Source organism: Tauraco erythrolophus, chromosome 4 (genome assembly GCF_009769465.1).
Source record: "Tauraco erythrolophus isolate bTauEry1 chromosome 4, bTauEry1.pri, whole genome shotgun sequence".
In the NCBI taxonomy this organism is placed as follows: domain Eukaryota; kingdom Metazoa; phylum Chordata; class Aves; order Musophagiformes; family Musophagidae; genus Tauraco; species Tauraco erythrolophus.
The window spans coordinates 82,381,041-82,607,727 of NC_141468.1; the positions used below are offsets into that span (position 1 = coordinate 82,381,041).

Consider the following 226,687-nt stretch of genomic DNA (forward strand, 5'->3'; position numbering starts at 1 on the left):
CCCCGCCGCCGCCCCGCATCCCCCGCCACCACCCCCGGGAGAAGCGTCTCGCTCCGCGCGGGCTCCCGGCTGGCTCAGGCAGAAGCGGGGTGCCTCAGGCCTCGGGGCTGCCGGAGGGAGGGGGCGAAGAGAGTCTGAGGAAAACTTGGTGACATTTGTGTCCGCCGGAGGAGAACGGCGGCGGCGGGGCGGGAGGAGGCTGCAGGAGCTCCGGAGCTGACTGGGCTCTTAGTGGCTGAACACGGGGGAAACGCAACGTGGAGCTGACGAGAAAAGGGGAATGGAGGCTCTTCAGCAGCGAGCTGCAGGGTGCAGGTCGCGATGTGACATTACCCAGTGCGAGTTGTCAAAAGACAAGCTCGGCCGACACACAAAGGAGACAGAAAAAGGTTTTCAGCGATACTGACAAAAAGGGCTGAAAAAGCAGTCGCGCTGTGCGGTGAGGGGAGAGAGCGAAGAGGATAAACTAGAGGTGGCCTTAAACCTCCATTTGCCGCGAAGAGGCACGTTAGCTACGGGGCAAAAGCAGCGTGGCTAAAGGGGAATGTAAAATACAGATGACTATGCTCGAATGAAAGTAAAACCAAAGAGTTTAATATGCTCAAACTAGGGAAATTGGTCCATTCATGAATCTAAATTTGTTCCTGGAGGCGTGGGGTTAGTAAATTTGTTGAGGTGGGAATTGTGCCATCTGAAAAAAAAACCTAGCCGCGTATGTGTGGAAGAGGGAAGGTGAAAGATAGCTGAACAGAATCTCAATCACGTGCAAGGCTTCAGAGCAAATGTTGAAAATTAAAGTCATTTTAATATTAACGTGAAATGAGATAAAGTTTACTAAGGGTAGATCATGCCAGATTAACGTGACAGGCTTTTTGACAAGAGTCTTGTCTACATGGACATCAAGAAAGCGTTTGATAAATTGTTGTGTGGAAGCGATTAGCAAAAGTTTACAGAATGGGGGTTTGCAGTAGAACAGGAGGGTGTGTAGTATCAGAACGTAGAGATAAAATCACGTAGTTTGACATATTATTGGAGGGATGAAGAGCATAAAATGCTGTTCCCCATTAGTTCTAAGTGTCATAGATACGTCTGTCACTCTTTACCCAACTCTTACAGAGCTTGCCACATTTTAAAAAAAAAAAAATCGTGAAGTGATGGTAGTTTAGTTTAAAAACAAACTACAAAACACAGAACCACAAGTGAGTCCAGAAAAACATTGTTCCGTCTGCTCAATAGGAAGAACATCGCCAGTTCAAGCTGCAGCAGGCGTATCTGGCGTATCCACAGAGATCTTGGATTCCAGAAAATAACTGCGTGGGATTAGAATCTGGAAAGTGAGCTCCTAAGACCTGCATTAGCATAGCAGGAGATGGCTCCAAGCCCATCAACAAATACAGTTGTTAGCAGCAACACCAGCAACCCGTTGTGTAGCAGCATCAAAATAGAACGCCACAGTGCGGAAACAGCAACACGATATTGGAGCAAAGGGATGTGACATTGGATTAATCTTCAAAAAGAAACGAATGACATCTTTAACCTGCAGAGGAGCATAAGCAAACTTTGGAAACAAACAGCAGAAAAAAAAAGTGATGATAGTTTCCTAGATTTCTAGAAACCAGCCACAGCTACAAAGTGGAAATGTAAGAATCCTAAAAAAAACCCAACCCAACCCAAAACAAAACAAAACCCCCACACCAAGAAAAAAATGACAAGGCCAGCTGTAATGCTGTTTCATCTGTGTCATACATGTATCGCTGGTCTACAGACTCCACCAAAATAGTCACCAAACCCTGAGCTTCAACATCCTCTTGTGCTTTTCCTGCTCCCTCCCCGTAACAGTGTGCTCTTCTGCTCACTGAGGAAGGTGGGGCGCTCCCGGGAGGGTGTTGCTGTCATTAACCTCATCAAACACGAAGCGTGAGGTTTCGAAAACAAACGACACCCTTTGATTCAGTCGGAAGACGGCAGAAGTTATTCCTATGTCTCCTGTACCCATCGATTCCCTCTGGACAGAATCAGAGAGGTGTATCAAGGCACGAGAAACCAAAAATGTGTAAAGGACTTAGGTAAAAGACACCTTTCACAACCTAATATGAGAAAAAAAAGGGGGAAACTTATCTCAACTCCCTGTAGCCTAATATCAACTGTCCAGATTAATTCTACGGTGTGTTCAAAGCCCATCAATGTACTTTTTTTTCTCTTTCTTCCCCCAGGTCTCCCTGGGTTTCTGGAGGTCGTGTGTGCACGCCAGACTCCTTCTGTTTGTGCAGCGAAAGTAAGCAGGGTGATTCAGACCTCCCACTTCCCACTTGCCTAAGTCGAGCGGTAGAGACGCCAGCTCATTAGGTAATTTGTGTATTCGAAGAGGGTCAGGGAAGGAAACCTCAGGATACAAATGAATGGGAAGGACGGTGTGAACTACCTAATGGGAATCGCTTAGCATGTAAGCAAGAGATCAGCACCAAAGGGGTCACTACTGCGGCAGTCAGGCGTCAAAGAGATGCTCTGTGATAATCTCTCGGTGTCCTGCTCTCAGTTTTTCAAACCCACAAAATTCTGCGTCCAGGCTTGGTCCTCGAGCACTATAGTGAAGTCCTAATCAGCTGCAAGCAGCAGTGATTACTCGAGTCTCTTGTTACTGAGCTTTCCCTGTACAAAAATACCCAGCTAACCAAAGGTATATCTTTTTTCTCCAAGGTTTTTGGCTTTTCAAACCTCTGGAAAGAGGAGTGCTGTCTGCGAACAGGTGAGTCTAGAACTTGCAAAGGCATCTAAATCATTTGCATTTGAATGGCATGATAAAAGCTCAAAGCAGGAGACACGCTGTTAGGAAATCCTTTGGAAAAAAAGAACTTACACATCCACTTGGGCTTTGGGGGTGAATGTTACTCTGTCGTTCACACGAAGGGCGTCTGGTATTCTCAGTCTAGCTTGGTATGATCGTTTTGCACCAGGGATGGTGCTTTAAAGCTCAGGTAGTTATGTTGAGGCATACTAACCAGTGGTACTTGGAAGACATTCTCAACAAAGTACAAAATAGAGAAAAAATGTCAGCAGATAAGCTAAGAGAAACTTGTTCACGGGCAAAGAGTCCAAGCAGAACCATTCTCCACTAGTGCAAGACACAGCAGAGCAGGGAGAAAAAATAAAGGTTTTATTCTCTTACCTCAGGAACACCAGGGTGCAGGGCATCCACACTGACAGCAGAATCAGTGATGAGCACACTCCAAAGAAGTAGTTTCTTCTTTCCTTGAGTCACAACGATTTTGCTGTTTTTCTGAAGGGCAGTTACATGAGGTCCTCTGAAGATTTTGTACACGTAAGGCAGGTTTGGTTTTTTTTTTCCCTAAAGTTGGTCAGCAGCATAATCCTATGATGTATAGCATGCACCAAAACGCTTCAAAACAGTAAGGGAGGCCTATAAAGAAAGAAAAAAAAATTCCATAGGCCTAAGACACAGGAAAAGTGAGATCCTGGCTTGCACCTGTTAGGATACCAGGGGAAACTCGGTACAACAAAACATTTGGTCACCAACCTCCGTTCTCCTGCCCCTGCCTCCGCACGCATGTCTTTAGCGCTGCAGGAAATTCCTGCTGCCTGAACCTCATGACTCACCTTGCTCGGAACATTCTGCCTGCTCAGCAGCCTCTGCAGACTGCACCCTTCCCTTCTTTCTGCCCCACCCTTCCCCATCCAGATTCAACGTCTGGAGGAAGAGGCTGCAATCTCCCATTGCTTCAAGTAAGCGTCCAGCACCCAGTTCTCACCCTTCCCTGCAGACCGAACTGAAACTGCCTCGTTCTGCAATTCTCACCCCACCCTCTCCTGCAGCACTTGGGTAATTCTCCCTTTAAACGCGGATTCTATGCTGTTTGCTTTTTAAAGCTGCCTTTAATCTTTCCCTGTACTGTTTGCTTAGAAACTATGACTCTAGGAAACTCCAAGCCTTGCTTAGGCTTGCTCCAGCAACAGAAGGCTGCTGGGAATGCGTGTTGGGCTGGGGTCCCTCTTCCCTCCCTGTTGGGCAATGAGCCCTCGCTGGGACAGGACACTGGCTTTGCAAAACGCTTTGCAGCGATACGAGTTCTAGATGCTGCTTGAGTCCTTCTTCCCCCTCTTCCCTGCGTGTGCTTTGTTGCGGCTCCCATGGTGACACGCTGCCTCTTCTGTTGTGCCGGCACAGCTGTCTCCCAAATTCATACCATGAGCTGGACCCAGGAACTGCTTTTAGTGGTAACTAAGAAGAAAAAAATTAAAAAAAAAAAGTCATTCTGTTGCTGTTGGGTCGTGAAACTTCAGAAAAGTCCAGCCAGCTCAGTTAAATGTGACTGCGCCCACGCTGGGGATGGCGAAAAAGGAACAGAAAAATTACGAAATTATTAAGGTGACACAAAGGACCAGAAGTTAGTTCAGGAATGGAAAACTCTGTTCTGTCATTCTGGAGCTCATCCAAGAGCACATCCTAACCTTCCTTATATTTGCATTTGTATTATCGTAACAACTTGCAAGCCCGGTGGAGACGAGGGCATCTTTGCACTAAGCCGTCTACAAACACGAACTGCAAGAGGAAGCCCATGTTCCGTAGATACTCTAATACAATCGAAGGGAATCAGACATTTCACAAGTGCATAAAACCTCTTCTCTAAAACGCATGCTAGTTGATGTTAAATTTGCTGTCAAATGGTGTTGAAGAAAACCACAAAAAGCAAAACAAGAAAACATGAAGATTTCTTGTAAAGGAAAGACACAAAACTTCAAGTTCAAGGCGTTAGAAGGCCTCACAGTATGGTTCATTTATGTGCTTTAGAGCTTGTTGCAAAACCCTGAAACATAAGCACAGAATTTCAAATCGAAACTATTTAGCTATGATAAGCTATTGATTATTACAGATACCGCTGAGAACCAACTCTGAATTTGCTCCAAAAGCAAAAAGCTACTTGCAAGACTTCTGCATGGCTGTATCCAGCTGAATATTAATCCTGTCACCCCACGTCTCTAAATTTTTGTGAGTTCCAGAGACTTGCATAGATATATGCCAAAACTGTGTTGTGCTTTTCTTTGAAACGATTCAGAAAGTTTTCCAGGTGCCACATTGGAAAATTTAAATAGCTGATGCAATGCATCACATGAACAGGTGAAACAATAACGTATGCAGTACTGTACAAGGAAATAGAGCATCTTTTATCGGTCGTGAATATTCTCAATATTTTTATGTTATGGTTCAAAAAATATATAAACTATCAGAGAAGTTTTCTTTTCCTCCCAAAGTATCCTATACCTCCTTGTGTACATTTTTTACTTAACATTACTGTGCATTTTTTACTTTACTTTTGCTCGTTTTCAATAAAAGGCAGTCAAAATTCTGAAGTCTCAGAAGAATCAACATTCTTAAAGGGTGCAGTTTATATTAGTCTTAACCAGAGATAATTAACATATTTGCTTCCAGATTAAAGAGTCTTTACTTGCTGTTAATTTGGGGAATGCCTGTTTTCTACATTCTTATGCAAACCAGAGCTGGATTCCAGCTTTAAATGAAGGTGTGCACCCAACCACAAGTACAGAGTTGCCACCAGTATGTCCATTTATTTTCTGCAGGTCAGTTACTACAGAGAATTACAATAAAACCAGATGGATTTCATCGTGGCGGAGGGGGCAATTCTGCACGACCACTCCAGGCAGTAAATCCCAGGAGTTTTTTTCATAAAAATGTAGATGTGAAGTCAAAAGCAAGAGTCTTTCCTTGCACGCACAGAGATTCTTTTCAAAACCATGAAAGTAATCAAGATCTTGCACGTTGCAAAATCGGTGTGTAACCATTGCAACCAAACAGAAATGCGTAATGAATTGGATGCTAATTAAATACAAATCACAGCTTGGAAGGAGTACAAGTTTACAGCAGCTTTTCCATGCTCTTCTAAGATTACTTTAAAACTTCCCTTCTTCAACCTGTGGTTATAACTGGACTGTGGGTTTTTCATAGAATAGTCTTTTTTAAAAAAAAACAAACATAAAATTTAAATGAAAATTCCCTTACAGAGATCTAGTTACAATGTTTGTGCTCCCCCCCCCTTTTTTTTTCTTGAACAAATCTCTTGGCTTTCCAAGATCAAGCTCTTGTGAACACATGTCCTTCCAACCACGGTTCTCAGCTTCCCAGAACATGCTGTGGTGGGCCCAGCAAGGAGCCCTGAAGATAATGAAGGGAGTGGAACATGTCAGATGAGGAGAGGCTGAGAGAGCTGGGACTGTTCAGCCCAGCGAAGTGAAGGCTCAGGGGGATCTTATCAAGGTGTATCAATATCTGAGGGGAGAAGTAGTGAAGATGGAGCCAGACTCTTCTCCATGGTATCTGGTGAAGGGCAAGAGGCAATGGCCACAAACTGAAATACAGAAAATTCTGTGTGAACGTGAGAAGAAACTTTTTCACAGTGAGGGCTGTCAAGCAGTGGAAGCAGTTGCCCAGGGAGGTTGTGGTGTTGCCATTCCTGAAGATATTCAAAACATGCCTGGACATGGTCCTGAGCAGCCTGTTCTAGCTGATGGAGCAGAGGAGTTGGACTCGATGATCTCCAGAGGTGCCTTCCAATGTCAACTATTCTGTGATTCTGTAAAGTTGAGATGTTATTCTCACGTTGCACAAAGACGCAGGCATTGCTAGATCTGCAAAAACAGTAAATATTTTTCTGAGTTCCCAGATATAACCATACAACTGGCATTACCCCAGATCCACATGGGGATGAGAACTGTGTTCACACCAGTTGTACTTTGCACCGTGATTTCTGGAGATGAGAAGGGAGGCCTGGTCTGGAGCCACAGAAGCTGAGCTGAGCAGTGTGGCTGAGACCAAGCAGTGAGTCCCTGCAGGCAGGTTGAGATGCAGCTTCAAAGACTCATGACTACACTCAGAATTCCCATGATAGCGTGTGTAAGAAATTTAGGGTCCTGTGAGATTAAAAGTGATGAGCAACTAAGATTACATATTTCCATGCTTGCCAGATCTTGGCATGCTAGAGAGTTAGTGGAGAGAGGTTATCCTTAAGAGAGGTGTTTATCACACAGCCTGGTAAGCCTTGGGCAAGATGCTGTCATGGAGAAGGTGTCAAAGTACAGATTTCCCACAATCTTAATGGCTGGACCATTCCTCTTCTCTCCCCACTGCTCTCCTTATGTTACAAGAAAAATTCAGGTCATGGAATGTTATCAAACAGCTAGAGATATACAGCATTAGTGTCTTTAAATAGAAATTGTTATTTGGTAGGCTTGAGCATGAGCAAACACTTGAATTTCAGAAAAGTTCGGATTTGCATCCAGCAGAGGTCACACGCAAAGTAATCAAAACTAATTTAACAGTTGCAAAACCAGCAAGACGACTTTATTGTCGTTTGCCACTAACAACAAATATTTGTTACAGATTAGTGTATTTGTCAAATTAGTGTATTTGTCTTCTGAGCTATTAAAACGATGTTTCCAATTCATAACTCTCCAAACCTTTCCAATAAGAACAAGGATCTGTCATGTTCATGGAAAATAAGCGAAGTCCATGGAAGTAAAACGTTCCTCCCTATTCTCAATCAATCAAATCTGAGAGAGAGAGGGAGATTGATGAGAACAACCTACTTTTCTGTGCATGGCATTCACTGAATGTGAAAAGGGGTTTCAGCAGAACCGGGAAAGCAGCTGTTGTCATGACAGCACTGGGAAGCCCAGGGGCTGAAAAGATCTTCATCAGCTCACTGCAGCAATTCCGTGCTAAAGCAACCGTGCTGCCTGTCTGCATGCTGACAACAGAGCCAGGGGAATGCCTGCTTGTCAAATCTCCCGAGTTTTACTCTGCAGACTTCCCTGCTCTTGCCCTCTGGAATGTAGTTGCAATCTGGCATAAATGGAACTCTCCTGCTTCCCTCGTCCCCCTTCTATACCCTACACGCTTTCTGTTCATCTCTCTGGTGTGACAGGGGCAGTGCTTAGCCTTCCCGTACTCCCTTTTGCCCCTCCCTGGTTACAAAAATTTCATGTGGAAGGCAGCAGTAATCTGTAGAAAGCCTATACAAATACCAGCACGTTCTACAATCCAACTCCATCGATGTGACAACTGCCACTCCTGTTACCTCAGTCTTCCGGGCCAGCATGTCTGTACGCTGCGATGTCTGCATGGCGGAACATGGGGCGAGAAGCCAGGAGTATTTCCGTGGCAGTATCAGCTACTTGGACTCATACTCTTGCCAACGGTGGGTTATTACCTGGTCAACTCTGGCCATTCCGTTTCAGGTGAATGCGTTGTCTTCCACGCTGCAGTTAGGCAACCTGCCGTCCATGCCCACTGTAAGCACCACAAGCACCAGTGTTGAGGGACCTGTGAGACTATTCCATTCACAGTGAAGCTTTTATTTTACTGAAACGACTGAAAATGGTTGCTGCGTGGCTGAGATCCTCATGATGATGCCCAGTGTAGGAGAAGATCAGGTTCAAGACCATCTAAAGAACCTGAAGGCGGACAAGTCCATGGGACCTGATGAGGTGCATCCACAGGTCCTGAGGGAACTGGCAGATGAAGTTGCTAAGCTGCTATCCATCATATTTCAGAAGTCATGGCAATCTGGTGAAGTTCCCAATGACTGGAAAAGGGGAAACATAGCCCCCATCTTTAAAAAGGGGAAAAAAGAAGACCCAGGGAACTACAGGCCAGTCAGTCTCACCTCTGTGCCCGGCAAGATCATGGAGCAGATCCCCCTGGCGACTATGCTAAGGCACATAGAAAATAAGGAGGTGATTTGTGACAGCCAACATGGCTTCACTAAGGGCAAATCCTGCCTGACTAATTTGGTGGCCTTCTACGATGAGGTTACAGCATTGATGGATAGGGGAAGAGCAACTGACATCATCTACCTGGACTTATCCAAAGCATTTAATACTGTCCCACATGACATCCTTGTCTCTAAACTGGAAAGACGTGGTTTTGATGGATGGACCACTCGGTGGATAAGGAATTGGCTGGATGGTCGCACTCAAAGAGTTGTGGTCAACGGTTCAATGTCCAAGTGGAGGCCAGTGATGAGTGGTGTTCCTCAGGGGTCAGTACTGGGACCAGTGCTATTTAACATCTTTGTTGGAGACATGGACAGTGGGCTCGAGTGCACCCTCAGCAAGTTTGCAGATGACACCAAGTTGTGTGGTGTTGTGGACACGCTGGAGGGAAGGGATGCCATCCAGAGGGACCTTGACAGGCTGGAGAGGGGGGCCTGTGAGAACCTCATGAAGTTCAACAAGGCCAAGTGCAAGGTCCTGCATGTGGGTCGGGGCAATCCCAAGCGCAAGTATAGGCTGGGTGGAGAATGGATTGAGAGCAGCCCTGAGGAAAAGGACTTGGGAGTGCTGGTGGATGAGAAGCTCAACATGAGCCGGCAATGTGCGCTGGCAGCCCAGAAGGCAAATCGTATCCTGGGCTGGATCAAAACAAGCATGGCCAGCAGGTTGAGGGAGGTGATTCTGCCCCTCTGCTCTGCTCTGGTAAGACCCCACCTGGAATACTGTGTTCAGCTCTGGAGTCCCCAACATAAGAAGGACATGGAACTACTGGAACAAGTCCAGAGGAGGGCTACAAAGATGATCCGAGGGCTGGAGCACCTCTGCCAGGCTGAGAGAGTTGGGGCTGTTCAGCCTGGAGAAGAGAAGGCTCCGGGGTGATCTTATAGCAGCTTTCCAGTACCTAAAGGGGGCCTACAGGAAAGCTGGAGAGGGACTTTTTACAAGGGTATGTAGTGATGGGACAAGGGGCAATGGCTTTAAACTGAAAGAGGGCAGATTTAGATTAGGTATAAGGAAGAAATTTTTCACTCTGAGGGTGGTGAGGCACTGGAACAGGTTGCCCAGAGAAGTTGTGGATGCCCCATCCCTGGAAGTGTTCAAGGCCAGGTTGGATGAGGCTTTGGGCAACCTGGTGTAGTGGAGGGTTTCCCTGCCCATGGCAGGGATGTTGTAACTAGATGATCTTTAAGGTCCCTTCCAACCCAAACCATTCTATGATTCTATGTAAACAAGGAAGGAGAAAGTAAGGTCTTTTTGACTACGCACATGTTGATTGAATTCCGATACTGTTTATTTGAAACACTGGGAAATATAAACATGAACGTTTGGAAACTTGAAATATGTTGCTGCTGATTATCACTAATGGAACAGAAACTGAGATCGAGCGCTTTGCACCCGATTTCGCAACAGCCACCTTTATTGCAAATTAAATGCTGAGAGATGTGTGCTCCAGATGAACTCTACAAACCTCTCTGATATTGATCACAAAATTCCCATTCACCTCAATGAGGCCAGAATGTCAAATTCAACCCGGGAGCTGGGGAGCTAAGGAGTTCTGAGGAACTCATAGCAAATCCTGATCCCGTTGGTCTATGGAGGATGGCTGCGGGCTCGGCACGTATCACACAGGAGAGTCTAAATTGCACTGCGACCCTTCCATAATTCAGAATTTAAATAGTTCAGAGGGTCCCTCTCGCAGGAAGCCTGGAATACAGTGCAGAACTAGGAGACCTAAATCCTAAATTAGCTCAATGCCCTAATGACGTGCCCTACGGATGCGCTGCATGTCTTCTAACAGGCAAAGCAGAAATTCCCCTCTCCTGAAGTCTATTCCCAGCTCAGTTGCTCACAGCCTCTCCAAAGCAACCGACCATAGGAGTGGGCAAACAATTACATCATGTCGTTACGCAGCAATTTAACCATGGTTAGGATAGGCATCGCAGAGCCTCTTTCCCAGGATTGCTCTGGGGTGGAACTGCCTGAGCGTTCTCACTAGAGATGGGCCTGGGTTTTAATCACATAATGCTTTTGATTCTATTCAGTCTTTTAAAACTTACTTTTTTTTCAGTGAAGATGAACATTTATTAGGTGCTTCATGATTTTTGCCTATATTTAAACTGTATTCAAAAAACAAATACTGTCCAGAACTTTTCCTAGGCAGTTCAGTGCCCCAAAACAACCTACTATACTACTTAAAATATAGTAGGAAAATGTGGCACTACAAATTCTTAGCAAGCTGTTTCTATAGAGCCCTACTATGAGGACAAATGGCAGCAGTTTGGCTTTATATTACATTTAACTAGATAACTTATCAGAACCATCATTTTTACAGGTGAATTTCTGGCTGGGTTTGGCAATGCTAGGTGTGTGTTTCATCTTGGTGAAAAGTGGATTCAGCTATTTAAAGCCTAGAAAATATAGGAAACATTTTTATTATAACACTTTATAAGACTAATTTTAAATGTGGTGCATCTTAGAACAATTATGTCTATGTGTCTTCACCTAAAACTGGGGACTCTGAGATGAGAAAACTGTTTGATTCAGGTTGGGCTGGTGCATGAGAGGTACAACAGAGCACGTATTACAGCAGTGTAACTCGGGCACTGAAAAGTGCTAAGGTATCAGCTCTGTGGAGAGTGATGACCTCCTCCTGCCTTGTTTCTTCCAAGGAAAATCCTTTGGCACCACTTCAGGCCATGGTTTCTGTGCTCCCTGCTACCCTGAGGACCTGATCTGACACAAATGTTTCTCAGCCACCCAGTTTAACAACCACAACTTCCTTGTAAAGAGGTAGGAAACCAGCCAGTTTAAAATGGGACTTTACACAAAAAACCACCCCATTCCCTCCACCATCCGTGATTATTTTCACATAAATTGAGAGCCGGACCAATGGCCATGAACCACTCATCTTTCAGTTTTGTTATACTATCACACATTTTGGAGTTCTTTTTCATATTAATACCGTGGGATTTGGGGATTTTTCTTTTATTGCACTAGGTGATCTCCTTCCACCACCTGCACTGTGCTGCGGTAACTTCCTTTGATATGTTGCACCTATATTTATTTCCATTACATGCAACATATTATCATCAGCTTATGCCCTATAGTACAACACATATGCAAACCTCAACAATCGGGTTTATGTAATGCTTAACAAAGTATGACAAAATGAACGCTGGTTTAAAAGCTATAGAAATATTAAAACATGAAATATTTGAGCGTTACTCCCCTCCTCCCTTATCTAATTACGGTATTAATAAGGAACACGCTGATTTTCGGCTGGGATGCAGTAACCACAAGAGATCAGACTCTCGCACGAGTTCTCTCGTATTGCAGTGTTTAAAGTAGGAGCATGTTTAACTTCTAATCGTACGAGCTGTCCACCTGAAGCCATCTGGGCCCTGGTCTGCTGTATGAACATGAACTCTGGCTGTGTGCAACTCCAGACCAGGCCGAGAACATATTTTCTCTGTTTTGCAGTAATTTGTCCTGTAGTTCCAGTTTAATGTGATTGTCCACTTCCTATCGTTAATTGTTGCTGTGCATGATTAAGCAGCAATACCATGACACTTCAAAGTCACTTTGTCTGTCGTTGGTGAAGCTGCCCCATTTTATGGGCAAAGGAAGGCTCTGAGATGTGGCTACAACCCTGCAAAGAAACCTGTTCACGCAGTCACATCAAGAACTTCTTTCATTTCGGTTAAAGGATCGAGTCATTAGTATTTGAAAACACACAAAAAACATACAACACTGGGTCACTGAGTATGATGGTTAATAAAAATACAGCCTGGCATTCACATTAAAAAGGCTCTAATTTTTTCTTCACAGGTAATTAGTTCACACAATGAAATAATCTCCTTTCTTATCCTGGAAACATATGCATAAACCAGCTCAGATAGCATCATTTACATACAGGCTGCTGCATCCGCATGTTAATGTCTGGCAATGAAAAGTTCAGACAAGTTTGTAATCCCTGATTTCCTGCGCGTGCTCAGCACCCAGATTCCCAGAAAGTCAGAAGAGAATGGGATACTAAATATTACTAAGATGACAGGTCAGCTGCAGTCTGTGCTGCATCTGGACAGCCTGCAAGTTACACAGTTTCCCAGACCACAGGATCTTTGACAGCTCTGGATGCTTTAAGATCAGGGTTTTGGGTTTTTTTAAACACATATTGGGATTTGTATATCAGAGTCTCTTTTGTCAGTCCCTTACGGTTATGGCGATCATTCCAAGCCTATTGTGCCGCCGCCGCTGGCTTTGTCTGTGTTACTATATCGCTCCGTATCGGAACCAATCCCCGTTCCCATTTAAAGCACTATCATGTCACCCATCAGCAATCATTTGCTTTCAGCCCTTAAAACTACTATACAATGGCAACCACGCCATGAGGACAAAAGCACAGGCAGGGAGGAAAAAGGAGGAGAGCTAAAGTGGGAAAGCGGCAGCGGCAGCTGCAGCGAGGCCAACTTTGTTCTTTCCAGGTCCTTCCGGGTGAGTACTTGAACTTGGACTGGTGATGTACATGCCCTTCATCTGCTGCTTCCCGTTAACGCAACGTATCTTCCCACTGCAGACACTGGAAAGCGGCTTACATCGGCTGCTTTTACATCCAGGCCAACAGGTAACAACACTGGCTTTGCAGCGCAAGCCGGCCAGTCTGTGCCTACGGACAGCTGCCGGAAAAAGGGAGGGCTGTGGGAGGGAAAGCCTCCTCTTTCAGCAATGTTGATTGCCAGCAGCACTTCTCAGAACACAAATCCAGCTTGCTGGGCATCCTTAAAATCAACAGTTCCTCGACACTTGTTGGAGGCCATCTCATGAACTGAACAGAAATCCAGTTTGCTGCGTTCAGACAAAGACGCAGTTACAGCATCCGAGGGTGTGGGAATTGCCTAGAAAGTCTGGGGTGCTTCGGCTTTAACTGGGATTCACTCCTGTATACAGTCATCCACCTAACAGTTTAGAGCCATCAACTGTAAAGGGATCTTAGACTTCACAGACTGCCTATGATTAATTGCCTGAAATGTTAAAGTTAGGGATTCTGCTCAAAGGTGGAATAACTGAAGTGCTGTAGCCTGGAACCAGACACACAGGGAAAGATGTACAGTAATTTGTGCAGAGCACTTCTCTGAAACAGGCGTGGCTCAAAGCAAGGCTCGTGGACTCCTGCCTTTTCACAAACATGACCTCACTGTGCTCCTCGGAGTCCACGAGATTTTAATGAGCCAAAAATGATCAAAATATCATGACCTCTGTTCTTCCTTGTCCAAAATCCTGGATAATGGAAACGAAGAGGAGCTTAGGTAGGTTACATTTAGCTGATCATACAGAATGGAATAAAAGTTTTAAAATAAAATGCCGTGAGTTCAGAGTAGTCAGCCTCCCATATTCCAGACAATCAGATTATATAAGCAAGTATGGTTTTCCCAGTGCTGCAATTCATTTGAGTATTAACCAACTCCTCTTCACTAATGCAACCTCCTAAATGGCTGAGAGGCTGGTTCTTTAATTAGTAACTGCTACCTTGTAAACAGTGATCAGGATCTCACACATTATCCAGGCACTTTGTCTTTATTAGAAATATTTATTAGCACAATATTTATTAGCACAATATACTAGAAACAGTACTTACAAAAATATTATGCGTATGTTGGCACGGGATAAAAAAACAGCCAGAAACGTTATTCAAAGGTGCTTTAGATCAAACAATCTCGGGTTTTCAGGCAATCTCCCAGCTCACGAAACGACACCTTCAGCGAGCCCTCACTCCTACACAAGCTGGCATCTGTGCAGCACCAGCCCCTGCATGTGAAAGTGCCCTGAGACAGTCTGCAGGCAGCCAGAAGTCAAACACCGCATAGCAACAGTCCCAAACATCACAAAACATTCATCAGGAAGTTCAGTTGTCTTCTGTCTGTCTAGATACGACCATCTCAGTGCATAAAAATGCAATTTATGCAATTGCAATAGCCACTAACGGCTGTTTCCAAGACTGGTTGGATGAGCATAAAAATATTAAAAAAAATATAAATCGTTCATCTTTAAAGTTAAAACATATGAAACAGCCTCCATGTTCTTGCGGATCTGGGATTTTACCAGGAAGAAAGTTGGACTACACAGTGCAGTCAAACTACACATGTAATGAGTGTCAACACTCAGCAGAAATCCATACTGCGAAGAGGTGATTTTTGCAAGTTGAGAGTTGCTGAATTTTGCAGCTTTTTCCAATTGCTTTGAAATGTACTCTTGTCAATTAATGGCAATTTTCTCAAATACATTCTCATATTTTTTTTTTGTACCTACTAATTATTTGATTTCTAGCAATGTCACTAGCACTTTGAAAAAAAAAACCCGTATTTTTCCTTCTGAACAGAATGTATTGCTGAAATAAGGGAGATTCATATGCGAGTTACTTGGAAACACTGGGTGCCGCACATGGCACGCTTTGGGCTTGATCTCTCAAGACGCTGAAACACCTGCAGACTTCAGCTATTTCAAGCAAGAAGCTGGTGGCCTGGATTCAGCTGCTGATGTAGGGACAGACAGCTGTTGTATGGATAAGGCATTTTTTCTCCATACAAGGAATGCAGAATATTTTACACATTGGGCTGGAGTGGATTTAAAGCTGCAGAAGAGAGTCCTGGACAGTGCCAGTCACTTCACTGTGATTCAGGAAAACTACCAGATGACAACAGATGAGGATCAGGTATTTTTCTTAAAGTTTTCATTGACTGAATCTTTAGGCCACAAGTAAATCTTGCTGCTTCTATGTATAAAGTTAAACCTGCAGGGTCTGCTTTCTATTTTTTTTTATTTTTATTTTTTAACTAAGACTCATTTTACCTTCAAAAGAAGAAGAGGGTGTTTCCATTTTTAGTCTGAAATTCTTTGAAGTATTCCCGTTCCATAGAACAGGAATCTGGAGAGAATTTGACAAAAAATTAATTCCTTATTTTAGGTTTGGTTTCAGCAATAAGGAAGTTAATGAGATCACATCTGGTTTTGTCCAGAGACACTCGAGAGCAGTGCATTGGAAAAAGCACCATTTGCTTAGTTTTTTTCTTTTATTCCAAACAGAACGTAACCCAGCCTGAATAAGTGTTCTTAAATGTTCTTAAACATGTTCTTAAATGTTCTTAAAATCTTCTTAAACACATTCATAGCAACACTGCCCCACGAGCCAGTTAGCCACCACTGTGGTGACGCTACTTACCCATAGCTACAATTAAGAGTCAGCTGTAGTTCCACAACAACAGCTAGATAATATTTAGACCGACTGACCTTCAAACATTTTGTTTCGCATACGACAGAATAAAGAAACATCACAAAAAAACCCTGAAAACTTCATTCCACAAGTTAACATTTGAATACTGACACATCTGGAACAGCTGGGTAACAAGTTGTGCGTGTCGAGTTCAGAAAGCAGCTGCTTTTAGCCTTCATTTTGGGCCAGACGTTTGCTTTCAGCCACCAGTATATTCCATTTTATTTTGTAGCAGCTTCTTCAGCGTTCCCATATGGACAAGCTAAACAGCTCTTGAGGATATAACAGCAAGTATGTATAACGCTTTTTAGAAGAAATGAAGGCCAGATGTTGCTTTGTTATCTTCACGTGCATCCTTAAAAAAGTTAAATTAAGTTATTTCAGATTTATTATTAATACCAGGTATAGGCAATTTGTTCATTGGCCATTTAAGTGTCAACTTTCCAAAGGATGGAAAATAACATTTTAACTGAGGATCCAAACTGAAATAAGATTAAACTAACCTACAATAACTTAAGAAAATAAGTATAGCAAAATCCAGGATCACAGGGACAAAAAAGTATTGTGCAGAAAAGACATGATGGCCCACTTCTGAGATTGAATGAGTACTATTTATGGTTTGTTTTATTAGAAAAAAAAACCACGAAAAACCCACCTTATTGTTACAATATAATGAAAAGTTTGGGCTAAGAGTTATCCAGCAGCACCACAGCCGATTAAAGATCTTCCACTATACTGCTTTACTCAGCCAGCGTGTAACTGAAGCTACCAGTCCAAGTACCAGACAATTTAGGACAATCTGTTACTAACAGTGTAATCCATTAACATCCATGTATGTACTCCTGGTTACTACACCTAGTGGATGTAATAGGGTGGGTAGAAATTTAGGTAGAAATGAACTGTTTTAAAATTTTTCTGATTTCCTAAAACCAGAACCTTACTGGATTCATAGATATATTTTCCTCCTCAGTAATAGTATAAACAAGGTTTGGGTTTCAACTTTCTCAAAGTCTTTCTCTTTGAGCCAGTCCATAACGTACAAAAAATGCCAAGACACCAACTGTAACTTTTTGAGTAACGTCACTTTATTAAGGGACTTAAAAGAATCACATTCTCTAGTAGTCTTGGAACAATGCAAATGGTGAACAAAAGACAAAAATAGATGTAATTGGTTCTGAAAAGCATGAACATCTGTAGAGAATGTGTTGCATTATTCCTAAAGACTCTTGCTTTTGAAAAAAAGCACGTTCCATATATACAAGTGTCAGTGCAATAGCCAATAAAGCAATTGGTCAGGAATATAAAAATATCCTAGATACAAACTTAAAATAGATGTTTGAAGGCTGACAATATCAGTATTCTGATATTCCTATATCTCAGGAGTATGATCGCTGGGATGAGTTATTCTGATGACGTAAGAGACAGTAGATGCTCTGTGATAACACAAAGCTGTACATTTTTTCCGTAAGACACAAAAAAATTGAGCACCCAATGAAACGGCAAGTTTTTGCTGCAAGTGCCCACAGGAAGTGAAATTCTAGTCTATGCATTCCTGCAGTATTCCTATAGTCCTACATTCCTGCATCATTTACGTTTGCTGTCTTTGCCAACAGTTACACCAGCAAAAACTTGCTAATTCTCCCCCCTCTCTCTGCTTCACTATAAACTGCACGTACTTTGCAGATACACCAAGCTGACAACTGCTTTAAGCACAGACGAGGTCTATAAACATCCAAAAACCACTTAGTCATTCTTCCCTTTATTGGTTGCAACTCTTTTCTTGGCAGCGAGGCCAAGAAGGAGATTGCACAGCTCGACAGCCCAACAGCTCTCTCTAGAAGGGTTGGGGAGAGAACAGGGTGTGCCCTGCTCGCGTTGCCCCAGGTGTTCCAGTGATGCCACTGGACTTGAACCTCAGCTGGCTGAGCAATAAAAATCACGTTCCTCCTCTTCGTCCTATCTTTTGGATGGAAGGATGCGCTAATTTAGGGCTACTGTTCCAAAAAAAAGAAGAAAGGCTATTTGGTCAAACTTTCAGCTGGATGCTGTTGGCCTGCATGATTCATCTTCTTTCCTTCAGCCATCTCTTTCACCTATGACCCCTCCAAGCTCTGCTGCTAAATCCTGCTTCCTATTTCTTCACTTTTCAAAGAAAAAGGCAAAATGACAGGTAGGCAGGCAGCGTACTCTGTCTCTTTGTGGCAGAGAGTCCCAGGAAAAACTGGCAGCAGAGCTGGGAGTGGCAGAAGAGTACAGTGAACACAAGCTCCTACTTAGGGGGGCGATGATTAAGAGTTAATTTCAAACTGTGTGTCAGTCAGGCACTCCTCCATGGAAAAGCACAAGGAACTATAGTCTCTAGTACAGCAATATTAACTCGAACAGGATATGATTTGTATGATGTAGAAAAGCACAACAGGAGCTGGCAGTTTTTGTCTTAGGAAACTTGCCTTAGCACTTATGGCACACACATGCACTGAAGGACACAGCAGTTGCCTGAACCTTTGAAAGATTCCTTAGCTTTACATCCTAGATTCAAAAGATTTCCCTACATCTTTTCATTTTTTTGTCATTCTTTTCTAAACCTCTTTTGTCTCAGGCAAATTCAGACAGCTGTGTGAGATGGAAAAGTAAAGCTGGTAACATCTGTAGTATGATGACACTCAACAAATTGTTTCAGGTTTTCTTTCAGTTTCTGGAAGACGCTTTGCAGATGTCGAAGCCTCAAGGAATCACCATACTTCTCCCCTTAACCCCACTGAAATGGCATTCAACGTCTGCAAACACTGGCTCACTGCTCACCACACCCCACTAAGACAGGCCGTTACCTCCCAGGAAAACGGGCGGGAAGGGAGGCACAGAATGACTAAGTGATTATTCCAACATCACAATACAAGTCTGGAAGAGTCAGGACCTGAACCTGTATTTCTTGTGTCTCAGCCCGAGGTTGTCTTTTTGCTCTGTGTTGCAGCCTTATTCTTTCCCGTAGAGGAAGACTGGAATCTCTTAAGAGTCTGTCACTGCTACTCTGGTTGACAGGTGATGTCACCAATGAGACAGGAATTCTTGCATTCCCCACATGAAAAGGTGGAACACAGCGTGACATCTGTTTGCTGGAAGAAATACTAACCATACAAGTCCTTAAGAACATCAACATTTATTTAATATGCTATAAAAGAAATGGGATATGAACATTTGTGTCTGAACAATAATAAGTGGCTTCTTATACTTACATTGTGTGTGCTCATTGTATAATATATACACAATGAACATAATTACATTTGTACACAAACTAAGTACTGGATCGAAAACCTGCTTATTGCTGTACACACCCTAACTCAGCGAAGGAAAAGCCCAGTACCTCAAAATACCTACACTCCATTTTATTTAAGGAAAAGTAACCACTAACATTAATGTATATGCTGACAGAAGTGTGGCAGTAACTGCTGACATTGCAACCTGACCAAGAAATAATTACAGCAGAAACAGGACGTGTTTTACTAAGCAATAATAAAAATGGCACATTTTAAATATATCTATATGTATATATATATATAAAAATTTTACAAATAAAATGTTAAAACAATAAATTGTAGTGTTTAAAAAGTGTAAAACAAGTTTTAGTGGTGATATGTAAAATTAATCGAGTTATGCATCTAAAGGAAGCAAAAAAGTAAACTTATATGATCTGTAATTAAAAGAACATTAAATTCTGGAGAATATCAAATAAAGTTCTGACTGTAGGCTGCACATTAAAAAGAGCCTTTATTTTATGTGCACAGAAATCATAGCAGCAAGCTGGTATCAGGAGAACAATCTGAAGGTTGTTGAGTGTACGTGTGGGCCATTTAAAGCTCTCTTGGAATAAACATTTTCCAGGAAGTGATAAAATGATGCTCTGTGGCCAAAAGCATCAGAACTATGAATTTCATAGATTTAAAATATACTGTACAATATCTTCTCTTATGTTCATAGATCAGGTCCATACATCTCAGGCATGAGTTGTTTCAACAGAAGCCATTAGTGCTGAAAGACAGAAGAGATTAGGTTACTCTATTTTAGCAACGACAGAAAACTGTATCAAGCAACTCCTGGGATTAAACACAGCAAGGATTTTCTGACCTCATCCTAGCAGTAGTTATCAATGGTGTGGAACACACTAAAGTATCTTAGAAATCAGTTGTTTGCAAAATCAGTTTTTCTGATGAATAATACTGCTGCCAAGACATTTCGACAGCAAGAAGCAAAAGTGAGCTTTTTTCAAATGTACACAACTCCAAATGAGAGTCGGTTTATTCTGAGAGTTTCATCCTGTTGCACACAGCCATCTCCAAATGTTCCTCATACGAAACCAGCAGTAATAGGAAAGGCTCCAATTGCTCTCACAAACGACAGGCACGGTTTGAAGAGGGATGCTGCATTATCCAGTTGCAACACTGCAATGGCAGCGTCGCTGTAAGGTGTTCTGAAGTTCAAGTGCTCCACCCAGGGCTTGCTGCAATTTTGGTAATTGCTGAAAGGACTTCTATAAATAGCTTTTAACAGTTCCTTAGTAAAAACGTTTCTGAGCTTTGCATCCAGGTGCTGTATAACATTTTTTTATCCCTCCATTACTCAGTGTAAACGTAATGCTTAAAAGGTACCAGTGTTAGTGGTACACATCCAGATTTGTCTCTCCAGAGCAAGAGCCGTGACAAATAAAGTAGCTTGGTGTTAATGGGTTTTTCCTTACTCCTACAGTATCCTATGCCACCAATTTCCTATGCCAAATTCCCCTGGCATCATGCCAAGAGTATCATTTGACTAATTGACCGTAGAAGCCAAACATAGGTATTACCTCATCATTCTCTGAAACCTACCATACATTTTCCAGATGCTAACTGAAAACTTTGGTTGCATATGGATAGGGCTGATCCCACAGCTCTGAAGTTCCCTCTACCACACAGGACTTCTTGCATCTGAGAGACACTGAGTTCTCCCACTTTAAAAGACCCATCTTTCAACAAAGTGCAAAGCTCTGGAATACTGGAAGGAGAGCCCCAGAAGGGAAAGAGCAGTAAACACTGCAGGCAAGCAGACTATGCTTCATACATCTCCTATGTAGACTAGGTCCAGCTCACGGCATGAATTTGTTTTGGAGCTCCAAGAAAACAACCAACAGCGGGACCGAGTGCAGTGAAGAAATGTGGAATGTACATGCACATAGTTGAATACTTTTCCCAGTACTGAACAGCCAAAAGGGGCTTATTTTAAGTTCTGGAACCCTTGCTTCATTACAGCGAGGTGTGTGTAGCGTTGGTTGTACAAGTGCCATCCCAGGTGCTTCGTTTTGTCATAAGCAATTAAGGGCTATTTGTAGAATCAACTTAACCCAGAAACGTTACAGCTGCAGTATTATCCACGAGGATACTCCACGCCGTGGGATGTCACGGCTTGGGCGTTAAGTTACAAAGCACATCACTGCACGAGCGCTTCGCTTTTCCTAATCTCATGTTTAGCATAAATCCTTAAAAAAAAGGAATTTGCTGATCTGGTGATTGCAGCTGATGACAAGAGCTGGAAGTGCGATTGGTAATGAATTTCTGGTGACGTTGTAGGTTGCCTCCCTTTTTAAGACAGGCGTGCTGTGGCCACGGGCAGAACTCAGCAGTGCAGTTGCAGTTTCACTGACCTGAAACTGAGTTGATGGGCTCATGTTTGTCCTGTTTACAAAGCAGACGCGTGATAAAGGCGTGTGCATTTATACAGTGAAATGGAAAAGCATTAACACAAATCAGCATTTCCAGAAAAAATACCATAAAAATAGTCCTACTTAATGTTTTTAAATAGTTCTGTAATAAAACTTTTAAATAAAAGTACAAAAATCCAAGCTAAATCTAATCATGACAGACCACATCCATCAGGAAGCCACCAACACAGGTGTCAGTACTGAATGCAAAGATGCATTTTCCACTCTCTCAAAAGAAGACAATAATTTCTTTATTGAAGAATATAAACAGTTTCCTGGCCAGAGCTCATACAGGAAAGGTATCTGTGATTAATAAGTCTAATTTTGCTACGATGAAAGCTTGGCAATACAGATTAGGACAGTAAATAAACAAACAAAAATGCTAAATGACTGAAAACGTCTGGATTTTGAAGTTTTCTTCGGTTAAGTTAGCTATGGCATTAAAACAAAGCTCATTCTTTTAGTAGAAAGCTTATTTAAATAGGTACTTCCTGAGAACAAAGGAATGTGGATTGGTTTAAATGCTGGTAAAGTGCTGAAGCATTCACATTGCCATCCTATTCATTTCTTTAAACACTTGTATAAACAAATATGTTTACTTTTATTTCCATTTCCTTTCATTCCACAGGTGACACTACAGGTAGGAACACATAAATCTAGCCTAACTCATGCTTTCTAACTTCGTTCCTAGAAGAAATCACCTACTATGACAAGGGGAGAGAAACTACATAGGGCTATCTCTACAGAAAGAAAGAAAATGAAGTTTTCTAAGTGTTACATTTCTTCTACCCTCCTTTTTCCCTTCCTGTTTGTCATGCCTCAGTCATCGCTGTCTTGAGCCACAAACTCTCCGGGCCATTAGACCATTCCCTCCTACGCATCACTAACAGACCATGACTGAAGCATCAAGATTCATTTGCACCTGAGCACTGAGGCTCATACCCTGACTGTAACAGCTTAGGCCTCCCTAATCCAAAGGGCTATTATCTTGCCAGTTGTGGAGAATGTGCTTGATAAGCCAATTAGGCCTTTCTCATTGAATTTGGATAGAGAATGCATTACTTGCAAGCAAATCAATACATGTATTTGTTTGCTTTCTGGTCGGCAGATATTAAACATTGCAGGTAACTTTGTCTTGCCAAGTATTGTCTACAGATGTGTCTCGGAAAAACAACTAGAGCACACATACTCAGAAAAATCTTAGGAAAATGGCAGGAGGGGTGGGAAAAGAAGACGTACTTCTCTGTAACTATACACACATGAAATGTGATCCTTCTGTGAGCTGTGTCTGTGTAGATGTAGCTGGTGACAGTGACGACTCTGGTGAAGAAGGCAAACTTTTCACTGCGAATCATACAGCAAGACAAATAAGAATACAAGTTACAGCAGGCATGACTTCAAAAGCCATAATAAATATAAGCTTGAAAATCACCATTTCAAGCCATAATAAATATAAACAGAACCAAACGGAAGTTACATAAGTAAAGACTTAAAATCTGATCAGCACAATGGGCACAAGTTCAGGGGAGGGCATTGCTGTGCTCAAGAAACATCATCACTGGGGCCTGTAAGTGACTAGGAGAACATCTAAGGAACAGACAACTGACACATGAATGCTGATGGGCTATTTATGTTGCAAAGAGAGAGAGAGAAAAAAAAAAAGGTAAAATTTAACCAGTCAGGATACTCCCAGCCCCACCTTTATATCCCAGCTCAGATTAACTAAGCATTTTTTATTCTGCTGAGCGCTATAAAATGTATTTACAAGTTCTGGTTTTGGTTATTAAGTCATGGAAAGGATTGCTGACTGCACTACAAAGGTCCAGGTCACCTTTTCTATCCATAAATTAAACCATTTGGCTTACTTAACCATTTCCATCACCAAATGTCCTAATAATGCCTTAAATTCTATCCTCTTCCTTCCCCCTCCTCTACACACTCCCCTCTTTTTCTCTCCTTGCAAACAATTTTGCTTTACTCCCGCCTTGTCTTCTTACAAAAAGTAGTACACTACCAGTTGTTTTACCAGTCAGCTCATGTTTTCTGATTCTTCATCTTTGCTCACTCCTGAAAACATGACCAAACTTTTGATTTTTTTTGGTCTTGTACTTGCTAGCTCCAACTCTACTAGATATATTGGAAACTCTCAAGGATTCCTCAATCTTGGGCATACCTGAGGCCATCCATTAGCAAGGAGGTAAGGGTAAATAATCTGTACATATCCAGGACTGAGATGCTGTTCTACAGGATGAATAGGGAAGGATGTGCTCCAACCAACCACTATAGTATGACTCAATTTCTGGCAATAGTTATTTAATTCCCTGAATTAAATGCAACCATAAAATCTACGTTAAAACGTCAGAAAAATGGAATTTCTGTAGTTGTCCGCTGGGAAACTATTTTTCTCTACATAATAAAACCATACACTCGACATCTAGAGCGGCTCAGCACTTTCAATTCACAAGGGTTTCAGAGCTTCAAAAGACATGATCAAAATGAAATAAGGTTTTACATAGTTACTGTGTAAGTTGTGCTTCAGTCAAACTCTTTTCCATACCTGCTGTTGCCTGATCTCCTTTTGAAGACGGTGCTGCTAATTCAAATGAAGAAATAATCCCTCTTTGCTCTTGAACACTAACTACTTCACTTTCTTCTGAGCTGGTTTTGGGTTTGTGGTTTGTAACTGTGGTCACACTCTGCAAGCTGGTTAAAAAAAGCGCAGCGTTTAGAACTCACTCTAACTTAATTTCAGGTGTTAACCACTAAGTATGGGAGTTACAATTTAATTTTCTTCTGTTAATAGAAAAAAGTTGCAACTTGCAAGTTTGTGTAATCTAAATTAAGCACGTATTTTGAAACTCTTCTACCTTGTAAACTTGGACTTAAAAAAAAAATTCCTGCCAACTGAATTCCTTTTCTTTACATACTCATGCAGTTTCCTCCTGCATGGTATCTATTTTGCTGTAGGACGCTACGGGAGAGTTATGACCCAAGGCAAGGACTCACTTAGGATCTGCAGTGCAATTCACAATAAAGTTATGAATCCTTTCAGAGGAATACCTGAGACACAATATACTTCTAATTCCGCAATACTCCAAAACAGTGAAGTTCCCTGGATGGAGCTTTTATAATAAACTGATACAAAACCATATAAATATACCTTATAAGTATTTATGACTGTATTTCATTAGTTGTTTGGTCCACTCAGCTAATAAATACAACGTGAAAGTTTAAAATAGTCTCTGAACATCTTGTTTTATTTTTACCTTATACCACCATCATGTGTTTCTTCCAATTTATTTTTCTTTTCCTTTTCTGCTTTCTCTTCATTACTCACTTCTTTTGAGTCAGATACAACATGTGCATCTGATAAAAGATCATCAGTTTTTGTCAGCTATAAAAAAAATTGACATCATGAAACAAAAAGCTGTAACATACCAAGTGGTAGATAAGAAATACAGCATCAGGAAACAGTTTTATTAACAGACAAATTTTGCCATCATGTATACTTAGTAACTCAGAATTACATAACTTAAGAAATTTTTATCAATACCATTCAGGTTAATAGAGCTATCCTGAAACTTATACCAGAGCCAATGGGCAGGGCTTGGCTTAATAACTTCCAGAACGTATCTGAGCATTTTGGATTGCAGCCTGCCTGTTTTTTCATGCTATCCCTCTCTTCACAGTGCCAACAACGACTCCAGCTACTGGAATATATTGGTGCTGAGCCTGAACACTGCTCTGAAAGGTCTGGTTAGATACAACCAATATAAGTGTATTACATAATTTTCCCTTAAAAGATCTGCACACTTAACAAAGCAACAGACTCTCAACACAAAGTGTTTTTAAAGAATAACAACAGATGTTAATTATTTGATTTTATATCATTCTCCATCAGACATATGTTTAAAAAAGCTAAATATAAAATAGGAAAACAAAAGGAAAAATGAGTGAGGAAAAGAAAAAGCAAAGGATGATTAATTAAAGAATATTGATATAAAAGAAGAAAAAAGATTCTACACAAGATTAAAAAAAAATAAATTATAAGCAGGATACAATTATGTAGAAACAACTCCAGTAATCTGTTCTTCACAGTCTGGTTTTGCTGAGCGTTGAGGGCACTTCAGTACCAGAAACACTAAGGTAACTCGCTGCCAAGCGAGTCTGGGACTATTTCACGACAGAAATCAATGTGGTGACCAAACAGCACAAACTACAGTTCCTGCCTACTTCCATGTATAAATCGTTGTGCCAGCTTTATTCTGCTTCTTATGAACTATTTGATGCACTAAAGGCAACCAAACAAAAAAGTCAGGTGTATTAAAGGATTGTCGGGTACTACAGTGGGATATCCTAAGCAATGGACAGACCAATGATTATTGTTCAAAGATGCATTAGTATCCATTTTGTTTCCAAAGAAATAGACTGTAATTTTGTGATTTTCCAATCAATCAAGGCAGTAACGGATAAAGTTAAGTAAAATGAATTTTAGGAAGACTATATACAAGAAAATTCAATATCTCAGCTATAGGCAGATCCGATACTATTTCACGCTTCTCTCCAGAGTATCTGTTATATCCAAAAAGTCACCTTAAACTTTCAAGCAAAAGGAACTGGCTCAATTTCCTATACTCTGCTGTCTGTGGCTCAGAGTATTTTTCTACTGCAAGACAGGCTGATGAACAGTTCAATAAAGGGCAGTTTAGTACCTCTTTAGCAAAGCCTGAATTGTGTTCTTGTTCTCCATCATGTTTTAGTTGCACTATTTCTTCTCCAGGACTTTCGTTATTTAGTTTCAAATTATTTTCTTTACTAGTGCTCTCTAATTCCTTCACGTTACCAGATGCAGTATCATCCTTTTTTCGATTCTGTGGAACAAAATTGATACATAGACGTACTCTTAAAAATGTTATCACAGCCTCAGTTCTGAGTCTTGCACTGTCCCCTGACTGTGATAAAAAACATACTTGAAAAAACCTTAAGCATACCACATTGCAATAAGGAAAATGGAAATTGGTAAGCACATAGAATTTTCTCATTTTTGTAGCTTTCAAAACAGTTCACCCTAATATTTTTTTCTCTGTAAGATTACTGTACTTTCTGCGCCATCCCTCTCCTTCCCTCAAATCTCCAGCGTTCCTACTAAGTCACATTTACCTCCTGAAATTCCATTAGCTCAGTCACACACAGGCTTAGCAGCATTCTTATTTGCATTCATAAGCACTGATTTTTTATTTTTAAAAATAGCTTTCTCTGGTTTTAAAAAAAAAGATGGATAAAAATCTGCTCTCAGTACAAAATTCACAGTGCACCTGTGTGCACTTTCTCCAGTTATCTTGGGTGTCTTCCAAGTCTATGCTGTTAACTGATTTAACAGAGGACAACATAGCATCTGACAATGGCAGAGGATATTACTTATTCCGTAAAAAAAATAATCCATTGCACAGAGAATAATTTGATGTAAAAATTTTGAGGAAGGATGGCAGAGGAGATCTGAGATTGTGAACTGTGAACGTTATGCTGGCAGAGTAGCAAACCGAAGTGAAGTGAGGTGCATGTAAGTCTTGTCAAACTAAGTACCAGGGCTGAGAAAAACAGGAGCCATGCAAGCAGTAAATCTAGTGGCTGAATTCCCGTGATTTAGCACAGGCACTCTGTTAAGAGGAAATTCCATGTAAGACAGTTCACAAATCAATCTCTTCCAACTGAAGTATGCATCCATATCATACACTTGTCCCAAACAATAACAATTGTGAAGCAACTTCCTTTCACATTTTGGTAATCACTTAAAAATGACACAGTAGGTTCTTTATAAAATCCTTTTTCTTCTCCAACTCTTAAATAAACAAACTCCAGTTAAAAAGACTTCCAGCAGCTAATGTCATTACACCATTTTTCTGTATAAAAATCAATAGGCATAGAAACTGTGCTTTTAAGAATAAGAGCTATTACTACAGTGTAATGCCTCATCCTGGGGCTTTTTGCCAAATAGCATTCTGAAAGAACTGAAGTTGAGATAGAAAAAGTGACTTTGTAGCCTGGACTACAAGTTAAATATTCAATTCAGACATGTTCTCTCTCATTCTATAAATTTCTTATCCACACAGCAATGATTTCACACCGAAGACCGAAGAACATGCTGACACGAACAAAAATTCTTTTGAGTTCTGTACAGCACGTAGTGCTGGTGCAGAGGATTTGGCCACTTCCCCCACTCTGCTCCCAGTGCACTGGCTGACCAGGTATGACACACAGATGACTGTAGTTCCCTCACCCTGAGGTATGAAATGATCCCATAGGAACGTGGGAGAGCTCAAGCACCTCTGTAAAAACTACAAAAGGAAACATCTGCAAAGCTTTGCTTTGCACGTCCTTTTCCTGGGAAAAGCAGTGTTAATCACAAAAATATTTGTAGGAGCTCCCATCATATACAGCATTCGTGATGTCATTCCAAATACAGATGCTCTAATGCAAAGGCAAAACTTGAATTCAGTGTCTTCTGGGGTCCAATATTGTGCAAGAAAAGTAACCTTTGCATAGCTCTGATGGCAGTTCAGTATTCTCAGAGAAAAAAAAAAAACAACCAACAAAGCTAAAACTTACTTGGAAATATGTGGCTCCTTAACAGTGCAATGCATTTAATCTGGTTTTGGAAAATCAGACGTTAAAATGCGTACAAAACATAAAAGAAGGCATTTCTGTGCCAGGGGAAAAGAAATAAATATAAAACCCAGTGTGGTCTGAGGAAAAAAGTATGCCAGAAGATTAAAAAAAAAAAAAACAGAGAAGATAACTTCATTCAGCTATTCAAAAAGAAAACTAATCCTTAGCATTTAGAAAGTAGTAGGCTCTCTAACATCCACTACTCTGAATCTATTCCATATTTTTGTCCTGAAGTAGTGTAGGGTTTGTGTTTGTCAGTTGGGTTTTGGGTTTGTTGTTGTTTGTTTGTTTGTTTTTTTCCCCCTTTTTTGATGTATATTCAGGATAGTGTTTCCTGGTTGATGACAAGCAGTTATATCTTCCTCCTCTCTCCCCACCCTTAACCATTTAATGAACTCGCTTTGCCTTAACTGTTTAAGAATGAGGGAAAACAAAAATGAAGGTTCTATTTCTATGTATTTATGGGCTCAAAAACCACAGCAAAAGAGCACCAGTTAAGAGCTATCACCATAAATATACATTCCTACCTAAAAACGTTACAGATGTTCGAATATATTACACGGCAGAAAAATCTTCATCATTTATACATCAACTGAATAATGATTCTCCCTGACACTGCTTTTAGTCACAAAGCTTGCAATTTCATGTTGTTTGCTAAATTTGACAAAAAAAACCCGTTATGAACCATCATAATGCATAATCAAGCATATGTAGATCTGAACTGCTTTTTTTCCAAAAAGACAAAGAAGTGACTTCCACTATCATCAGGTATAAGCATGATGACTGTCTTCTGCCTTTCGTGTGTGACAGAGAATTGTGACTGTTACTCTACAACAAGCAGTCTCAAACAGACACCTAGAGCATCATTTTGGAAAAAGAACAATTCTGTAACTCTTTTTTTTAAATCGGACACATCAAAAGTTTTTGAATAGCGCGGGACCCACCTGTGCCAGTTTGAATGGATTATCTCTGACAAACGACAGACTCTGTGAAGGAGACTGGTCTGAAACACCAATAATATTGAGTCCTTTTCTCTTCTCTCTAAGGCAAGCTTGTTGGTGTCTCTTTATTCTTTCCATCTGTTCCTCCACAGTCATTCGAGGCCGTGTGCTCTCTGCAAGACACAGCTGCTCCACTGCACTTCTTGGTCTTTCCTTAAATGGAAGAATATATATGTATATATTTGGTTCACAAAGCAAGATTCTAAACTGCTTAGCTTGTCAGAAAAGATCACCAAATGATCTACTGAAAAGCAGAAAAATAGTGGGCAAGTAAAGGTCTCCTATGTACGTGGAGAAAGTACAAGAACTAATTTTAATAAATGAACACCGAAATTCAAAATAAGAGGAAGGAAAAGTTTTCTTCTTCAAACAGTGACATTACCACCATCAATGATAAACATTAAGACAATGAATTGAAATTTAATGATCCAGGACATTTATAACAGTTGATCTAATAGTGATTTTTGCCTTTTTATTTCAAGAAAAACTACAGCTGGACATCATTTAATGGCAAGTGCAGGGTGAAACAAAGTGAATTTACCACCATTTCAAAAATCTGTAATTCTAAGCATTATATTATTCCCAAAATAACAACCATCACTTTACCTACCCTGGTCCTGAAATTCACTGATTTTCAGACAGATCTGTACTTTGTATGACAGAAAAAAAAAATACTTCGGGCTAATTAGCTGCATTCAGAGCATTGACAGTAACGGATTTCCCTTCTGAAAGGCGGTATTCTTTATCCAGTCAACATCCTCTGAGTTCCTCTCTCCTCTCTCATTCTTGCTACAACTTCTCCTTTTACTATGGCAAAAGTGTTCCTTCTTTTTGCATGAACTACATGTAAATGTCTGTCTTCAACCAGGAGACTACAGGACTCTAATCTGAAATTCCAGACTTTTTACCCACATACTGCTTATTGTATCCTCATTTTTTGGCTGCTTTAGATATTTTCCAAATCATCTTAATAACGAAATAAATAAAAGCCAGTATTTGCTATCCAAGGGCTGTTAAATTGCCCAGGAGCCAAACGCAAGTCCTTCAAAGTTTTAACCAAAGATGCTTCATGTCCTTTCAACTGAAGCCTGAACTGCCCAGTCTGAGTGTCTCGATGCAGTTTAACATACATGCCCTTTATAATTTTGTCATTCTTTCTACAGCTGTCTCCATTAAATTAGTATATCATATTTTTATAACAGTGAATCTTTTTGTAAAGAAAATGAAAAAGATAACTACAACTTTTGAAGCAACTACAGAAATTAGACTTGGAAATGAATACATCACTATCCATCAATGCTCAAAGGTTATTTGGAAGTACCGTTCTTAGATCTATTTTCTTATTCTTCCTTAAAGTGACATAGGATGCTATTGTTGAAGACTCTGGTGTTGGTGATTTGGTTCTGGGTGGTACAACTCCCACGGGAAAATGTGAACCTGTGAAATAGTAAAGGAATATACTAAGTGCCAAGCAAAACATTGCCAAAACAGTTTCTTGGTCTCTAGAAAATACATGTTGTCAGTCTTGAAAACTGTTCTTCAAAAGACAGCAAAGCTCTTAATGCCTAACTATGATGTCTGTTAAGGTACACAGGCAGATGACTTTCCCCAAGGGAAACTGCTGCGCATGGCACCAGAAATTCCTGGACATAAAAATATAAACATAAAAATTTTGTTTGTGAGAAACAGACACAAGTTAAATAGCACTGTGTGGAATGGCTAGATTCTAAAGACAGTTAAGGGGGAGTTATGTGAAAGATGGCCAAACTTCATGGACAATTGGATGTCAGTACTGGGAACTTTTCGTGGAATAGAGTTTGCAAGGTCAGCAGAGTGCCTAGGGAACCACATCAGCACGACTTCTTAAGGCCCAGCTTACCTAGATAATGGCATTGAAGACACAAAAGTCAGCAAAAGTGAGACCAACGAACAAAAAGTAATTATGGGTGCATTGCTTATTTGGGAGTAAATAAACGCTGCGAAGGGCCGGGGCAAGGTAGATGGGAAAGCACAGGCACGGAATAATGGAGAGCAGGGGGAATAAAAGGGACTAGGTTTGCATAAACAAGCCATTTGTCAGTAGGCTTGTCTGACCAAGCCCTGTGCCTTGGCATTGCGGTCTGTCCTCTCTTCTTACTGAACTTTATTCTCAAGTATCTTCCATGTGAGTATGCTTTCCCTTCTGTGTATGAGAGTGTGAGAGATGCTAGCTTGCCAGTAGGAGACAGTTACAGAGAGATCATTCATAGGTCTGGGGGACAAAGACAGAAAAGACTGCAGCTTGGCTACCAGGGGGATCGTAAGTCTGGACCTGCCACCAGGGAGAACATTTTGTCTGTGAGATGTTAATGAACTTAAGAGTAGATGGCAAGCAGAGTACAAGGTGTGGGGGCCAGCTATCTGAGAGACTTTAGGTCTAGGATTCAGATACTGGAGAGGCCAGAGGTACTGAGAGTCGACTGATGGAGATACCACAGGTCTGGCCAACTCTTGAAGGGACTCATTTGTGTGTGTGCACACGTGTGTGTTCATGTCTATACGTGTATGAGATCAGCTAGCAAGCTTGGAGCCTGGTTAGCCGGCGAGTGAGACCAGGATCATGCTGTTTGGGTTGTTTCACCTTCATGTGAGTCCTGGTCTTGTTTGTGAGTGTCATGGTTTGATGGGGGGGGGGAGGTCCAGGTGGCAGAAGCTGCCCATCAGACCGGACTCCCATCCCCCTCGGGGCTTGAGCCAATCCGCGCCTCTGCGAATTGCCCTATTTACGTCGGACAAAGGAACTGGAAAGGTGTGCCTTTGCCCAGGAGCAAGGAGAAGGGAGGGGGGCACGGCCCCCGCTCCCCGCCGGGCCGGCGGCCCAGGCCGGGCCGGTGCCCCCCCCGCCGAGGATGGCGGCAGCAGAGCCGCTTGGGGAACTCGGGGAGAGCCCCGTTCCCGGGGCGCCCACTGGGCCGAGTTCACCCAGAGAGGACTGAGATCTGAGAGAAACAGCCACACCAACACCAGGTCAGTGCAGATGGAACAGGAGGAGGTGTGCTCCGGTTGAGTCCCCCTTGCAAGCGGCCCCTTTGCAACCAGTCCTCGGTGGAGCAAGCAGAGACCCACTCGCAGCCCGTGGAACGATCCACGTCGAGGAGAAGAGATGCCAGGGCCTGAGCACGGTACGCATCTAGAGTCCGTGGGATGACCCCGCCGATGGGGAGGTGTTTTGTTAAAGGAGATGCCTGAGCCTGAGACTATTGTGAGTCAAGGGCACAGGTCGAGGCGCATTTGCGCATTTACGCATTCAAAGTCCGCATGGGAGGCACATTTACGCATTTGAAGTCTGTATGAAGATGCATTTAAGGTCGATATGATGACTCACGCCAGAGTGAGTGGCAACAACTCCTTAAAAGTCCGAGACTGTGGTAAAGCCCGCACTTGGGGCAATCCGATGGGGTAAGGATTGCATCCTGTGGGTAGGACTCACGTTTTCCTCGTGAGTAGGGGATCCACTGGAGCAAGGGACAATGGTGTAAGGACTCCTTCTCCTTTAAGAGAAGCGGCAGTAACAACATGGATGAACTGACCTGCACTCCCCAATTCCCTGCCCCCCTGCGCCGCTGGGGGGAGGTAGAGCCGGGAAGAAAAGGCAAAGGGCGGGGAGTGGTGTTGTTTTTAAGACCTGGCCTTGTTTTCTTGTTATCCTCTCAAGTAACCGTTTTTGTGTGCTTTTCTCTTTGTAGGTAGCTGTTAATAAACTGTTTTGCTTTAAGAAAACAGCCTCTTTTGCCCGGGACCGTGGTTGGTGGGTGCTCCTCTGTTCCTGTCTCGACCCTCAGCTCTTTTATTACATTTTTCTCCTCTCCATTTTACTGGAGTGGGAGAGCTGCGTGGGCTTTAGTTGCCGGATCGGCCTGACCCATGACAGTGAGCTGCCTGTCACAGCACTGCTCTCAAACGTGTTTCGTTATCTGTTGTGGGTGGCTGTGGCTGTGCTCGTGCACGGTGGGACCATGGCCTCAGCACGGCAGCTCGCTGTCCTTAGGGACAAGGAACCACAGCAGCCAGGCTCTGTCTGGCTGGTCCAGGTATCCACTACAGTCAGCCCCTCAGAACAATATCCACCACTAGTTTTTCTATTTAGAAAAGCCCTGCCAAAATGTACTTAAGCTGGTAGAAAACTGAAGTAAGTTAAAACTTACCAAAACAGACAGATATAATTAAAAAATACGTGCTTCATTTTTTGCTTCTTGATACATGCAGGAAAACAAACTATTAAAAATATTGTTTCCTCACTGATTTTGCTTAAAAATAGATATAATGCCTTCTTTGATAGCTAAATTATTTCTCCTTGTTTTTCCTGAAGTTGCACAGATTTCAGAGGATATACTGACTCAGTGAAGGCTCAACTCTTTCCTCAAATTGTTTGACAGGCTGGCAAAACAGTCTGCAAGTATTTGAATGCCAAGTCCATCATTTAAAACAACCACTATAAAGCAACAGTTTGAGTCCCCTTTAGATGTAAAAAGGATAAAACACAGCAGAAATGCATTTTCCTTTTGAGCCACCTTTATGTACCACTCAGGTCATAGAGACTCCTCTGCTTGCAGGCAGCTGGAAGAGTTACTTTACACAGTCCCACTAATGCTTCTCTTTGACTGTTTAGATTTGAAAACAGAGGGAAATGGCTGACAGAAGCAACCTGAGAAGTGTACAGTAATGTGCACAATGAACTAGAAAAACATTTTTTTTTTAAATTTCCTCTGAAATTTGCTAATATTTAGACAAACTCTCCATAGGAAACAACATCATTTAAGTATGACTTCTTAAAACAGCAAGGAAAAATTGCAGAGATAAGCTGCCTGTATTTCCTTTTCAGCTTATAAACTGTTAACAGAATGGCATAAAAATGTTTGTTGAAGCAGCATATAGTTGTACTGGCATATACACTATAAAAAACAAAAAACAGGAACAGTTAAATTTTTCCTACTGCATGGGGACTGTTATTGTAACTGAATACATAGAACAAAAAAGATCCATTAGAAAATTCACATGCTCAAAAACGTGGACCAGATGATGAAGCATAGCTATGATAAACCCACTTCACACTGTTGTTTAAGAAGATAAAAAGCCTCTTGCTGCTTATTATGACTGCAGCTATTCTCTCCCTCAACCCCAAATATTATTTATATTAGAAGAATTTGTATTATTGCTTTCCCTTACTGAGGGCTGTTTTTCTACAGATGAACATAGTAAAATTACTTCTGCCTTTACAGAAATCAAAAAGTATTAGTTTACTCTATATAATCAGCACAGGCTTTCTTATATTGTCTTGACAATTACTTTCCCTCTTGTAATAAATTACTATAAACAATCTGGAACCCCACAGATCAATAAAACCTAGGTATGTTGTCAGAAAGGCGACTTCCTCAATTTAGGTGGCTGAGGATTAGCAAGTCTTAGGCTAAACCTTGCACTTTTCACCACTAAGTTAAAATTTTGAGATTTAGTATCTATCTGAAGTGAACATTACACCTCAGCAAATACCATAGTGAATCTGAATGGACTAATTGTCTGGGAAGTGCAAGCTTAATTATATCACATATCACAGGGCTATTCACATTGCTTACACCCAAATTGTACGCTAACCTGAGTTTTAAAAATCTCTGTTCCTGTTCCGATGAAAATAATATCCTTACACGATTATAGTCTTGGTCAAATTCTGGTACTGCTGCACCAGCCTGCTATGTACATGCTTAGTCAAACTACCCTAACAGAAGGCAGTAATCTTGCTGGCACTGGAATCATCAACTGTTACGGTAAAAAAAAAAAGGATAAATTTAGTTACTTTTTCGAAAAGCTCTTAATATGATTTTTGGGAGGTGCTTAACCTGCTTTTCCTCAAGTCACCTTTAACAAACTATTCTGTGTGTTTTAACAAACAGAATTGAGAAGCACTCCCTGGTAAAAGACTCTACCAAGCAATTAGTAGCTTTTATGGAAGCTAGATGAAGAGAAGAATCTAAAGCATTTAGCAATTGCAAAGACCTTTATTGTCTGTACACTCCAAGGTCATGATCATTATTCCTATTATATCAGAGGACAGAAGGCAATTCAACAATTACAAGATTAAAAAAAAAGAAAAAGACATTGTTTCCCTGCCTTATGAGAGCTTGAAAGTTCTGTGGTGCTGCCTTTTTGGACGTTCCAGTGACATAACATTGGGAGCTTGATTCAAAAACTGAGTAATTGTTCAAGGGCAAGAACATAAAATGGGTAATTGTTCAAGGGAATGGTGTGTGGGGAATGTGAGTGATGTGATTAGACATGGTGTCAATAAGGATTTCAGGGTTGTTGGTGAGTGTAATGTTTGATTTTTCTGCGGTGTAATTGACTGAAATCTTTCTCGGCATATAATTAAATCATTATTTTATCGTAGAAGTTGTTTTATCAGATTAAGAAATGGACAGGATACAAAAATATGAAGGATGATATAGCTTCTAAAACATAGTTAAAGCTTTGTACTCCCTGTGAAAAAGGCAGAAGGTTGTAAACACCATGCCTGGAGACAAACCTTTAGCTGCAGATTCTGATTCTGAAATTTGTTCTGTTTTTTCTTCGCCATTAGACTCATCCACTTCTGCTACTGTAGTTAACTCCGGTTCGCTCTTATAGAGCCTATAATCAGGACCCTGAGGAATGACAAGGTATGAGGTAAATAAACAGGCATTTTGTACAAGCATTTACGTCTTAAGACTCAAAACAGTTAATTTTGTGATGACTCTGCTCTCACTTTGAGACAGTGTTTCATAGTTCAAGTGCTACTGCAGTAGTATTTCTTTGTAGTTAATTTGAATAACAGTTTGCAGACTTCGAGAAAAAAATTGCCTTGATTGTTTTTTTTTTTTTTTTAAAGCATCTTTAGGAAACAAATTTTTACAAGGCTTCAGTGAAAACTGATTCTGAGGCTAGAGTTTTTTGAGAACTTGGGAGCATAAGAATTTAGTTTTCTGATATTCACTCAGATAACAGGCATTTAAGTCTTAAGACATTTCATATATGCACAGAACATATGACAGGATAATGTGAAGAGCAAACAATGGAGCTCTAAATAAATCTAAGTAGCCAAAAGTAAAAACATAACATAAAAGTAGCCAGATGACAAAATAAAAATTGTGACTGTGCAAAGGAAGGAGGATGCTTCAAGAACAATGTGGCAGTTACAGCCACTTACACAGTAAGATCCATTTCTCTGATATCCTTGAACTTGATGAATCTTCTTTTCTTCTGGCAGGTGTACTGGGCCCCTGCTATAACAGAGCAAGGAGCTGCTATCACTGGGCAGAGGGGGGATTATGGGAGGATGCTCTGTAAAGTCATAGGACCGAGGGAGTGGAGGACGAGGTGGGACTACTTCCTCTTCCTAAAGATTGTAGAACAGTCACCTTATTTAGATGTGCGCACCTGTTACAATTATTTATAACTTAAAAAGAAAAATATATTACCATAGCTACACCAGCTATAGATATTGGAATTAAAGGGACAATGTCACACTAAAAAAAGAAAAAAAAAGGCCAAGACAGCTCTATCTTTTTTAATTTGTTTTTTTTTTCTTTTGTTTGCTTTTTATTTTATTACTACCACCTAGACTGAGACACTTCAATAGTTTCATTATTCATCTTATCAAAATTTTCAATTCTAACACCTGCACTTTTTATTGGACACCAGGTACGAGCTCTCTGAATCATCCTTTTAAAAATTAAATTCAATATCTTTAAAAAGGATTTGTATATAAATTAAACTTTTAGAAAGTTCTGTAAGCCAGATGTATGTTGCATAAACTTTAGACAACCATGACAATGTCCCTTTAAAACTGTAACTTCTAGCCAGATTTTCAGAGGAATTGAACATTTGGAAGCTCCCACAGTTCTTGTGGGTGCTCCGGCCATCTGAGAACCAGGCTCAATATGTGAATAGACATATAAAGCAATGTACTTCTTCCCATGAAAAGTGTGGTGGGTAGAAAACAAAGCCATAAATCAGGGTTTATATTTCTAGGGTAAGAGCCTAGGCAGAGGAAAAGGTGAGAAATGGAAAAGAGAAACATATCCGTGAGAATATAAAGACACAGAATGAATGAAAGTGTTAAAATTATTAGTGGAGATATCAGTCTTTAAAACTAAATCATATTGCAATAGTTTCACAGAAACATACTGAATACATACTATGGACATCCTTAAAACAATTACAATAATGCTGATTTTTGTCATAGGTATATTGGAAATTCAGTGATGCTAAAATAGTAAATATATTAAAACCATACCTCATTTTTATATTTAATAGCTGAAAATGTCCTCGATCCCATGATGCCTGTTTCAGAGGAGGCGGAAAGGCAGAGAAAGAAAGAGAAAAATTGTTTTCAATAAATAGCTTTTAAAATACGAACTCTAACCTGTTGCTATCAAACAAATACACAAAGCACCAACTTAAAACAGATGATTGCTTTCTTCTTTTCTCAGCAATCGTACCATTTTTTTAAAACATAGAAGAGCAACTATGGAGCTTATCCTTTCAAAATGCGTACGATCCAATCTCACTTCCTGTGAAATAAAACCAACCAGTTTACCTGCCTCTGAAGAGCTTCTCTGCTGTTTATGTTTACTTAAGCCCTCCATGACATCTTGAATTCTCCACAGTTCCTTCTGAATCTGAGCACGCTGTATCCCTGCTGACTCAGTCTGCCAGTGAACAAACAGCATATATAGGTGATAAATTAGAATACAAGTGGAAAAAAAAACCAGAAAACCTTTTTCTTTCCTTAGGCTACACTGCATATCCTTCCCTAATGAAGGAAAATAAAATGCAGCAATGACAGATGCTCTCCCATAAAAATGCAACATTCAAATATTGTCAGAAACAAAAAGTTTAAGTAGTTTCATAATATGTCAGTTAATTTGTGAGTTCAAACTCCGCTTAAGGACAGAATTGTATCTATTGTCTCCAAAGAAAATCCAAGCAACTCTGCACAGGAGACCTCCACACAGTGAAAGAAAAGGAGCCATCAGCTCCAGCCCTAAAAAGGTGGAGAGGAACACGGTGTTTGCATACTTGCATAGAAACCGTGGGCCTATTTGCATTCGTGCCCATGCATGCTTGGGACTGCGTAACACGCATTTCTCAGCTCTTGGGCTTCCTTGTGATCTCCCTTCCATCGCTGCATAGAAAATCAATCCCTGGAGCAAACAGCCTTTCACGCCGCCCAGCATGGACCACACCCATCCGCCTACTCCACACAATCCATGTGTGCACATCCCTGTGTGTGTGTGCAGCTGGCAGGAAGCTCTCCTTAGAAATTCTGAGCTTAATTCCAACTGTCCAGTCCTCCACAGCACAGCACAGCGAGCTAACACGATGCACGTCGGAACTCTTCACGTGTTAGACCTGAAGTGATGCTTAGAATATTTTTAATTATAATTTGTTTTGATAGAATGATTTCATTACATCTTAAAGCAGAAATGATTTAAACAGAAGGATTCAGTGAAGGTTTACTATAACTGTCACAGCAATTAAGGTCTGCAAAAACCGCCCCGTTTTGGCCACCATTTCTGGAACAGAAAGAGGAGACTTCGAGACACAGGAAAACCAGTGCTGGAGCTTCAGGGGAAAAAAAAAAAAAGCTGCAGACTTTCTCAGAACTTACAGACTTTTAATTTCTTTTTATACCTTTTAAGTTAATGCACCACATGTCCCCCTTGTTTTCATTGTGTAGTTTTTAAACAAAATCATGGAAAATGAAAGTGACTTAGGTGTACTTGAAGACTTATTCCTCACCTGAATTTCTCCAAGCCGATCGAGCTGCTCCTGCATATGGTTCCTTGTTACAGTTACATCATATTCCAATTTATCATATTCTCTCCAAGCTCTTTCCAGTTCCTAAGTATATAACAAAAGTAAAGAATTACAGGTGCACGTTCAACTGAAAAAAAAAAAGGATATTTATTTTTCTTTATTCAGTGGCATGAATCTTCAGGAAGTAATGCATAAATAGATATCAGCAGTAAATAAATATGTATTTTAGAGAATACAATGTTTATACAGTGCTTTGATTTTCTAATGATACTGAATGGAATTCAAACACAGCATTTTGCCTGTGCGCATACAAAAAAGATAGGCATGGGCTGAATCTTCAGAATATGTCTTTATAATCAGCAGGCATGTGGATTTTAAGCTGTCCTTCCACCGAGGCAGAAAACCCACGAAACCGAGTGCAAATTTGTCTCTTTTGTCACCTAGAACACATGTGTGCGAGTGCACAGCATGTGTGCACACACGATGTGTCACACAAGACAAACTAAGTCATCCAGCCCTGCCTGTAGGGTCACCACGCTGTCCCGGGGCGTGCGAACACACCGTTATGTCACACGGGTGAAACCACAAACATCGGAAGGAAGAAGGGGCAAAAAGAAAATCTTTGAGGACAGCTCTACCATCTCACTTTTTAAACCTACATCAAGATATGTACTCAATTTAGCAAAATCAAGAAGTTAATGAGGGAAAGCATATCTTGAGGATTTCCTTTCCCCGGATTTCCTTTTCCTTGTCCAACCAACTCCTTTTACAACACAGTCTAATGTTGAGACTAAACCCCAGATCTACTTCGTATCAATTTCACCATAGCAAACCACTGGAATTTGACACTGAAATACCTTTTGGAGACATATGTCAGTAGGCAAAAATGATTCTTTGCCTTGTCATTTCAGTGTAGAAACCATCATGTGGTGGAAAAGGACAGTAAACAGCAAAACCCTTCCTTTCCCTTTTTTTTTTCTTAAGTTTTTGAAAGCGTGTAACTTGAAAGATCTTTTAAATATAATGGCCCACTGTTAAGAAAGACCATGACAGTAAAATCCTTTCTTCTCATCTTGCAGCTGCTTTCGCTTAAAGTCAGTCACCTATCTGATCAAACATCTGATAAAGTTTGTGCTTGCTACTATTTTTACATCACATAAAATAAGTTATTTGCATTATTCTTCTGGAATCGATTTTTCATCTTACAAGGATGAAAATTACCACTCCAATTAAAGTCAGCATGCACTCGTTCCTGGCCAAAAAAAAAAAATAACACTCAAGAGAGACTACTTGATGAGTATAGTGAAAAGATCACTTTCCAGCTGTCTTTGACAAAAACACAAGCAAGGAAAAGACAACTGAGGTTTGCTGGAATATAATGAAAAATAATCCAAGACAAGCCAGTTAAGAACATGGAGATAATGGTTTAACACCTGATTGAGTTTCTGGTGGCAAGAACGTGCTACTTACTGCCGTGGCTCGCGACACTTCTCGGCAAGTGCTGAGCAGCCCGTTCTGCAAGTCATCTCTCTGCAGGACCACGCTCTGTATGGCTGCGGGATCAGCTGCGTTCATTTCTATCTCCTGACTCGCTGACAGCAAAGCTTGCTCAAGCGTGTACTGTTGTAATAAAAAGAATTATTTTTAATGTTCCGCATCATTGGGCTGATTTTCATTTTATTCCAGTTATCAATGCTCCGATAATAAGCATGTAAAATAACATCCACTTTAGGTAATAAATACGATTGTCCTACTTTCTCCTTGTGTAGCTGCTGAAGCTTCTCCTCCAGTGCCTGTACAACTTTATCTTGTTCACATAAACGGCTGAGCTTAGCCTAGTATATAACAGAAAATTATTTCAATTAGGATTTCATTTTTAACATCTTCGGTCATCAAAAGAGAACTTGATCAAATCATGACACGAATCTATATAAAATGTTAGTATCACAAAGTATGAATTCTAATATTATGAAGGCATCGGTCTTGCATTTTCAAATTAACCTTAAGAAACCCTCTTAAGATTCTACGAAATAAGTGTTATTATAACTTGAAATAGCATAGCTCAAAACATAATTTGTAATTCTACAGCTAAATCTTTACAACTTAATAATAGGTATTAAATACCATTTTAATTTACATATCCCTCATTATTATAAAGAATATTGCACACATTCACAGTCTTTCCCACGTCTTTTTTCAGGCGGCAGTTTTTAATAGTTACTAATACAATCCATAATCTGCTCTGTTTTAGCTCTGCTCAAGGCTCGGCTGTGACTGAAACTGTTCCACTCCAGCTCTGGTTTGAGCTGTTCAGCGCACTCCAACCAATTTGAAACAGCTTACTTTTCCATTTGAACAACCTTTTTGGGTCAGTTTGTGCTGCTCTGACTTTTTAACTCTAAGATAACACTGGAATCCTGCTTTTTCACTCTTAAAATAACATCCCTTAAATCAGTACGTCTACTCTGAGTTACATTGTGCAAGAATGACTAGATGTGCATATGCACATGTACACAGTATGACTATATGTGTGTATTTTTCACCACCAATTTTAAAACTGACTTTAAACACCAAGGCCCTTTTCTTTACCAACTAGCAACCCAATACTTTGAACAGTAACTGCCCATGCCAAATTTCGGTTTTGGAGTATTGGTCATGTTTTCTGAAAAATTACATCTCATACTTATAACTGAACTACAACTAGAGGTTTTTCCCTTCTAAACTAATTAATTTCTTTCTAGAAGTAATTCACCTTTGAACAGATATAATACTTGACATTTCAGCTTAAAATGTAATAGTTCCTGCAAGTTAGAAGCTTATTCCAAAAAGAGTCTTATGCCCCTCAGTTTCACAAAGCAATTTCTGTTAGTAATCACCTGTATGAAGTGTATTTCAAACCCAAAAGTCAAGGGGGAAATTATTATCAAAATAAAGAGACAAATACCAACATTTCCAAGGAAGAAGAGATACAAATGACTTACATCAATATCCAGCTCTTCAGTTCTATATTTGTATAGTGTACCCCTACATTCTTCTTGTGTTAACTATAAGGAAGAACAATATTGCCATAAAACAACTTAATTGGACTATGAAAATGAAACTACTGTTCAGCTTAAGAGTTTTACTACAGAAATCAGCATTTGCTTGGAAGTCAAACATACGATATTGAACAACATTTGTTTAGACAATAAATATTAATGAAGATAAGTAAATGGAATGTCAAGCAGACTTGTCAGTAGAAAGGTGCATTAACTTAACAGGCTACGCTTCCAACGCAAACCGGATTTTTAAAGATGTGCAACTAACTCAATCAAACATGGATTATGGAGGAAGATGAAACTGCCAGAGTACACCTCGACACAGTTATACATCAGTATGTATGTTTTCTTATGTGCATTCTAAATACAGGGACTTGTTCTACTTGGAATTGAGCAGTCTAGGCCCGCTAAGGCAAAGTGTATTCACAAGGACGATGTTCTGACGCGAATCTGAAATCAGAACAGAATGACCTAAGTATATAAAATATGCGTTGAATTTCTCACTACAGGCACATGCCCAGTGAGTGCTGCCAAATACCTTTCTGCCTGCTTTTTCGATATGGACTCCCTCCCCTCCAACAGAGTATTACCAGAAATGCCATGAATGGAAACCCTTCTATTTTTCTTTCAGACCTAGGGAAACTTGTCTCCTCACACCAGTCAGCGTGTAAGGTATCCTCAGACTATTTTCACACAGATCCTCACATTAAGTTCTTACCTCTTGCAGTCTCTAAACTGACCAGGAAAAAGATTTGAGAATATTTTACGGGAAAAAAGGTAGTTTCCCATTTTAGAATGCACTGTCACATACAGTAACTACTTACTGCCCTATACAGCAAGTACTGGCATAGCACTATCAACCTTCGTATTCCATTTAATTAAAAACACATGAGCATTGGGTCCCAACATAGATGCTTTCCTTTCATGTATCTGTCATAATTAGGTGACTTAATAGTGCAAGAAAGACTATAAAAACACAAGTCCATGTTAAAGGACACTTATAAATAAAAGGACTAGGGAAGAGTTAATCAGACAAGCATTCCGAACACACAATAAATCTTCAACACACTTAAGTGTTTCATTTCAAGACATTATGTCCACATACCTCATGCAAATGCACCTGGTGACAATTTAAAAGTATGTATAGTGTATTAAAACCACACAGTAACTTTCTTTGAAATGGACTTTTTATGAAAATGGGTGTTGGAATATGAAAAAAGCCACAGCACTTTTGCACCTCATGAATGTCACAAAAATTAAGATATCTATTTAAACTCCTACTTTTGTAGAGTTGTGGTTTTTAACTGTTGATTTTATCACAATGAGAGAAAAATGAGGAATGGAAATATTTAAAAAAACTCATAAACATGGCCAAATGTCTTTAATTTACAGAGAAAACCTAGTTATATTTCACAACAGAAAGATCTTACGAAAGAAAGATTATCCCTTATTAGAGAAATACATCTTCCCAAGACACTGCTCAGCATTTTATATAGCTTATCTGGAAAAATATAATGTTCTTTTTTCAAGTCAATATTTTTACACCTTTTTTAGTTTTTAAAAAAGAGAGACTTTTTTTTTGGCATTTGAATTATAGCTAAGCTTAAATAGCTTGCCAATTCAGCATCCTTATTCCTGCCTACCTCCTAGAAGAAATGTGTTTTAAGTAGTCAGAAAATGAAAACATATTTTCAAAGAATACTATACACGTGCTAATTCTTCTTACTAAAATCCTGTCATACTTTTAAAATTGCTGCCAACTTCTTGCTTTTGTCAGTGGCATTAGTTGCCTACAAGAGGCACTGCTTGAGAGCCACTTCATTTCAACATTTCTAGTGCAACATTTTACCTGGACTTAATGCAAAAACTCCAAAAATAGTATGAAATGCTTAATCCATCTCTGACAAAACAGCAGCTTCTCATTCTACAGCACATCTATAAATCAGCTTAAGGCAAAACGTGCAGAATGCCATCACATCGTACCGGAATTATGAGAGGAATTGCAGGAGACAAAATGCAATTACATGGGACAAGCAACGTTAACCTCATAACCCTGGAAAACGCATTATAAGTGCTCCAACGATCATCCCAACGTATTTTATGTCACGTCCAACAACCGCCTCTCTCACCAAATCGTTCCTACACATACTTTACCAGGGTGGTAATTTCAGAGAAAGAGTGCCACCTACTGAACCACGGACAGGACTTGCTGCTGACTTCCACGCTTCTCCTCGACATTCGTCTACTCAAACCCAAAAAAGTCCATTCCTCTGAGCACTGCCCAGCTCCCAAACGTTAAGGAGCAGCACCCTGAGTAACTGGGTGCACAGTCCTGCACAGTCCCACTGTACCATCGCCATCAAACGCCAGTACCAGATGCATCACAGAAGTGGATAAATCCACTGCGACGGACACAGTGTAAGATGTCCTTAGAGGGAAATTTCTTCCCAAAGAAACGCAGATCAGGCAAATCTCTCTCAAGAAATGAGGGGTTAAACCTATTTAAGCGTCAATATTAAGAACATTTACGTGACAGTACTATTTCATTACCTTATAAGCTATTTTCAGATTCTGCCAACTGGCAGGAAATTTCACACCCTGAGAGCACACTAAGCATCTCTGCAAGAGTACTGCACTTAGGAAATTAAGCCAGGACTGTCTAGGACATTTTGTGGAGAGCACAAGGTTAAAGTCACACTTCCAAGAGGCTTTTTTTTATTTTTTTTGTCTTATTTTTCTTTTTTTAAAGTGCTTCTTACTATCAGGAAGCAGGGTAAATGGGCATTTACCCCACAGTAAGCAAGATTCTCCTCTAGTTTTGCATAATGTGACAGGTAACATTTCAAAGACGAATTGGAAATACAAGATTTTTAGGTCAAATACAATCACCTTGTGTGTTCATAATACTTCTACCAACAAATCTCAAAATCTAACATGCATAACAGTTTAAATGTATGCAGCTATACTACTACTACTAATAGTAATAGTAATAGTAATAATAATGAATTTATGTCATAAACGGATCTCCCTTTCCTTACAGGAGCAAAAAAATCAAGGACTATTTTAACACGTTTTTAATGTGTTAAGAACAATTATCCAAGGAAAGCCCTGGATGTTAGCTTGTTGCACTCAGATATTAGGTTTTCTCCCTTTAGGGAACTCACACACTTTAGAGGAACTGAGGATAATTCTACTTTTTAAAATAAGTATATACTGCTTTAGAAAACAAGATTAACACTCCTCACCTAGTATTAAGAAGAAATAAAAAAACGCAAGGCAGAAATGGGCCCAGGCTATAAAAAGCCTCTGTTTTTCTTGTCTGTACATATGGAATCATTGCCCTGGCTTCTTCTTACAACTTTACAGTCCAGTCTCTAGAACAGACTGATGGAAGTCAAAGTGAATAAAATTACTGTGAAGATGTAACAAATCACAAACAAAAATGTCTTATATAAGACATGTAACACATTTGGAACAGATGCATTTTAGGTATTTTACTGAAGAACTGTTAATCATTACGAACAAATAGGAAGCAAGACACCTTATTTTTAATTAAATACAAGCTTTTCTTGCTTTTCTTTGCTTAACTGTAAATGAGTTCAGTCATAAAGCTGAACTGAATAAACTGAAGCAAAGAAAGATCTTTTTCTCTACCCGCAGGAATGGTTACGGTCGTCAGAAACTAGTTTGTCATGGTGACAACACAAGAGGTTTCAGTTGCTTACACAGAGGCTTCTCCCAATTGTCTACACTTCTTTGAAACTGTAGTGGGAAAGATAACTGGTAAAACCAATTTATTTCATTTGAATAAAAAATTCTATGTTGTTTAAACTGTAAATAAGTTGACAGAATTTTAAACAGGTTAGTTTTGCATTACAGAAGTTTAGAAGACTACTTAGGCAGTAAACTTTTGAGTGTATTTTTATGCTTTCCTGGAAGACAGTTAATGTAGTATTTCTTAAGGGACACTTCATCCATGAAAGCAGAAGGTCTTGCTATTCTCCAGTTTATGCAACGCTCGGGTTCTTCTGCACAAGCCTGCCAAGATGTCGCAAACACTCTGACCCGAAGAGACCACATCTCTAGTGACAAAAGGTTCTTCAGTCTTCACGACAGGTTAGATTCACTGTTTCTTTGACAAGAATGTCAAAAAAGGTGCTTATTCAGTGTCAAATATGAAGCAGCAGGTATGTCTACGAGGTGAGGACAGTGCTGTGTAGCGATAACTTAGCTGTCAGCACAGCTTCATCCAGATAGCACTCTCAAATTTCCTGGTATTCCTAAATAAGGGGGCTGACTAGCCCAGGCACAGCTACACCTCAAATGTGTCTATATTAATATTAGAAGCTGAGCTGGTTCACCCTGACACACCCAAAGCACCTCTGTTCATGATATGTAGTTGACTTATTTGTCTTACATAGGCTATTACAGAAAATTGATTTGCTTTAAATAAAGTCATAACAGCTAAGCTTCTTAAAAAAAACTCAACAGAAATCAATTTCATTTAGGGCTTGAGGGCACCTTATTTCTCCCATTCCTTTCTCAAGTAGTTTCCTCAGGTTCCATGTTAAAGCTCCCATTTTGCACACAGAAGCACAAATTGGATGATCCCGAAATCACAAGTCACTCACAACCCAACTTCCTTCGGAAAGCTGACATTTTTCTTGCAACTTTTCTGGATCACAAACTTATCTACAATGTAGAGTTGACTTCCAAAAAATGAAATGTGAAATTAAGCTGCAGCTTAAATTTAACTTTTAGAAACATGGCATTAATGACTAATAATTGACTGTTTCACCTGGCAGAACACCTTCTTTTCTCCAAACTATGTAACCTTTATTTATCACTTTGGCTCACAAGGGCATAAGTGCAAGCATAAGGGAACTGGTCAGGTACTCCCTTGCGACTGGCAGCCAGAATTACAAACCTCATTTGCTGAAAAATATCATAGTCATTTAAGCAAGAACATCATCTTTATTGCAGATGAGGCTAGAAACTTCTTAAATGTTCCTTATGTGATATGAGCTATTCAGTTAAGCCTTGGTATCCCGAAGACACGGCAGTGCCAACAGTTGTGTATTGGCCATGCTCATAAGTTCATGCAGGTCTTAACTCACAGACAATATTTCCATTCACATTTCTGATTCTTCTTCCATCTTTCCATTTACAAACGTCACTAAATACTCTGCAAGTGTGCATGGTTAAGTCTGCTGTGACTTTATGAACGGATACTGCCTTTTGGATTTACAGTCCCCAGATCAAAGTGATTTTGATCCTTCCTTTCGTCAGTGGCTAAAGGCTCGGTAGGTGCAAACAAAAACTTGTAAATCCACTTCCTAGAACGAAACAAAATTGCCAGAAATGACCAGGTAGACACCACTCACATGCTTTTGTAGTGGTCAAAAGAAAGAAGCACCTTTGGACACTAATTGCGGAGAATCATGCTAAGACAAATGTTGGAAGCTTATTGGAAGTTTTATGAATTTACTAGACACCTGCATAAACCAGCAACTAATTAAATCATCTAGACAGAAAAAGTTATTCAAGAGTGTACATTTAATACTGAACAACAAAAACGCAGCAGAAGCCATGCTAACGATATTGCAGCATTTTATAAAGCATGGATGACTTGTGGTTTTCCAAAGCAAAGAAGAGAAACACCGATGTTATGAATAAATCTGAGGAACAACCAAAACTGTCACTAAGGAAAATTTTCGCAGATGATAAAGCAATTTCATTCACTATCCAAGACCTTACTTGCTGGTACAGTTGCGGTCTTAGCGCCGAGTTCTCAATCATAGTGTGAACCATGGTGATTAAAGGTTCATTCTCTTTCATCTATTTCAAATCAGGAGGAGCATACAGCAAACATCAGTTTACAGCATGGCTAGATTTGAAAGACGACACTGTAAAATATAGCCTCTACTTTAATTTTTTCTAATAACGCAGTAGATTACATTTTACCCCATGCTTTTTATATATTCCATTACTCAGTAATATCAACATCTGAAAAGTTTAATAATATCAAACAAATGTATCAAAACCACATAAATTCTCAAAACCACTGTAATATTTATTCACCAACACTTTCCCTTTTTAAAAATAAAAATGCTTAAAATAAGGCCAGCTTTGCACCATATTGAAATGAAAAATATTATTGGATTATGCAACAGGAACACTGCAACCTTTACCAGAAAACCTTTTAAATTATAGATTTAATAACTCAACGGACATTAAAAAGATATAAGCATTCACAGCCTCTGAATACTGAAGGTTTAGACTTATGTTCATGTGTCACAAAATGCCTTCACAGACTGCTTTGATTTTTATACTTTTTATACTTAGGAACTTTTTATACTTAGGAATCTTTGCTTATTGTATTTATCTACCCCCATAAACGCGTGTGAAACCAGTTCGGAACTGGTCGTTTTCTATAGTGATTAGTATTTATTGATATGTGTGCAAATGTCAAAACCAGACAATTTGGTTATTACAGTAAAAATTGCATACATTTAGGATTTTGGAAAAGCATGCAACATAAAAAACAGTATGGGATTTTTGGTTCTAAAAAGGAGACTTTCCTATCAGTGAGGGAAAAATTACGAAAACAGATAGTTTTCCTCTCCAAAAGAAATTGAAAAGTCACTTAAAGTACAACCCCTCTCCTATTTTTGTTGGAAGCTTTAGCACTCCCTGTTTCAAGTATGGTTCCACAGGAAGGAAGTGTGCGTATGAATATTTATGATCTTTTGCTCTGTCTTTATGTGTATATATGCACACACCACGAATTTGCATGGCAAGGTTTTGTTTCACAGATTGAAACATAATGGAAAGCCTGAGGTTTTGATGCCTTTTGGAATTTCTTGCCCCTAATTATTTAGGAAAAGTCTATCTTGCACATTTGGAGAAGTATTTTTTTTTCTCCTTATGAGAAATACATTTCTGTTGTTACAGATAGAGGACCTTTTTGTTGTTGTTGTTGTTTTTTATACATAGTAAAATCTGATCAGCTGATAAGTGAATCACTTAATAAAGAGCACCTTATCTTAAGAGGGCAAGGTTATGATGCTTTGTTTGTTCAAGGCAGGAAAAAAAAAACAACCAAGCAATCCCTCCCTTTGCTCCATCATCTACAGTATAAATAAACAGAAAACCAGAACTAACACAAGAAGTTGTTCTCCCTTCACGTTAAAATTTTGTCCAGAGAGTGGGTGCACTGAGTGATACCAAAAGATATCGTAATAGTAAGATCAACAATAAAGTCCAAAGCCAAGCAATCAAACTACAGCCAACTGGAATATCTGTAAAGGAAAAATTGCTCTGAGGCTGAAATATTTTATTAGGAGTATACTAGTTTGGATGCATTTTTATTAAGAGGATTTCAACAGCTTCAGGCTCTTTGGCTAATTCTGTTTTACAATGTTTCAAATTTTTCATTTCTGACCAACAACAGACAACGCCAGAATTAATTTCTGTGGAACTGTTCAAAGATTGTTTTCATTCAGATTAGAAAAGAAGCAAAGTAGATTTGCTCAAAAGATGTTCTGAAGTAATGTTTTGTCCTCCATCCAGCTCCAAATTTGATTTATAGGACTTCTTGCAATATTTTTACTACCATTGGTGCTTAATCATGCTTATCTAACACTGTTTGCAAAGGCCAGTTATTTCCAGAGAAGCTCCTGTTCCTTAAGCCCTTATGGAACAAAGATCAAAACTCAGATAATTGGTAAAATGCCAACCAAAGAGCCTTTATAGCAGTCAAACACAGCAAGTTTTTCCCCTTTAGAAGAGAATGTTTCCAAAATACTGACATTTAGCTACTGAGAAGCTCTTGAGGGAGTAGGTATCTGTCACAAACCTTCCATTAACTAAAGCTCACGCACACACAAGGCAACACACACTGAAGAGCTGGCAACGTAAACCAGAGTTACGTGAGACACAACGGCAAGCCCCACGCTCTAAAAAGGTGAAGAGGATATCTATATTGTGTTCTTAAAGCATGAAGCTACTTCCAAACGGAACGTGGACACTATTCACATTGAATGAATAGCTCAAAGAAAAACATTTACTCGTTTATAACAGAAATAAGCCTTGATTTTCTCTCACTTCAGAAAAAAAAAAATTATTTTTGTACAGTAAACGACATCTTTTAGATCCTATGCATAATACTAATAGTATTATACTCATAGAGTGTCTCCAGTTAAAGAAGTCACAAAAATGGGAAGTAAGATTTTCTTAAGAAACTGAAGCGTGAACTGCCTGATGCCACACAGCAACACAGCAGTAAAACCAAATAAAATCCAGCAGTCCTGGCTTTATCACTTTCTACTTCTAGTAAATAACTCTTTCTCCCTAGAAGTGATGCTTCACCTTTGCTGTAGTTTACTGACATAGTATATAAAAGCATTTTCCAGTTGGAAACAACAAAAAAAAACCCACCTCCTTGACATACGATCTATGATGTTTATGAGCCAGCACCCAAGTGGGTATTTCATGTTTTAAACTGTAAAGCCAAGCTATTGACAATTTTTCTCTTCCTTCCTTTTCCTAAATTATCTCCCGTGTTTGCTAACACCCTACACAGACAACATTTCAGTGTGTGCTGTTCTGGTGGCAGCGATCAGCTGGAACAGCGGCTCCCCACCGGGACAGCCGACCTCGCTGATGAGATAAGACCATACCTTATGGGTGACAAAAGGCTGAGCTCAGATTGCAGCTTTATCCATTTTCTCTCAAGCTTCCTGACAGTAAAACCAGAGGCAATAGGACCTGACCAAGATTTTCTCCGACGTTTCCTCTGCTCTTTAATCTTCTGTTCAAAAAAAGAAGGAAAAAGCACTTTTCCTTCCTGCCTTCTTTGCACAGCAATGCTGCCTCAAGCACAGTCTTTTTTTCACCCTACAGAGCCCCGGTCCTTGAGCCTCCCTTCTTCCTCTGGGGGGGGGGAAAGGGAAAAAAAGAGGATCAGAAAGAACAACAGTGGTGGTTGGGTCGGCTCACTCTACCTTTTGTGGATAACCTCAAAAATATGAGTAAAAGTAGTATCCTGTGTGTTGCTAATATAGGATATAGAATTCTAGGCTGAAACACAAGATACCAGGTGTAACACAGGATTATCTGCCAGATCTATTCAAACCCCCTTGTGCACTATTCTAGCCTGCCTTAACTTACTACTTTTTCCCAGAACCACCTTCACCATCTCAGAAAGAGAGTGGTGAAAAGGAGAAAACAGAAGCAAAACACCAAGACAGAACGGATGTTGGCTGTGGGACCTTCCCCTCTTTATTTGCAACTTCTTGTTCAAGTTCTGTTTATTTTTATGCAGCCTTTGAAAACTGAAAGAAACTAAAAATGAAAGTACCAGCAGAAGTACATGATCATCTAAACTATTTACATAAAGAGCCATTTCAAAAAACAGGGGAAAAAAAGAAAAAAAGACTAAATGAAATTTAGCAGAGCTTGTACGTGACAAACCAACCCGAGATATGCTGAGATGAATATGACAACACACATGGAGAGTTTTACATAGCTTGAGCTTGGGCTCAGTAGAAAAGAGTTTTTCAGCCCCAAAAAAGTTCTACTATCAACATAAAACTCAGAAGCGTACTAAAAGAGTGGCTTGCTGGAATTCTCTGTAGTAACAGGAAGATTCAAGTGGGACCTCCTGCCATGGCTTTATTTACAAAGGAGAAAACAAAGCGTGTTTATCTTTTATTTGAAAAAAATTATGTTCCTACTTTTCGTTACTGTTATTGTAATTACTGGGTAAGAATATATTAAGCAGACTGCTGGCTCGGATTCAGTAATATACAATAAGTGATCCCTTCAAATTTGATAATGCAGAAGACTGAGATTATACGTGCCCTCGTAACGTGTCCCACATTGTCAAACAAATCATCATTGCCTAGGGTTGCCAGCTATGTCCAAAGAACTACTTCTGAAAAGGCAGATGAGTCTCTCCTGCCTCTCTATGACCCTGAAGCCAGCAGAGTGGTCCACAACCTGCCATCCAGAGGGACCTGGACAGGCTGAAAAGGTGGCCTGTGAGAACCTCATGAAGTTCAACAAGGCCAAGTGCAAGGTCCTGCAGGCGGGTCGAGGCAATCCCAAGCACAAGTACAGGCTGGGTGGAGAATGGATGGAGAGCAGCCCTGAGGAAAAGGACTTGGGAGTGCTGGTGGATGAGAAGCTCAACATGAGCCGGCAATGTGCGCTGGCAGCCCAGAAAGCAAATCGTATCCTGGGCTGGATCAAAAGAAGCGTGGCCAGCAGGTCGAGGGAAGTGATTCTGCCCCTCTACTCTGCTCTTGTGAGATCCCACCTGGAATACTGTGCTCAGCTCTGGAGTCCCCAACACAAGGAGGACATGGAGCTACTGGAACGAGTCCAGAGGAGGCCACAAAGATGATCCGAGGGCTGGAGCACCTCCGCTATGACGACAGGCTGAGAGAGTTGGGGCTGTTCAGACTGGAGAAGAGAAGGGTCCTGGGTGATCTTATTGCAGCTTTCCAGTATCTAAAGGGGGCCTACAGGAAAGCTGGAGAGGGACTTTTTACAAGTGCGTGTAGTGATAGGACAAGGGGCAATGGCTTTAACTGAAAGAGGGGAGATTTAGATTAGATATAAGGAAGAAATTTTTCACTTAGAGGGTGGTGAGGCACTGGAACAGGTTGCCCAGAGAAGTTGTAGATGCCCCATCCCTGGAAGTGTTCAAGGCCAGGTTGGATGAGGCTTTGGGCAACCTGGTGTAGTGGAGGGTGTCCCTGCCCATGGCAGGGGTGTTGTAACTAGATGATCTTTGAGGTCCCTTCCAACCCAAACTATTCTATGATTCTATAACCTCACTTTAAAAAAACAAGATGCTGGACAATCATTTTTTTGGCCATAAGACATCAAAGAAATCATACGGCTGGATATATGTGTGTCAGACTCTATGATCTTTTTTCCCCTATCTCTGGACTACAACAACAACAAAAATTCTGAAAGTATAATACAAAACTATCAAAAAGCTTAACATAAGAATTTCTAAGCATCTCAAAAGGAAAAAACACGACAAAAAAAACAAAACATGATTTAGAAAAGGCTATGGGATATTCTTGAGTCTTGATAACAAAGCCACCTAACCAGCAGACAACAACTTACTGCAACAACACAAAAGTTACTCTCCCTACACATGAACTTTAGTCTGCCAGAAAATTCACCTGTGCAACTTCGGTACAAACTTACTAATTATCGTTACTTATGGAACTGAATTCTTTGTGACCAAAAAGGTGGGAGTTAAACATAACAGGACTGGAGTTCCACCACAGGCTCTAGGCAAAGCAGGTTTTGACACTATTTTCAGAGATTAAATACAAGCGGAAATACCTAATTTAAGCACACTGCACATCTAAAATACAAAGAGGGCCGGTGATTATGCAAGCTGGTTACGGATGCGGATAACGAGGAGGCCAGGCCTCAATTAGACTAAAAGAAACTTTTGATTTTTTTTCTTCCCAACATAAAGGAAAACCGATAATGGACAAAGTAATAAAAATATATAAATGAGATACCATCTCTAGAAGCAGTGTTACTTAAAGTAAAAAGGCTCTCGGGGGGTGTCATGGTTTGATGTGGAGGGGGGGGTGGTTCTGGTGGCAGGAGAGGGGTTTTGCTCCCTACGACCTCCCCGGTTTTGGAACCGGGTTAGGCTTAGTTCTGGCCACCAGATCAGACTGCCATCCCCCTCGGGGTTGAGCCAATAGGGCACCTCTGCGAATTGCCCTATTTAAGTCAGGACAAAGGAACCGGAAAAGGTGCTTTGCCCAGGATCGAGCAGAGAAGGGAGGAGGGCACTGCCCCCGCTCCCTGGCTCCCGGCCGGGCAGCTGCCTGCGTCGGGCCGGCGCCGCCCACGGAGGGTGGTGGTGGCGGAGCCAGCTGGGGAACTCGGGGGCACCCCACTCCCGGGGTGCCCACTGGGCTGAGTTCACCTGGAGAGGACTGAGATCTGAGAGAAACAGCCGCATCGACACCAGGTCAGTGAGGATGGAGCGGGAGGAGGTGTGCCGGAGCCGTTTCCCCTGCGGCTGATGGTGAGATAGCAGGCGGCCCCCCTGCAACCAGGACGGCCTCGGTGGAGCAGAGACCCACTCGCAGCCCGTGGGGAGAAGATGCCTGAGCCTGAGGATGGTCGTGTTGGGGTGCACGGCAAGGCAGAGAGGCATCTGGAGTCTGCGTGACGACCCACGCCGGAGCAAGTGGCTACAGCTCCCTAAGTACCCGAGACTGTGGTAAAGCCCACACCGGAGCAATCTGTGGGGAAGGATTGTTTCCAGTGGGCTGGACTCATGCTGGAGAAGTTTGTGGATTTTTCCTCGTGGGTAGGGGATCCATTGGAGCAGGGGAAAAGGGTGTAAGGACTCCTTCTCCTTTAAGAAAGAAGCAGCAGTAACAGCACGGAATGAACTGACCTGCACCCCCCAGTCCCTGCCCCCTGTGCTGCTGGGGGGAGGAGGTAGAGCCGGGAGGAAAAGGAAAGGGGGGGGGAAGGTGTCGGTTTTAAGATCTGGTTTTGTTTCTTTCTGTCCTCTCGAGTAATCGGTTTTTTGTTTCCCTTTGTCCTTCTAAGTAATCATTAATAAACTGTTTTGCTTTGAGAAAAGCCCTGTCTGTTTTGCCCAGGACCATGGTTGGTGGGTGCTCCCTCTGTTCTTGTCTCAACCCTCAGTCCCTTTGGGTTTTTTTTCTCTCCTCTCTGCTTTACTGGAGAAGGAGAGACTGTGTGAGTTTTAGTTGCTGGATCAGCCTAAAACCACGACAGGGGGATTTATTTCATACAGGTAGGTGGCAGCAGGGGAAAAAAAGAGAAACTGATCAGAAACTGGGACAAGGATTCCAACTGCTCTTCCATGGTTTTGTGATTAAGGTAATATATTTTAGACTTGATAGTGATTTCTTACTGTAAGGAGTGCAGTGATTTCTTGCATCTCTGGTAGGGGTAAATATGGCACATTTACAAGGTTTAGACACTTCCCTAAATTCATGTTAATCACATCACATTAAATTTGTAAATTTTATCTGACTCAAGTAAAAAGAAAATCCGTTTTACCACTTTGCATGTTATACCTAGGCAATTCTCTCCATTTAATCCTGTCTGTTATACCCACAAGCTTGGCTGCTCAAGCAAGAGCATGGTACTCATACAGGCAGTTATCCTTTCTTGGCAATGAATCACATTGTTGAAGATAGATAGAACTATTCCCTTATTCCAAAACATTATAAACTGGAAATATTTGAGTTGGGTGAAATATTTTGGCCTAATTTAGCAAGTAGTTTTTCCCCTACTGTTTTGGACCTCCTGCAGCCCCTTAAGACAACACAGAGATGTTCCGGAACGCATTGCCATCTAACTGAATTGGTCACAATTCACACCTTGTTTCCAAGAGGTAATAGGAAAATAAATTCCCTTGGTTCCCTGGGTGAACCAAGACTCTGTGTGTGTATGTGTGTGTGTGGTTTTTGATACCTCACTGAAATCCTATTACAGGAACATGTAGGACATAAAAGTTCTAGAAACGGTTGGTTTTAAGTGTAAGGCTGAAAAATTTAATTAGAAGAAAAAGAGAAAGCTGTAGCAATTTTTATATTTTTAAGTGACGGACATCTAGTTGCTAATATTTCTCCTAAGCACTTGTGACTGTCTTCTGTAAGTGCTAGCAAAAACTTTCCGTTTAAAACCTTCTCGCACTCAACTTGTACAGACATCCCATTTTTTCATGCAACAAAGTCATAAAATGAGGTATGTGATAGCACAGTTCTTCACTTGGCAATCAGTTACATTAGAGAAGATGGAATAGCACCCTCACTTCATAAGCTATCAGAAATGGTAAAGAAGTAAAATCTTATTTCTTATGTAAATCTTTAAGAAATAACTGAGTAAAAAGAGAAAAAGTAATGAGACATGCTATGATTTGTTCAAAACATTTTTTCACGTTTGACCTCTCTTTCATTTAATGGCCTGTGGAAAACATCTAACACTTCTTAATTCGGAAAACTGAAATTGTCAAAAGTACTAATTGTCTATAAATTCCATGTGTGTCATATGAGCTTGGATATATATATTACGACTTGATTAAAGATGGCAAAATACTACAGTTATTGTTATTATAAGAAGGAAACAAAGAACAGAAAAATTAATTAGTGAGTGGTTATTGAATTCTGACAAATTTTAAATTGAGGCTTTTTTTTCATTATATGTCAAATTTGTAATCAATTAAAGTATTCTGTGCTACTTAAAAAGGGCATGTATTAAATATCCAACTTCATAAAAAGCACTGAGAATCCTTCTCCCCAAATATTTCCAGCTTGACAGGAGTAGGCAAAAAGCATTAAGAAATGTAAACACACGAGAAAATTGCAAATCCCACCTGATGATCCACATATATGGCATTCCTTTGAAGGTGATGTGAAAGAATCTCATTCTAGCAGGCAGCAGTCAGGGGGAAAAAGGAAAGGGACAGAAGGTGCAGAATGCATGACAAGAGCTTTAAAAGATGTAAAGTAGACAGTTTACTTTCTATTTTACGCAGAAATATAATGCTGTTTTTTTTTGGTGAACTGTTAACAAGTTTTGATCCCAAAACAAGTGATGAAAGTTTGCCACAAATCAGACTACGAACTACTACATTACATTTTAGTTTTATGTATAAAATACAGTAAGCTCATGTAAATGTCTATATGCAGAGAACTATAAACCCTTTGATAAATCTGTGTTTTAAACACGTCCTGATTTTTGTACACAGATTACAAATAAGATTGTACCTGATACGAGGCAGCATAAACAATACATTAACCTCATGATCCATCACTACTAATTTTGTTTATAACACCAATAGGCTAAAAACCATTAACTTTAAACTTGACTCAAATGTATTTTAAAATATTCCTATGTAATTTTGACTCGGCTAACTTCAAAAAGCGATGGGTAGAACCTCAAAGGGTTAATAGCAGAACACCACATACACAAAGAATCAATGTTACTCCATGCTACTCCCGCAGCAGGCAGGACGTTTTGCACTAATGGCACAAGGCAAACTTTGATTAACGAGCGAGTTAGTGAGAAGGGCACATGACACACATTGCTTTATAGCTGACCTTCGGGCTGCTGGCCTCGAGTTTTAGCTGCATGAGCTGTGCTAGTGTGTGCTCCCGGATACTACTCAGTTCGGCTTGCTGCCGTCTCAGCTTTATTAGCAGCAGCGTGAGCTCCTCTGGCTGAAGGAGTGCAGCGTGAGAAGCCAAAGAGTAGAGAAAAAGGTTAATTTGTACCCTCAACAACACGTAATTCAAATAAGGGTTCTTAGTATTTTTCTTACAAAAACTTTCCATAGCGATGCAACAAGAGATACACAATTTTTCCCCAACTGACCACTTTGAAATATATAATGAAGGGTTAAGTTTTAACTACTCAAAATGCCACCACACTGTAACATTCTGTATAAAGGACAAAAGTGAGGATATCGCAGGGGAAAGTCTACAGCCCCCAAACTTTTTCTGGCATGCATATCAAATTGATGACACTGACTGAAGCGAAGGGGGAGATAATTCAGCCCTTAGGATATGATTATCTGTACATGGACAGTCCTTTGAGCTTGGTGAAAGAATAAAAAAACTTAAAAACAAAAAAAGCCCCAAACTTCAAAAATAAAAAAGAAAATTCCGTTTCTAAAATAATTCTTCAAATGCATGTGTCAAAATTCAGAGCAAATAAAAAACTCAAAGCAAATACATAACCAAACTACATCAGAAACAATCCTCTTTTACAAAATTAAACTGCACAAGCATGGCAAAAATAATTTTGTGTCCCACCTTCCACAGGTCTGAGGCTACCAGTTAATTTATTGCTTTGCTTTTATGACTAAGATATGCAATACAACCTTAGGAAGGGAGGAAGAAGAGTATTTAAAACCCAAGATCATATATATAATGGAAATACAGTCACACTCAAATGGGTATTTGTCAGGTAATTCCACACAGATCAGTTTAGCTCAGTTTGGGAAACTCTACCTGAACCATTCCTGGGAACCACTTCTACTAGCAATACTTTAAAGAAAACAAAACACTTCAGGTCACAAGTGTTTTTGTTATGTTTGCTTCTGTTTCTTACACTTCTCCAGAAGTCAATCTTATAAGATTAAATAAATATTAATCCAGCATTTAGGTTTTCTCACAAGTTCTGAGAGTTAAAAAACCCAAACAAATCCAAACAAAAAAATAACCCCTAAAGCCCCGCTTGCTCTCTCCCACAGTCACAGAATTTCCCCAAAGCAAAGAAGTAAAGAAAAAAGCTCCAGAGAACCAAGTATTAATCACTGAAAAACGAATACCAGTTTCTTAGAATAAAGAAGAAAAATCTCTGAGAACAAGCGTGGCCCTGGCACGGTTCTGAGCTCGTACAAAAGCAGCCCACATGAGGGAGCAAGGGATTTCCACCCAGCTTCACCTGCCAAAACCATTTGCTTTGAGGGAGAAGCAACACCAAAGCCAAATTGTCTAATGGCCAATCTTTCTCTTACAGTACTCTCAATACCTGGATTTGAAATACTTGATTTCGGAAAGTAAGTGTAAGAATCTGGACTGCTATACGAGACACTTTCAAGTTCTCTCCAAAAACCAGTGACAGTGCTTTAAGTCTGAAAATTAACATCATTGCAAACTACAAAAAAACTTATTTTTAAAAATAAGAGAATTGAAAGTAGCATCTTCAAACAAAAGGAACAGCAAACCACTTTTTCGAGATCAAACTGTATATTCTGCAAAAGCCTCATTTTAGTGCATTAGAAGTAAACTATTTAATGGCACTTAAATCCAACATCTGCAAGCACACTTTTTTCCATAGAAGAGCTCATCGAACAGTAATTCCTACTCCTCTCTGAACATCCATCATGTTGCAAACGTTTTTGACGTTGCTGTAAGTGTCGTGCTTCTGGTAGAGCTCTAGGGACTCTGGCAAAAACCACAACACAGAATTTTGTTTGAAGAGCTACTTCGGGTGTCCTCCTCTGGCCCCTGCCACGCTTGTGCGGTGGGCAGGACTTCTGGTTTCTACAGGCAGAAGCTGGGACCTCCTTGCCCCCTACCCCATTCATTGTCCCAGCTCCAGCAACAGAGCCCAGAAGGGCTGACGGGGCCACGATCCCAAAGAAACGTCTGCAGAAGACGAGGTGCAGAGATAACGCGCCAGCTGCCAAAGGCCAACCCACAAGTTGCTGAAGGTGCCAGGGATTCGGGCCGGGAAGTGCAAGAAACAGGGGTGGAGGCAGTGGAAGGACTGACTGGGGAGCCGTTGCCCATGGCATGATTCAAAATCTGTATCCTCAATTCACAACTGTCTCAAACAGTAATTTCAGATGGACACAGAAAGATGACGGAAAGGAGACAAAACCAGGTAAATAAATGTAGTAGATTTAGAACAATTTCTTAGCTTGTGGCTAAGTTTCAATTAGGAAGGTGGACAAGGTTTCAATTAGGAAGGTTTCAATTAGGAAGGTGGACATTATTCACCAATATCACTTTGATGAAATACCTTCAATGAGAGTTTCAATCACAGAAAAATGGGAGATGTTAGAAAGGACATCATTTTACCAAATGCAGTTTTAGTATCATTAAGATTTCCAAAAAAGGTAAACTTTATTTCTAGGATTCTCAAAATACTTAATGGAGAAATAAGTGTTCTGTGATGTCTTCTATCCTCTCCCAGGAATTTCTGTAATGTATCAAAGATGATTAAAAAAAAAAAATATATCTGTATTTCTCAAAGAAAATCTGGAGTCAGTGACTACACAATATTCTCAGAATTCAATATAACTATAAAGTAGTACTTTATTTGCTTTACACATCCCTGAAAGTTAAAATAAAGGCTACATTTAATGCAAACTTTGAATAGAATAAGACTTCAGTGTTGCCTCTTTATACTTAAAGAATTATTCTTCAGAAAAAAACTCATGTACCAAATAAAAATCCAACTCACTGTTTTGCCTTGGAGGCTCTGAGGAGTAACAGGCTGCAAACTCAGACCTGCTGGCATTGACCTTCTGTCAGGTACAAAGACATGCTGTACAAAAACAAAATAGCACAATATGATCCACAGTTATCTAAAGACTCAACAACTATTAAATGCTAAAAAAAAAGTCAACTTCACGCTCACGACAAATTTGCTATGATTTGTGCCAGCTTTGGCCAGTCATGCTCCCTGCTGATCTACCATCTAGGACGCTCAAGTAGGCTACCTCTGCCTCCCAGAAATAACCCAGCTTTCCTTGTTCATTTAAATAACAGTCCTCCCTTGCAGCTGTTGCCCTAATCATAGCCCATTTTAGTTTTTCACCCATCACTGAAAGCTGTTTAAACACCTGAGACCTCTATATAGACGGAGTTTAAATCTGAGATTTACCCTACTGACTTCAAACAGTCTTCTAATTATCCACCTCTTGGAAACAGGTTTGTGTTTCTGAGTTAACGGAAAAAGCTAGTTGTGTAACTAAAACCACAAACTAAATAGCATGAAAAACCCAAGGTAAATACGAATCTTGTATAAAAGATGCTAAATATGAAATGAAACGCTAGCATAAAGTGTTCCACAAGGAAAAAAAATGTGAGAAAGCAAAACATGGCTGAAAGGACAAGTAATCACAGGCTCTGCAGCACTGACCCTAGTGGTATTTCTCAGATTCGTGAAAAGCACTGGTTACTAAATTGTCAGTAAAGTTGAAACAAAGGGTGCCAAAACAAAATGACTCCTTTGTTGGTAAGGATCTAAGAACTTTCCAAAAAGAAGACTTAGTAAACAACTGTCAGATGTTTAAACTGCTTTAATATGCAGTTAAATATTTTTTCCTGCATCAAGAGACATTAAGACACCTGAGATAAAGATTTAGCAAAAAGGTTGAGGAGCATTTTATAAAAACTCTAGTTTTACGTTCAGCTTAAAGAATGATTGTTATGTAATGTCCAATTTATTAAAAAATATGCAAAACACAAGCGTGATGGATATACCAGAGCCACATATGGCACCCAGGTTTACAGTTCTTCATCTCTTTCATGGATGAAGATTAGCCAACTTGTGGTGGTCAGGTGCTAAGGTTGCGTGCAAATAGACTCTGATATTTTTAGTGATCTCCCCAGGCATCGGAAGAAACGACTACACTCAGCTTTCTGCTGGAACCCAAGGCAGCCAAACTTGTCGATGAAGAATAGAAAACAGCATGTGGAAAGAAATCTGGGATTTTCAGTCCTCTTAAGATTCCAACTAAAAAAGCTAGAAGGGAGAAAGATGTCTGTACATACCGAAAACTATTCTGAATAGATTTGCCCATTGACTCCTTTTTTTTTCATTTAGAGAAACCTGGCATCATGGACAGCAATACCAGGACAAGAAGTTTTCACACAGTGTCCCAGAAAAATCTCTTTTTACAGCCTTTAGATTATTAAATACTTTTTAAAATCAAACCTTTCTCCATGGAAACACTGATGCAATTTAATCTTCATTATAATAAAATATACTATACTGCAACAGGAGTTTTACATTAATGGTACACTTTCTACTATAAATCTTTGTAAGCAAGATTTTAAACTTTTGAGAGAAGTATTGTACCTTACTGTGATGCGTCCTGTGCCTGCGATCAATAGTTACATCTCCCCTTTGCACTGGCGAAGACACTTCTGATCGGTAGTTCCGCTGTGGGGAATATCCTTGGAAACCAGCGATTGATCCATGAGAAGGTGAGGTGGGAATGGAATGCATCGTCTGATCAGAAATATTAATTATAGCTTTGGGGCTACCCAGAGTACCGTGCCTAGTGAGAGTTGTTTGCTTGTTGTAGAACTGGCGCTGCTGCCATTCGTAGAGCTGCCACATCGTGTCATCGCGCATGGACCTCCGCTTCTCTTCCGCTGCTCCTGGCGCCGTGGCTCTGTCGTAAGCCGACGGCGTCACGCCGCAGAGGCTCTCCGGCCGTGCCTTGCTGTTTCTCGGCAGGGTTCTGTAGCCTTCTGGGTACCGGGGTAAAGCCTGAGGCCGATGGCTGGGCATGTTTCTCGGTAGCGTCTGATACGAGATTATGCTGAAACATAAATTTTATTTTTATTAGCGGACAGCATTAATATTAGGGCAGCACGAAGTTTTTCCATGTCGGTTATGTTTATCTGGCTAACTCTTACCATTTTTTTTTTTTTTTAAATATTACAAGTGGCATTTTAAAAATATGCAACGAAATCAAGACAATGATTAAAGAATCAACTATAGTGATTGACTGCATTGTAGCAGCCAAAACTGGATCATCTTAATGATTAACTGCTTGATTATATAATTATTACTTCATTTTTACCTGTTTAACAGTCTAACAGTGTCAAATTTTTTACCAATTCTTGTAACTTGTCTATATGCTGGATAGGGCAAAGTTTTGAAAGCTTAGAAGTTCTGTACTGTTTTCATAAGCCCATCTTAATTGTTCTCCTTTTCAAAGGTGAAAAAAATCTCCTATTGTTTCCCCTAAGAAAATCTTGAGCAATTACTAAGAACATAAAAGAACTATTAATTTTTAATGCAGACCACAGAAAAATAGCAATAATTGTCTAACAAAATTATATTTTGCAGTTGTCAATGATAAACTATTCCATATCAGCTATTCAAGTGAAACAGCAAAAATATTTCTTTGTTCAATGGTATTTTACTGCTTTTCAACCCAGATACGAATTCAAAGCCTTATTCCTTAATTTGTTGACACATTAAAATTCTGGACTGCTACAGTCATTTAGCAACTTTCAGCATTAGTCGAAACACAGAATTTTCCATACGGAGTATTGATGCATTTCGAAGTACAAAAAGCATTTTGCTTTTCCAGAGGCCAAAATCCAGGTCATGAACATTAATTCATTCAACCCTTATCTAAAATTCAGATGAGCACCTCTCAAAGCCTTCTGCTGCTGATCACATCTATGAGAGACGCCTGCTCAGAGACGACAAAATTGATCTCAAACTGGACACGATTCAGCCATCAGAGGGCAGCAGCTTCCAGCTACAGCCCAGAATAATTCAGCCAGAAGTCCCTGCCACCACCAGGCACCAGCATCTGAAGACGGTTTTGACCGACTTCAGTGCCACAAAAACGTTAGAGAAATGATGTAGGGAAAATGGCAAAGTGAACCAGCATTATGTATGTTAGATCCTTCTGAAATAAGTATCAAGGAAATTGATGATGGTAAAAACCACTTTTCACTGAAAATAGTTAAGAGGAGTATTTATGATCCCCTTTAACGTTTTGGGATGAAAACTGCTATAAAGAGCTTTACATATAAAATCTGTTGCAGTTTCTGAAGCTTTCCAAGAATTAATGAAGTATTATCCCTACTTTTTAGATTGGATAGCTTTTCATTCTCACAAAAAAAATATTTACAAAAAAGGGAAATGGATTCTAAATCCTATTCTGTTGCCATGAAATCTGCTTAAATACCTCTAAATTTCTTCATATAACAAATCATTAATGATAAGGGCTTCTCTCCATCACCATATTTAAAAAAAACCCAAACAACCAAGACACTTCTGGCTTCAGTTTCTAACTTTCAAAATATTATTTTAGTTATTCACAAATAAGTATGGCAAAGCCTGATATTTTAATGAAGACATCCAGCAGCTAGATACAGCTCTCTCACTGAAGCTCCTCTCTCATTTTATTAATTAAAAGGGCACTGTAATCCTGTTGGCTTCTTTAAATATCCCTGAAAACTTGAAGAAAAGCTGTCTGAAGTTCTTAATATGTAAAGATAGCAACTGAAAGTCTGCATGCAATTACTTATGCTCTAGAACATTTAGGAAGGTAACACAACCATCTTCCACTGGTCAACACGAAAACTGTAAAAAGCTCAACCACCTCAATATTAAGCCTTGCTTTACATCATTTCATAAAATCAGAACAGATTCACCAATGTCCTGTTGGTACCTGCAAAAATGTCATTCTAAAGACATGGAGCAAAAGTCAGTTTCCCCAACACAAGAAGGACATGGAGCTGCTGGAGCGAGTCCAGAGGAGGACCATGAAGATGATCATGAAGAGGGCTGGAGCACCTCTCCTCTGAACACAGGCTGAGAGAGTTGGGGCTGTTCAGCCTGGAGAAGAGAAGGCTCCAGGGTGATCTTATTGCAGCTTTCCAGTACTCAAAGGGGGCCTACAGGAAAGCTGGAGAGGGACTTTTTAGAAGGGCGTGTAGTGATAGGACAAGGAGCAATGGCTTTAAACTGAAAGAAGGGAGATTTAGATTGGATATAAGGAAGAAATTTTTCACTCAGAGGGTGTTGAGGCAGTGGAACAGGTTGCCTAGAGAAGTTATGGATGCCCCATCCCTGGAAGTGTTCAAGGCCAGGTTGGATGAGGCTTTGGGCAACCTGGTGTAGTGGAGGGTGTCCCTGCCCATGGTAGGGGGGTTGGAACTAGATGATCTTTGAGGTCTCTTCCAACCCAAACCATTCTATGATTCTAAGCAAATCCAAAAAACAACTTCAGACAGTATTGCAGCTTACAGTATTCCCGTGCACAAGGGGACACTGCTGCAGCCAGTCGAGCACTCACGCACGCTGCGAGGCTGCAAAATACTGCTGCAACCATCATCATAAACAGCTCCCTACAAATGGTCCTGTAGGAAAAAAAAGGCTTCCACGTGAGTTTATAGACTCCTTATAGACACCTTTAGAGGTTCTCTCTAGGATTACTGCTGGATAGCAATAGTGGTTCTGGTGTCCGAGTTGGACCGTTTGGGAAAGTGACTTTGCTGCTAAACCTTTCGTGGCACAGCTCCACAATGTTACCAACACCCTCGGATGGAAACCTCAAAATAGTCCTTCAATCCTGCCAGCTGGCCCAGAATACAGCACTTCCATGTGTGAACCAAGCCAAGGGTGGCAGAGCAAAGGCAGAAACCTGCTGCTGTACAGGAGGTGTTTATTATTTAGGATGAGGCTTATGTGGGCACGGTGTGGAGACGGAGGCTCACGCTCTGCGTTAGCAGCAAAAAAAAAAACCCTTCCTAAGTACCATGCAACCCTTCTGTATTTTCTCATGTTTGAGAAAGACCACTCAAGTGGTGAAAATGTTTACTTGCAACTGACTTTTGCAAAATTATTTCAATAAAATGATACTGAAGTAGAAAGCTTTTATTTTTTAAATAAAAAACATTTATTTTTGATTTAAAAAAAAGGTTTTCTTCCTCAAGACATCAGTGTCTATTCATGTGGCTCTTACAAAACTAGATGTCTAGATCCATGAAAACGACAGATAACAGCTTCAAGAATTACGAACTGCATTGCCATCATTCTCATTAATTTCTCAGGCAATCAAACTACTAAGGGGTCAGTGTGCTCCTCTAAAAAATTAGCAGTTTTACAGTGAATCCTTTTCATTCCATACTGAGAACAGCTAACAGCTCCTATCTTACATATATTTATTTAATTGAACCTGTTCATTAACATTTCATATTTCTTAATTTTTTTTTTTCCAGTCTGACACACCAGAGATACTCAGTTTGGTCCTCCATGACTGATTTCTCTAACACATCAGAGAGACAGGTGCAATGGAAAGCATCTTTGTTCAAAGTCAGCAACTTTTCTGCAGTAAGTGAAGAGAACTTTTCTCAACAATTCAAGTTAGGAGTTGAACAGGTCTTGCAAACAGCCTGACTAGCCCCTCACCTCAACCTTAAGCTTTAACATAAACTGCAGCTTCTTTCTATTCTCATTTCACCAATTTGAATTCTACTTAAATTCTGTCTCCTGCCAGAACCTGGCAATCTTAACAAAAATAAAATTATAAATTTAAATGAAACCACATTCTAAAGACATCACTATACATTAGAAATTTGGATCATTATTCAAGGCCACTTCCACACAAAGCAAAAAGATAGCTCAAGGCCAATTCTTTTTCAGTTTGCTACTTTTATGTAGAACAAGCATGTATAATAAAATAAATGGCAGAGTGTGCAATTCACTCTCTGTACTGCAAGTTCAAACTTGATCAAACTACTTATGTTGAGTAGCTCAAGAAATAACATATTCAAAATTCCTAATTATATTTAATGAAAGACTAAAGGCAATGAGGAAATGTTCAACCAATTTTGGCATGTGTAAGTGTAATGTAAATTTTTCAAGTTTTTGCAAGAACTGAAAAGCCCCCAACCCCTATATTTTGAAATTTGCAGAAATCACATTTTCTGAATTTGGTTCTATCTTAAGCTCTGCTCTGCCATCCATCTATCTGCAAACTCCCTAATTTGCAGCTCTTCAAAATATCTCTTGCGATAGCATCTCCATTACGTCCTATTGACTGTAATATTAAAAACATTTGTATTTTACTGCTAGAGCTGCTTTTCTGTAAGCCAGCCTGGAAGCAACGTCCCTATGCTTCTGTCAGACAGAAAAATTGCTATTGGCATAAGATTCAATGTTGTCAATCTTTCACACTTAATCTTTCACACTTAATCTTTCACACTTAAGCTTCATGAATAAGAACTGGAACTCAATATTAGAACTGGGAGATGTTTAATTTCATGAGAAGAGAAGCTTTAAGCATCAAGTTAGTTAGATTTCTATGACTTACTCTTTAGGTAAACCCCCCCCCCCGCCTCTCTCTTCAATTAAAGCTTGTTTAAAGATTAAAAGCTCCCTGGAATATTTTTGAAGCATTTTAAATAAAATATTATTACAAGAATTCGTGAAGAAAAATGTGGAAGACAGGGCAATATCAAGAACAGATTTTAAGAGGAAAAAGAATTGTTGTGAGTGATGACACCTCCTTTCTGCTAGGATAGAGAAATTTCTAACATCCAAAAAGGGTTTCTGGCCATTTTTGACATTATTAATATAGTTTAATTTATTAATAATAAATCAGATATTAATAAAAGACAAAAGTTAATAAATTTGTTCTGAGTAGTCATCCAGGTACTTCTCACAGAGAACAATGAATTATGTATTTATGCAATGTAGACTGAAAAGTAAAGAATCTAACCAGGATACAAGTCAAAGTACTATTTACTAGAAAGCTTAAGGAAAAAAAATTAAAATTGCTACATAATACTTACCCTCTTGTTTCCTCCTCTTGTCCTTTTCCTCTTTGTATTTTAATCCACTGTTCCAGCTGCAGCATTGAATTAGTTCTCTGCATAACTCGTTCAGACTCCAGATGTGACGGAACCGCATTGTGCTGCCCTCCGTCTGCAGCGTCCGCCAGGACAACACCAATAGCTTTGTGCTCAGACCCGTTCAAATGAACTGCCCTGAAGTGTCCAGCCTGAATTGTGGTTATGGGCAAAGTCCTGTACTCGGATCCCAGAGGATTGAGCTTTACACTGTTAATTTTCGTTAATGGTTTATCTTGCCCGACTTTCTGGAATCCGTATTTTTCGGCTTCCAAAGCTTTCTTCTCCTCATTTTTGCTCACTTCTTTGTTCTTCTGGTTATTTTGTGCCTCTGGCTTAATTAGCACCCGATGGTTTGAAATATTATTTGCCTCTCGAGGTGGTGCATTTTCAGCGGTTAACTTCTCTACTCTGGAAAGGAATATATGACAAGCTATAATACCAACAAAACATTCATTAAAAAACAATAATTAAAAAAAAGTGACTATATTGGTGTTTATCAGGGTTCTTTCAGTGAATACCTGTCCAGATATTTTAAACAAATACCTTGTCTTTGAGAGAAAAATCTAGGACATATTTTCACAATAATCAAGGACAGGTTGTTTCTTTTGTTGATTTGTTTTGGGTTTCTTTGGTTGGAGAGTGTGAGTTTTTTTAAGCCAACTTCAAATTAACTCCTTAGGAAAAATACACAGAAGAGGAAATAAAGCCAGACTCTGAAAAAGTGGATGGCTGGACATTCAAACAGTAAAAATATTCAGTGGTTCTCCCAAGAGCTACAGCTTGAAGATATCAACAGCCTGAAATTCAGATGATTTTTAAAGCCATCTTTAAAAACAGTAGCAGATTACATTGCTGACCAGCTCGTGACTCACAATACTGCTGAACTTAACATATAATGACCTCCTTTAAGGAAAGCAAGCAACTTTTCATGGTCAGTGGCATCAATTAGCTTTCTCTGGTATGTTATCACTTTGGCTGGCACACATTTTGCGGAAAATAACTGTGGCTTCCCTAATTTTAAGGGGGAAAATAGCTGCTGACTTAGGGAACTATACCACAAAAACAATGATATTTTTAGAACAGTTGCTGCTTTACACACACGGACTCAATGTATGCAGTTCTACTAGGTATCTTCTTTTCAAAATTTCAAAATGTCAAGCAGTTGTATCTTTTTCTGTACTGCAACGTGAACTGAACATCCAGCTCAGATAGTGACGAGGTTTTTTTTCAGTTTACTAGAAAAAAAACCCAAACTCCTAAAATGTTTCAATCAACATTTTTTGGTACAGGAGGAAAGAAGAGGAACATATGTAATTGTTGAAGATTACATCTCTGTAAAACCAAACCAAGAATAAAACTTTAAGATGATGTCAAATTAACCTTTCACACTGTTTTGCATCTTTTTTGCAAATACATTATTCATCTTTATAACTGTGACCAGTTCAAGGGCCTAATCTGTGTGTAAAACATAAGACCATCATATACACAACTGACCAAAAGCACAAGTATGACTACTTCTCAGAAAAATGCCCTAGTCCCAAGTAGAGTAACTACATACCCGGCTGTAAGCATTTCACAGAATCACAGAATGTTAGGGATTGGAAGGGACCTCAAAGGATCATCTAGTCCAATCCCCCTGCCAGAGCAGGACCACCTAGATCAGATCACACAAGAATGCGTCCAGGCGGGTTTGGAACATCTCCAGAGAAGGAGACTCCACAACCTCTCTGGGCAGCCTGTTCCAGTGTTCTGTTACCCTTACTGGGAAGAAGTTCTTCCTCATGTTTAAGCGGAACCTCCTATGTTCCAGCTTATATCCATTTCCCCATGTCCTATCATTGGATGCTACCGAGAAGAGCCTGGCTCCATCCTCATGACAGTCACCCTTTCCATATTTATAAACATTAATGAGGTCCCCCCTCAGTCTCCTCTAATAATAATTTTTGCTTACTCCATCTTTAACATGAAGCTTAAATGTCCAACGAGTCTACACTTCCCAACAGATTATTTAAGCGATGAATTCCCAACAGGTCAACAAGAATTTGAGACAGAACCCCAGTAAATAAATAAAGGACTGAAAATGGTAAGGTCCTTGCAAAACATGACCCACTGCTAACAACACTGGGCACTTAATTTTAAATGCACCTCTCATTACTACCCTATACTCTTGCTATGAATTCTCCATGACCGCAAAAGAATCAGGAGACTCCTGCCTTGACAAGCACACCATTCCAAAGGTACCAGTCAGAAACAGCAAGACATCAATGTTCTCTGCATAGCTACAATGAAACGGTCATGCGCTTTGCATGTTAACAAGGGGTATGATTTTTTTTCCCCCGTGCCACTTCCTGACACAGTTGTGATGATCTCAGTCTCTGCTTGATACTTAATAATGTCATAAAAGTCTTCCAAAAATCACTCTATTAATATAAGTAGCTCAAAATAGTCCTTTTCTTTCAGTGATTACTCCTGAGCTATTGACGTGACAGTGTACACACATGTCAAACGTATTGCAAAAGAAAACATTTATACCAATAATCTAACATAAACACCTCTTTGGCTAAATACATCAGAATTATTTTAAACACAGTGTTTTTTTCCTTATACATCACTACTAAATGCAGAGGATAGATACATCTCATGTCTTCTGCTAGTAGAAAGGAGAAGATAATATTTCTGCCAACCATAACTTCTGGAGAAAAAACTCTTGATGCAGAAAGTTTTTATGTAGACTTTTGCGGGGGAGGACACGTGATGAAACTGCTATACCCACATCATCTTTTCTACAATTCCCAAGTATCAGCCAAGAAATGCTATGCTCATCTCCTACTGCAATTTAAAAGTGAGGTGTTTTCTTTTTATTTCCCCCCTCAAGACTTTAAACTGTTCCCAAGACCAAACATTTCTGCCTAGGTTTCTTCTTAAGGTTATGGAGAAAAATTGGGTCACCTCCTCCCTCCCACCTCAAACTGTACTACCCCGAGTTCTACCACAAACTAAAGGAATTCACCTAACAGGAAAGTGAATCAAAAACTCAATTTCCCACAATTATCAAGTCAAAAAGGGTGTTAAAATCTCAGTTTTCAGCCAGCACTCAAGAGGTTACAAATAGATATAAGGACTATGTTGCAATTAAGCCTAAACATAGGCATTAATATATGCAACATGCCTTAACAGTATCACTTACTCCCTTATATAGCTCTTGGTATCGATCTTTCTCAAGGTGCTTTACAGCAGAGAAGCAGTTGCCATTTTACAAACTGGAAATCTGTGGTGCAGAGGGAGAGTGGCATCTCTAAGGACACTCATCACACAGGTGGCAATGTCAAGACCTGGCAGTGTTTGATTCACACTATCATAGTACTTTCCCCTGTAGATGTTAATCAAAAAACAGCCACCCCAAAATCACAGAATTGTTTTTCCATGTAATCTCCATGCTGCATCCCTTGTTACTATGGTTATGCACGGCAGAGCCAGGCATTTCTATTTGACATTCTTTGCGGTGGTGTAGAGGCTCAATGACTGACATTCAAATAAACCTCCGGGCTCTCCTTTGACTCTGTGCATCACGTCAGTCAACTTGAGGTGAGCAAGAGATCTCTTCCCACAGCACAGGATCCAAATGGGAAAGAATTATCAGAAAATAATACGGAAATGCAACAAACATAAATCCATAGTTATATTTGGCTCCGTATTTATATCTGGCTCTCAAAGACATATTCAACAAGACTTGCAGGGTATTTTGAGGTCAGGAGAGGGAGAAGACAAAAGAGAATGAGCATTGAACATACGTCTTTCAGCATGTACTGAATGAAATTTATAGGTTTCTACAACAAAACAGGATTAATAAGTATGGAACAGTAGTAATACAGGAAAAGTACTGTTTTCTGCTGGTTTATGTAAGTAGATAATTCTGAAAGGGTGGTGGGGGGGTGTCATGTAATTAAGCATCAGACAGACATGAAGACTGATTTAATGAAGCCAAGCAGAGGCATTTGAAAAGAAAAAGCCGTCTTTTCCAAACACAGTGATGTCAGTAAACTCCCACTGTGGAGGTCGTTATGCTAACAAGTGCTTTTTTAGCAGCTTCGCTCATGCTGTTGAGGGAGAGTAAGTACGCTAGGGGGAAAAAATCCCACTCTTTTCTCAGTATATGCTGCATCACTCAGAAGAAACAAAGGCTCTGACACACGCAGCTGACAGTGAAAGAACAGAAAAATGATGCTCTTAAACATGGGAGAGTAGAGAAATCAGCATTTAGGGTAAAAATGATAAATCAGTACGTTGGTGGATATTATAGAATCATGTTTGGGTTGGAAGGGACCTTAAAGATTGTCTAGTTTCAACCCCCCTACCGTGGGCAGGGACACCCTCCACTACACCAGGTTGCCCAAAGCCTCATCCAACCTGGCCTTGAACACTTCCAGGGATGAGGCAGCAACAACTCCTCTGGGCAACCTGTTCCAATGCTTCATCACCCTTCATTTTAAAAAATTTCTTCCTTATATTTAATCTAAATCCACCCTCTTTCAGTTTAAAGCCATCACCCCATGTGCTATCACTACATGCCCTTGCAAAATGTCCCTCTCCAGCTTTCTTGTAGGCCCCCTTTAGGTACTGGAAGGCTGCTATAAGATCTTCTCCAGGCTGAACAACCCCAACTCTTTCAGCCTGTCTTCAAACCAGAGGTGCTGCAGTCCTCAGATCATCTTCGTGGCCTCCTCTGGACTCGTTCCAGCAGCTCCATGTCCTTCTTGTGTTAGGGGCCCCAGAGCTGAACGCTGCATTCCAGGTGGGGTCTCACGAGAGCAGAGCAGAGGGGCAGAATCACCTCCCTCGACCTGCTGGCCACGCTGCTTTGGATGTTGCCCAGGACACGGTTGGCTTTCTGGGCTGCCAGCGCACATTGCCGGCTCATGTTGAGCTTCTCATCCACCAGCACTCCCAAGTCCTTTTCCTCAGGGCTGCTCTCAATCCATTCTCTGCCCAGCCTGTACTTGTGCTTGGGATTGTCTTGATCCACGTGCAGGACCCTGCACTTGGCCTTGTTGAACTTCATGAGGTTGTCACAGGCCCACCTCTCCAGCCTGTCGAGGTCCCTTTGGATGGCATCCCTTCCCTCCTGCATGTCCACAACACCACACAACTTGGTGTCATCAGCAAACGTGCTGAGGGTGCACTCGATCCCACTGTCCATGTCTCCAACAAAGATGTTAAATAGCACTGGCCCCAGTACTGACCCCTGAGGAACACCACTCGTCACTGGCCTCCACTTGGACATTGAACCGTTCACCACAACTCTTTGAGTGTGACCATCCAGCCAATTCCTTATCCACCAAATGGTCCATCCGTCAAACCCATACTGGCTAAAGTATTTGTGTTTCATTATTTTGATAGATCTCTCAGTACATTATGAAACTTGAATTTGCTATCTAGGTGAAATTAAAACAAAAATGTTTAGAAAGGAGTAATTACAGTTAAGTCAATAGGACCAAATTATATTTGACCTTCCCTGCAGTTATACATCAGAAGGGAGGCTTTTTCTGCAGATCAGTTCTAAAAGAAACGGTTACATTTTTATTTTCTCATTTCTGCATTATGTGGCTAACTATATGTGGAAAGTAAGAATACTTTATGGATAACCAGGCAAAACCCCCACAACATAATGCTTTAAATATTCCTTTTACATTTTTCTCTCCAAGGAACTCACATTCTCAGAAAAATAATGATACAGATTGTAGCCCTGAAATTATTTAAAGCTAAAACATTCGATTTAAGAGACTGTTGGGTTTGCATTTCCAGAGTATCATAAGCAGTGAAGTACCTTGACTTCTAGATTAAAAGAACTATACTGTAAAAACTCTGACTTATCATTGGGCAATTTATATTAACAAGCACTTGAGAGTGGCTCAACATCAGCTTGGATAAATATTTAAGGAAGTCAGTTCTTAACAACTCTAGTTTTTGTATTGTTAAGTTTCTGGTCTGTTAGAAAACTGTATTCAGTACAACGTGAGAAACTCTTGAAAAACAGAATTGAGAAACAAAGGCACTGGCTGAATCCGACAGAAAGAAAATAATTTGTGCTTAGAGCTATGTGCATGCCAAACTTTAGGTTACTTAGAGATGAAGTAATACAATACTTAATACTTAACAGATTTTTATGGCAAAGAAACAGTTATTTCTTCTGGATAAGATCATATCCTGCTACATGGTTCACTTTAAGAATTGGTTTGATGGTCAAAAGATGTATTCTTTAGAAAACAGAGATCTGAAGGATTGTCTTCCTTATTATAGCCAACAGACATGAAAGTCTTTGAGACTTCACTGGTCTTGAAATATATTTTCTCTCAAATAATTATTTCAAGACTACTAACAAACTTTGCAAAGAGGTCACATCTACTTCTGTTTCATTCTAGGGTTTCTTGCCTGAATTAAAACAACAAGATGGTGTTACATCAATCACTTCTCTTGTTGCTTTTCTGAAGCTTGTTTTCGCTGTTGGTAAGCCCGCTCTGCCCGTGACATCCAGGCAGAAAACGGCTGGTTTTGCCGTTGAGTGCTGTTCCACTCGTTTAGAGTGCTACACTGATTCACCAACGAGTAAGATAAGCACCAGAAGCAGTGCAAGGCAGGTTGCAGGAGCACACACAGCTAGATTAAAACCATTAGATAAGCTCAGCTGTATTGGGAATCCCGATCATTTGCCTGTATGCTGCCACGGCAGTGGACTCGCATCCGTCTTGTTGGAGCATCCATGGCACTGTTGTCTGGGAAGGACCACGAGCCCGACAGCTGCGCTGGGTGCCAGAGCGAGCTCACGATGAGTCGTGCCAGGCTCCGAGGCAGCAAACATGACAGTACAGCTCCATGAATGAACTGCACACAGTGGATATTTAAATCAACATTTTAGATCGCTTCTTATGTTAGAAGAAATATCTCAAGGAATCACAAATCATAGAATGGTTTGGGTTGGAAGGGACCTCAAAGATCATCTAGTTCCAACCCCCCTGCCATGGGCAGGGACACCCTCCACTACACCAGGTTGCCCAAAGCCTCATCCAACCTGGCCTTGAACACTTCCAGGGATGGGACAGCCACAACTTCTCTGGGCAACCTGTTCCACTGCCTCACCACCCTCAATGTAAATAATTTCTTTCTTATATCTAACCTAAACCTGCCCTCTTTCAGTTTAAATCCATTGCCCCTTGTCCTATTACTACATGCCCTTGTAAAAAGTCCCTCTCCAGCTTTCCTGTAGGCCCCCTTTAGGTACTGGAAGGCTGCTATAAGATCACCCCGGAGCCTTCTCTTCTCCAGTCTGAACAGCCCCAACTCTCTCAGCCTGTCTTCATAGCAGAGGTGCTCCAGCTCTCTGATCATCTTCGTGGCCCTCCTCTGGACTCATTCCAGTAGCTCCATGTCCTTCTTGTGTTGGGGACTCCAGAGCTGAACACAGTATTCCAGGTGGGGTCTCACGAGAGCTGAGTAGAGGGGCAGAATCACTTCCCTTGACCTGCTGGCCATGATCCTTTTGATACATCTGATAATGTAACATCTGTCTATATATAATTAAGTTTACTAAGTATCTTCTATAAAGCATTGACTACTGCAGGAGAGACTCTGGAGATGACGTTTATTAAGGAGACTCTGTTGGAGATACACTTTTTTCAAACTTTTTTTCCTACTACTAAGTTGTCCTCTTTAAACATTCAATCTTCACAGTATTGCAAACACCAAAGGAAGGTCATTTCACTGGTTCAAAAAGATTCAGAATGACACACTTTGGTATTATTCCCCCTACGAAGTGCTTTTACAATCAATAAATGATTTATGTTTTAAGTTAAGCGGGTCTGATTTGGTTTAATCATTTCTCCATCTGTAAGTACCACAGTTATCTGCAATACACTTATAATGTGAACCAAAATTGATTTTTCAGATGAAGTTTATTATTCACTAAGCTAAACAAGATATTTTATTTTGTCAAGGTAACTTCATTCTTTTAAGTGCAATCTCTTAAAAGCTCTGAACAGAGAAAGAAAAAAGTGAAAATGCTATTAAGTGTCTACTTGCTTATGCTCAGTCTCACTCTGCTCATCCACTCCCCATGACATCTATTGTTCCCAAACATGAGGAGCATTACAGGAGACAAAGAACATAACATTTTCATATTTAATATTCAATCATACATAATCAGATCAAATTTCATTGAGGTAATTTGACCTACCATTCCTCCTTTCTATAAGCTGAAATCTTTTATTTTCAGTAATTTTGGGAAAAACACACATGACACTTCAGAGTTTGAAGCACGTGTGTTATTTTTTCAAAATACAGAGAACAACTTGGTTTTTTTCTTAAGCTATTTCACTATGCTGTGCAATGCAGAGAATGAAATACTTCATATACTATCTATATATTTTAAGTATCTTAGAGATAAAAGGTAAGAGTTCAACCTTTTATTTAAGATTAGTCACTAAAATGTTCCACAGGTACAAATTTGAAAGTGTTCTTAGTTTACTGTTTTCCTTCTGAACGTCCTGTAGATCGGTGTAAGTAAAAGTTTCATTATGTTTGACTGAGAAGCTCACAAAACATTAAGACGTGTAACAATAAAAATGTCTAATCATTCTGCATTCCATTTAATGCTTCTGTCAGCACCATACTGGAACATGGGACACAGAAATGTCAGGAACAAGTTGACAGGAACGACTTGCACTAGCAATGCAAAATTTGGAAAGATTGCCTGTATTTTGACAAGTTTAATGTTCTTACTCTTCTGCAAAAATGGTATCTTTTCCTTCTTTGGTACCTGTGTCTATGTGATTTTTTTTTACTATTTTTTTTAATCTTTAATCTTCTCAGCATTGCTGCTATTCATTTAGCTCCAGTGTAGCAGGAACTAACAGGGCACAGAACAGATCAAGTGACAGCAGCCATCAGCAATAAATTCTGTGCCATCAATAACAAGGAGTTTCAAAATTTTCAGTTGATGAGGTTTCCATTAGAGATGCCATGGAGCCGACCCAAGGGACCACATTGAGAGAGAAAACAATTCTTCCTGGATAGACAGCAGCAGACAAGATTGAGTTTCTGAGAACACAAGGCTTCCAGCAATAACTTGGTTTTCATTGTCAACAACATGGATACATAAAGGATAAGGTTCGAGATTAGGTAAGGATAAACTTCATGACACCTTAACGATGACCAAGAATGGCTCCCCACAGGTTGCCCACAGGTACAACTGTCCAATTTAGCCAGAAACGACGGTTGTGAATGAGACTTCTGACAGGTTTAAGCCAAGGACTACCACCAGCTGAGCTGCTACTGCTGTTCAGGAGGGCAGGGGAAGTCAAACATGCCCGCACAGAGTATTCATCACTGCACTTCTTGTGATATCACTGGCTACAGGAACCGGTCAGTTGTTTTTTCCTTCTAACCAACCCCTTACACTCAAAGCATCTATATTCAGAACAGAGCTCAGAATATTTTTATTGCTTCAAAATTTTATCAAACATGGTTAAATTAGTAAGGGGTCTTCAATATAAGGAGAAATTACTTCAGCCAATTTAAATTCTATTTTAAGGTACACCCTTTCATTTAAATAAATCAAACTGAATATGAGAAAGAAAAACACCGTGTCACTGTTTTGTCAATCCACACTACCTTTTCACAGGCTCTGTTTGCACAAGTGCTGCATCTGTCATAGCTTTCATCCACAACTCCATTTCCTTCCCTGTATCTGTGCAGAAATAATAGGTCCTCATGTTTGGATGAGCTGCCTGATTGGAAATGACATGGTCATTGCAATAAAAATATAAGATTCTGTAAAAGAAGAGAGGCAAATAACGTTACTGTATACTTGCTCTAATGTTTTCTATAATAACATTTCTACAAATAATACTATCAGAAAAAATATTAGAAGGAATACTGCCATGTTTCTCTATCATTGCATTCATATTATCAAAATAATTGGCTATAATTTTCAATCATAGCTGCTTCTTCATTGATACATTCAATTAAAAGCCCTTAAATTACTTCAATCGATTAAAAACTATCTTGACTATCCATTCATGTAAATTAACATAATTATTATAAATAACATTGAGGTGTAGATTTTTGCAGTCTGAATGATACAGTAAGTTTTAATTTGTACTTACCATAGTAAATAAATGATGTGTTGCTTAGGAGGCCAAAAGAAGAGCCAAAAGGAGCTCACAAAACAAGCAAACAAAAAAGTCAAGATTTAGTAGAGTGATTTATATCATGATTAAAAAGATCAGCTGTGAAACACTCCTAACGATTCATGTAATATTGTGATTAAGTGATAATAAAACCTTGTTTTTATTTATGTGTAAAGATACTTCATATCTAAATAACTATAGAACTTTCATTAGTGGGCTAAGTCTAGCTGCGGATGCAGTTTGCAGTTTTAAAACATCACACAGCATTTAAGATCCATGAACTAAATTAAAAGACTAATAATAAGTGATATTCCTCCATTTTCTTATTCTAGTAATTACATCTATATTTACACCAGGCTAAATACTTGAATCCTCCACTACTGTACTATGCGAAAATCAGTCTCAGAAGCTGTTTGTCAATCCTGTTCTGCACAACAACTCAGCAAAATGAGTTCTGACCACCAGGCTGTTGTGCTTTCAGACATAAAACTAAACTGAAAAATTAGTTCCCTTACCTTAAAGGCATATTTGCGGTTAATATGGTCCTCGGGAGAAAGCACAGATATCTGAAAACTAGGCAGAAGTATGCTACCTAGTATTCCTTCTTCTTTCTCATCTGTAATTTGATTAGAGAAATAAAGATTTTTGACACATAATTCTTGTATTCAGACCCTATAATATTGAAACTGTACTTAACACCACGGGACTGGTAACAAGAAGTTTACTTGGGAAGCAAACGCGTTAGGGAATCAGAAAGCCAGAGGGATTTGTTCCACAGGTGTCTGTACACAGCCTCAGCAGCGTGCAGCCCGCCAGCGCGATTCTGCAGCCCCTCTCTGCCGACACACACCGCGGAACGCCCATCGCACAAGGGAGCATCCCAAAAACCTGCCGGGCACTGGGAAACCTGGGCCATCCACAAACAGCCACCTGCGACTTTTTCCCAAGAGGGACCAGCACAAACAAACCCTCCTGAGAGTGCCAGCATGTGAACTACCTTATGGAATCTGCTACCTTATGGAAAACACCACCAACGGCTTCACCTAGAGGGTTTTTTGGGATCAGTGCTTAACTGCATATGACTTCAAAGCTGAAAAGCAGCTGGAAGTCAAGTCTCTAAGTCAGTGACAAGAACAATACCTGCTATCTATTGTCTGCTCAGTAAAAACTGCAAGTGCCTATGAGAGCAGAAGTATTTTAAAATACTGCTTATGATTGCTGGCCTTTGAGAAAATTTGCACATTCTTCTTCTGGTATCAGGTACATTAAGCTAGTTTTTATAATTGCCATGAAGAGTTTACACTCAATTTCATTCATGACAGGTTAGATGTAAAAATTATGCTTTCTTGGACAGTTATTTAATTGAAGAACTAAGAATATGTTTCAGATAGTTTGTAAAAACCAAACAAACTCTCCCCCAAAACAAACACCCTTTCCCCAGAACCTTGTTTCACGTAAAATTTTAGAACAACACATCGTAATAATAAATTGACATTTTAATTGGAAGCCACCATCAGCTTTTAAATCCAATTATACTTTAATGAAGGAATAATTGTATGCAATTCACAAAGTCAATCTTAATTGTATTTCAGATACAGAACTTCTGTTTACAACCAGTATCTTAGGAGACTGTCCCCCGTAACACTTGTTGGAGTTGAAGATACTGTCCACGACAAAGGACTATGAAATTAAGATGAAAACATACATATTCCAAAGTTTCAAGCATGGAAAATTAATACTGCTACAACTAAAATACACGTAAACAGCACAGAAGGACCACCTCTTACACGGAGATTTAAGAATGTTTTTCAGTTCTTGTTTACTCATCAAATTCTGGAAGAGCCACAACTTTCCTGCAAGTTATTCATATGGGAAAAGCTCTGTCCAGTCATTTTAGCACTACAGGACATGTTAGACACAAAAATTACGTTTCTTGGATAGTTATTTAATTGAGGAACTGAGCACAGAATCATTCTGATTAAAAGGCAGAAAAGAAATGGAGTGGATTTACTCCTAGGTACTCAACTGTACTCACAAGTATGCCTGCAGTCATCCCACCTTCCCCTCTCAAATATTTACTCCTTGCCAGCCACACACACACACAAAAATTTGCGTTCTTCTCTCTGTCCCAGAATGCATGGCAAATGTTGAGGCTTACTTTATTTCGACTGCTGTTTTGGGGAAAAATTCCATTCTTCTAGATTGTACTTCAACTTGCTTCTGAGTAAATCACACCCACTAGTGCCACATAAAAGCATTAAGCATTCTTGTTCCACTGAACAGCTGCGCGTCTGGAGGACTTCGGTCTTTGTTGAAGACATACTGCTACATTCCATTTCCAGATTTTAACAGACTAGCTTTTATCTATACATTACACTGCCCCATACCCATCCTTTTCTTGTATGCTGTGTATGAATAATACAAGAGAAAAAAAGTAGATCTTCTGTCCAGCTCTAAGATCTTTTATTTGTTGCAACAATAACCTTACAAAATCAAAGCAAGCAGTCTTTTATCCCTCTGTGAACGGAAAAAGAGTATTCTCTAAGCTCTGACAAAATACAATGAAATATTTTTTCTTTTCATCTATAAATTAGATTTAAGCTGCTAATATTGTAACATGATTGTAAAAGTTGAGTAAGATTTACTAGCAAAACTAAAAAACAAAACCAAAAAATCCCCAACCACCACAATCATCCAACCAGAAACACTGTTTGTGATCTGGGAGTAAATGCCTGGCTCCCCCCTTTCTATTTTTTCAATATCTGAGACAGAATTAGCAAAACCATCAAAGCACAGGGTTTAGAGTGCAAGTATTTTATATTTTAGCAGCCATTTCTAACATCTTTAAGACTCTCACTGTACATGTTTAATTACAGTTTATCAGCTTTAGCTGCTTTCTACCAGGTGAGCGATAGGTAAAAGCGAAGTTCATCATGCAAACAGTTTAGGCTCTTCTGATGCTGTTTCAGCTTATTTGGCACACTGACATGTAGAAGTGACAAAGTAAGATCATAGACCTGTTTAGATTTATTTTATTTGCTGTTGGTTTTGCTTATTGCTTTTTTGTTATATTTTGAGTTACTTCATGCGTGTGCTTTAAGTCAATTTAATCTGTTCTTAAGGCAGCTACAAAGCAGCACTTTCTTTAGATCCTTTGGAAGAGAGAGCCTGAAGACTTGTTTAAAATAAGAAAACCCTGTAAGGAAGCACAGAGTATATAACGATCACTTAACTAAACGCAGTGTAATTGTACCACAACCGATGCTCCATGACTGAAACTATACCCTAATTTTGACTCAGCAGTGGTTTACCCAACTATGAACACTTCTTAGGGTAAAGAAACAAAGCCTAATGATTATATTTCAATAATTCACAGTTTGTTAGCTAAAACAGTTACAAAGACAGAACTTCCGTTTCCTGACCTGATTTGTCTTGCCTAGATGAGAATCACACTGTGCGTTAACAAAACAGCATTTTGAATTCATCGGTCACTGCTTTCACCAGCATCAACACCACTTCTACCAATTCTAAAGTCTCATCCTAAACTGAAACCCTTTCTTACCCTGCAGATGGCCTTAACTGTTTATTTTCCTCTATTTTGCCATGCTTTACAGTCTTCTTTGCTCTCAGCTTTCTTTAAACTACTACAGTTGTACACCTTATTTCAGGATCGAATACGCTTCCATATGCACAAATCCCATTTGTTTAACCTCTCAGGAGCACTACAGTTAATAATGTGTAATGGTGAAGGTATCAGTTTTCTAACTGACTAGAATTATAAGCAGCTAATTTTTCCCATGTAAAATAAGTCTGATGTAGCTACATAAGGGCACTAACAGATTTCTTTGTTCCAAATACAGCAGAGACTTCTACTCACATGGAACTGGACAACATTTCACTTTATAAGTATTCATGAACACTGATTAGATTCCCAAAAGGCATATATATCCTCTTTATCATTCCAACGGCAGAGTTTCAGCCCCCCTGTAGTATCCCTTTCCTATCCTCATTTCAGTTACTTCAGTTGCATGAAAAATCAGATTTAACCTGGCATATTTAGTTCCTAGCAACAGAAGCAGTGAGAACACTACAATCCAGCATTTAATAGCAGAGATGGCTGTGAATGGGTTTGCCCTTTGAGCATACCTGACAGGCAGCAAGCAATTACGTGAAATGGGTAATTCAGAAATAATAAAAAAAGAGATACAAGTAGCAGGCCTGGATATTGACAGCTATACAACTATTTTAACCCATTAAGTTAAGTAGCAGCTTCTTACTTCTTACATTTCAGTGATGTGTCAAAATTTATCTGCTTCCAGTAAAACTGGCAAACGAAGCTCTCCTGAGTAGAACTTACCTCTGTAATAGAAGAGACACAGATCTGAGAGCACAAACCACCGTTTCTTCCACAACTTCATTCCAGTACTATCCTGTATTAATCAAAGTGATCAAGTAAGAACTTTCAGACTGTTAATAGTAATAGTTCATAATGTAAACCAAGCACTATATAACTGTGGTGGTGTGCTAGTAGTTAATTTTCTTGGCTGAGATATTTTCTTTGACTTCTCATCACAGACTTGACATGGCCAACAAAGACCATAACCAAGGAAGCCTAAAGTTAACAAGATTCAAGAATAAATAAGAGTCCATTATTTTAGCATGCTAGAGACTACAATCTACAGTTAAACAAAAAAAAATGCATACTTTTTCTTCAAAGAAAAAGAGCAAGGTAATACTGGGGGTACATCCTCCTTTGTTTTCTGAAGAAACTCTCTGCTGAACTTCATCTTCTACTACCACTCATATATCTAGAACAAATTTCTTTCCCAAATGAAGTTCATTCCTAAAGCAATTTAATTTTCTTTTATGCTTATAACCAATTTACACTGCATAACTGAGAATGAAAGACTGCCACCACTACTGCAGTGTAAATAAGCCAGAGCGCTGCAGCACCCACATCGTAGCAGAAGCAGATTTAATAAGTATGTTAGAACCATCATAGAATGGTTTGGGTTGGAAGGGACCTCAAAGATCATCTAGTTCCAATCCCCCTGCCATGGGCAGGGACACCCTCCACTACACCAGGTTGCCCAAAGCCTCATCCAACCTGGCCCTGAACACTTCCAGGGATGGGGCATCTACAACTTCTCTGGGCAACCTGTTCCACTGCCTCACCACCCTCTGAGGGAAGAATTTCTTCCTTAGATCTAATCTAAATCTGCCCTCCTTCAGTTTAAAGCCATTGCCCCTTGTCCTATCACTACACGCACTTGTAAAAAGTCCCTCTCCAGCTTTCCTGTAGGCCCCCTTTAGGTATTGGAAAGCTGCTATAAGATCACCCCGGAGCCTTCTGTTCTCCAGGCTGAACAGCCCCAACTCTCTCAGCCTGTCTCCATAGCAGAGGTGCTCCAGCCCTCTGATCATCTTCGTGGCCCTCCTCTGGACTCGTTCCAGTAGCTCCATGTCCTTCTTGTGTTGGGGACTCCAGAGCTTAATTTTGTTTGAATGAAATGAATGCTGTAGTCTAAAATCTGGCAAACTAAGTTACCTAAAATGGCTGATAATTTTTAATTTTTTAATCTGAAAAACTTTCTTTAATTGCCTCACCAAAAGCATACCCTGCAAATATTCACAGGCTCCAAAATCTAAAAGAGGCAAAGTCCCAGACTTTGGGGAATTAAGATGATTAATTCATCCCAGAATTAAGATGAATGGAAGAGACCATAATGTGCTTAAACTCACTTTTCTCATCCTCCCAGTTTTAAACTGCGAACAGATTAGGAAAGCTTTTTGTGGTCTCCAACTTTTAGCACCTTCTGTTAAGCTCTCGATGGAGCTCCTGATTTGCCTTTAGCAGCACCACTTCTCTCGTGTTGAGGCTTACAAAGGAATGCTCAGAAGGCAATCCTCAAGGATTCGACACTCTGTCCTAGCTGGAAAGGCCATTTTTTGCCTATTGGTTCTCTCATAAAAGAAAAAAGGAGCTGAATTTGGATACTGATTTTATGTATATAGCACAAGGTGGTGGAGTTTTTTTGTTTGTTTTTCTTTTTAGACAACAACTGTGGTTTAATGTCACTAAGATTTGATTTCTGTTCTAGAAGCTTCTTTATCTTGTTGCATTTTTATACCAATGCAGCATTAATATTTTGCAGAAGTTGAGTCTTTCTAATTATTGGCATGCACCCTGGCATGCACTATCATTCAGTGGACGCACAGATTCTTTGGAATGTACCCAGCATTTTTATGTTCTCATGCATGCTGCTGTGTCAATTACTCTGTGGTGTCTGCTGTGAATTTGGACATTCTGCAGTACCTACCATAAGGAAAGTTAACCAACCCCATGTAAGCATGGGATTAAGTGACTGAGAAGAGAGAAAGAAACATTACAAAAATGTTTAGAGAGCCTACAGAAAATATTCCATTTCCTTAATTTGGTTGAAAAGCCTAACTTTAGTAAAGATATGAATTAATATCAAAACAAAAGCTTTGTTGTCATAAATTTGTGCTCTGTAATGTACTTGAAATACAGTTATTGCATGACTGTACCTGCATCCTTTGTAGAAAGTGAAAAATTCTGGATGTGTTTAGCTGTATGAGACATTAGCATGTTTCTATTTAACAAAACATTATTTGGGAAAAACACTGATTTGGTTTCAAAAGATGTTTTTGACATTTCCTGGCAATCCCCCCTAATTAATGATGCAAAATCATCTCCTGGTGTTTGAATATCAAGAATACATTGTTAATGCTGTCAGAGTTTTTGATACTGTTAGTTTTTTCTCAGTATAGTGTGGAATTTGTAATGCTTATGAAATGCCTCAGGAGTGCAACTGGATAAACATTATCTTATGACTAAATGGAAGTTTTATAGAAACATTGAACTTCCCAAGGAAAATGAAGAATAATCTTCTAAATCAGCCTGGTGATCTGGCTGATAGTATTGCAGAATGCCCAGTCAAAGCAATGTTTTCCTAACTACTCTGGGAAACTGGAGACTCAAGAGTTACTGGTCTTTGTCTTGAGGATAAAAAGAAAAACTTGCTCTAAAATATGAAAAAAAAACAAAAGTGACTTAAAATTCTAACTCCATGTCATGTTGGTTCTAATGATTTATAAATGTAGCTAAATACATAGTGGATTTGTTCACCTGAGAAATATAGAACCTTTTGCCTTTATCCAGTTTCCTACAGCCTGTGGATATTTTCTGTTGAAATAGTTATCACCAATGTTGGGGTGGCGCTGCTGAAGTTTCTGGCAGACAATATCATAATTCATCTGCCTATTTCCCAATCCCTTTGCTTGAAAAGGAGAAAGAAATGTGCTTGCTGTTGAGCTGGGGCCCTAGAGTCAGGGTTCAGATGTGTTTGAGTCTGGTTTTCATTTAGGGTGGTGTTGGTGCACTTGTTCCCAAGATCAGGGATGAATTGTGGAGCTGGTGGTTTGGTAGAGAGGGCTCTAGATAGGGTTCTAGCTCAGTTTATGGTTCTACATCACTTCTTGGATCTAGACTCGGGTTCAATTTGGTTCCTGATTGTTATGTAACTAGTTTGGGATTCAATTTGCTTACTGGTTCTTGATTGTTATGTATTCAATTTCATGTTCAGGAAGATGGTCTTGAACTTCTAGTTCACTTGTTGGGTCAAGACAGTTGTTTTGTTTTGGATTGCGGGCTAGCTTACTACTCGGTTCTACAGCACTTTCTAGAGCAGTTCATTGTTCTAGATCATGTCTTGGTTCTAGGCATCATGTAGTTCTAGATTGGGTTCCAGGACAGCAGTTTGTTCTAGAGGAGAGGGTGGGTTTTTCTTTTCTTCTTTTCTTCTTTTGAGAGGAAGGCTCATAGAATGGTGATCCTGTCATCTTCCTGTAACTCTCCTAAGTTTGTGGCCATTCTTTTCTCTGGAGACAAAACTGGAAACTGGTTATCACACCAGTGATATGGAAGCAAGAAATCGATTTTTATGTATTTGTTCTAGATTCAAAGTATTCAAGATAAAGTATTGCATCATTTTATTTACTAAAAACATCAGGGCTGAAATTTCATTCTGGTATTTCAGCTAAGAAAAAAAAAGAAAGAATAAAAAAAGAAACAGACACCTCACTATCCAATCCTATAAGGGGAAATGCTGTTCTTATCACAAAAGACTCAGTAATGATTTCCCATCACTCAGTCTTGTAATTCTTCTGCAATGGGCAAAAATAAACTAGTCTATACCTGGGCTTGGACTTTTCAACATAGCCTAAAATGTTAAGCTCATAAATCTCCTTTTGGAGGTTAGGAACGTCAATCTGTTCCAAGAAGAAAGGTACGTGTGAATTATCAATATGCTTATAGTAAATAGGTTTTGTGACAACCAAGAAGAGGGATTCTATAATGAAAACCTTAATGAAAACCTGTGGGGTGGTGTGGCTTTGATTTTGGGGTTGTTTTGGGGTTTTTTTTGAGAGATACCAGCACAATTTTTAGCCTCGTATTTCAAGTTCTGCTCTTTTTAGGGCAGGGGAAATGAGCTGAAGGAGAGAGAAGAAAGGGTAAAGCAAGCAGTAGTTAGGAAATATTATTCAGAAAAAGCTGAAATATCCTTTGCTACCAATGTTTTAATAAATAAAATAAATAAATAAATGGAACTAAACACTTATAGCACCTTCCTTGTGAAGACGTCAAAGTGGTTTCACAAACACTACTGAAGTCTGGAAGCACTGCCCATCGCAGCCAGCTCCTATCTCACAGCCGGAAAGGCAGACACGAGGAGGGGAGATCCCTTCCTTGCCTCCCTGACAAGGTCACTGACTCGGCAGCATACTGGGATGCTGGAACCTTGGCTCGAAGAACACTGGCCAGAAAAATCACACTGACGATGTGAAAATAACCAAACTTCTTCAGCATAAAGGATTGTCACAAACCCTCAGACAGACTTTCTGAAGAGGCTGTTACACAACGTCACGTTTATCCCAACACTCAAAAACACCAACAGTTTCTACACAGCCACATGTAAAATTCTGCCAGCAATGGGACATGCTCGGAATGACGTTTCGGCCTTCTTCAGGCATAGCAGAGGGGCACACAAAATGATCGTGTGGTTCTCATACTTTAAATTATTTTCTACTGTAAAGTACATCCTTTCTATATAAATGGATTTACTGTTGTTCCCTCTTGATTGTGATTATGTCATAATATGGTAACAGCATGTTCACAGTAAACACCTTTTTAGAGTTGAATCTGGACTTAAAAATGAGTAGAAAAATTAGACAAGAATAGCATTACATGCAATGAGACAGCACACCCTGAATCAAACAAAATTTGCTCTTCTCTGGGATGACATAAACATAACATAACGAAAGTTATCTCACTATCAAAAAGAAACCTGCACAAGTTTTCACTGTAAATTTCTGAGGATAGTATGTTGGTAAAACTCTTGACTAAATTGGCTTTCAATTACTGCTACTACTACAACACGGAAACCTACAGCAACCTCTTTTCTTACAAAAACCAACCAAACATCACAGCACGTAAACAGTTTCACACATAAACCCTGTCCAACAGAATGCATTTTGACCGTGAGGTGGGTTGAAAACTGCTTGACCTACCAGGCCCAGAGGGTGGTGATCAGTGGCACCGGTGGTGGTCAATTATTAGTGGTCTACCCCAGGGGCTGATACTGTGGCCAAGACCATTTAACATCTTCATTAATGAGCTGCACACTGGGACAGAGTGCACCCTGAGCAAGTCTGTAGATAATACAAACTATGAGGAGTGGCTGATACACCAGGTGGTTGTGCTGTCATTCAGAGGGACCTCAACAGGCTGGGAAATTGGACAGAGATGAATCTCATGAAGTTCAACAATGGGAAATGCTGAGTCTTCCATCTGGGCACAAATAACCCCAGGCATCGATACACACTGAGGCTGATCAGCTAAAAACAAGCTCCTGGTGTTGTCCTGGTGGACAACAAGCTGATCACAAGCCAGCAATACACCCTCATGGCAGAGCAGGCCAACAGACGGAGGGAGGACATCCTTCTTCTCTACTCAGCACTAGTGAGGTCTAATCAGAGCGTTGGGTTCAGTGCTGGGCTCAGCAGACCATGAGGGACATTGACCATACTGCAGGGAATCCAGCAAAGGGCCACAAAGATGAGTAAGGGATTAGAGCATCTTTCCTACGGACTGAGGCTGAGAGAGCTCGGACTGTTCAATCTGGAGAAAGGGCAGCTCTGGACACATCTTATCAACTTGTCTAAATACCTGATGGAAGAGTGTAAAGCAGATGGAGCCAAACTCTTCTCAGTGGTGCCCAGTAACAGGACAAGAGGCAACAGGCACAAATCAAGAAACGTGAAATTCCACCTGCGCAGAGGTAAACTCACTCTCATGAGAGTGATCAAACACTGGCACAGGTTGCCCCGAGAGGTGGTGGTGCAGTCTCCATTGGTGAGGATATTCAAAACCTGACTGGACACAATCCTGGACAACCTGCTATAGCTGAGCCCACGTGAGCAGGGGAGGTTGTGCTAGATGATCAAGAGGTCCCTTCCAACCATCATAATTCTGTGATTCTGTGATCTTAAAATATAGCTACTGTTTCTTCATTAGTAAAATAATGTAATTGTACACTAAAATGGACTCGGCAATACTCTATGAATATACAGTATAATTTTTAGAAAAGCAACACCTTTGTACTACTTTATGTGCTGAATATCCATGGTTTGACATGAAAGAAGAGGCAGACATAAACCAGCGAGAATGTTTAGAGCATTCCAGTTCAGGTACATAACCATATCTTTTCATGGAAGGGGGGCTGGAACTAGATGGTCTTTGAGGTCCCTTCCAACCCAACCCAACCCATTCTATGATTATATGTAAAACTCACTCCAAAGGACCTCAGAATGAAAAGTCAGATCATCATGAATCTAACTTATTCAGAAGTAGGCAGCAACGACAACACAACACAGATATTCACGTGCATAATCACTTGGGCTGTAATTCAGACTTCATACTTCAATTAAGTTAATTGATTGTCTCATTTAATAAAAAAATCCAGAAAACATTACTTCAGGAATAGAGTAACTTTTTTTTCCAAGCTAAAATGTTTAATAGCCCCAAAACAAAGCAAAAAAATCTCTTATCTTTGCGAAAACTTTTCACTCTCAACATTGAATGAGAGTAAAGGCCAGAAGAGTATCTAAACATGGAAAGATCTTCTACTAAACAGATACTTCTAGATCTTTTAATGTGATAGCAATTTTTAAAAACTGACTCACTGACAGCATCCGGAAAGCTACGTGGGTCATACCAGTCTGTCAGGTTATGAACAGTAAATGACAACCTAGATGCAAAACTACATGCACACATTTGTCTCGGATGAGTTTAAATGACAAGTTTTAAATGAAAATGTATTCCTAATATGGCCTAATCTGTTTTGTCGTTCGATTTTTTGATCAAACTACTCTGATTTCCTGCAGAGCAAGAAAGTGCAAGTGGTCTGGTATTGCAGAATAGCAAATCTACAATCACTGAATACTAAAGAGCACCATACTTCAGATTAGTTTACATTCAATAGGAAACCCTAAAATGATCTCTGGTTTTAAGATGATCATCTTTGAGTTAGGAAAACAGGCATTCCTCTCTTCATATGTGAAAAAATTGCTTGATTTCTAATTTGTTATTGAAAACATTTACTTACTTTAAAAAAAAAATTAAGACATACAGCCTGACAAAAGAAACTTCAGAATTTAAAAACCCAATATACTGGGCCATGCATCCTTGTCCCATCATCTCAGCATGCCTGAAATTCATTCAGCTATTTACTACCAACATGTGCCTAGATTTTTCAAGCTTTTTGTGCATTTTAGAGAGAAATCTGTATATTTCTCTCTATTTATATATATGTATATCTCAGTGTTCTGTACTAGTCAAATGTCCTTACTCATGTGCACCAGAATGTTATCCAATAAGTAGTTAATTAATTAAAATACCATGTGTCAGTTCTTCACAGTTTATAGCTTCACTCTGGTATTGCTATCATTGTATTTTATGCAAACAATTTTCTTCTGTACATCATAAAACTTATCTAAAAAAAAAAAGAAGTGGGTGAAAAGGGGAATAATACCTGTTTGTAGAGCCAGCCACGTCTGACAACTGGTGCATTAGGATTTCTCTTTATTGAGTTTGATCTCTTTCCGAAATTATGAACCTTCTTTGAAGATCGTGATGTCTAAATTGAATTGAAAAGGTTAAAGAAATCATCAATATCTGCTGAAAAATCGTAACACATTTTCTTTTCTTTAAGATCTTTTTCTTATACGTGTTCCTCTGGGGGATTGCAGAACACAAACTGTATTCCTTTTTTAGATAAATAATTATTATGATGATTCTGCTGGCTTCAGCATTTCTTTCTTTTGTTCTCTGCAGAAAATTTAAGGACAAATCCCAAGACAAGTGCTTAAATTTTTTTTAACAAGAAAAAACCAACCAAATACATATCTGACCTTCTTATAAGGTAGGTAGAAAGCCTGCCAAGCTGGAGAAAGAGAAGCAAAACTAGCAGAACTATCATTAATTACGAAAATTGCATCGCCTGGGCAAGAAAATTCTACTCTTTCCTGTTTCAACACTGGCCTATTATATGAAAACTTGTTCAGATTTCAACAAGATATAACTCTTTCCTAATGTGTACTAACTTTTTTTAATTCTTTCTTCCCCCTCAAGAGCCCTTCATTCCATGATCTCTTGGCTGGTTTGAACATTCATTATTTCACCTGCTTGCACTTTGAACCTTTTGCCCTGAAACTCCAGTGCTTATATCTGCTGTTGCTTGTATCTTTTAAAACCGTACAGCTATGCAATGATCACAGATGATGAAGAGAAGTAGGATAAAAAAAAAAACAAAACACATTTTAGATTTTATCCTTCTTCTACTTGAGTAACCAAAAGAAATTGGAAAAGGCACAAAGCAACATGCAGCGGTTTGCCAGTTCACATTTCATGCTTTTCAGCCTACATTTAGAAAGTTTCTCCTGCAACTAAATGAGCTGAACGTTTACTTGTGGTTTAAATTTTGTAAGAATTAGTGCCTCAAGAGACCGTGCGACGCGATACAGCAAAGTATTCCACCCTGCAAAAGAAGTCAAGTAAGTTTTTTAAGCTGTTCTCATGGCTCTGCTCCAAATCCACCACCAGAATTGAGACAATATAATCCTGTGCTTCAGCTTCCCCATCTCTACTACCAAGACTAATCATCAGGTTATGCAAAGTTCCTAAAGGAGGAGGGCTAAACACACGCTCAGGTTTTGTTGCAAATTAGGGTATGGGGTTTCTCTATGGAAATTCTCTCAACATGCATCACAACTGAGCTGGGTTTTACACACGCTTCAGAGAGAATTCCACAGTAGGTTACAAATCATAAACTGAAAAATGCAATTTAAAATGATGTGCAGCTTTTGTCAACGATGCTATTAACTGAAGAATAGAACATAGCTTAGTCAAAAATGAATAACGTTACAAAAACTATGTGTGTTTGTCTTTAAGCCTACAACACAATGAAACAAGGTCGTTTTGTATTTTGTTTTTGAAAGAATCAGGAGGGAATATAAAACAATCAGAGTACTTTTAATTTCCCTTGGAGATACAGAAATTTCACTCAACTCTGTTTGGAAAGCAAGATAGAGCGAGCAATGGAAAACCTAATTAAAAGTAAAAATCTTTCACTTTTTCATCCGAAAAATTCTACCAGTGCAAAGCAGACAAAGGTGAGTAAGAAGCCAAGAGAATTATGACATTCAGATGTAAAAAAGGAACATACAGAGAACCTATCACAATGCAGAGCACATTATAAAATTAACTCTACATCCATCTCAGTTAACCTGTATGGCCACTATATTGGCATATCACAGAAGAGCTGTGCAAGATTTTGATCAGAAGTAATTTGTAACACTCATACCTGCTCTAATATCAGATATTAAATGTTCAAAACCTCTCAAGAGTGTTCCAGACTTCCCCTGCTTGCACAATGACTAAACACATTACGGATGCTTCTGAAAACATAACCAACCACAAGTACTACTAATGTCAAGTCTACTAACAAATTCAGATAAAATAGACAACTTTTAGATAGGTCTGCTAAAAAACCATATTTGAGTCCAATTTCACAAAGTTTTAATGGGTTAATCACACATCTTGTGAACTGTGAATGCAAACTTCCATTAGTTAAACAGAGCATCACAAGCGCCTTCTAACTTTACTTAACACTGAGGACACTTCAGATGACTCGTGATTATTTTACCACAAGCTGCATAAAGAGAATAACTCTTCCCGACAAATTCTGAGCCTCGAGACAATGAGTATTTCAGGATATTGAAATATCGTAGGTATATATATAAACTAATTATGAGTTCTCAAACTTAGATCACCTCCTCCTCTTCTCATGTCTGAGATCCCTGGCCATCTCATGTTCTCGCAGACACATATCTAATATATCTAAAACTGGGGAAATAGGAAGAAAGGAAGAAAAAAACAAAACTGAAGGATTCAAATATTTTTTACCCCACAGCTCTAAAAATATTGCACAGCTCCAGCTACTGGAGAAAGCAAAGAGAAAAGTAAATGAAGGGTCCAGCTACTAAGCACTCACTGGAAGGTGTAGAAGGTAACAGAGCTAGCAAACTTATAGTCACATCTAGTACCGCCTGACCCCTTCTAAGGAACTGTGATGCCTCCAAAACCAGAACCTGTGGGAGGGAACCTGTAGAGTTCCAGTACTGGGAAAGAAGCCAGGAAGTCCAGCCAATGATATTCACTGTTAACCAAAACCTGAAGAAAACAAACACGGGCAGGGTTTTGAACTCTGGGCAACAGAGCAGTCAGTAGCTGGGGCTGCACACTTCATCACTCTGCAGGCTCTTCTCTCTGCTTTGCTGGTAGAGGGCACAGAATTCATGGAAGGCTTCTTCCTCAGTTTCAGAACTAGCACAAAAATAATTAATTAACAGTAAACTTATTGCATCTATATTTGAAAAACATGGGTTGCGAATCCTGCTGATAAGGAAAACTCCTGCATGTGAACTCAAAGAATGGAAATCTAAATCTTTATTACTTTCAACTTCTGTTTAAAAATATGTTTCCAGTCTTCAAGGCTTATATTATCTTCCAAACCACAAACCAACACGATGCTGCCTTCTGGATTTTGCAGGCAATTTCAGTGCCTTCCAATGTTGTAGTTTTCCATGAGCTGAGTGGGTTTCTGCCTCAGCATTTTAGCTTGGACGGGGATAGCTCTTGAATCAAAGCTCCCAAACATTCACCCTTACCGTGCTTTGGTTTGCACAGCAGAGCAAACTGGATTTATTTTGGGTAAGACTGAAAGGTAAGATGCACAAGGAGCACTACTGGACTAGTCTAAACATAAACCATGAAAACGCAGTACAGCTGTTCGGCCTGAGCACCAGTGCTGCCCTTCACATTGCTCCTGTCTCCTGTGCTGTTTGCTGATGTATCTCATGACGATTACTCCCAAATTCCTGGCTAACCTGGATCCTGAGAAGACATATATGGCTATACCTAAACTAGCCATTTAAAGCTGGACTGGCTTAAGCCTTGTATGAAATATCTATAAACAAACTGATGAAAATTTATAAACAACGTGATACATCCTGGCTGTAACAGAGACATGAGGACCTCTGCAGCGAACACTCCCGTCCACTTACTGTGAGCAATACTGGGAGCATTACTCCACAGATAATCAGGAGAGCAATGAGGAGCAGAGGAGAGGAACTGTGGAGGGTGACTGGTGATATGACCGACTACACACTGAAAAGCTGATTCCCTGAATGCGTTTCAGGAAATAGAATCATATTTGTCTAAGTAGGGATTTTAACAGTGGAGTGTGTGGGGGGAAAACAAACCAAAAGGAAGACAACTACAAAACAATTTCTTAATTTTAAAAAGAGGGGTGCAAATATATACCTCTGTAGCAATCTCAAGCCTACGTAGATCTTTCTCACGATCAGGGATCTGTGCTAGTGGCTTCAAGTTTACAACTGCACCTCAAGCTGACAGGGAAGAAGCACCACTTAACAGAGCTGCAGCGTGTTGTATAGCATCACGTAAACAGTGGGAAAGGAGGAGAAGGAATAAGACTTTTACTGGGGAGAGACTGATTTTTGCCTCATGTCATATTATCCTCTAGACAGCAGATTACACTTCCAGTGAGTCTGCCACAAAATAGAAACTTCTCCAAGTTCCATGTCTATTTGGGATCAATTAACATTAATGAAAGGGAAAGTCTATTTCTACATCCCTCAACTGTCTGAAACTTCAGCTGTACCACAATCTTTTTATCCGTTCTTCATTACCTTCCAATATTGGGTATGTTCACAAGTTATCTCTGAAAACAGAAACACCTAAAAAATAGGTGTGGCAACCACAGGAAGCATTCTTCTGTTCTGGAATTTACTTTCCTCTCCAAGATTTTACTCCTCTCTCATTGTGCTGCAGTACACAGAGCCTCTACATAAAGGTTGATAAGACAGCTAATAATCTCAGGCTCTACTGTTGATAGAACACAACAGATATGAACAACAAAGACATAAAAGAAAATTAGTTGCTGCACCTAGGTACAACCAATGGGCAATTTCTATATAGTTATCTTTAAAAGCAATTCAATTCATTAGCCTTAAATAACCACCAGAAAATGCTGACTAATATGAGCTGTGGTTCTACTTTGCAAGCATTCATCTCCTTAAAACAAAACTTTTTAAATGGCGTTGCAGTAATTCAGATAAATTTAACATTTGAAAACTGATGTACAGTAATCGCACATACACTCACATTAATGATGTTAATATTTAAGTGTATTTAATAACTAAAAGAAACAGACAGGAGGAATGAAAAGTGGAACAAAAGTCTATTTCCTGAAAATATAATAATTTCTGCATGAAGCAAAAGTGTCATTAACCAATGAAAGTAAGAAAATTACAGTAACTGAGTCGCAGCAATATCAATTTCCTTCTCGAACACTATGAAACCAACATGCTAAAAGGCATTTTAGTTATCTTTTGAAACAGGAGTGTGAAAAACATTTGTAAAACACATGTTCCTAAATTGGAATCAATTTTCTACATTTAACCTGAGAGCGCTTCCTAGTTAGTTCTGTTGTAACCCATTTTCTGTGTAAATACTCCATGTCACTATCACAACTCCAACAATAAGTTATCTTGGGAGTTTTGCTTGGTTGGTTGTTTTAGGGCTTAGCTGATTTTGGGTTTGGTGGAGTTTGTTGTTGTTGTTGGTTTGGTTTAAATTGGGTTCCCTGCATGGAAAAACTGGAAAAATCCTACATGATCATTTGAAAGTTGAAATTATGGATTTAGTTACTGTTTACAATTCATTTGTTACTCCTTCCCCACCCCCCCACCCCCAGCAACATGGATAGATTAAGGCACTTTTCTCATTAAATAATCGTTTTCTACTGTAGGTCAAGGATTCTGCCTTTTAAGACATTTAAAAGAAGAAAAAAAAAAGGTTTCCAAAATGCACTTACTTAAAGAAATCTTACAATGTCTACTACCACATGGAAAAGAAACTATTCTAATCCAATTTTCTGAAATTAAGGAATTTGCTCAGTCAAAACACATTCTAAAGTTTATTTTTCTCTTCCAGGCTGGATTAACCTGCCAAAAAGCACTTCTCAGGGTTAAAGTTTTCAATGACTAGCAAAAGTATGGGGCTTTTTTCCCTCGTTTAAATATTAATTGCTGGGTAGAAAAGATTATGGGGCTCTTGCGTGTCATCACTGATCAAAGTTGCTACCTTGATGTCTTAGCAAACTTAAGGAAATTCTTAATTTTGTAGCCATGTCCACTTTCCTTTCTTAAAAGCTGTCCAAAAATGGAAAGAATGCATGCAATAGCCTCATTAGAGTTATCCAACAAACTTACAGGAGACATAATCGAATTCATCACCTTGATAAACATCTGGACATTTATCTTAACCTTCCAAGAAGCTGGGTGACCAAAGAAAGTGGGACACAAATTCAGGTGGCCTAGGAACCTCAAGGACTTTTCCCCAGAATTTTTTTCTAGGAAACCAGGACTTCTGCCTCTGGTCCAATGATAGCAAATGATGTCGTCTGACCTTTTATTTTACCCCAGGGTCACCTTCCGTCTCTCTTGTAACTGCTTCTTATACAAAATTACAATTCTCCCTATTTCACCTGGAGAAATAGAGCCAATTGTTTGCGACCAAGCCATTCCCATAACAATGCTTACCCAGATGTCTCATCAGCTGCTCACGATTTTGCTCCTTCACACTGATTAGAAAGGTCAGACTCCATAAACAATTTAAGTACACACAAGTCACAAGATTTGAGATACCTGATAAAAATTACAGCTTCAGTGATAATTTGTTTCAGACACCTCAGTTTCCAAATTAAACATGAAAGGAGCCAAGTGCCCTGAAAAAGATCTATGCTTTCTTCTTGTTTTCAATGGAATACTAACATATTGCACTGTCTAGTACCTTGTGGAATAATTTAATTATTTTAATTTTATTTGGACATAAAGACTTACTCTGCCCACAGGGCTCATTGGATGAGCAGCATAATCTGATGTCAGATTATAGTTAGTCGCTTCACATATCATGCTTACTGGTCGCTCCTTCTTTTCTTCAGATGTCATTGCTGCAGCAGTCCTGAAAATAGAATATGTGGTAGCACTCGAGCACGCTGTGTGTGCAGACTGCTATTAAAAAGCACCCCTAGATGTAGCCTAATACAGCCTGTGTCCTACTTTTTCCAATTTGAAAGCAATTCACGCTGCATTGTAAAGTTACCCGCACTGTGTTTTAAACTTAAATCAATTACAGACGAATTTTAAGACATTTTAAAATAGGATTTCTGTACTAGCGCAAGGTGTTAGTGGGAGAGAAAAAAGGCAGGTATGAACATGAGATGGAAAAGGGAACAAATGCTCTCCAAAGACCCCATATGGCTTCGTCCTACTTCAGTGAGAACATGCACGTTGTGAAATTTCACATATTGCCATCCTGACGGTTTTCACTCCAGCCACCGTATAACGTGCTGCAGCAATGGTGGTGAGTAGGACATCCAATACTCAGCCACACAGGGAATTCTGAGGTCAGGTATGACTTCCATGCATACCTTCTCATGTGGTTACGGATTCTACAAAACTAAGGCAAAGATAGCGAAACCATGATTCAGAAAGTGTCTCAACTGGCCAAGAAAATAACTGATTGAGGAGAAACATGATCCAAAACAGGGCAGATTAAAGGCACGTGACTGTTCCTGATTAAAAAACTTACTCCTTTTTGGAAGTTTATTGGATTACTATTTAACATATAGGTTGTTTGTCAACACTACAGAATAACTAAAGTGATGAGTGGAAATTCACTTAGTGCATAAACACAGTGCATTTCTATCACAGAACTAATTTGGGCAATGTCTTTTATTTTAAAAATTAGTAGCAAATATTTAGTACTACTTTCAAATAATTAAATCAAGTAAAACTTTATATATGCTAATCTAACTTGGAAAAATAAATATTACAGTTAGCAAACACTGAAACTTACTTCAATATTAACAAGTTTTAAAGCACATATTTTCTAGACTGAAACAGATGTCACTTACTGTTCATTCACAACAAAAATACAGTTGTCCTGTGATGGCTGTCCTGTTACAGGATGTTTGCAAGTTACTTTTCGTTCATTATGACTGTGGAAGAGAGATAAGGAAAATTATTAGGTAATAATTTTTTGATTTTCCAACTCAAGCATATAAATCCAGTACATTGAGTATATCAGCTCAAAAAAACCAATTATGAATATTTCATTACAGCATATAACAATGCATGTGTAACCACAGAAACAAATACATAAAAATCTAATAAAAATGATGACAACAAGTGTTAAAGAATCTTCATTAATACTCTGGAAAGAGACGGAAAACATTGGCACTGGGTTGGTAATGGTTTTGAACTCAAAAACTAGAGCAGTAAGAGTGTCACGAGCTCAGATATGATGACCAGTAACTCACTTCAGCTAAGTGGTCATACATTCATTAACAGGATTTCAGCTGGACAGTGACAAGTGAAACATCAGACAAACAAGTGCTCCGTAGGGATAAAATATCACTACCGTAAGAGTAGTTGTCTTCTAGCTTAGAACACGAAGTTACTAGCTTAAATTTTTCTGATAATATAGACAAATACCCAGTGATGCATCGCAATCAGAGCTCCACTTTTACAATGTGACTTTGTAATTCAAAGTCCTGCTCCCCTGCAGTGCCCCTGGGAGCACCTTCAAGTGGCAGGGAGCTGCTGGCCGCGGGCTTCACCCTCATCAGCACAAAGCACCCACTTGGCACTGTCTCGCTCCCCTGAGCTGCAGGTGTTGCTGGATCACAGCAGCTCCCACAACGTGGAAGAAATTGCCAAAATTCAGCAACCGTCAGCTGCTGCCACTCAAGGTTTTGACTTGAGTCCTCCGGCCCTAGAGGGGAAGGAAGAGAAAAGGACGGGAGGAGCTGCCTTTCCTGCCTACCAGGTATGTCACACAGCTGACATTTACATCTTGTCCCTGCTGCAGACAGGGGCTTTTCTCCCCCCAGCCTCCGGTGATGCCGGAGCACACCTGCCAGTGTGCTGCTGCCGGCCGGTGCAGCAAGGCTATGCAACCACAAGAAGGTGGCCGGACAACAATTCTCTGGTCCTCAAATGTAGGAAGAGAGCAGGAAAGGTGCACTGATGAAATTTAAACCTGTTGCAGTGATTAAAAAGCATACAAGGAGAAACTAGGCAAAGAAAGGGCAATATAAGGCAGATGCGTTACTTGGTATAACCCAGAAGCTTCAAAACAAACTCACCTCTTCTAGTTTTAACACTTCATGTAATATTTATAACCCAAAAAAGTATATAATGCAAAACAACCAGTATCTGAAGTCAGCACTGTAAATCACAAGAAAAGTAATTCCATTAGATATGATTTATTTTTGCAAGGAACATGTGATGATAATCTTTTTCATGTAAGGTATCCTGTATAACACTATGCCCTTCTTATCACCAGTTCAGCCCTGAAAAATATTCTTGGACAGACAATAAACCTGGATGAAAAAAAGGTGCTCTAGTTGCAAGACAGCAGAAGAGGCACAGAAAAAAAGCTTTGAATGGTACTTTATCCTTAACACCTACTTCTTTTATTGCTAGTTCATTTAACCTTCTCAGTTCTCAAAACTATGAAGCACAGCTCATCTCGCAAACGTTACGCTCTCGACCCTTTTTGCTTCCTAAAACAACCAAGACTTAACAAGACTATGTTAACATTCCCCATGTCTCTTGAAAATTCCTTTGGATCATAACATTTTGCAATCATGAAGCATTACTAATTAAAAGTTATGTCCAAACAAAAGCCTGATAAAATATTCACACTACTTTCATGGTCAATGGATAGCTGGATAAATCTGCACAAACCTACAGTGCTAAATTAGAAAGACAGTCCAAATCTTTGCACTTTCTTTACTGGGATTTTAAAAACCTTCTAGTACCTGAATGGAAAGATGTGTAATGGAGTTTAACTAATGAGCTAGCCAACGCTCGTACTTCATCTTCACACCAAATTCAGCAGAATTCTAAGTTTAGCTTCTACAGAAGCTTCTGCTGCAGAAACACATCCGTTAACAACGAGGGGACCAAAAAGAGACGACCTGAGTACGTCTGTGCCATTCCTACTTGCCACGGTCCTACAACAGCTTTCAAGTTAAAACGGCCCAGATGGAAGAGAAATAAAGGCAAAACATTCCTGAGGAAGCATCCAGGGTTTTTTCTGAGTCCTCCTTTTCTCCACTTCCAAAACCATTTTTTTGTGTTGCCTCCGGCATTTCAGAAACTCTCACATCAAACTTAAAAAAAAAAATAAAAAATATGGAGATCAGTGGGCACTCCACAAGCTTTGCCAAAACATTGCCATCTTGTTCACATTGAACCTTGACAGCTGGCTATCAGCTGACATCTGGAAATGTAGAAATAAACGGACTGGGACTTCTGCTCAAGGACCATCTCTACGCAGGACCGCTACAGAGGAGGCACATCCCATGTTCTGTATGAGTGCCCCTGGCTCACACCGACACAGGAAGGGGCAGCGCTCAAAGATCATAAAGGGGAGGTCGTACAAAGCCAGGGGGGAAAGTAGGAAGGGGTAGGAAAAGGAGAGAGGAGAAGAAGCACTGACACAAACCTGTTCAAGAATATTTTGTTTCAGGCTTGTGTCATATATCAAGTTAGTACTCCAAAAATATCAAAATGGTTTTGGACAAAACACAGTTTTCCTCTCTACTCACACTGATTCTGAGATGTATAGAGGTGTAGCTGACATCATGTAAAAAAGGCAAAAAAAGATTGTAAGCATGAAACAGTATCCTGTGGGATACACAATACTTTCTTTCTAGTGTTTGAGAGACCTTTATAGTCACTTCCTTCTAAAAAGGCAAGGCAGAGGGAAATAATCTTTTCTTTCTCTTCAGCTTAGACACAAGTGAAATCTCATAGTGAACACTGAAAATTCAGCTTGTACAACTAAGGACTGTGACGACTGTAAATATGTCTAATCTGATGAACAGATTTTAAAGACTTCCATTTGAAAACTTTGCCATTACTCATCTGAATTATTGCATTTTTGGCATTAATTTAGCTGATATTTTGACAAGACTCCTCAAAATACTTGCACAAGGTGTAGAGTAGCTTGATAATTATTGTCATAACCCTCCCACATAACAGTAGGTTAAGGCATTTGTTTTAAACTGGATCTTGCAGACTACAGAGAGTTTCATTAAAACCAAGCTACCATTTGATATCCACAATCTTCAACATTCAATTTAGACAGTTCTTCAGTTATCCATGAATTTCTGGGTCCACATATAAGCTTAGTATTTCATACATTACACTATAATAATACGTATCTTATCAATAAATCTCAGGGGAAATAAAGCAAAAATGGTTTGTTTGGTTGGCTTTTTTTAACTGAGAACTCTGATTTCAATATAATACAAACTCTGGTATGTAATTCAGAGTTTCAAGCCTGCATACTTATGTGTCTGTACTTTTATTATGTGGTAAAGAGTTTGACACAGGCAGCTAGAAGTCCTTGTGTTAGCTTTTTGCATATGCAAGCCTCCAACAAGTATAAAGAAACAACACTCCTTTTCCTTCTCGCTCTCCAATCAATTTTTCCTATCGATGTGTTTTGAGAATGTGGAGTAACTATACACACACACTTATACTGAAGGGCGTAACTGACCCTTACTAGTTTAGCATCTATAGTTAGGTCATATTAAGTGGCATGCTAAACACTAGAGCCAGACAGGGAAAAATTCCCTGCGCATTTTATTAGCATCCAGGAGCACACCCTCCAAATTCAGGATGTGGCATGAACTATCCCTCATTAATATTTGCTACTGGGATGCACTGGGCTCTGGAAATTGAAACAGCTGATTAAGATGACATGAGAGATAAGCATTTCAATGCAAAATAAAAGATAAGTCTTGCATGCATCAAGATAATATTCTGTTCTTAACACCAGTAGTGGCCTGGGACAATGATCTGCTATAAAAAGATCAAAACCAAACCAAACCAAACCAACAATGAATAAATAAAAAACAAAACACAACACGAAACCCTAACCACACTGAAATAGCGCAAGCAGGGACAAGTTCCATTTTTAGCTATCTCAGTGCAAGACAACAGATACCAAATTAACAGCACCATCTTAACTTGACTTCTTTTCTCCAGAATCATTAAACTTCTCCTTCCCAATCCCTTCCTCTGAACATGGCAAGCTTTGGCATCATTTAGCAGGGACCTTAGCTTTGGCACATGGACAGGCCCTCAGAACTAAAGGATTTCTCTGGTTCAGGGTAGAAGTTGACAGCAACCTTGAATTTGCCTTATGTTATTTGCCTTATCACCCCTACCCTCTTTCTCCTTTCCATTCCTTAAGACCCTTAATCTCTTTTAGAAGACAGGATTATTTTACTTCTTTTCACCAATCCTAGACATGCTCAAAAAGCCTTGTTATGTAGTTCTAATCTACTCACTCAATGTACAGTCAATAGCCATCTTTTTGATGGCCTAATGTGATTCAAGGACTACTAAAAAAAAGCCCTCAAATATATCATTCGAATATATTGTTCTATTTGTAAGTAGCAACAGAATGCATAATTCCAGGAGCAGCACTTGCCAACAAAAGTCCTACATAAGCAGGACTGTTTGTTTATTTTTATTCTACCTGGTGTGTTACAGGATTGTGGACCCAAAAATGTTGTGTGCCAGTATTTTGTTCTAACATACATCACCATAAATTCAGCAAATACAAAATTCTGTCCAGTTTGGCCATTTTGAAATTGCTATAACCTTTAACAGTAACAGGATTTTTTGGATGGGGAATAAACTCAAACAACAGCGGCTGAAATGGAAAAAGAGAGATATATAATCCAGTTGTACAGGAGGATGCACACAATTAAAAACAAAGGGGATGTTGTTAAAAACAAAATAGGATGATGTTCCACCATCCTTCCTGTGGAACAGAGCTGTTCACTCAGAAGTGGCAAGAAAGATCAAAGTACTAGGGTGGGGACAGTTGGTTTGGGGTCTCTCCATTGTAGGATTTGGTTGAGTTCCCTGCCCTCTCAAAAAAACAAAGCTGGGCCAAACTCCCAAAGATACATCTGGTTTTCTCCCACTAAAATTAAAACTAGATGCCACTTCAAAGCTTCTCTTAGGCCCTTTCTTTGTAGACTTTATTTATGTGTTCCTAAATGCTAAGGCCTTCTCATTTGCTCATTCTCAACGTGACCATCAAAGCAAAGGCTGAGTTCTACTTCACTGAAAGAATACATCCAAAATCATAAACCAGGACACAACTTTCAACTGGCCTCCGTGTCTTTAATTTGGAAAGACAGTTCCTTTTCACCAGTGAACGCTGAAGAACACATTTCAGAACGTTACACTCAATATCTGCCTCCTGATGTTTATTCTATGTCTTATCTCAGATTCACAGCCTGACAGTCTAATCTCTATTATGCAAACATGTGATCCCTGTATACCACAAGTTTACTCAGAGTACATAGATGTATTTTGTATAAAAACTACTCTTATGCACTTTCCATACATGTTTCATGACAAAATGCTTTAAAAGATTACAGATAAGATGAGAAGGCAAAAATTACAATAGTAATGAAGTCATCCTCTCTACATCAATGCTGAATCTTTGCACTGACATTTAAAGGTGAGATTAAAATGGAGACAAACATAAGACAAGTTTAGGCCAGCTTTATTCTGCTTCTGCGAAGCATTTCATTCCTGAACTAAGGGGGAAAAAAAATAAAATCAAATCACGTCAGCAATTTTTACTTTGTGTGCTAGCTTTCTAGCGTAAGAATGTCTCATTTCTAATCGAGATAAATGCAGCAACAAAAAGTTGTCTGAATTTGGAAAAAAATTTAAGTAAATTCAGTCCCCTAGACAACTGTTAGCAAGGATGTGGTCTGTGGCTGTACCAACTCTTCTATTTTACTAAATCTGTAACGCCAGATTGTACAGTAACTAGCAAATGCAAGCACTTTTTTGCCAGTGCAATCATACCCTACAATTATGAGCCTTTTTTCAATTAAGCTTTTTAAACAACAACTTTGGAAACTATGATCCATGGCTCCACTGGTAACCTAACATCAGGGAGTCTGAACAAAAGAGGGTGTAAAGAGACAAGTTTCCAAGCAGATAAAGTGCTGACAGACCTGTGCAACATCACAGATGCTGCGAAAAGCAACGTGTTTACAATCCTTTGTGTGGGCACACGCTTGGGAAGGCGCATACAAAATTCTACTGATTTTCTTGGCAGACAAAGCAACACCTAAATTATAGTTGCTGCTGCCACCACCATTTTTTTTTTTTGTCTGCTATGAGTTTATTTTTTCAGGCAAAGTGTCAGTTCTGTAGACCTTCCTTTTAAGCCCTCCTTAGTCCAAAGCAATGCTTTACAGTTACGGGAGTTCTGGTATCCTTGCAGCTGCTGTAAGGAAAAAGCACCTGGACATCTCTATAGAACTGACTGTACTCAAGCTTTTCATTTATTATTGATATTTATTTTCCAAAAGATTAAGCATAACTGCCCTGAAATGGCAAACCTTTATTTCAATGGGACCATTCTAAAACAAGATTTATATTCCAGTGAAAATACTTATGTAAAAACAGATACGACTCACATGTTTTCATGACACACTTCCAACGTAAAACTGCAAAATTATGTAATTAAGTGGAAACATGAAAAACTCTTTCAAACTGGTAGGATGAAATACTTTCTAAAATAGCATATACTGTACTACAGATTGAGAAGCTTTTAATAAGTAGCTGTTGTTTCTAATCAAGCGCTATATTTTCAAAAAAAGAAAGTGTTACTGTTTTCAGCTTTCCCAAAACTTTGTGGAAAGGTGTTTTTCACTCTATAGATAACATATTTGGGAGTTTATAAGATACTGAGACTTGGTAAAAGCAACAAAAGCCACACACCTTTAAAGAGAAGCGTGGCAATTTGTGAGATGTGTCATCAATTTACGTAACATTTCACTGCACACGTTTTAAGCCCTGGGCACAGTGTCTAATACAGTTCCTTGATAACAGCACTGCAGATGAAGAAAACTCTCAATTCTCTAAGTATTAGTCTGTAGTAAAAATGACTAATACATTGTTTGCTGTCTGAGATAGTTTGAGAAAATAGTCAGGTGGGTGTTAGAAGGCAGAACTATCTGTAAGCCTCAGATTTGATAGTTGAAATCCAAGCATCCCTTAATGGTTAACTGCCTGGAAAGCTTCCAAGAACTAGAGTAACACAGAACTTCTGCAGTGAAATCCCACAATCTGTTTTCTAAAGAAAAATGGGATTTGGAGTAGGACGGTTCAGCAGGTGGCTTGTTGACCAGAAGCAGCACTGGATGCCCCAGTCTGGCTGCTACTGGCTCTTCCTGTTGAAGACTGACGGCAGACATCTGCTCAGCCAATGCTGCCCAAAGCTCATTTTCCCGATGCAGGAGGGACGCTGCAGCCTCTCCTGGAGAGGTAGAGAGGATGGAAGAAGTGAAAGCTAACGTGTGGAGAGGGCAACAAGAAGCCACAGTCAATAACTGTTCTGATATGAAGAATAAGCTCTCTTTGCTGCTGAAGCCAGACCACTCAGATTAGCAGAACAATAAACTGCTGAATTTCATTAAGACGAGTTAATTGGAAACTATTAATTGATATTTCCTTACATATATGATATTAAAGGTTTTCAGAACCAGAAACAAACCTGACTTACATGGGAGAAACACACTTAGGCTGTGTAACTGCACGATCACCATCGTACCACACTACCTGGAGCAATTCATCTCACCAAGTCAATCAGAGGAGGCAGTCGTCGTAGTCACCCTCCACAACTCTAAGCATCACTTTAGCAAATGCTTTGAGAGCTGCGCAACAACTTTAAATGTTTTCAAAGCTCACTGGACAGAAGATTATCTCCAACACATGTCACTAAGCTCAGCTCTACAAGCCTTGGCCTTCGTGATTTATTAGCGTTAGAAGCGTAACTGAAATGCTCTCTTGAGCAAGCGTTAGAAGCACAAACTCAAAAGGCAATTTTGACTTCTACTTCCATTTCGCTGTATGAAACCTAGAGACATTTTGCAAGAGAAATCTACTGTAATATAGTTTCTTTTACCAATTTTTACAGGTTTTTTGATAATTATCTTTTGAAAAAGAATTGTTAAAGATACCATAAGAAAAGTGAATGCAGACAAATCAAGCAGCTTAATACCTACATATGAGTACATTAATGTACGGCCTACGCAAAAAAAAACCAATTTTGCTGTCTAAAGTATTTCCAACTGAATTAGAATCATAGTTTAGTTGAAAGGGATCTTAAAGATCATCTAGTTCCAACTCCCCTGCCATGGACAGGGACACCTGTCACTAGACGAGGTTGCTCAAATGCCTCATCCAACCTGGCCTTGAACACTTCCAGGGATGGGGCAGCCACGATTTCTCTGGACAACCTGTTCCAGTGCCTCACAGTGAAGAGTTTCTTCCTTATATTACAGGCCGAGAGAGTTGGGGCTGTTCAGCCTGGAGAAGGGAAGGCTCCAGGGTGATCTTATTGCAGCTTTCCAGTACCTAAAGGGGGCCTATAGGAAAGCTGGAGAGGGGCTTTTTACAAGGGCGTGTAGTGACAGGACAAGGGGCAATGGATTTAAACTGAAAGAGGGGAGATTTCAATTAGATATAAGGAAGAAATTTTTTACATTGAGGGTGGTGAGGCACTGGAACAGGTTGCCCAGAGAAGTTGTGGATGTCCCATCCCTGGCAGTGTTCAAGGCCAGGTTGGATGAGGCTTTGGGCAACCTGGTGTAGTGGAGGATTTCTCTGCCCATGGCAGGGGGATTGGAGCTAGATGGTCCCTTCCAACCCTAACCATTCTATGATTCTACGATTCTATGATTCTATATCTAATCTAAATCTCCCCTCTTTCAGTTTAAAGCCATTGCCCCCTGTCCTGTCATTACATGTCCTTGCAAAAGGCTCCTCTCCAGCTTTCCTGTAGGCCCCCTTTAGGTAATGGAAGGCTGCTAGAAGGTCTCCCTAGAGCCTTCTCCAGGCTGAACAGCCCCAGCTCTCTCAGCCTGTCTTCATAGGAGAGGTGCTCCAGTCTTTGGATCATCTCTATGGCCCTCCTCTGGACTCGTTTAATTATTACCTCAAATTCAACAGCCGACTTGCAAAGAGACATTTGGTGAAATCCCACTATGCTGCTTCACAAGCCTAGCTAAGCACATCAGGACCAAAATCTGATGTGCATGAACAGAAATAGTTAAATACTTTAATTCTCTTAAGACTATTCTACCTTTGGTCAGATTTCCTGAGATGTCTTTCCCTTATTCCATCTGCTATTATTTATGATTAGTCTGGTTTGGAGTTTGCAGGTTTTGGATTTTTTTTAAATTATTTTTTTTTTTTAAGATTATGTGAATCACAGCATTAGCCATGTACGAAGCAAATCCCTTTATGTTAGCCAAGGTTAGACAGAAGTGTAACAACATAATACTGTCTTCAGATAGCTACATGACTTCCATGATTTCTTGATCACTTTCCCAATGCCTTAGGAGTTGGCATACTTCCACAATTATATCTCTAGTAAACAGCCATTTCTATTAAATAACAACACACTTCTACTAACTCAGTAGAACTTTTAAAAGAAAGCCATGATTATCAAGCACTTGTATCAGAATATACTTGATCATAACTAGACACTTCCTCAGTCTGCTGAGAGAGAAAACTGGTTTGGCAGGCTTCTGCAAAGTAAATACATTATCATTTGGGAAATGCTTAGAAATATTTCTTTTTAACGATTTGACAGAAGAGAGCAGCTGAAATGTTGCTGTGTCCACTTATGAATCAGTTTTAATTGTGGTATGAATTCAGACACAATCCACCTTCAGGATTTCCCTCACAATAGATCCTATTTTGCAAGAAGTAAGGGTAGACACTGAAATTTATAAAAATAATTGTTTTATAAATGAATAGTCGTCACTAACGCTTTAATCACCAGTTTTCATAAAGCTATTGTAGGGACTTAATTGAATAATCTTGGTGGTCCACTGATAGAGCGTATGCAAATGTGTGCACCAGACCCCAGAGGATAATTAATTGCAGCTTACACCGTGTGTGGGCCTGCATTCATCTCAGACAAAGGAGTACAAACTCCATTAAAAATATTCATTGCTTATGACGTGAAGTTCGAGCGCAGACACACACGGGGTATGAAGTGCGGCACTGAACCGGAACGCTGAACGTGCCAGCTGTCATCTCCAGGGTCCAAGGGCGCAGCTCAGCCTCGCGCAGCTCTCCTGTTTCTTTCAGACCATTCGGGCTCAGCTCCAGGAGCCGAGTGTTTCAGGAAAATAATAATATTGTGTCCTTGGAAGAATAGCAGCAAGTCGTTTTAGAAGGCTCCCAAAGATGGAAGCATCAGCAACAAATTAAATTGGTTTGGGATTTGTTTGAAATCACAAACGGATCAGAAATTATCTCAGGATTTTCTCCGCATGCATCCTTTAAAAAACTATCTGGTTTTCTTGTAAAGTTCACACTTAATGTTCGTGTTTGCACTTAATGTTCATTTGTTTGTATTTCAAACTGGAGAACCTGAAGGAGATAAAATGATTTAATCTAGAGGTGTGGACATCGATTAGGCTTGTGGGAAACTTTGAGAACTGACCTAACTGCAAAGAGGCCACGTTTCCTCTCTTCATCATTCCCTACTATTCCTCATTTTGTTACCTTGAAGTATTTCTAAAAATTAGGCAGGCCTCAACACTTCAGCAAATGCTGCTTTTCAGAAAAAACACCATAATAACATTAACTACAAAAAAACACCGAATGGTTTCTAAGTATCACACTGGACATGTTAATTCCTGTCACTCCTTCTTTTTAAACATCGGCACAAGTCCTTACCGTGGAGAGGACGCCAGGCCAGCTGGACCCACTGTCTGACCATCGCCACGGCTCTTACGCTCCTACAGCAAATTCCACTGATTGCCAGAGTCAAGTGACTGTTCCTAATTGTTGGTGCTAGGAATACCTGTCAGCAATCAGCAAAATCGCCCCTTCCTGCACTGAATCCCTCTTCCATGCTGTTTAATGCTGTTAGTCTACGGTGTTAACTCCTTGCTTCAAAGCATATGATCCAAAAGCAATGGAAATCTATAGTTTTATGCAACAAGAAAAGGTCTGAGAAACATGCCATGGAAACAGGCGCAGCCAAATCACAGCAGGGAACTGGAGATTGGCACCCTCCCTCTGCTACCAGGCACAAATGGAAGAGTGGGAGCAGTTAGAGGCAGTGGTCAAAGGAAAACATCCAACATTAGGTAACGTGATTAGTCGGATTCACATGAAAAAATGCAAAAAAATGAACACTCCTTCAAGTATAGTTCTGGTTTGCTGTCTTGAGGTGTTTTTATATGCATTATCACAACTGGCAGGAGCCCCAGATACTCGAATATCTTTCTCTTAGTTCAGAATGCACACAAAGAAGTTATTAACATTATGGTAGTGTTATCAAATGTTATCATCTGACCTCTAAGACTCCTACCTGTGTAGAATCTTTCACATCTTTCAAACATATTCCCCCAAATGATCTCCAAAATGCCAACTTAGTTAGAAAAAGATTACTAAGAAAGAAAAAGCAGTTCAACAGATGCTTCCATATAACGATTTTTCACGACAAAAATTATTGTGACAAAATCCATTTATTTAGAATCAGTCTACCTACAAATAGCAAAAAAGGTAAGTCAACCTGAACACCAGATTAAGTATTATTTCCACTAGGTAGTGGTTTAGCTACTTCTCCCCATCTCAATGCTAAATTTCCCACAAAACAAATGAACACTACGATTTAGACAGACTTCTGAAGCAGTAGCAACAATTTGTCACAACTTCAGCAACATTGGTACTCTTTATTAGGAAAAGTGGAATAGATGAAGAGTAACTGCAATACACTTTCTCTGTAGATGAAAAAACCTGGCCTTTTGAAATAAATGAAAGACAATCCGATATGATGAGTAAAAACAAATGAACTATTAAAGGTATTTTCTTTTAGGAAATGGCTGAACTACATTGAAACAAAAATATGTACTGCTTAGAATGTGTTTTAATGCGCATAATCAGGCATTTTAAAAGGTGAATTGGCCAAAATATGTATCAAAAGAACAAGGTCACTTAGGTACTAGGTCATATCATTATTCAATTTACCAGATGACATTTTAGTACCTCATCTGATCGACAGTTTACATTTACCACAATATGCAGACTGTCAATCACTTTGATGTCTGTTGCTTTCCTATAATCAAACCATTGGCTCTAGAAGTTTGGAAATTTCCATTTGACAGAAGTATTCATTGGCTGCCTCCCCTTGCATTTTCACATCTTCTGTTTCAACACCGACACAGATTGTTCCGCATTATACATTTCCATTACGAATGCAAAGGAACAACAACAGTTTACTTACGAAATGGACTGGTGGCAGATTTGATGGCTATGCAGGAAACATACATGGCAAGAAGACAGTACAATTCAGCCTCTTAGTTTTACATCCTCATCCTCACAACTGTATCCTTATTCCACAATACAACTGGTGGTGAGGCACTGGACCAGGTTGCCCAGAGGAACTGTGATGTCCCATCCCTGGAAGTGTTCAGGGCCAGACTGGATGAGGCTTTGAACAACCTAGAGGCAGGTGTCCCTGACCATGGCAGGGGGATTGGAACTAGATGATCCTTAAGGTCCCAAACTAGTCTGTGATTCTATGACAACCCTTCAGAAATTCTCACACCAGGTTGTCTCTTCCAATTACAACTACAGGTTAAGTACAGCAGTAGAAAAAACTGTGGGACAATACCTCCTCTTGAACAGACATGATGCCTCTGATGACCTTGCCAGCATTTTCTTGCCTTAAATTCATACTGCAGTGAGAGCTAGAAACTGGGAGGTGTTTCCTTTCACAGGTGTTTTTTTCAAGCTGTTCTGAGACTCCAAGTTGCTAGAATTGTGGCACGCCATTCAAAGTCTACACGCAAGCCAACTTTGGCCAACTCTGGTAGGCTGCTCTCTCACAGATTGAGCAATGAAGTGCTAAAAGCATCAGTGACAACTTCTGGAGTTTTGATCCCAAGAGCTAAAATTTTCTGTTGTGAAGCCCGCACACTCACACATCTGTCACACATCACTGAAATTAATATAACGCAGAGGCAGCTGGAACACTGCAGGACTCTGATGTCACATTCAAAATACAGTGGTGTGGTTTAACACGTGGCTAAACACCACGCAGCCACTCGATCATCCTCCCCCAGCCCCGGGGAATGGGGAAGAGAATTAAAGGGGAAAAGGGACAGGCTCATAGGTTGAGATGAGAACATTTTAATAACTGAAATAAAATTAAGAGTAATAATGATAAAAATTATAATGAGAATGATAACATATTAAATGATAATAATATATACAAACAAGTGATGCACAGTGTAATTGTTCACCACCCACTAACCAACGCCTGTTCTGTCCTGGCAAGTGATCTCAAAACAGAGAAGTCTTGAAACCTCAATCCCAGAAGAGCAAGAGGCTGGAAAAGAGAGATCTAAAAAGAGATGGAGAGAGATGCAACCCCAGAATCCCAACTTCCTTTCCAACCCTCATCTATATACTGGGCATGATATGGAATATTCCATTGGCCAGTTTGGGCCTCAATCCTGAATCTAAGCTCAAACTAAAGCTGGGAGCTGTGGGACCCTTCGTCCCAGCCATGCTCCCCCCCAGCGTGTTTGCTCCTGCACACTGCAAAAGATGGGAAGCTGGAAAGTCCTTGATGTCTCAGCATCAACTATAAACATCAGTGTGTTATCAACATTCTTCCCATAACAAATCCCACACTAAATTGAAAACACAGAGCTATTCTAGCTACTAAAAAGAAAACTAACTCCGTCCCAGCCCAAACCATGACACACAACCCGCAACTGGGACAGAAGCAGTGCTGATCACCAAGCTCGGCCTCAGTGGCACAGCAACGCTGGAACACACATGGACGCTGCACTGGAAGCGCAAATGGCCGGACACTGGACAACCAAGACAGCTGTCATCTGTGCAGGTATGCTCTGTGTGCAGGTCCATGTCTTCTGCTTAAAAACAGGTATTGACTCATTTAATGAAGAAATACCTCATTTTGAATGTCAAATCAGTTCGTTCCATTTGTGTCAGAGCAAGAGATCAGAGACAAAGGGGCACTTGGCCGGCAGACATCACACTCGACACCAGTCATATAAATGGAATTTTTAAATGACAAAAAAAAAAACAATACAACCCTCTGTATTGGGTGGGAACAGTATCTTCTATCAACTTCTTTAAGAACTTGTTTAAGTTTTTCTTATGTTGAATCTGGCTTTAGAAAGAATTTTAAAGGACTAGTAAAATCATATCCGAGAAGATAAATTAACTGTAGTTTACCATATGGAGTATTACTCATTTCTCCTTCTACCACTAGAAAACACGAACATAAGGAAAAGATTTGTGAGGCAGTGAATTTTTCATACAAAACCCAGAAATGAAAAATCCTTCTCTCATTTTTTTTTTTTTCTTTCTGGATTACATGTTCTATCAGAAAAGCAGATTTTAGGCTACATTTCAAGATTGCAAAACAGAGTATTTGTAAAAAAAGATGTTTTTACAGTATCTCTCACCGTACAGAATGTTTCCAGAAACAGTAATATTACAGATATTCCAGGTCTATAAAGGAACTATGCTATGCAGAATTTTTACAGATCTCCAGCTACTCAATACAGTGCTACATGTTATGTGCCTTCTGACATTAAACTGTTTCATAATGGTTTTCTTCTGCTATCCACAATTTCCTAGCATTCTTTATGGGCATCCAGCCTCTATATGGGTGTATCTCTTCTCCTTGCCATGAAGTGGAGGGAGTCTGAAATATATTTACAGCCAGCTGGTTTACAGTAGCATATTTTATCATTGTTATAAAGAAAAAAACCACCTGGATGTTGCACTAAAAAGATCCCTGGTCCTTGCTGGCAGAAAAGAGCATTGTTCACTTGTTGGTTTGTTTGCTTTAAACCCAGATTCCTGGTGTCCACTAAAGATTCAGGCACAGTGTAGATCACAGAACAGGTACTGCAGACTAGCTCTAACTCCTCATCAGCCTTTTGTTGGGTATGCCTGCTCTGATCAACATAGTGATGAAATATCTAAAACAGGCTACAGTCTAGAGCTCTATGTACAATAATGTCACTAGTTAATGGTGGACATTACAATAAAGAGTCATTTGAAGACACAGCCTTTGAAAATCTTTCTGTGTCGTGTTCAGGACTGACCACTCAATAAGAATCGAGAGATCACAAAGCAATGCCAACTTTAAAAGACAGCAACTCCATAACACAGATCTTCACCGGGTAGAATTAACTACCATTTGTGAATATTATTAATTCTTCTTCTATCGGAGTCTCAGAAAGTAAAGATCAGGAATTTTAACATCCACAGAAGATGAATGTAGGGAGTTTGGTCGCATTATTGCCTTAGGCTAGGAAGTTTCCAGATGTCCACTGACTGCAGGACATGCCAACACTCTTTGCTCCTGTTTCCTGGCTGCCTCAGGCAAGGGGTCTGCAAACTCTGCCAATGACAAGTCAGCAAAAAAGCTTGCCATGGTCTCCTCCCTCTTCATGCCCTTTCACTGGTGATAATTAAGGTGAAAACATGCAAATCAAACAACTCAACCTACTTCATGCATTTTAAAGGAGCAGAAAATGCACAAGCCAAAATATATATTGGTAGATCCACCTCATATAAACTTTATTTTCTCTTTCACTTGGACAGTTCCAAACCTGAAAATGATTGGCAGTTCTGCATTACTAAGTTTTTAAATGGTTTAATGCTAAGCTAAAAGCTTGATCCCATAATGTATATATTTTACAGAAGCAAACATGCTCTTCACAAAATGAGTGTTTTCAGTATTCTGCAAAAAAAAAATAACATTCTAGAAGATGAAAACAGACCACTGTCTGAGTCAAATCAAATAAAATGTTAAGACCAAGCAGTAAATTCATCAGCTTCACCCAAAGCAAGTGTGAACAAGCGGTAATGCCTTGCCATGAATGTTGTTCATACTTTTCCTCATTAGGCAGAAGGTATTTTGAGGTAAAGAATTTGTTCAATGATCATTTCTCTAAACTATTTCACAGCTCAGATTAAATAAAAAATTCACTCCTTCCTCTCTCCAACCCCCAAAATAAATACCACACTTCAAGCTTTTGAAAATTTCTGGAAGAATGATAGTTTTCACTCTTTTCATGAAGGAAATCTGATTCTAAAGCCAGATAATGGAAAATACAGATCACACTGAATGTTCACAGTTGCTATTCCTTTAGGGATCATATTATTTAGATAAAATCAGGGTTTCAATACTAGAAAAAACATATTTAACCCCCCTCACCACTCCCCTCTCCCCCAGTAAATTAGGTAGACTGATACAACTGGCTCACTTTAGAAGCAAAGCCAGAAGTTTCTTTCCATCACTTGGCTTGGTGATATACACCTTTAAACACATCAATATATTCCTCTTTGAGCTTGTATCAGGGCAGCCACACATTTTAATCAAGATATACTTCAAGGTTTAAAAAAAACTTATTCATACTTAAAGTATATCCTTTTGTCCTTTAAAATAACCCTGAATCCTGCAAGAGAATGGGAAACTTATGAGCAAGACTGATACTCCCATAGGTAGGAAAAAGTAACTGGAAAATTCCAGCCATCACCACGCTAACTCAATCTAACTCTGGCTCTATCCAGTTAACCAACAAACCCAGAAAGTTTTGCATTAACAATTACGTGATGAAGCTAACTGATGTAAAAAGTATCTTCAGATCTGTATTTAAGAAATGCTTCTCTAATTCCACTCCTTTTTTTTTTTTTCTCCTGGAAATAATTTAAGTAAGTTATCCTGATTAATTTAAAAGTATAGCTTCATGTTTTCTTTTGGTAAAGAAAAGCAACAAATTAGAGGTTTAAACGCAATCCTAATTTCAGTCAAGAGAACAGGAAAATAGCTATTTGCATCATTCAACTTACATGGCTTCTAACCTAAAATGCTACCAGCACCTCATTTTTGTGTAGAACTTCTCTATTCTTTTCCATTTAATAGTACATTCAATAAGGTTTACAGATATAAAAAAGCACAACACATTATACATCTTTGAACACTGCCTGATACAACTGCCTATAAAAACCTATTTTGGCTAAGCCCAAATTATACTAAAAAAAACAGTGATAAAACTGGTAATAAAATTTAACTTATCAAGCTTTAAAAAAAAAAGCCAAGTAGGTATGATAAACATCTCACTAAAATGAAACATTAAAATTTATCTAAATTCAACATTAAAATTTATTTGGAAACTATAACAATCTAGAAAATGGGTCTATTCGTGACAATGTAATTTAAAAAGCATTTCCCACAGCTCATTACTTTTAGTTCTGGGTTGGAAGCCAACCACCTACATGAAGAGTCAGAGTTACAAGGGAACTTTTATGCTAATAGCAATCTGCCAAACCACATAAATCATAAATATTATATCAGTTCTGTATCTGCAATATATCCTCACCACATTAGAGTATCATAAAAATTGTCAGTTGATGCATCAATGAAATTATCCTAAGCATAGGCTTCTGAAAGCTCTAATTTAGACCATCTAAACTCAATCTGGAAATGATTTTGTGCTGGAAATATGTATCTCACTTTTACCAGCATCAGTTTCACTGCTTCCAAGAATTTTCAGACAGATGAGTGAGATATTTTTGCATGTATTCATCTATCAAGACTTGTCATCCTTAAAGAAAATAGCAAAAGAAACCAAAACCAAAGTGACAAAGCAAAACCCTGGGCTTCCCTGGCAAAATATTTCTGTGTAGACAGGTGTGCTGTAATTTTCTAGCTATAATATGGAAGATTATCAGCATAGTAAAATAAAAACCCCTTTCAAAATTGGTATCTGTAAAGATTTCTCAAATCATAGTATTGTAGCACTTTTATAATTAGACCTGTAAGCGCTAGGGAGGACAAAAGAAGGCATGTATTACATATTTCTTCTGTGATGAGAAAACATTTACTGTGAAGCAGAAACTAAAGCATATTTCAATTATTTAGAACTTAAGCTACAACCAGATACAGTTTTGTGGGTTGGATTTTATTTTTTTTTCTAAATAATTTTTAGGCTGACAGATTCTGCAGCTCAATATAGGACATTCATATAGAAATAAACACACAGCTTGGCAGATGATATACATACAATGACTGGAAATGCATCTGGTTTTCCATTTGGTCTCCCCCTACACACATATACAACCCCCAAAATAACATTTGAAAAATGGTCATCTATTACCATTGCCATATGAGCTACATGTTAAAATAAGGTAACTCACAAGTGTCTCTTTGAAAGTACTTCACATTCAGTGTTGTAAGCTAATTTGAGCTAAAAAGCTCAAATTCCTGCTACATTCAATCTCTTAGACATGTGATCTAGTAAATGAGCATGTCTGAATAAAAATCTTGGAAGTTATACACAGCTTCAGTAAGCAATAAATCTGCAAAGGATTTCTACCTAAAAATTAGGTTTCTGTTTAAAATCTCAACTTTGAATGCTATAAATGTTGTGTGCTACTTCACAAATATTGTAAATTACTGAATGCTGGATTCTTTTTTAAAAAATGTGTTTTTCCAATGGAGGAAATGCTTTACGTATAAAGAAAAACAGTTGTTAAAATGTATAGGAATTACTCACCAGTCTCCAGGGAAATTCATTCTTTACCAAAAGCTTGACACACAAATAAGAAAAACCACATAAAGATATGAGGTACAACCCTTTTCTCTTGGAAGCTTCTCCCCAGTGAGTACTGCACAACCCTGACCCAGAGAAAAAGCAACTTAGCTGTCAGGATTGCCAGCCTCCAAGAAAGCTGATACTGGAGTGATGTCACATACTTCTGAAATGTTACTGCAGCTCCAAATTATCAACTCTCTTCTACCAGTAAAATCCCTACCTCTAGATGACGGAAGGCAAAACATTTAACAGGATTAAATTTCAACAGGAGCTAATAGTAAAGATTTTTAAGAGCATATCACAAGGTTAGACAAAATGTTACAGTCAAAAAAAGGGAAAAAGAACAGGTGCTGGCTATGTTAATCTAAATATGCTCTTCTAATTTACCTTCAAACTGCAAAGTTTTTAGCTGTTGCAGCAATATTCCTATAACACTTCCCAAGATGAAGGGGAAAAGCAAAGATCCGCGCAGACCACCACAGCATTGGGCATCTCTCTCTCTACAGCGCTCCAGCTAATCCAGTCAAAGTTCTTGACTTACGGTGGCCCTCAGTCGGGTCACCTTTCTCACTCTCTTGACCTCCTTCTGCCCCAACATTTGCCCTGCTCTCCTTTTTCTTGTCCTGCATGCCTTGCCCCAGTCGCAAGAGTACTTGGGAGCACAATGGACTCTAGGTAAGATCCTCAGAAAGCACTTGCCTAAGTCTGTTGGGAAACAAAAGGCTAGGAAACTGGATGAAGAGAAAAAAGAACAATAATCAGCAAAAAATATAATCCCTGTGTGGTAAGATCAGGAACTTTGATACTGAAAGGGATGCATCCGAACTACTAATACAGGATGGGAAGCTATGTACACTGTGAAGAACATCATAGAAAGGAAAGGAATGTTCATAACAGAGGTACTGAAGGATTTTTTATACAGGAAAGAAAAACCATGGACTAAAATTCTGCTTTAGAAGTATAAAGCAAAGAGGAGATGAATAGCATGAATAAAGTATGTGATACGTAAAACTCACTTTTGCGAAAGTGAAAACTAGAGTTGCAGTTGCAGGGACAGCTGAGGTCTTCTACAGATCCCAAAACTTAGACTAGAGCATGGACAGAGACCTTTCATATTAAAATCATAAGCATCAAAGATTATCTTCATGAATATTTTCAAATTAACGTCACACATCTTTAAATATGACAGCCCACAGGTTTTCAACAGTCCTGAACCAACAGTATGCTAAATTAGAGCTGGTTAGCATCAACGGGGGCACTGTGTGGGAAAGCACTGCCTCCAATCAACGAGCCTGAGGGCAGCGAAAGCCTTTCAGTACAGAAGAGGTCTGAAATTTTTTGGTGTTCTAATTAGAGAAATTATCTGTGACCTATAAAGAAAAGAATCTCGAGGCAATAGGTCCCAAATTCACAAGATAAATCACTACTTTTTAAAAACGATCCAGCATGAGTAAGATGAGAAATTCTAAGCAAAGGGTAAACAAACAAACCAGAAAGAACACACAGGCTGTCAAAGTAAAAGAATGGCGACGCAAGTTAGACACTAAAAATATTCTTCTGAAGGAAAGAATAAGGACTGGAAAAATACCCCAAACTGGTATGCAGTCAGAAAGGGGTTAAAACAGTAGTTAGCCGAGATGGGGGACCAAAACCTAGATAATATTCTTTCCCAGTTTTCAACATGAACAGTATCAACCACGGGAGCTGGGAGGCAGAAATAAATGCACGGGAACAGGCTGCCATTCAGGCAGGGAAGAAACTGGTTAAAGAGCAGCAGTCAACTGCGGAACCAGGAACCAACTGATGTACGGAAGACTCCTGCCAGAATTCAGTCCTGTTCTGAGGACTAACTTAAAATCAGTGTTTCCATTAGTAACTAAAAAGAAAGGCATACGTAATGAAGTCTGCTGGTGACAAAGCAAGGGGCATCATCAAACATGTGAGCTGTATTTGATAAAAATATGAGGAATAGATGAGTTTCATACGCAAAGAACCGGATAACCAAAAGGAAGGAGCAAGGATGGTGGAACAAAATTCAGGAGTACAAATGTAAGGTGATACCCCTAACTAACAAAACATCTGTTGAAAAACAGACAAGAATGTGAATGGCATCCTGTATGCACACAGATGGTTTTAGCCTGAGATCTCCACCTCTGTGTCCTGTGGCTACTTCTATGGTAAAACATGGAGAAGCCTGCACTTGCCACTGGCTTTTTTTGTCCATTGTCTAAGGGGTCCATAACCTGAGAAAGTTTGAAAGACAGTAGAATTAGAATATGATGAAGTAATGTAACTATGTCAATTAGTTATACGTATTACTTAAACCTAGAACAAAAATAAAAGTTTACCGATATGACTGTTCACTCTAAGAGAGAAGATGACAGGAATGAGCCTCACCTGGCCAAGCAGCATAAAGTAGGACAGGATTACACTACATAAAGATGATTCTAAATTGTACAGATAAAACACTAGGAAAGGTAAATTATGCTTGAGGCTCGAACAAACAGATAAAAGTTGTCCAAGATTTGTAAACTGGAGATAAAGAGTTTTAAAATGAGGCTGGTCTTGTCAATGGATAGATCGTACAACTTTTCTGTGTCAGAAAGAGGTTGGATTCAAAATCCACAATAAGGCAAGTGACCTATTTTGAAACAACCTCACCTGTCACACTCAGAATGGCAAAAGTCTGGAGCGCAAAACCTGAGCAGAGGCGTCTCCAGAAAGGAACAAAAAATGAGACTAGAAGCCAAAAATGAAACAATCCAGAAATCGACTGGAAAATTGAAGAGTTTTACCATCAGTCACGTGTTAAGTGGTCAATACTAGAGACTATGCTTCCCTTTCTCACTTGCTGGCACGTTTCATGTACAAAATTGATCCACTGCTTGCAATTAAGCTGATGATCTTTTCTTCGTTTTTTGTTAGCATACGACAAGCTTTACAGAAGTAATTGATCTCCTGTTAGTTCCACGGCTTTAATGCCTCTGTTTGCAAGAGCTGTGCTGTTTCCAGAAGAATCTAAGTTTCATTAATAGCCTCCAGCCCTGATTTCGGAGTTAAGATTTGCTAAAGCATCAGCACACAATGTTTGAAGACAAAGACAAGCAGGACCAAGGCAGCTGGAAGCGAGAAGAACTATCAGGTTCAAGACACAGTAGCTTACCATCAGGTAGGCGCTAATTTTGAATGAGAGAAAAACTTAGTATTAAATTACACGAACTTTCTGCTATTTTCTAGTTTTCAATTTCATTAAAACAGAAAATAGTTACTTCATAGCAAAAAGCTAACTCCCCACTTCTGAGCGGCGTGCAAACTGAGATAGCATCCAGTGCTAAAGCATCATCATTTTAAACAAATCGTTTAATATCATAAAAACGTAAGATAGCTGAGATTAATCCTGAAAATCTAAATCAGAGTAGGACAACTGGTCACAATTTGTCACTGTTGAACATACTATCCTAGAGACTTATGAACTGTTCCAGCAAACTTAATTTGCTTTTTTTAAGTAAGAAGAAAAATTACTTTGTTTTTCAGCCAAGCCAATACAAAGATGAAACAACATAACTGGGTCAAAGGAGCAGAGGAAAATAAAATTGCTCTGCGCACATATGTACGGGTGACCATTTGGCAACGTTCCTTATATTTTCCACAGAATTTACGGGTTTATGTTCATGTTATTACTAAGGTCTTTAGACATCTGGTTTAGGGAATGTGCTTCTGATGGATGCAACACTGTCTTATGGACAGTCTCAGAATGAGTGCTATGCTACAGAAAAACCTTAAGTCAAAAAGATTTTCCATATAAATGAGACTCATAGAAATATGTAAATTGGATAAGACCCTTAGTGCTCATCAAGTTCAACTCCACGCTCAGAGATAAATTCAATATCAGATCAGGCTGTAAAGGCTCTTGTCCAGTTGAGTTTTAAAAAACTTCAAGAATGATGATTCCATAGCTTCTATGTGCTCAAAAGCCTTTTTTCTCTCTCTCTCCCTCTTACTGACATGACTAAAACTGGACATATATTCCAGAGACAGTCTCAGAAGTGATGAATTGAGGGGAATAATGAGCACTCTCTCTAAGGCAGCTCAACATGTGGTTATCCTCCATCACCATTACAGTACAACATGTTCAGCTTGCTGTCCACCAGGACCCTCAGGCCATTTTCCGGGATGCTGCTCCTCACCTGCACACTCGCCTTTGCTGAAATTCAGCATGTTCCAGTCTGCTCACTCCTCCGGTTTGCTGAGTCCCTCGGAATGACCGCCCTGCCCTCCGGCACGCCGATCCCTCCTCCAAGGGTGGTGTTACCCAGGAACTTGCTGACGGTGCATTCTGCCTCACTGCCTAACTTGCTGATGAGTGTTACACCAGTTTCAGCCCCAGTATCAACTCCAAGAGAGACTCCTTATAAACAGCCACTCATTTAAAACTTCCAACTATTGATTGCTACTCCTTAAGCTCTATGGTGCAATCAGTTTTCCACCTACCTTCCAGTCCATTTGTTCAATCCAAACCCCCTCATTTGGACACAAGGATACTACATGAAACTACACCAAAAGCCTTGCTAAAGGTAAGTGGCTTCCACTGCTTTCCCCTCACTTGAAGAGGCAGTCATCATAGAAAGCAGTCAGGTGGACCAAGCAAGATTCCTCCTTGATATATGCATGCTGGCTGTTTCCAATCACCTTCCAGTCCCTCACAAGCCTAGAAGTAGTTTCTGTGAGAATTTGCTCTATAAAATTCCCAGGGAAAGAGGTGAAGCTGACCAGTGTTTACTTCCCTGGATTCTCTTTCTTGCTTTTCTCTTGAAAACAGTAATATTTGCCTTTTTCCAGTCATCAGTTATCCACACTGATAAAAACAGTCTCACGGTGACATCTGCCAGCTCACCCAGCACCCTCAGATGGTTATGTTCCCAGAATAAGAATCCATAGCTATTTCAAGCATCACTCAGAAAATAAGCTATAACTGAATGTCCTATTAAAAAAAAAAAAAAAGTGAGAGAGAAGGGCCTTGAGGCAACTTAAAGCTGTCAAAAGAAGAAAGAAGAGGTGGAACAACAAATGACTCCATAGGAAAGACCTCACTGGTCCTGGTTGGAACCAAACCCAGGTTGCAGGTAGGCTCCAGCTACTGGCTGCCTTCTGCTATATCCATGAAATTGCTGTAAATCTATGACTGAAAGCACTCATGTTGCTCTGGCATTTCTTTAAGCTCACTCTGCTTAGTTTAAGCTCTATATACCACGAACAAAAATATTAATGAATTTTGAAGTAGGAATTTTGACTGCTTGCTGGTGGCAGAACAGACAGAAGAAGTTTTTCCAAAGGAAAAGCTCAACCTTGGCTTGTCTTGTAACTGGAATGTCTTGTTCTTCCCCAAAGATCAAAAGTGTTAAAGATACGTAATAGCAGGGAAGGCAAAGCCTCAACAGCCTGTGGGACATCTTCTCAATTCCAGTGACATATAATCACTGACAGAGAACCTTAAATAAGCTTGGGAATAAACAGTCAGCATCTAGAGTCTCCAGTCTTTCCAGAAAAACGTGTTTATAGTACCCTACATGTATACAGCCCTTAATTCTATGCATTTAAAATGAAAAGAAACAATGAAAATGAATTTGTTTCCTCCTTTCCAATGCTTTCAATGGAAGGAAACAGTATTTTTAGATTTACTTCTGGAAGACTAGGATTAAAGCAAATGTCTGGTTAAAGCAACAGATGTGTATATTAATTTAAAAAAAATATACAAATTTCTCAGCTACAGTATTTTCTATTAAAGCAAACTGCACCCCACTCCGAGCAATGCAGTCACTTACATCGCACTCTCGTGCTCAGAGGGAGCTTGCCATTAGGCACAGCTGCAACAAAAAGGTTCAGAGAAGAATTTCAGCACTCCACTGAAGCCAACACCAGCCACAATCTACTCTTCACACTAATAATAACGTACCGGATATTTTCTTCCCTTCCTTTTCTAAAACACCCTTCATGTCTAATCCAGTCCAAATTCAGAATGTAACTCTTTGGAAAAAGCAATCATGAAACCTGATTATCTAGGAATTTTATTCACTGTAAAACAGATTTGCAAGCATGTGCCAGACATGAAGGACTGACAGTCTCCCACAGCTCAGCACTAAGACCTGAATCTCCTGAAAGAGAAGACAAACGCTCTTAGTCCATTTTCTGAAGGCGATGACAGTCTTCTGCTCCCTCCAGTGGCAAAAAAAATTAATCCAGAAGGAGGCCATTAAAAAAGCACCATTTGCAGGTACAGTACTGTTCTTTGAGGTTCATCAAACCGAAAATTTCTAGTCCTTAAAAGAGATTTTTGTTCTACAAAAAATAAACAGTCTAAATTGACATTCAATTTGAACCCATATTTATGCAAAGAAGTTTTAGGAACTGATAAATATAAAGTAGTTGACAATGAAAACAGATTTTAAATTGATCTATAATCCTAATGTTCGCAGCCATTTTCTCAGATTATGATAAAGAAAAAAGGCCATCTTTAAAAATAAAAATACTTTTGATGGTAATATTAGGAGCAATCTTCTGTTTAAAAAAAAAAAATCTCACAGAAGGCTGCTGCCACACAGATATCACCTGCCTACTCTTGTCAGTGTTTGATGTATCCCTTCTCATAAGCTTCAAAAAGTTTTTAAAAACAAATGAGCATAGAAAACATAGCATTTTCTGAAAGGTGAACCAAATGAGTAGTTAAAAAAATAATTCTGACATTTAGTGTAACTTTGGGGATACACTTTAGATACATTAAACATGTAAGTAGCAGTCTTCTATATCCAAAAATTGACTGCAAAATTATGTTATTTCAAACATTTTTGGCTTATATTAGTGGCATCTAATACGCAATTTAACCTCATCTAACAACTAACTGAACTCTACTTAAAATTTGTACACCACTTAGGAAAAGTGACTTTTAATCTAAGAGTCTTAGAAATCTGAATTCTGGAAAAGCATAATGTGTGTGATGTGTCAGGTCCAGTAACTGTTTAATAGAACTACAAAATTTAGCATTTGTGTAACAGAGGAATGTAACAGCAGTATCCAGTAATGTTAACATCGCAGTATTTCAAAATTTCCAGCAGAGATATGGATAGATTACTGAAAAGTTTCATGTGCTATTTTTTAACTAGGTAAATGTTTGCAGTTGTTAATAACTGTAGATAATCTGCTGTGGCAACCCTTTGACAAACTTGTATTCACTTTAGTACCAAAAATGTGGAAGGACTGTTGTTCTGGTCAAGATGGGGTACTGTTCAAACTACACGCTCCAGGGACGGCTCGGCAGCAAGCCTGCAGATGGCACCAACTCAGATACATCACGGGGAACAACATCGACGCCAGCGTCCAGTGCAGTGACTAAAGATTTCACTGCAGACTGTGACCTGGCTGGATTAACTCTAAGAGATGGCCAAGTACTCCACATGGTTCAAGTACACAATAGGTGGAAGTTGAAGTTCAAATGGGGAACAGAGGAGAGGACAGGAGTCTTCAAGAACACAATAAAAGTAGGTAGATTAGACCAAGTTTGCAGATGACACCGGTTTGGGGGGGCAGAAGCGGGAAGGTTGTTCAATACACCTGGGGGCAGGGGCTGCCATCCAGAGGGATCCAGACAGGCCGGAGGGGCCACCCAGAGCCCGGTGGTGTTCAGCGGGGCCAAAGGCAGAGCCTTGCCCCAGGGAGGATGCGCCCCGGCAGCCACACCAGTGGGGCCAAAAGGTCACAGGGGCTGATGGGCACCGAGCTGGGCACGAGCCAGCAGTGCCCCGGCAGCAAAGACTCCCAGTGGCTTCCCAGGCTATACCAACAGGGACATGGCCAGTAGCTCAAAGAAGGGAGAGATTATTCCTTCTGCTCTGCACTTGTTAGACCGTATCTGGAAGACTGTGTCCAGTTTTGTTGCCCCCCAGTAGAAGAAAGAGATTAGATAAACTGTCACAAGTTTAGCAGAGGGCCACCAGGATGGTCAGGGGCTGGAGCACCTGCCCAGTGAGGACAGGCTGAGGGAGCTGGACTGGTTCAAGCCTGGGAAAGAGATGGATTCAGAGGCCCTAACAGCAGCCTGCCTGAGCCCACAAGGAGGGTCTGGAGGGAATGAAGCCAAGCTCTTCACAGTGGAGCACGGCCAGAGGTTGAGAGACAAGCATGAATGGAAACCAGAGAGGTTCAGACTGGACATGAGGAAAAACTACTTTATGCAGGACAGTCAGCTGGTAAAACAGGTTGCCCAGAGAGGCTGTGGAGTCTCCATCCTTGGGGGCTCTCAGGACCATACAGGATTAATCCCTCAGCAGTGCGGTCTGAGCTCAGAGCTGACCCTACTTTGGGCAGGAGGCTGGACAAGCAATATCCCCTGTCACTTTCAAAAGGAGTAATCCTGTGGTTACTTACCAGTCACCTTCAGTAACCTTAAGGAATGATAAGAACCCCAGAGCTTTTTCATTTCATGCACTGACTGAGGTGGGGTACTGAACCCACATTTGAAGGTCCAAAAGATTAACATAAGTCTTTAAACACCACATGGAAGAAAATCAATTATCAAATCTCGCTGGTCCAAATTGAACCTACAACAGGTAAGTATAGCTTAAGAAAGTGAACTTGTAACATAATCCTTAAATTTACCAGAGGTTTTAAGCAATCAAAAAATCCTCTAACATAGATATTGAAAACTAGCTATATACTGCACTTCTTTTAAATCTAATACACTTAAATGTGCAATGTTTACACAAACTCAAAGCTATCCAATAGGTTAGAGTAGCTCCAAAGGATGTTACAATAAATACAGTTTAAACTGCATCTAAAAACTTCTAGGTTGGAGTTTTCCCTCTTATTTCCAAGGATTCTTAGACCATCCCTTTATTTTTAAAACAGAGAAACAATATCCTTCATAATTTTCACATCCTTTGAGGTTCTGATGCGCAATTAAGTCAAAGCCCTTGGACTGTCACAAAGAGGTTCCAGCCAACCTTCACATCCCTCATTTGCTTCTAAGGAGCAAAACAATGAACTGAGTAACCTGTGAGAAGGAGTACGTTCTGTCAGTAAAATGAATGCTGTCTGCATGGAGCAATCACGTCAGATGTTGATATTAGCATTGCTGTGACCAGCACTGAGGCCAGCCAGGCAAGGTCTACATGAGGACCAGTATCTTTTGTTACATCTACTGACAATGCTGGAAATGAGTTTTACAAAGCAAAAGCTTGAAATAAAGGCAGCAGTGCTCACGGATTCAGGCAAGCTGAAAACCATAATGCTGAGTCGAAATTCAGTACATTTATCAGATCAGCTGAGAAGAAAAGGAATCAGAGTCCAATACAGGGGAGTGACATTTGTAAATTTTTTTTTTTTAATTCCTTTTTTTCTTCCCCCTAAAAGAGAAGGTGCTAAAACAGTGGGATTAGCCGAAGTGGACTCGAAAATTACTGAGTTCATGAGTTTAAAGATCTAATAGGTTTCTGCAATTCGTTCCTGTACTTGTCTTTCAAATGCAATTTGCAGACTTTCCTTGAGGATTAGGACAACGGTGTGAGAAGTAGCTCTGTAAGAATTTTTCTCCCACTCTCTTTTAATGATTTTGAAAGTGTTCATACTGGTGGACAGCGGCTGTTTAGCTCCACTGGCACAGTCTCCACAGGCATGTTCCACTGAAGTACATCAAACAAAATACTGTTAGGTCAGTCATTTTGGTACCTCAAAATTAATTGGGATATCAAATATTCAGTGCTCAAGACTGAGAAGACACGTTTTCTCCAATAATTACAAGAAGATTCACATTCCAAGCAGTTCAGTTCTTTGAGGAATAAATTCTGATGATCCACATCTATTGCCTATGTAAGTCAATACTGCCTGTCAGAAACCTGGAATTTAATATTTTGACAGAAACAGAATTACTGGTAACCATCTCCAGAATTATAAAGGATTCGGCACACTCTGAAAGACCATCTAGTTAAAAGTTATGAGCTTCTTTATTCTAAGTACATGGGTTCTGTTTCTAACACAGATGACATGCTAGAGTTATTTGTCTGTCACTTTAAACTGTTAACATCTGTAAGTTATAATTTCTGCCTCCAGAGTAAGGGCTGCGATGGAACCAGACTCAGCACAGGAATCTACTGTCTTCAGCTAATTTAATTCCTTCATCAGGAGTAGTAGGGTCTTACTGATTATTCTTACTTTTTACTGTAATTCTTCAATTAAATGTCCATGTTCATTCCATAAGAGAAGTTGTAGAGAACTGGAAATATATTCACCAGTCACAGTGCCTAGATTTTTAGCAGTAAGAATGCTACTGGTGCATGCAAGAGGTCCCACAGGTTAAGAAGAGAAAAAGTATACACTATTTGCAGACAGACTGAAATGCTTTTCACTGAAAAAGGGTCCAGTCTTCTAAACTGTAAACTCTTCCTCTGCTACAGGGATATCAGAGCTTTGCAGAGAACCAGCTGGAAACATTTTAAAACTATTAAGAATATATTTCTTCTAATGTCTCTCAAGTAAATGGCTCTACCCTTTTCATTTAACCTTTTAAATAAAACCACAGAGGTAATAAGAGAAAAAATTTCAGCCTGGGAAGTTAAAGTGCTTCTGGACCAGGAAGTGTAGAAGTGTTAGAGAAACTACAACGTGGTGATGGTTGATGTAAAGTACTGGTTAGACTTACGTATACACGTACGTACACACCCCGTGCACTCACACTGCAGTGACTCCGACATTTCTTAGCTTCTCTTCCCTTGACTGCTGTATTATTACTCTTTCACGCAGTTCTCAAACTTTTTTCCAGCTTTATACAGGTGCAGTAGATGTTTTCAAAAATGTTTATGTGAAAATAGAGGGGGGAACTGCAGTCAGAACCTCTCAACATGACTTCAACACAGTAGTCACTGCTGCTCTAATAGATGCACAACTACATCAAAAAGATGAAGAAACTAAATAACTCTAATTTTGTTGAAGTCCCACACTGATAAATATATATTTAATAGCTCTGTTTAAACCAAATTGAAACTGTTCTTACTGGATTTCAACACAGACATGGTAATGAAATAAAAAAAAAAAGCATCCAATGGATCAAATTATCAACCCGAATATATCCTGCAAAGAAGAATCACTGCAGGACACAGCGAGGACAAGAATACCTTAGTGCTCAGGGTCCCAAGTTGATGAAGTAAGGACTTTAAACTTACCACGTAACAGGGCAGTGCCATGTTAAGATACTAGAATGGGCTGAGAGTGATCCGGAATTTCTAGGTGGGATAATGCAAAGCTGGTAGCTAAAATTGCAAAAACAGTCCAGCCTCATGAGTAAAAAAAGTTTCTCCGAAACTTTCTGAAAGTTCACTTTTCTGAAAGTTTCTCTGAAAGTTTCACTTTTCTCCCTATTGGGCCAGGTGCAGCTCTGCACTGACATGCATTTCAGAACCTGAGGTATTTCACTGACAGTCATGCAGGGATCACATCATCAAGCTAATCGCATCCGAGACATGTCCTTTGGCTTCGCTTTCTGATTTGTTAGACCTTCTACGCTACCTTGGTTAAGAAAATCTCTGTTTCCATTTCCAATTTGTACTATCATGACATAAAATACTCCCCATTATTCAAGCAACTAAACGCAACCAAAACGGTGAGATACTAACGCTGTAATGGAAGGTTGTGGAGAATGTTCTCGACCTATTCTGATCATTGAAGCAGTTAAGAAATTAAACTCAGCCTAAACATATCAAGTACCAGATTCAAAAGTCAAACTCACTAGGTATAGAAAACAGTTAAGAAAGGTCTCAGCTGCACCAGGAGTACTCCAAAGGGCTCAAGTAAGCCATCCAGTAGCTGGTTTTCCTTTTCCTCTTGGCCTGTGCCCATTTGTAACCATCCATATCTTACAGATGTTTCTGCAAGATATATTTTAGGATAAAATTTTAAGGATCTGGTGAAATTCCATCACTCCTCTAATTATTTTCTTTGATTCAGGCCACCTCCTCTTTCCCTCATCCTCTGTGCAACTCCTGCCTCCCACTGGCACCGCTGTGATCCGCTGAGCAGCAGCCAGACTCTACCAGACAGGCAGCTGAAGCCGCCTCTGCAGGAACTACGTTGTGGCCAAGACCATGCTGTACTCGGAGATACTTTCAAAGGCAGCACTAAAGTACGTATTTTGACAGCCTCAACAGGAGGGATACTAAAGATATCTGTCTTGTCTTTGCTCGTAGAGAAAACAAACGCGCTGGGCAGTGTGGGACGAAACAGATGGCACTACAGAAAATGGCGTTAAGTCATGCCTTTTCCTTCTCTGCTAGGATACAACCACCTTCATGTCTCAGGCTATTTTCTCCAGGAGGGAAAAAAATGTTTCATACTATTTCTCAGAACAGTGAAAAACAAAGAAAAAGTCTATTTTAGACTTCCTATGTAAGACACAATGTCTTACATCAGACAAATTTATATTCAGCAAAATTGTTCAAAATTGTACTGATCTCCTGGTTTTTAATGACAGCTCTGAAAACTTTTTCGCATTTCTTGATTCTCAGAACATTTTTCCCTCAAAAACCTACATCACATGCTGAACACATCTTGTCATAAAGAATTGGCACAAATTAACGTAGCCATTTTTGTTTTTTTCTTTTTAACTTAATCATGGGTCGCACTTAATTTGGCCTTACAAAAAAAAAAAAAAAAAAAGACTTCCGTAAAAAGACTTATTGTCCTCTTAAAACCTTGAAGATCATTCCATTAGGAGTGTTACTTAGTTTGGTTGCCAAACACCATGTTTTCACAGATTAAAAAGTCTTTATTTAATTGCCCATATGTTAATTTTTCATGTGAATGAGAGATTATCTACCAACATGGTTATGTTACGCTTATATAATTCACTGGAAAAAAATCTGGACCTATTATTATCATATATAAAGGAAAAAGATGCAAAAGGAGCATCTGAAATATAAATACAGATGGACAGATTTGTGAAGAAACTTTAAATACCGAAATACTGATTAATCATTTCTATATAAATAGGAAACTATAGAACACAAAAACATTTTGATGTTTGAGGTTTTTGGATAAGAACGTATTGCACAATTTGAATTGTATTCAAGCCCTGTCAAATAGCCTGAAGCACATAAAAATTAACTTTTCATTCTTTTTTCTCTATCCTCGTGCTTTGGAAGAGAACAAATTTGTGACTGGTTTAGAAACAAATAAGTCACTGTATGGCACACAGAATCATAGAATGGTTTGGGTTGGAAGGGACCTTAAAGATCATCTAGTTCCAACCCCCCTGCCATGAGCAAGGAAACCCTCTACTACACCAGGTTGCCCAAAGCCTCATCCAACCTGGCCTTGACCACTTCCAGGGATGGGGCATCTACACATACTTCCATTAAATTCAGATTAGTTTGAAGAACTCATAATGCAATTCCAGTTTTCTGAAAGCCACTGAGACATTTAAATACTAAGCCATTTATTGTCTCCTTACTGCAGTACTGAAATGTGCATTAGACTGAATATCCTAAAAATATTTCAAATGTTGATATTCTCTGGAACATAAAATTGTATTCCAAATTACCTTAAAAAATTTAGATCCATGTACATGCAAAAGGCAAAAATGTTATACCAGGCAGAAAACATACGGAAAAAAATAAACCTTATGCAATATTTTAAGAAACATCCCTTTTTTCTTTTGGCTTTCTCCTTCTTTCTTCCCTGCGCTTTTTTTGAGAGCTGGAAATTCTGATCTATGAAAGAAACGTTTTACTTTTGGTTGCCTTTTAGGAAATGTAAAGCTCCCAACACTCCTTTATACAAAATCATTTTTTGAATTTTTACTGATAGACATTCTCACTAAATACCTATTCATTATTGAATTGCAATGATATAGTATATTCATGGCTAAAATCTGCCCAAATTCACAGGACTGTGTCTAACATCTATTTTAAACCTCCATGTACTGAAAAAGTAGAGAGCCAACTCTTAGCTCGTTCAGCCAGGACTCAGCCAACTCCTCAAGATTTCTACTCTGTACAAATGAGCTGAAGATTTAAAAAAAAAGAAAACAATTTAAAATATTGTAGGTTTTCACTTTACTAAAACTGTTTCTCAACTTATACTACATACATATAGAAAGGATTAATAATGCCTTCTTTATTTTTCCACAAAATTGCAGACTCAATGCTGCCATTACAGTCATTTTTCAATGAGTACTGGTGTGCAGTTTCTTTTTCACTTGGAAAAGTAAATTTAGAATATGCTTGTGAAATATAGCTCCACTCCTTCCTCTACTCATTAAAAAAAAGAAAGTACCTAAAAAAATGGCATTATTCTCTTGAAAGTATCAAGATTGTAGCATACTATCTAAAATGGGTCAAGATTTGATGCAGAATGCTGACAGGGTTTTTAGATGCAACCTTCAGTCTAAAATTGTCACAGGCTCTCCATCTGGCACATGAACTGAGTATGTGCAATTGTCAGCAGGAGTAAAGTCTTTCATTTAGGAGACAACGTGAATGGAAAAAGACTGAGCCTTCACTATCCAAAAGATTTTAATCATTCAAAAAATACTGGTAGGCAGCTTAAGTGATATATAATATATACACAAGACATTCCCCTTCATCCTAATCCCTAACTTCCATATCCTTTCCTGATTATTTTCGTTCCTTAGTTCTGTACAAACATTTATATTTAAAAATTTCAAGCAGCACAAAGTTTATTTAAACATTATTTCAGCAGTGGTGCTTCCTCAAAATGACTAAAGTCACTGCCACGTTCTTAAGGGTAAACTGCTCTCCCAGTGAAAATGCCACACAAGTCAGTAACTTTTTATTCATGTGGAAAACAGAATCAGCTTTTCATCCTCTTCAAAAAATAACTGAACAAGGTGAACCACATGCCTTACATTGTCTGTCACACGAATGGGCACTTCAAGGATCCTTCCAGAGACCTACAGCTTCTCAAAGTCTGAAAGACAGGTCTACATAGTGGAGTTATAGAACTTAAATCTCACACTCTGGTATTTTACTGCAAGTTATAATATACTGATCCACAATAAAATGAAATAAAATCTTACTGATGACTGGCATGTGTAAAATGACTGAATCATAACATTCTTTGAAATTGAGTAAAACTATCTTTTTTTCATTTTAGTTCTCAATTCAGTGCAATTTAAGTGCATTCTGAATAAACTGTACAACTTGCAGCCCTTTTACACATTTACCCTCCCTGCATATTTTGTGTATGTGTGTGTGTAATTAAGAAATTAACAAGACTAACACAGATTACAGCAAAACAAAAGGTAATGTAAGGGTGTCGGGTTCTCCAAGACCTCAGATTCATCTACTTATGTGCAATCACCACTAAGATCATAAACCCAAGGCAAAGATTTCTGCACGCTACCTATGACCAAAAGTGGACTTACACGCTAATTAAAATGGGAATAGACAAGAGTAGCATTGCAGAGTAGACAATATCTTGCCTGTAAAACTTAAGTTAATATTTATAACTATAACATAGGAATTCCTCCTTTTGGAAAACTAACCAGAGTCAGCACTTAACTTCAAAGGAAAAGATAAACATTATACTGAAGAGCAAAATAGACGAGATCAAGGTTATAAAAATAATTTGACTTGAGATGTTTAACACTTGCAAATTTCTGCTTTCCTTGAGACTAACAATTGTTCCTTTACAAAATCTGTAAAATACGACTCCTTATACTTTTAATCTTCATTATTTCAAAGGAATATCTTAATAGAATCATATTAAGTTCAAACATCTTCAGCAATCTAAACCAGAAATCCCTCATTTTTGTAAAAAATGCTTACAGTGATAAAGGAACACTGCCAAACCAGCTAAATGCTACTTTCTTTGCACGCCTTTACCTTTTATAACTCTGTTCCTGTTACATTGCCGTTCCCATCGCTTGCTCTGCAGTCACTAATACCAGTCTTTACCTTTCTCATCTCTTCATTCCCTTCCTATAACGTTTTAAGTTTTCTGGGTTTGTTGTTCATCTGGAAACTGTCCTATGGCAAATCTGTGCAGCTCCGTGGCATTTTCCAGATCTCTGAGGCACACAGCTCACGGCACCTGAAGGGACCACCGTTACGGAACAACGTACACTAGTTACAAGAGCAAAAACTCAGTATCAGAAATAACAGGCTTTGAAGATAACAAGTCAGTACAGTAATACATTTTGCACAACACAGAGTTGTAGCTACCCCTTGCTGTCTCTCTTTCCTCCTTTGTCAGAGCCGCATGCCAGAATCCTGTTTTGGCAGCCCAAGTGCAGGTTTTCCGATGGGTTATGACAGTCCTTTGCCCCAGCGAGGCCTCAATTAAACGCATTATCCGCAGGCTTTAACAGAAATCTGAACTATTACACCCACTTACATCATTTCCCCGAGAACCCTGTACCAGAGGTCAGGCAAACTAACCTTCAGGCACTCAAGATTCACACACACCACTCTGTCCTCTCTCCCTTCCAACCAGGACTGTCAAGACGACAAGGAAGCTTATGGGTTTACGGATTTTACTCCTATGAATCACGTCAATCGGAATCATAACAGGAGTTATGTTCAGCAAGAATCTCTTTTGTTAGGCTCAGTGAATTCACTGACAGGCAGTTTTTCCCACTGTTCTTCAAATCTTTTATCCAGAAGACTATTTAAAGTATATACACCTAATCACAACAGGATGAAGAGTACCTGCTCATAAAACCAAATAACCCTCCCCAACCCAAAAATATATGGGAATGTTTTATAATTAAGACTTCTAACCTCAATCCGGCGATGAACTGCATTTTAGGAAGTAACTCCAGTATGCCACAACTGAAACCTTAAAACACATATGAAGTTCAATCATGACCTTAAATCATCCTTATTCACTGAGTGAAAAGTGCAGTTAGGAATCAACTTTTTTTGGGAGGCGGGTAGGTGATGTCAGAGTTTATGAATTCATTCACTGCTTTTTACAACCCCAGTTTAGATGTTTTAAAAACATATTGTCAACTGAGTTTTTGCTAACGTTATATGCATTGCATTAAAGAATTTAAAAGTCATATTTTGAAGATGCTCTTGGTCCAAATAAGATTTTAAATCAAATGCAAGAACTAAGCTTTGATAATACTTTCAATCATAAATCCTACCTTCCCACAGTTAATTCAAAATTAATTAAATGTTAGGCTGTATCAAACACTCACTTTAGCTACTACAGAGATTGTAAGCTTGTTCAGAAATTCCAATTAAATCCTACCAAAGTGCAGTATCTCAGTCATAACAAAGAACTAGGAGATGCCTTTTTCTAGTTCTTATCTGGTTAAAGAAGGAAGCGCAAGCATATCCATCAGCAAAACTAACAGCTGTTTAGCAATTTGTGTTGAAACCAAGTACTGTAAATATCCTTCAGCTTTATCTTACATAAATAAAATTCTCTTTTGAAAGACTACTCAAACTCCCTCTAAAATACTAGATACACAAAATAATCCAGGTGTTAAACCAATTTACTAAGAACAAAGAAAATGAAAAATGACTACGAAGTGATGGTTGAAGAACAGTTGCTATATTTAGAATAGTTAGCTAATTTGAAGAAGAAAAAAGATATATGCCCATTTTTTGGAATTCTGAGCAAAGAGCCTAGCATTCCTGTTAAAAAAGCAATTCTTTTTCAATAAAGAAATTAACACATACATACCAGATTTGTTTGAGTGAGGCGAGCAACAGCAGAGACATTTCAAATAGATACCATTATTAGAGAACAGAGACAAGCATCAAGCTGTTTTATCGAGGTATCTAAAGGCATTAGAAAGGAAAGAGATGAATGTCGACTCACCGAACACACTGGCGATCTAACAGCAAGGCTTGTCTCACATCTCAAGTTTCCAGTTCCAAGAGAAATCCTATGAGCACTGATAGAGAGATGACAAAAGGGCATGCTGTGCTCTCCTCCACTTCAGCTGAATGACAGCTCCACGAACGGGGAGCCGAGACACACGCTGCAAAATCTAAAAGAGTGGGTACTTGATACGAGCATGCTCAGTATCGCATTTAGAGCGGCCTGATGCTTCATCTCAGCATGAGATGGCCTGCTTCCAAGCAATTTCAGAACTTTAAGTCAAATCTAAAATCATTAATTGGAATACGCAAGCCTCAGCCACCAAGCAGTATCGATTTTTATAAATCTGCACTGATGCACAGATAATTATTTGCACTGCTTCCCTGCAAGGCATCCTCAGGCTTAAACACTATCATCATGTGCTTCAATGTAATTACCCGATGCCACCGTATTAGACTGAAAACCTTTCCAGGACAGCGTATGATTTGAACACTAAGCAGCCCAATTCATAAATCAGACAAAGACGACAAATCTGTTAAATATTCTCTAAATCAATTTAAGAATTATCCTACCCGGTGATTTCTGGGCAGCTTTTTTTGGGGGTAAGGGAGACGAGAAGGAAGGCTAGAGAAATGTCCAACAAGTGATTTATGTGCCAAACCAGCTTAAGCACTTAAAATCTCTTCATACATAAGAAACCATTTAGCTTCCTAATGAAACAATTTATTTTGATATCAAAAGCCAGATGATTCACATGCAAAATCCTATATCAAACCCTTTCCCTTTAGAGATTAACATCTTTTCATTCACTGACAGACACAAATAGTATAGAGGTCTTCCACGCTTTGGTTTTCTCTGTCTCACAGGCCTCTTTCCATATTTATTGTATATTCATTTTTTCCTATGAATACACTACGTCTTTCCCCTCTTGTGGGAAGAAAAAAGTTATGCCCCAGGCACACTACATTTTTTTTTTTTTTTAAATGCTTTCTTGCTTATCATTCAAGCTGAAAGCAAAGTCAGGCAGGCTGCTTTATAAATGCTGTATTTTAAAAGACATTATATAAAAACCAACACAGCCCCCCTCCCGCTCTCTACCACAGCATGGAAGTATGTAACTGAATTTGGAGCAAACTCTCCTACTTGGAAGGCATGTATCAAATCAATTACTTCTAACTATGGTGGATAAAGGTTAATACAATGTTAAGCAGAGAAGCAAGACATTATTCTTCAGCTTCACTAACATCTACAAGTAGCTTAAAGATGAGGCTTTTGTAACTGTGCGAAGCAGTTAGTATGAGAATCTGCAGCTTTAGTCATAGCGATCTGATGTCTAAGACTCACACTCTGCACTCCTGTGCTTTGAAAATCAACTTGACATGAAAACAAAATATTTACTAAGGCAATTATTTCAACATTCATCCTTGCCCTTTGCCTTTGAACTCGCACAAAGCAGTAGGAAGAACTTTTACTTCAGAAATTCCTTCCAGGCATAAACCCAGGAAGTGAAGATGCACAATAGAGCTATGGCACAGCTAAACCTGATTTGCATGAACAATCTGAAACATCTCATTTCATATTCCAGAGATAATACTACAGCACTATAAAAAGAAGTTTATTTATAATCACGTAACACTAACTGCATTAATTTGATTTTTAATCACGTAATACCTTGGTAGTTAGTTTTCTTACACCAATACATACAAACAACAACCCTTGCTGCAAGGTTTGTCCAGGTTGCAAAATGCAAACCATAAGGCAATGAAAAGTCTGTTTATTGACAAGAATTTCAGTATTTCCTTGCCAGCTAATGAACTTTTTTAAAGAGAAGTGAAATGAGTATTAAATCATATTTCATATTTTTATGTAATCTTATCTTCTCTCATCACCTAACTTTCCATCATTTGCTCTGTTATTGCTTTCTGCACTTATGCAGAGAGACAGACTGGTGAAATACACCATATTTTTAAAATGGAAGATGTCATTAATGTTAAGAGTTGTCTCCTGAGTGAGAAATGTTTTCATCCAGGCAGGTGTGGTCTAGCTTCATTCTAAAAAAAATATAAATATGTCATCGAAGAAAGATTAATAGTACAAATCTGTATCTACCTGATCACTAGTTTGTAGTTGCCACATCCAGAAGATGAAAGGAAAAAAGCAGCTGTTAACAAAATCCATTAAAATTGAAGTAAATATTGTTCACTTGTTTCAGCTTTATTCACCTTTGCCTCCCAAAATCCCATCAAGCTGAACACAAATTACGAGAATTTTCTTCGAGCTTTACAACAATTTACAAGTTCAAAAGATCTGCTCTGAAGTTAAGTTTTTGTGGACATATTCTCCCCCCAAAAAAACATTCGCATGGATAAAAGCCCTCTGCATTCCTTGGACATCTGCCTAACTTCTTAGAGGAGCTTAAGGAAGTTTCGGGACAATTTTTGTTCCTTCTGTTGATGAATCTGTATTTCAGATTCCATCCACCCTCACCAAGTTCGCCGATGACACCAAGCTGTGTGGTGCCGTCGACACGCTGGAAGGGAGGGATGCCATCCAGAGGGACCTCGACAGGCTGGAGAGGTGGGCCCGTGCCAACCTCATGAAGTTCAACCAGGCCAAGTGCAAGGTCCTACATCTGGGTTGTGGCAATCCCAGGCACAAATACAGACTGGGCGGAGAATGGATCGAGAGCAGCCCTGAGGAGAAGGACTTGGGAGTACTGGTGGACGAGAAGCTCAATATGAGCCGGCAATGTGCTCTTGCGGCCCAGAAGGCCAACCGCGTCCTGGGCTGCATCAAGAGGAGCGTGGCCAGCAGGTCGAGGGAGGTGATTCTCCCCTCTACTCTGCCCTCGTGAGACCTCACTTGGAGTACTGCATCCAGTTCTGGAGTCCCCAGCATAAGAAGGACATGGACCAGTTGGAGAGGGTCCAGAGGAGGGCCACGAAGATGATAAGAGGGCTGGAGCACCTTTCCTATGAGGACAGGCTGAAAGAGTTGGGGCTGTTCAGCCTGGAGAAGAGGAGGCTCCGGGGTGACCTTATAGCGGTCTTCCAGTACCTCAAGGGGGCCTACAGGAAAGATGGGGAGAGGCTGTTCAGGAGGGCCAGTTGTGATAGGACAAGGGGTAATGGTTTTAAAATAGAGGGAGGTAGATTCAGGTTGGATATTAGGAAAAAATTTTTTACCATGAGAGTTGTAGAACACTGGAACAGGTTGCCCAGAGAGGTGGTGGATGCTCCATCCCTGGAGACGTTCAAGGCCAGGTTGGACGAGGCCCTGAGCAACCTGATCTAGTTGGAGATATCCCTGTTCCTTGCAGGGGGGTTGGACTAGATGACCTTTGAAGGTCCCTTCCAGCCCTAACCATTCTATGATTCTATGATTCATTCTCTTAACGACCTACAAATTGTAGCTGCAATAATGAAATGCAAAAGGATATGAATAGCACATAAAACAAAATATTTTGATTCTACAACTAATGCAAAATGCTACTTACAAAGAAGTATCTTTTCAATGTCCCTTTCAATGACATAAATTTGAGTTTCAAGATTGGTACATTTGGTAAGAAAGGTTTATAGTAAGTGTGTATAAATTTGCCAATTTGTAATCTAATAAACATCTATCAAAAGAAAAAAATGAAATTAACACATAAGTACGCAAATGTGCCCAGTACATAGGACTTCCAGCAAATAATTATTCTTCTGAACCGGGCAAAACTGGTGTTAGATTAAAATCAAACTTGAGACCTGAAAGCTGAAACACTTCTCTAAAGCTTCTGCATTGATGACACCAAACCAAAGCCTTGTTATCACACATCACGCTAAAACTGTGCCAGACTTTGTGTGTCGCTACAAAGACTGAGTTCCACCAGCCCTGGGAGAGTGTTACAGGAATAAGATTCATCTCAGTAAACTTGGCACACAGTTAGAAGACACAACAGAAAATGTTTAATGACTGAGCCTTTGGTGTTTTTTCTTTTAATATATTTATCAAGAAATCAGGTGGTGAATACTTTTGGTCCTAACACCTTCTCACACAAACACAGTCCGTCACCTGCTCAGAAAGCTGAGCAGCTCATTTTAACAAGATTGGTGATTTGCATTATGTTTAGGTTCATTCTGAGTCACAATATCAAACCCATCACGATTTCAGAATGAAATATGATTTAGTTCTAAGCTTATAACTAGGCTTTATATGGATTTTATTAAAAGTTTTGACTTACGCAACTGTTTTTAACTAAACATGATAAATTCTTTAGTAAATTATACACAGCTGGGTTTCACAAGATATTCTGGCATCTTAAAAAGAATTCCACAATCATGTCTCTTATCCACAAACTCTTTCAGCTCTCTTCTCGGTTTTGGCATGATCACACAAGCAACTTTCCTGGATTTGGTCTATTAGAAGTAATACCTCAGAACACCTCTCTCAAATACTACATCACAGATTTCTAAATTTCTTCCTTTTCTATATAGTTTAAAGCTACATTCTCCAGAAATGTGTAGCAATTTAAAATCTGTTTGCCATTATGTTTTTACATCTTAACTATCAGCTGACCTATTCAGGTGGAAAGAACATTTTTCAGACGAAACCAAGAAAAAGTGTATATCTGGGTCTAGGCAACCACAAGAGAAAAAACTACATATACAAAGTTCAAAATAGGAGTAATTTTTCTCTTATTTACATAATACCATTTACATTCTTGTTTCTAGTCACGTTTGCCTGTGCTACATAATTCCAATGTGTCAATATTTAAAGTCTTCCTATACTAGTAAGTACATTTCTCTGGGTCTTTTTCTTTTGTGAGTATTCTTGCAACTCATTTGAAAATATTGTCTCAGTTTACAACCTTCCTTTGCGTCCCAGGTGTTATTTTTGCTTTCTTCAACTTTATTCTTTTATTTTTTTCCCTGTTGTTAACCCATCTCCCTGTGGCTTCAATACTAAAAGTAAATTAAATAGATGTTGAATATTATGCAAGAACAGTAACTTCAAACAATCAGGATCAAAAATAGATGAGAAAAGGAACATATATGTCTCCTGGACTTTTATTAATGCACATATCATGTGGCTAAAGGCATCAGGAACTGATTCATCCCAAAATCAGGACTAGGACATACAAACACCATAGAAAGTGTGGTTTGTTATCTGCAGCGTTTGTTTTACTTCTGTCACTATCTGTGTTTTCACAGTTTATCTGTCAGTTAACTCCAGACACTCAGAGAAGCAACAGCTCTCTTGCCCTCCCCGAGTTTAGCAATCTCAGTGCACCTGCAGCAAAACTACAAAGAACAGATAGTCTTCAACTATCTTGTGGGGCATTAACATTACTGACTCCAAGAATCATAGAATCATAGACTCATAGAATGGTTAGGGCTGGAAGGGACCTTCAAAGGTCATCTAGTCCAACCCCCCTGCAAGGAACAGGGATATCTCCAACTAGATCAGGTTGCTCAGGACCTTCTCTCAGGTTGCCAAGAACCTTCTCCAAAGGATGTCCTCCTCATCTCATCTCATCTCTTCATTTGAAGGCTTCATTGGACTAGATGATCCTTTGAGTTCCCTTCCAATCCCTAACATTCTGTGATTCTGTGATTCATGATGGAGGACTTCACAATTACATGACATGGCATGAAAGAGCAAATGAGGCAAAGGACCAAAAAAATACAATTTACTACCTCACCTGAGAAGAGACCTGGTAAGTCTATCTTTTTATAGGCTTTCACACCTCATCTGCCCACAATTAGACTGAATAGTCAACTATGAGCTCGTGCATCATCATTTATACCGTCATTTCCTTCCTAAATATAGGTGTACTAAAAGTTACAAATACAATGGTTTGTGCTCCTGCTCTTCAATAAGTATCATGGAAAAATAAGGTTTATATCTACTGTTCACAGCTTATAAAAGCAGACTGTGTGTTGGTCTTTAATATACGACCATGGATGATTCATCTGGAAAACTGTATCAGACAATGTGGCAGAACATATAAAACTGCCACTGCTGCCCAGATTGTGAGTGCTGCTTTCCAAGCTCATACACGTTTATATTACACAGTGTCTGAGACTAAGACCAGGTCTGAACCAACCACCTTTCATAAACAGAAGCAACATATGTGCTTACCCTGATGACAAGGTCTAGCACACGGAGACAGACAACCCGCTACCTATCCTCAGAGCAGACAGAATCCCCCCTCACTCATTAGAACCATAGAATCATAGAATGGTTTGGGTTAGAAGGGACCTCAAAGATCATCTAGTTCCAATCCCCCTGCCATGGGCAGGGACACCCTCCTCTATACTAGGTTGCCCAAAGCCTCATCCAACCTGGCCTTGAACGCTTCCAGGGATGGGGCATCTACAACATCTCTGGGCAACCTGTTCCAGTGCTTCACCACCCTCTGAGTGAAAAATTTCTTCCTTAGATCCAATCTAAATCTCCCCTCTTTCAGTTTAAAGCCATTTTCCCTTGTCCTATCACTACACACTCTTGGAAAAAGTCCCTCTCCAGCTTTCCTGTAGGCCCCCTTTAAGTACTGGAAAGCTGCAATAAGATAACCCTGGATCCTTCTCTTCTCCAGGCTGAACAGCCCCAACTCTCTCAGCCTGTCTTCATAGCAGAGGTGCTCCAGCCCTCGGATCATCTTCGTGGCCCTCCTCTGGACTCGCTCCAGCAGCTCTTAACAAACTTGCTTTTCTTTAAAAAACAGTCATCAGCTTTAGAAATGCAGTCAAGATGGGCAGGAAAACAGCCTGACAAAGGAACTGTACTTGGTAAGGCAAATTCTTGACTGTTCCTAAAATGCAACCCATTAGTGCTATCCCTTTTTATTTTATGTCTAGTACAATAATTGCCATTAAAAAAATATAGTAATACAACTTACGGGGAGCGGCTAAGGGAGTTGGGGCTGTTTAGCCAGGAGAAGAGGGGGCTGAGGGGAGACCTGATTATGGCCTACAAATACTTGAGAAGGGATGGTGGGAGATGGGTGATAGGACAAGAGGAAATGGATATAAGCTTAGTCAGGAGAGATTCAGGTTGGATGTTAGAAAGTATTTCTTCTCTGAAAGGGTTGTCAGCCACTGGAATAGGCTGCCCAGGGAGGTGGTTGAGTCCCCATCCCTGGATGTGTTTAAGAATAGGGTGGATAAACTACTTAGGGATATGGTTTAATGGGGATTAGGGACGGTTGGACTGGATGATCTCTAAGGTCTTTTCCAACCTAGAAATCTATGAATGAATCTATGAATGAATGAATGAATAGTAAGTGGTTCTATATAAGATACGTTTACTTCTGCTCAAAACCAACAACCTCAGGAATCCTAGCTGAATACCTATTCTTAACATCCAATGCAACTGATTTTTCTGCAAATTTGTTGTACTGCAGAAATTGTACAAGTCCAAGAAATTTTTTAAGGGTAACACCACTACAGACCTGGTTGGCTGATAACACATCCTTCAATTCTCTTTAGCATAAACACAAGCAGCATAAAATATTTTTCAGCTTTGACTGCAACAGAACACAAGTGAAACAACCCACCAAATCCAAGTTTCTGTGTAAGAAACACTGAAGCTCAGCAGCCCTTTGGTGCTGCAAGACCTATAGTCATTTTCAAATCCTTATTCAATAACTATCACGTAGCACAAATCCCTCTTATTAACTGACAAAGGCAGAGTTAAAACTGCTGAGATCCCATCTGGAAAACATCTACATTCTCCTCTCTAACTTACTAGCCAGCCAAAGGTCTTTGCAAGGTTCTTAAACTCATTCTGAATCACAGTCACACATGCATCCATTAAGCTTCTTCATATTAAGGGAAGGAATTCTGAAGTAAAAATATCCTTTTGTAGAAGTAATATGTAATATTTATAAAACAAATACAATCATTTAATGAATTTAAAGTTAGCTACTTAGAAAAACATGCTACTCTGACAACTTGCTGACTGTGTTTCCAGTCCAGAATTGCAGATGCAAGGGAGACACGCTGTATCTCAAGCCTCATGTAGCTTCTCTTTCCAACTTCAGAATCGGGAAGCCTTTCAATCAACAAAGAAATTAAAAAAAAACAAGTAAAAAGAAAGAACCAAGAGGACTGACAGAAGGTACGGTCACTGCAGAAAGCTCAGCTCCATTACTTTTCTGTATTTGTTTTCACAGTTGGGGAAGTCTTTGTGGCACCCTTGTTCACCTCATTGACTCCCGGCAGATTATACAATGAATTAAAGTATTGGTTGAATGGGTGAAGCAGCCAGATGTGGTGCTTCTCCTTGTGTAACCACAGAGCTCTGTCTATTGAAGTATTCCAATCGCCTCAGTTCCACAGAATTGGAAGGTCCTTGACTCTACGCCAAGTTTTACAGAGCCTCTAGGGTCAGCCAGAGGACCACGGACCAGCTAAGCTCCATGTCTGAACCAGGCAAAGCAGTAGGACCTATTCTAAATAACTGAATTAACAGGTATGAAATCTGTAGTAGTGGAAAAGAGCCATCACAGCTTTTGCAGAGGAAAGCCATACCTCAGAGGTCATAGAATCATAGAATGGTTTGGGTTGGAAGGCACCTTAAAGATCACCTAGCTCCAACCCAGATCTATCAGACTTATTAGTAGTAAACAAATAAAAACACCAAACATCCCTCCCCTCTCTCCCCCAAAAATGCCCCCCAAAAACCCCAAAACATCCAACACCAGAAGAAAGAGCCAACAGACCCTTCAGCTCATAGAGAACCTGGTTCTCCTAAAAGCATCCAGTAAGGTCACTCATCAAAGCCGCTCAAAGAAACTCAGCTGCCAGAGGGTAAGAGGGAAGGTTGTCACACAGAGGGTAACTAATTCAGAAGAATGAAAGGACACCAACTAAACAGACCTGCAAGGGCTTGAGCTCACATTTGATCTTCATCCTGGTTTTAAAAAGAGGACGAATACAGAAGTAAAGCAAAACAAAACCACTCATCTCTGGCAATCTCGGTTTCTGAAAACTGCTGCAAAAACTGCAAATACATTCTGTTAGAAACCTTGAAGACAAGATGCACCAAATCACTGGAGATAATTTCTCCTGTATTTGGCTGCTTTTCTCAGCTACCCTAAAGCCCAGAAGGAATGGTGTTACAGTATCAGTTTATTACGAATCCAGCTGGTTTTATTTTCAAACTTACAAATTTCTTCGGTTTTTCCTATTCCCCTGGCTTCTCCAACATCCTTTTCAACAAGATAGGGAATGATCCACCAACTCGTGGCATGGAATTGACTTCCACTTCAAATTACACTAGCTTGTCAAATATGAACATCTTCCTCCAGCAGGCCGGGGCTTATGGACTGTTCCCTATTTCCCTTGAAATTGATACGAATGTAGCATGGATCGTAGAAGGGAGAGGAGAGTAATTCTCAAACCACAGACACTGAAAGATTATTAAACCAGCGAACAGGATAATTAAACTCTGAATGATCCACAGCTAATTTGCAGTTGAACTTTACTACAGGGTACAGGTGTATAATTGTAATTTGGATCAGATAAGAGCCCTTGTTAGAAGGTTCCCACAGATAGATGCCTAAAACAGGGATACCATGTAATATATGTGGACAACAAATTCACAGCTAGTGTGTAGCTGTTTGATTTTGTTCTCGACTGCATCCCCAGACCCAGCAGTGCCAGGTCAGCCCACCAATCCAGCAGAGCTATCCTCAACCCAGAACTCCTACTGTCAGACACCAACCACTTAAACCCGCTGAAAGCAAATCTAATCAAAGTGACAGCTGAAAGAAAACCAGCACAGATGAAAATCATCATATTATGACTTTCCCTTTTGTTAAAGTCAATTTAATTGATCTAATGAACTTTATATTCCTCAAGATGAAAAAGCTTACATGCTTCAATAAAAACTAGGGGGAACAACACTTTAAATGCTTTTTTAATTGACTTTTGTTTTCAGGCCAACAGCACAGAGATGAAGTTTCATTATTACTTCAATATTTCAAATCCTTCAAAAAGTATACAATGTGTACTCAGGATACCTTTCAAACATGATTCACAGGAAATAAGCTAAAAACTAAACCACAAGAAAATCGACAATTAAATTGGATTTATATGACTAATAAATACTCTTCAATTTTGAATCCTACAGCCAAATTTTAGTTAAGATAGCAAGCACCAAGAATATTTTGCAAGCTATTCACATTTTCTTAAAATGCTCATCTTTAAAATTAAGCTGTACTCACACTGACACAGGAATAATGTGCATTTACAGTATCTTATAGAACAGGACGGTAAACACTGGAGATTTGACTTTCTATAAATAAGTAAAAGACTCGTCCAAAACACTGAAACAAAAATTCACAGGAAATTTGAGTGGTAAAGCATGTGGTGTGTTACACACTGAAACCAAACTTCCAAAACTCAATTAGTCCAAAAAGGAAAAAAAAATAAAATTAATGAGCACGATAGCCAATACCTGTGGCTTCAACGGAAGCCAGAGGAAATTTATTCATAATTCCACTTCTCTTCCAAGCAGCCTCTGACAGACAGAAGTGTAATTATTACATCTTAGCTTACATACTCGTCTAAGCAGCTCGAGTCAGGCAACAGTTTCACAGGATATGAAGACAGTAAAATGAGAGCCAAATTCAAGCTTTAAAACCTCGCAATGTAACAACTCCGGAAACTATTAATTGCTACAGAATTCAGTAGGGTATGTGGGAAGAAAGGCAGGAAGGAAAGTCTATGGGACCTGATGAGATGCATCCCAGAGTCCCGAGGGAAATGGCTGATGTAGTTGCCAAGTCACTCTCCACGATATTTAAAAAGTCACGGCAGTCAGGTGAAGGCCCTGGTGACTGGAAAAAGGGAAACATTGTGCCCATTTTTAAAAAGGGTAAAGAAGTAGACCCTGGGAATTACTGACCTGTCAGTCTCACCTCTGTGCCTGGGAAAACCATGGAACAGACCGTCCTAAAAGCCATGCTAAGGGACATGGAGGACAGCGAGGCGATTCAAGACAGCCAGTGTGGCTTCACCAAGGATAAGTCCTGTCTGACCAACCTAGTGGCCTTCTATGAGGGAGGGACTGCATCAGGGGACAAGGGAAGAGCTACAGATGTCATCTGTCTCGACTTCTGTAAGACCTTTGACACAATCCTCCACAACATCCTTCTCACTAAATTGGAGAGATATGGATTTGGTGGGTGGACTGTCCAGTGGACGAGGAATTGGTTGGATGGCCACATGCAGAGGGTAGTGGTCAACAGCTCAATGTCCAGATGGAGATCAGTGATGAGTGGTGTCTTTTAGGAGACCGTATCGGAATCGGTACTGTTTAGTATCTTCATCAACGACACAGACAGTGGGATCGAGTGCATCCTCAACAAGTTTGCAGATGACACCAACCTGAGGGGATGGGATGCCATCTAGAGGGACATGGACAAGCTCAAGAAGTGGGCCTGTGTGAATCTCATGAGGTTCAACGAGGCCAAGTGCAAGGTCCTGCACATGCGTTGGGACAATCCCCATTACCAATACAGACTGTGGGATGAAAGGATGGAGAGCAGCCCTGCGGAGAAAGATTTGGGGGTACTGGTGGACGAAAACCTGGACATGAGCTGGCAATGTGCACTCACAGCCCAGAAGGCCAACCAACTGTATCCTGCATCAAAAGAAGCACGGCCAGTAGGTTGAGCGAGGTGATTCTGCCCCTCTACTCTGGTGAGATCCTACCTGGAGTCCTGCATCTAGCTCCGGAGTCCTCAGCACAGGAAAGACATGGACCTGTTGGAGCGGGTCCAGAGGAGGGCCACAAAAATGATCAGAGGGATGGGACACCTCTTCTGTGAAGAGAGGCTGAGAGAGTTGGGGTTGTTCAGCCTGAAGAAGAGAAGGCTCCAGGAAGATCTCACTGCAGTCTTTCAATACTTAAAGAGGACTTATAAGAAAGATGAGAACAAACACGTTAGCAGGGCCTGTTGCAATAGGACAAGGGGTAATGGTTTTAAACTAGAAGAGGGTAGATTTAGACTAGATACAAGAAAGAAATTTTTTATGATGATGTTGATGAAACACTGGAACAGGTTGCCCGGAGAGGTGGTAGATGCTCCATCACCGGCAACATTCAAGGTCAGGCTGGACAGGACTCTGAGCAACCTCATCTAGTTGAAGATGTCCCTGTTCATTGCAGGGGGGTTGGACTACATAACCTTTAAAGGTCCCTTTCAGCCCAAACTATTCTATGATTCTATGATCTGCTCACCAGGAACTCAGCTATGATCTTTGTACATCCTAATTCTGGAGATATAAAATATGTTTGATATTCATTATGAGATATATGGATATATATAAGATATAAGAAGATCTGGAACCCAAAACCAGTCTTGTATCTTGATTTTTAAATTTCTTATAGCAAAAAAATAATTCAGGCAACAATTTTCTTGGAGATATTAGTCTGCAATGTATTTTATTTTCAAGGATAAAAATACCTGTTGCTACGATTTTTATTTCTTTCTTTTAAGGCTAAGGTATTACTTAGAAAAATATATATACACATCCATACACATTGATATACATACAGTCATGAAGCAGTATTGAACACGAAATCGGAAAAAAATGGTTTTGATATCTTACTTGAAAAACATAAAAATAAAAGACAGACAGATGTGCTTCATTCTCCACTGATTACATGAGAATATTACTACTTTAATCCAGTGTTGAGGAGCTGAGAGGAACAACCATTTTTGCTTGTGTTTAAAGACTGTTGCTGATTTTGCACCTTTTAAGCCACTTGTGACTCAAGATTTCAAAGCAAATTGCTAAAACAATTGCATAACTTCAAGTTAAAAAAACCCCACAAGATGGTCTTGACTCAAAATGAAGAAAGAGAAAAATATACCAAAGACTGAGTTACCTGTAGTAATTCAATGTTTGAAAAACAGGACCTTGGCACAGTATAGTACAAGTTCAGGCACGTTATCAGTGTGCAAACAGCACAAATGGACAAAACCTGAAGCAGTGTTCACTTCAACTTGTCTACAGGTTTCTCTTCCCAACAGCAGCTCTGTCCACTACAATGTATAACACACAAAGAAGTTTATCATCGCAACATAGAGTTTTACCGCAAGTGATTTTGTAGACAAAACTCACAACGTTCACTTGACATGCAGAACTCAACTATGCCCAGAGCAAACTCTACCAGACTATCACATCCAGCTACGAAATTCTCAGGAAACCACGTGCAGACAAACAGAAGTTTAACATTTTTATCACATGACCTCCTCCATTTATAAAAAACCCAGTGGTCCAAAGTGCTTTAAAAACAATTTACGTAGAATTACAGATTTCCGCACAATATCCTATGCTGCACTTCAAAACAAATTGTTTGAAAACCCTTCAAACAATGATCTAATTGACTCTGTGTATACAAATATTGTTACAATAATTCTGAAACAACATTAATTAGGGATTAATATTCTTTATTTGCAAATCCGTAGCTGCTAAGACTCTACTGCTCAGATATTCCAGTAATCCAGTACCACGCTCCCAGTTACAGAGCGATGCCAGCTGCACTGCAATGGGCTGGCAGCGTTTTGCCACTCGTGAAAAATAAGGCTTTGTTCTATTTCCTTAGCAAAGGGTGTGTTACAGGTGTTTACTTCTGGCAATAACTTGTATCTGCAAAGACTGATGAGACAGCAGTGTGAAATAAACTCCAAATATTAATTGGGGGTTATTAATCAAGTATTAATGGTCTTTTAATTGTTTCGCCTGGAGGAAGGCAGCTCCCAAGGCATATACTTGCAGCTTCCATTTCACATCGGAAGTCACACCGTAGCCCAACAAGGAGTTCTAGGATCCACGTGATTGCACCACAGTGCCTGCAGAAGATTCAGTGTCATCTTTCCCCCATTTTGAATAATTCGCTCACTGTTCAAACAAAACAAGTAAAAAACAATCCAAAACTCCACACCCAAACACTCCCCCCTCAAATAACAGAGTCTGAAATTCAGTCACTTGTGTAGAACTAGAAGTCTGATGGACAAAGAAAAAAACCACTTTTCAAAAAGTAAGTTTCATCCTGCTAACACACTAAAATCCTGATCTTTGTTGGCAATCCCGTCCCTCCCTCCCTCTGATGCAACGCCGTCAAACTTGGGTTGTTTGTTGGACAAGACACTGCTAGGGTTCCTATCAGACAGAAACATCAAAATATTAAATCATCAGTGTAAAAAAAGTTAATTTGGCCATGAGTTTAAAAAAAGACAATTATTTGAGAACAAATTTTAAGACAAACACACATACTGCCAATTCTTGAGAGTGAGTTACAGCATTACTTACTGTATTACCATTTGTTTCATTACCAAAGACTTGTTAACAAAACACAGGAGTTGCATCGTGCGTTTGTGTTGGGGTTTTCACGTTGGTGGTTTTTGTTGTTGTTGTTGTTGTTGGGTTTTGGGTTGGTTTGTTTGGGTTTTTTTTGTTTAAATAGCTTGGTATAAAGCTAATATTCAGAGAAATTCTTCACTCACCTGCCCCATATCTTAGAATTGCCATTTCCTTTAGGTTTTATAATAAGAGGTAGAAATCATCAATCTCCCTAAGCCACTAGTCTAGTACTCCACTGCCAACTAACGCAAATAAGAATAATCCAAGGGTGCATAGAGAAAAAAGAAATGCTATCAAACACTTGCTAGAAATACAAATATCTTAATTACATGCATACAGGTACTTTAGTGCCATTACTGCACCATCATTCAAAAGTACTATCACCACTTCACATTTCAAACATGATGTACTAAAGAACATCAAGACAAACTTGTTTTGCTTAGAAATAGGGGCATTTTGATTCTTTAATGTTACTTTGTGGCATATTACTTTTTTCCTTTTCTTTTTCATCTTTTTTGACAAACTGTTTCAGACTTCTGTGTGCTTGAGAAGTGACTTCTGTAAGTTGACTGACAGGCATTTGAATGTCTTGTTGGGTCTGAAAACAGAAGTTACATTTGAGGATTATCAAATTTATTCCTTCTGGATATGAATTTTAAAATCTAGATATTTATTTTAAAGACAAGATGTAGCATTTCTGCTCTTTTAAGCCCTGGTAACAGATACTCGAAGGTAAAATGTCAGCATTTTTATGTTTGCATGTAATGTGCATTTACTCTGAAGCTTTCAATTCCATTAGCACAAAAGCAGCATTAACCCTTTTAAGGGTTTAAAGGTTTTATTTTACCCAAGTTTCAAAGTTTAGGAGTAACTTTAGAAAGCTAAATTGACTACTACATTGGTGTCCCCTCCTCTCAACTTTCTGCTTTCAAACTATGCACAGATCATTTGGACCTCTTCATGTAGGTTAGTGTGGCAATAGGTCCCAATGATGTTCTAAAAATCACCTCCCAATTCCTCTTTGCTCTTGAAAACTTCTGGAAACTCTACTCAGGTGTCAATTTCCTTCTCCAGAATCCTTATCAGTATCCCAGAACAACTCATATTCCAGTGATTCACATACACATGACCTAAAGAGTCGGAAAAACTGTTTACAAGTTTATTCATGATGGTAAGTGTGATGCAATAATTAATTGTAGGAAGTACACTGGCGAATTATGCAGTAGCTAGTCTTTTTCTTTGGCACTGCAGTACTTGGCATGGCTTTTGCAACCTCAAGTCATTTCACCTGGAAAACTTTAGTCCTGTGCCAAAAAGTTGAGTATCTCCTCCATTAATATTTTAATGGGGAACATACATAACTCATTCACAGAACAATCTGAAAGAAGCAACTTGATCTGCAGTGTAAATGAATAGATAAATGCAAATTAAAAAAAAATAACAAAAACCCCCAACACAAACAAAAAATAAATCCCATCCAAACATTTAGCTTGCACTGAAAAGACAAAGCCCACAATACAAGATATCTGCATTTATTAAGATAAGCCTCATGTATTCTTCCCGGCTTGAACAGCAAGAGTGGGAACGTTGGCACAGACAGAGCTCTTGCCCTAACCATGTGCATCTTAAGTAGCACAACAGACACAAGGGAAGTTTATTCAGAAAAAAAACCCCAAACATTCTCACATTTGTTTGTCCAGTTTCAAAGATACTGAAAAAGGACATACATAAATGTTGATAAAAAGAACAGAACTTGCCTTTAGAGTGTGGAAAAAGAAAATAAGTTTCCTGGGAAAAAGTACTTCTTTCTTTCCTTTGGGCTATCGACTCAAGGTTGGGAGAGATGGGAAGAGGAAGGAGAGTGAGGGAAGAATGGACTAAATAGAGTCGCAGGTTTCTATTCCTAGCAATAACAGAATTACTTTACGTATTGAATAATTATCATTACAAAACTCATTATCTTTCTTCTTCTGAATCAATGACTTGATTGATTCCCACTGAGATACTCCTAAGGTATGTCTCAGAGATGTTCATTAAGAAAGTGACACATGATTTAACATCTGCAGCACAGGTATTGTAAAGTTCTTCCATAGAGGCTAATGCTTTTACCAGTCAGTGAATTACAAATTCTTCAGGAGATTTTAGGAAGAAGCTGCAGAGCTTAAGTCCCCATTCCAGCTGCCTCCCTGACCCTGCCCCTCATCTGGTATCACTTCAGTTCCTGTTCACACACCATCCAGACTTGCCCTTTTAGCTCAGTAAATTAACGACACGAAAATTCTTGTTGTAAGAGTGCAGGTCACGTTTCCACATCCTTACAAACATACCTACATCTATTAATGCAATGATGCAAAATAACACACCGCGAAGCCATCAAGGATGGAGCTCAACTTTCCAGATTAGACCACTAAATACTGTCACAAAAAACCAAAAAAAGTCAGTCACTAAGCATTTAGTCATTCCTCATTTCTGGGTTTCTCAAATCTCAACATATGGGTCCGCTACTATAAATAGTCCAACACTGCTCTAACAAATAAAAGCAGCTTCCTAAAAAGCTCAGCAAACCAGGGAGATGTGCGTGTCAGGAAATAAAACACTTCTGGCAAGAAGATACTTGTTTAATTCAACTAATTAACAGTAGTGTCTAATCATGCATGTCACATTCATAAAAGATCAATACCCATTTCCATTAATTCCTCGATGTTGCTTTTGAAAAGGAATTAAAAGCTAGGAATGCTTTCCATATGTCATTTAAGAAGCTTATGTAAGAAACATTGCTGCTGCCGCTGCCAATTTGAGACAAGTTCCATCATTAGCCATAAATTATAAAACAGACTCCCAGTTTATTATTCAGAAATTCTGTTTTGCAACAGGAATGGGAACATGATGATTCAAATCCAAGAAATACACTGTGATTTGTCCAGACTAACAGAGCTGCAATGAGTTTGCCCATTACCACGTGCTTCCTGCTGGTTCTATCACCTTCTTCGAGAGACAGTTTAATAATTACTCCTGAATGTTTTACTCTGTGTCTAGAGCCATAACAAACTCTCCAGATCTGTCAGGTGATAGTTAAAAACAAACAAATAAAAAATACCACACCATTTTTCTTCTTCCCTCTGGTAGGTTGGCCTCTGACAATTTTCAATGAAATAAGGGATATACCCCTGCCGTTTTGCTGAGAACAATTTCGAAGCCATCAAGAAGGAGTAACAAGCATCATGTGCTTTGGTTATCACCAAAATTCAACCCAGAATGTCCAATGATAATATTACAGAACACAGAGACAACTTAACCAGCAATAAGCAATTACCAAACTAAATGATAGGTCATCAATAAAACAAGTTCACAACTTCTAACGTGGCAGATCACTGCTAATTAATAATTTTAGGAGCCATTTGACATTTGATTTTCATATATGTTCTGATGATTTTGAAGTGTCTACTAGATGACTGGCAAAAAAATATCCAAATGTTTTTGTTAACAGGAAGAACATAATGAACATATTTTAACTGTATTTTTGTTATGTTCCTTGAACTGATTTGGAGACAAAAGTCAGCACTTCCACAATGCAATGAACTATTTTCATTCCCTCTCCTAACATTCAATCATTTCAAGGACTTAAAAAGCAAGAGTCAAAATATTTTTCCATTCCCCCTCCCTTACATATACTGGTTTAAAGCACAGCTACCCAATGCAGCCAAGCATGCTTTTCTTTTTTTTAAGAAAAGGATGGAAACACTGAATATTGCCATTTTCTTCAGCCCTGACTTTTCCCATGCCATCCTCATTTGTGTCCCATTAAATTTCACTCCACATCGTACTCCTGCATTACTTTTTTGTCCTCAGAGTCTACTTCTAAGATTATGCCAAAGTACAATATTAGACTGGACACCGACTGCGTTCTTGTAACAGGTTTGCACAGAGGGAAAAACACCGAGAGCTTGAAATAAAGATTGAAAATACCACTCGCTTTAAACAGTCTGGATTGTCCCTGCTATTAAAGCACGGCAATACTAATGACAGGCTTTTTTCTACAAGAATCCTGTTTTTTATGTTCAAATTCAAAGCCTCGCCTCAGTTTCATTAATCTTAAACATACAGCACTTATTTATATATCCTGCACTTACAGCACACGAATACAGCAGTCAGTACTTGTGCACCAGACTGGCATCCCCTCCTACTCACAGGTTGAGCTACCCAGTCTCGTCCAAGAGCCACCACACAAACCAGGATCCGAACGAGGAAAATCGCTCCTCAGCTGAGGCGCGGGCAGCGAGCAACGCTGATGCTTCTGAAAGGAGCACGGCACATCGCCACGGTCGGAATCGCGCCCTCGGCAGCTCTTGCTCCCAGTTCGAGAGAAAGCTGGCAAAAACTTCCCCCCCTTCTTCCCCCTTGCTTCAACATGCTCTTCCTACATGAGCACGTAGCAACTGAATCCAGCCATCCGGCTCCCCCAGCAAAGCTCTGGGACAGGCAGGAGAAGAGGCAGCAAATGCTGCCATCTACCAGAAAGTCCAGAATTTTCCATTTCAGCTGGCGGCAAAGAAGCAGGGAGGTGGAGGAGCTGCTGGGTAAGCACAGCAGCCTAACTCTTACCCAGTTGTCGTCTTTAAAACATAAAAGCCACTAAATAAAACCCACAAGATAAAAGACCTTTCAAAAAGTGGAACTCACGTCCAAGTACAGAGAGCAAAAATGAAAAGCCGCAATTTGGCAGGCCAAGAGAAGTCACTTCTGGCATGTGGTACAAAAATCGAACATGAACTTTCTCCAAACAGACAAAAGTCTTCCATAATCTGAAGAAGAGATTTGATCTGAAGATGCAAAAGGAACACTCAAGACAGACAAAACCACAGCAAAAGAGCTAGCCATGTTTTTCTCATTGAATAAACCAAGTTCACCTTAAAAGTGCCAAAGTGTTTCTTTATAGCAAGAGTGTTCTACAAACGGTCTCAAAGCAAAAAAGGAAACAAAGAAAAAAATGAGTGGTACGACATAACAGCATACGTCTCATACAAACTGACTTTTGTATCGGAAGAACAAAGATGTCAAATGGTGATCCTGTGTACTATGAAGGGCTCCACTGTTTTCAAGTCTAGCTTCTGTGTTGGGTGAGTTATCAGGTATTATATCGAAGAACAGAGTTAATAGATATTTGAACATGTACAGTATACTGCGAAAGAGTCCACATGTACAGTATACTGCGAAAGAGTTCCACCTCTGCAGGGGAAAGCCTCACCTTGCACATCTACTGCAATGGAATCATACTAATCGGATCAACATGCTTATCTCCAAAACAAAAGCCCAGTTTTACAAAGTCCTTCATTCAGCCCTCTTAAAGAAGCCCAACTGCAATGAAGCAAAACAGAGTCCTCTGCATGTATGGGTAGGAAGCTGTAAAATAGAAGAACATGAGATATTCATAGGCTATCTGAAAGAGAAGTGACTAGCACAGGAATAGTTTGCAATTAATGCAACATTTTTAAGAAAGAAATTTTCAAATTTAAAAAAAAATTAAGAAAGAAATTTTTCACTTTGAGGGTGGTGAGGCACTGAAACAGGTTGCCCAGAGAAGTTGTAGATGCCCCATCCCTGGAAGTGTTCAAGGCCAGGCTGGATGAGGCTTTGAGCAACCTGGTGTAGTGGTGAGTGTCCCTTGCCCATGGCAGAGGGGTTGGAACTAGATGATCTTTGAGGTCCCTTCCAACCCGAACCATTCTATGATTCTATCATTCAGGACAGGCCAAATTAGATCAAAGAGAGGTGCTGAGAAAACCCATAATAGCCTGTGCCTGAGATACATGATAGCAATTAAAACCGAGCGCGCTAATTGCAAAGCGATTCTTACAGGAAAGAGAAGCACAAAGACAAAGATCAGGCTCGAACCAGGTGCCACCTCTCAGAAAAGGTCTGGAGATCTACCCAGTGGTTTCAGAGAGTGTCAGCCCAGTGGTATTCACAAAGGCAAAGATGTCAAAAGGAATTGATAACTGAAAAACCATATCCCCACTGAACTCTATGGAGGATGGGGATCCAGTCTCAGCCCCCAGCTCCGGACGCGTACTGAAAGACTCCACAAGGGACAAAAAGAAACACGGAATGAGGCTCAACTGAGTGGGACTGAGCTTAGAGAGCGGGGAGGAGACACAAACGAGAAGCAGTGCAGATAAACCAAAGAGCTGAATTCACAAATGATACCGGAAAGCGAGACTGAAAATTCCTTCTGCAGAGGAAGCATTCATCATTTCTCCGAGGTGTAAGAAGTGGTAATGTCAACAGTAGCTTCACTGAAAACTAAGTTTTGTTTAACAAAAGAAACAAATGGAACTTGGAAAAACTCTACATCTATCACAAAGCGTTCTGGAGAGCAGCAAACCCAGGTGCATATGCAGAATAAAGTGCTAACAAACACCACAACACACTTTGGTGCAGCTTCTAGCCGCACCCACACCCTTCTGTAGTTCTCTGTCATCACACACAGATCGCTCTGGTCTGCCCAGTACAGCCAGTTTGAAGCTATACTCCAGATGACCACTGATTTAAAACAAAAACCAACCGCCTCCATTTACTAGACAATTAAGATTGAGCTACAAAACAACACCACTTGGACCAAACGTCCCTAAGGCAGTCTTAATGTTTTTTCACCGTAGGAACATGGGTATCAGTGTAACAATAAACCAGAACATTTAAGATTACAGTAAAATCCTGCCCCTGAATATGCATTTAGGGATCACACTAGCATTGTTTTGAAACTAGTATATAATTCTTTATGAGAGCAAACTGACACTTGTGGAGCTTTTCTTCCCTCCACCCATTAAAAAAATGATAGGTTAAACAATATTCATGTCAGAGCACAGAACCTGCACTCCCAATTCACTAGTTTATTAACAAAAAAAGAAATCTACTTTTCCCAACAGGAATATTTCCACGCCCTAGCATAAAGTTTAATCATTAATGGCACTTCACACTTCAAAACAAACTTCCAAAAAAAAGAGTTGTGAGGCATCCTACAGAATATGCTTTAAAACTCCATGGACTTGTATCCCTGCATTACATCACAGCGAGTTCAATATTGTAATTCAGGTAAACTGACTGTCCTTTCCATCAAGAATTTTGCCAACAACAATCACAGAAAGCAACATCTGGGTAGGAAAGAGCACTAAAAGACTCTTTTCTTGTTTCACAGGCAGTCTACTCAGCCACTGCTACATGTGTTTTTGTAAGAAAAACAGCATTAAATCCCAAAAGACAAAAATTAATTTCCCTGCAGAAGGAGCATTTGCTTATAAAAAGCGCGCAACCAGATGAACAAAGAGGAATCAGGAATCCAGCTCCCCAAAGAATGCTGCAAACACTTGCTCCAGCACGCAAAGCAAAGCTGATTCCTAAATATGTCAGACAGTAAGTTCTGTGGTAGTGGTTCCAGGCTTTAATAACCACTGAATAGGTGCCATGTAACACAGTCACCTTGACACTCTGATATCATTACAAACATGCGGGCTGCCGACTGTACGACAGTTTCTACTTAGAAGTCTCTTCCTTGTTCCAGAAACCAAGCAGTGTTTTGAGTTGCACACTACTCATGATACAAGAAAACAAAGAATCTTGGTCAAGGACTAGCACCTTACCTTACGTATGAGCACGGAATAAAACCTCTACTGAAAAGAGATTACATTCAGACACAGAAAGAGGAAAGGCAGACCAAAAAAGCAGACAATAGAATGCAACTGATGAATTTACTAAAGGAAAACAAACGAAACCAACAACAGTAACAAAATCCCTCCTGGAAGTAATACGCATTTGTGAAGTCTTGCAAAACACAAAGCACAACATAAAAAATCAAATGAAAATCACCTCAACAAACAATGATTTAGAAAGCCTGACACATCTGAAGCGACACATTGATTTGACAGCGGGAGCAATGATGTTCGTGTGCAGATGTATTCATAATCTCGGCTATACCTGGATGTTTTAATGTTTTCATCACATGTTTAATAAAACAAAGCACAGTTTGCAGGTATGTAGCATCACGAATGCACACAAATGCAGATTGCCATTGTAGGCTCTCCCATCGAGGCTTAGGAAGCTATCAGGGACATTCTTCCTTTTAGACCGTTTTCCCCCAGCTATTTCTTAACTACCAGAGACACAGAAAATCAACTACTCTCACTTTGCTGTAGCTGCTAAGGTATTTCTGGAGTTATGTACCCTTTCAGCTTTCCCTTCTGTAGGCTAAGTAACCTCTTCAGTTAGGTTGTGTTTCCCTAACTGACTCTCCAACTGGCTTGCACTGGTTTTGGTATCTCAAAGTCTGTACTCACTGGATGCAATTTCACAGGTGCACCTGATTATTTTTGCTTAAATATAATACACACATGAACTCGTATTCATTTCACCATTTTCTACAGAACATTTGAGGTGACTGGTGAAGAAAGCAGAAATCTGCATATTCTGAAATCCACTACTGCCTTTAACAAGGGTCTAATTCACTCTCATATTGTTATGGAGGCTTCTGCTCTAATAAACTGGATTGGAGACAACTGGCTTTCACAATCTGAGATTCCCAGCACTGATGAAATCACTGGCGTGTCTCACCCTCAACAAGCACACTCCATATTTTTAATATTAGGGTCGTTTGTGTTTTTTTACATCCCCACTCCAGTTAAAAATATACTTAGAAAACAAATCTTCAAGGATTTTATAAGCCAGGCAAGATATTACACAGGTCAGATATTACACACCTGACATACAATCCCAGATGCACGTGTAATAAGCATGGGTGTCTAATAAATGCTGGAAAGAGAAGCTGACTAGCACTCAGGATCAGCTACATACCACAGGACCTACTACGGGCTTCAACCAACAATCTTCACAGTGGAAACTTCCACCACACGTTACTAAATGCAAAGGAATTCTACTCTATTTTTAGACCACCTCCAGCAAGAGGCTCTCCAGCTGAGGATGCACCTATGCAGCAGTCTCACAACACGACAAATCAACTGTACAGTAACCTCTAAGATTCAGCTACAAGTCCTACCCAGGATGATCAATTCCTGGCAAGAAAGAACACTAACAAGATTGTCCTCCAGCAAGGACGTAGGAATTAGCAAATTATTATCATAAAACTGCTGCACTGCTGACAAGGAAATCAAGATGCTTTTGAAAGTCAATTAAATACAGATCGGCTTGAAAGTGATCTTGTAACCAGGAAAGCTTACTGGACAGTATACGGCGGGATAGTCTCCTGTTGGTCTTAGAATAACACCAAGCCTTTCTCTTAAATGAAGGAAATGTATCATGAAAATATAAACCACTTGTGAATAAACGTCCCTTTTGTGGAGAAATGTTTATCCTACAAGCCCCCCAAAACCTGCATCAGAGTTTCTTTCTAAAGCAACAATCATTGTATGAACATCCAAAACATTTTCTGAATCTGAACCACTTATGTAACTGCTCCAATTTTCCCTTGAAAGGGGCAAATGGAGGGTTTTTTGAGGTGCCTTCCTTGCTGTTTTCTGAGAATGAGGCAGCTAGCAGTGGCAGGAGAACCCAAACCACTGTGATACTGGTGGCCATGGTGGGTTGAGGACGGCCCACAGACAAACATGCCTTTAACTTCTAGACAGAAGCATTGCTTGGTAACTACAGGCATCACAAAACACCACTGGATCTAATATCTAACAATATATATCTCTTTGCTCATCCTGTATAGTTTCTCAATAAGAACTTATTTTGATTAAATGTTTTATTTAAATACCAAACAACTTCCCTGTAACTACTGGTAACCCCAGACTAAGTAACTTTAATGAGTACTGAATGAATCAAGATTTTTCAAGATTTAATTTTTAGGTACAACATTTTTCCAAAGAAGCAAGAGTGGTACTGATCCAACTTGTCCATTTTACCAATGCATCAGTACTGAAAAATAAATTAAAATGAATAAAATTGTGAAACAAAAAGCAAGAGAACAGTTTGCCCATGGAGAGAGCGCTAATCCAGGATCAATTTATACATTAATGCACAAATTATTATTAACAAAAGATTGCAGTTTCCTTAAATGAAGAGTTATTTCCTCTATATCATCATATTTTAGACATTACCTAACTAACTTACATTTTTATATGAGTGCTCCATCATTTCAGAAAACAGGACAGAAGTAGACATGGAAATCATACTGGCAGTACCAACCCCTGAAGCATTCGGAGAGCCTTCGCTGCCAAAAGCACTTCAGAGGGGATTGGTTTTAATGGGACTTGAGCATCAGTTGACTAGATATCAACTGAAATCTACAGTAACTGAGGTCGACCAGAGAGGTCAATCTCCAGGATGCTCCTAAGAATAAGAGTGGAATGGCTTCAGCAAGAAGCTGACTCAGAAGTCTCCCAACAGGACAACAGCGTAGCCTTACTGAAATTTAAGCAATCCATTGCATCTGCAGCCTTTATTGCCTTTCTCCTGCCCGAGATGCGATGGAGTGAAACAGAAGAGAATAAAATTAATAGAAAAGGCGGAGAATGGGTTGAGTGTGAGATTGTACCAGTGGCAAGCCTGGCTTTGCTGCTAATTCCAAGTTGAGGGATGAAATTTCATAACAAGAATGCACAGAGATCAAAGGAGGAAATCATCAAGTATGAAGACATGCAAGAAATAATTCAGTATTTATAAAGCAATAAACTAAACATAATCTAGGGAAACCCAACAAGCCATACAGGCACAGAAGAAAATTTGGCCAATGCCAGTCCTTCCTCTCAAATCACTGCAGTTGTTCCTCTAGTTCAAGGTTACAAAGATAAACAGAAACTCTGGAAGAAAAATCAAGCTCATAAGCTACCAATTAGTTCAGCCTATAATAGGCTATGGAAACACTTTGAGGCTACTCTAGGCAAATTAACCAATTATTTTATTCTTCAAAGACCTTTCCCAGACTTACAGACTCCCTTTTCCAGGTTTTCCCTTCCAATACTACATTAGATATGAGATATTCTCATATATATCTTGTAAGAGCCACCTCAGCAAAAGAATGTGTATTCCCATTTCATTTCTGGTTTTGTCCGCTCTCTCTTCTCATATGCTGACATCTCACTTTACTTTTCACTTCACACATCCACAACTGCCTTAACTACTTCAAGTTAGGACATCTCTTTCTGTGTCAGATTTACCTTTTGTATCAATTTGCCTCTTCTTATTTTACTTCCTTTTATAGCAGGTCCAGTTCTCTTGATACCACCCTAATACTGAAAATTGAGAAACCAGACACCATCTCTTCAAGTTTCTTACGAGGAAAGTAAAGATTAGAACAAAATGCTGCATTTTAAAGGTAGCTTCTTTCTTGGAGTATATCCAAAACTGCCTCTCATTTCACAAAAATTAATACTATTACTCCTCATATACTGCTCCAGAGATCATGATTACAGCTGACTTTAGAAACAAATTCTAATTGTTTTCATAAACACCCCCCATACCCCTCTTCTGACATTAAAGAAGCTTTGGCATCCTTTTTTGTGGGACCTCAAAACCAGAAAAGAAATCTGACACCCATCTTTAAGTCAGTTACAAGATCTTTCTTCACATGGAACGAATCCAAGATGACAGCCTAAAGGCACTGGTAGCAACCTCCTCAAGGCATCATTTTTATTTCAAAAGCCAGTTTGAACACACTTAGGCAATGTGGAAATAGGCTTTTGTTTATACACAGTTACACAAGAGGGCCACAGGGATCCAACGAGCAGATGCAAACAGAAGCCTGACGCTGATGGCGATGCTGATGCAAAGAGATTCCTCATCTCCTGAATTGAAAGGTTCTGTGTATTTTTCAAACAGCAACACAATCACAAATCGGATTGGTAAAGAATACTCAGGGAGGATATTACACTCTCAGTTGTTAAAACAGTGAGACCCAGTTTCTAGACAGTTGCTGTAGTTAACTCCAGGGACTTAACATCCTAGCTGATGTTTCTTTGAGTAAATCTACTGCCTAAGGTGGTGCCACCCTGGTGGCAACCAAAAGTCTTACAGTTTTAGGTGATGCTTCTCACCACTGATACCTACTGGTGAGGAGGAACAAGAGGCAAACGGAGAAATCCTCATCACAAGCAGCTCTTTGAGTAACAGCACCTTTTGGAAGCATCTGGTATTGAACTAGGGAAACTACATGAACGAGACTGTTTAATTTACAGTTCTACTTTGCAAAACACAAAGCAATCTTGTTACAAAATACAGAAGTATTTCAAATTGAGCAGGTGGTAAGACATAATTAGAGATTGTTAATGAAGGAATGAAGGAGCTGCTAAATGTGCTTGAAATGATGAGCTTCACCATAACAGCAGCAGCACAGAAGAGCCATGTACGACCTCTCTGAAAGCTGGCATGATAGAAGGTACTTGAAGTAACACAGGTGAAACTATGGAAACACAGGAACAATGAGGGATCGCAGAGGGAGCTTTAAGGTGCAGAGCTGTGGCATTGTGAAGAAAGCTTCAAGAACATGTCAAGTTCTACCTTTTGCCATAGTTTAACTGCTTTTGGTGTGCAAGTTAACTCTTTAAAGGCCAGCCCCGGAATCACTACACTACGGTGTCAGCACTGGCATCTCTTTGGAAACAATTTCTGGGGTGCCTGCAGCTAGAAGATTAAATCCCTTAGGAATTCTAACTCAAAACACTGTCCCATTTACAATAACAACTTGAGTGTTGTTGATGTGGAGACTCCAGCAGAATTTGCTGGCAGGCAAACCACCTCCAGCTTAACATACTGCTCAGCTACGTTCAGCATACTGCTCAGTTATGCCACCTTAATTGAATAAAAAGCAACTTAAGTTGTACCGACTGCTGACAGACACAAAGACTAATCTGCAAGAACATTTCAAAAACTCACCTGCTGTCTGAGGTGATGTGATTTATTCTTGGCTCTGAAACGAGGACAGAGCTCCTGAGCTGGTAGAGTAATAGACTGAGAACCAGAACATAAACATTCTGGTTCTCATCACAGCCCGCTGCAGCAATGTGACAGGGTCAAAAAAAGAATTCTTCAGAAGGTAGTTTTCACTACTGTTTTTTTCTGATTGTTTCCCAAATCATTTCCCAGCTAAATAAAACAACATAGAGGTGTCAAATATGCAAACTTTCATTGTCACGTTTCCACCTAATGAAAGACATTCACCCCAACAGTGGTACACAGCCTACAGCATTCCAGCTATGCCAGTGGTCTCCTGGAGCTTGAGAGGAAATCGCAAAGCCTTGCTGGAATGCATGGAGCTTTTTAGCAAGGGTAAACAACCACCCATGGCTCAACTGTTCTTGGAAGCAGGGACAAAGCTGCAACTTCACTTCAGCTTTGGCCATTAAGTAACTTTGAACAGCTCCAGGACACTGCTTTGAAGAAGTCATCCTTCAGTGTCAAGAAGATCCCTGTCCTGTTACGTCTTAGCCCGAGGCCTGAAATAATGGCATTCAAAACATCTGTATGCTATACTTAGTAGCAGATTGTTATGTTTTCAGTGACGAAGTAGAAAAAAGATGATCATTGCTTCCAAGAACCAAAAAAAAAACCCAAAACAAAACAAAGTCACCCGAGGCAACGTTTTTTTACTCCTAGAAATACGAGTAATTTCACTTCTCTAGTGATGTTTCAGCAATGACCAGAGCAAACACTAGCCCTAACCAAACACAAGACTAAGACTTTTAACTTATAAGCGGCAGTATTTTTTTCTGCAAAGCTACCTTGTGTTTCAGTGACTACATGCTAGCAGTCAAAATATGGAGGCACAAATTAACTCTAAATCCGGTCATTTTTTGTTAATTGCTATGTTTGGTTCACACAGTACTGATCTTTTCAATAAACATGATGTAAGCTCTATAAAGAAGCCAGTGCTGCAATCTGAAGTTCATATTATGCAACTTGTGTTAATTGTTCGCTGTACAGAATGACTCCACCAGCTGCAATCTTTGTGCGACTACAGTAAAGGAGTAGATTTTAGCTCAAGTTTTCAAAATTTAATGTTATTGCTTTCAAATAGAAAGTATTTTATGAAAAAAACTTCCTGAAGTTATATATTGAGACACTTTTGGACAATTTTTATATGCTGTGCAGCTAAAGTGTCAGAGAGAAATGCTCAGTATTAAAACTCTTTAAACGAAATTCAACACAAATTCATTTACAGCCAGATTCTAGACTACCTTTTTGGAGTTATTACTTATGTATCAAAGCCAGGCAACACTTCAGAGGCTTTTGCAAGCCCTTGTTATTTCCAAGAACGAGATACAACAGTTAGTAACTGATAGAATTCTTTATTATTTATATTTTTTTTTAAATTCAAAGCTCTTATTCAAGAAGAACATACGGAAGGAGCTCACTTGAAACAAAAAGAGCAAATAGAACTAGCCAAAAAAAAAAAAAAAAAAAAAAAAGAGTAAATCAGAGCAGTTGAGCTGGGAAAGCAGGGAGCCGCAGTACAGCGCAATTCCACAGGGGGGACCCGAGTCTAACACTTAACAGCTTTGACATGGAAAACTATTGAGGCAAGCAAGACAGCAACGCTCTGGAAGAAGTTTAAGTCTGTCTCAAGTGCGATGTCCAGTCAGACAAATAATCTTTTCGATTGCCATAGAAGAAGGGCTTTCGGGTCCATTACCGGAACCGACAAAAGGATGGTCAGTCCAGAGCCAGGCAGGAGAGGAGCGGGCACATGGGAACCAGAGGCACAGGTGTGGGATAAAGCAGAGACTGATCCCGTTTTGACCAACTCAACTTCCTTTCTTGAAGAACTGACTCACCACACAGGGCTGGGGAATGGCCTGCAGAAACTCACCATTCTTCACTGTTATCAAGTTGTGTCACAAAAGCCTTAATTGCCAAAATAGGCCCCAAACAGCTTCTTAAATACTAAGGAATTTTCTTGACACTTCTTCCTAGGTTGTCACATTAGATATTCTAAAATAGTTTCTCATTACTTCTCCCCAGAGCCATTTCGTTCTTAAATAGTGACTACTTAAAAGCAAAGACGACACCCCAGAAACATTTTAATATAGAATGAAATTACTTCAAGTTGAAGCACCATGGCAACTAGAAGTTGCTATGAATCTTAAGTTTATAACTTTTCCTGAATTCCCATTTATAACAAACCCGAGTGGCTTCTTTAACACCTGAACACATTGATAGTCCAGCCTTTCGAACAATGACATTTTCCAGTGTGATTCTCCATCAATCAACAACCAAAACAAGAAAAAAAGTTAACAAAAAGTTGAGCTTTGTGTTTTATTGGCAAGAATAAATATTGACATTCTGGGAGATGGAGATGCCCCTCATGAATTGCTTATTGGCATAACAACTAGTAACATTCTTGTCAGTCTTTCCATATGGAAACACAGGAGGCCACAGAAGAGCACTATGGTGCACTCACTCGAGGAAAGGAAAAGCTCAGTACATGAATGGGACACCACAGTAGGGTAACAGAGGACATCAAGTAGAGACAGACACCTAGCAGGAATATCCAAATTTAAAAACCCAAAAGTGTTCCATAACTGCTTGCAGAATGCCTTTACATCTCCATTTACAAACATCTTCCAAGTATAAAACGCTAAAATCTGCTCAAAGTAAGTGTAGCACATCTTAAAAGTATGATCAGAAGACAAGTAGAAACTAAAGCTTTTTCTTCTTTCTTAAAGGAACAATTTTCCAGGAAAAGTGTAAGTTTATAGAATTTATAGAACCCACAGTGATGGAATTTCAAAATACTTTACATGTTTTAGGTAAGAAATAGTTACTTAAGAGATCTGCACGAGTGGGTACCTATTCTAACAAATTCTTAATATTTCAGTGGTATAAGACCTGCTCTAATTCTAAAACTTCTAAAAAAAACTACAGACAAGTATCACCAGTTAACAATGCAGACTCAGATTCAGATCTTGTGGTCACGTACCTGAACAAATTTTTAGCAAAACAGTTTTTTAAAATACACTTGTTTATTTTTAAATTTTTATATATGTTTTAGACTTCTGGTGTGTATGAAATACTGTACAGTTCTCAAATCAGAACAGTTAATTGAATCCAAATCTTTAAAGGAAAAAATTAAACAGAAAATAATTGCTATGGAGCCAGTACAAGAGTAACTTTGGTGGGCTATAACACAGAAGTTTACCTTCTGGATTGATTTCGGTTCAATTTGTGTGTTGAGAAAGCTGAAACCAGAACTGCTCGCTCATTTACAAAATTGAGAGGCTCAAAGTAAAACAATAAATGTGTTCTGCTGTCATATGTTTGATTCAGGATACAACTGTGTATTCCTCTTGTGCGTAACAGCCTCCCAGTAACATCTAACTGGCCATGGAGTTTGCGTCCAGTGACCAAAACATATTACAGTTCAGTGATTCTACTCACTCTAGCGTAACGGAGACATTGCAAACTCGTATCAGTGCCTATCTGGGTAACTCCTACAACTTATGCCAAGTGCCCATCTCATACCTGAGGGGACTCCTTTTATTTGCGATAATTCCACTAACCCTTTCTGCTAGTACATAGTATCTGGGGCCCACATCATAATCTTCTAAGGAACTGAGTTGCCAGAGTTTGTGTTTGCATCGCTGCTTAAATGCATCTCCTTTGTTTGAAGTAAGTTCTTTAAAAAAAAGTCAGTTTGTTTTGTGAAAAAAGCTCATATTTAAAACATGACATATTTCAGCAATTTGTTCTATAACGGCACTAGAAAAAAATACCGTATTTCATATTTTTGTTCTGTGTTTTTCCAGCTGAGTGTGCTAAAGTAGTTACTAAAACAGCTAAAACAGCTATAGGTAAAACTAGTGTCAGCAGTCTTTACTTACTTAAATATATTTAAGGTAATGGATTATGTCCATTAATACATTTCTACATCAAGTATTCAAACAAAGCATGTACACTCAGTTACAGGCTGTGTAGAATTTACAGATTCTGGATAGTAAGTGCTCAATGTAATACTTGGGTAACTGTAATGCATGCTTTGTAGCCATCTTTGCTGAAAAGGCCTCAAGCATACACTAAACAAAACCAGGGAAGAGAAAAAAGTAGACCTTAACAAAAAGTCTTAACAGTCAATAAGCTACAGTGTTGAACAAATTAAGAATTATTATTTTGCTGCCTTGATTGGTATTGACATTTCAAAACGAGGGAATTTCTGAACAGAAAGCAGCAGCAAAGGATCACAAAAAGGGCAAAATGGAAGGTCCTTCAAGTCTTACAGGACCTAAGACCATCCTTTTTTTGTAAAAGGAAAGAAGTTCAAATCAGCTGAAAGGTACGCTAAATTAGATTCACCAGTTAAAAAAGACACATAACTTCACAAAATGTTGAAAATCCTGAACAGCCTCAATCCATGAAAACTTTTGAATAGAAAAGCAAACAAAGAGGGAAATACATCAGAAACTTGCTATGTTGACTATTGCATACTTCCTGCTGGTAAGTGAGGAACAAGCATATTTTAAAACCTTAAAGCGGAGGAAACAAAGAGGAGCAGATCTTTACAGCAAAACCTTTGGTGCCAAGGAGTTGTAAACATGACACATTCCAGTTAAGTTTGGTTTGACTTTCACCTAAGAGTAGCTACAGATTAGTTCCAGAGATGGAACACCTGAAACAGAGTAATAGGAGAAGGAAAATTCAAGCTACCAACTCCTTCCTTCAATGGTTCCTCCTGGTTGACAAAGCGTAGAGCTGAAGGGCTGAGGGTCTGCATTACCTGGGGATAACAACCTGTGCAGGAAACATCCCAGGGAAACAGGGGTCAGCCCATCGCAGAACAGAAACATGATGAGTTTCCAAGAGAGGGAGCTGGTCAGACTTGCATGGCAGTTCTAATGTTCTCTAAATAAAATCAAGAAGTGAACCAAGCACACAGAGTAACTTATGCACGCTTTTGTAGGAAGCTGAATTTAAACATGGCAGGAGTCAGGCTATTTAAAAATTGGGAAACATCACATTATTTTCAAAAAAGATTTAGAGGCTCGCAAGCAGTAGGATATTTAGTTTTATTCAGGATATTTTAGTTGAATATGATAATCACACTTTAAAAAAAAAAAAAAAAAGAGTTGTTCTTTTGTATGCACCCTCTCTTGTTCTGTTTTTGACTACAAACCAGTAAGGATTGCTGAAGGAGTGTCTCCAGCAGCCCTGCAGAGGGTTCTGCTTTGCTCCAGCAAACAAATGGCACGGAAGTTAGTGGAAGTTTTAAAGAGTCTACAGTTCCAATTCCATAATCTTTTCCAATTAGCAGGTCTGCTTACAGGTCACCAACAGACCACCAGATAGGGCAGCTTTATCATCCCGTGGGCAGGGAAGGCAACACCACAAATTAATGCTCTCTCCCACTGATCTGACAACCTCGTCTTTATTAAAAGGGATTCTTAAGGTGTAACCATGACAGCAAGACAAGGAAAGGAACCAGCTTTAGAAGACTTTGTTGTTGTTGTAAAAGCCACTAGAAATCCAAAGGAGGATGACTACTATATCTTATCTTTTTCTATAATTCCATAAGAATCTTTGATAACAACCACTCATTGGCACAAGGGCGAAGGTCAAGCAGTGACCATCTTGACTCCGGACGATTTGTGAAAGAACTATTTGATGTGGATTTAAATTAAAAGGGCTCTTCCCCCTGCCCCCAAGGTGCAGTAAAACTCAGATGCCAACTTCAGTATTTTGGCTCATTTATAAGCTACTTTTTGACTGACAGAAGACTTCAAAACATTCTCCTGAATGTAGATGGGAAGATAAGTAGGTGGCTGTTAGTCATATCTATAACATACAATGTGTATATTGCAGCTACCAGACAGTCTTAAAATTACCAGGATTTTAAATACATTTTTAGCACTTGAAATTACTGCAGAAGCAAAATTATATCCCTAACGTTTCTCAGAAGAAAAAGCGAGACACTTCAGTACTTTTACATGTAAGAGCTACTACCATTAAGCGTTGATAAAGATCTGTAACTAATTAGTTAAGATGCCAGTTGATATCTATTAAATATAAAATACAAATGAGCAAAATCTCATCACATTACATACCAAATTGATGTCTGCCTACTTTTTTTTTTTTTATTAGTACTTGGAAAAAACGGAAATATTAGTTCCATTGATTTACAAGACTTCCAAACACAGTTCTGTAACACACTCCTCCTCACTGAAGACCATCTAGAAATTTATAACCTGACAGCTCAGAGATGCATTCTGGCAATTCAAGCCCTAAGACAGGTTAAAAGACAGCTGCCTGCCCCACCTCAAGCCTAGGAGTTTCCACAGCTGCAGCAGGGGAGGCAGAATCCTAAATCACAGAATAATTTTGACTGGAATGGACCTCTGGAAATCATTTAGACCAGTTCGTCACTCAGAGCAGGAACAATATGGATCAAGTCACTCAGGGTCTTTCCTGTTGAGTTCTGAAGGAAGAATCAACAATCTCTCTGGGCAACCTGTCCCAATATGTGACTACCCTCACAGTATTTTTTTTTTCCTTAATACTAATTCAATTTTCCCTGGCTGCGACTTGTATTTGTTGGCTCTAATCCTATTACTATGTACCTCCCAGAAGACTATGTTTACCATCAACTCAGCCATCAACATCCATGCTAATTTGTGAACTGTAAGTCAAGGAGTTTCTTTATGTTGTGCTGTAAATAGACACATTTCTTGCTGTGTTGGTTTTCCTAAAAGGATGACACAAAAAATCTTCGGTAAAAAAGTGGGGAGGTAACCTCTTAAATTAAATCTACCGTGAATTGCTGAAGTCTTCCTGAAGGTAAACTCATTGAGGGATCAACTTATCTTTCCTTTATCTTACAGTTTCCAATCTGTATCCCTCTACAGTGGTTCTTTACACTTATTTATGCAACATATTAGTGTAGTCTATTTTCTGCCCTATTCGGATTAGAGACTTCCTTCAGAAAACCAGAGTGTTTCAGACCACATCTGCCACTTTAAGCCCTCTCACGCAGAAGACTGACTTAAAACAAGTTCTGAATTACCTACAACTTTCGATAGCTATTCAACTTCTTTATTTCAAAAGTTCAATGTTCATTTCACTAATACTGGTGATTTCTAACCACCTCAGGTAAAATATTTTAAGAACAATTAAATGAGGGTAGCGGACTGCACACAAAGAGGACTGACACCAGCCCAAATATTACGAATGCTGAAAAACTGTCCCAGTTTCACATTTAGCATACTATACTGTACCTAGCTTTTGAATTCTTAATTCCCAAATTTTTACCTTTTATCTTCCCCCAGCAAATAACCTCCCAGATACAACAACGACTGGAATTTTACAAGTTGGAGGGGTTTTGGTTTGTTTGGTTTTTTTTTGTTTGTTTGTTTGTTGTTTTGTTTTTTGGTGTGTTTTTTTTTTTTTCAGGAATGGCCTAATCAACATGCATACACCTGCACTTTTAGAGAGCTAAAGCAGGCTGATACATACAAACTGTGCTTTGCAGTACATGCTAGAGGAGAAAGCATTGCATCACCAACATTATTACTAACAGAAGCATCCAGCTACAAAGCACAAGCCAATGCAAAAAGTCCATCTTCCAGGAGTCATACTTGACCCTTCGCCCTTGCCCAGACAAAGAATTCAAAATCTCAAAATCCTTAAAGTCGAACAACTTTTACAAGCACTACATTGAGACAAACATTCCTTCTGCGCTTGCTCTTTTCTTTTTGCTGTGCGGTTTTACATTTTGGTGTTGCTGATTTTATTTCTTTTAACTTATAAGTTGTCACGTTATAAATCCCATTTATCTTCATTTTTCTGGTAGGTATCAATGTTATATACCACTTTCCATGTTAAAAATCAAAACACACATTCATGAGACTACTTCCTGCCTTGAGGGATTTTTCTTGTATCTTCTTCCAACAACATTAAACTTTAAACTCACTAAACAAAATTTATTTAAATATTTCGGTCTGAAAAATTATAAATCTCAGTTATACAAAGCTGTGTTTAGGAAGTCATACAATTTTCAGTCATTCCTTCTTTCACACTGGCATAATGCATCATTTCTCAAGAAAGCAGAAAAGTCAACACCAGCACTAAAGTTTGTGTAATCCCAAATGATTTAAAAAGAGAGGGGCGGGGGGGGGGGGGAGGGGGAGTGGGGGGGGGAAGAAGAAAAAAGAAAACCCCACAGGAGCTTCACAGCAGTCACCAGGTACTTGCCCTGAGGCCTAAAACAAGTTTTTCCTGCTGACCACATCAACCATAAAGCTCATCATTTAGCAAGGAAGAACACACTCCAATTAAGAACTGGTGTACAAAAAAGGATATTCACTTTTTCCTTCGGTGCTAGTCCTTGTCCATTTATAGATTGAGGTGAGATAATTCTTTGTCAAGACTCCTCCACCCCAGCATTACTCATGTGTTTTAAGTGAGAAGTGGAACAAAACAGTGAAAACCTTAAGAGAGACTGTGTTTGAAACAAGTCAACACAAACAGCAAAGCTCGCGTTTTATGGTTATTACCCATTTAATCACATATTGCGCACACTTGAAAGACCAGGTCCTAAACTGGTTGTGAATTGCTGTAAACTGTAACTTCATCCCCTGCACCGCCGCCCAGGAAAGCTACAATCACATGCATATGGCGTTGTGCAACACACTAATAATCTTAAAACAAATCTCACTAAACCTTACGTTCACCATGGCCTCATTGCGTGATTTATAATGGCTACAAGCAATAAAACTAACTTTGGTGATGAACATCCTCCTTTGTCCCACTGAGCCCAGGCAAAATGAATCACACAAAAGCAACTGACTATACTTCTTGCTCCCAAAGATGAGGATTTGATCAAATACTCACCAAAAGGGAAGCTAAGCACCTCCAGAAAAAGTTTCACAAGCACTTGCTATTTCGTAATGTCAAATGAGAAAGATACTGAAGTTTTGGACACAGCATAGCTAATATCTGATACGTGTTTAAGAAAAACATTGAGTGGATTTGGTCTTAATTTGGAAAACAGATTAAACATCCAGATACTTTTCAGGCCACAAAAAAGTATTAAAATCAAAGAAAAGAGAGGAAAATATACAAGACAGCTTTCTGAAGCTCAAAAAATAGACACTTTTACACGTTGCCACAACAGACACAGTAAGAGGACAGATGAAAACAAGTAACTCCTGCTTTATGCTTTGAAGCATATTATTAGTGTAAAATACAAGTCTTGACTCCATCCTAACTTATGTTGTGCCTCATGAGAGAAAAGATGGGGGCTACAGTTTAATATTTGGGTCATTTCAACAAGCAGCTTAAGTTCTGTTTCTCTTCTGCTTCTATTAGTCAAATAACTATGTCTTAAACTCTCAAATTAATCTTTCTCTGATTTCTGAACTACTACCCTGGCAATTATTACCCTCTTAAGCAATCAAGCTGCAAAGTTAAGATTAATTTCTAGGTAAACAAACCCTGAACAATGCATTTGAAACTGGAACACTCCTTTAGAACCTCCTCCAAGGTACACAAGTGTGTGCAATCTCATTTTACAAGCCCGTCTCCTCAATAGCCATGTATCATTTGCAGCCTTCAAGTATAGTATTTGCAGCTCCTTGCCCTCCGCTAAACTCCTGCGGTTTTTACCTGAATAACAATATTTCTAATAGGAGAGCACTATCTGAATACTCAAAAATAACCCCCCGCAAAAAACACCCACTCCAAAACCCCTGCAACACATGTACACTGATTTTACTGCAAAAATCACCAGCAAAGAAATTGGCATGAGTGTGATAAAAGATCAAAATCTTTCATATAGTGTGACAGAACTGCAGTCATGATTCACATTCATTCAGTTGCTGAAAGAAATAGGTTTCATCAAGTGAAAAAGTTGCAGACTTAACAGATAAGGGGTTCCCAATATCCTGCTCCATAAACTGCTTATAGGATTTTTGTTATTCTTGCAAATAGTTTGCCTTGTGTATAAAGAACTATTCCATTCAAAAAGAATCATCCCAACTTCTCTTTCCTTGGAGGCTGGGGGTGGGGAAGGGGTAATTCACTTATTTCCTCCCTATACTATTCAGAACAGCCACTGCCACCATGGCTTGGGCAGCTGGGCTTGCTTGCAACAAATTGTCAAACTTTCGTCTATGCATTTTCTACTTAGAACTTCCTCCTGTTTATTCTTCATTGTACTACTTTTTCATCTAGGCTTCCAAGTCTTTTCCAGAAGCATGAACTAAAATTAACTGTAGTGGTGACCTCACCAACACAGATCCTCTCTAGGAGGTACCCAAAAGTTCCCACTTGCTCTGTTTTCGGAGTGCTGGTGAGCACCACACTTTGGATATGTCTATAGACACCCTTCACTCTGCTCCGCTAGCGAACGCTAAGAAATTTGGGACATGTTAAAGATGTGAAAGCACAGTGGAAACCTCTAACAGCAATCAAATTGGCAATACTAGCACACAGCACAGAACTATGCAGTAGTGCAGCTTTGGTCTGGAACGAGTACAGAAGTATGCCAGAGATCAAAACCAAACAAACCAAAAACCAAGCACACACACATGTCCTCTTTAGGCTCTAGAAAACCCACTCAGGAAGGACTTCTTCATTAGGTAGTGTTTTCTCTAACATCTCACACAGGAATTAATTTTTGAGGCTCTCCATAACATTTTCCCCTTACAGAATAGATCCTCCTACCTGTTTTCCCAAAACTTTGTAGGAATTAATAATCTTTGAGCTCTAACCCACACCAGGCATGCCTGAAATTACTGTACTCAAGTGTCACTAGAGGTGTATGTTGATTTGTCTCTCCATGGTCACATTTGCCCCTTAATAATCATTTAGCCTGGCTTTCCTTTGGTTGACAATCAAGACAGAAGACAACAACATCTAAGTTATCAGTCCTTTAGAAACAGTTTGACAGTGCACTCAAGCTGACATAAATGGCCTTGTCCAGGTGACAATAGCTGTAAGACAAAGTAAGGTCATATACACATTGGTGAGGGAGACATGCATGTGAGGAAGACTGTGAGAGAGAAGAATGAGGCAACAAAGATGTCAGAGGGCAGCTGTACCTATACCAGCTGCTTTTCCCCCATAAAGAGGCAAAGCTATTTTCCTACGAAGTGATCTGCATTTGCCACAGAAAAGTTACACTAACTGAAGTCTGCAGAGAGAGCACAAAAACTCTATCAAAAAAATCAAAAACTCAATCAAAAAAAGTGATCTCCACTGATTTACAAGTCTCCCTGCACATCCATGGGACCACAGTTAGAACCCCAGGCCTTCTCCCTCCAATTTATTTCTTAGAGATAAACATACCTATGATATAGGATTAGGGAATTAATCTATTGGCATGAAAAGGCAGTAGTTACCAAAAAATGGTCAAAACGTAGAAAATGAAACTCCCTAAAATAAATGTGCATGTTATGTGAGGTCTATCAAAGATCCTCTACAACAAACAAAAAAATAAAGATGAGTCCATCAGTACACACAGTATCTACAAAAGTCCATGTTCCTCTGTTCCCACTTTAGACTCCCATATAACAGAGAGACCAGTTTAATTTTTAAATTCTATTTGAAATATAAATTAAATCAGATTTATTTGTAATGAGCGTTGCAACAGACTCAAGTCACCAAAAAAACCTCACAGAGTGTAAGTAGTAATCACAGGACCTCCAAGTTCTGACTCTTTCTACTATATTTGCAGGTAAAATTTACAGCTACACTAGATAAATAAAAGCTAAAGGAAAAACATAAATAAGATTGCACTGCTTTCCAGTCTACTTCTAGGTCAGTACAAATGTTTGAAAAAATGTTTCTAAAGAGCAAAAAGAAAACAATTAAGTACCTCTGTATCACATCAATAAATATATAAATTAATATAAATATATAATAAATATAATTAACATAATAAATAATATAAATATATAAATATATAAATATAATACAATTATGTTATTGAGAGAGATGTTTAGTATCTAAAAACTCATATACACCTGTGACTTCATAACAGTTTGTTTGAACGCATTGTATCAACAAATAGTCAACTCAAATAAAACCTATGTAATGGCAGCTTCCATTTGCACTGTTAACACATGCCTGGAGCACTACTCTTATTTAGCATTGTTTAATGCAACTTAATCTATATTACGCTGTTGAGACTCTCAAACCCAGCTGTATTACTAGCCACCTAGGTTAAAAAAAGAAATACAGCACAATTTATCATTCCTTAACTCTGCCTTCTGTGTTTATGCAATAGAATAATAACATTTTAGAGAATAGATAGCACACTAGAAACATCTATGCTTACAGTTGTAAGCAAATATTCAACTACTATCAAATTAAAAAAACAAAACAAACCAAACCAACAAAAAAAAAACCCAAAACACACACACCACAAGATAAGCCTTATTTCTGGATGTTATCAGACAAAAAGCTGTCACATTCAATCCTCCTCCAATTCCTTCCAGTACTTAAAGGGGGCCTACAGGAAAGCTGGAGAGGGACTTTTCACAAGGGCGTGTAGTGATAGGACAAGGGGAAATGGATTTAAACTGAAAGAGGGGAGATTTAGATTAGATATAAGGAAGAAATTTTTCACTCAGAGGGTAGTGAGGCACTGAAACAGGTTGCCCAGAGAATCTGTAGATGCCTCATCCCTGGAAGTGTTCAAGGCCAGGTTGGATGAGGCTTTGGGCAACCTGGTGTAGTGGAGGGTTTCCCTGCTCATGGCAGGGGGGTTGGAACCAGATGATCTTTGAGGTCCCTTCCAACTCTAACCATTCTATGATTGTATGATATAGAATCAAGTGCTTCAGGGACATGCATGCACATACGAAAGCATGAAAACAGACTAAAGTACAAAAAATTTGCGTAACATCTCAAATTTCAACATTTGAGTTCTTCTGCTATCCATTCCCGTGAATAAAAACTGAACAATATAAACCAAACTGAGCAACACTATACCATCATCATTCACGGAACCGAAAATGTTTAAAAAGCAGCAGAGACTCCCCTGCCCGCGCACCTCTCCTGCACCAACTCACGGCTTCCAGCACCAAGCCAGGAGCGAGGCAACTGCCGGCACTGCTCTGCAGCTTCTCTGCGCGTTTCCAGTTCGAAGCGCACCACAAAGCTCTCTCAAGGAGGTAAGCAAAGCGTTGGAATTTTTTCTTTGGCTGCTGGTTTTAAATGATGTGTTTAAAGGCGCTAACACTACCAGGCTCTCTCTGCTGTCATCTTTACTTTTCAGTTGTCAACTTACAGCACAAGACCAGGAAAAACGCCTTGTCCTAGATAGGTCTGAGTCCTTAAAGAGGAGATAATCTTGATTATTAGGACATTTTTCGACCAGGTTTTCTAAGTTTAAAAGTTGTAAGTTCCAAATTTCATATAGTATAGAGAGGATTTTTATTAATAGTTACTGTAGCACTTAAAGCTTCCACACAAATGATATAAACTAACATGAAGTAGAAATAATCCTTGCCTTAAAAAAAAAAAAATCTATGAACATATTAGAAACATTAAAAATGCTACACAAATAGAAAGCACCACAAATTTCTTCTCCTTGGCTCACCACATCCAGGACGAGTTGGTGCCTTAACTCTTCTCATTAACTTTTAATCTGCATTTCAGCTATTAGTCATCGACCTTTCATCATATCCGATCAGGTACGAAGGGGTCTTCTCCCTCAAAACACACTTTGCGTGTTCTCTTAGCATGGTACAAAGCTCCAATACCGCAAACAAACTCAAACTACAGCTTTCACCAGAAGCTCACCCCAGTACAGCCTGTGCCACATCAGTCTGCTCAGAACTATGACTGAGCCACCCACCTCAGTTAAAGCTCCCCGCTACATGCAGACACAACTTTTAATTTCTACATTCAAAGTCTGCCTTGATTTTTCAGCTCAGGTGGACTAAGCTGAAAATTCCCCTCTCCTTGGCACTGGGATCCACGAAGCTGCCCAGTTTGCATCACTCCTGAACAAACTGCAATTTCAGAGACACTTACAACTCTCCGTAGGCTACGACTGTATGGGCAAACATAAAAGCAGCGAAGGACCGATCTCCACTCAGCCTGATATCAAGCACTTCTCAGAAAAGAAAACTGTATGTACTTACGTTTTTGCTCAGTATTCCTCCTTCCACATGGTGAAAAAGTGACCACAACATCATCTTCTGACGGAAGATACACTGTTTCCTTCACAAAAATAACCCGATGGTTTAGGCTGGAAAGTACCTCCAGAGCTCACTTAGTACGACCCCCTGCTCCAGCAGGACCACCGCAAACCTAGTTCAGGTTAACTGGAGCCTTGTGCAGTCGAGGTTTGACCGTCTTCAAAGACAGAGACCCCACGGGCTCTCCGGGCAAGAACTGAGATGAGGTTAGTCACAGACTATGCACTTCTCCAGGACATTTACACTTTCTTACCATGCAGAGCTGTCAAAAGCCCCCACCATTGCTGACAAAATGACACTGCTGTTTCAAACAGCACTGACAAAGTCAGCAGCAGCCGCAGCAGCCTACTCCCTGTAATAAGAGTTTCTGCACTGAAAACTTGTTTCTGACAGTATTTTTCAGGGCAGAATCATTTCCTTAAGTCATCTTGCCAAAACTGACAAAACTCCTAGTATTCAGTCAGAAATATCTCCTAGTATTCAGTCAGAAATACCTCCTTTATTTCTAGGCATACTCCGGCAAGGGGATTGGACTAGATGATCCTTTAAGGTCCCTTCCAATCCCTAACATTCTGTGATTCTGTGATACAGGTCCATGTTTTTCATGCTATGCTGCGATAACAGGTGGAGCAAATATGGCATATATTTTCTGCCTTTAAAACCGACAGACACATCAAATAATCTGTGAAGAAAAAACAGTGCTTACAAACAAGTCAGATAAATGAATGGTCTTTGCCTTTATTTTATCAATGTGATTAATTACTTGCACTTCTGACATCAACTTCTGTTGTTCGGGTTTTTGTTCTGCTTTGGTTTTTAAATTAATTCTATTAATGAGCACGAAGACAACCTAAGGGTTCAAATTCCTCAAAGAATTCATAGCCAAGGTAAACACTCCTTTTCCATTATTTTATATTTGGTGCTTCCCTCCCCCTCTTCTATTCTACCTTCATTGTCCACAGAAACATTAGCAATGGTGAGTCCATCCTTTTCTGGTTTTGCTGGAATTTTAGAAATCTGAACCACCAATCGTTTTATCTAAATATATCTCTACCTTTTCTCATAGTTATTCATTAGGGACTGGTGATTAAAAAAAAAATCATTAACCTAGAGATAGAAAAAAAAAAAAATCTTTACCTGCTCAGTCAGCTTGGGCATTCTTTTTCTCATGTCAACTTCAATAGCCTCGAAATCTAAGAAAGCACCTGAATTTATAACATAGAAACTAGCAGAAAACTATACAAATCTCAAAACTTGTTTCATATAGAATCATAGTAGAGTTGGAAGGGACCTCAAAGATCATCTAGTTCCAACCCCCCTGCCATGGGCAGGGACACCCTCCACTACACCAGGTTGCCCAAAGCCTCATCCAACCTGGCCTTGAACACTTCCAGGCATGGGGCAGCCACAACTTCTCTGGGCAACCTGTTCCAGTGCCTCAACACCCTCAGAGTGAAAAATTCCTTCCTTAGATCAATCTAAACCTCCCTTCTTTCAGTTTAAATCCATTGCCCCTTGTCCTATCACTACACGCCCTTGTAAAAAGCCCCTCTCCAGCTTTCCTGTAGGCCTCCTTTAAGTACTGGAAGGCTGCTATAAGATCATCCCGGAGCCTTCTCTTCTCCAGGCCGAACAGCCCCAACTCTCTCAGCCTGTCTTCACAGCAGAGGTGCTCCAGCCCTCAGATCATCTTCGTGGCCCTCCTCTGGAGCTGCTCCAGTAGCTTCATGTCCTTCTTGTGTTGGGGACTCCAGAGCTGAACACAGTATTCCAGGTGGGGTCTCACCAGAGCAGAGGGGCAGAATCACCTCCCTCGACCTGCTGCCCACGCTGCTTTGGATGCAGCCCAGGACACGGTTGGCTTTCTGGGCTGCCAGCGCACGTTGCCGGCTCATGTTGAGCTTCTCATCCACCAGCACTCCCAAGTCCTTTTCCTCAGGGCTGTTCTCAATCCATTCTCCACCCAGCCTGTACTTGTGCTTGGGATTGTCCTGACCCACATGCAGGACCTTGCACTTGGCCTTGTTGAACTTCATGAGGTTCTCACAGGTCCACCTCTCCCGCCTGTCAAGGTCCCTCTGGATGGCATCCCTTCCCTCCAGCGTGTCCACAACACCACACAACTTGGTGTCATCTGCAAACTTGCTGAGGGTGCACTCAATCCCACTGTCCATGTCTCCAACAAAGATGTTAAATAGCACTGGCCCCAGTACTGACCCCTGAGGGACACCACTCGTCACTGGCCTCCACTTGGACATTGAACCGTTGACCACAACTCTTTGAGTGCAACCATCCAGCCAATTCCTTATCCACTGAGTGGCCCATCCATCAAATCCATGTCTTTCCAGTTTAGAGACAAGGATGTCGTGTGGGACAGTATCAAATGCTTTGGATAAGTCCAGGTAGATATGTGCACACACGCACACATACATGACAGTCAGGAGAAAACATGAAGGGGAAGCAGCCCTCTCCCATTCCCAAAGCCACTTTTGAAAGTTCATAAAAGTTTAGATGTGTACCTAATTGAAGGTTTTAAACTCCTCTCAAATAGTTCTAGTTATTTTAAAGATCTCAACACACACTGCTAAACCAGAACAGTTAATTCTACTATTCTAATCAGTTCCTGTTAGTAGTTACATTTTAACTCGACCCACCTACCATTTCAGCTATATATTACAGCATTCTTTTTCAAATTTCTGTGAACAGACAGGCAAGTTGTTCCATTCAATAAAGTTTTGCTGGATTCTGAAGCTTCTGCTGATTTTGAAGGCAGCCCTAAAAGCAGACTTCAAAGAATATTTTTACATCTCTCTTTCAATATGCCTACTATGCCAGAAATAGCACCTACTTACTGTTTCAGCTAATCAAAGAAAAGTGTAAGTATAAATAGAAACACAAGTGAGTTGCAGGGAAATACTGCGCTGGGGTTACTTGCGAATGCACATAAGAACACATGGAAAAACTGTAAGCAAAGCCACACAGTGGATTTTTTCCCCGTACAGCAGTACCATGCAGGATGCTATCTAGTGAGGAACATTTCAGCATTAACACACCCTCTGAAGACAAACGGAGCTATGCCAAGATAAAAGCCTTTTCCCCGAACAGCCGATATTGCCCGATGAACTGGTATATGGAGAAGCACTTCTTGAACGTGATACAGGTTCAAGTCAGCTCACACATCTGACTGAAAACTATTCTACCAGAGACAAGTTTTCAGTTTGATTTGACTTGTCCTATGACTGCACGAGTGCAAAAGCCATCGTAAGAGAGGAAGGACCACATGACTAGAGGGAAAGGAACCTCTGGGACTCATCTTTCCTAGAAAGTTCCAAATCAATTTAAGCTAAGATGAACCTATCCTGGGAAAGTGCTCCGAAGGTAGACTAAAAAGTTTTGAAAAAATCTTTCTCCTTGGAATGAGCCACTAACTTTGGACTTGGTAAACCTACATCCATACTATATGATTCTTTGACCACAATTATGAGAGTAACTGATTTCATGGGTGCTTCAGAGAGAACATACATGATGAAGCATTATGAATACATGATGAAGCATGAAATAACTGTTTTCCACAGCACTCCCACTCTGGAAGGTTATGATTAACAAATGCCTTCCACTGACAATTCCACAAACAGAATTTCTGTTACAGAATTCACCTGTCTGAGAGTTTTTCGTTTACATACTTTAGATCAGCACTTAAAGCAGCCTCAATTCACCATTGCCTCAAGCCTGCTCAAAAAGTATTCATCCAACAGTGGCAGAGAGCAAATGCTACTGTGGCAGCCTTTGACATAACTTCTAAGATAATTCCTCGTGTTATTTTCTATATTCCAATTCTTTTATCTATTACAAAAAGTTCTGCAAGAATTAGGTCTTAAGAGTTTTTTGCAGGGAATGAAAATTAGAAGCAAATGTAAGCTGCACCCCGATAATTTATCATTTTTGACGTGGAAGTGCCATCACATGGATTAAAACGTAGGCATGAGTAATTACAAGAGCTAATTAACCTGTAAAGAAAACAGAATCTATTTTCAGGTAAAATATTTTTCAAGTGTTATTGTTTTATACAGAAGAATTTTCAAGTGATTGCATAGAAAGATGTAGTCTCTCTAAAGTGGAGTCCATTTTCCATTTAGACTTAATTTTGGAAGACTGGAGGTTTTTTATTTTTTATTTTTTTTCCAAAAGTTCTGTTCATGCTTTTGCTGTCAGCAACCTGGCTTAAAAAGCTGAAGACAGTGCCAAGACACCAGCTGCTGACTTCTGTGCCAAACAATTCTTCTGTTGTTTTTCAGGATTTAAAGTGACATCTTTTTGGGTAAAGTAGTAGTCACAAACCAGTCCAAATTGAAAACCCTGAAAATTGGGAAAGCATGGCAAGATCTTTATCAACATTTGAAAACTCACTCACTTATTCCTGTTTTTTTTATTTTCTTACTCTCTCTTCCGAAATGGACAAACCATGCAAAAAAGTTATCAAATGCCTTTAAAAGCCTGGCTGAATTCCTGGAAGGATTAAACTTAGTAGAACACTCCACAACCTGATTCCTCATGATGAGTAGCTGAAATGAACAAATCTGATTTATAAATTATCAGTTTCCAATATTCTTGTTACTCAGTTCTCTCTTATTTGTTTACTAGATAAAATGAGAACCCAGGTTTCCAGTACTATTGTATACTTACTCCTAACCTTGCTCCTCCCAACCTGAATGAGAAATAATTAAATGCAAATAAGTCCTTGACTAGGAATCCAGGTGGTGTCACATTAAGCAGCTTTTGCCAGCTAAATTCTCTTTACAGCATTCTCTTTATATTCTAAAGATATTCCAGAGGCACATCCAACAAATTCAGGAATTGATTCCTATCCACTGAGACAGTTTACATGTCTATTCCCACAAATGCTAGTTTAAGAGCAAAAAAAGTAATTTGTGTCAGAAAGGAACTCTGTATTTCCACTCTTCAAAATATCTGAAAACAAAAAACACCACAGGCTTTCTCTTTTCTTTAGCAACACAAAATAATACCGATTCCAAAAAATTAAACCTTTCACACAGCCTCCTAATAGAGAGTTCTTGTACTCCAAAGCCTTTTGGAGTTGTGCGTGCACAACCTACAGCGGATTAGTATGAGCAATAGCAAAGGAAGTCATTATCTTTCAGATTTTATGAATATGCCTGTTACTTTGCAACACTAAATTCTGACATCAGTTAAGGGCTGCTTGCAGCAAAACAAAATTTAATTTTCAGAGTTGACCAACATTAAGATCTGTATGTAAGAAAGCTTTCAGATTCATTGCTCATATGAATTCCTACAGTTTCACTAATGAAAAAAAAAAGCAAACGTAAACATTAGGAAAAAAAGTTGTATAAATTATGATTAAAGCTCTACTATATTAGTATACTACTTGTTATGTTTTCCAAATAATTTATTTCTTGAGAGGGTAATACAGAAAGGATAGCTATTTCTTAATAATCCAAGTACTGGTTTAAAGTTGAAGAAAAATCATTCTTCAAATGCCTACGTGCTTAGCTAGAATAGCCATATCTTTTGGGAAGAAAGGGAGAAAAGAGGAGAATTTTTTTTTTTTTTTTTTCAAATAAATAATCAGTCTGTCATTTAGACTGTTGAAAATATCTTGCTCTATCCTCTCCAAGCTCGTATCATCTAAATTAATCTGCAACTAACTCTAAAATGATCTCACAAGATTTCCAAAAGCAGGTACAAGTTTAACACTTCAATTTCATTTACAATCTGAAAAATAATTCGGCTTTAAAATACCTTTGCCAGGTACCATCTCACTCACACAAACCTCTGAATGCAAAGAGTTAAGTCAGTTACATCAGTCTAAATCAATCCTGAACTAGCAGACAGTATCTAGTGATTTCACAAGATTTATGTTCCTCTCATTAAATCTGCGCGTAGTAAAGCTTAAGTAGGAAGATCAGTAGCATTTTTATGTTTACATAGTTTATCTTCAAAACAAGTTAACCCCAATACATTACCAGAGGGAAAGTATTAAGCCTTCCCATACAGCTGAGCTTTGTGCACACGCAGCATCCATCAAAGCTTTGGCGATAAGATACCAGTCAGAGATACCCTGACAGATCATTCCTACGAATCTGCATAACCATAATTAAAACAACATTCCTCTCATTTACTACTAGCAAATGAATATTTATGACCTGGTGATTAGTGTTGTTCTCAAAAGCAGCTGAACTAGGTCAGATCAAAAGTCCACACAGCACAGTGCCCTGCTGCCAGCTGTGATTAGCAGCCAATGTCTTGGAGAGCCCATCAGAACAGGAGAGGTGCACAGAGATACCTTGCTTGGCAATTATAAACCTCAGAGGTGGGATATTAAATGGAAAAGGTGACCAGACGTTCTTCTTCCATGAGTGCAGACTTAGAGTCCACAGCATCTTGAGCTGTACTTTCCAGAGGTTTTCAGTGACTTTCCTTAATTACACATGCATTTCTTTCAGACCTTTTGAACATTAGCCACAAGAGTCAACTCTTTGTGATTCGTAATTCCTCCTGCTCGTTATTTTATTGGAATATACAGCAAATGTGTTCTCTGCTCTCCTTTCTACCATCCATAATTTTATAGACTGAAACTCTCCGCATCAGCCCTCAGTGAAGTATTATTCTGCAGTAGTTCTGCAAACGAAGAGCTTCCATCTTTGATCATCCTTATCAAACTTCTCTGTACCTTCTCTAGTTCTATTATTTTCCTGTTAAACCGGTACTACTTTAGCATAAAACTATGCTCATATTTCCAGACATGCTTAACTGGAACAATATGATTTCAGATGTCAAGCCTTTACAGACACCTGCCTATTTCAACTGGTGTCTGATATTAAGAAGTCTGTTTTTCTACACTGTGGGTCAATGCCACAGCTTCCATTTTTTTCCTAAATGAAAGTGATAAAATATAACCTGGATATCAATATATGATTTTTTATATCCTGAGGGTATGTAATTCTATCAATTCATAAACCTAACATCATGAAGATGTCAAATTTTAGAAAGTAGTGCTGCCTTTCAAACAGGAATTCTTGTTCCAAAGAGCTAGGAATCCTTGCATGAAAAGGTCAGTCAAAAACAGTGGCATCATGACAAAAAACACACCTAAGAATCAAAACAAAATTACCACCTTTTTACTTTCCAAATGAAATTACTTAAACCAACAGTTTCCTGAATAGCTTAGGATTCTCTCACCAGTAAGACAACAAAGTGATAGAGCTGCATGCAAATGTTTTTTAAATGCATGTAGAACTGCGAGAATATTCATTATATGAACAGAGGTTTGCTCTAAGTTTATTTTAACAAAGGGGAAATACAACTTTCAATGAAGATATTGGCTCAAAAAGAGATACAAAGAACAAAAAAAAAATGCAAACAACAACTTAAGCAGCTTTAGAAAGGCATCACTGAAATGTGGGACCTGGTGGCTCCACAGATTGAAGCGATAAAATAGCATCCATTATCTGCAGATTGCCTGTGTAGATGTTCAAAGCACATAGGCAACAAAAAAATGGTATTATTTAACTGCTTCTGGGAAACAAGACTCATAGCTTAACTTCAGTGCCCACTTCACAAAATCTGTACTACTGTTCACAACAATTGGGATTTCTATGGAAAACTTTGAAAGACGGTCTGAAGGAACATGGAGCTTCTGCTCTCCTCTGTACTGCACGTTACTGCTGAATTCAGTACTCCACGTGGCACGTTTAGAGCGAGAGGGCAATTCTCTTCCTAGTTGCCTTCAATAAGCAGCAGATCATTATTTTTTAAAGAAAGCAGTGACAGAATCTGCAAAGAAAGGGATTTCAATTTTCAAATCACTACCTAAAGAACAAACACTACAAGTCAGCTAAAAAAAAACCCCTTGAACCAGTAGTAGCACAGATGTGCTTTTTTTGGTTACTATTTTATTTTGGGAAAGTCCCTTCCCTCAGGCAAATTAAAAAAAAAAAAAAAGGAGAAAGTCAATTAAGTAGTCATAATTAATAAGTATATAAAGAGGAAAAAACATTCACCAAAGTAAGTTCTCTACAGAATGAATGTCATTGCAGACCTCACCATTTATTTTTTTTGCTGAACTACTTGTACAAGGTAAACAAGAAAATACTTTAATTGCTCTCTAACTTCATATTCTTCCTCCTATTAATCTTGCACCACAATGAAAACCTTTAATCTGTTTTTGTAGCAAAAAGATCTCCTACAACCAGATGGTTAAGTTTGGTTAGACAAAAAAAATAAAAAATTCTTCGAAAGGGAGAGCTGAGCCATGCAAAATATTTAACATGAACCACTTCAGCTGCCTCAAAACAGGTTATAAAGATACATAAACTTTTGATGAATTCACACTATTCAGTTCATCCACTGCCCAGACAGGTCATACCTTGAAACCATAGCTGTCTCCTTTAAGCTCAAGAGACCAGTCATTATATGTAAATTCCTGTCCTAACTTCATGTAGGGTATTAATCATTCTCTCCTCATCTACTGGGACTATACGCCAATTCTATTCCAAAGCACAAAGCAACCTTCCTTGCAGATTTTTTTTTCTCCATGAGAAGTTTTTTTTCCTCAAGTGTCCATTCAGAAGCCTTTTGCCTCTCCCCACTCACCTCCCTGCCTATTTACTGATGTAAATCACAAAATAGTTCACCACTCAATAGGTTGCTTACAGTTACTGATGCACATCAATTAACACTCTGATACCATTATCTTTTTTGGGACTTATATCTCCTGAGCTTTCTGTGAGTCAGTTTTTCCCAAATTATTCTCCCGGCCATTACTACAGTACCAGGTGAACCATAATAGCACACAGTAGTAACACTGGAAGATGAGTACAGCTAATTACTGAACATAAAATCACAGCTTCAAAGACTGTTCCCCACACAATATTTATAAACTCCTCTTTATTACACCTTGAGCAAGTAAATACATACGAATTTAGTAAATATCTAAGTATAGCTTACAGACTAGTAATGGTCTCAGTGTAATTTCTGGTGGCTCAAAGAATTATCAGAACACCAAACAGGAGACGTCTGAACATATACAGAAGCAGCTCAAAGCAGTATCACCAGAGAACTCTAGAAAAAGCATTTCCATGGTGTTTTGTGCAGTACAAAACATGGTCTAAAAGCATGAAAAGCTGAGTTTATTTAAAAATGAAGAAACAAGAACAGTGGTTTTAGATGCAAAATTTAAAAAAAACCCACCACATAAAAATCAAGTATTTAAACACATAGTTGAAACTCAACTTGCTAAGTTATGGAAATGTATTATGAAATCAGACTCTTAGAATCATAGAATGGTTTGGGTTGGAAGGGACCTCAAAGATCATCTAGTTCCAACCCCCCTGTCATAGGCAGGGACACCCTCCACTACACCAGGTTGCCCAAAGCCTCATCCAACCTGGCCTTGAACACTTCCAGGGATGGCGCAGCCACAACTTCTCTGGGCAACCTGTTCCAGTGCCTCACCACCCTCAGAGTGAAGAATTTCTTCCTTAGATCTAATCTAAATCTTCCCTCTTTCAGTTTAAATCCATTTCCCCTTGTCCTATCACTACACACCCTTGTAAAAAGCCCCTCTTCAGCTTTCCTGTAGGCCTCCTTTAAGTACTGGAAGGCTGCTATAAGATCACCCTGGAGCCTTCTCTTCTTCAGGCTGAACAGCCCCAACTCTCTCAGCCTGTCTTCATAGCAAAGGTGTTCCAGCCCTCGGATCATCTTCATGGTCCTCCTCTGGACTTGCTCCAGCAGCTTCATGTCCTTCTGATGTTGGGGGGCCCCAGAGCTGAACGCGGTATTCCAGGTGGGGGTGGAATACTCCCTTCCTACCTCTTATTTGAGTGTCGAGTGTTAAGCACGTCCCATTATACGGAATTAAGTCAAGCAACTTCTTTTGGTTGTACCATTCCAATGCATAACTTGGAATGCAACTAACGAAATAGCACAATGTATCTCTAAAAATAAGGCCAGAGAGTTTAGTGGCTCTTGATTATGTTTTCCTTACAAGGATCCTTTACAGAAAAGTACATGTTTCAGTTTAGAACAATGATAATTAGTGCCTGTGGGAACAAAGCAAACTAATTTTTCCACAGCAATACGATTTCCTGTAATTTTAATTTTTACACAATGATACTCCAGTAGCTGCTCAGATACAGCATTTTACTGTCTACAGTGTGATGGGGATTTGAAACAATTAGCTGTTTTCAGTTTAATTTCCCTCATTTTTTTAAAAAAAAGAAAGAATTTGCCAACAAGCACCACATATTTTTAGGGATGCTAACGAATTCCTCTAACTTCGGATCAAATTATTAAAAGTGAGAAAATCAAACAGATGCAACTTGTAAGTGCACCCGGAGAACAGGCGTTGTGGTCGTGCTCTTCTCAGTATTGAAACGGAACTCATCTGCAGAGGTCCAGGAGCCCACCTTCACTGACTTGGAAGAGTCATATTTAATCCATACAAAAGGAGACACAGCCGAATCGCTTAAACACGGATATAAGAGCTGGCAGTGGTTTGCAGAGAGACAACTCTACAGAGGCCATACTCCAACATCGACTGTCAGTTCCACAGAACACTTCATGGGCACGCAGTGCAGATGAGGAGGAAACCACAGTTGTCCTCAGAACCCTTGAATGGTTATTTTTCCTTCAGGAACAGTAAGAAACAGCGTGTCGATGGGAATGTAGCTGTACTAAAGATAGCAAACGCAACTAAATTTGAGGGAATAAACCTGCATCCTTTCCCCCTGAAATGAAAAATAAATATCAGCACTTTTTTTTTTCCAAGTTTTAATGATGCACAGGGAACTATGTTTAATCATCACACCTCATGAGGAGGATTCATTAAATACTTCAAAAGAAGCTTCTAAAAAAGACCAATATTCTATTTTATAGAAAAAAAAAAAACCACACCTACATTGCCTTGCAGACTTCTCAGCTAACAGTACTGGATTCTTCCCAAAGTAAACTCTGGGGTTAAAGAATTAGAACAAGAAAAGCACTGATGCAACGATGAGTTGAACGGACATCATGTCATTCACTCCGGCAGCTCCAGATGCCAAAGCAGAGTCAATTCATACGGTGCAATTCTGCACGCATCAGTATTTACAACATCCTTATTCCTTGACTTTAAGGCTCTAGAAATTCAACAGTGCTGTTGCAAAGCATTGTAAAACAACAAAACCAAACAAACCTCACAAATCCTACACAGCTAGTCACATACCAGACTTCTTGTAACTTGCTCATGGAATTCCCATCATTTTCGAATGGAAATTAAAACCAACTATTACGTCATTTCATAAACAACAATACCACCCCACATTGTTTTGTTTAAGTAACAAAAATAGCTTTTTATTTTATTTCAAACGTAAGCAGAGGACTGGGAGATTAGCTGTTCCTACTACTTCACAGCCATTAATCTGAATCTTTACCTGAATATTTTCAGTGTTGTCCTATCAGCACAAAGGTGTTGATGCTTTTCATTTTTAGAGATAAATGGCATGTAAGTTGATCTCCAAATAAATAATTTTAAGCACAGTAAAAAACATCGTTTAATGGCACAAAATAAGTGATAATAAGACCATTCCAGAAACGTATTTGAGTACCATTCTTCAAAGGTGGGTTTACCCTTGCTTCAGAATAAGCCATTTCACAATGTATTAATTTGAACTTAACATTGCTTTACTTACAAGACAGTTACAAATGCTTTCCATTTTAAAATCTGTTTTATTCTCAGTTCAGCACCATACTTTTTCATCAATACCTCTGGCAGTTAATTTCAATATTCACTTTAATCCACTAAGAAAACCAAAGCGCAGCATTCAATAATCAAATATTTCTTCATCCGAGTATCATGAAAGCCTCCCACACAAAACCCCAGACGTGTTGGTAAAACTTCACCAGGAACATTACAAAAGCACTGCAAAGCAGTTTGGACTTATCCAACGACCACAACACTGTTTATCTCCTCACAAAAATAAAACAGCTCTGTTAACAACAAAGCAAAAACTCCCCAACTACGAGTCATGTATTTCTGTTGTCGTTTCACAGTGACATAATCACGATATCTTGGAATCCTGAAGATAAAAATGGAGAATGGTTGTCACGGTGTGGCTAACGGAATACAGCAAAAGAACAATTCAACCCCAACTTGTCCACTAACATTCCCAGATTATTTTCTTCCAGTTTCATCAACTGGATGCGTTCTTTCACCAAAACCAATAGCAGTCAATCTTCCACAGACACCAGTTCAAAGACAAACATGCCCAAAGAACAGCAGTCTACTGACAGCACCACCAAGCAAAAAGCCTCAAAGTTCAACTGTTAATCCAGACTTTCACTCCTTGTAAAATCAGAAGTGCTGCATCCAGTTGCTGGCAGCACGTCGATGGGAGCAATTCAAACTATCACGTGGCTAATTAAAGAGCATCACTGATCTGAAGGAAAGACACCGAGCGTTTCTCCCTCAACAGAAGGACTAGCAGGTTTGTACAAAGTACAGGAGAAAGTCATAAAAAGCAATTTGCTTCTGCTCTGCTCTCTCTCTCCACCACTCTTTTTCAGGGAGAAAGGGAGGAGGGAAGGAGGCGAGACGAAATATGGAGGAATAGATGGGCTGAAGATTTTATTTGCTGTCAAAAGCACATTAGTTCCCTGCTTAAGTATCTCCGTTTTAAATATGTTGCAGGTGAGCATGCACACACATGTACTGCTCCCTTTGGCTTACAACCTTAAAGAAATATATCGAGTAATCCATTAGTATATAGAGAGAGGTTCTTAATCATAACTGTTAATTACGAACATTACAGTGAGTTGTCCCTGGTAATCACTCTCTTGCCTTCAGTTTAGGGAAAAAAAAGTAAGCTTAATTACAGTGTAAAAAAAAATAAATCTGTAAAGCGTAACATACCATTTAAATCCTTGACTTTTCAATATTTAGCATTGTATCCTGAGCAGGTCCTAATTTTGACTGAATAGGAGAAGATCTCGCAGGGTTCATTTCAGGCTGCAGGCATTTGATACTGAACTGACCTCGCAGTATTTACATTCCCCTTAGGAAAATCTGGCATGCAGTCCAACTGGGGAAGATCGTGTCTAACGCTACTTGAGCTATGAGTGCTAGAAGCAAGTAGAATAACAGTGAAAAGAGTAGGGTGAACAATAAGGGCACATGTATAGAAGTAAAATAAAAAGGAAGAAGAGAAAGAGAAGGTCAAACAGCAGAAGAAAAGAACGGAAGAGACAAGAGTTGGAGATGTTTTTCTGATATAAATAGTCCCCTAATTGTTTTTCCAACTAGTAATGCAGACAGGCTTTTCAACTAGTAAAAAGCAAATTACTTCAACTGAGGGAAAATAAACTAATCAGGAGACTTGAAACATTTGTCTCTGCTCAAAACAAATTCATAGTTGCCAACTACAGCTTTGTCTGCATTGCATTTGATTTCTTGCTGTTGTTGCCATACCTATGTCAAATTTGGACAGAAAAAAAAAAAAAAACAAACACAAAACTCACCCAATAAACTCTGCTTTTGGCCATTCCCACCACAGCTGTAATAGAGACATCCATCAAATCCAGCAGTTAAAAATCAAATCCAAAATATATTCACCTCTATTCATTACAATTTAGGCCCCTACTGCTGCACAGAAATCAGATAGGAATACAAGAGCCAGTCAGCAAATGCTACTCTCATTTTTCTTACAAGTGTTTATCCCATCTTCAAACAAGTGAAAAATTGTTTTTGTTCTTTATAGATTCAATCTGCCAGCTACATAATCTCCTCTACACCAGGTCTGGTGAAATTGTACAAGAGACACAGGTTCTGAACCAACTTCAGATTACTTTCTTCACCTCCTTGAAAAATTAAATAAAAATCCTAAATTACCATAATTTCTTTGAAAATTCTATTACCATTTATACAACACAAATTTGTCATAGTGATAGGACAAGGGGCAATGGCTTTAAACTGAAAGAGGGGAGATGATAGAAATTTTTCACTCTGAGGGTGGTGAGGCACTGGAACAGGTTGCCCAGAGAAGTTGTGGCTGCCCCATCCCTGGAAGCGTTCAAGGCCAGGCAGGATGAGGCTTTGGGCAACCTGGTGTAGTGGAGGGTTTCCCTGCCCATGGCAGGGGGGTTGGAACTGGATGATCTTTGAAGTCCCTTCCAATCCAAACCATTCTGTGATTCTATGATTCTATTTTTTTTTAAACAGTAATAAAATTACTGAAATGCAAGGGTTCTCATACAAATTAATGTTGACTGCAGTACCTATCCAAAATGATGGTACCTTCAATCCTCATTAAAAGTTTGAGAAGTTTCTGCCTGCTTTAACAACTTACAAATAGCACCATAAAGTTGAAAAGAAAAAAACAATTCCATTACTCAACAACGACCCTAAAAGACTCCCTCCCCCTCTTATTTAAAACCAGGATGCTAATAATTCAAACTCTTCAGCCTGATGCAGTCTCTCAGGTAGCCCAAGCTCAAATCATAGAGGGCTGTGAAACAAACCAAAACCACTTACAAGCTAATTGGACATCACTGCTTTAATCAACAGATATTTTTCTACTTATGTCTCATTTCACATAGTTCTTTTCCATCTATGAAATGGCAACATTTTCACATAACTTACATATTTGAGCTCAAAAATGTTTTGAAGCAGCAGGCACCCAAACAAGAGATTATAATGAAGATGATAAAACACTGGCATTTGAATTGACTGCTGAATTTGATAGCACTTTTTGTTGTTTTAAACCACAAAGTGAGCAATCAGAGGCAACAGAAATCCCGAATTTCTTGTTAGACAGGTTTGGCACTCTCACCTGAAGTTGAACGAAAACCACAAGAGTGAGCTGTATTCTGAAGCATATTGCAAAAATCTCTTTCGTGTTTAGCTTAGAATTAAAGAGCACTTCAGGAAAAGGTTCGGATTTTTCCCGATGTCTACAAATCTTCCTACATTTTGAAAGTGGGGCAAAATGCAAGCAATCCATGTAAGAAATCTCAAGTGGAGCTCCTTGAAAGAGGCACAAAGAACAATAAGTCCTGTATATATGTGTATACATATATCAAATATATAACCACTACTGGCAATGAGAGGACCAAAAGGATACTCTTTCATTTAACTAATATTTAAACAGAAGTCACGTTACCCATAATTCTAGGTATCACTCATCTAAATAATTCCAAAACTTCACCTTTTATGCTGTTTACTATGCACTGTGCAATGTACTCAGCTAGAAAATCCCGCGGATTTAATGGTTTTGTTGTCAGTTTATCAGCACTTAAGAACAAAGAACTTCTCTTAAACCCTATTTGTGGCAAACACTGCAGAGAAAGTTTTAACCTGGGAAATCTTTTAATTCCATTTCCAGAAAAAAAACACACCTTTCATTTAGTAATTGAATTATCAGACAGACAGCAGCTGCAGAAAAAGAAATACAAAGCTCAGTATAAAAGAAAATAAGCCAAACCACCTTTTCCAGCAGTGTTACCACAATTTGCGCTCTGCTTCCTTCTAGCCTCATCTCTGCCCTACTGCAAGGCAAGGTTTATTAAGAAGCCTTCCTGAGTGAAATATTCTAAAATCATTTCTATCTGAAGCTGAGGGACATAAGCAGGAGACAGACCGCATGGCAGAGATCAGAACACTACTGTCTCAAGCCTGGTGTCCTCCCTAGGTGTGCTCGTCTAAAGAGATAAGAAATCCTAAGTCAGTATTTTTACTGACTACAGACTACAAACAGCTGGCTCACGACTCCCACTGATGAGAGTTTAGGCTCCCAAACTCTTCAAACCCATCGTAGAGCAGTTTTAGTAACTACTTCCTGTCTGATGGAGGATAACTTTAGTGACCTACTCCCATGAAATTCACTTAGAGAAATTCTCAGATGTTCAGTTCAGCCAACTGAAAACATCTTGGTTCAAATGTCAGTCTTTTAACTCTGTAGATACAATAAAGAAAATAACATTTTAGCTTTTGCTAATTGATCTATTAACTGCAAAAAAAAGTCAGTAACATTTGTGTGCTTTAATAACTGAAAGTATTTCAGTGTTTCAGACCAGGGAAGCAACCAATACCCACATCAAGCACAGAAGATAGAGATTGCACCATAAAAGAGATCTAAGATCAGAACACATCATATGAATTTCTAATGAGGTTTAACTTGCATCATTGTCTGATTAAAATTAACTGTTAAAATACACATTTGATGTTATGACACTGCTCAAATGCTTATTTTTGTTTGTAACTTTCTTTTTCAATCCTCTGTATCAAACTTTATCACAGGTTTCAACCAAAAAGTTTTAAATTTATCTAAAATATTCTCTTTGTGTATGAAAAAATACAAAATAAAGTAGCCTTACAAAATGGTGTGGCCAACATGTAAAAACAACCAACCAAAAAATCAAAACAAACACCCAGTCTTAGCCAGCTTTACCCTCTCCATCAAGAAATCAAGTTATCCATTTCGACATTCAGTCAGATTAAAAGTTTTTTTTCTTCCCCATGGTCATCTGAAAGCACCATGTGTTTACTCTTGTTGCTTACAACATTTTATTTCAAAGTGAGATTTCTCTCCTCCTTATAAAGTAAGTTCATTGAAAAACTTCAGTGATTATATGCCATCTGTTTTTTGATATTCTCAAAAATTATAAATGTTAGACATTGGCCAGCAGCTCCATAATCTGTAGGATTAACACAAAATTAGAGAATAAAACAAAATACAAAATGACAGAATGTTGCTAGTAGTACAGCTCAGAAAAAAAGCATCAAAAGCTGTATTTTTGCAGGATTTACACAATTTCAGTAGTCATGCTCAGTGAGTAGTAAGGAATATACAAGTTTCTGTGAAATACTGGAATTGAAAGATGGTAAAGATGGCATTTCAAATCAAAACTCTCACTGGGTGTTTTCCTTTCAGACACCTCTGGTTACTAGGACCTCTCTTACCTGGTCAGACACACTGAAATGTTTCCAGTTAATAAAGCACAAAATTCATTTTTTAACTATTTGTTTCTATAAAACATGATTTATAATATCTTCTCAAAGAGCAAAACACAGGAAACTAATTTTGAAAGACAGTCTGCTTGGCAATATACCTTTCCTTACAAATAATTGTTCTTACTAAGCCACCGTGGAGAAAGCCACGAAGAACTAAGTTTCTGGAGCCTCCTGCATATGCAAGTGGTTTTTTAGTTGTTTATGTAAAGCTCTGAGACCATCACAGGCCACAGAGGCATTCCAAATGCTGTCTAAAAGCCTTTTTTTCCACTTCACAGATTTCAAACGAGTATTCAACTAGAGTTTTATAGGTCTGGAGCAGAAAGATGGAACTTCACAACCAATTACTTCAGCAGACCTCCCAGTCCTACCTAGTACTGGGAAGCAGGAATCTTTCCCAAATAGTTTTACTGGAGTGCCTTATGCTACCAAGTTCCCATCCCTAAATTTCTACTTCTGAAGGTGGCTACTGATGCAACTTCTTCCCCCTCAACATCGCTGCCAGAGAATTCCATCCCTTCAACCAAACGCAAGTGAGGAACGGCTGTCTTCCACACTTCAAAGCAAGGAGGCAAAGGAAGGAGAGAGGAGAGGGAAGTGTTTAAATTTAGGTATTTACTTACTGAAACACGGAAAAAACACACACGCGCGGGCACCACGTTGGCAGAAATCCCAGCAGTTGGGGCTGCAGAGCTTTGCTTCCAGCCAGCGCTTGCCTCCAGCTTCCCGGGAGTTTTCTCCCTCTCTCGCACAGGCGCCGGAGCGTACCGACAATGGCTCTGAACTGCCAACCAAAGCGCATCCCGGGTTTAATGAAAGCGTGGTTCGTTATAATAAGAGTGAGCGTAACATAAACACACGCAGGAAAAACAGGCTCGGCGCGGCACCACCACCGACGCTGGTTTTGATCCAGCACAACTTGCAGGAGAGAAGTGGGTGCGAGTCCTTTAAAGCAAAACGTAACATAAGGAGCACCAGGTAGGATCTGGACCTGTGTAAGTCCTACCAAAGAGTGGCCGCAGCGAGCAGACCTCGCTGTGGGCAAAGTTCACGAGGTACCTGCCTGCCAGTTCAGGTGTTTTGGGAAGCGTTCCTCGATTCCAGGCACTGAAGGACACGAGTGCTGAGATGGGGAAAAGAAAAAGAACCTGTGCAACACCCTGACACAAGAGGAAGACGAAATACGGGCACAGTAATGGTATATATAATATATCATACTGGTACGTGCCCTTCTTAAGAGGGCAGATCAGTTATCTTTTTTGCAAAACGAGGTGGGTTTGGGAAAAAAACGCATTACTATATTTATAAAATAACGCAGCAACCATCTACATAAAAGTTATGATCCATCAGCGTTTCCTTTGCTTTTTACCATCCTTCACACACTGTAGATGCCAAAAATGAGAGAACAACAGAAGAACTCACTTTGCTGTAATAACATCTTAAAAGAATATATTGGCTTTATCAGCTATTATTACTCAATCACCAATTAAGACCAAAGTTGGGGAAGAAATTTTACCACTTCCAAAACAAGGATCTAAAACTAGGGAAGTTAACTTACTTATTTGTTAACAGATATCAAAAAGCTTAAGTGTCTTCACCGTCTTTCTCATGGATTTCAACATTGCATGTAACAACTTACATATGGATTTTTTTTGCATTTTTAAATAATTTTCCATTAATTCTTACAAGTGTTTAAAAACTTGGTTTAAATAAAAACAAACAACAGTAATTTCCCTCATGGTTTGAAGTCTATCTTAGTAAAAACTAAACCATTCAAGGTATTATTACCCATTTTAGAAACACACTTCTGGAAAGAGCTCAAAATATCAACCACAGACATCTCAGTCGAAAAGAGACTTTACAAGCACAGTAATTCCTAACATTCCCGTTTGATACTCCACCTGCCAGACTAACTTTGAAAGAGGTCCATAAGCCAGGAGTAATGGGCCCTGTCAGACCTGCACACGAGACAGACAACATGTTTTCGCAGGGTGAACTTTTGCCACCCTTCCCTCTGGGAGAAATTCCATCAAGTTCGCTCCTAGGAAACAGCTCCCACTTCTATTCCTTTTACTGACTTTCCACTGCCACCGTTCCTTTCTGCCTGGTTTAGCCTCCACTCCTCCCGCTTTTCTGCAACTACCCCCACCCCTTTAGCCTTCTCCTTCAGTACACCGCTACCTCCATCCTCATCCTTCCACATCCACCCCGTAAGCTGATTTTTGGATGCAGTCCCACCTCTCCTCCTCTGACCCACACTCGTTTCTTCCTGTGTCTAGAATCCTTCCACCTCCACACCCAGCTTCAGCATTGCAGTATTTTTTGTTCTTGAAATACTTCAGTGGAATAAAGAAGTGAATGTTAAAATAGATCATAAATTTGCAGGCATTCCTGAAAAGTTCTTTTCTGAACAGCTTTGCTCACAGAGAAAGTAAAAGGCAGAGGTCAGTTTGTTGTAATGTAATGTCCCAGTTCACCCATCTCATATGCCATTATTTGACCTAGAGGTCTTACGTAAGAATGAACCAAATGAAGGTCAAGAATAAACTTTATAGTCTTTTCTTAATTTTAGCAAAATAAAGGTTAGAGGTAACAACAGCAGAACTAAATTTCTGGGAGGAACGCAATGATTCTTAATGTTGGAGGAAAACAGTCTGATCTGTTGTTACTTCTTCCAAATTCTGTTTTTCCTTTCAAGACAGGGCTTCTCTGCAAACACGACTAGTTGTTCTTTGATTTTTCTGGAGAAAGTCTCAGCTGAATGGGAGAGGATCTTTAGAAGGCACATAAAGACAAAGGTTCAAACAGAAGCTGAATTCTCAATGAGCACAGGTTTATTTTAGGAAACAACTGAAACTCAAGGCTGAAGATCTTATCCCTTTTAATCACTTAAGTTTTTCTTACTTTCCCAATTTTCAAGCCACAAGCCTACAATGAGCAAACCTGCATTGACAGAAATCTCTATAAAAGCACACAAAACCTGTATTTGATGCAACAGTGAGCTCGCCTCGGCTTTGGGCTGGGTTTGCCAATGCCTTGCTTCAGCAAGCGACAGGCAAAAATTGTTCTGATAAATACAGAAAAGGGCAAACTTCAACACAAAATCATAAAAATGACACTTAACCTTCTTAATTCTTTAAGTTTTTAAGAACTTTTCCAGTTACTTTTGGGGCAGTGCAAAAGCTATCAGTCCTACAGCAGAGTTAAGAAACATCAAATTCTAACACCCAAGCAGCTTATCTAAGAGTGCTTCTGTAGAAGCCAAACTGGAGAGACTGAAGCAAAATTCCTCAAATATCCTTGGATTGATTTTTTTTAAAACAACTTTATTTGGTAAATTAATAACCTAAATAATATAAACTTGTTTAAAAAAATTACAAAAATCCTGACGTACGTTCAGAAGTACTGAAATGAAAAAGGAAAAAAGGCAAGAAGACTCAGCAAATGCCTGAGTTGACACAGTCAGGTGGTTTGAACCAGCAATAAGGGTTTCTTGAACACATGCATATGAATAAATACACACATATACATACAAAGACATATTTAGGTAATTTTGTAGCACTCAAAACCAGTACCTTGGTGCCTAATGACCATGTAGTCACCACAAGGTACTAAAAACATTGAGTTGAAAATGCTCATTGACCTTATTAGGTGAGAAGTCTGAAGGCCACGACCAGGTATGTCTTCTCCATGGACAAGTATCATACTGGGATAGTCATATGAGTCCATTTCCTTATGCACTTATAAATAATGTAAGTAATTTAAGCTCCTTATCCTACTATCCAGCTTAAAACTGTTTTGAGGATAAAGCCCGTAACTTTTCAGAGCTCAACGAGTGCTCGATACACTAAGCATAAATAACTAGTCCATAGAAGTATTCTGAGCAGAACAAAACGAAACCTCAATTTTTTTCAGCATGCTGTGCCGTCATTTTTAACCTGAGGAGTTTTCCCGTATCTTGTTTTACTTCATAATACAGAAGATTCAACAGTTAACTGATAATAACCTAATTACTAAAAGTTTTATTTGAATGTGTCAATTCTACAGTCATACAGCCCTATATTCCAGGCAAAAGTTTAGTTATTGTATAAATAAAGACTACACCCAAACCAAGCATTACTTCAGAGAAGTTTACTAACAGAGTTAGTGATGAGGAGGGGCTGTCTGTGTACATTTCTGACACTAAGTAAACAAAACCAGACTTTATCACTCTCAAAGAGATAAAACACTTTAATGATGTAACCACATATCCTAAGAACATATACAATATATTAGGGCACTACATTTTTTTTTTACTCCAAACAGCAAACACCACCTTTTGCATTTACAAGGAATGGGGAGAATGTGGGGGAAGTATTCTGTCATTACCAAGTACTAGAATTCTTTTACTAATAAAAAAAAAACCAAACCTGCTGAGAAGGTCAAAGTGCTGACTAGCATCAACTTGCTAATACAACCCTATACGAAAACAAAACCACCTCATGCAATGGAAACAACTCCTTATCTACCCGTTTCAGAACATCTTTCCTTCTTAAAGCTAAAACAAACTCAATGTCATGGGAAGAAAAAAAAAAGTGTGTAAAATAGTCACCATTTGATATTTAGTTATCCTGAAAACGAACGTAAGCATCCCAAGAAAAATACAGCGTCCTTTAAAAATAATCCCATTTCTATGCAGTCTGTATCCTGAGTCATGTGTTTGCAATGCCAGTCCAAGGCACATTAAGATTTAGCTGACGATTATCTCCTCGACATTATCCCAATTTGATTATACAGTGTTTACTACATCAAAGCCAGAAAAAGCACAGTAATAGATTCAGCGACACACCCACTTGGAGCACTGAAGACCTATTATTAAAGAACCATAAGAATAATTTTCAAAAGGGTTTTATTTTCAAACACAGTGTAGCAAAAGATCTTACCACAAAGCAAGGTTGTTAAATATTTTTATTCAACCTACGTATTTGAAACTGTGCCTCAGAAGTTCGGTGCAATTATTTATGTGATCAGGAAACCTGACGATTCCTCTCGTCTGACTCGCTCATTGGACACGTCACAGAAATCCAGCAGCCAAGTTCCACCTGGCGGAATGCATCAATAGCATCCCATTAACATTCATTCCCTAACTTTGTAACTCACACCGGGAACGTACACCAACATACTTCTTTCCGACCTGTCCGTGATCGAGCTTTCAGTACTCTTAGTTTTCACACAGTTTTACAATGCTGTAACCAACACAACAAACATTAACGTTCAGCAAACACGAGCACTCAACCGAGCTTACAGCGGCAAGCCCACGTGCAGGGTGCCCGTACAGAGCGAGGCCGCCACAACTCACGCCGTTTCCTGCTCACCAGTAGCCAAGATTCCGACAGCTGGAATTGTTGTAACCAGCACATCGCCCGGCGTTACATCCCCTGGCACTAAGACAGCAATCACAACGCTGTCGCTCTGTCTACATGAGCTCTCACATCCCAGCAGCTTTCAAAGGAGAAGCTACCACTGAATTTTGAATTCAGCCTGAGAGGCTACCCGACAAACACGTATTTAACTGGGGATGCCAAACTGGTTATACCATGTGAACCTTCCAACAGGCTTGACAGCACTACCCCTGCTATCCTCCTACATCCATCAAATCACAGAGAAGTGCTGTTTGTGCAACATGTTCTCAAAGATGCAGCACGACTTTTATATATAAACAGAGCCATTCTGCGTTGGCTGTCGGCAAAACAATCAGCTCAGCGTAGATCCTAACAGTGACGATAACACCTTGAACACAGATCTTGTAAGAACAAGAGTACACAAGCAACCTACCACTTGGTAAGCTCGTGCACAAGCGCATCCGCTGCTCTACAATATCGGTCCACGCACTTTTTTTTATTCTAAGAAAATCAAGTTGCCATTTTCCAGTTACTACAGCTAACACATTTGTCATAGGTTTATTCTAAGAGAACAAGTTCCATCTGAAAGTCAAGAAGAATTTCTCTTTATATTATACATACACAGACAAATACAGCTTGCTTTAATTTTCACTCGTCTTCATGTAATAATCTGAATTGAACACCGGAGGTGAAATCCTTACTACATTCCTGCCCTTGGTCTGGTGCTTTTCTTGTCAGTTGCTATACAACACCAGTGCAATGTAAATTAGGAGAAGGCAAAACAGAACAGCAAAACACACGTCACCTATTAACAAGACGACCCCTCCTAGAGAGCACAGCACCAGTTCTCATCAGATCTTTGGGGCATTATCCTTCAGAATATTCTGTAAAATTTTGTTTAGGATCAAATCCAACATGTTCCCATATAAAATAAATCACGCAACACATATGTAACACCCATTTCACAACATCTACAGTGCAACTTACACAAGAGCAGCTGCCTTTTGCTCAAGACAGAAAAACCTACCTGCAGCCTATCACCTTTATGACTATTAGTAACTTTCACTCGCAGAAGTTATTCCACTGCTGACACCACCCATTTAAAGATGGCAAACCAAACACACAGTGTAGCGAGTAAAAGCTCCTGAATGATTCAAGAAAAGCCTGTAAATAGCTAAATAACAGAAAAAGAAGCATATTAACTGGACAAATATACATAGCTGCCACTTTAAAGTTTTCCAGATAAGCATGGACTGACTACCTGGAGAGGAAAAGCTTCTGAGAATCTTGTACAGATCTGATCAACACGACCTCTAGACTTCTGCACAAGAGCTCTATTTCCCTGCCTCTCATTCAAAAAGACAATACATTCAGCGAGTCTACCACAGTGGACACACTTCTCAAAACATACTAGAACTAATAAAAAATAATGAAACTCAATGCTAGAAGCAGAAACTGGAGGTCTGCAAAGGAAACAGCCACATTAAACCTTTAGAGTGGCTTTAAATAACATAATTCCTGAAGAACAGGGCTGAATCAAGACCCTTCTGCCAGTGGCGAGGTAAGATCTTGCCTTTCCGAACGCATTTATGATGGCATGACAGTGTATACACACAAGTGTCAAACAAACATACAAACTCAAGGTGTTCTCGACGTGCAAGGACATTTGTTGCTAGATGGTTACACTCGGAGCAGAAATTTCATTTGAATCAGCATTTTTAAGCAGCTTTAATTAAAAGCATTAACATAAAAACTCAAGAAATGGTTTTAGCTGTGCAGAATCCAGTAAACAAAGGACTACATACGCTATGACAAGCTTGAATACTCCTTTTAGATTTACAGCACAACATTTAAATTCAGTTTGGAATACGTTCAAGATTACAGCAACATTTAGACAAACTAATTGAAAATTACAGTATTGTGACAGATAAACATTCAACTTACTTTACATAATATCTTGCACCTTCAAAAGTATAAGCTTCCTCCCAACCTGTGGGTAAGTCTGGAAAACAAGTAGCAAAACATTCCAATTAACTTTTGAAAGGATGCTAGCCATACTGCCCTACTCCCTAAAACTAAGGCAGTCAAAATATCCCGTGTCTGATTCCACACGTTGAAAGCTACATAAATCCTATAAACAAATATTTGAGGCAGTATTGTGAGTCAGTTCTAAGTTTAAATTCTGTAATCTAAGAGAAGCTACACGCATGTAAATCTGATTTGGATTTCTCAGAAAATAACAATAAGGGTTTCAGTGTGTCCTTATTTAACAACGTTCCTTCCTTTGACCAGTAACTAGAGCTCAACGGTCATCGCCAGATCTTTCTGCCTTGAACCTCAGTAGCATCAAATTACCTGACAGGCAGAGATCTAAACAAAAATCCATTTACTGAGTTTGGTTACATGCAAGTCACAAGCACCTTAACAGGTGTGATACCAACTACACCACAGAGCACTCGCATTATATTAGCATAATTCCACCACTGTTGTGACTAACAAGTGTTTCTGCAGTGTTTACAACTGTATTCAATTTTATATGAAAACAATTTTCAATGCAAATCTAGTGGAGAAAGTGAGTACATCTTTTCCTTCTCTATTATCACTCTTAACAATCAGGAGCCTACATACCAAAAAAAAACATAAAACCCCCCAAAAAAAACAAACACACAAAAAAACCAAACCACTGCTAATGGTCAATTTTCTTCAAGTAACAGCTTCCTGATGCAATGGAAACTCTGAAGACGTTGGACACCTCTGTGCAACTCTAGATACATCACTACCCTGAAAAGTTTGCCCCAGTTAATCAAAACAGTAATTGACATGGAGGACTCGCTCATTGAATTACAAAAGCAAGGATGCATTTCCTAATTGAAAGAAAAAAAATATTCAGTCTGGGTCATGTGATTTATTTTTTTCTTCCCAGTTTACTTATTTGCTCTGGCTGGGTTTTTTCTTTACTCCTGCCTTCCACAGAAGAAAAATCAAGGTGTCTTTCGCTAACAGCACAGGGCAAAGTCCAGCAAACAGGAAGTCTCTCTACCAGAGGAATTTACGGCTGCTACTAGAACTTTGCAAAAAATACCTTTCAGTGCTGAACATCTCAAGGAATAAAACGCACTTCAATTCATAATGGAGGACAAAGCTTTCCTCATCGTCTAGTAAACATCTCACAGTGTTATTTAAAAAGAAGCTTTACAATAATATACACTTCCAAAGGAAGTGTTAATTCGCTCAAATATTGTTTCTGAAGAGATGACATATTTTGACTAGGTTCCAAAACAACGGTGGGGGCAAAACAAGATACAAAAGCCAGAATTAATATGGTTGATTTTATCTGTGGAGAGATACATTAACACACGCATGAACGAGGAAAACTACAGAAACACGTTTGTTTTGCAGATACTTGGGTATCTGATTGATAAATCATGGTCAGTATATCTGGGGTCATGCCTCACTCCTGTGCTCAGGAATAAGTTGAATTTACCTGGTAATAACTCTGCTACGTTACATGTTACATACAACACCCCAGGTACCCAAAAGCAACCTGCATTTCCTTTAGAAGGCACTTAATGGCAGAAACAAATGAGACGCTTGGAAAATTACTGGGAAATCACCATCAGTCGACAGAGACACCGGTAATAGTTTAACAAAGAACTAATACTCAGCTAATGTCACTGTCCAAGGGGCAAAGCCTTCACACACATCTGCCCCCATGCGTACTGCTGTCCATGAAGGCCAGTCTCTCAATTAATCTGACTACTGAAAGCAGGGAAGAGAGGAGCCTGACAGCAATCTGCAGTTCTATTTCCCAGCATAAAATGACTTCTGACCAACAGACCTTCACTGCAAATCAAACCGCAGAGTTCTTATAGCCAGAAACCTGCGCTTTTTAAACTATTACCAACTCCAAAAAAAAATAAAAAGGCTGCCCATAGTTTTCTAAAAAGCTCTTTCTGATTTCTTAATGCATAAGTATTAACCAAACATAAAAAGCAAATAATCTGCTACAGTCCAATTCACTTGCAGATTTTCCTGCGATTATCCAAGCGATTGCATACATAAAAACAACTGCACTTATTACTACACTCCACCACCTCCCAGCGGCACACGGAGCCTGTGTGCAATTCCAGCAGTCAGAGTTTGGCTCCGGGTCTCCAGAGTGTCTGCTGTAAATCCTCCTCCTCCAGCACCTCCTGCTACTTCTCCAGAGTGAAACAGCAGCAGCAAAGACGACCGATTCCACCCTCCTCCCTCCAAGTTATTCCTCATGTTTCAGTCCCTTTTCCTCCTACCTATTCCACCTCTCCCAGTCACTTAGAAACCACCCACACTCTCAGCCTAGATGGAAGTGAAGGAAGGAAAGGGGTTTCTAGGTGAAATCAGCCTCTACGTTTCCAGTATACCTATCGTGGTTAAATCCAGGTACTGCTGGAAGCAGAAGATGAGAGGTTTAATGCCAAACGGAGAAAGGATGCTGTGCAGGGGAACAACCAGGGCAGCCTGTGAGGAGCATGAGAGGAACCAGGCGGTGCCTAATGGTACCTACACAACGTTGTAGGGGTGACACAAGGCAACAGAAAGCCAGCGAAGGAAGAGAAATCACGCAGGCACGGAGGGAAAACAGGGGTGCGAAGGGAAATAGAACGGACGAGGGGCACACCGGCGGCCGGCTGCACTGTCATGCCATTCCTGCTCGACCGGGGGGCGAACAACTGCCCGAAGTGCAGGAAAGCGCGGGATGAGTTGCCTCGGGCGGCCGCGGCGGCACCGAGGTGGTTCCTAGGAGCGAGCGGCTGGGGGGCAACCGGGCGAAGCCAGAGGCGCTGCCCGAGCCCGCGGCGGCGGAAGGGGCCGCGGGGCCGAGCCCGCCCGGCGGCTGGGGCGGGAGCCGGGGGGGCGGCCGCGGGATCCGCGGGGCGACCGGCGCGGCGAGACCCCGGAGCGCGGAGGGGACGGTAGGGGAGGGGAGGAGGGCGGCGCTCGCGGGCGGCCAGGCGGGGGCGGCCGCGCCGGGGAAGCGCCGGGGGCCCCGGTGGCCCCCGGTCGCCGGGCGGGGCTCGTACCTGCGCTGCGGCGGTGCCCGGTGATCACGGCCTCTCCGGTGAGCGGGTGCAGCCAGGTCGTGCTCTTCGCCTCCTCGCTGCGGGGACGGACACACGGACCGAGTCAGGCAGGCGCGGCGCAGCCCCGCCGCCCGCCCCTCCCGGCCCCCCGCCCGCCCCCAGCCCCGCTCCCCTCCTCGCCAGCCCCCCGCTCACTTGATGAAGAAGACGCGGCCGCCCTGGCTGATCCCGTAACTCCAGCTGCCGGGCAGCGCCCGCAGCCGCTCCACGCTCAGCTCCGCCATGGCCGAGCCGCCGCTACCAGCGCAGCCCGGGAGAGCTGAGGGGAGCGGGGGGGGGGGAGGGGGGGGTGCGGCGCGGGCACGAGCGAGCGCGTCCCCGCCGCCGCCACCACCTCGGGGAGGGGGAGGGCACGACGCGAGGGGGAGGGGGGTGCGGCGGCCCGCCCCGCCCCGCCCCTCGTGGCCCCGCCCCTCCCGCCGCGGGGGCGCGCGCGGCCGTTGGGGCGGGGCGGGGGCGCGCGGCGGGTTCCGGGGGGGGGGTGCGAGCCCCGCCGGGAGCGCGCGGCCGTGGGCGGGCGGAGCGGTGCCCGGGAGCGGCCGGGGCGGCCCCGCGGGGCAGGGGGGGGTCGGTGTGCGCTGCGGCTGCGGGCCCCGCCGCCGGTGAGCCTCGGCGGGTCGGTGGAGCCGCGCGTTCCTACGGGAAATCAAAACTTTGGTCGAATTTCCTCCGGGGGTGTCGGCGCTCTTCTCGCACCCGCGGCTTCACGGGGTTTGAAAATGCCTTACGTAACGGCGGAGCCCCCAGAAGCGGGAGTGAAGAGGGGCCATATTTTTCCTGCGTGTAAACAACACCGTCGGCACTGCGCGCCTGTCCTCCGAAAGCGATCCGGGATGTGACATGGAAGTTTGCAGGGTGTAGGGGGGTGTTAGGAATCCAGGTAAAATCTGCGTCTGAAAATACGGAAGTGTGTGTGCGCGCATACTTTTATTCGCGTGAATAATCTGTTCGTTTGTGCACAGCTATGCAGACCTTCGGTTTAAGTTATAAGTGACAAATGTGGATTACTAAAACTGGCCACGAGATTTCTAAGAGAATCTTAGAGAAACGCTTTCTGAATGAGGAATAAAGCTGGGAAGTCTGATGGTGTTCCTGTGTCCACAGAAACATTTGAAACTCACAGTTCGCTCTTCTGCATAGCAGCTTTGTCCCCTCTCTCCTGAACACCTGGGGAAAAATAAAGTTTGACAGAACAAGTTGCTATGTGGTTTGATCCCCACCGCACCGTGTGGCCAAAGCCTTAAAACCCGGTTGCTCCCGCACGAGATATTCCAGACCTGAAGAGCAGTGAACATGTGAGCAGATCTTCCGTTATCTTCAAGTAACTAGATGTAAGATAAGAATACTTCCCTGCCCAACAATATCCTTCATTTCCACTCACCAGTTACAGCGACTGAGATGTACAGACTACCAGAAAAAAGGTACACTGGAGAAAACATCAGTTATTCCATAAACAGTTCCCTTCGCTCCTAGGAGCAAGAGCCCTTGGATGATAAGCAAAAGTGAATAATGACTTTTCCTCCAAAGGGCTGTGGAAAGCTGCCTGGCAATAGCATGGGGGAAATCCCATGTGTTTTGGGCTCCTGAGGTGATGGTGGTCTTATCCTTATTCTTCCTTACGCGGCCTAACTAAAGCACAGAGCAAGCGCTTGTGATCTCTGGAATGCTGGATACCTTCCACCATGTAGAATCAATTTTCTTCTCTAGCAGAGAAGGACATGCAGCATGGCTAGACTTACATTGGCCCAGATCCATAAATTATGTATTTAGGTAGGATTTAGGTGCATAAATCCTGCCTAATCCCAGCGTGCGCTTTGCCAAACATCTTCCTTAGGCAACTAAATTTCGCCAGTTCCTTGCCTTGCAGCCTTCTTTCTGCTTTGCATGTGTTCATGTTGCCGTCTTGGTAAAACCAAGAGTGCGGTACCTAACGTGTGCCAGAGCCCGGCTGCATTCTCCAGTGGGACATTCCCTGGCTGCATTCTCCGGTGGGACATTCCTCGGAGTGCCGCAGAGTCCTGATACATCAGCCGCGTTCAGGCCACACCTAAGGATTTACAAGATTAGTTTCTGTGTAACTCACAGCAAACAGGTTGGTGGCAGAGTCACCGCCACGAACACTACAGAAAAACCTCTTCAGCCTGGAGGATGAAGGGCATTTAAAACCATGTGGCTCACTTCCCAGGAAAATGCTTTTGCTCCAAGCTATAAGCTGTTCCGAAGCCGAGAGTGTTCTATGAGTATACTGAAGGTGCTCCTCCTCCCCCTTTGAAGTCACATTACTTTGTGAGTATAATTACTGGGCTATAGGGTGGTGACATGACTTGCTGGTCTCATGAATAGGAAGCTCATCCAGGGAGTGATGGAAGATCTTGGTTCTACTCCATTGTTCAGGGATCTTAGGTATTTTATATTAAACAGTCACCTAATAAAACCCGGTATTAGTTCTGGAACACATGGAAAGCACATTATGACTGTGTTTACAGGAACTAATCTTTCGAGATGCCATGTGCCATGAACTCGCCCAGAGTTGTACCGTTTTGTGGAGCAGAGCTCGTGAACTCCCAACAGTGTGAGAGAAATCACACCTGCACCCTTTGTGCAGGCTGGTGCCAGCATTTTTTTCTTTCTGAAGGCTGCTGTTGGTTCAATAGTTAAAACCTCTGCTTCAAAATTAGTCTGAAAGTTTGATAAAAACAAACCACACACCGAGTTTTCACAAAGTTCATCTTTTCTACAGTCAGATAAGTGCTTGAGTGCTTTTAAAGGAGGGACTCAAGAATATTTTGTAAAAAACCACACCACCAAAGGGAGTAAAAATATCCTTTAAAAGCAGTTTATATTACCATAACAACTCCATGCATAATTTAAGATACTACATATTGTACCGTTCACATCATTCTTTTTTACTATGAGCTAACGAATCCAAACGTGAAATTGGTGGATCTGATTTAGAAAACTGAGAGAAATCCATCAGGATGTTCCATCTGGCCAACACTGTTTGTTTTTTTTTTCCCAGAAGAGATGGAGACAAAGTGTTGAAGTGGTGACCACTGTTCTCTGCCTTCTGCACGCATGGCCTGATCTAGCTGTTGCTCCTGTCACCGATGGAAAGTGGGTGGAGGATGTGGAGCAAGTTGTTCATCTGCATGTGAGGCAAAGCCCTCCCACCGGTGTAGTGGCCACCCATCACTGGGAACTTGGGATAAAGTAAAAACCCAGCTCTGCTGAGCTTTTTCCTGTGGTTCTCCATTCTAACCTCACCTTTTTTCCTTCCTCTTTCACCTCCCCATCACAGTAGCTTTCCTAGCAACTCCGTCAGGGTCAGGGAGTACTAAGGGAGCAGTAAGTTTATTGATGTTTTTTAAAAAAATCATTTTGGCTCAATAATGTATTCATAATCAAAATATTTAAAATTCCTGAGGCAAAAGAACCCTGCCCACAAAACAACGAATCCCTTTAAATGGGATTAATTAAAAACCAGCATTGGGAGAACACTCATTGAATAAGACTCAGAGAAATCCATCCACACCTCTCCCAAAAGGTATGAGGTGACAACGAGTGTATGAGGAGCCAAGAAAAAAAGGACTACATCTAAGCGTAGCATCTGACAAAGCCAGTGGTTTGTGGAGCAGGGAGTGGACTGCAGTCCCGATGCTCCACCTAAAACCTCTTCACAGAATTGCATTCATCCGGGGTGATTCCGTGTATTCTGTCAATATGAACCAAATTGGATGAGGTTATTTCATGGAGAATGTGACTTGACATTTTTTGTGCTGTTTAACTAGCAAGACAGTGTAACGCTTAACATAGCAAGAAAAGACCGGTGCTGGTGGTGCCATTTTGTGTTACACATTCCGATGAGGGAGCTGCTTCCAAAGGGTGGGTTCCTTTTTCCCTGTCCCTAAACATGAGTTTTTCTTGCCTCTGTACTCTGATATTGCAGCCCACGGTGAATTAGATCAGTTTGCTGATCTGGTAGAATATAAATCACAAATCCTCCCAAACAATTTGTTTCCCATCAGATTAAGAAGCCGTCCAACTAACCCTGAGGACACTTGACAACTAGATCCAACACACAGGGTGGGAAGAGAAGAACCACTCCTTTTAGCCTACATTTCCCGGTGACAGAGGAGTGGAAAAACCAACAGATCCACTGATTGACATCCTCTGGAGCCAGAGTATCTCTGTGTAGATGAAAGAAATGATTAGCCTGGGTCAGAGGAAATAAGAGAGAAGAAAAAAGCTGTCTGACACAGCCTCTGCAGACATCTCTGTTGGTAGCACGGAGCCTCTCCTTTGCTCTAAAAGAGCCTGATGACAGTTCAGAGCTCCTGTCCCACAGCTCTGATGGCTGCAGGTTTTTGCAGGGGTCACTGGTACCAGTGGCCCAGAAGTCCTCTTCTGGGTTAGTGGAAAGCATCAGTGTGACCGAACAAGCGCTGGGTTATTAGCCTCCCTGTCATCAGCACGAGACATCCCAGCAGACTGTGTTCACGGGCTGTGAGATGCAGAACTAAAGCCTGCACTTACTCAGGCAGCAGAATCAAAGCCTTTATTTTAGAGTTTAACAAGTTTTGCAGCCTGCGCTCGACAGAAAAAGCAGTTTTGCTCATTTCAAGACTTTCCTTAGCTGCAATTAATGATTTCACAGTATAGCTATGTTGTGTGAAAATTTTGTTGCGTTTGGGAGAATGAATCCTTGTATGAGGCCAATTTCTTTTAAAGATCTGGTCAGACTACTACAAAACAAACTCCAAAGGCAGAGCATGAAATTTGCTTTTCCCTGGCAGGCAACATCAGAAAAGCAAAAGGGCTTATTACTCTCTGAACCAGCACTATCTTGTCAGAATCATATTGGCCATTCAGTGCAATTTTGAACAGAGAACACTGCTTTTGTAACAAGTCTCTTTTCGGAGACTTTTTTAGCTTACTGTCCATGTCATGTACACCACGATGAGCTTCTCGCCCCGTCTTCCAGCCTGAAATGATGGATGCCATAATTGGGACCTTCAGGTTTCTTTTACTGATCATATGATATTCAATATCGCAAAAAAGACTGAGGCCTCAAGATCGAGAGCTGCTTTGCTGGAACCTTCTTTTCTTCTTTTTCACACCATTTTGCCACCTTCTTGTTTAGGAAGCCCTCAAGCCTACCCCAACAATGATTGTCTGTGACTTTTGCACAACAGTCAACTGACATTTTTAATCACATTTATTACCAGGATTAGTTTAAAATAATATTAGGAAGGAAAGAATTTGTGAGGGAAATACAGTGATCTCAGTATCCCACTTGTCCTCTGGCTAGCAGTTGGTAGCCACAGCTGGCTGAAGCTGTGAAATTTCCTCTTTCAAATAACTTTCTCTTTGGAACCATCCAGAGGAAATCCTATGCAGTACAACACAAATAAATTCTCTGTCTCTCAACTTGCTCCTCTGTTTCACAGATCTCTTCAGTATCTGGTAGACTTCAGCATCTGCTTTTCTTCGCACAGTTGTCTTCATTACTGCTGTCCAACTCCTCAAAAACCTGCTCTGTTTCAAATTCTAGTAGATGCAGAAGTTTTCTCTGTTCTGGAAGAAACAGAAGATGACCTGTATTTCTCCTAAGAATTGTCTTTATTCATTGCTTGAATAAATAAGGAGAAACTTCGTGTGGAATATCTGGAAGGGCTTCATCTGTGGTTTGCATTACATAAGATATGCAGAACCCTATGGCTGCAAGGGCTTTCACTTACATCATCTTTTCTCATGTGCATTTCCCCCCCCCCCCCTTTTTTTTTTAAATGGGACTAGCAAGAATTTGCAGTATCTTTATATTTAATGCTACCAACTGTATAATGAATTTTAAGCTATCCCCATTAAACTTTCAGCAACTAGTAGTCTGTTTTCAGAGTAAGGCGAAATGATGTCTTTCACCCTTGTGGTCTTTGTAGACACCCTTGTTGCAATCTTGATGATATTTTCCATAAAACCATTATGTTGTGGATACCTTGGCCGTGAAGTGCTTTAAGTGATACTATTTTTGCAAGACATTAAACATCATCAAATCATGGTCTATTTTCTGTAGTTACCACAGTTGGTGTAATGTGCATGTCAGTCTTTATGGACTAGATAGAAGATTACCAGTGTAGCCGTGTTATTCTTTAATAGTGTTATAGCAGAACAACAAAAAAAATCCCATTTTTAGTCTGTAATTTTCCCAGCATCATAGGCAAATCCAGGCCACCTCGACTCGTTGATCTAAAGTTGCCTTGAGTATATTTAGATACAAGCTAGTACCTCTTCCAGTGCTCATTATGTTGTTAACAGAGAAGTCACCTTTTATCATCTCTGCACTTTCTTTCTGGCCTGGTCTATTTACTAGGAATTCTATTCCTATTTTGGTGTATTTTCATGTACTTCAGCATTCCTATGTGCATCTTTTTTCATTTTATCTCATGAACTCCTGTTCTTCCATAGTTTCAGTTCTCCCAATGGGAGGTAAGACAGAGTTTTGTTCTTTCACATTTGTTTCCTTTACATCTGATTTACATTTTACTCACAGTAAGAATATTTTGCTCACTGCATGACATGAGTTTCGCTTACTTGTGCTGGATAGTTGTATAACTGAAAAAAAAATAATTATTGAAACTTTACTTGCAAAATTGTGTCCAACTCGCATGTGTTGTATTTCAGGTACTGGGATTGGATTTTTCTGACAAAATGAAAGTGTCTCCCAAGGCCACTTTTACAGCAGCAGTGGGCTTAGTCAATATAGTCTATGATGCAGTTCTTCTTATTCTGATGTAAGTACCTATATCCACTTAGTTGAATCACACCTGGAATTCTGACTACATTGACTAGCACTCTGTTAACAACAATGGGATTCTTCCATATGCAGAAGTAGAGACCTGTATCATAAACTGCTGTACTCAGAGGAGACAAATCCCACCTGAAACATAACTATCATTTGAACAGTTCCTACAAAGAACCTCCGTATAGAATATTTATTTTAAAGACACTTGCAGTTGTTGATGGGAAGCTTTTGCAAAATATTTTTGCTTCGGAATGTAGCTGTGCGTTTTCTTCCAATAAGTCTCTTCCATTATGTCTTGAAAATTTGCTCTGATCGATTGCATTTTTTAGACTTCATCTCTAAATCTGCAGATCTGTTCTGCTTCTTCATTTTGTGACATGGTTCTGTAGCATCAACTGGCTTCCCTTTCAAAACTTGTAATCAGATCTAGCTTTGTTCTGCAGCCAAGTTAATTCTCACAGTCTTTACTAAGCTAAAACTGTTGTTCTAGGAGCCTTTTTCTGAGTTTTGGGTCTCTTGATCCCTATAGTATTCTGCTCTCGTATTTGCTTTTGAAAATTACGCGATTGACAGTACTTTCCAACACTACAAGTGTCTTGAAACCTTTTTTGGTTTCAGTTATACAACTGCTGTGCCTCAAATATTTCAGTCTTTCCAAGAGCGCAATGTTTTCTCAAATCTCTATGGCACAGGGTTTCTCATTTGCAATCTGGTGCTTCTGGTCTTGCAGCACTCAGAGAGAGAGAGACCTTAATTCATCTTCCTTTTCATCAGTCCTATCTTCTTTTTAAAGAAAAATTGTGTTATTTGATTGAATCTCCTCCAACCATATCCTCAATATCTGGAGAATTTAATCTGCTTTGAACTTTTTTTGTTTCTGCTCCATTTTGTTATCCACTTACCACTTCTTCTAGTCCTTTATTTCTCTTTTTATTTCTCTTTTATGTTTACCTCTGCTAGTGCTCACATGTGAGGCTTTCAAGTTGCATTAAAGAAAATGCTAATTAGTGATAAAAAAGGCATCCTTAATACAAAAAAGGGTAATATATGTATTTTTATTTATATATTACATATACGCATATATGTAAAAGCAATAAAGGTACAAGAGAGGAAGGAATTTGTGAAGGAGAAACTAAAAATGCTAAAAAACTAAGCCAGTTGCTGGCAACAAGTATTACTGACAACAGTTGCTGCACTGGAGAGTGTTCCATCCTCTAAGGCAACAGGTCACTCGGTTGCAACCAGAAATACAGCCATTTATCTCACTAGTTCTTGCACAATCTCAACTGGTAGTCTGTAGATTAGAGCTCTATGCTCGTGTAGTTCTGTCATACTCTGTATGCGCTCATATACTAGTGTTGTTCAAATGGTTTTCAACCTTTTTTTTTTTAATCTGTTGAGCTTTCTGTTCCAGAGAAGGCAGGAGCCCTGTGTGGCAGGGTTGTATTCACTGAAAACAGGGTTATCTTTCACTAAACACTTAGTAGTTCATGGATCACACACAGTCTGTAGCTCCCTGGTTAAATATTGCTGTTAATGCATCTCTTTTTTTTCCCCAGTTATTTCCATTTGTCCCAGCTTGTAGCAAAGGTTGACCCAGCTTGATTTGTAGTAGTTTCCTTTTATCCTTATACTTTCAGTTTTCAGAAATTAAATTTTCTTTATTGAGCAATATTAATCTCAATATTTTTATACAGATTTCTGCATATTTAATACATCTTGTTTGACATATTTTTTCACTTAGAGTTAGCATCCCTGCAGTCCCTGTAGGTTGCCCCACCCGCTTCATTATTTGGCACTAAACACCCAAAAGATTCTGGGTTTTTTTTGACTTAAGAATTGCTGTTGTCTCCTGCATCAAGTTCCCTCAACTTTGTAGTTTGGCAACCTCACCAGTCAATTCCCTTGCCACTAGAAGAATTTTGCAGAAAAGTAGCACTATATTCTGTTTGTTCAGTATTTTAAATACCGCTTTTCACTAGCACATCAATTTTTTCCCCCTCTCTTTCCTTTCTGCCTCTCTATTCCACTGCTAGCTCCCACTAACTTTACTTTCTCATTTTTCCTCCCTTCCTCAGCTTCCTTTCTCTTCCTCTGAAATGGCTGATGCCCGTCTGCCTCGAACCCTGCTTCCTCCTCATCCTCTTTGCCTCTCCCAGTGTTCCCCTTTAACTGGACCTCTCTCTCCCTCCATTTACACTTCTGCTCCTTCTAAAGAGGACCAGCATAGCACAGAAATAGGTAAAAGCTATGTCAGAATGACCTCTCCTCTGCTCTTCATTCTCCCTGGAGAAAACTTTCATCTCTCCAACGCTAGCTGTGCACGTGCCCTCTCTTGGGATAATTTCTCCAAAACTCTGCACCTCCAGCTGGTCCCCAGAGGAGTCAGATGGGTGCTGTGAATAACAAGGCTTCCTTCCCTCTGATCTGGTCTGGCTATCACTTCTTTTTTTCTCTCTGCCCACTTGTTTTCTCTCTGCCCACTTGTTTTCGTGTGTAATGTCCGTGTGACACCATTCTTCTCTCGCTCCTGCACTAAGCCTTCCGATACAACTGGCTTCTGGCTTTCCGTTTTGCTCTTTCTGGAGCCGATGATTTCGTTTTCTACACTGAGATCTGTACTCCTCTGTAAATCCAGATCAGCTGCTTGCTTTCTCCATATAAGCACTCTGTTTTGCTTTCCTCATGCCACTTCAGCGTGCTCCTGTTCCTTCCATCAACCAAGCTACTGAGGACATTAAAGTCTACTGTAACTTTTTGATGTTTCAGGTTTTAGAGAGGGCAAGGAGGCATATGGCAGACTTGCAAATTGAAGAGATTAACTTCTCGAAGCTTTGTCACCGTGCGTTATTATTCCTAAATCATGGTGAGAAAAAAGAAAAAAAGGATGCTATTCTGAAATTAGGAAGAACACAAGAAAATCTCAGTGAGATCAGGTTGCTGAGAAAAGCTTGAAAGACAAAAGAACTCTTGGGAAACTGAAAGAAATTAAGTAATCCCAAATCTTAGGAAATGGCAGAAGATCAGAATTCCTGAGTAAGGGCAGGGGGAAGGGCTTTTAAATACATCCTGTAACAAAGACAACTGCAGCGGGATTGCAAAAGCGCAGAAAAATGAAGCAGCCCCGCTCAATAGAAAACAGGAGTGAGCAGCAGCGTGCCAGAGGCCCCGGAGGCTGCTGGTGTTTCGCTGTGGCTCCCTGCCGCGTGGCCGCCGTGCTGGAGGAGGCATGTAAACCCCAGTGCGTGTGTTAAATCACACTCACAGGAGCCACGAGAGTGTCAGATAAACGTCCTCATGTTTGCAGTGGGAGATGGGACAACGCAGTTGTTATCCTCTGTGTGTCCCTTTACTGATGTCGAAAGGAAAGGAGAAAGTTTGCAAAGGCAAGGACATGCTTGATTCCTGCTTAGTGACAGGCAGATTTTGTTTCCAGCACCACTTATAAAGATTGCCTGTTGCAGCAAAAAGCAAGCAGAGAAAGAATATGGTTTTTTAACAAGAGTCGTTCAGGGCTGTTTACATGATCGTGAAAAAAAAGTGTTTTATCAGTTCAGCTGTCCCAGGGAACAGTTTCTTAAATTTTGTTGTTCACTAGTGAAAAGATCATGTAAACCAGCAGCACCGTTTATGCCACCAGCAGAATATACAACGTTTCCAGTACTATGAAGTCAAACACAAGAAATGTAAGAGAAATGAGAAAGCCAGATTTCCAATATAATAATATTAGTGCCATAGAGATGCTGACACCAGCATTCTTCTTTTTTATAAAAGAGAAGAATAACAATAAACTGGAGAAGAGGCTATGGTTGTAGGCTGCATCCAGCTCTGGTGACAAGAAGGAAGAAAGGCAGCAGTGTGTGTTAACCACATTGCAACGTCATGCACATAGCTAAAAATACTGGAAACTACCCAAAGAGGACTGAGATCAGGAGATGCTTCCACATTCCCACGGGAGATAACATAATGGTATAAACGCCACTATATTACACAAAAGATAAATCTAATGGATGAGAATTCGCATCGATTCTGGCATGGTTGTGCAAGGGACAGTTGTGCCAAAAGAGTCCAGGTGTTTCAGGCATGTATCTGAGAAGACTATAGATTCTGTGTTCACCTGGTAAAGTTATGTTTGTTGTTGAGTGACAGTTCCTAGGGAAATGCTGGAACCACAGTACAGAAGAATGAATGTAAGTGGAAGAATGATAAAATTGGTTTTGGAGCAGTTGTCACTCAGGAAAAAAAACAACAAAACAAAAACCCATGCCTGTTCAGTTGCAGACCTGAAAGAGACCTGATTCAGTTCTGGACATATGCAGTATTACTCTACTGCATATATATATAAGATGTTTATAGCCAGTTTCTAAGGAAACTAGAGGAAGGAAAGAAAATGTTTCAAGAAAAATATGAGAAATTATCAGCTACTTTTACTGTGATTGCCAGGAATAGAAGAGTTAGCTATAGAAGGAGAGCTTGGTTACACTGGTGATAGAGAGGAATCTATAAATAAATGCATTTCACAGGTCTTCGCAGGATTAGAAAAAAGGAACCAAATAAGATTGAGATAATTCACCGCTTCCTTTGGTGTCATAGTTCTTCATTGCTTTTCAGTATGAAGGCACTGTAGTTATTTCCAAGACAGGAAGTATTGGATAAGTGCTTTTTAAGTAAAAACCCAATTACTTCCATAGGCATCACAGAACTTAATACAAGTATGGTTTTGTAGTGATACTTGCTTCATTTAGCACATCAGATATTTGTTGGGTATTCCAAAGCCGAAATACTTTTAGAAATAAGTGACACAGAAGCTTTTGGCAAATGCTTTCCTGCGAAAGAAGCAATGCTAACCACAGCCCCTGTGTTTACAGTTGTACACCTTAAACATTTTTTCAGTGCTCTGTTAGTCTTCAGAAAGAACTAGCCTTATGGGGACCAGATTAGTAGCATGATATCTGACTGGTAAAGTTGGCAGAGAACACAGAGCTGAACAAAATGTGTACCATGTGTAGGTCTAACAAGACAACCTTGCCTTGCGTAGAAGGAAACATAAAACTCTGGAAAATCTGAGGAGGAAATGAGAAGTGTTTCAAGCCTTAACATACATAACTTTTAAACAGGATCATAAGAATTACTTTAAATTTTTTTTTTTTTTATTATTTTTAACTGATTCTATATGTACCAAAATCTGTAGGGAATCTCAAGCGAAGGCAATACGTAGCATCTAATTTGCTCACCAAAGAGGTCCATTCACTCTGTGCTTCAGCAGCTGTAGAGAACAGTGTGTCTTTGTAACATTAACAACTGTGTTTAAGAAGTAAGAACAAATAAAGAGGAAAACCAGAAGCCTGTCACGTATTTCAAGCATTGCAAACATACAAACAAACCCAACCCAGCATTATGTCCCAGTGGAAATGAAAGTCTTAGTAATGACACAGACATTTGAAGAGCTTACTGAGTGTTTGGTACGGTTTGTTTCTGTCGTAAAAATGCTTCTTTAAGCCTTTAGTGGCACGGTTGAATCCAAAATCATTAAATGAATTTTTGCCCGGAATACAAATGCTGTTACTGCAACTTGGCAACTTTCTTTTCGAACTAAGCGCTTCCCAGCAAGCGCAGTCTTAGGGACGCATGTTTTGTCAAGAGCTCCAGTTACGCAATAACACAACAGGAAAGAGCTTAGAATCAAGGAAAAAAAAAAAAAAACAAACAAAACCCGAGGCCTGTGCTGACCTTACAACAACAGCAATTTCAGCATCAGTCAGCCGACCGGAGCCAGCTAAGAGATGCCCGGTTAAAAAGCCTGCTGGAAGCTTGCGCAAAGCTGGGTGGAGCTGAAGGAACAAGTCTCTGCCAGGCTCGCTCTCATCTTGGCAATGACCTCCCTGTCACTGACAAAGTGTTTCTGAAAGAATAGCGTGTTTTACAATTCCAGTGCTTGGAAAAGAAGTGCTTTACGATATCCGCGAGGGATGCTGATATAAACAAATGTAGGACAAGAATACAGCAGTCAGGTGGATGGCCTTGACCACACAGACAGACTCATCCTCTATTACACAGCTGTAAAATATATAACCTACAAAGAAAAAACAATCTCTTTTCCCACCCTGCAGAGTCACGTAATGGATTTCAGCAGCGAGTAGGCCACAAAGCTGTTTTTCTGGAATGGCAATGTTGTAGTTATTTCCTTCTCTGAATGTACAGAGCAGGCAATAACGCTCAGAGAATCTTATCCGTAAAGAAATAGAAATCAGTATTGCAATATGTGATGCTCGCGCAATCCTGATTTGGCTGAAAGCTCTTAATTTCCAGTATGGTCCTTTGTGGCACTAGTGCTGCTGGCAGGAAGCTGCCCAGCAGTGATTTATCAGCGAGGAAAATAGATATCTCAAGCTGGATTCCTATGTCCATACTGAGTAACCAAAATAAATTGCCTGATTTTCAAGCTTGCCAAGAACCAGAAGCTCCCAGGAGCAGACGTGTGATAGAGAAGGAACAATTACGTAGCAGATCAAAGCTAAAGCAAACTAACCACAGTCCGCTAAATTACAGAGGAAACCAAGTCTTTAGTGGCACTTCGAACATATTTTCTTTCTTTTTGCTTCTCGGTTTCAGGTCTCCAGTCTGTGACCCACTGAGAAAGCTACTAACTCCAGAATCACCTATGGGTGACCAAATTTGACAAACTGGAGACCAATTTAGGGAGTTTTCACCTGACGTTTTAGGGCAGGTTTCCAAAGATCACTTACATGCCCCAATATCTTCTCAGGATAATTTAATGAAAATAAATCACTGTCTCCAGATATCTAACACAGAATAGTTTGAGAGACCTTAAACTCATTTAGATCAGCTTTTTGTGGAAGAGAGCATAACGTTTTGATATTTATGTGTTATCTGCAATGTTTCATGCTTGATGCCATCATAAAATTACAGGTCTGTCTTCAGAAAGTGTGTGATATTGTCAGAGCTCCATGTTACTTCTTATAGCTCCAAGTGGCCAGAACTGAAATCAGTTGGGTAAATGCTGTTGACCCTAATTGGTATCACTCAGTCAGAAGAAAATGTCCCCCAAACACCACAATAAGTCAGGATGTTACAAATAATTTATTCACCAGTAAAGCTTCAGGCTCCTGTGGACACAAACATTTCATGTTTCAAGACATAAATGAGAAAAAAAAGTGGTAAAGGATTCAGGCCTGTTTGCTGCAAAAGAAGTTTTTCAGTTTGGTTCAAAGAAGTCCAGTTGGAAATGACTGAGTGAACATCCAGAAAACAAACCCCTAATGTTTCATCTTCATCATATATCACCAGTTACATAAATGGAGCCAGACTGTAACCATAATGAGGTCAGTGAGGGCCCAGTCTCATTAGAGGCTATGGATACTGCTAGAATAAAAATAATCTCAGTAATATTTACCACATTGGAACCAAAAGGCCTCAGGATAATAAATCTAGAGTTCTATGTTTATTCTGATATATTAGAAAAGAAGAAAAATCCCATTGCCATTTTCAGCTGCATCTGATCCTACATTGCTTTAAAGTAGTGTTAGAATCACATACGTAGCATTTTACAGCAAACTCTGTGCTAGTCAAATAGAGTCGTGGAAGGTCATTCATAAGAAAATTGCACAGTAAATCTGTTTCGGTAGAAGAGCAAAAAAAATTCTCATTATATCTCGTTTTGTTATGTATTAAGCTTAGCTCTTCTCTTCCACTATAATTTTTCAACTTGACACAAATATGACTTATTTTAGGAAGATGAAAATTTAAACTGCTCAGACTCAAATAGGAACTTGCACCATGCAGGTTAAATGCTATTCAACTCATAGTACAGGGAAGTGGATAAAACCTGTAGATCTTGTAATACTGACTGTATCTGGCATGACTCAACTATATTTTTGGTTTAAATTAGTGGTGAAAAGAGCATGCAAGGTTCCTTCAGTGAGAGCTTTTCTGTTGTTGAAGAATGACCTAGAATTTTTCTATGTAAATCTATTTCTTTATTACCATAAGCTTATGATTTTTTTGGGTGGTTCTCTTTAAATTTGCATATCTCTATGTAGGGCTCAGGCATAGTCTCATCTGTCTGCTCTACCATTCCCTGCACTCTGGTCACACTGTAAAGTTCTCAGCTCTTGCAAAAACATGACTCATATGGAAAAAAGTTTCCTTTTGGGAAACTCCAGTTGTATGAGCCAGCCTCTTCTGACCATTCCAGCTCAAATATTAGGACACCTTTGTTCAAAGACTTCAGCTCTCTAATTCTCTGCCAACTCCTTCTCGTGAAGGAAACTAGCCTCAGTTTCTCTAGGAAGCCTCAGCCTTCTGCTTCTCTTTCTAATTCCTAGACTCACAACTTTTATTTTGTATAGAGACTCTGCCTCCACCCTCTTTCATTAACTTCTTGAGAACACAGGCAGCATTCTTAAAAGTCATCGGTGCCCAAGTCCTTGTCCATGTCCCCATGGACTGAATGGGTCCATCTGAGCCCCAGCTGAAGACCTTTCTTGCCCTGAGCTTATCGCATTTGGACTAATCACCTAATGGCCATTCTCATCTTGTTCAACCACTGAAAAAATCTGTTGTCAAATCCTACAACAAAAGTCTGTGTTTTACTAATAATCTGGTGATTCTCTGAATACTCACGAACATTAGCATTTGCACAACACAGACTTCAGGGTGAAACTTGCTGTCTACCAGTGAAAGTCCTCAAATCCATCCTCCACATTTTTTTCGTCTTAGAAAGTCGTGCTGAACACGCAAATGAAACATTCTAACATACTTGGAAAAATGCACAAGGAAACAACCCATTTGAGTCTAAGACCTCATCCTGGAATTATGACTTGTTTTATTTTAATGAGCAACTGAGTTTTAAACATCCTGAAAAATAGGAATCACAAGTTTATTTTGCTGTTTGTGCAGCCTCAGTATTTGTTGTCCAAATATCTGTGAGCAGGAATTGAATATTCTTGAAAATAATTACACATCCTGAGTTTCTTAGATTTTTTTCCCCCAATTCTTATTCATTAGCACCATTTTCTGATTTTGTTAGATACAAGTTCTTTCTCTGCTCCTGTGCCATGCAGTGTTTGTGCAAAAAAAAAACCCAAGGAGTGACGTTAAGCATATTCAACTTCAGTGTTTCCAGAAAATCCAAATGCTTAAGTTAATTCCCACAAATTAGTGAAAAACATTTATATTGATTTTAATATTAACCTAGAGATACCCAAATAAAAATATCAGGACCTCCTGAGGAATAGTTTAAGAGACCACAATTTAAAAAAAAAAAACACCACCAAAACCGCAGAAAAAAAAAGAAAAGAAGCCCAGAAAGCCTACAGTACAGTATTTTGATACAATAAGACAGCAGGGAGAGATGGGTCAGATTTCTCATTTCCTGTGCACGTAACTCATAATGATATTTGCTTCTTAGCGGTGTTGCTTTAAAGATGTAGCGTGTAGCATATCAACAACAAGTGTACTTGGAGAAATCGGGATCAGTTAAGAAATGATTCATGAGCACGAAAAAGGGCTGCATTTGTAACAAATATTCAGCCACCTCTGCACATTTTGTGTTCTCACCTCCTGCTTACCAAGTAGCTTCTGCTTGAGAGTTCACAGTATTCCCTGTGGAAATGGAAGTGCTAGTCCAGTCGTCAGCCACACCTTTTTATTTTTAAAGATATATATTTGCACCAAGTGACTAAGGCTTTTCTTTCCAGGTTGAACAAAATGTTTTCTGCACCATGACTACCCTGTATTTTTGTTTCCTGCTTTAAAGCTTCGTGGAGACAGCAAATTCTTACTTTACTGTGAAACGTAGCAGGTGGAGTCACTTCCAGGCGTATGATGTAGTGTTGACCTCACTTTGCTACCTCTCAGTGGAAGTATAAGGGTTTCTCACCACTGGGATTTTAAAGCAAGATAACCACCGTGACATACTTATCTCCCTGTACAAGGTACACCAGTGGAGAAAAAGCTCGAAGTGTGAATTAATTTCTTACTCATCAGCAAGCATGTAGAGCCTCTAGACCTCGTCATACACAGTTGCTGAACGTGTTGCACAACAGAGCCACAGGAACCGGTACGCCTATCATGAGGGACTCTTATCTCTGCAGGCATCTCCGCAATGCCATCAGCCTTGGAGCTGAAGAGGAGGTGTCGGAAAAAAGATTTGAATTTTCTTGGTAACAAAACCAATGCGGATAGGCAAGCCATAGACTGGGGTAGGAAGTGTGGTTGTGACTTGCTGAGAAGATTAGATCCTTGGAGTGTGTTAAGCCGATGACACAGTAACACTTTATTTCAGTGGCAGAAAGCGCCCTCAAGTTATAATCTGAGACATTAAGATTCATTTGCATGCTATGAGATGTATTTTAGGGCCAAGCTTCTTTGATCTTTAAAAAACAGGTTGATAAATGGTTGTCCTCTAGTGTATCTAAATCAGGTAACTTGAAGTCAATATGAACTGGGTTTCAGTATGCTAGAATTTACATAGAGATGATTAACATTTCAAAGGGAACGGAGCAAACATTAAATGCCGGCGTGTTACGTGTTTATGACTGGCAGGAGGGTTGGTTTATTGCTGTCCTAGGAGATGACTCCTAGGTGACTCCATCATCTTTCAAATAGAGTAGACAATATTCAATCGGATTGGAGTACCCCAAAAATGGGTTATAAAAAGCGCCAAATGCTGGATATAAGTACTCAAGAGAGGGGGAAAGGGAGAGAGATTTTACTCTCTAATGGAGACTATTTTCCTGAAATATGATCATGGATTTTTATTCAACTCTTTCCCTAGGTTAATATAATCAGGTAATTCTTCTAATCTGTATTCAGGACATTTGAGTCAGTAATAATTTAGGAATGAGAAAAATATTCAGGTCTCTCTTCACCTTTGCAGATTCTGGAAATTGACTGCAGACTGTGGGCCCAAATGCTTCATGTTTTATCTGGGAACAAGTTCGAATCAATCCTTTGCTTTAGTGCACATGATTATGTGAGTGAGATTATTAAAGATCATATGTAACAGGGCAGCCTGTTTGTTTGTGACTCTCTGTGAGGCACAAGTTAAAATAAAGGAGGTGTACAGCATACAGCTCTCTCCTCTCTGGCTGCATTTAAGAGAGGGGAAATTCTCCTTTTTCTATTTTTCTTGCTGAACAGTTTCCATGCTGAGCTCTGCCTCTGTCTTGGCCAGTGCACTGATATTTCTTTTTTCTGTTTCTATATACCTCTCTTTTCCTTCTGTACACCCTCAGCAGCCTGGGGTCCTCACTCTTGACATCCTAAATTATTTTCCTTTTAGTAATTTGTTTTACAACTGTGCTGTCTGTCTGCCTACTTCTGAAGCCATTAGCTGTCACTGCATCTACACTATGCATAACAGGCTTTTCATATATGAGCCAGTTGCTGCACTAAGATAGAAACTGTGCTGCGCTGGAGATACAAGTGCTTTGGGGTAAATGTGAGCTCTTTCTTATAGCGAAAACCTACCGTCATCTGCCATTCATTGTTGCTCACATTTTGTACTTGCATTCAGAGAGCTGGGTGAGATAGCGCAGAAAAATACCAGCATCTTTTCTTATGCATGTTTACTTTCTCTAAAGAAGATTTAATAGATTCCTGGTGTATTGAGAAAGGCTCTGTGTTTAAGCATGTAAGGGAGATGTGTAGAGAGGCTAGAAAAAATCGAGAGAAAGATTACAATAGAAAATGTAAGTAAAGTAAAATCTACTCATAGAATTTTTTTTTATAGTACTGTATTATCTATTCAGCATCTAAAGCCCAATGTCACTTACAATTACTTTGTAAGGTTATCATAGTAAAGAAAGACTGTTTCCCTTTGACATTCTGCTGCACCAGTGGCCTTCTCTATTGTTTTTGGTTTTGTATATAGGCAATAATTCCTTTGAGCCTCCTTAGCTTTTCTGAACTCCTACTGCTATTATTAATTATGGACAAATTATATGGGCCATAACAAGTGAAAAGTCAACTGTCTAGATCATGAAGGGGTGAAAAACAGATCACTGCTAAGCTTGTCTTTTTGTGTAGAGTCCACAGGTTTAGATAGTGTTGTATGGCTTTGAGAGGGTGTTTAGTTTTATCTTATCTCAGCTTGTATCTGTGAACACAATAATAATTAATGACTACTGTATTGCAAATATTAACTGCTTTGGGAGCCTCAAATGAACAGTGTTAGGTAAGGATACAGCATTATTGTAAATATGACAAGTATTGCTTGTAGCACTAAGTATGCATTCATTCAGTCATTCATTCGTTCATTCGTTCATTCTAATTGCACCCAGCAAACATACTGAGCCACAGACCGAGGTCTCCATCCAGGTTTTAACCTAAGTTTTTCTCAGACTAGCCCTAGGTAAAAAACAAAGTAAGCAAAAATTACTAATAATGCTAACTGAATGAGTCAAAGATGCTTCTCGGCTGTGCCGACCTGTTCATTACAAAGGTGGCCAGAAAAGGAAAATAAATAGCACCCTCCTCATCCTGTTTTATTCCTTAATGAGAAGTAAGGAGGGTCTGAAACAACTTTTTTTTTGTTTCTTTTTCTGCTGTGCTTTTTATATCAGAAACTCAGATTCTTTTTACACTGCCAGACCAGTGAAAAAATGACAAGATGATAATAAAAGGCCTCGTACTGAGGGCAAAGGCTTTCAGCCGGTGTTATGTTGAAATCTTTTTGCCAGATACCCTTGTCTATTCCAGACTTTATGGTGTTTAAGTTATCCAGAGGAGCTAAAAGAGTACCTGGCTCTGGCAAGGTGGCAATTCTCTCCTTGCAGATAACTGGTCTCAGCAGTCCCAGCGTTCCCATCTCCGTGTCCTGCGCAGTCCCCCTCCCAGCTCCCAAAGGGGAGGACTGAGGCTGGCCGCCGGAGCACAGACGCCTCTCCCCAGCTGGCGTACCTTCCCTCTGGGAGCATTGCCAGTTGGCGTAGGGTAGAACAGCCCTCGGGCTTCGTATCGGCCGCTTTCCCTTCACCGAGCCGACAGAAAAATCTGCCAGTGTGAGGTTCCATTTTGAGAACGGGTATGTGTGACAAATGTGGGAGTGATCCTGGGTGATCTGTAGAAGTTTGGAAAAGGCTGTCACTCGCGTGGCGTGTTTGCATTATGCACAGGATAAATATTTCACTCTGAGAGGTCTGGAGTTAGCAGAACTGCGCATCTAGACAGAAGCAAATTGTCCTTCTACCGGAGTACAAGAAGAGTGTTTAAGGTGCAGAGCCAGAGCAAATAGGGAAAGGAAGGCATGGGAGGGAGCCACGGGAGGCAGGTGTCAGCAGGCTGGCTGGTGGGATGCACGCTTGGGTTCAGGAGGGAGCCGTGGCAGGCAGGTGCCAGCAGGCTGGCTGGTGGAATGCAAGCTTGGGTTCATCCCTGCCTCGGCTCGGAAAGCCGGGTGGGCAGAGTTTGCAGGCAAGTGGAAGACTGGATGAGCTCACAAACGCTTGAAATCTTTCACTTTCTTGTGCATTATTCCAGCTGTTAAGTAAAAATTATTCGTTATAATAATGTGCTGGTCAGTACGTGCATGGCTATGTCACACGACACGTGCTCCAATGTCAGCTTGAGTTTTGGGAGCCGAGCAGTGTGGTGCAATCACACCTGTACAGACGGTGAGGCAGAGCATGAACATGAGCTGGTGATGGTACCTTCCATGGCAGGACAATAAAAAATAACTCATGTCACTGCGTCCTGTCCCTGAGAGCAAAGAAAGGTCCCTTCCTGGGGAAGGAGTGGATTATCAAATGTGAAAGGTAAGGGCCAACGCAAAACTTTCCAGTAAGACTGGAAGAATGACAGGATTATACCTGGGGAGAAGTGTATGGGTGTCCATAGCCTAAGAAAAGGCAGAAGCAGAGCGGAGTAGAGCTGCCTGTTACCATGACAATAGGCAACTGTATCTGTGTGCAAAGATTAGCAGTTACCCAGGAAAGATTCTTATCAAAACCCTACCTTTCCTAGGGTCTAATGAGCGGAAATTTAACCTTTTTTTTTTATTTGAAAGATTGTCAACCATTGGAGTCTCGCCTTCCTATCCCACCAGCAACTAATACCTCCTGTAGCAATTACAAATTTTGTGGATTATAACATTTTTCACATCCATCTGAAGGCATATTAGAATTTGATGATAGCCCTAAGGGTGATGTGAATGGGAGGAAGAACTTTTTGAGGAAAAAAGAGTCTCTCTGTAGTTTAAAGTTTTGCTCTATCACTCTAGTGAATCCTAAATAAATTTGTATTTTTACCCTTGGTGCTACTATGTGCCTGGTCCATTAATTCATTATTGCCTTTCACATATGCAATCATTTGCATAAGTATGAAATGGCTGTAAAATGCTATCGCGCTGATGAAGTGATATTTTACAATATCACCTTTGCATTGTTATAGTAATGAATCCTGGTTCAAGGCCCTGGTTAATAAAATTTAATAGCTTTTTCTACTGGAGCTGTTTTTGTGATCTTTCAGCTATCTCTGCTCTCACAGGGTGAAGAGAATGATACATTCAAGACTGTCATGTTCTAAGGCTTCAAACTGTCTACCATATGCTTAATGAGAAATGTGAGCTTAAAGGTAAGAAAATGGTAGAGTGACCTGCGTGATGGGTTAAGCTTGATAAAGGGACTAACTAGTTAAAAAAGTCTGAAGGCAAACAAATTACTCTTAAAGTGTAACGTTTTACTGGATATTAATGCTGTATGCTGTAAATCGATTGCTCATTCTTATGTAGTAAGTAATTTTGTTCAATTCAGGTTTGTCCAGCACACAGGTCCGTATGCATGTTATGAAACAAATAAAAGGAATGGAAATGCGCTGATCTAGATGTACAGACACACACAAAAGAGCGGGTTAATTCGAGCGGCGTTATACAAATACCTAGGAAGGCTTGTTTGGAATATTCATGCTAAGCTATTAGTCATCTTCCCAAACATTCATTTAGATTTCGTTAGGCTCTTGGAGGAGATATAATCAAATATTTGTGAAGCCTGCATGCGGCACTGCTGGTGGATTCCCTAACATGAGGGCAGAGTTCTGTGGGTTGCTGCTGTGCACTCTCTAACAGGCTTTGCGAAGCCTTCTAATTTGAAAGACAGCTATTATTTCCCCAAAGCCTGACACAGTGAGTGTTCACGTCCTGATTTTCATTACTTTCGGTTTTGGTGACTGAAAGCCTCAGTCTGTGTGCTGCAGAGGTTTCATTCTAATCAGACTTTTTTTTTTTTTTTTTTTTTTTTTTAACTTAGCTACCGTTTGTATTAGACACAAAAGAAAAGCGTAAGGATTGTACTTTCCAGTCAGGTTCCTTTTACAGACATAGCATGTCCACGTCTCATTACTTTCTCTTCATAGCCGACATCATTCATAAGACAAATTTGTTGACAACTCTTAGGAAGTTTCCTAGTAGTTTTAGAGAGATACTGCTTGGCCTCACTCAGAGTCTGTTTTTTTGATCATGATAGGTATAGACAGCCTATTTCTTGAAGTTTAGACATGATTTTGAAGTTTAGACAAGGTTTTATTGTAATAAAGGTTGTAAATAGACATTTTATTTTGCAGTGCTCTGCTTGTGCTGGATACAATAGAAGAATTAAACCCCTACATATTAGTGTATATATATTCTGTATAAAATCTGTAAAACTACATGAATTATCATAAAAAGAAGTAATCATTCAATTTCTCTAACATAATCTTTAAGTACTAGTAGGAGGACTGTAAACTACATATAAGGGGCAATTTCTGCGGTGTAAAAATTGGTAGATACAAAATTTGCCTACAGATACTAATAATTTACCAGTATGAACCATGCAACTAATTCTTTGTACACTAAAGTGTAGAGAGGCCTTTGTGCAACAGTGGTAGTTATTGTACAAGGCTCAAGTACGCATGTAAACATTTTCGGACAGTTCTGTATGTCTTGGAAATTCAAAATGCATTGGCATGAAAATCAACGTTGTAGTAAATTCAGAATCCTGACCCAGTCAAACTGACCCATGTCAGTTCTGTGGCTCCATGAACATTCCCCAGATCTCAGGTCCAGGTGTATACCCAGTCATGCCCAAATTCCTCTTCAGGATGAGACCTGGGTGTGCACCTATGAGACCTGGATGGATGGGCTAGGAGACAGCTGCAGTGCTCTGGAGAAGTTCAAAGTAACTGGCGGACCAGGAATGTACAACATGCCATGAAGCGTAACTACCCCATGCTCTTGACAATGTAGTTAAGATGCTTAACGTGTCTAATTCCCCTTGAAATTCCTTTGTTGGTGACTAGAAGAAGGAAACCACAGATCTCAGGATTTTTTTGGGGTTTGTTTCTGGTGCTATTTAGCTATGTTGTCTTTGCTAGAGATCTTTAAAATTCCATTTATCTTATTGCAAAGAGGCAATAACGAAACCCACTTGCAAAATTAATGTTTAATTTTAAGATAGCTAAATCATTTTTATCCAAAACATTCAAATAGGTAAAACACTGCTGCTGTGTGAGCTGCACAAATGTGCCCCATTGCTCAGAGAATGACTAGTGCTTATTGTATTGCAATCCTATTCTAATGGTCTGTTCTCATAGTTCAAGATAGAAAATGTAAAAAGTAATCTGCTGGGATCCTGATTACCTTTGCTCATGTTATAATGAGACATTTGTGATGAAACAAAAAGTTCTGAATAGTGCCTGCATCATCATCAAAAGTCAACATTAAAATAATTGTTCAGTTACATTTGGGAAGGTCTGATAGCCTGATTTTCTAAAAAGCTCTGTGTCTGGAAGCAGGTTTTGCATTCAAGGTGCAAATAATAGAGAAAGATAAAAGTAAGGTATTTACTTGTAAAGAGTAGTCAAACTGAAAAAAGTTACAAATCAACT

The 226,687-nt window shown here is 39.7% G+C and overlaps 1 protein-coding gene across 1 annotated transcript; it reads right to left on the minus strand.

Annotated features, from left to right (window-relative positions):
* Positions 1-20,079: 20,079 nt before the first annotated feature.
* PLEKHA5 (pleckstrin homology domain containing A5) lies at positions 20,080-203,231 on the minus strand. The gene is made up of 30 exons (XM_086610591.1): positions 203,143-203,231; positions 202,948-203,024; positions 199,829-199,886; positions 97,324-97,407; positions 96,248-96,368; positions 89,794-89,898; positions 82,038-82,110; positions 78,196-78,296; positions 77,163-77,278; positions 67,440-67,907; positions 61,969-62,437; positions 60,346-60,429; positions 57,471-57,590; positions 56,744-56,797; positions 48,094-48,174; positions 42,280-42,342; positions 41,053-41,133; positions 40,769-40,918; positions 39,281-39,382; positions 38,076-38,187; positions 37,773-37,819; positions 36,684-36,872; positions 36,024-36,141; positions 30,789-30,904; positions 29,411-29,620; positions 26,513-26,671; positions 25,067-25,194; positions 24,358-24,503; positions 23,060-23,144; positions 20,080-20,098 (listed from the first exon to the last, which is right to left on the minus strand). The coding sequence occupies exons 1-30, from the start codon at positions 203,229-203,231 to the stop codon at positions 20,080-20,082; spliced, it is 3,825 nt and encodes a 1,274-aa protein (XP_086466717.1).
* Positions 203,232-226,687: the final 23,456 nt, after the last annotated feature.

Coding starts and splice junctions, on each gene's coding strand:
- PLEKHA5 (XM_086610591.1), bottom strand. CDS start 203,231: ATGGCGGAGCTGAGCGTGGAGCGGCTGCGGGCGCTGCCCGGCAGCTGG. Junction 78,297..82,037: donor GTGTCTCTTCTATTACAGAG/GTAAGTTCTACT, acceptor ATCAAATTACAG/ATGAGAAAGAAGAAGGAATA. Junction 60,430..61,968: donor ACAGGACGCATCACAGTAAG/GTACAATACTTC, acceptor GTTTTTGTACAG/CATGTCTTTGTACCTGACAG.